Source organism: Leptosomus discolor, chromosome 12, assembly GCF_034619465.1.
Source record: "Leptosomus discolor isolate bLepDis1 chromosome 12, bLepDis1.hap2, whole genome shotgun sequence".
Classification (NCBI taxonomy): domain Eukaryota; kingdom Metazoa; phylum Chordata; class Aves; order Leptosomiformes; family Leptosomidae; genus Leptosomus; species Leptosomus discolor.
Genome location: NC_141402.1, coordinates 18,277,559 through 18,565,916, shown reverse-complemented (window position 1 = coordinate 18,565,916; position 288,358 = coordinate 18,277,559).

Genomic DNA, 288,358 nt, shown 5'->3' with positions numbered 1-288,358 from the left:
CTGAGACACTGGCCACCTATCCCATGACACAAATCATTGTCTACATTTTTGTATGGCTTTTGGGGAGGAGAAGAATGCCGTTCCCTAAAGGTAATTTGGTTAAAAACTCTACCTCTCCGGGATGAATTGAAAAATTCTTAAACGTCTGCCACAAAGGTCTAGGACCAGACATGAAGAAGGAAGCAAAACAGGTTGTTTTTTTTTTTACAGCAGCTGAAGATCAAGCTTTAGAACTCTTATGCTCCCTTGGAGAGACTTCTATTAGGCCTATCTGCATAGCATTCCATGTTCATCTGTCCTAATACTCCACTGCATACTGGAGGATTATATTTACAATGTATGTGGATCATACATATATACAAAATTCATCTTTGCTAACTAAATGCAATTAGTACATTAAGTACGATAAAATAACAACTAGAAAAATAATAATGTATTTTTATGAGTATCTTCCGACAGTGTTAAAAGTGTTTCTTCTCCAGAATTATCAGTTTTCCGGTTTTGCTAGCAAGCAAGAGTATAATTACAGCTTGGAGGTTACTACTCATACTTTAAATCTGGAAACTTAGCTACAGATTCTTGATTGATTTTGTTATTTAGAAGTCTACAGTGACAAAAGGTGCCAGTTTCCTTCTAGATACCTTTCACAATTATTTAAACATATAATGAAGCAATAAATGTTGTCTAGAGAAGACAAATTCCATCTTTTCCAGTCTGTATCATGAGACTATCGCAATGTCTCTTGGTCTTTACAGACCTACAGCTGCTGACTGACTAGCATTTGTCTAACACCTTCCCCTGATATTGCTTTGCTTTACCTCTGCTTCTGTTCCAAGTTCTTGGCTGTATTCTGCCTTTTGTCTGCCAACTTTTCTTCCTATGTATGCATGCTCTTGTTATACCTCTAGATTTTTTTCAGTGTATTGCATATTGGACTCAAATTTGTTTATTTCTGTCAAGTATCAGGTCATCACACAAAATGTGTAACTTTCTCTTCAGCAATTTCTATGACCTTTTTACTGAGTCATTGTTGATTTGGTATCTTCAAGTATTGACGTTTTGTTGGATGTGAATGACAAGTTTAGCTTCGTCAAGCTTCTCCCATCACCTGTATCCCCTGACATACTTCCTGAGTAATAGTTGATTTCTAACTGGTTTTCTTATAATTCTAACTCTTGCAGGCAGCTGCCAAATAGACTGATACACCATGGAATACTCAGTACTAACACAAATTCTTCTGGTCCCACAGTTTTAGACAAAATTGTTCCAAGGATCTTAAAATCACAAACCCTGTAAAATAGGGAGTTTCATAGCCGTTTCAACTTCTCCTTCACAGAGCTGATTTTTTTTTGTTTTGTTTTTTACTCTTTTCAGAAATCATAGTTCATATCTGTAACTCATGTAGATCAAACCAAGAGCTAGAGCCACTGAGATAAGTGATTACTTGAGTAAGCAAGTGAAGTAGTTCACTTGCTTTGCATGATCAAGGGCTTCTGAAATCACTAGTGGCTTTGGTATTTATTAATGGGTGCTCTTTTTTGTATTAATAACATGAGGAGGCCTTAGTTGAGCCAAGGGACATGTATGCTGAACAAACATATTGCACTCTCTCTTGTATTGTAGATAGTGTTAAAACGTGAAGATGTAGAAAGACTTGTTCAAGATTGCTTATCAATAGCGGATGTGGGAACAGAACCTCCTAGCCTAATGTGACTCTATTGTGCCAACATTTGTCTTGTAAATATCTTTTTCAACTAACAGTTCTTTTGAATTTAAGTAGACTTATGTCCGATAGAGTTTAAACACTCCTTTTATTGTTAATATTGCTAACCCAGATTCACTGCTCTACAACCTGAGCAGAATATTCATTCATGTTCTGAGATGGACTATAAAATCCTTACCAACATTTACTGTAAAGTGAAATCCTTACTTGATGCTCTCATACAGTTCTTTCTGTAATACCTATAAAAACTCTGCAGTTTCTGGTTCATCTGGTTCACGCCTAAGTGTTCAAGCCATTAATTTGTCCCTTTTGGGTCATACTCTGCCTAGATCCCGCGGTTCAGTTTGTTGTGTAATACCACAAGACACTGTTAGTTCCCTTGTGACTGCTTTAAAAGCATATAGTCTGCATGCTTACCAATAAGAAAAACTTTTGTTCCTTGCCTATTCAGTGATATAATGCAGAATTAGGTCCAAGCTTACATGAATTCTTTAAGATAAAAAGAAGTCTCTTTTACTTATGAAGCCCATGTCAGATATAAGGTACATATAGAGCGTATGTAGAGTGGTGAGTTAGTGACATCTAAAAACCTTCACATTTGAAATGTTTGATGTGTTGAACATGTTTAGAGAGACTTGAACATGCATGTCTTTTTGCAGACATCTTTTGTTAGCTTTATATTCCAGCAGTAGCAATATCTGTCCCTTATTAATCTCCAGGAAATTAGTGACAGCTCTAATAATCTATATTACACTATCACCCAAAACTGTCATTCAGGGTTTTGACCTCTCTGTATTCATGCTGAACAAGCAGAGATTACTGAATTCCAGTTTATAACTGTTGTACTAAAAAGGAAGGGTGGCTGCATTTCAACATTCAGGAATGTGAATATGGGTTGCTTTATTAAAGGCATGTACTGTTGCTTTGTTATTGCTTTTAACTGACACTGACAATAGAGGAGGAAGAGGGCAGGAGGCAAATAAGCAAGAGGCAGTGTTGCAATTCCTCATTTACCAATGATTCTAATAAATGCCCTAAAGTGCTATGTATTCAGAAATTAATATGGTATGCCTGTTGAATTAATAACACCATATTTTCTGGGTAGTTACATATTTCTCTATTTGAAGAGATTTTGTATTTTTTTTTCCTACACCTCTGAAATTTGTTCATGATATTATGCTCGGTTGCCAATTCTAGGTAACTAATGTTGCCTTTTGTGAGCTGGACTAAGTGTTCACAAGAACTTCATACCTGATACTCTCACAAGAAGGTTCCTTGTGACTGTGCAGTGTAATACAATTTGTGATACCCAACGCAGGACATCAGAACTAATACTGTTAAATGCGGTGTACGTTTTCCTTTGTGTTACGTAGTCTTTGGCCAAGGTAAGGTCGTTGACAATACTTTTTTTGGGCTCCTTCTCTGTAATATGGTATGAAAGTCTGAAAAAATCAATGGAAAAAAGCATTAATTATTGATACTTTTTTCACAGAACTTTCTGTATATCATTTTCTGCATTAATGTATTCATGCCCCAATGTGCGCTGGTCCCGTAATACCCTTGGTGAAACCGTGGTGTATGCAAATCAAGAGATCATTCCCATTGTTTTAATAGGATCATGGATTCATTTTGCCTGGAGGAGATTTCATAATCACAGTGTGAAGCAGGAGATGCAAGGCTGTGCAAGACCCTAGTGGCTTTTTTATTTTTACTTTTCTACTTCCAGGAAGGGAAATCTGGCATGTGACTTTACAGAGTCTATAGTAGGGGCTATAGCTTCTCTTAAGCATTCATCTTTTAGGATGATACAGGTTTATGCACTCACAATATTATATACAAGTATTTTCTTTCTTCTGTCATCTTGTGTTAAAGATAGAATGCGTTTGTTAGACACATGTTCTTTTAGTAATTTCAACATAGGATCTCTTTTTAATGAGCAAATAAAGTGCATTTTTTAGGTTTCTGAGGAACTCTCTTATGAATTTTCCTTCTAAGTGGTTACTTGTCTCCTGTCTTTTCAGTTCCTTGGGGATGGCCCAACTTTGCTTTGTTCTGTTTTCTACGATTTAAGTGTATCGAGCACAGTAATTAAGGCTTCAAATTGCTACAGATGTACACAAAGGCAGCAATAAACATATTGCGTGACTTGTAAAGGGGAAATGTTCTCAGAATATGAACACTGCCTTGGAATGGAAGGTTATCCCATACCTTATCTCTTTTTCCCGCATCTACAAAGATGTCTTTTCTATCTGTTACAGGCCATAAACCATATAGGATTCCTTACAAGCATTCATTGTTGCACTTACACTTCACAGAGTTTGCCTGAGACATTTCCAGTGTCCTAGGAAAGAAGTGAAGATATATACAGGAGAGATACTAATGAACGTGTTTTCTGTTTCTTTTCCTGTTGTTATTTTTGTCTGGCAAATAGCATGAAGTGCAAGCTGAATTTACACATTTTTTTAATTTTTGTGCAGTAGGAAAGGCATTACAAGGAGAAAAAGTTGAAAAGGAGTAGGATTTAAAGTTTGATGAGGAACTCTCTCTGTATTTATTTATTTATTTCATAAATATCTCTTTTTTTATTTGAAAGGCAAAACTGTGGTGGCAGTTCCCATTTTTTCATTTTAGGAAGAAATGATTCCGTTAGTTTTTAGTACCAATATGGTTCACAAACTCTGGGAACTTTTGCAAACACAAGGTAGGATGTGGTTCTGTAGTCTGGTTGATGAGAAGTGATGAGTATTTTGCAGAGTGTACTTTAAATAAATGATCCTTTTTTAAATAGTCCAGTGTAATGTCTCAGGAGCTTTGGTGCTGGAAGTTAACATGCATCTTTCTTGAGAGATTATTCTCTCTCTATAAACTAGAGATTTATTTTTCAGACAACACATACATAATTGTACACAAGTTTTGTTCTTCAAGTTGTGAATGCTTTTTCAGGGGCTGTGACTGGTAAGGAAAGATGCTTTTTGGTTTCCGTGTCCCACATCAATTTGATTAAATGCTATTCATGTTTGCTTTTAGAGTCCTTAAAATCCATGAGGATGTCCTGTTTGATTTTGATATATGTAGTAATTGGGTAACTGACCTATGTGTATCCAAAGTTGAAGAACTTTTAAATTATATATTTTTTCCATCACAGTTACTGTATTCACATGAGAGAACTTTGGCTTCAGAAATAAAGATTGCTTAAAAGGCAAATGTAACTTGTAACTCAAATCAAAAACAGCAGAAGGTCTAAAAATAGATATTTTGTCAGTTTAATTTTAGTCACAATTTTAGTTCACTTGAATCATGATTCATTAGGAAAAAAGCTGTTTACTTTGGAAAATAGAGATGGTAATTAACTAATGCGAAGGGGTTAGTAAATCATAAATGCACTTACAGTGTTTGCAAAGCCTATATTTTATCTGCTGTGTAACTGTAGAATGCACTCGTTTGTATCAGCCTACTTGGCTTACCTCTGATGTTGTCTCCATGAATAGTTTTTATTTCTCATGATTGTAACTTAAGACTGCCATCAGACAATGTCTCAGCTCTCATTTCTCTTCAATCATGCTGAACTGTTTTTGTTGCCAATGAGGCTGCATTTCCCACAGCAGTATCCTGCAGGGGTTCTGGGCACCTTGTGAGTTTGCCAAGCAAGGCAGCAAGATGACAGGTGTAAAATGTCTGCATGGAAACTATGAAATCAAGTGCTTTAGTCTTATATTTTAGTTCCTACTGCACAAATATTTTTGACTGGTGTCGGTGCTATATATTGGCAACTTTTATGTAGGTTTTTGTTGTTCATGTTGTGGCATTGCATTTGATATTTTGATCTCCCGACTGGATCATTTTGCAAGCATTGTTATTTCTATTACTTTATGTCTATACAGAGAAATAAATATTTTATAATGAGGATAATTTTCCAGAGTAAGGTATGCAGCTGGCAAGTTACTACCACATTTTTCATACATGTAGTGGGTGCCCAATAGGTCTAAATGTTTAGACTTCTTGTGAATATGCTAAGTAATTAATGGATTAAAAGCAGGTCTGTGGTAGTACAGCTCACTATTATTTCTCTCTGGTATGTATTTCTCCTTTATAAACACCTATATTGTGAAAGAGTCCATAGCTACAACAGAGGGAGATAAGAGACTCCGCCTCTGAATAGGCCTCTTAAATTTTAATGATTCGGACGTCATCAAGGTGCAAGCACACAGGTGGTGGTTGTGAAAAGCCACATTGTATCAGTGTCTTGGAATACAAAAAGACCTTTTATAAATTTTTTACTTCCTTTAAAAATTATTTTAGTTTTATTTCCTTGGCTATATGAAAGGCAATAAATAAAGTCTGGAAATTCTTTGTTAAGGAGGCTGTTAATGCTCACAACTTACCAATTTAAGGTCAGCAGTATGACCCAGAAGTCTTAGCTAGAATGTATAGCTAAGATGTTCTGCATGGACCGGTGCAAGTAGGGCAGTCGAGATCATGAGTGTCTTTGTTCTGAAGTCTGTAGGCTACAAAACCTGGCCAATATTAGAGAAGTTGTTATTATAAATATATATATTTTCATTTTGGAGGGATCCACTCATGACATGTTTCAAGGTGTGTGCTCATTTACCTTCCCAGTGGAACTTGCCAGCTATGCCAGAGGCATCAAGCTGTCCTATTGGGATTTATGTCATCAGCTAAGAGAAAAGAACATAATGACAGGTATTTGTTGAAAGTTTCTCCTAGCACTGAAGCTATACAATGAATGGAGTTCTTTTAGGGGAGACAGTGACCTGACAGTGAACAGATACATTTTGAAGAGGCTAGGGACTACTCTGAAACTTGCAGATCTTTTCTAAGTATGCTTCTACAAATTTATTTTCCCAGTGCTAGAATTGTTTCTGTTTTAGTGAAAAGGAGCAATGATTCATTGAGACCTATCCTTTACCATTCCAGAAAGGGTGATTTTCTCTAACTAGATGGGTTCACAAGACAAGGAAATACACATAGCATCACATTAACAAAAGGTATGGTATCCAGTGATGAGAACTAATTATTTTATAATCAGATGGTAACCTGTCCCTACTTATTTTGAACGCAACGAAATCCTTAGCAGGAACATCATTGAGAGAAGCAGCAAGACTTCAAAAAGATGTTACCAAAAAAAAAATTAAACAAACCCATGGGGATATAGCTGGGTGACATTAAAAAGCAGATGAAGGTGGCGGTATGGCAGTGTCTGCAGGTGTACTGGAAGCTGAGTGGAGAAAATTGATAAACACAGGAGACCTGGTTCAAGTATCAGAAGAAAAAAATTCATCTCATTGTAAGACTACTGTTAGAAGTCTATTTTTCTTCTAATGTATTGGAGATTACTCCCCATAAGTATGAAAATTATTCTACCCAGCAGAATTTGTTTAACACATGACTTTGAATAAGATACTAACAACACATTAAATCCATATGCCATTAATCCATACATATGTGTTGCTGTATGTGTATGTTCTAAAATTAGAAATTAGTTGCACCTGAACCTTGTTTTAAAAATATTTATGAAACAGATCTCCTTAGTTTTTACCAGCCTGAGGCTGTTTAAAACCAAATGAAGTACTATCAAGAGAATAAATTATGTTGTTTAATGGAAAGAAATAGTCTTGACATTTCTGTCTGTGGTAAATTGGATAAAAAAGCCCTTAAGAATAAGAATGCTTTGGGAATATATAAAATATAGTCTTTTCTATTTAGAAACAACAGTATTAATGCTCTTGTTAAGAAAATGCAGCAAAACTGGAAATAGTTTAAAGCTGATGTAGTGGGGATATGAACCTTATCCCTGTGCCTTCTGCTAATAGCTGTGTTGTAACAATGGCACTAATAATAGCAACAACAGTAACGTAAATTAAACTTCAGTGTTTGCATCATTTTATGTTTTTACACTCTGTCTTCCAAATGCTGAACTACTTTTCTTCCCAAAGTCACAGCATTTTTCTTTTCATTGTTCAGCTAAGTCACTTTAAGGTTGATTTTTTTGACTCGCTTTACTTCTTTACCTTAGCGTTTATTTAACAAAATGCTTACACCTTACTTGAACCAAAAATGAAAAGTAAACCCCCCACACTTTAATATTCAACTGAAAATGAGAAGGATTCTCTCATAGAAATATTTTATATCAAAAGAATAGAGATTATGCTTATTTCTTATCAATAAATAATATTTATTACTATGACTAATTGGAAGATGTACTCAAAGGAAGATCAGAGAAATATTTTTGGAAGAATAAACCTTTGAGAAAGGAAATACTTTTGGAGGAAAGGATGTTCAAGAAAGCAGAGTTCCTTCAAGTTGCCCCATCTATTTGTCCAATTTTTTTCTCTTCTGGGGGTGTAGACAGTACAACAAAGACCTTACATCTTATTTAATTCCTCTGTTTCTATGGCTCCGTGTTTATTTCTTCATGGCAATAGAAACATTTCAGTTAAAGACATGTTGATGACAGCAAGAAGAGACTAAAGGAGCTAAAGAAAAGGAAGTGTCCTTGCTATTAGTGGTCTAATAAAGTTGTCCGGGATAAGCCTCTTTTCAGATTGCAATATGTGTAGAGAGTTGCCTATGTGAACATTTGAACTTCAGCAGAAAAGATCACAAGAAGAAACTAAAGAACAGAAACCTTTAATACCAGTACTAGCTATAGGTTCTTCTTAAACGTGATTCCTATTGTCGGGTTTTTTCTTTTTTTTTCTTTTTTTTTTTTTTCCCCTAGCTTGGAGACTAGACTTTTTAACCCTATGGCTCCAAGAGTTAGTTAAAATTCCTGAAGCAGAATTTCCCTAGAATATAATGCAACCAGAAGCAATTGCAGAGCAGCAGGCGTCTTCTCCAAAAACAAGACAGCATTTGTTAGTCAACTGGAATATAACATGTGAAGCCTCTAGGCAGTGTCACTTAGTCACTTGTGAGGAGATGTAGATTTCCTTGGCATACCTGCTAAGTTCAGAACAGGGCATCTCTGGTAGAAAGATCCAGGAAGATACATAAACTAACTGTTTTTTTCCCCTTGTTTTGTTCCCTGAAAACGTGGTCCACTTTCAGATGACAAAATATTGTCAGATTTCTAAAGAAGGTGTAATTCTCAACCTGGTACTGTATGATCTGAAAATAGTGGCCACAATAACATCTGTGAAATGCAGTGCAGCTAAACAGCAACTTTGAGCCAGACAAGTACTTCTTGCTGCCTGTGAGACTGAGACACCCTACTTGCATAGAGAAAAGATGCATTTAAAACCCAGAAATCTTTCCTTAAAGTAGCACAATGTAATTTAGATGCTTCAGGAGTCTATCATTTAGGAGGCAGGCAGGCAGCTTGTGACTGAATCATCCTGAAAGTTTCTGAGCTGTGGTCTCATGCCGCTCTGTCTCTTTCCCATGCTGTTCCTCGTTTACAAAAGATTGAGATGCCGCCACTTTTCGAAAACTGCAGAGAATCGCTATAGGATGTGCTATGGACCTGCTGCTTAAAGCTTTTAAACACCTTTTAATCTGAGCTTCGCATACAATTGTTGATAAGATTTAAATTTGAGTGGAGTTTTCTACAGAGCTGTTCACAGACAAGATTTGTAGCTTTTCTTTTTGCAAAAATTTAAACAGAGGTGCAATGAGAAAAGGGTAGTAATAACTGCAAGTACTGATTCAGCATCTTCCAAGGCCTATACTAAATCTGGAATGGGAGAAAGGCTGACGAAGTAGTGTGCTGATCTGACGGGTCACGTCACTTTGCTTCTCAGCTACAAGATTCAGAATTTGTACCAGTAGTAGCGTTCTTTGTACCTTCTAGGTTACGTTATGTTGTCATCCAGGAGAGTTGTGGAGAAACCCTGTCTATCGTGGCTAGATTAATGAATTCCTCTTGCAAACTTGCCATCTTCTCCTTATGTACCATGTTCTAAAATTGCTGTTTCTCAGGTACTGTTGCAGAATCTTGGTTATGTCTGAGTTGCCGCTATATTCAAACCAAGCATGCTTTGGGTTTTGTAACTGAATTCCTTCCAAAGGTATAGTTAAAACCAGGACGACCCTCCTTCTCATCGGCGTTAAGCTGAACCACATGGCCAGCTCTAGTATACTTGCCATTCTGCCAATTGGTGAGGTCAAGAACAAATTCCTACGCAAGCACATTGACTGCAATGTGATTTCCTCAAGAAGTTGCTTACTGTAACAATATAAAAATGAGCACAGCGTGGAAGTGTACTATTAAAACTGCCAGCTGGAAGTGTACTCCTGACTTTCAAGCATTACATGCATTCTACCCTAAAGGCATGCTTCTCGTAATTCAAGGGGCCAGCATTAAATGCTGTCAACAAGACTTTTTGTAACCAGTAATTATTTCTGACTTTACTTTAGGCAGCTTTGTATGGGCTTGTTAACTCTACTAGTTCTATCATTATGTATTTCAGGATATTTTAGCTTTTGTATATTTGCTCTTCAATTACTGGTTTAGATACAAATCTGTCCCCATAACATGCCTGTGAAGTAGGAAGTATTGAGCATGAAATTTAGCTGGGTTTTTTTTTGTTTTGTTTGTTTGTTCAGGTTTTTTTTTTTAAAATCTGGTTTTAGTTCTGTTTATTTATAACAGAAATTACAGTTCTGGTCACCCAATTTCAATTCAGAATTCTGAACCACTTTTTTACAGCCTTGAGAGTGACTAGAGATCTAGTAAACATCACCAGCAAAGAAAGATTTAATTAAGGGAATGCTTTGAAAATGAAAAACTATAAACAGAAATTAGAATGGTTTTCTAAGATGTAAAACTCTTAAAGAATGTAAAAATGTTCTTTTTCTATGTCCACCTTTGATAGGACAAGAAATAATAAGGCTTAAACTTCAGCAAGGAACATTCAGATTAGAAGTTAGAAAACCTGTCTGATAATATAGGTAGCTAAAACATTGAAAAGATGGTAGGTCTGAATCATCAGAATTTTAGGAACTGACTGAACAAACATCTAGCTTCTAATGCTGTTGGAATAACAGATTATGTTACAGGACAGGAGTATGAATTAGATGACCCCTTTGACCGGAGTCAGGAGACTAATCTTGATCTCATTCAGATTGGGTATTCTGAATTGCATCTTTAGTGAAGCTGTGGAAATACATTTCCTCTTCTCCCCAGCCGCGTGCATCTGAAATGCTAGTAATAGCTTTTACTGGATATATCAAGGCCATTTGGGAAAAGACTAAACTAATTTTAGAAATGTATAATATGATCTAGTTAGAATTTCCCTTGTTTCTTAAGTATTCCCCAAAGATATTCCTCAAATGTATTCCCCTCATAAAAGAGGTTATGAAAGCCCTTTCCAGCACAGCATTCTAGACTTGTCCCTGAATGGTTGGAGTGATAATTTTTCAAACAAGGATTAGAGTTCAGTAAACTGATGTGGGAGAGCTCAGCATAAAAATTCTCATAAAGGGGCAATTCCAGTTCGTCATATCCTCAGTGCAGCTGTTGATGGCGCACAGCTCAGTATGGTGATGGAGTGACCTTGCAGCAGTCTGCTGTTCTGTAAGAGGATGATTTTTGCAATGAGTGGAGGAAAGAAAGATGGGAAGAAAGCTGTGGAATAACGCTGTTTTGTGTACATATGTGGTTATGTTATGGTTATATACTGAGGTTCAGGGACACTAGGTGTAGCTGTAATTTCTTTGCTAAATAAAGGGAAGTCTCCCATAGAACAATTTAATTAAAAACAGGCTCAAGAAACCCCTGCTTAAAACTGTAGCACATAATGCAATAGAAACATGCATGCAGAGATGGATTTTAGATAGCTAATGAAAACTTTCCTTTCCTGACGTCAATGTATCGTTCTCCTGGAGCATGATTCCGTTTAACTTCCGTGGGATCAGGATTTGTCCTTTTTATTCAAGATTCAAGTTGAACCATTTGCAGGCTGCAGAACAATGAAAAGATAAGTTGACAAAACTTGACTGTGATTCAAGTTTTTGTTAATATTTACTTAGAATTGCGATTCTTTGCAGTCCTGTCCTGCCCTGCTCAAACCCACTCCTTGTTTGTCCTACTCAGCTGGACTCTTACAGCAATCATCCTCTTGGACCTGTGATACTAATCTCCACTCAGTCCTAGTGGGTACTGTAATGGTATCATGCAGCTGACCTAGTTTATGACTTGAGATTTATACCAACTGTTAAACACAAAAAAGCATATTTTTTCTTTCTTAGGCTCTCTGTCTCCTCATACCTAAACCACTATTTTTTTGGTGAAGCCTTTGGGCAAATTTAGCTGCTATATTATATGTAAAACATTTAAAAAATCAAACAATGGTATCAAGACCCAAAACCTGATCTGGTGTAAATCAGCATGGCTCTTCTAAAGTTGGTCCACTTATGCTAATTTATAACAGCTGAATTTCTGGGGCTTCCCAGATATCCCAGATACTGTAAAATGGCTTCCAGGTAATACTATATAATGTGTCATAAGAGTTGAAATTGTGTTCTGCAAGCCTTAGTTTTGTATTTCAGATATTACTTAATGAAGATCCTGTGTATCAACTTTTTGTTTGTTCTTTTAGGTGGCTCAGTGTCACTGGAACACCTCTGTAGTGCTTGGACTAGTGCTGTTTAAACCTCTGGCATGTAACTGTCTTACATCAGGGAAACATTGGATTCCATCATAGCTTTAAGTCAAGGCATGATGCAGTTCAATTGCTCTTTGCAATTTTTAAGTTTGTCTTAGTATGATTTAAGTAATTGATATTAAAAAAAAATCCTGCACTTTCCCCTTCAAAAGAAAAGAATACACAGCAGATATAGCTACATGTAATTTTGGATATTACATGTTTGTATGAATGCAGGATAGGTGATAGGACTAGGGCAACTTATACGAGATCCTAAAAAGTGATGTTTTTGACAGGTATATATGTGGACTTTAGGATATCAGCAATTTGGTACGAGAGAAAATAATTTTGAAAGAAGTAGGAAGATTTACTCTTGAACCAGTGGCTGGCTAGAGCGTGGCTTTCTGAGTCTAATACATATAATTGTAGGACCTCAAATTACAGTATTTTCTAATTTTAGCAAAATATTTTTCTCATTCTTAGTACTGCAGCAGAATTCAGCAGTAAATGGGTAATTTATATGCTTGGCACTTAATCTAGTGGTTATAAATGAGGAACTATTGGTAGAACATCTATCTGCTTTGATCTGTCTGTCTGTCCTAAGCAGTGATGGCCCCTTTGTTTTATACTGTGATTTTTGTCTCCTTCACAGGATTTCCCACTAGCTTACTTGGACTATCACAAATTATTTGCACTGGAAATGTAGAGTCAGGGTATTTGGGTTAGATACACTTACTAATGCTGTCAAGAAATTATTTTTGGTTCATGTGAAACTTTCTGCACTGGTAATTTTTTTTTTTTTAACGCCCTACATTTTTCTACACCTCAAACTATGACCACATCAGGTTGAAAGGTGTGAAAGTAAAAGCTGTTATGGTCAAGAGGTATAAAAATTCCTTTATCTCCCTAAGGTTTGAGATATCTGTTGGCAGAAGGAGCTTTGCATTTCTGTTTGGATCAGGCGCTAAGAAAATATAATGAGCATATACAGCCAAAAATCCCTGAGAGAAACAGATTTTAAATTCTGAAAACACAAAATAAGATTCAGTCTTGTTTGTTAAATACAGCCTATTAAAATATAGCTTCTGTGAAGACTGTTCTCCCTGGAAACTTCCCTACTTGAGGTGACTTGGCTTGGTCTCTGTCTGATTGTAGTGCCTTTGTAATGTGATGAACGCACCCCAAGACACAGTGTGGTCACACAATTTTGTGCTGCAGCACCACAGCCGTTTTATACATTTAGGGCAGTAAATGTAGAACCTGGCTGAGTAAGCAGATATGTATTTTTAGACACCATCAAAAGTGGGCAATATTGGACTGGTCCCTGTGAGCCCTCAAAAGAATATGGTCATACTGCTACATTTGTAGAGAATGAAACACACAGCTGTTACATACTCCAATTCAGGCAAAACACCATATATTTAGGGTGACAACAGACCTTATGTTTCCTACCAGACCACAGTGGATACTGAAGAGATTGCTTTTACTGTTTCACAGTGTGTTTTTCGCTGAAGGCTAGGGGTTGGCATATTGTAGGAAATCTGCAAACTACTTTCCAGAGTCTCTGAATAATATTCCGATGGTTGCCTAAGCCTTTTACATCAGTTGCTCAAATTTTGGTCTGAGGAAGGGGAATGAAGGTGCTAAAAAACGAAGGAGAAAAGAGCTTTAAGGAGTAACAGTACAACATGCAAGGTCATGTGAGTGTTAAGGTTAGGACAATATAAGAATGTAGGTAGAGAGGATTGATCCTTGTTTCTGAATGCTGAACACCTCTTCTGGATTTAAGATGATTAACATATACATTGCTGTACATGGTTTGTTTTGGACTACTGAGATTGCTTAAATTTATTCAGTCGTCTGTCCAGTGGCATGATGAATGTTGCTGATATTTATAAGGAAAAACTGTGACTTTTTCTAATCTGAGGTTAAAGATGAAGTGTATATAAAAATAATGCTTTTCTTTTAAAGCTAGAAATACCTAGTTTTACCTGTTGAGACTAGTACACCCTGAAGAACACACCATCCTGTATACGATCATGACACAAATGTAAAGCTTTGTTATTTAGAGTTGTGTAAAATGTCTTTCATGTTGCACAAAAAGCAGCAGGAAGATAGTAAGTTGATGGTACTGGAAATGGAACCTAGAGCTTTTTTTTTGGACAGGCCAGGTCACTAATGGCCATCAGACTGCTGTGAAATAATTGGCTTGTGGATTTGGTCCTCTTTCTAGTAGGAGACTGTCCATATCACAAGGATTGCTATCACAAGTTTCACTAGTGAATAAAAGCAGTCAGCGGGACGCATGCCAATATTGAGGAAATATTAGCACTGGAAAGGTGCTGGTAAATAGAGCTATTCCACATCATGGGAAGAATAAATTCATCAAGAATTCTTTTTCAGATAACCTAAGTGCATGTAGTACGTTTATTTAGTCACTTGCAACCACACATGTGCATGCATGCAGGAGGGCACGCACACAAAAAACTATAAGCAAAACTTCTTCTGCCATTAATAAGAAAGGAATTTAAAACCACTATGCATGATAAAAATATCTTAAAAATAATAATGAAACATAATTGTTATTTTCACAGATTTAACATTTATATTAATTTTTAATAAACTTTTACACTGTTGTGAAAAACTTTATGCATTCCATGGGTGCATAATTACTCCTCACATTTGATAGCACTTACATGGGTGATGGTAGTTATGATAATGCCATTAGTCCCAGGAGTAAGTGCTGTATCCTATGGGACAAAGAATATGACCCTAAATGGAAATTAGGGAAGAAGGGTTGGGAAAATATAAGAAATCTTAAGAGTTTCAGAGTTCTACAGGCAAACAGATATGGGGATGATGAAGGGAAAAATATCTTAAATGGCAAAACAACTTTCTGCAGTGTCCCTGCTTCTTCAGAGGTATCTGTTGTAAATATTGACTTATACCATCTCTTTAGGTTTGTGGAACAAGATCACATTGCAGGATAAAAATAATATTGGTACTTATGTTAAATGGAATAAAAACCAGAGCTGTCCTTTTGTGATCACATGTACTTGCTACATTTAGACTTTATGCTCAGGCTGCAGTCAGGCTGAAAATTACTCCTCAGACTTGCACAGAACTATTCAGTTTATGGGGAACCTAAGCTACCCTCAAAAGTTGCAATTAGCCTTTTTTGGAAGCAGAATAATGGACTGGATGGATTATTGTCTTTTTCTGATATGGCAGTTCTGGTTTTGTATTCAACAGAATTTCATTTGTTCCAAGGAAGTATCAATGTGTCATTCTTCTTGCCTAGAGTTTGCTTTTTCCTTTAGAGCTTGTGTGATAATCTTTTGTGGTTGGAAAATAGCAAGTAACTTGTGAAGAGTTTTCCATGAGAAAAGATGAATGCTATGTTTATCTTGTCTTTGCCAGACCATTAGTGAACAGCTTTTTGCCCTTTCCAAAAAACTCTCAGTAAGTAGGAGTGTCAATGATTTCAGTGTTGGCAATGTCTCATTGATGTCATCCGATGTATCTTAGGCACAACAGATAGAGCGGTTGTCACTTGCACAGGGTGAGTTTGCCACATCGTAATTTGTGAGCCAGGACAAGTTGAGAAATTATCAGATGATGTCTCCAAGGCTGAGATCTAAGTGCTCTCCTCTATCCCTTCTCTCCAAAATGTTCCCCATGCCAAAGCCACCCCTTGGCTACACCTATACAGCCATCAAGTGAGTTTGCTTCCATTTATGTACAATTCCTAACAACTTACAAAACGGACATTGTTCTGTAAAGATCTGTCTATTAGGATTTCAGTTTGCATCAAGAGTGTGCTTTTGAATTAAATCTTACTATTTTTCCTACTTCCAGTGCTTTGATTCACATTGTGGAGCGGTTTCAGTGTGCACAAAATGGATTCCTCTCAAATGAAATTGAACTGGAAGAAACACTCAGGAACACAGTTAATGCATTCCAGCTGCAGGTGATAATTTATCTAGGTTACAAGACCAAAGCTTATTGAAGTAAAACCCCTTAAAATATGTATAGTGTGAACACTGGGCCATGAGCACCTGTTTTTAGTGCTCCTCGTTGCTTACATCTAAATTAGCAAGTAATTGAATACGAACAATTTTAATATGGAAGAAAGACCAAATGATGATCCACACAAAGCTGAGGATCTGATCCTCAACTGAACGAGAAACAGAAAAGACTATGTTTGAAAAATATATCTATACTTCTGAGACAGAGGGCTATTGTGCAGGTTAAGTTCTTGAAGACACTCCGTCTGCTTTTACATCTGCTGCTACGTGTGTTGAGTTTGGAGTTCTCTATTGAAAAAGCATTTCCTACTGATGAAGGCAGGATCAAATTCTAAAACTGAAAGATTCATGACAACATAAATATCTAATCTTTATTTCTTTTTTTATCATCTTGACCTTTTTATTCTAATATACTATATGGCATAGGTCCGAAATCTTCTCAAATCAATAAAGAACTGACACTTACTTGGCCCTAGTATAATGTTCAAGTGTACTTGAATTCAGTCAAAAAAACAAAACCAAGAGAAGCGTCATCCTAGAAGTGGATAGATAGTACTGTGTCCACTGGGGATTTCCAGTTGTGAGATATTGAAGTTCTCTTCAGATGGGCCTGTTGACAACTGTTAGTCACTCCAACCTTTTTATCAGTTGCAGTTTAATTATTTTTCACCAGTTGCTGGTTTTGACTTTCTTAGCCATTTCCTCCTGTGGGAGAGGCAGATTGCATAGTGACATCAACACGCTGGTTGTCATATGTATTTGTTTCTACATTGAATTTTGCACCTTTTCCTTGTTCAGTTGTGCATGCCTAACATTTAAATACTAAATCCATATAGATTTATAGAGAACTTTTTAGATGTTAGATGCAAGGAATTGCAATTTTTTGGAAGTAGCTGTGTGGCTGGTGGCAAGCACTACCTTGCAGAATACTTTGCCCATTGAAAATTCACCTCCAATGAAACCCCAGAAGGTTTTGTTATTTATTGCTTTAAAGAACTAAGTCCTTCCATTAAAGCCCTGGGCTTTGAGTTTAGAAGTGCTGCACATCAACAGACAGATTGTTATAAAAGAGAATTGCAAGATCTCAGCATCTTTGAAACCAAATTTTTAGATTCTTACTGCATTATTAAGTATAACTTGCCAAATACTCTTGAAAAATCAATGTATAGGCAATGAAAAGCATGAGAAGATATGAGACTTATCTGTCTGAGATTGATTTTTGTTGGGTTGTGTAATATGCAACTATGTAGATGGTATTAAAATAAGGCAGAGCTGGAATCAACGATCGGTTACACAGGACATAAGATGAATCAAGAACTCAAAATAAAATCTTCAACTCCAAAATTTTTATAGGAAATGGAAGTTAATATGTTTAGCCATTCTAGAAAAGCTTCACTGATGCTTACTGATGATTTTTGTTGTGCAAAACCCAGTTGCTATGAGTACTATGACATACTTTCCAGTCTAATTTATTCATGTTTATTCCTTATTTTATAAATTGTCTCTCAGCTACCTAAACTACAAAATAAATACGTTGAAGACAAGAGAAAATCTGTCATAGAGCTGCAGCATTATCTTGCGTCTTTTTAATGTCCATGTGGAGAATGATACAGGATAGCTCTTTACGAGCAGAGATCAGAACAATGCCAGTCAGTGCTCTCAGGTTTTTACATAACAATGTTCTTACCTTCAGTGGAAGATAACCTACAAAATATTTCTTACACAAAATAATTAAGACTAACAGTTTTTGAGCTCTTGCTGTCCTCCAGATAAATTAACGTCATATCTGTGTATAAACATCAAAATCAAGTTACAGATTAGTGTTACTTCAGAGAACATTGCTTGAAAACTCCTTGTTTGCTTTGAATATTGTGAAATGCAAATTGTTCAAAAGTTTTATGAAAGCAAGTATAAATTGTATTAGAGTGCACTTGCCATGACAATGAATGGTTGTGAATTTTAAGTAGTAACTTACCATTCCTCAATACGCTGATTGTATGGAAATTTTAAAAAAAGCACCCAAAAATGTAGATTTTGAAATCAATGATTGCAATTAAGACTTCAAGAAATGGTTTCACTGTTCTTTTGCATGTGTCTTTGTCACGGTGAAGAAAAGATTAGAATGTGACCTCTTACTAGTAGCATGTTTCTAGTCCTTTTCCTTTTGGTATTTTTTTATGTGATTTCAGACATTGTGACGGGAAAAATCTTTCTACGTGCTTTAAAAAGTTTCTATGGTTATTTGTAGCTTCGTAGTGTTCCAGAGCTGGGTTTTGGGAATTTACCGTGTGGATGTCCTCATTTCTGTTGAGTTCTTCCTGAAGGGAGGCAGTCAGTTCTTTAGAAAACTTTTCCCCTATGGACTTTGCAGTATGTTAGCAACTGTCAGAGCACAGAATTCCGATTCTCCCGTATCTCAAGGACTTTGTTGTTCATTGCCTTCTGGATTGAATATGAGAGAGCATGCATTAGGAATCTAGAAAATTAAAGAAAGAAAAGATGTTTGAAAAGGATTGTGCGCCCTGTTACTGATATCAAAAATGGAAGATATGCAAAGTTTCTCTCAGTCTTTCTTTATGGTCTGAGACTTTGTACTGGATTTGAAATTCATTCTAGGATTTTCAAAAAGTTTGCCACGACACTCAGCTTTTAACTGAGCCTAAACTGGTGCAAAGTCATTTTTATATGTGCAAAATATTGATACTTCATCTAGGCCTCGCCTGGAGGTGTTCGGGTTTTTTTCCTCTTAAAATGGAAAGCATACATTTTTCCAGTCACAGATCAGAAATAGAGATGAGCATGTAACATATTTAAGAGTAGGTGCTGATTAAATTGTGCAGAGGTCTAAAGTACTCTGTAGCATTTTTTCAAACTTTGCTGTTGTGAGAAAAAATAAAAATCTATATTGTTGTATACTTTCGGGTTTGAACTGGAACTAGAATTTATGATTTGGCCTGTCTTTAACAAAAAACAAACAAGATTTTACACCAGTGCTTCCTGAACAAGTCTGAAGTTGTCATTATTCTTCAGTAAGAGAGTTAAATTAATTTGTACTTGTTCTTTTATCCTGGAGAAACACATGTGACTGGCTGTGGGATGCTGAATTGATCTGGTAATTAATTCAGATGCCTGGTGATTATTTTTCCAGTATGAGCATGTTCTGAAACCTGGGTGTGAGAAACATCATCCTATTTGATTAAAAAAAAAAAAAAAAAAAAAAATTGGCCTATTTAAACAGTACTTCCTTTCTCTTTTAACTGAAAAAAAGTTTGGTGTATTGTCAATTGTCTTTGAATATACTGTAAGTAATTTTTTTAAAATATTTTTTAAAAAACTTTAATAAGTTTTCCAAGAGAGTAAGTTTGTTATGATACAGATTTGGTTAGTTTGACATAATCCCACAGAAACAAACTGATTATTGACTGCACAAACAAACTATTTCAACTCTACGTATACAAGCTTTTGAATACTCTCTAGAAAACTTCCAATTTTATTTATTTATTTTTTTTTAAAAGGCTAATATAAAGAAATACTGAACAGTCAATCCTAAATCTGCAGCACTTAAAAAAGTTCAAGAGGGGGCAAACAACTCTGTTTAGAAGGGGCACATCTGTCACAGTTACCTATCTACAAAATGGAACTGGTTATACCTTTCCTTTCCTGTCCATTTAGGCTGCAGAATCCCAGTTAATCCCACCTAGTTTTAAGGTCCAAGTCAGAACATTCTGATGTTAGTCTAAATTGAGAGTTTAACCACTTCCAGGTGGTAGTTCTTTCCATCTGAAATCCTCTGAGGATTTGTCTGGCTGTTCAAGGAATGTAAACATCTGGTATATGCATGTTGATTATAGAAATTGTAAATCTAAGTAGGTGGGACAGATATCCAGGCCTCCATTTTAAGGGCATGAATAAAATGACCACAAAATACTTTTGGGGTCTGCAGGCTTAAGTGTTACAAACACTTGAATGAAGGAAGAAGAGTGTGAAAGATGAATTGGAAATACTTTGAAAAACAGAAGGATAAGACAAGGAATTCACTTCTTTTAGGCCTAGCTGCTAATGACTGAGACCAAAGCTGGATAAGCCAGAAAGAAAAGACCTAAATTCCTAAAATACTTTCTGCTAAAGCAGTGGCAGTGTAACTTACAGACATACTCCATTGTGACATCGTACCACAGACTCCGCAGCCCTGTTCTGGTGTTCCATTTTGTGCCATGGTAAGATAATGTGCCCCCCATAGTTTTGCATTCACATAGATTTATTTTGACTTTGAAAGCAACCTCCACTTATTTGCATTGATGATATAGCAAAAGGTTTGTCATAATTGTACTTCCTTTCCCCAAAATAATCTGACACTTAACAGAAGTCTATTATGAAATATAGAGGGTTGAACACAGTATATTTTCCATATCTATAGCAACAGCCAGTCAGCCAGCTTCCATTTGTGCCATTTTTACAACAGAAAAATCATGGTACAGTTTACATGCAAAGGGCCTATTTCACCATGGGAAATTCAAGGACAAGGGGAATTAAACAGGCTTGATCCACAGTAGTGGAAGAAGATTCTCCTCACGAAGTTGTTTCTATTGTCTCCCTCCCTCTTGTATTTTGAAAGGGTGGGGGGAGCTGTAGTATGTATTCTCCCTTGAGGAATTCTCTGGACAAACAATGATTCAAGGTCGTGCAGCATCAAATTATTATTCTACATCTAGACAGCTAAAATCTGCCATTCAGACCTTGCTGTAAGGATGCTTACATAATGAGAGTCTTGAGCAGTGTTGTGCCACTGTGTCCTTTTTCTCACCAACTTTGTCTTTCCATTTGAAGAGTTTTACTAAGTGACTGGTGCAGGCGGAATTTCAATTACTCATCCATGGTGAGGAAACTGTGGTCATCCCAGCACAAGCAAAAAGTAGTCAGCTTTCATAGTTATAGTGAAATTGTTTTTTTTTTCCTTGTGAATGACTCACTAAGTGGAGGCTGGCTGTAACAAAAATACATATGGTACCCGTGGCTCATTCAGGCAAAAGCGTGAATTAACTTTACTAAAAACGTTGTTTGGAACTATACTGTACTTCTAAGCAACAGTCCTGTGAACTCCATTACGCTGTCTTTTGTAGCACAAAGCAGACAAGAGCAACGTTTAGGTATGCTAGATGACAGAACAACCTTTTCCCTAAATTAGTTCCAGAAAGCTGGCATTAGCTTTTTTTGCCCAACATACTGTTTGCCTCTCACCTTTAAGCTTTAAACTCTTGAAATTCTTCGTGTCTATTTGGTAGCTAAATGTAGATTCATAAAGACTAAGAAAACTTATGTTTCCCAGAATGTAACTTCAGTGACTCAGTAAGATCTATACAACTACCTTAAGCTTTGTTTCTATATCTGCAGCACTTAGCATATTGCCAAAATGGGCAGTCTTTTTCATACCACCATGATGATTTTTAAGGAAGAGATTTATTTATTGGTTATGTAATGCTAAAGTCTCTATTTATGAACAATTTTTGTTGCCTTCTGACTATATTTGTAATTAATATGACTGTTTACAGAAAGAGTAGAAAACCATGTTGATAATGTTCTGCATTATACTTTCACGTGGTGATCTAAAGACATTTTACAAATGTAGATGTGGTGCACCCTTCAGTTGTAAGAAGGTATCATTTTACAGACAAGGAGAATGAAAGAAGATGCTTCCACCGTTAATGACATTGGCTCTTCATTTAAGACTTCGAATCATTCAGAAACCCCACATTTTTCACTCTAAAGAGAGATAAATCGTCTTACCTGTTGTTTATTCATGTTATGCCTTCAGATTTCATGGGAGATAAAGTTGTTAAATCTTTTAAAAGCACTTCAATCAGTCTCAAAGTACTTGAAAATGTATGCTTTTAGGATACACAACAGGAGATGCACATATTTTTCAGCAATCATTCAGCACTCTCCATTTCTTAGACTTCAATAACAGTATGTTTTATTTGAGTAGGAAGAAGTGATACTGAAGGAAAAATTGAGAATGTTAATTGGTTTTCTGATAGATGAATTCTATGTGTGTCTGTACGTAACGGACCATAGCTGATTGCATGTAGTTGCCAGTATTTCTCCTTGGAAAACTGGAAGACAATCAGTCTCACTTTTATGATGGCATCTCGCTAAAGCATTTTCAGAAAAATATCTTGGAGAGGAGGAATAGATTGCACAATTTCATTACATGAAACACTGTTCAGAACTTCCTAAATTCTGCTGTACAGACATGGATAAAATCTAAAAGCTGAAATAAGTAAGGAGAGTTAGTTACCTAAGTCAGTAGTAGTGTTCTGTAAGCTAGTTTTCAGCAATAAGAATTCGTTGGTCAGCCAACTCAGTGTCTGTTAAATATTACTGAAGTTAATGCTTTTAAAGTTCTTAGTACAAAATGTTGGTTTTCTAGGGAAATACATATCTGAGGTCATGGTAGATGTGAGTTTCAGGCTTAATAGATCTCAGTCATCTGTTGGAAAGAATTTGATGTCGAGAAGTGGATATACACATATGTAGGAGGCAATAAAAAAGAGACTTGGATTCCTTGTAGTCCCTCAGCTGAGCGTACTGAAGTAATTGAAAGAAATTGAGCTTGTGCTTATTATCTAGACAGTCAGTTTTCCTGGTAATCATTGTCCTTACTTAGAGTGTAAGTTGCTACTAACCTTTCTGGATGTGTATATATTTGAGGGATGAATGTTTTAAGGTGACCTTTATGCATGATCTTGGGCATTGCAAAAGAACATGGGTTGGGTTTTTGTATGGGGTTGGTTGTTTTTGTTTTTTTTTTTACTCTGTGTGATAGCATGCACAAAATATTTCTGTGGGAAGAATGCTGGGGCAAATTAACAAATTCTGCCTTGCTACAAGCAAACCCGATACTCAGTGATGCAGTTATAGAAATAAGGAGACGAGTCTGCAACTTCGTGATATTTATTAACCAATGGGACAGTAGTCCTCAGTGGAATTTTCTTCCAGCTCCAGTCACTCTGAGCTTGTACTAACTTAGGAGTAGGTAAGAGGAAATACTCTTTTGTTTTACTGCATACTCAAAATGTAAGACTGAGTCTTATCTGCAGCACACACCTCTAAGTGGAAGAAGAGATGAAAGGAAGAAAACTATCTGCCATATTGTTTTCTGAACCCTACCCCGTTTCCAGTCCTAAACATAGTTGGTGACCAGCTACTATTGTATAGATCAGACAGACCTGTGAGACAAGGGAAAGTCTCTGACAAAAGCATGTTTCAATCTAATAACTCCCTAGAAACTGGAGGAGAACCAGTCAACCAGTTCAGCATGAATCTGTGACTCAGTGTTAGAAGCAGCAGTCTGGAGTGTGTTACGCTCTAGGAATGTAGCTCCTTCTTGGTGTAGATTCTCCTCTCTCTGCTGCGTATGGGATGGGAGGAGAAGTGGAGGAAGGAATGAGATAAAAGAGATGCCTGCACCCTTTTTAGTCCACACAGGCTGTATGTATGTAAGAGGAAAAAATGCAAGGCAACACTTGCCCAGTCATTCCTTGTTGAAAACTTGTATTTTCTTCTCACCCGTGGAAAGAGGCATCTTTTTGAATATCACACACCTCAAAGCCGCTCCACAGTTTGCAAGAAGAACATCAGCTTCACAGCCCATTTGAGGTAGGATGCAGCAGGTGTCAGAGAGTTCAAATGTAGATAAAGCATACTGACATTAAAAGTCTTGCTATTATTGAAGAACAGCAGCAAAAAAAGTCTTGCTCTTAATGATGAGTGTCATGGCGTTAGTTTAACTTAGTGTAGAAGTTAAGTCATTTACTTGTTTTGTACCAGGGCTGAAGGGTATTTAAGTTAAAAGACAACTTTTGCTTGAATAACTGTGCATATTTTTCTTTCAATTTTGAGAGCTGGAGATTGCATTGGTATGCCAAAGCAAGCCTGTGACGTGTCAGTACAAAATACGACATGAAGATGTGCTCTGATGGTAGTTTGCAGATTACCAGAACCTACTGTAAAATGACAACTAAGAGTAATTTTTTACTTCTTAGCTGCTGTGAACAGATATAATTACAGTAAATAGAGAAGCCTTAGAAGGACTGAAACATTTTAATTTTCTGGCTAGAAGATTTCTTATAATTTTTAAAATCTTACCAAAAAGTTCATTCATTCATTGGTTTTGTTATTGTTCCTTTGCAGAAATGGATTAAAATATTCTTGTAAAACATTGATGAGGGAGCTGACACATTTTCTAATTACCCCTGAAAGCAATTTAAAGTTAATGGGTTCTTTGTAAACTTTCTTAGATTTCCTGATAATTAAATGTGACGCACAGAGTGTTGTGAATATTGCCAGTGTAAATAGCATGACTTAATGTAAATCTTTGGAAGTGTCCTGATAGCAGGTTTAGTTTGGTCCATTAACAAACAAACAAACAAAAGCTGGGGTTTTTTCAATGAACACTAGAAATGCAATATTTTCAAAGGAATGGGGACCGAAGAGAGCATATTTTTAAAGGGCTCTGCCACATCGCTTCACAAAAAATAGATCAGATGCCTGTTCTTTGAGTTCTGTCTCACTCCATAGATGGAAAGTACTTTGGAATCAATGTTTCTTCATCTGTTTGTGATGAATCTGAAAAGCTGTAAGACTGTAGGAAGAAAGGCCGACAGAGAATGTGAAGACAAATTACCATTCATAAAATTGGTTGAGAAAGGAAAATGTTTTAGGAGCTTGTAAAGCTTCTCTGAAATACACCTTAAATTTTTATTTCTGGTCTGTAGAGCATTATAGGAGTACAAGGTACTGTACATTCAGCTGAGGGCACAGTGGGACTGACAAGATGTAGTTCTGCAAAGTGTACTCTTGATGAAATACTTTTATTATTTCTGAATTAACAAGGAAGAGGTTCCTTGACATGCCTGGTTTTTTGTTGTCTGTTTGTTTTTTTCCCCAGGATAGGTCTTACTCTTTATTTGTCATCAAGCTCTTTAATGCTTTAAAATTTGGTGCATTTGCTAAGCTCTTATAATAAAAGCAATTAATACTTATGTGCTGCAATAAATGAAAACAGAATAAAAATCTTTAAAAACAAAGATGCAGCATACTGTTTGCATTATGTCACACATACAAAGCATGTATGATTCGTTAGGTTTAATCTTTAGCATTAAGGCTGGAGATGGTAGGAGAAATATCTTCAATAGAAATTAATATTTTACACATCTTGTACTGTCATCTCACAGTTAACTCTCAAACACTAAGACCGATATGGACTACTCAGCTTTTTGCTGAAGAAAGGAAAATTCTTTCAAGGTGTTATTCTGACTTTTACAGAAGGAGAGGCACACCAACTCGGAGATACATGCAGCAAGGTGTTGCTGGTTACTGTGTGGGATTCAGGACCACCCTTCTATTGGCCTGCAAAATGCTGGATCTAGCATAAAGAAAACTCTATGCACAACTTTGTGGGTGCCACCTTCTAAGCACATGCAGTCATCATCATTCCACAATGAATATTTTCTAACCTAAGCTTCTGAATAGCTTTCCTGTAGGTCCTCTAGAAGCGAAGATTTTAAGGTGCGAATCACTTAAAGTGATTTGTCATTTGTTTTATCACTTAAAATGATACTTCGTCCTGAAGTATCTTGTGACAAATTTATATATATATGGTTGAAATTCTTCACTGCCACTTTGATTTCCCCCCCCCCCCCCTCCTCCTCTTCTTTGAGCTTTCCAAATGCTGTGTTTTGGTATCTCTTATTTTAGTCTTAGAGTTTAGGGTTTGTGGGCATACAGATGCAACTGTATTTAATTTGGCAGCTGTTAGGTCATGTGCCGTGTGATCCTCTCATGTTTCTTGCCTTATTGGTCCAGCCTAAACATAAAGGGCAATATTTATAAAGAAGCAACTCCTCCACCCCACCTCTCTTCTTGATAAATAGTGTGATAAATTGTAGGAAGAAGTCTGAAGACAATTCTTCCCTGAAGCCTCTCAGGGAAAAAGAAAGCTTATATCATCCGGTCCTTAGGGCACTGAGGCATTGCTCAGTTTAGCTCTTTAGAAAAACCGATGTTAATTTTTCAGGACTGACGATCATGTTTTCACAACTTTTTTTCATTTTTGCGGATCAAAATCAAAATACTGATAATGTGCAAAACAAAATGTGATATTACAAGGTTGTAGCTGGGCCTATTTTAATTCATAAAGCAAATCTGTCTTGTTCTTTTTTCTTATGAGCCATAGGAGAATATCACAGTATTCAAGACCAAACAGCCTGATAACCCCAGGCAAATACTGACCTCTCTCCTCTTGAGTAATGAACAGAAGTAATCTTCGCAGTCTTGCTCAACAGTTAATTATCATGACTGTGTATCATCTAAAGCGTTAAAACTATGCTTTCAATGTATTCCTGATACAGGTCCACAGTTTCTTCGATCATAGGAGATATTTTGATTCTGGAAGATCAATAGCAGTGAGATGACGGTACTAATTTTTTGTAAGACCTTTTTTTCTGTGCTGTTCCAATTTTTTAGTTTTAAAAATGAAAACAGAAAGTCTCTTGCTGAAGAACTGCAACTGGATTGTAAAGATACATAATGGAAATCACCTTCATGAGTCTTTGGATTCCTGAATCGTCTTTGTCTTTATTTCAGTATGAGATGGTGCTTTTAAGGTCTGAGTCTCCCATGTTGTTCTAACATGTGATCTGCTTGTCTTTTAAGGAATGCACTCACTGTGTATGAGTTCCAGACGTTGTGCAATATGCTGTGCTTGACAGGATCAAGCAGTTTTTTCTGGAGTGTACCTGTACATATGCATTTCTTTTAGATTCCTACATTCTTTGTTCTTTTCTTAAAAATTCCTTGATATATTATAAAATGTCACGTACTATAAAATGCAATGTAGCGGAAACTGGCGTTGCTTAATAATAGTCTTCATTTTAGACCTGTTTTACCTTGGTTGCAGAGCAGGTCCATGTTTTGAGGTGCTTTTGCTTAAAACAAACAGAGACTACAAATATTTTGATCGTACTCACAGATTAGAAAATCTGGCTTGGAAGGGGAAACAACAATAGCAAATCCTGAACGAACCAACCTCGTCGTTATTTGAACCAAAGTGTTTTGGTAGATTTGACAACAGTGTAAACAGTGATTAACTTCCCAGTAACAATCAATTGAAGACATCAGTCAGGTGATTTTCTTGAGCATCAGACCACTCTTGCTATCCCTTCAGCCTACCCAAGGCATTTAGACAACTCTTTCCGTTTTACTCCAACTTGGTTGTTGGCTGTATCAGGTCTGTAACTGTTCCTCGTGTTTGAGGTGAGCACCAGTCAGTTTAACCTGATACATGGTAGGGATTGCTGAGATTTAACAACACTTGGGTACTCATGAAACGCACCAGAGAAGAATGTATGTTGAATGTCTTTTATGAGAGATACAAAGCTGTTCTTACTCATGTCAGAAATACAAATTTTCCATCTATCAAATTTAACAATAATTAAACCATCTAATTTTAACAGTCTTTTATCAGTTACAGAGCACAGGAAGATGAAGATATCCACTAGATTCCAATGATGTGTTCTTCTAAGCGCAGTTTCTGGTGTTTTATGTAAATCCTTATAAACAAAACTGACAGCTGTCAACTAAGGTTGCTGAAAGTAACTGTACCTTCTCCAAACACTCTTCTGAATTCTGTAAGCTAAAAAGGAAAAGTAAGTTTTATTCTACTGCATGGAGTCTGGATTGGTGGTTCTTAAACTATATGCACTCTTGCCATATCGAAAATATTGTGAGTCCATGTCCTGTGGTCTCATGATTTGTAGGATAGTGACATGATTTTTTAAAATAGGTTCTAATTTCTTGGACTTAAGTGAAAATTTGAACCTGAGACCTAGCTCAGGATAAAAACTAAAAACAAAACAGAAGCTTTTTTTTTTTTTTTGTATTTTGAAAGCTCCAAACATAGCAAACATGTTTTGGGGTAGAAGAGGCTGGGTTTGTATCTTCATGGATGGGATAGCACTACTTGAATATCACTTTTGTTTCTGAACAGTCAGTCTTTTACTTGCATATGTGCCATGCCATATCAAAAAACCCCTGCTTTTGGGCATTATAGGGGTAATTCCACCTACTACAGTGTTGTACTTCAGTGCTTAAAATGTGAGATACTTTTACCTTTACAATTTCAGTGAGATTGTTCTGGCTGAAGCTCATGTGAGTGGAATATTACGGTCTGTCTCACACAAGACCTCAAAGTATAGGTTCTGGATGAGGAAAAATGTCACAGTTGGAGCAGTGTCATTAAAATATCTTGGTCTCAATGGTTATTCAGGAGAGCTGGATGAATAAGCAAAAAAACCCCCAAAAAACCTCAACCCAAACCCATTAAAAAAACCCAATGGAAATGCATTTGCCCTGTTTTTATAGGTTTAGGAAAAACTGCAGATTTTTTTCTAAAATGGCTTACTAGTTAACACGTGGTAGAGTAACAGTTGTATGTCTGCTGGTAAACCACATACTATATGCTATGTTCTGTGTCAGTATTGCCATTATGTGGTCTGATAACAGATACCTAGTTGTTGGTGTAAGCGTCATATTTGTATTTGCAAACACTTGTACTTCCAATCTGGTAATAGAACAGCAAAGAGGTTGAATGATCTTTCTATAGAAAACAGCCTGAACTTAAGCCAGTCAAATTTGCTTTAAAACTCATGGGCAAGTTGTATTGACCAACTTTATTCTATGAATAATTATAAATGAGAATATGTTAGAGAAAATTATGAAATGATGAAGAAACAGTATGCTTCACACGGTTTGGATACTCAGTACATGTTGTACATGAAGAGGGTAGGTCATATCTAGCTACACGTTTCATGCTTACAATTAAGGCAATTGTCTGTTTATAGTGTGACGCTACTAGAATGTATCTCATTCATTATAGTCCACTCCTATCTCAGCAACCTAACCTTCTGGGAAATATCTGCTGTGTGTTACATTCTGTAGAGAGAAAGTCTCTTATTACAATTAACCCTTTATGTTTTTAGAATTCTATATCTGCTCTCTGGTTTGGACAAGATAACGATCCACATATTCTTACTGTTCACGCTGGGCTGAATTTTTATTTATACTCAAACAGTTGATTGCAAATAACGAATGCCAAAAGCATTTTGTATGATTTCAGGTTTCTGCCAGTGAAGGCTGACCTTGTTTATTTCTCTGGAAATAGCTGCAGGGTATAATTGAATGTTTGCAGACAGTTGAGTCAGAGTGCTGGAAAAACAGTGTAAGCAGAGTACACCGTGCTGGAAAGTATAGGCTTTCCTAGAGGATTACACTATCAATTATATTCACCTTTATTGTCAAACTAAATCTTTCACCTATTTGTTTGTTTATTATAGGGTGTGGGAAACCCTCTATAGTTTGTAGGCTGAGTGGCTTAATAACTGTTGAAGGGAAAGCCTTTCATTCAAGCACACTGATCAGTCATTCTTTTCTCAAAGAAAAGATATTCCTGAGCTATGTGTGAGCTTTTGCTGTCTTTTAACAATCACTGTATTCTCACTGCAAGTCAGGTTTACAAGACACAAGAAAATACCTGAATGATTTTTTTTTCTTCATTATGTAGACCTTAAGTCTAATAGTACTCCAGCAAAGCTATATTTGCTCCAATCTTGTCTCAAATTGTTTTCATTTATTTCATCTCAAAATTATTTTCCCTCTTTTTTTTTTCTTTCCTGCCTTTTCCCTCATTCCATTTCTTTAAATGTCCTCTAGCTGTGTTTTCTTTAATTACCCCCAGATTAACACCTTCCACCCTCCCTATTGAAAAAGTAAGATGATGTTAAGTAAGATGATGTGATGATACTGCCCTTGCAAGAATAAGTCTGATCTGATATTTTTTTTTCCTTGTGCTTTCATGTCTGGTTTATTTTTGACAATATTATTTCTTTGAATCAAAGGCTAGCTTCTTGCTGTTGTTTGTTGCACAGGGTTGTATATACTATAATCGTTCTCCAGATGTATTGTTCAAGAATAGCGTTAAAAATTAAGTAAAAGAGGCTACTAGTAATTATCAAGTAAGGGATGAATTAATTAATCACCTACCAAACAGTAAATTGGAGGCATTTAATACTATGATGACAGGATATTGCAACACTTTCTAGATAGTTCTTGGTATTTTTAGTGAATTTCACAATTGTCTGCTTGCTCACTGTTGAAAAGTTGGTTTCTTTTTGCTGAAATATGTATCCTCAACCTCTTTATTAGAATAAATTATTTTTTCCCTTTTGTTCTGAATTTTCTGAGTAATTCTAGTAACAGGAGTTGATTTCTCTACTTTTGAGGAAAAATGAGGCTCAGAAATATTTCATTTGAAGACATTGCAGGGATTGAGAAGGCTCTGTATCCCTCTGGAAGAAGGAACAAATACATATATTGGAGAGAAATGTTACCAAAATTAATTACGTGTTCTTAACACAGAACTAGAATCCTTGTTACAATGCTTGAGGAAGGTTTGCAAGTTATATGACAAATGGAAGAAAAGAAGAGTTTATTAGTGAGAAATACAATTCCTGTTCCCGAAAAATCAGCCCATTCTTCATGGGCATTTGTCATTGTAGAATTTAAGGAAAAGATTGACGTATTTAGGCACTTGACCTCGTTGAAACTGCATTGATTGCCCAAGTTCCATTGGTTCCGTTGAAATTTCAGCCTGAGGAGCCAATCTTCAACCAACAGAAGCGGGAACTTAGCTAAATGTAGCTCAGTCTACTTCTATATTGTCTTAAACAGCTTACAAGAGGTAACCAGATGACTCATGATGCTTTGTATGCCTCACTGGGCTAGCAGTGATGCTATGTAATCACAGCTGGGAGAATTCTGAAGAAACTGGTGCAGATCCCTACTATTCTTCCTACTATTCTTTTTTCTTTTTGATTGCAAAAAATTATGGTAGTTGCCAGTTTGAATTTTCTAAATATTTATGGTTAAATTGACTTTTTTATCCTTTCACCGTTTAATTAAATGAAACTACTGCAATGTGCTTTTCTACTTCATGTTTGCCAATACAAATCATATTTAGAAATCAAATAAACAGAAAGGTTCTTTCAACTTTAAGCCCTGTTGAAAGGTAGATATATTAATTCCAGCTCAGAGCCATGGTAATGTGGCTCTGTTGTTTTCACGCTGGAGCTGCCTCATGTTTTGGCACATCTCAGCATGGGCAGGATGCACATATAGCTGTCTGCACCCATCCAGCTAGGCAAATCCCAAGTTAGTCCTATTTAGCACGTTTGAGTTCTCTGTGAGATAACAAATAGAATTCTATTTCTGTATTAGGACAATATACTTAAACTGATTCTTACGTGTCAAACCAAGCATAACAGTGACTTTAAAAGTTCAAAAATGACTTGCAGAGAATAAGGAACTACAGTACTGCAATGTTTTTTTTTTATTACTTCACATGAAACAAGACTACCCTTTTCTCATGTATAACTTACTATTTTGTGAGTGTAAGGAGCAGCAAAGACAAGTATTTCTGAGCAAATGTACACTTATATGCTTCACAACTTTGGAAATATATTCAGGATTTTTTTTTTTAACATTAATTTTGTGTATGTTTATCATCTGGTACTTTCAAATTTTATGCCTTACGGAGATGTTCGGTTTTGAACCTGTTTTAATGGGTAACTGGTGAGAAAAAGACTGGGCTTCATAAACGACTTCGCTTTTGTCAGAGTTGCTGGTTATTCATTGTTATTGTTTTCCTGTATATCCAGGCATTTCAGAAGTGTATCTTACTGATGAATACTCTTTTCTTCACGTAGTACTTCACTATATCGAACTAAGAATACTAAGTGTTAATATTCACCAATCATTTCTGGAAACAGTGAGGAAACACAAATTGACATGTGACCTCCGATTTCCCATGGTTCAATATACAAATTCCTCATGAAGAGAAATAAAAAATGAAATCAAGCCTGAAAAGAGATTGTTACCTGTTCTCTCTGTGTTCTGAGGCGGTCCCTGAACAGCAGGTGACATTAGATAATGCTTTCACAACAGCCTCTTTAGGGAATGAAGCACAGACAGCTTCCACTGAGGTTTTTTTCTCCTGTATGACTGTTTTTGCTATACCCTTGACATGACTACTATAGTCTACAGCATTTCACATTGTCATGAGAACTCATTCAAGCAGAAAATTTACCATTACAGACACAGAGTAAAGCCCTTGATTGTTTGTTGTTTTGGTTCTTTTTTTTTTTTTTTAGGAAAAAGTATAAATAATTCTAGGTCTACATGCTAAGTTTTTGTCTAGAGGCCATTTTTGTACTCAAGTTATAATAAAAGCCTCAAAATAGTCCAGAATAGATGATGTCAGCTTGCTTTTACTCTCTTTCAGCTGTAGAATCTGTTGGCAATCACTCATACCAACATTTCTTTTAAAGAGTGTTACTGAATTCAGGCTGTCTTTGGACAGCAATAGGGGAATTGTTCTCTTTTACTGCCAGCTAGGATACACGGACCGCACATTTTCTTTTCCTTTTCTCCTTTCCTTTTCTTTTTTTTCCCCCCCTTCTTTTTCTCACCTTGGTTGAAATAACACATGATGTTTTAGCATGACGTAATTCCTCAAAATGGGAAGATGGGCATTTTTATTTAATTTGCTTGTTTTACACTTCTGTCTTGTCCTCTGGAGAACTTAAAACAAAACAAACATGACAATATGGTGTCATCTCTGCCCCAGAAGATGTAGAATAAAAAGTAGAGAAGCTGTGAATCATCTTTGAAATGGGGCTTTTGCTCTGAAGATTTTTGGGGATAATGTGAAAAATTAACTGCTAAATTAATTTTATCATGACATCTTATAAATGGTATGCTCTACTTTACTGTGTAGATTCCTGCTCCCCCAGGGCAACATCAACCATGCATTTATGTGTCTTACAGATTTTTGTGTAACACCTTCTTAAAGCCCTCCAATGCTGCATAGCTGTAAGTCCTCAGAACCGTTTATTTGTGTTTTGTATCTTTCCAATGTGAAATTTTTTCCACAGAAGATATAAGTTTAACCTACTCTTACTGGCTGCAGTTTGGGTCTGCGATTTTATTTTCTGTCCTTAATTATACCTGGAAAAGAATTTATTAGCCTTCTCTTTCTAGCAGTCTTTTGGGGTTTTTTTAGATTGCTCATGAGTCTTCTGCTTCGGTTTTCTCTTCCCTAGACCAAACAACCCCAATCTTTTCAGCCTTTACTTGCAGCTTGTGACTCCCACACTTTTGTTCCTTTTTATCCTCCTTTGGATTGGATTTTCTCTTGCTGATCACAACCTCTGCAAGTCATTTTCCATAGCCAGATACAGAATTTTGGCTAATACCTTTCCAGAGTCAACCAGAAGCAGCAAGCTGTTTTCTGTTTTTCTTTTCACAGTATGGTTTGTGTGTTTTCATAATAGCCTGATTTGGCTGATATGTGTTCAGTTTAATTGCTTGAATCCCAGATTCTTTTCTGAGGACCTTACAGGCCTCAGTGATGTTGTTTGTCTTACATTTATGCAGTTAATCAGTTTATTCCATGTGTGATACTTTGCTCTTGTCCTGCTTCTTTAGGACACTTACTTAATCAAGATGTTTTTGAGTTCTCACATGGCCTTTGAAGAGCAAGCAGGCCATTCCAACTTGATTTTTGTCTTCAGATTTAACATGCACCATTGCTCCATCATTGCATAGCCAAACCAAATTTGTCAGACTCATGATTTGTCTGACATTTATAAAAATAATATATTTGAAGTGTGTAAGACTGTTGTCTATAGTTGGAAAAAAAGAGTAGATGTAAACAGGTAGAGATCAAAAATCAAATCTTATGATGTAGAATGTGGACCAGCTGCAGATCAATTCAGTGCTCTCAAAATCCTGGAATTATAAGACCATTTAATACAAATACGTGTGCTACCTTTCATAAATAATCTCCTCTGTGGTCTTTTAGAGTGGATGGTTACAAGTAAGTTCAAGGACGGACCAGTAAAGCTAAGACAATAACAAAAGCAGTTGGTTGTCAAGGGACTCCTGCAACAGAAATACAGCATGTATTTCAATGCCAGTGTTATGATTTACTGTTTCAGCTTTAACTCCTTGCCCTTCACTCCAATTTTGATTCCCATCATCCTTTAACTTTCTTCTTTTATAGCATTACCCTCCAATGTCACCGTGTGTTCTCCCACAGGAATCTGAGACGGGGTTAGCTGGCAGTAAAGGACATGGTGGGGATTAATATTCTGGGTGTACAACCCGACCATCCTCTCATCGGTATTGAAGATATTTTGTGAGTGTCTCTTTTGGAGCAATGTACAGCCATAACTATTTGATTCTAAGTGTATTTCTTAGATAAGTGTTGATCAAACTGTCTTGAATGTGTCTCTGAAGTCTTTTTAAAGATGTAAGAATAAGCAGAAGGTGGATCCTAAGATCATTCTTTAGCTGTTTGTGGTAACAGATGTAGAATGGGTTTGGGAGATATACATGAGGATTTCTGGGAAGGAAAAAATTGCCTTTAGTTTTCTTTGTACTATTTCTCCTTGACTTTTTTTAACCTGTTACATGGTTTTGGCTGGATTTTCTTTGTCTGTAATTATTAAATACCTGTTGACACCTGGGTTTCTAATATCTGCTTGCCTCAGAATACTCCAGGGTCCTCCATTAATTCTGTCCTCTTGTATGTAAAACAGCAAATCTCAAGGCTTCTCCTCCATTTCAGTAACTTTTTAATGTGATCTGCAAGACATTATGTAATCATGGAAATAGGTTCCAGGCCATTTTCTAAAAAAATGTCAACTTCACTGCGAGCTCAATTTTTTTTGTGTTAGCAGGGATGTGATTGTAGGAGATGGAGAAATAATTTATACAGAAAAGATTAATTAATCAATCTGGAAAGAATGTGTGCATGTAACCTCTATCTTACATTTGCTATCAGTCAAGACATCCATGCTGTTCATGGCATATCCTCAATAGCTTCAAGAGTCTACTGGATTGCGTGCTGTTCATTTGTATATACTTAAATAGAATGATTAGTAACAGGACTATGCAGAAAACTGTAAATTCAATATAAACTTGTGCTCTTTGAAATAAACCAGTAACTTCTAGCCACATTCCTATTCCATTTCACAGAGCCATTCTTTAATTAGCTTTGTTATAGAATAAGGAAAAATAGAGGCTATTTCTCCCTTTCCTAAAACAGGAGATCCCTAGATCACATTAAGTTCTATCGTGTTCAACATGAGTAATTTGCCATGAGATTCCCTCTCCTCAATCAGGCACACAGTTGAGTGATTTCTGTCGGAACTATGGATTACAAAGAGACAGACATCTTCACTGATAAGTTGAAAAGCTTGTCTGCATTTGGAGGGCTTGCTGCTAATTGAACAAAAAAAGTTATTGCAGCTTCCCCCCAGAATGGAGTGCAAGCATAGTTCATGGTGCAATAGAGCCTATTAGTTTGTTCCTTGTTCTCCTTTTTTTTGCCTTTACAGGTTGAACCTGTTCTCAGAACAGAATAAGTTAATAGGACTGTTGTTCAAGCTATGCATTCCTAAAAATATAGCAATATGTAGATTTTTTTTTTTTTTTTCATATTTTGTCCTGTTGTAATTCCTGGGCTAATACCTAGCCTTCTATATGTGAATTGTTTTTGAATGGTCTGAGCAGTATGTGTGAATTCACTAAAGAACTTTGATAGAAGACATATTTTTAAGGCCTTAATATGTATTTGGATGGTCTACTCTGCAATCACAGCTGATAAAACATAAAGGACCAACAGCCTTTTCAGTGTTGATCATTTCTGTAAAGAGGTCCCACTGGTTCCCCATTTCCTGAGTTGAATGGATCCTTTCGAGGATAAGTGCTTTAAAATTTACTGGTCTGTGGTTTTAAATTTCTTAAGAAATTTGTTGGAGCTTGCAAATCAGTGGCGTCACTGGGACAAGTATCTGAATGATACATATACATTGCTCTTCATGGGAGGGGAAGCAGGATGATTTTGGGAACAAATCTTGCCCTTCTTGTTTAGTAAAAATTCTTTAAAATTCATTGAAAGTTTCTGTGGAGTAGAATGGAGTTAGGAGTATTTGATCTCATTTCATGTGTGCTGTCTTAAAACAATCCATCATGGTTGTAATGTTTCCTGTAATTAGACCTCTTGATTGTTTCTATGCTTGACCCTTTCCCTTCCCTTGTTTAAAACCCTCAGAATTTTAGTTTAATTTTTATCTTGGGATAAGCACTATCATTTGGGGTAGAAAACAATACCTCTAAATTTTGTCTGTCTTAAAGATATAGATCTAATCTCAGTTCTTTATCCTAGTTCATTTATTATTAATGGAGAGAACTGGGTGCTTCCAAACAGCAAACAATCCCACCTAATCGGAACACCTTCTAGGGTTGTCTGTCTCTCTAGGGAACCTGATACTCCAGACTGGCAGAGAGGATATCCAACTAGGCACATGTCACTGGGCATTATTGCGATGGTGGCAGTGATATTATTGATATGGTGCACCACCTCTTTTATCCTCAGAAACGGTGCCTCATCTGCAGTCAGGATAAAACAATTTTGCTTAATGGAAACAATACTTATTTATTAATTCCCCTTGATTCTTGCCTGGACGACGCTGATATTTTCAGTTCTCCCAGTGATACTGGTGTCACTACGTCCTTTTCTTTGACTTACCCCTTGCTGTAGAAACTCAAGCAGACACTTCCCCCCCCTCCCCCGAAAAGGGAGCAACCGAGAGTTAGTGTGTTAGTGAGTCCTGCTCGCGTCTTCTTGTTGTGTAGGAGAATCTATTGCAGCTGTAGCTCTTGTTCTTTATCCATCTTGAGGGAGGAGGTCAGCGTGTGGTTGCCAATGCTATGTAGATGTTGCTGAAGTGTGTTATGGCATAATGGTAGCTCCTGAAACAAAACAGAAGGTGTTCTATTTTTAGGCTAGTAAGCTTACTGCTCTTGGTCAGTTGCTGTACTTCATAAAGGATCCAGATGCGATACTGCCTAAAGGCAGCTGGATCTGGCTGTGTCAACACTAGTTCATATGTTCACACTGCTACATTGAGCATTACAGTGTGTTTCGTAGAACAAATGCTTAAAAAACATCCAGTGTACAATTTGCGAGTGTTTATTTTGCAGAAGCTTAATGTTATGTGTTACACACTGACACAGTCAAGTGAGTGTGATTGCTCACAGATTGCCTCACTGGCAGAAAGATTCTGTAAAGTCTTACCCGTTTGAGATTAAGCTGTTATTTTTAAAGAAGGGTGAAAGTAATTGGTGTTAAACTGGTTTTTAGATGTGTATATTATATGTTTTATTAAAAATAAAACCAAAGCTCAGTGTAATGGGTGAATGATCTGTACATGGCGTCCGGATTTACTGGATTGAAAGTTACACATTTTGTTGGTCCTCCTATCCAAAATTAAAGTAACAATTCTCTGTCTTAAAGCCACAGAAATCAGTGGAAAGTGTCCTAAATCTTATCTGTTCCTGGAGGGCAAAATAAATTTGACATTTTTAGCATGCAGGTGGTGTTGGAGAATGAATTACCGATGCATGCTAGACACCATAGAAGGCCAAAGAAATGAGTCACCTGCTGCATCTGGTCTGATCTACACACCACTGCTTCAGCTGCTACCTTCGCACCAGCTATCCTGTTTCCAGCCTGTCTTGCTCTTTAAGAAGGGATACATCCTATCTTTTCCTGAACCCATCTTTTGTCATAATTCCTGAAAGGGAGATGGGGAATCTTGGTCTCAGGTTCATTTCTATCCATGTCAAATCACCTGACAACCCCCTACTAGCCAGGAAGGGGAACCGGGAAAAGGAGAAGAGACCCATGGTTGAAGTAAATACAGATTTAATGAAATGGCACTAGTACCAACAGAGGTGTACAAAGTTTTACTCAACCCAATGAATATGCAGCCATCACAATCAACAGGAGAGCAGTCCTCAGGAGCAGGAGGAACCCCACAGGAGCTCCCTTCCTCAGCCAACCTTCCCCCATGACATGATGACATTACGGTGTGGGCTGCCCCTGTAGCTCACTCAGGGCAGCTGCCCGGGCTGACTCCAAACTGCTAACAGCCTGCCCAGCGTGGCTGGGTTGTGATTCTATTCTAGCCAAAACAGGACAGTTAACAAAAAAATTGAAGACCATCTGAAACAGCAACTAATCTTTCCAGAATTAATTTCTCTAATTTATTTTTTTCAAGGTGATGTGCACAACCTAGAACACATATTATAGAATAAACAAGCATTATTAAATGTAAAAACAAATGAACACATTTGTTTCTTATCTTTCAGAATCAAATTTTTGGTGGCAGAGAGAACTAGAATATTACTTACAATCGTAAACAAGCATTCTTTTTGTGTATTTACCCGGGAAAAAGGAGATGCTTACATAATGGTTAATTCAGACAGCCTATTCATAAAACCCTTCATTGATTTTTTTTTTCTTTTCTCCCCGCCCCGGCCCGAGAATATAGCTCAATGTTTGTTGATAAAGCAGCTTGCTTCCCTGCAGATGGTAGTGGTGAAGCTACCCAAGAGCAGTTGAGAAATTACACAAATGTAGGTCTGCCTCATCGTGGGGGAAAAAACGCACAAAACATATGCTGACTATTTGTTGCCCTAAAACATGCTTCATTCACCCTGAGAATTAATGAATGTGGCTTGGGAATACAAATAATTAATTCAGCTTGTTTGGAAGAGGAAAGATTTCTTTATTGTAGGCTACTGGATTTCAAATAGTTGGTCTGAAAAGATATGTGAGTACATAAAACCTATGTTTTTAAAAATTTAAATCCAGAAACTTTCTGCTTAGATGTAAGGGAAAAAAAAGGAGAAAAAATAATTTTAAAAAAATATTAAAAAAATAAAGCTAGAGGACACAGTGGAAAAGGTACAATTAAAATTTATCTTTTTAAGCAAAGCATCTCATTTTGTTCCTGTTAAAGTCTAATTAATTTTGCCACTCTCAGAAAGAAGCCTTTTTATGCTGGCTAAGGGTCTTAGCTTTGGTATTGTTTACCTGCTTGGTGAGTATGCTGCTTTAGATTAAATAATCTGAAGTTTACTAACATAAAAATGAATGTCTCCAAAATCAAAGAAAATGGTGAAGAAGTTGTTCAGAAAGGTGTGAATTTAATAGATAAATGCAGCACCATTCTAAATGAATCGTAAACTCTCAAAGAGAATCATGTTATTGGCAGGAGCAGGGGAAAGAAAATTGCAGTCAAAACCTGCTGTGCCTATCCAGAAAATTGGAGACTTCTGTCACACCTCGGAACTATCTGAGCTAATGATCTAAATTAATTGAAATTCATATTTTTTAATATATAATCTCTATGTAATCTATAAATTGTTTAGAAACTTGTTTGGTTTTTTTTTTCCTGCCAGTAAATACAAGAGTTTTCATTAAATCTGTATCTCATTGCTGGTTCTACAACAGTTCTACATGATCTCGAGGAATAAAAATGATTTTATAAAAATATGACAAAATTATAATATTTTTCAAAATAGTGACATATCAGGGTGTGGAAAGATTATAAAACTCAAGCTATCCCATGTTTCTACAGAACTTGAACTCTATTTAAGTTTAATGTGGCGTATTTTGTGTAAGAAGCATTGGTATGAAACCAACAGCTTTCTGTTGCCTCTAGTTGTTTGATATTTATTAACTGTTCATATAAATAAGATAGGGGTTATTTCTGCAGACGTGATCTAGTCTTCATTTCAGAGTCTCCTTTTACTTGAGAGTCATTCCAGTGGACGTAAGGCTTGGTATACTAAGGACCATTTATATAAGATATCTTGGTGGGAAAAGGAGGTGAGGTAATGAGTGTGTCAGAGAGAGACAGCAGGCAGCAAAATCATTGGGAAAAGCCTTAAGGTGATTCAGGTTGAACAGCTATTAAGATCCCGATTAGTTTAATACCTGTCCCTGGAAGGAATTAGTGCAGGATGGTTGGCACACTGCAAATTATGAATTGCCAAGAAGACAAAGCCTAAGAGGGACTTTGATTCTTGCCAACTCCGTAGGGGCTGCAGTATGGAGTACAGCACCATCCATGTTCTGTAGTCTGTTGGGGCCCGCCTCTCTCCAGACAACCCACTGGCATGCTGCCTGCTGCTAGAGTTTCTGAGTCTGTTTTTCAAAAGTGGATTTGGTTTGCTGCCAGAATAACAGCACCTGGAAAATCTTGGCCAGAAGCAGAGATTGTAGGGAAGCTGTAAAATATTCCAGACTTTTCATCTGGCAGAAAGACACCTTCCCATAGACCAGATTCTCATCTCTAGAGTGTTTAGGTCTACGTGAAATTTAGATTTCATTAGCTAGAACATTTATTTCACTTCACTGGCCAATTAGGAAAAAAAATGTTAAATTTTCATTAGTCTGTTCTATGTGCTTACTCAAACTACTGCAACACTAGAGTTCCAGAAGAAATGTGGTCATTATTGTAATTAATTTTTAAAAAAAAACATGTTCGTAGGTATTTTAATACTTTATTGGTACAGAAGAACCTTGCTTAGCTTACATAATACACGAAGGAAAATTTCTATTGGATCTCCATAATAGTAGAAGTAATGAGAAAAATAATTTTGTTAAAAATGGTCACCGTATGTTCACAATAATTCCTTTTTGATTTGAAAGCAAAGCTAATACTATTATTTATGCTTTCCAGTGAAACAATTAGAAATGTACACAAGAATGAAGAAGTCATAAGGTTAAGTTAATCTATTGTTTAGATGTTCAGAGCAATAACAAATGTTTAAATTCACACTTTCGGCACTGGGGAAGAACTACTAAGACTCAATTTCAATCTTTGAAACAAAAGCACTTGTGATAGTGTTTCACTCTTCCTCCCATTCTCTTTGTGACAGTTTCGACAGGAGCCATTCTCAGGGAGTGGCATCTCTCGTGTTTTTTTACAGGATAATTTAAGACCAGTAACATTATTTCTCTTAGTCTGTGGTTCCAGCTGCTGCAATTTGTCTTTGAGATTCATGAGTAATAAAATTCACCAAATTTAATTTAAAATGATGGAATATATTGCCATTCATTTACAAATGAGAAACAACTGCAATAAACACAGAGGAAAAATAACTGGAAGAAATGGATGGTGTAATCATGCATATGCCATTGCCAGCCTGATCTCCTCAGGCTGTCTGTGTGCTTTTCTGCTATATCAGTCAGTCAAACGATACTGTATTGGAAAAGCTTCTTGGGATATTAAGTGATACATTTTTAATGATATTTTATATGACTTTTACACGTGCAGAGTGGGCCAGTGCAGCTGTACTGAGTTTTGTCAGTTTTTATACCTGCATTTTTTCAATAGACCCTTACCAGTCAGAGCATGAAGGTCTAATAGTTCATCCCCCCCAGCATCAAATTGCGTGGTCCCCTGGGATCCTGTTTCCACTTTGTCTACACTGTATAATATTGGCACTCTTATTTTGTAGTCAGTGAATATCACAATCTTTCAGACCAGATCCTGATTTCCATCAAAATGAAAAAAGTATGTAGAGCTACTCTGGATTTATGTTGGACTCTGCAAATAGAATGCTATCTTTTCATTTCAGACAGCGGAGACTACTATGAACTGCTTTTTATTGTGTGCTCAAAAGTTGTATGTTGCATTTTGCACTTGGAAGTCAAGTTAGAAGGTGCTGTGCTTTCTTGTAACACAGGACTTCTCAGCCTAGAACTCACGTAAACCAACCTGACTATTCAAATATTATTGTGTAAATATAAGCGAAGGATATAGCATCTGAAGTCCAAATTCTGTATTCTGTTCTGCCAAATGTATCTTTTTCCAATTTCTCAGCTACTTACCTTGTTTAAAAAAAAAAAAAGAAAATTAAGCCTGTTACCATTAGACCATGGAGGTCATGGTTCCCACTCTCATCCTTCACACAGGCAACTGCAGTCCGCTTGGTTGGGAAGCAGACCCAGCTGAGGACCAAGCTGTGAAAGCCACTTGTGTCGTAAATGGCTGGGTAGTTGATCTGGCTCCCTGACAACCAGGGTAGGTTTCCCGAGCAGACCAACTGTATGGCTACTGGAGCGCTAGGGCTGGTCCATGCCCTGGAGATAGAGTGACATTACCTGCTCTGAAACTGTGTTTAGATAGTCAGTATCAATGGGACAAAATGTGCTAGTGGCCATGGATTTATACTAGGGTCTTTCTCATCATGAGTTTGCTTAGTGGCCATTATGGTGCTGATTGCTGGGTAAGAGAAGCAGGGAGTCAGCTGTGGTCTGTCTTGCATCATGGTGAGCCATCCCATGCTGCATCTATAAAAGTCGTTCTCTTGACTGTGTACTGAAACTGGCAACCTTGTCACATTTAGATTTTGACAGTAGCTTTTCCAATAAAAGACAATCAGCAAACTCCTGATCAGCTTTGTGAAGCACAGGTAGTTAATATATGCAAACTGTCTGGGCCAGAGGCAGGGCTGTGCGTGTCATAATGCTGGTGATTTCTGGAGAGTTCAGTTTGGATCAAATCTTGGTGCAATTTCATGTGGCAGCAAGAGGCAGGTGTTAGGGTTTGTTTTTTTTTCCTTAAAGTCTGAGATCTGTTCAAGTTCAATGTAGAATATTCTTGGTAATTTGCAGCTACCTGTTTTTCCCTAGCATCGGTATCGAAAAAGGTGGAACAGTCCTCCCTGAAATTTTCTTTAAAAATTCCCAAGAAGGAGAGACCAAGCCTGAGAGGTGATAATCTGGGAAATGATAACACAAAAATTCAGCAAAATTCTAGGCAACAAAAAACTATTGTATGGTCTTAGTCTATGCACCACTTCCACCCTCAACAATCATTCTGTAGAAATATACTCTCCAAATGGTCATATAGGGAATGGCATCCTCCAAATGAGCCATAGAGCGCCAGCTGGTTCATGCTATGCATATTAATATTTCATAATGAAGTGCACAGGGATTTGGGGGATTTTGAAGCATGGATATAAATTTTCAACTTGAAGTCATTCTCTAGATGAAGGAAGACTGTTCTCCATGTTTAATGTGCAATATATACTCTGCTTATATGATTGATGGCTGTCTGCTGACTGAACAAAATAAGGCATCCTTTTACCACTTAAAATATATTTTACAGCAATGCATTCCTAAAATATATCTTTTTTTTTTTTTTTTAATATTTCAGTGATCAAGGTTTACTTGTGTAGCACCCTTATCTTTAGAAAGCACAGTGTTATAAAGACTCAGTTTATTTTTAGATTACTTTTCTGGAATCTGTAGCTAAGGCCAGAATTTATATGATTTCTAAACTGTATCCTTTGTAGTTGGTGAAGCAAAAACACAAAGATATATGATTTCCTGAAAAACGTGAAGTGAGAATTGGCAGTATGAGTATAAAGCCATAGGAATAAGTAATGTTGTATGCAATTAAAACATGTTTAATGGAGATTAATTAATTTTGAAAAGACTGAGGAAGAAACAAACCTCACTGTTAAAGAAGCATAAACCCAGTCATAGTAGGATCAATAGAACAATAGGATCAGTCATTCTTGATGTCATAGTGAAATAATACTAAATGAAATACTGGACGTGTCTTTAGAAAATTGTATTTTGTTTTTACAAAGCAATGAGAGAAATCTGACAGAGAAAAGGATAATCATTTGTCTTAGACTTTTGTCTCCAGTACGGAATGCTAAATTTCTGCCTACACGTAAATATGTTGAACGATACCTGTTTGATCAAAACCAGGAAGGACCATTTGAGATTCCTTCAATCTCCTTCATGAGCTTTTTTTCCTACTGACCTCAAGCTAAAAGCTTGCCTACTTGCCACCTCCAGCATTAACAACAGCTGTTGATGCATAGGCTGCCTTCTTCACTGAACGGCTGCTGGAAAAAAATGGCAGAATGCACAAACAGGAGGCTCTTGCTGGGCAGACAGTTCCAGGTAGCTTGTGATCTTTCTGTGCGTGATCAGAAGCTTTTCCTTCCTGTGGCTCAGGTAGGAAAGAAATAGTAGATGTTGTAGATCAACATGAAAAAGAAGTTCCCACCATACTGTTCCAAAATTTTAATCAAATCACAATTAATTTTTTTCTATTTGACCATTGTACAAAATTATTAAAAAATAGTATGTAGGTATAATGGAAATCATATTTTTAAAAAATATTTTTATAGAAGCAAAACAGGAAAAATAATGTTTCTTGGATTCTTATTTTCTAACTCTCCTTTTTCTTGCTGTATTTATGTGCTGGAGTTCAATTTATTTTAGAACAGGGTTGAATCCCTAATGGCTTTTGCTATTTTTTTTTTTTTTCCCTGAGATATAAAAAGAGGTGTTTATGGTGTTGTAAAGGTCAGACTGAGGATCTTGAATTCTCTTTTCACTTGCTTTGGCTTTTCTCTAGTATTGTTCCATTGCATTCTGTGCATTTACTTTTGGTTTAAAATTCTGTGTGAGGAAGTTGAAACTATAAGCTAGAACGCAAGAAGTGAGGCAGCGCACTTTGGAACTCAGGTGTTCTCTGCAAATAGCTTCTTTTCCCAGGCATTTGTATTTTTTACTCTGTGTGCCATGAATTTCAGGTGTTTAGTAATGTGGCCGGAATACAAATGCAGCAAAGTATCTTCATTTTATTCATGGCAAATGTTCTATTGAACTGGCCACTGATAATAATTTTATGGTTTATGAGAATTCAATTTAACAAGTATGCCTGAAGTTAGGTATGTCAGTAATCCCATTACTCTGATTTTTCAGATGTGATGAAAAACTATTATATTTTAATGCAGCAGAAAGTAGAATTATTTGTCATATCAGAATTAAATCAGATCCTGAGTGCAACATTCTACCTTGGCTAATTTATCCAGCTAGGAAATCAAGCTGAGCTTTGCAAGGTTCTGCCCTTGCTTATCTTTATTCCGTAGCAATAGGTGTCAGAAGCATCTCCTGTATTTCCATGAGCACAGTGAAATACACCCTAAAATTTGCATCACAAAAAGAGCTTTGCTTATGTCTCTTTTCCTCTACCCCAGGCATAGTAATTTTCTATGATGATATTTAATATTAACCTTTGCCTTCTTTGACAGTATCTAGCAATTCAGTCTGGAAAACAGAATCTGATTGTTTAAAAGATCAAGTAATTAACTCTCCACTAGTAGGATGCGAAGTATCCCCCACCCCCTCAAAAAATAAACCCAAAAGCAAAACAAAGCCCAGACCTTAAAGAAGGGAGATCAAATCATCATTTTAGAAGTTAATGTTAGTTACAAATAGACGTCAAGCTTTAATGGGCTAGAGACCTCATGCAATAGTCTAGCATGCACCCCCGCTGGCTAGTGAGGCAGTTTAGGACAAAGCTCTTCCTGGAAAGTAGGTAATACAGATTGTTCAACTGTATCAGCCTTCGTCTTGGTAACTGGATTCAGTAGTTTGAAAGATTTGTAGTGATACATGGCTTTCAAAGAATAATTCTGGTAATACCAATGTTCATAAAGTTAGTAATTTATCTGAACTATATTTCTAAATGCATTCTATTTCGCAAAGGTTTTATGAGTAAAGCCATGAAAATGCCAGAAGTGCTTGAGTGTGTGTTGGCTAATTTAACTGCTATACACAGAGGTGTGAAAGCAGGCATTTTGACTGTTTCTTTTTTTATTTAATTTTTATTAAATGTGTTTCTCATTTTCAAGGTCAACAGCATTAAATGAGTTTCCCACTGTTTATGCATCTGTATAGGAAAATCATTATTAACCACGCTTTTTCTATATTGTTGTACATGTTAAGATTCTTTCTTTTCTCCTAAAAGTAAACTTCTGTGGTTTCCTCTTGTAGAGTCACGTTTTATACAAGTTTTCTTTGCAGTCAACTTAGCAAATGCTTTCTGATGTTTCTCTGGGTTAGTTGAAGTCCTAGAGCTGTAACATGTACACCAAAAATGGATGAGATAGAACATCTGGAGTGACTTAGTTGGAAAAAAGAATTTAGAAAATTAATTAGGAGAAGAATCTAAGAAAATAAGAAGTCTGTGTGGTTAAAAGAACACACAGTATTTTTTTAGGCTGCTAGAGAACTTGGTCAAATAGATCTTCTTGAGCTCGGGAAGGTATTTCTAAGACCCTGTCTGTCAATGATATGAATTGGGATGTAATAAATCCATGTTCATGGTCTTACTTTTGGTTAAGCAGAGCAATAACTGCATTGGAATTGCCTGCCTTGCAGGTGATGTACCAAGCTCTTCTGGGAGTCTCCTTCTCTGGAGACATTCAAAACCTGCCTGGACGCGTTCCTGTGTGACCTGCTCTGGGTGGTCCTGCTCTGGCAGGGGGGGTGGACTAGATGATCTTTTGAGGTCCTTTCTAACCCCTAATGTTCTGTGATTCTGTGATCTGGAAACGCTACACTTTTAGTTTAATATTTAAAAGTGTCAGACTCTCCTTTTATTTATTTATCCTTCCATCTTATTTTGTAGAACAGATTCATCCTTCTCCTGCAAGGTTGTGTTATTAGTTCAAATCTGCTCTGGTAGTGATAAATATCAAAACAATCTGATGGCTTAAGTAAAAATGAATTACCTGTTTAGTCTGCAATAAGTAATGATGACAAGGCTAAAAACTATGGACCTCTAAACAAGCACTTGCTCCTAAAGAAGGCTCTTCTGTAACTAGGTTAAAAGATAAATAATATGCTGTGTTTGCCTATTTCGGTACTGAATAAACTCACCATTAGTCTGTTTATATAAAAATGTGTATATATATCAAAGGAGACAGACAGCCATAAATCTGGAATAATGTGTATGTGAATTGGGCTTTTAATCTATTTTTGGGTCAAATAGAGGATTTTGTCCCCTGAAATGGTTGTGTCAACATGGACAATATATTTTTTTTGTAAGACAACACTGACAACCTGAAAGGAGGTTGTAGAGAGGTGGGGTCAATCTCTTCTCCTAAGTAACTGGCGATAAGACAAGAAGAAATTGCCTCAGGTTGCACCAGGAGAGGTTTAGATTGGACATTAGTAAAAATTTCTTTACCAAAAGAGTGGCCAAACAATGGAACAGGCTGCCCAGGGAAGTGGTGGAGTCACCATCCCTTGAAGTGTCCAAAAAACTTGTTGATGTGGCACTTGTAGACATTGGTTAATGGGCATGGTGGCATTAGGTCAATGGTTGGACTTTATGATCTTAGAGATCTATTCCAACCTAACGATTCTATGGTTCTATGATTCTATTCAGAAAATATTTTTGCTTCCCAGGAACATTTTTCCCTTGTTTTTCCCACTGTTATAGCTTAAAATAGATGACAATGTGACACAGAAGATCTTTAGGCAGTGATTTTCTGGGTTATTTCCATATCTGCAAAGTATTTCCTCTCAGTTTCATAGTTATTTGTACCCAGATATGTCTGACGTTTCCACTACTGCCTCTAGGACTGAAGTCTCAAAACACAGCTAATACATCAGTAGCAAGTGTGTCCTTGGGGATGATTGAGTTCCATCAATTAACTGGACCATATGCTGGATATAAGAAGTGGCTTTTCCCTTAGTGCCAACGGTTTGACTAATTTTGGCAATGATAATACTTTCCCGGTGTATTAAAAGCGTATTAAAATCATATTAAAACAACACCTTACCCAAATTAGGGCTGAATTCTCCTTACAGATACATAACACTTCTAAATCAGCCAAGTTCAATAAAATTAGTCTTGATTTCCACTTGTAGTTCATTGTGGCTTAACAGGAGAACAAAACCTCTAATGCTTTGAGTAGACTGTGCTTTATCCTTGTTTTTATAGGAGTGCTTCACTATTTTTACTGCTGAATTTTTTCTAATCTCTTGCCTGACTCTTACTTGCTTTCTTGTGGTGCACAAAAGTATCCTGCTCACTGTGAACACAGAGAACAGACCATTCTAAAATAGCAAAAAAAGGAAGCGGTAAACTCAGCTTTTGAGAAAGGGAACACATAGGGCTAAGCAAGAAGGGAGGTCATTAGTGAGTAGCAGATCAGACCTGGGATGAGATTTTGAGACGAGAAGCTGTCAAAATGTACTAACCCATAGGGAAATACGTTACCCACCCACCTTGCTGAAACTGGAATATCTTTTCTGCTTGTTTGCAATCCTCAGGATTATCTAAGATTATTTTCACGGTTTGCAGTAAGAAACCACTTAATGGAGGCCTAATTCTAGAAAAAAAAAAAAGCTGATAGTTATATCCTCTCAAGGCTAAGGGAAGAGAAATAGCATGTTGCTGGTAGTCCTGCAATACAGTACCTGCTACAACACAGACAGAAACAGAATTTTGTTACACGTCGCAAATTTCTTTCTGTGTCCTTGAAAATCTCCACAAGGGTGCGTGCATCGCTTTTCATTTGCAAATTGTTGAAGCTGCTACCTTTCTGGCGTTACCTTATCCTAATTTCTTTAGCTTGTAATAGCTGTGGCCTATTTACTTTTGAGGACTAAATCATCTTGGTTTAACAGAAGCATGGTTACCTGGGGCAGATTCTATTCCCTCTAGAAGCATGCTTTTATGATTATGATGTTTATAAGCCTCAAGCAAATGGTTGGGAGGACAATGCAGCACTCAACTGCAGATGGCCCAGTTTTAATGCTACTAACATGATTCAATTTTTTTTTGAGCAACTATTTCTTACTTGCACAAGATGTGTTTCTTGCTGCAAGTGATCTTTCTACGATTTTAGTTTTATGCTGAGGTATTCTGTGGACTGCTTCACTCACTAGGTTTCCTTCTTAGTATGACTTTTAAAGACATTGATATCTATCTAATTCGCCTTCTGAAATACATGACAGCTGGGTAACCTGTGAAACTGTTAATGCCTCTTGCTTTTTGGAAGTTGTGAGAACCTTGCCAGACTATTAGAAAGTGAGGAGATTACACTTTTTGTCTGCTAAGTCACCACAGTTAGTTAAAACTTCTTTTCCTTATGGAATTCTGCCATTTTATGTATGATGCAGTTAAAAACAAGAGACTTCAACTTTTGCTGAGGATGGGGTAATATATTAGAAATATTTCCCTTCACTTCACCCCGTTAATTTTAAGATTTCGTTTCAGTTCTCAGCTTAGTTCCAGTCTGTTTGCACCATGAAGTTAGTAAAAGCCAGTCACAGTCCTTGCTGACACAAAAGCACTGTTGTAAGACCTCTGCCTCTGAAGATAGAGAACTGGAGAGCTCTAATAAAGTTACCCTCTACCTGCATGATCTCTTAAGAGCTCTCTGTGTCAGTGGCATAGGTATAAGCAGGATGGCAGATGTTCTGGGTATTTCCTGAGGTCCTTTTCTCTGAATATTCAGGAGTAAGAGGAGCTCATTTGGTTTAAAGTTGGGTTTTGATCTTCTGATAAGCTTACTCGTGGCTTCTTACCTTAGCTATTTTTAGTTCTGATAATATTGTCAATATTATATTGTTACCTTCTTGAAACACATTAACTGCATCTCTTCTGCCTGTGAAAGAATTCTTTAAAGTCTCCAGCTGAAGGTCTGTGGATATTTTGACAATTTGTAGCAGGTTTCTTCTGCAGCTACATAACATCAGTTGTAATTGAGAAACTTGCCTGGCAGATCTATTTTCTGTGCAGTTTCAGTTAGCAGTTTTGTGTGCAACTGGTATGGAACAGATCTCAAATCAATCAGAGCCAGGTTTAAGGCTCTCTGTTTTTTCCGTTGACATATCTTCTTATTCAGGGTAGTCCAGGTTACTCACTTACTGTCTTCTTTATGAACCTCTGATTTGGACAACATTTAAAACGTCTTCTCTTTCATTGTCTGTTTTCTGAATGCGTTGTTAGAGAACGGATTTGTCCTTTGTTGATAGTTTAACTCTTACTAAAACTTTTTAAGAAAAGGGTCATAGTGCATAGCTCAAAGAAATCACCTGCTAAATGCATTGAGGTGGGAAAAAATAAAACTGTTATATACCATCAATTTATTTTGAGTTCATACTGCTTCTTACCATCTGCTTGAAACAGGTGACATTATACATAAGTATTCGGCCAGTATTTTTGATGAAAACATTTGTAATACTGTTTGTGAAGAATGTAGGTCTTGGACCAGACTGTTAGTCATTTTATATTCATATTTGATATTCAGTCATTTCTCATGACTGCGGTGTTCACATTGATTACCCAGCTTCAGTAAAAAAGTATGATAGATAAGAAAGATGTCTAGGAAATGATAAAGAGGTTAAAGCCAGGAATTGACTTCTAATTCTGTTTCAAAGAGGAGATAAGTCAGAGATTTCCTTTCTGTACTCATCATTATTTCTTTGTGTGTGTGAGAGAGACACCATTTTTCCTAGGACAAGAATGAGTAACAAACAAATATATTGGAAATGTACCTGAACTAAGCAGTCTAAGTTCTTCATACGTTTACCTAGAATGAAACTGGTAGTGACTTAGGTTTGAAAACCTGTGCCTGGCAGCGTAGTAATTCTAGATTGTCAGGAGATTCAGTGTGCGCCTCCGAGGCATCCAGTACTAGCCACTGTCACTGAAAGCTATCGGACCAGATGGGAATATCCTTATTTTGAAATATTTCTTCATTTTTCTATGCAGAGGCATGTATTACAAATTAATTGAGCAGACATGTTTATATGCTAGCATTAGGCTCACTACGGAGTGCCGAGACGAGGAGGGACAGATATACTTATGTAAGCAGATGTAAGGTCAACATGCTGACAGACGCTTTCTTTATTTTGGTATTTGAAAACAACATCACTTTTTCTACAACCAAGGCAAAAACGGTGAGGCTGCTCACAGAATTAACAGTGAAAAAAAAATGAATAAATTACAAAAATGTTAGCAACTTTTACTTGCGGATAGAAGGAGAAAGCAAGGCTAAAACAAAAATATTTTTGTATTTTTCCCACTGTTTATGTGGGCGAAATACTGTTAAGTATCTTACCTGCCTGTATAGCAAGGAACATAAGCAATAGGATGTTCAGTGAAAATGCATTTTGGTGGTTGTCATGCTTCTATATGGCTAAGTTCCATACCTTCCAGGTATGATTTTTCATAATAGTTTGGGTTAGTAATCAGCGTGTTATTTTAGATATTTTCCACAGTGAATACTCCAACAACTCACCCTTGGGTGTAAAAAGGGGGATTAGTGCACTTGGCTTTTTTTGTAGAGCCTGATTTCATAGATAAGCTCTGACAATGTCTGTTGTGATGAACCTTGCAGGTGAGACAGATCAAGAAATACTTGTTTTATGAATCCCAAAGTACCTTTTCATGGGGGAAAAAGCCCAGGTCGTTTGATCCTCTCAAGCTGGGTACATAAGGAATTCTCCATAATCAAACACATAGATGCCTAGGGAATTTTGATATTTCAAACCAAAAGTTCAGTCAAATTCAAATATTTGAAAACTTACTTCAAATTCAAGGTTTACCTTGAGATGGAGACCCTTTTGTCTAGAGACTAGACTGCAGCTGAACGGATTCTCTAGATTTCACAGTTTGGACCTGGAATGCCCTACATGATCATGAGGTACGTAAGAGTCATCCAGGTGCTTCTGAAGATCAAATTCTGATGTCTGGTAAGTAGTAATATCATGTAAGGTTTCTCAAGGAGGGGTTCAGAAAGTGTGCTGAATTCCAAGACAGATTTTCTGCTCTAAGTTAGCTTAGACATCATGATAAGTTGCAAATACTGGGGAGCATTCAAAGCTAAAATTGGCCACTAGTGAAGATGTTTCTGGGCTGTATCAGTCTCCTGAGTGTCCTGTTCAAAGCCAGCTCATGCTGCAAACTTATCATTTCACTTTAGTGAACTGGTCTCTAAAAGACATACCTACACAAATGTACACAGTTATAATTCTGCAGAACTACTGACCTCATGCAAATCTGTCCTTCCAGCATCAAAGTTTTGCCAGTCTTTACTTCCCATCATGTTCAAAATTATGCTTACTTTTTCTGAAGGGTATTTAGTTAACCTGCCGAGAATTTAGCCACCCTGAGATGTAACCATTGAGTTCTTGTTGATCTGGCTCTTAGAAAGACTAGAGTAATTGGGGCCAGATGGAAACAGTTCTCAGATCTGAACACACAAAGAACCACTGATGAAAGGAAGGTTGGTAACAAAATTCTGCTGCTGCCAATTCTGGTTTTCTAGGTGTCTCGTTTTGGTGTCACGATTTGGTGTAAATGAGTAGTTCTGTCCTTCTTGTGCAATGATTTTTCCCCTTTTTCTCTAAGGGATTTTAGAATATTAATTTTTGACAATGTTTTGATGTAGTTTCATTAATTGTCAAATAATAAAAATCCTGGGGGCCTTATGCTGCAAGGTGCTAGATGCTTCTCCCTTTGTAGAGGAGGTGAGGTAGAAAATATCTGTGGCTCTCATGCATTTCAGTTTCAAACTTTGGCTCTTGGTAATATTTTAAGACATCAGCGTCAGGTATCTTCAACAAATATCTTTGTCTGCTCAAGATAAGTACCAGGTATTTGTTTATGGAATTTAATTACCTGTTCCCTGTTTTGGAAACAATATGAAAGAGGCTGCAAATAGCCTTTGTCTTCAAAATAGATTGCAACCCTTTGGTCAGAAACTGAGCTCCAAATTCAAGTCTTGCTGATTTGTTGGGGAGATTTGGATTTATGTTGAATGTAAGTGCCACAACACACTCCATTTATGCCCTCTATAGGCATTGGATGTCTGATGCCTCTGAACAACACCTTCATGATAGGAATACTGCAGTGATCGTATCCTCTCTTTGACACCTGTTCTGGAGCTGTATCTTATTTGCAATGATATGGCGTGAGGTCATAATGACTTTTAGAAACATTAGAAAATGATATTAAAGTGGCTTTCAAGGGTTTGGGTTGATTTTTCTTTTTTGAGAATCCAGGTGACACCTAGATAGCGGATATAAGCTATCTTTGCAAAAAAATTGTATTACTTCAGCGTACCAAGTTTGTCTTTCACTGGTTTGAGGCTGGAAGGGAAATGAAATGATTTGCAGCTCTCAGGCAAGATAAGATCCATGAAAGCAACCATTTGGCCCACAGCACATCACCTTCCCATTTCCAGTGTACCCCTAGGAAAAATGGGCTTTATGAATTGCTTCAGCTCCCACACCCCACCTCCTCTCTCCCTCTCTCTCTCTCAATGAATGTGGTTTACTACATATACAATAGGTCCAGCATAGATGTTTGATGTGGCATCGTGTGCAACACTTCATTATTTGTATAAAAAACTTTCCACCTAATCAGAAAGATTAAATGCTCTCAGCTTGTGCTAATGTGTTTTTCTTGTTAACTGGGCAGGAAAATAGCGTATATTCACTCAGTTATTAGAGCTCTACTGGCAAATATTGGCGTGCTTTTCTGTGGTAACACAGTCACTTCTGATCGCTGTACATACTTTTAAGTGCCTAAGTCTCCTCCAGGATTAGAAACCAGAGAACTGGACACCTGTTCATACAATTTAGTCTTTCAGGCACGTAAAAGATTCAAGGTGAATCAACTAGGAACAAAGCTTATAAGCTCTTGATCTTCCCATTGATGTTGTTATCTCATTTTTTTGCTTTTTATTGAATTTTTTAAGGAGCATTTTAGAAGCTATCACTGTGTGGCAGTTCAACAACAGTTAATTCCTAGAGGTCAGCACAAGTTGTCAGTTCTGCTTGCAATTGTCTTGTGCCAGCTAGTCTCCTTTAACTGCAGCCAGGACTTGTACAGTGTAGAAAAATCACGTACCATATTCTGACTGATAGGAAGATAGAATCTGTCACAGCATAGTTATTTATTTTCATATTTTTTAATGTTTGAATGCACACCAACCAAAAATTTGCACTTAAAAGGATGTTTGTGTTTAATGTTGTGACACATACATTATCATTTACTCTTGCAGATTTTCCAGCTAAATTTAGGAAGACAGTTTTAGGTCATGAAGTCTAGAGAAACGTTTCAAATAGAGAAAAAGAATATGTACAATTAGTATGCCACATGTGAATTTATGTGGATAAAATTTGAAATGGAGATTGTTCACCATGCTCCATCTTGGCAGATTTAATTATAATGGATTCTGCATTCTTCTGGCTGTACTGTTACACGCCCACACAGAGCATTTAGCATGTTCACAAAGGCTGGTCATTCTGTGGTGCTTAGGATGGATTTAGTTCATTGAGTATTAAATTAAAGAACTTGGGATACTGTAGGAAAGGTCTGTCATATAAGCCAAAGAGAAAACTATTAATCAAAAAATGTCCTAAATTTTTGCCTAGACACTTTGATGGTATAGTTAGCACCTAAGTATATAAGTATCAGTTACTATGTCCTTGGTCACTGTGACTGAAACATGACAGAAGACTACAGCAGAATGAACTGAATTGAGAACGATATCAGTATTGAAATGAAAACTGAATTGACAGGGGAGTGTGCAATGCAGAGACCAAGGACTGTTGAGCAAAACCTCCTGGGGAGTACAATCTTGACTGCAGGTAGTGAAACCATATAAATTACCTGAGAAAAGTCTGTGAACTATATAATCTCCACTGAAGATAAAGTTTCTTTTAATTTATAAGAGCGATTCAACAGTTTCATAAACCCAGCAGTAATAATTACCTTCTATATATCTAGTTCAGAACAGCTGGAAATAACAATGTGTCATCCTCTTTCATGTCTGTGCATTGCCATCACTTTATTTAGGTTTGTCAGCATCCTCTCTTTATTGCACTGTATATACATTATCTTCTGTGCACATGGGTGCACCCATGCGTACGTGCACATATGTACGTACATGTATGCCTAGGTATATGCAGTTAAGACCATCACATTTCTTACATGAGGGAATATTTCATTACCTTATTATAGTATAATAAGACCTGAGAAGTCCTTTATGTCAGTTGTAAAAACGTCAAATTCTATAAATACTTGGAAAAGAACATGCCTTGGAAAACATATTTGGCTTTAGAAAAAAAAATGCCAGTCATCTTTCATGGTACAAAGGACAGAAGAAAGGGCAAGGAATATCCTAAAGACATTCAGTAACAATTAAATTACTGTAAGTATGTAATCCCTAAATTTTATTATATGAGATAGTTAAATAAAAAATGGTAGTGGGAAAAGGTGTTTTTCAGGTTTCAAGTTCCAAATTACCCTTCTTGCTATAGAAAGCTTTAGTACAGAAGGCCTCTTGCCCTGCTGTGTATCAAGTGACTCTCATATATATGACCATGAGAGAATAACTTTTTTATTTAGATGTATAATACTGTGTGAGACGGAAGTTTAGGGAGAAACTGGAATAAAAATAATCTGCTAACTAGCTCTGGCAAAAATTTTGGAAATACTTTCTGTATTTCGTCTGTGTTGGGAGCTTAAGTGAATCACTTGGCTTTGAACTTTGTTTGTAAAAATTAATTTATGAACTCCAGAAAGCTAAGTATCTAGAAGATAACTTTTCCACACTTTCAGTATCTGATCGTGCAAGGAAATGCCACACACTCATATTCTTAGAACATTGAAGTTGAGTCACGAAGAAGAATCATCCAAAGGCATGCTGTAAGCTAAAGGTTTCTTTATTCTAATAAATTACAGTTCTCATTTGCATACCTCTCTTTCTGCCTGTCAGTCTATGCACTCAACCTTTCAATTATTTATAGTTTAAATGTGATTAGTTTAAACTTATCAGTTCACATAACCCAGCAAATGGCTTTGTCACTACCAATTATTAGTGTTTAATACTATACTTAGAACTGCCTCTCTGTTTCCCTCTGCTGTTCTGCTAAGACATTGCTTGTTTTTCCAGTCAACTCTGTGCTTGGGAAGCCCCACTTAGCTCGCTTTAAAGACAAATTGTATTACTTGCTTGTCTATAAACATCTGCAAGGTCTCCAAAACAATTAGAACACATCCTTTATGGTGTGTCCACAATATATAAACACATTGGGAAGCAGATGTGTACAAAAACATATATAGCAAGACAAAGGATGACCTTCTTGGGTTGTATAGCCAGTAATGACAATGACAGAGCTGTCATGTTCCAGTTGGATGAAAACTTCTTTGACCGTAGGTGAAATGAGCTAAGAGGAAAGCACTAGGAAAAAAAATATATTTTTTCCATCAAGGACATCCAGAAATAGTTATATCCTGGGTTTTGCAAATCCCTGAAGAGCAAGACAGGATGGGATGGGAGATAACAAAAGAGAGAAATTTCCACATAATTCCCCCAGATCTGTTGCTTGAAGTGAAACTTTCGTAGTGGAAAGAAAATTACATCTGAGCAGAATAAAAATATCCCTTAGATTTATTTCCATTTAAGAACCATCTTCAGAGAAAACAGAAACATTAACCTTTACTTAAAATAAGTTTTGATTTACAAAAATAAAGCTTAGGTTGGGTTGTTTGCTGAGGTTTACCTTGCTCGTGTCTTGACCCTGCCTCTGCTGTCTGGGGTACCTAAACTGCTTATAAACTGAGATAGTGCCAGAGCTGGTTGACAACAGAGCAGCTTGTGTATTTCCATTGATGTCAACACTAGATGTCTAAAAATCTCCAAGTAAAGGTTTTTTCCAAAATTCTCTTGTATTCTAGAATACTTTTGTTTATATATTATTTGAAGGTGCACTGTAGACCATCCATTTTTTGCAAATCCTGGTGTAATTTAATGCTCAACTCCCTATTAGTGTGTGATCAGTTCTTTTAATATTTTTTTAACATTTTTTTTAAGGTTGCAAGTATTTTAGCTGGCCATATGTATGTATAGGGTCCTATATTTCTATTTAAACAGACATTTATTTCTAAAAGCAACTTCACTCTAATGCTGTTGAATTTTTCTACTGCAAGCAGAATCTCTTATTTTTAGCTTGATCAGTCAAATTTATTAACTCTTTTGCCTCCAAATTCTGAAGTTTATTATGACGAATCTATTTCAAAACTTCTCTGTCATTAACAATATAAGGCAATCAATCTTTTACTCTTAACTCTTTGTAAGTGCAGGTGCAATGGTTTTTCTTGGTTTCTATAAAAAAGAATCCATGATGTTTGCTCAATTAAAGTAATGTTGTCTCTTAATACTACTGAATTTTTTAATAAATCTCCAAACCATCTTTATGAACATAGAAATGCAGAATATATTCTCAACAATTAACAAATAATTTTCTTTCCATAATTTACTCTCATTTAGGAATGGGCTAATTGTTTGCGATGGTGCAGGCTTCTAAAATCTTCACTCTATTGCTCTTTTTCTCCAGAGGTATACAGCTGCATACTTCTATAACTTTCTGATTCTTCCTGTCATTGCAGAATTGCTCTGCATTCCTTATTTATTTCTATGTTATGTTAATTTTGCTTTTAAGGTCCTGGACTTCTCATGTGACATCTAAGCTAATCCACAGCTTGATGTAACAGTAATTGATAATGGCCAGTAGATTTCACAGTATGTATTTGTTGAGATTTCTGTTTGCTTTGAATATTTTCACAAACGTTTTGGTCACATAGGTGACAGCTATTTTTTCTAAATATTTAATTCGACTTCTACTTAAACTTTTATGTAACCTGTTCTAATAACTATACAAAATATTGTAAAATGGTTTTCCCCAGACTCAAACAATTGTCATTGAAATACTCCTTCTTAATGTGTTTTGCTCTGGCATTTTGGGAGGTTTCATGTGCCAGAGTACTTTTCTGCACTTCGGCACTTCCTAGGACCTTAAACTAAGAGGGGTTGCAAAGGCTGTCAGCAGACACGGGGTCAGAAGGGTGGGAAGTTCACTGCTGTCTCCTACCACATCCTGATAGATAAACTTAGAAAATCTGGGACAGATGAGTGGACAGTGAGGTGGACTGAGAACTGGATGAAGAGCTCAGAGGCTTGTGATCAGTGGTGCTAAGTCTAGTTGGAGGCCTGTAACTAGCAATATTCCCCAGGGGTCAGTACTAGGTCCAGTTTTATCCGATATATTCACCAATGACCTGGATGAAGGCACAGAGTGTACCTTCAGCAAGGGTACACTTCTGCTTCAGATTTTGAGCTAAGAGCCTATCTTTCTATCTTGTTTCTATAACTTTAGCACTGACCAAATAAGACAGTGGTAGAAAACTCCAATTTATTACAGAATGCTTTAAAAGTATTTTTAGTAGCTATTGTAATGGGTGAGGGGCATGGCTGTGCAGAATTAGTTGCTCCTTAGAGATAGGGATGGCCTCAAACCAGCTAGTGAATCACATGCAATCATCTGTCTGTGTCCTTACTTGAAATCTCCGTGTATGATCCTTGTCTGCCCTCTCCATCTGATGTGTAGTTCTGGCCCACAGCCAGAATGCCTTCTTAATGGGGCAGAGACCTGTAGTGTAAGGGCATGGAGGATGGAGGTTGCTGCAGTGCAAGGAAGTCCCGAAGCAAAGCTCAGGAAAGTTTGCAATTAAGAGCAGGAGCAAATTCACTCATCCTTCTCTCCTCTCTTTTGGTAGGCAAGCAGACTTCTGAAGTCAGAAATCTGGTCCTACTTCGTTTACGTAAAATAACATTTAGCTTCCTTTAAGGCACTTCAGAGGGCCTGATTTTTCTCACTTATTTACAAGAATTACATGCAAGTTCTTATGTTCTGGTGGTTCCACAAGCTATTTGGAAATATCATATGGACAAAAATTTGTAATTTTAATATTAATTTAAACACTTTATAACACTATGTAAAGTGATGCCCAATAATGAACTTCAGTATAATTTTTACATTAAATCAAACATGAAAAGAAATGTAATCTTAATCTTAACTTGTGTAGATTGTAGTAAATGTGCATTTAGATATTTCACTTTCGGCAAGTCAGAAACTAACAGTTCTTTAAAGCACAGACAGCTGCTTAGCCCGTCTGTGACTAACCTTTGCTAATTAAATTTTAAATTAAAAAATAGCAATGCTGTAGCTACACAGACTCCAAAATGTAGTTTCATTAGGTGAATGGATATGCTTACAGGGTACAGTATGTAATGCAGTTGGCACACCTGCTCATCTGAAGATTATGATGTCACTGATTAGGAACCAAAAAGCCTCTGTGGAAACAAATATTTAAAATATGTGTATGTGGTCTTTGCAAGAAAGAAATATATTTTAACAATTGTAAGAGCAGTCCCCTTAGAAAAGACAAAATACCAGTCTGGTTCTGCAGACTCCTCTGCAGGTAGGCCAATTTAAACTATTTGAAGTTGTGGTCTGTGTAAAGTAAAAAACTCAGCACTTGCAAATAAATAACAATAAACATTAAATATTTTGAGCAGAAAGAACTTACAATTAATAAACAGGGAATAAAAGGCTTATTAAAGTAGATTTAAGGTTCTTTAGGAATATTTGAATTTAAAAATGTGTATCATTCAAGAGATACAAAGGAAAAAAATAAGTGCATGTGTGTATACACATACTCACATGCTTATATTTGTATGCTCATACATTCTGTGAAAGGAGCACAGTAATGTGAAAGCACTCTCTTTTTATCTAAATTTGATGGAATCACAGCTATTCTGGGGAGCAAGAAATGTATGAAATGTTTCAAAGCTAAAGCAAAACAAATGAAACAAAGCAGAAAGATAATCTTAGGTTGCTTCAGGTGTTTTACACAAGCACAGGCAAAGGTAGGTGTTTACTTTGGCACGGACACTCCGGACTCGCTCTCTGCAGCCAGGTTCTCTAACTTGCTTAACACCACCAATTAAATTTGAGTATGAGATATAACTGAAGCTGGTCAGCCTTGTTGAGACTAAGTCAGCTCTGAACAAACCAAGAAATTAAACTTCAGATGTTCTCAGGAATATAAATGTCAGAAATTAGTGTGCTTACAGACTTTATATCCTTGTTAGAAGCAAAATACAAGATCAATATTCTATCACATAAACTCTGTCTGTAGCCTGCTCATGGGTCTCACTGAGAAATTTGACTTTGACCTTCATCTTTCTGGCTTAGTGTGTAAAAAGTATTTAGATATTGGCTACGATGGCTTTCTCTCTTTGGTGCTTAGGTAGAAAATATTCCACCTCATGATTTTTTAAATGGTATTAATAGGTAGAAACATTTGTATCCCACACATTTGATAAATTAATAGGACATTGCAAAGAGAAGCAACAAAGAGTAAAACTAGTGAGAGTGAAAATTAGAGCATGTCCTGAAATACTTCTGACAGAAAACACAGGCTTCTGAAACGCCTGATCTCGTCCAGTGAAGAACAAAGAACGAATGACATGGCCAACTTGAAACTCTTCCCCATAGTTTTGTGCCTGCTGTTATTACAATGTATGTGGGAAAACTATACTACTTTGTTTTCTCTGTTAGTCTTGAGGTTAAATGAAAATTGATTGACTTTGTTAAGTCAGGCTGTAGGAGATAACATCATTTATCTGACCCAGATGCATTTCAGCTAATAATAATAACGGTAATTAAGAAGAAAAATACACATTTAGAAGGTAAGACATAAATAATTATTGAAATTTACTAAAATAAATAATTATTTATATATATAACTGAGACCTGTGTGTCTAAAGGGTTTGAAGAGAAAATCCAGAAAAACTTTGAGGGGGACAGTCATTAAATAATGAACATATCTGTGCATGTGGGCTGTATATGTGCGTAGAGTTAGTAAAGACCTATGTTTGTGTATGGAAATGTATTCAGAGTGGTTCATATACACATTTTACTTCTAGCCTTGTTTATTCTTAAAGCTTCTTGACAGGCCTCTGAGGATACGTTGCATACGACAGAAGTCTAACACTCAGAGTGAAATCAAAGTGCTCATCAGAAGTTGTTTGCGTTACTGCCAGTGGTACAAATTTAGTAAAGTGTTCTATTTTGTTTTTATTTTACTTCAACAGTCCCATTCTTTTTGCTATTTCTTCCTCCTTCCCAATGACCCAAAAAAATACTGCAGACAGACAAGAAGATGAAAATCCTGTCAATAGATATAGCACCTATTTTCTTTTGGGATTTTTTTATGGAACTGTGGCATTTTTAGAGTTGCATTTAAATTTCATTTGTGCTGAACCAGGTGTTCTTCAACTCCTGTAAGGAAGGAGATTTTTTTTTTTCAGCTCTCCACTCTGCCTGGTCTGTATCTCCATTGTTATCATTATTTGTTCTGATTGTGCCTTTCGGGGAGAATTTCAGAAACTGATCAAGGGAGATTTGCGTGTGTGGTAAGATATATAAAGATGGGTACACACACAGACACTGTGGCTATGTACATACACCTTATCTCTGAAAAGAGTGCAGTGAAAATAAGTGATGAGCAGCTCAAATTGTCTTTAGTCACAGAGAGCAGGTAATCTAATGGGCAGTTAATTATACTTTGCTGTTTTTTTTTAAAAATTTGTTTCTTGCTTATCTTTCCTCCTGTCTGAAAAACAACGTGCTTCAGTAACATTACCAGAATTATTCATCTATGTACACGAAGGTGCTGCCTTCTCAGAAATTTACCTACAGTTCTGCCTGATGCTAGTCTGGGTTATGGCCCCATTGCAGCTCAAACAGAATTTCCCTCTGTGGGTCACAGTAATACCAGTGTTTGTTACCATGAAGTGAAATAAATAACAAGCAAGTTCAAGCATCCTGTTGATTGAATTGTTTGAGAATATTAGGGAATAAAATAGTTAGGAATAAGCCCCCTGTAGTTATCTTTATCTACACCTCTTCTCCCATGATGTATTTCTTTCCTCCTGAAGTGCATGCTAACAAGGTATGACTCCTTAGGAGCAGCTAGGGAATGAGCAGGATACTTTAGCAGGGAACATTACCCTGTCATAATAAATTCACAGACAAGATGAGGCGTCTTGTGTGTACAGAGCTAAGAATGAACAAGACTAAACAGTAATATTTGGTTAATTTATTCTGTGTCTTACAACATGAGCAAGTTTGGATATTTTCTTTTTTGAAGTGATGTATGTATCTTTCAGTAAATGTATTGCTTACAAACTCTCTGATATGTCTGTTCCTTTGTGTAATTTCTGTTGAGAGTTAGGTTGCAATAGAGCACCTAAAGCATGTGGTATTATTGGTGTAAGATTCTAGCACAGCAATAGTACCACTTATGCTAGATGCCGTACAAATAGGCATGATTCTGATTTGAACTCTCTACAATTATCTTAGAAAGAAGATAAAATCAGCAAGTGGAGCAAGCAATAGCTGGGAGCATGTAGGAATTTAAAAATACAAACAAACATAGTTACGTCTAATATTTTACCAGAAAAAAACCCACAGGATAAAAGCAAAGACTAATCAAACTTCCTTTAGGGGTGTTTTCCTGCCTCTGACTTTGACTCTAAAGATATCCAGCCTCAGTGTATATTTTCTTATCAGCTCTGTCTCACTAGTCAATTCCCTTGGCCTTCCTTAATGGTGATGTTTTTACACTGTAGCTAACGCAAATGAAAAAAGTCTGCTCTTAAAATATCCTTTTGGTTCTCCTTTTCTGGGCAGAATTTGGGTCTGACAAAGACAAAGATTGGTTTAGCATCTTGCCTCAGTAGGAGATCCCATAGTACAACAGGCTTTTTCTGATAGCAGTATAGTAGTGTGTTTTGTGTGATCTCTTGCAAACATAATGACCAACAGAAGAGTGAGAAATGTGTGGTATTCAGGAAGTAGAAATAGTATTATGAACATCTACGACATGAGCAGATTATTGGGCTCTTGCAAGGAACAATAGTTCAACCCTGTGTGTCAGTGAAATGAGGCTTATTTTTTCTCAGCACTATCTATAATACCTAGTCTTCATTAAGTCTTAAGTGGTGACATCCAAAAGGGTATTTTCAAATCCAAATATGAAGCAAATTATGGCAATTTCTGTCAGCCTTTGAGGACCTGCAATCATAAAGTTTCAGCGCTTTTGTAATTCAGGAAAATGTGTTCCCTAGGGTGCCACAGCAAGCAGGAGGAATGTACCAGTGCTCCTAACTCTGCAGTGTGTAGAGACTCTGGATGTCTCTGCTCAAGTATCTCTGGAAATTACAGTAGAAAGAAGTGCTTTCACTGAGGCTCTCTTGGGGAGTCTTGTTTTCAAGACCTTTCAATGACCTGAAATATCCAATCAGTACATATTAAACAAGACAAATACAAAAAAATGATGGAGGTTCCTAGAGCTGTCTGACTGTTGGGCAACCAGCCATCATGACTTTTTGCTGTGAAAAATGTAGAGAAATATGTCCCCAAGAGTGAAGAGAGTCATTAAGTGTAATAAAGTAACCATAAAGCAAGGGAGATCTCTGTTGAATTGCATGTGCTGTTTAATAGTCACTGGGACACATCAATACATTAAAACTCCACTGGAATGAATGGCAATTTCATGGCAATTCATGCAAACACTAATCGTATCTTCTGGCAAGGTTATCTAAGGATAAAACCTAGAAAAAGAAGGTATTCAAACGAACTACTTACTTCAATTGACTACAGGTCTGTACGGTATCTCCCTTGCTTAATTCTTATATAAAAAGTATATATTAAAATGGGGTCTTTTTATTTTTTTTTGCATTCAGTAGGTGAATTAAATAATTACACTACATAGTAAAAAGATAAAGGAATACTGACTTGTGATACTGAATCATTCATTATGCAATAATATACATGAAGGAATGAGCAGATGTTAACAAACTGTATTGTAATGTAGAAAGAATTTACATTACTACATTGCGATTTCAAAGTCCATAGGCATTTTGGGTTGAGGTGGATAGCTACCAGATTACTTGGTCTAAATTGTGCCAATAAAAGTCCTCTGTATAATTAATTCATTATATGAATCGGTACGGTAGGTTTTGGACACTGAAAATCACTTCAGAAATTGTGGACCACCATGGATTTTCAATCTAACTGATATAGAAAGACTGTCTATAGTTGAAAATGTAGCAAAAACATCCAGTAATGCAAACTCTAGTTATGTTCCTGAAGGACCAATTTAAAGGAAAATAACAAAAACCAGTTATGTTCCTTTGAGTGTTAGTCTTTGGTATCCCACAGCAACTTTAATATAAAAATTCTCCCTCCTTTTCTTCTGAAAATATTTATGTGCTGTCATAATCAGTCTTGCTGACTCTTGTTACATAAGACAAGCCAATAATATTGATTATTTTAGACATGGTACCTAGCTGTCAGCCCAAAAGGTGCTCACAAATATTGCTATCAGAGATCAATGTTACTTTCAAGAGAACAGCAACTTTCTGAGTTCATTCTGTAAAGACATGAGTCCACTATAAAGTTATTCCTCAATTACAAGACAGATCAACAATGAAGTCTCCTAGATAAAAAGATAGATTTTTTTAACTTTATTTTTTAGTTGACTATCTAAAGATTGTCTTTGTGATCATGTGAGAGTAAAAGAAATGTTAGTTTTATTTGTTGATCAGTTACGTAAAGCTGCGGAAATTCTTGAATATTTCGAATAATCCTCTCTTATATGTGTTGAGTATACTTGTGTTCTATAGGAATTGTATTCCTGTTTCTACAGTAGTTGCAATCTAAAGGATAAAAATGTGTATATGTATTAAGTTTTGTAGTGGTGTTTGGTAGAAATGGTTATAGACAAGGACAGTGTAGGAGATCTACAGTCGTATCAAATAGAAAGGATTAAGAGTGCTGACTCCCAAGCTGCTATTTACATGTTGGCCAATAGAACGGTGACACTGTGCACAGATTCTAACCAAAACCCCTAGAGATGAGGTACAGAAGGAGTAACTGTCTGCACAAAATGGGAACCAATGGCAGAATTTGCAATTAGCATTAGCTTCTTGGCAGATAATGAAGTTTCATACGTTTTTTTATTAGGAATGATTAATCCAAACATTAATGTCTATCAGGAATCTCTTCTGCTATTCACTTTCATTTTCTTCTGATTTAAATTGTTGTCATCCCATGGAACAGCACAATTTCATGCACTTTTGATGATGAATGACATACCAGCAGTAGGAAAATACTCAGAGAGCAGCTTGAAATGAATTCTGGTGTGGGCTTGAAAACTCCTTGTGATGTTTAATAATGTATATATCTGGAGAAATTGTGATCCTCTAACAAATCATTTATAAATGGAAAAAGAAGGCTGAACTGATCATAAATATTAACAGCAACCACCCTTCCAACCCATTGTATTTTGTTCTGTAGACATATGGTATGCAGCTTGGATAGATGAGAATAACACTTGGTTTTCCATTAGGAAGTTGTCCTGTTTCAATGCTCTAATGTCTAAATGGAATGTAACCTGGGGATATCTAATTATCTAAGAATTCTTGCTAAAAAAACCCACAACAATGAGACAGAGATGGTACATTGTGTCCAGCTTCCCGCAGAAGTCATCATTTCATACAAGATGACCTAGGGAAAGGGATTTGGACTGACAGTTGTATAACAGCCAATGATGATGATAACTGCAAATTAGAATATTTACCTTTTCTTTATTATTACAGAGGTGGTTTTTTTAGCTTAGCAGAACATATTCATCTTATTTGTGTATATAAATAAGCACAACAGCATTTTTAAAAGTGTATACAAAAATGCAAAGTAGAAGAAAGTAAGTTGAGAATGCAAAAAAACCCCACAATTTGTTTTGTGTTTGTAAATTCTGATTGTAAGCACTAGAATTTGACTAGAGGAAAAATACATATACATTGGACAGAGATATTACAGAATTGATGCAAACTCCAGTATTTGAGCTGTATTTCTTAGCAATCCAGTCCGAGGTCAGCTCTGGGATATAAGGACACAGATACAGTTAACCAATTGTGAAAACTGTTATTCAGGATTCCCAATTTCATTTCTATTTGGACACTGTGCTAACAATATATTTTTATGAAGACAAACAGTTTCGTTTATGAAATTAGTTGCTTTTCTGAGACCGTTGCCAGCAAGTGCTTAGGAAGTGTTTATATCTATATTTATGTTGAATTGGTTTAGTTAACAATTAAAAGCTTCTCCTAAGTTAAGGATGTAGGAAGTGCACTTCTTGTGGTGCACACGAGGTGTTCTCAGCCATATGCATTCAAGTAAGCGGAATGGCACAGCGTGTATGTTTTCTGATAGGACAGAGTGGGACCAAGTGACGCAACTCTATTGACTGTAATTTTCTCTGTACAGTTTAGATAAGTAGGTTCCAAAGAAATACCTATATTTAATTGCAAAATTTATCCACTTGTTTACAAAAAAATACCATACTGACTACATCATGCTATTCTCAAGGCGTTTCCTTCAACTTTTTATTTAGTCTCCAATTACTCTGAAATACCTACTTACAAACAAGAACATTGTCAACTTTGTGATCATGAAACTTAGTTGTGTGAATGATGTCCATTTTTCACCTAGACAGGTTTCTCTAGCAGCATACATATTTGTATATATATGTAGCTTATCAAGGAAGATAAGTCACCTTTAGAAGTTAGTTTCAAAATTAACAAGGACAGGCCTATTTATTGGTGTGCTAGCTGATATCAGTGAGGCTATGTATATTCTTAAAATATCTCATTACTTACGTGTCTTGTCATCCTATCATAGTGGGAGGATTTTGTTTCTGAGAAGAAGTAGGGTTTTTGCTGAATTTGGAGCTCAGTAGGAGCAGTGAGCAGGGGCTGCCAGAGGATGCTTTTCATTAGGTGCCTTATCTGTGTGATAGGCAGTGATTCCCCATCAGGAACTCTGTTTCTGACTCTGGACTTAAATCATGACTATATCTAGCATGCCGAACCTACTCAAAAATTCTGTCTAGAGCTTGGACCAGATGCCCCAAGTATGCTATGGCTTCTGCTCATGACAGAAGCATCCATATCATAAGTCAGCACCATGACACTACAAGCTTACCCATGCCAATGGATAGCTTTCGGAGAGCAATTATTTCATTTGACCTAGATACCACAGATCTGGGTCAAATTTTAATTAGTGTGAATTAGTCACTGATTCCACAAACCACTTGCATTATGCTTGTGTACAGCCTTATGTGTGCTAGTAATCCCTCTGAAACCAATTGGTAATACCTAAAGGTCTCAAGAGTGTAACTATTTGTATGATGAAAGTCTTAATGGTGCAGGCAGTTTGCACTTATTAGTCCTATCAGCAGCCCCTTTCCAATCCAAAAGGTAAACTTCAGAGAAGGAAATTCTGAATGAGGCTACTGGGTCAAAATGGAGGTAGTAGCAGGAGATTTCATCTTGCTTTTTTATGCAAGACTCAAGTCACTACCGTAGAAGTGATGTTACCAGTTGACATCTCTCCCCTAGGCAGCTAGCAAGGCACATATCTCTTATTGAAACCAACTCAAGGCCTGGACCCAGGTCTTCAAACAACTACCAGAAAAAGCTTTCCTTTGAGTCCCTGTCAGTCATCTCCTTCATGTCCTCAGGGCAGGAGTTTGTTGTGTTATATGCACGGGAATAGAACTTAAATAAAATATATGAAAATAGGGTAAGTGATACTAATAGGAAAACAAAAATAGTAAATGTACAAATACGTCAGGAATTAAAATCTGTTGAACAAAAGTAGATGGACTATTTCAGTACAAAACAAGTAAAAATTAAAAATTGTGAAAGACAACATGTGGAAAATCTAGAATTACAGAGACTGTATTTTATTGAAGTAAAAGTTAATAAACTATACAAGATATCAAAGAAGCAGTTGGTGGTGGCTGTAAATAAAATAGATAATTCAATTTAGAGTTGATAAGAAAGAGTTCTTTTTGTTTATTTTGCTATGTTGCTCAAACACTTGTGGCTTCCACTTCAGGCGATCACCATCAGAAACAGCTGAAAACTTTCTCTGTCCATAATACAGTCTTGATACAGTACAATAACTCCTAAATTAAGTAGCGTGAGTGATACCCTGGGGATGATTAATGACACCTCATTGTGTTCTGTGCCCTTGAGACTCCAACATTTTTGTTCCAAGAGAGGAAAATGAGCAAGGTTGTAAGTGCCCCTTATGCCGCGCTCCGTGTCAACACGGGATTGCACGTGTGCCAACTTCAGAACAAAGAATATGAAGGAGAAATATGAGGAAATCTTGCTAAGTGTGCAGATGGTACTCATGTAACATAACTTGACTGTGGAATATCAGTCTGCTTGTGCTGAAAATCACCAATAAAACTCTGATGATATTTGCTCCATACTAGAGCAGCAGGTTGTTGTTTTTCTTCAGCTAACTGAAGCAATTTACTCTGTGCTCAGAATGGTTCTTTTACTATTTTACTTGTCTAGTGAAAATTCTGACAGATAAATAAAGTTCTACCTCTGAAGTGGTCCAACTCATGAATAATATTCATCTGAAAGGTGATCATAAAGAAAACTTCCAAAATTGCCAGCATGATCATATGAGGCAGGGGGAATGGAGTAGTTTATTTGTTCGTTGTTTTTGTTTTTTTTTTTTTTTAATTTCTGCTGCTACTACAATCCACTGTCAGCAGTGAACAAATGCTTCAAAAACTAAAGAAACATCTTCGCTTTATGAGATTCAACACAAATTGTTTCAGCTGGCATGAAGCCCAGAACCTCTTCCTTATATTTTGAAATTATTTCAAAGTGCAGGGAATGTTAGGATATACAGATATATATGGTTTGCCCTTTTTCATTCAAATGACTAAATACCGACTTACAAAGCAGTGTGTCTAACCTACACATCAAAATTTGCGCATTTGATTTAGGTAGATCTTAATACCAATAGATATGATATTAAGAAAGTGGGAAAAACCTTATGTGATTATGTATTACAGTTTTAAAAACCCTTCTAGACTGTTAATTATACTGCATAGTGCAAGAAAACCTTGAGTTTCTGTGTTTCAGCACTTTGTAACATATCATGGCAAATAGATGATTTGGAGTTTCAAAATTACAATGCACTTCCTGCCCCAGAAAGCATAGGATGAAAATATATGATGATAGGTGGATGCAACAAAGAGATGGAATAGAGTAGGGGAGTAATAATCCTCTTTGGTACAGTAAAGAGCTGTAACAGCACCAGAGGTGCTGAGAACTACTTTAAACAAGCCAAGGGACTTGAGCACTGCTTCTGTGCATCCACAGCCAAGCCTGATGAGTCATATATAGTGGATTTACACAGATAAAGTGTACACTGGAAGCGTTTGTATAATTGTACTTAATGCTCATGTGAGGGAGTCTCATATGCAGGCATGAAGATGCCATTTAATACATACTGAGCAAGTCTCCTGCATCTGCCTGCAGACTTTCAGCACTGGACATGGCACGCACCCCGTTTGGCCTGGCAGCAAAAACCCTGGCTCTCAGGGGCCCGTCCTGAAGATTGTAGTTCTCAGACATGATAGGCATCAGCAGAAAGGTGCCATCAAAAGGTTAAATTGAAGAGGAATAGCAATTTTGTTCTTTTTGTAGTGAATTCATCCCATATTTAGAAGATGATAGAAAGTGAGAGATTTTGAAAGAAATTTCAACTGATAGATGATGACAGCTAGCTTGAATAGAGATGGAAATCACTGAAGAGCCCATATTCAGACCACAGGCTATACTGTACTATAAGCTACATTCAATATAAAACTTCTCTTTGGATCAGGACTTTATGACAGACTGAAAAAGAGAGCAGTCGTTTGGTGGCATGGTGGTACAGCCAAGAAGATTGATTTCATTGTATAAAAGTCAATGCATTGAAAATGGCCAAGGTGGCATGTGTCAAGATGAGTGACTAAGAAGTTGCAGAGGTCAAGGTGAAAAATGGTGATCTGGGTTTCAGCTTCAGCAATATGAACTAAGAGGAAAGGCTGTTCTCGCAAATGTTATGCAGAAAGAAACAATTGTAGTTGTGATGGATAAATAACGTTCAAGATGGCTAAGGTGAAGTTGACATCTCCTTTACAATCTCCAGAACTGGAACGGTGATAACATCAGCAGGTTTTGCCTAGTCATTGCTGCAGGTTCAAACTATAGAAATACTTCCCTGAGTTCTTATTTAAACAAGTTTGAATATTTTTTTTATATCAATGCATTAGGACCCTGATTAAGAAAATGGTTTGGTAGTAGAATCTAAAAATCTAAGGCCTTAGTACCTTATTACAGTACTTCTTAAGCATTGGAGTGGGAGAAGGAAAATAAGATATCAAATCTGTGCCACACTTCTGTGAGATGATTTCTTTCTACCTCTATTAATGTGACTAATCAGAATGCTTATTAGTGTGTCTCATAAAGGCCTAAATTGTGCTTGATTAGTAGTTCAAAATATGCAGTTTAAAATACGAAGGGAAATGGAGTTTTCAGAGAAATTATTGATAGACAGCCTCTCATAATAGTGCTATGAACTAATGATCATTACCTGTTGGTTTTAGGTGAGACTTTTGTGCTGTTCTTATAGTTTTCAGGAGACAAATCAGTTATGGAGAATGTGCATTTAGTCTAGCAGGCCATGCATTTTGCCACACTGATATGATTAGTTACATAAATGAAATTTCAGAGAGAGCATGAGTTAAATGAAAAATATATTTGGTTTTGTTATAAAATAAAAATGCTTTATTCATGCCCCAGCCTTTTATGTACAATCATGTCCTTTCCTTACTCAGCACACTTGCTCATTTAGATTCTCCCATGATTTGCACTTGCTGTTTCAATTAATATCCTCTTAGGACCCTGCACCGAGGCAAGGGTTTACGTGTGCTTATGGAGACGAGAAGGTAAAGAAGTATTTTGACTGAATTACCGATTTGGAGTCTAGTTTGACCCACTTGACTCTGGCTGGTAAGATATTCCTCCATTTGAGTATTAAAAGAGTTCATAGGTTAGAGTGTTTGGAAATTAGGAGCTACATGAGATCTAAAATCTGAAAAGTGAAATGTGAGGGAAGCCGCCTTCTTGTGCTTGACTGAATAAGAAAGACACAGTTCAAACCCTAAGGTATCTTCTGGTGACATGAATAAAGTGACATAAATGGGCAGCATCAAATTTATGTACAGAGTTTGGAAAAATATCACTATTTGTTTCTTTCTCTTTCCCATTTCATAGGGGCAGCAAAATAATTTTTCTGGATATTGCAGATGAATTATCCAAATTAATCCTTGGGATCTCCTTTTTTTATCAAATGAATATTTACAAATGAGCATAAGACTGTGTTCCTCCTCTTAAGTTTGTTTGCTTAACCTCTATGACTTACTTTACTTCTGATGAAGAATTTTTCTAAAAGTTTTCAGATAGCTAAGTACTACGGACAATGTTAACTGCATTTCACTGTGTACTATAATAATGATTTGGAAGAACCCCAGCATGTCAGTCAGGAAGAAAAGAACTTCCTTCATGAATCTACTGTTGCTTTTACTAAGCCAGTCCTACTTTATTGGCATGCTTGGTGGCTGGATCCCATAGAACTGATTGGAAGTGTTTCCTTTATCATCAATATTATTTTTTTTTTGGTGGCCTGATACTGTATTCTCAGTAAGTTTGAATTGGAATAGCTCTGCTAAATCTATAGAGCTTGGCTAATTATGCCTGGCCTAATTATGACCCTTTTATTTCAACTTTTTTTTTGTTGTTTGTTCTTACGTATCTGAAATACAGATCCAAAAATGTTAAATCAATAATGTGTTTAAAAAAACCCAAACCCAAATAGAAAAATCTTTGCTCCAGGCTTGCATCAGGTAAATGCTGATCTCTTGAACTAGAGAAATTATTCTGGCATTAATACTGTGTGCTTTAATCATTTTGGTCAAATGCACAAAGCAATCTTTCACTTTTACTGACATTATCACAGTTTACTACTGGCACTCGCATTAAGGACAGTAATTAACTTCCTAAGTTTTAATATTTGTGGATGTTCGCTTGAAACACAGGGAGCTACAGGGATCAGAGCAGTAAGTGGATGGCAAGATTGGACTTTTTCTTCTTCCATGTGTGTGGGTGCTGTATAGCATCAGGAGTCCTTCAATCTGGAAATGAGTAATGACTAAACAAGATGATGTTACAAGTAAGTTAATGTATTTCTATACTATTACAGGGCAGGCTGTACTCAAGTGAGAATTTACCTCCAGTTCTCCTCTGTTCCTCATTTGTAATCCTGTAAGGAAAGAAATTGGGAACTTGAACTTGCTGGGCAGTGCAGATGATGTATTTTGTAGTGCAATACTGTTAAATTGTGCATTATCAGCCAAGTTGCAAAAGATGTGTGTTTGAGACCACAAAGTGCAGGCAGAAACTTAGAAAGAGCTGCTGATCATGCCACTGACAGTTGTTGTAGTTGTTACTGCAGATGTAGGCCACTGGAAATGTGAGAAGGTTTATGCAGGGAGGAAGTACGGAGGCTGAGTTGCAATTCTGACAGTACTCTTAACAAAACGACGCTGTATGAGTTTGAAATCCTGAGAAATTACTTTTGACCCCTTACCAGATGACAATGGAGGAAAAATCCAAGAGCAGTGACAATGAAAGCAAACCCCAAACCCTTGATGGATTAGCATGAGCACTACCCATATTTAGTTTAGAGCTTGAGAAGTGGATAAAATGTGATCTGGCATAGATGTAACAACATGAAACAATGCCAATCACTGGCTGAGATTACAGCTTTGTTTGCAAATTGGAAGTGATCTTACTTTTCTGTGTAATCAAGGGAAAGTTGTGTCTCCTAGAGGGCTATGAAGTGGTGTTAATGTAGGAATCAAGGAGAATTACACCCTGGAAGTGTGAAGATACTAGTTTTGATAGATTTTAACGCCCAATATTTTAGTGAATATTTTGAGAGGTATTAGATCAGAAGATATGTCTGCGACTTGCAGAAAACTGTATTTATTATGGTAGCTCAATATTGCCTTATTGGTATAGTGTTTGAACTAATACTCATGCCCAGTTTCTGATTGCTCACTAGTTGGCAGACACTGACTTTAGATTGAAGTGGTCCAACTGTCTCTCCAGGCAAGGAAATGTAGACACTGTGCAGGAGAGGGCTGAAGGGAAGAGAGACGGGCTCTATCCCTGCAGCTGATGTGGATACAGTCACATGGATGTCTGTGAAGAGGAGTCAAGCTTAAGCACAATGTCAAATGAGGCGTCAATGTAACCTGTAATAATGCATTTAGGAATTGGTTATATGTGGCTTGTAACAGGCCTAAACTTTAAGGAAAAACGAAGCCTCTTAAATATCTGAAATCTGAAGGATTTTCACATTTCAATAAATTCAACATGTTCTTTAAAAATACATTCCCTCAACCTTGGACTGGAATAGGTAGACAAGGGAACAAATGAAGATTCATGAAGTAGATATATTCTGATGATGATTTTGGTCACTATTTTTTCCAGTAATATAAATCATAAAACATGCACTATATATGAACATAAAGAGGGCCAGTTAAGTCGGAGAGAAAATTGAGAAGAATATAGATGTACTCCATTCATATATAAGGACTGCTGAGACATTATGATTAAGCAATGGACATTAATAATAATGTCATTTTGTCAATGAGGGTCACAAATCCATGTGGCTTTCAGATTTTCCAGTGAATTAGTACTGGTGGACCATATTTCCATATAGTAGGGGTACTGATGGCCCATTTTATATGCATTGAGTTTCTTCTGCTCTTGCATGTTGTCTGTCTGTTCTAATGATAGACAAAAAAATAGAGGAAATTTGCCAAACCAAAATGAGGTTCTGCCAAAGAATGGATGTGGACTCTAGTTGTTGTGGAGATTTTAGCCCATTGTGTTTAAGTGAGACTTCCTGAGGGAGGGAAGGGAAAAAAACCAATGAAGGAAGAGGTAGACTGTCAAAGACAGACCCAGTCTTCCCTTCCATCAAGGATCAGAGTCCAGCAGTCCAGAGTACAGCAGATTTTGTGCAGATGTGCAGAGAACGGCTTGGCTGTCGGTTTCCTCTGTTCCTTACCTGCTATTACAGCAATGACAGTGGTTACTGTTATTCAGGTTGTGTGGCTCATGCAGCACCAAAAAAAGATTAATGAGCTTCCAGCTATATAGCCACGGTCAATTCTCAGTTGCACAAATTTGATAAACACAGAGCAGAGAATTGTAATGGAAATATATGTTGATACACATTTGAATTGAGAATCACTAGTACATTAATACCACTGGAGAGCTCTAAAATGCCATTTTAAAAGCAGATTTCAGATTAGAATAATATGCTAATCTCTTAAATTTTGTATGATTCTGTCATTTTTTAGATGTTGACTTTATGATAGATTTTTATAGTGGTCTTGGTTTTAGTTTGGGAATTGTAGACCTTCTTCCAGCTTTTGTTGCTAGCATGTTCCATGGTCTTTAGAGAGTTGCTTTAACTCTGTCTCAATTTTTTTGTCTTGTCTTCTCAAATTTTAAGTTCTTTGGACATATGGTCTTTTTTTTTTTTTTTTTTTTTTTCCCTCTTTCTGTTTTTATACTATGAAGAATCTTTCATTGTAGAAATGTATTGCTGAGAAATCTAGCAAATTGCAGACACCTAAGAAAGGCCTTACCAGGTCAGAATGAAAGTTCATCTGCCATAGACAACATCCTATCTCTGAAGGTGGACTCTAAGGTAACAATAGAACCATATAGTATTGTGCAAACATACTTCCCCTATGCATTCATTCAGGTTTCTGAGATTTGTGAGTCAGGGACTTCCTGAGCCAGAGACTGTGTACTTGGTACATTTATAGGCCATCTTTCAGTTAAGAAATATAAGATCCTAATGTACCTGACGCTTCAGATCATGAAGGGCACAATAAAAGCACCCAGAGAATACACAGACCACATTACTTGACTCTTTGCTGGTTGGAAGTCTGGTTCAATTTTTAGAGTATCCTGAAGTGTATGGATGTTCCTGAATATTCTGAGACCATGCAAGATGAAGTCCTGCGCACGTAACAGAAGAGTTGCACTGAGCATCTGCAAATTAGGTGTGTGCCAGTGCTAAAAAGAAAAAACAAACCCAAAACTATTTGGACTACTTTTGAAAGGCATGATCAGAACCTCAGCAGAACCCCAGATTTTCAGCTCCCATCTGTGTGCAATATATATATTCTTATAAGCTACGAGATGTGGAGGTGGAGGGAGAAGAGTGTAATTTAAACATCAATAGGACTTCCCACGTGAAACCCGCATCAACACATGTAAAAGCGTTTCACAATTCAGCAGTGCAAGGCCATGAGGATAAGAGCATACAGGGATACTAGTGTAAAGACACGGCCGTGGCATGGCTGGGATGTACAGGTGAAACATTACAAGTGAAAGGCAGGCTGCAGCATCGGAATGAAAGGCCCTCAATGATTCTGAAACGAGAATAGCAGAAGTGCTGTGCAAAAACATCGACAATACCAGAAAAAAAAATAAATGTGTGGAGGTAAATGACTCAATATGTATCTCAGCAATTTTTTCTCAGAAGAATACTCTTGAATTCACTCTTCATTTTAGCAAGACTAATTAGATCTCTGACTGTAATGTGCAGCCATTGTTACTGCTGTTCTTCAGCAGAGAGGAACAAGTCTGTCCAAAGCAGATAAATTGGCTAAGATATAATGTGTAATGGAAGGTCATAAACAGAAAAAAATGCCAGTTGGGACTGCGTATTTTAGTGTGATTGATGGGTTATTTTTCTTACTTATTATTTTTGCACATAAAAATCTCGTGCTGTGTAGAACTCTTCAGATGTTTTAATACCCCACATCACCAAATCTGAGCTTGACTTAACAGTCAAACCTGAAAATACTACTCGTCTTCTAGTAACATTATTTTTAGGTATAGCTATGTTGTACAGGTCAAAGGTGTGACTAGACATTCTGTAGATGTTGGTACCCAAGTGACTGCTGATACAGCTCTATATGGTATTTGTTATAACACTGTGAGGCTAAATATTTTGCCCAGTATTCCTGATGGGTTTTGCAGCCCACAACAAACACCATGCTGAACAGTTACGGTTACTCACCACCTAGTTAATGATATCTGGATGCCATGTAGCCAAGGTTTGATGGAATACAGGCAGACTTTTAGGAAGAAAATACCAGTTATACCTCTAAATTCTTATTGTTTGCCGAGTGGTTAAAGTGACTGCCAGCTGAAGCCAATTTAACATGCCTGGATTAGTCAAATGCTCTCCATTGATGAAATTGTGGGATGTATTACTGCCTACAGGATGTAACTTTAGCTTCAGCTTTTGAATGTATAGAGAAAACAAACACCCTCCACTGGCATCAAACAGTCCCTACATTCTCTGCAATATAACCACACGGATTCCAATGAACAAATTCTTCTTGTTTTATTCACCTTTGTCTTATTTATAAGAACATTTCCTTGTGACCCTAGAAAGTGTTAGGTAGCTGAGACAAGTATAATCTGAAGAAACATGATCAAGCATCTGAAAGTCAGAAAATCCAGACTGATAGAATCCATCAATGCACACCCCCCCACCCCCCCCCCAATATTACTTACATTGTAAAAAAGAGCTTTTGAGGTTGTGAGGACTGCACATAAATTGTTGTCTTCCTGTATGAATTCTGTCTAGACAAGGCAGTCCTTCAATACTGCTTCCTCTCCACTACTACTGGCTGCTCCACTGTCAGGTCTCCCTGCCTGGAGATGCTGACAGTTCATACAGTTGGCGAAAGATCTTCAGTTTAACATGGATTTGTGACCTTTTGATATTATTGTATTCCTTTCCTTATCTCTTTCTTTGAAGGAATGTGCAGGATAATCCCCTTGAAACTACATCTTGATGTTTTCAGAGTCTAATCTTTTTAGTATCAGAACATGTTGTCTGACTTTTGCAGTGCGTTATGGGAATAGAGTTAGGGTTAAAATAATCTCTTCAGTTGCGCTTGAAAAGAAATCAGCATTGCATGTGATTATTATGGATTGTTTGTTTTGAGAATTCTGAGGATTAAACTTAGTGCATAAGCCCATGACTAGCCTAAATCAGCCGAGCATAAGTAGCATGAAATAAAGAGACGCTTTGCTATTTTAGAACCAGGCTGTCCAGCAGGGATTACCACCTACTCTGTTATAATCTTCACATTGATAAACACACTGTCTTTTTGGAACACAAGGGAGAAACTGAATTAACACAAACTGTCAGAAACTGAATCTTACTACGTTTCATTTCTGTTCGGCTTTCAACTAAATCATTAGTGGAGAGAGAGAAATCATTTATTTTCACGCATAGAGAATTTTCAGTGTCTGTGGCTCTTTACAGCATATGAACAGGATGAGCAGCAGCATGCCTCCAAGTTCTTAAAATACAGGGGGCAGAGCGTATGCTCCATTTGTGTCATTCAAATGGTGGAAAGGAAGCAGCGTTTAGTTGCACACTCTTTATTGTGCACCTCCTTGTCACACCACACAACGCCTTTCAGTGCATCAAAAATAAAGGTAAATGAATGGAAAAATAACTTTAACTCTTTTGCATTGTTTCCTACTTCATAGTCCTGCATTCTGCTATATGAGCAGCATATAGCAGGAATAAATGATTATTTATTTTTTCCTCTTGAGTCAGTGTTCCATATTGATTTACAATAGCTGAAATGACTATATATATATATATATATATATATATACATGTATGTAAAAGATGTTTTCAAGAAGATGGAATCATCTTCTTAAATGGGGCAGCATCCCCTTTCAATATGGCAGTAGTTACTAGAATAGACAGCATCACAGCTTCCTGGGGACGTCTTTCTCCTATGACTTAATTAGGGTTACTGAGCTAGTCTAGCAACTTGCTTTTAGGTAGTCTGATTCAGTGGCTCAATATGATCGACAACTGGGTCACAAATCCTTTCTATGTGTTTGTCTCATTTTCTCATCCTGAGTTTGAGGACACTGTCTTACTGCTTCACAGAAATATTAAGTCATATTCACTATGGTTGGTAAAGTGCATTAAAGGCCTTTAATGTAAAGCACAAGAGCTGCTGTTAAAATGAGAAAGACGACCAATAGGAACATAAGCACCAGTACTTTCATAGAAAAAAATATCTCCACTTTCCTTTTTTATCCGTTTGGCTTCAGGGATTTATTTTTTTTTTTTTTTTCCTACTTCTAAAGTTATAAAGCTTGACTCAAAAATTGTCTAGAATTCCTACTGCCAAAGGCTAAGCTATAAATAATTCTTCCCTCATTAGCTTTTTTTTAAGTTTAACAGTTGGAATAGGTCTGTGGAGTGTATGTCAAAGTTACATATTATGTTCCTCAGTAAAGAGGGCAAAATATGTACGCAATTTAAAATTCCTAATGAGGAAATGAGTTCTTGTATTATACTTTGATAGAAACATGGATGTGTTATCGTTTTGTAACATTTTTCGGTGTTTGTAATCTACACTCTGAACCTATTAATGAAAGTAAGAAAAAATACATTGGTGAAAGGCTTGCTAATTGAATTTTCAACTAATTTTCATGAATTTTCTGCTTTCTCAGGAACACCCAAGCCAGCTTGATTATAAATATTTTACCCCACAACATAGACTGGCTGAAAAATTTGGCTTGTGTGCAATAAGTGTTCCACGGTCAAACATAATTTTAAACATGTGTTTTAGTATGCAGATATGAAAGTTTTTTGATCTACTGGAACTTAAAAGAATTCAAGTTGTAAGATATTTCATTTACCTTCCTCAAAATATTTAATGAGGAAATACAATTTTCTACCTGTAATGTAAGAGGGCATGGTCAGCCCAAGAAGACAGTAGTGAGATTCTGAATACCATATTATCTACCAGAACTTGTTTGCTAACACTTCTTTTCAGCTCTTGTCTTTGCCTCCACTTTCTCTGCTGCAGTGTTGCTGATCCTGAGAGAATTCTAGTGTACTAACTCATATACAGAATTAATCTATGATTTTTTGGGTCAACACAAGCAGCTATGGAAGTTAAAAAGTTCAGAGACAGGACCGTGCCTCTGAAGAAGTATGAGTTGGCCTGATGAGATGAGAAAATTATAGATCATATCACAAAATATCGGGAAAAATATAGCATGACATGATCCAACAGTGAAGGTAACTTGTATTCGATTCCATATATCAGAAGCAATAGAAGGTTAAATGTGTACAAAGGGTTAGTAAGCGACATCAGTTATTAACCAGGGCTTTTTGAAATGTCATTTTTTCTGTTCTTTCTGAAAGAAAGAGAAGGAATGAATTTATACTACCTGGGTAGCTAGGCTGCACTTTAAGAACGCACTTTTCAATAAGGCATCAAAGGCCAAAAGACTAAGTGGCTGCACAACTTGTTTTACTCCCCTAAATCTTTAACTGAAGTAATTCCTCATCAAAGGGTCTGCTCTGATTTATGATAGATTATAAAATGACCATCTGATCTTTGCATCTGTATGGATGGTGTTCCTGTCAAATTTTCAGGTTAACATTAAAACCATGCATGATTCTGGGTGCTAATTTTAGGGCTGGTCAAACATTTAATTTTTTTTTTTAGTACCAAACATTATTTCATAAAACTTTTGCTGTTTGTTGTAGACCTGGGATTTTAATGATGATCTTAAACCAGAAATATCTCTGTCAAAAGATGATGCTGCAGTGCCTGATGAAAGTTTGTGTTTGGGATGAGGCCCTCTCTGCTTCCAACTCTTCCATCTGTAAACACAGACATTTAATCTGGTTAAGTCCCATATCTTACTGAGGAGAATGTGAGCTCACAAGAGACAAACTGCAATCCCTGTGGAAACCAAACAGTTGTCTTCTCAAATTGTGAGTCTTCCTATTTAATCTGCAAAGAGGAGTACTGGAAAAAGGAGATATCAGAAAGCAAAGCCTAACAAGACAAGGAGAGCCTGCCAAATCCTTTTTTATTGTCTTTATCATTGCCAAAGAACTGAGCACAAATTACTGTCTTGTATGCCCACTCTTTTTCTTTTTGATTTGTTAACGCTCTTACCAAATATGGATGTTAAAAACACTGATAATCTTTTTGAGGAAGCAGTAACCGAACTATAGCTATTCTATGTTTTATGATACAGAGCACTAGCTCTCACCATGACTGCTAGCCCTCTCAGCTGACCTAGTTGAAGGTATGCCTTTAAGAAACCGAAAAAGAGAAAGCAACAATAATAAAATTATTCCCACTAGATGGGAAAGAGGATGGATATATGTATGGCAGGGGAGGGGGAAGGACAGAAGCAGTAGAAAGAGCCTTAGTAGCTTTGGGAATTTCTGGAGAGTGATTTATTCAGTCAGACTTTCAGACCTAGCATTCCAACAGATGTTGTGTTTATTTATAGATCAGGCACCGCAGAGAAGGTAATTCATTAGATGGAGTCAGAAGTCAGGGTGAACTGCTGACTTTCTGTTCATGGAAACGAATACTCTGAACCATGAATGGCTGCATTAACCTCTTTAGTGATAACTGCAGAGCGCATTCAGGAAAAAGACCCGCACCCCTTCAGCCTGATGTATGCAGAGATAAAGGATGCTCATGCGTCTCCTTTTCTATGTCTCTCTGAGTTTACGACATTCAGCACCTATTCCTCGCTGTGCCAGGTACAGGAGCAGAGCATGTAGAAGCCTGTTAATGCCAGCACTCCAGTAACGATTTGAGCACAGTCCTCCTACTCTAACTCCCATATGCTTCAGTGGGAGGTTTACTTAATGAGAAGTTTAGAGCTGTTCTAAGAAAGAGGACACACATGAAGTGTGTGCATAATACTTAAGTAATGTTTCTGAGACTGTGCCTTTCGCAACCTCCATGCACTGAATAGGTACAGGCACCATCCAAACTATGTGGTAGAGATTTGCCTACAATCTTAGTTTCCCAGTCATTGTGGTCTTTCTGGTCTGTTGCCTGGATTTCTTTCCTTTAGAGGCTATAGAAATGAGGGAAAGACAGGGCTTTGATACATGACTGGTCTTGTCTTACCATAGGTTTGAAATGTGACTTACAGAACCTGGTACTGTTAGCAACTACTGTTTAGACATCACTACAGGAACAAAGTTACCAAGGAGGAGTGAAAACTAAATGAATGGACGAATACGTGGATGACTTAGAGTGTTTTACCACACCATTTTACAGTTAGTAGCCCATACAGTATTGGTTTTTATCTTTAAAATTTTTAAATGTAACATACTAGGCACAAATCTTTCTGACATGTATGTGGCTAACGTCTTCATGCTCATCTAATGTTTTGGTCATAATTTATGTATAACTTATCCTATTAACCAGTTTTAATGAATACAAAATTATATTAATTTATGCTACTTGCAGTCCTTTTAGCACAAAGCGTTTATGAATAGAAAGCAGAGTTTTCTCTTTTTCATTTATGAATGGAAATCAGGAGTCTATCTCTCTTCCCCTTCCCAGTCACTTTGAGCCTTAATATGTGTTAGCTTTGCTATCTTCAACAGGAAAAGTATAGTGTGGTAAGAGAAAAACATATGAGATTAAAATCTTTCTATTCTCCTCTGCCCATATCTGTGACAAAGTTCTATGTATGTATGTTCATTCTGTGCTAAAAGAAAAACTGGAGTGTGAAAGCTTCATCTGTCTGGGAGACTGCTGACAAGGTAGTCTGCACAAAGATAAGGAATGTTTCTCATGCCTAACACTCTATGATGCCACATCACCATGACACTGATGCACAAATTTGTTACTTAATCTCATCTTTAGGTTTTAGTTTCTGACTGAAATTTCTGGATCGATTAAGCTAGATGGACAGTGCTTTTTGGCATAGATTCAGAGAGAGTTTATTGCCAATTTTCTCATCCATCTTTCCTAAAATTAAAAGAATGTGTCCAGATATTGAATGTAGCTGTTTAGCTTCCACTGCCAACTCATTCTTTGATCTCTTTGCAGATGCTGCTGCAAGGAGTCAGTTATTAGGAATGGTAAGGGTACTTTTTATGATTCTAAAATATACTCAACAGGAATAAGTTTTACATGTGATCTCTGTCTTGAGTAATTATCAGTTAATAGTCAGATAGTATTTCCATCCATAAATTTTGTAGTATAAGATGCAGCGCTCAGTTTTAGAAACTAGTTTTTTCCCTAATGTTTTTACTGTTTTTCTCTCTCTGCTTATCCGAACTATTTTTTTTCTTAGCAGATTAATCAGAACTGACAGCAACCAAGTCTTTATTTTATGACTTGTGAATACCAAGTTACCAATAATTCAAGTGCTGTTGAATAACATTTATATGATGTCTTTTATCCAAGGACTTCCAAGTGCCTTGTACTCATCAGGCTTCACTGCAACCATGTGAACTAAGTATTGCTCTACTAGAGACAGCCAAACCAGAATGTAAAAAGATGCAACTGTCCTCTCCAGGTTCAGTGCCAGATGCAGATAAAAACTCCTATCATTCTGCATCAGTTTTGTCTTAGGATTAAACCATATTTTCTTATCTCATTTTCTGAACTGTTGGGTAAAGGGGTAGATCCAACTGGTAAATTAGGGATTGTGTAGAAGCTACACTTTCTTGCCTGATGTATCAACAAACGTAGGCAGAAGATAGCAAATGATGATCCATGATTCAAAGACATAATCATAAGACGGTATAGCTAGAAGGTAATTCCAGGTCATTTCGGTACATCATGATGTAATGAAAACTACCCACCTTGAAGTTCTCTTAATACCTGTGGAAGCACGCCTGTGGTCATGGTATCACTCTCTGTTTCAGGTCTATTACAGGTAGTGCGCCCTTTCTGGCTGGTGAAACTTTATGTACATTCAGAAATGAATCTGTCATTTCATCAAATATCTCCTTATTAAGACAGTCCTCTCTTTATTATCTTAAAAACTGCTAACATGTGTCAGTTGTACATGACTTGATAAATGACATGCTTACTTCTCAGGGTTTGAAAGGGTGAGCTGAGCATATTTTATCGCTGTTGTACAAGAGAATAGAATAGGAACAAACTCTGGTGCATTGAGTTTGACTGTCATCTTTTCTGACAAATAATTTGAAACTGGAGGCAACAAATTGTCATGGTAAGTTTTCTATGCATAATACATGCATGTGAGTACAAAAACTCAAACATAATCATTAGGCAAAGGAACCTGATTTGAATAACCATCTAGGCAAAGAATGATACCCCTTAAAAATTCTTTCTCATTTAATTTGTTTTCAGACTTTCCTTTCAGTTTGTATTAGGCAACCAACTGTGAAAAAAGAATGTGCTTTCTTTTCTGTAACCAAATATTGCCTGGTTTTAGTTTTCCCATAGTTTTTTGAAGGAGACACTTTAGCTAAAGAATAAAAAGGACTTTCTGTGCCTGTTGTGGCTAGTTCAGCAAAAACTGCTGAAAAACAGTGTTTCCTACCTTTGGAAGAGGTGTTGAGTTACTGTGTTTGGGTCACACCCAGAGCTAGCCACTGAATTGCTGGTATGTATTAGGCACCATGAAGAAGCAGCAGTACTGAAACTGAAACACACGATTGCTTCTGGAGACAATCTAATCATAAGACCCCACCACCGTCAGACAGACTCACAGCTCTTTGTGCTTCCACAGAAAGTGATCCATTGCTTCCCCCACCATAATCTTCCTGCTTGGCACCTGTAGGAACATTATGTTACTAAAATACTGCAGAAACTGCAGTAACTTGGTAAGTTATTAGAATACCGCAGAAAAAAGTGCAACATAGTACCACCAGTAACACAAGACTAAGATGCATGCCCTGGCAAAATTAAACCCATTTGTGACATCAGCAAGTCATTAAATGCTCAGCCTCTAATTCTGATTTGCCTTATGAACAACAAGACCAAAGCAATTCATATTATTCCTTGCTGTGAAATACTTAGACTTCCGCAGTTGTCTTCACTAGAGTTCTTACACACTTTTGTAGGTGGAAGACAGCTGTGATGCAGAAGTGATTTCTTGATGACTGAATGTAATGATGGATGTTGAAATTATATCTAAACTAGCAAAACATTGAGAGCATTTGTATTGATAACACTGTATGATTAATTCATAGGAGGGAAATGAAGGTACAAAGATAGAATGCTGCCTCATTAAAAAATGAAAGCAGAAAAGCCCAAGTGAGTAATACCCCTTCTAAAAATGTAACTCATTAATCTTGACTCTGCCAGGAAATGTATATGGTCAGGTTTACATGCAGAAACGCTTACAGTGTACCCATTCAAATAAACACGTAGTTAGCAATGTAATTCAGTGAGTTATGTTTTAGGTGAAGAAAATATAAGGCCTTTTAGGAAGAAAGAAGTAGAAAAATGTGCGGTAGGAACACACTTGCACACTACAGCAGGATGAGAACCAACTCTACACTACCTTTTCTGTCATACAGCAAAAAATTGTTTCTGCCTGAAAGGAAGTTTTAGCAAAGTGAGGGTCAGTCTCTTCTCCCTAGTAACAAGTGATAGAAACAAGGGGAAATGGCCTTAAGCTGCACCAGGGGAGGTTCAGGCTGGATATTAGGAAGAATTTCTTTACTGAAAGGGTTGTCAGGCATTGGAACAGGCTGCCCAGGGAGGCGGTGGAGTGACCATCCCTGGAGGTGTTTAAGGGATGGGCAGATGTTGTACTTAGGGACATGGTTTAGTGGTGTTGATAGAGCTAGGACAAAGGTTGGACTTGATGATCTAGAAGGTCTCTTCCAATCGAAACTGTTCTATGAATCTATGATTCTGTATGAGAGGGAGGTATCTCTGTCCGTTGAGCTCAGCTGATAGCTTTAACCCTGGTAATTGGTGTATTTCACGATCATGTCTAAACAATAGTGTGCATTTGGTAGCAGTAAATTTAGGGTCTTACTTGTGGATAATAGAAGTACATCAATTATCAAAGATTAAAATACGATAGGCAGACAAGTTGTAGTTCAATTCACATATATAGACAGCATTTCTCCTCCATGTTCTCTGCATAATGTCACATTCTTTTCAGAGCTGCTGTTGCCTAGACCTTTGTGTTGGAACTTAATGATCATCGTTTTGCTTTAGTGACTTCCCTGTTTCATGGGAGGAAAGCGTCACCTTCCAGTTGTTAGAATAAGGCCTGATTTATATTTCCTAGCACACAGCTTGAAGATTTGAAGGACTCTGTATCCAACTGTCAGTCTCCATGCTATTCATAATCTCTTGATTATAAAGTAAACCCTTAGTTTTCTTTCAAGAAGAATGAATCTGAATATTTAATATTTTTTTTCACAACTCCTTAAATGTATTTTTAAAAAAATGTTGGTTTATCTGAGAGAAGGCAATAGTATTAATTGGTTTCAGCTTCTACTGGTTTTTGAGTGCCTATAAAAACTTATATATTGTAGTTACAATATATTTGTTTTTCATAATTACTTTACTTCAATAAATAGTCCATAGATCCTTGGAAAGAAAGACTGAAAACTGAACACCACTGACTACAGTTTCTTCATATAAAAAAATTACAAATGGTTCTTTAAGGCCATTCCATTCCAGGTTTTAATACAATAATACAAGTTTTCTGTGGTTTCAGAGTGTTATCTAAAATAATCTGATTTGTCTTTCTGTTCTGAAAAGGAAAACGCATTACATGGTGATAACACATCTCCTTTGTCTCAGGAATTCCAATGATCATTGTTCTAATTTTGTGAATAGTGCATATTATCAGTAGTTTATATTGAAAAAGTACATTTGTGAGAGTGTTAGATAAGTTATATATGCACACAATATATATAACCCTGAAGGACAGTTAAACATGACTCATTCTGCAATTAAACTGAGGAAATACCTGCCAAAACATTTGTTAATGTTTACTCAGTTTAGAATTGATGGAGCTTTTTGCCCTCATTTTTGGCATTCTTTTCTTTCTAAGATACTTTAACAATGTATTGACTCTCAGAAATATTCAGACAAATGAAGCCATGTCCCATGTTAAGAGACTAATTTAAAAAAAGGAAAAAATCCTCGTGACTATAAATAGAATAATCCTTTCATTTCATCAGATGGCAGTTGTTTTTCCATTTTTTTTATTCCAACCTTTTTTGAAGAACTGTGTTAATCCAGTCAAGGGACAGAGGAGATTATATTGTTCTCATGTATTCAAAATTTCAGCTTTAGAGAGATGAATGAATGCAGTACTCCTGCGTAAACTGTGGAAGAAACATTTATTCACAGAAATGACTTCGATGAGATTCTTTGTGGTCCTAGAGGTCCAGTGCACATCTAGTTGCAAGAATAGAAAATAATGTTAGAAGAAATGTAACAGGTGGAGCTAGCAAGCGGGAGTGAGTGGGTGGGAGAACTGACTCAAAGTCTGCTCTGCTCGAAGGTGAGACTTATGACTATGGTCAGGTGACTGAGAATGACACCGATGCACTCAGTATCAAAATAAATATCCCATCGGTAATTTATCAGCAGAAAATAATAAAAAGAATAGGCTTTATGTATTTTTAAAGTGATACCTGTGTTGTGGAGTTAGTAATACCTGCTGTTAAATCATAAGAAAAATCCTTATTTACGCAGTTCTTTTTCATTAAGAAAAGATGATTTTTGTGACTAGACCTTTGTGTGTGTAGTTGATTATAATTAGAAAAATATAACATGTAGAATTACTATTTGATATTTCTCTGGAATAGCACACTGTAATCCCCTGGCAACCTCATTTTCAGGCTGAGGACTACATACGCTAATGCTGAGCTTTATTCAAATGGAAATGCTCTAAATATTCCTATATGGACGGTAGTCGTAGCAACTTTGATACTTGGAAGAATTGCAGAAAAATAGGAAATATTTCTAGCTGTGAAGGACAGCACATTGTCTTAAATGTGTTTAAATATTTAAATGTGTATTAATTGTTCTAAAATAAGAATTTTCTGTTGTATAGTGCAAAAAGCATTAAATATAGGTACTGTAATGAATTTTTATTTAACCTCAGTTAAGCAGTGTTAAGAACAGAGTGTAAAGGATGAAGAATTCTTAACCCAGTAGGAAAACACATTGAACATCTGTCTAGCTGGTTGAGCTGGAAATATATCAGAAGCCTTTTGTGTTACCAGCATTACGGGGAGAGCTCTGCTCAGATAGCTTAGGGAAGGATGCTCGGATTACTTCAACCTGTATAACAAAGCTCCTGTGCTCACTAGCAGATGCTGAAGTGCCTTGCCTTCTCTGGAGTGTTTAAATTGAGTCTTTGGGCTGCTGTGCAAAGGTTGAAAAGGTGCATTTTTCACCATCTGCTCTCTTCACTCTGCTCTTCGGGTGTGACATAAATTGTTTAGGAGTAGAAGTAGGTAGTAGAAAAAATTTATTGCTTCCTATTAAAATGCTGTGACCTTAATGTACGTGGAAATATTGAAAATTCCTCAATGATTTTTGTCCAGATCATGATGTTTCCCAGCAAAATCAGCTGTACAATAAATGCTTGATCTGAATACAGAATAGCACAACTATCAGGAAATGTTTCATCCATCTAAATGCAGAAAGCAAATTATGCATAACGACTACGAAATGAAGGGCTTATTAAAGTTTGTTTGCAGAAGCACTGAAGAGTGGATTTATCTTTGTTTCTCCTCAAAGTGCTGGTAGTTCCTAGGGTTACATCTCCCTGGTTAGTAGGTGGTTTTAAATAGGAGAAAGCATAGAGCAAATCTTTGCTCTATGAAGTCTCCCTTATTTTCAGCATTCCAGGAAATCATACAGTGAATTTGATTGAAAATAGTCCTTGTAAACATATGGTATAGGGGATTGTTTCTACAGATAATTTCAATTATTTACAAATGACATTACATCTACTTACACAAAGACAGGTCTTGAAAACTAGTACTTAGTCTCAACAGTTGTACTGTAATAAACAGGTTTTCTTCGGAGGTCATTCTCTCCTGCCTTAGCTAAATTCCATTCTTCTAGGTGACTAAGGTGTATGATATAGATTTTAACCTGGTTTGTGCAAAAGGTACTATATCTGTAACATGTTCTGTCTCCCCAAAGAAACCTACAACTTCAAGTTAGTTCTGCTTTGTATACATGTAGGTATGTGTGCATGACTAGAATTTACAAAAATACATATTGTACATGTATAACATATGCCCTTAAATGTTCTTTACGCAAGAGGAGCTGGACTATTCCCGTTAGCAATATGAGAGACAAGGGCTGTATGCAGCAGCTGTGCTATGGACAGCAGGGGCTGTCCACATGATCTTACGCTTTCTAAAATGCAAAAGGAGTATTTTTTCTTCTCGATAGTTTTTGGTGTGGTTGCTACACTGCCCATGAATTTCATTTTTTCATTCCTCATTTCCATGTGCAAACTGTGCTTAAGCAGCAGCACTTTTGCAAATGAGAACAGAATCCGTGAGGTGGCAGGATCTCAGTGTTTTACCTGTGGGAGGCCTTATTCATGTAGCAGGACATATTCTGTAAAACCCTCACTGAGAATGTGGAAAAGTTTGTAAGGGCAGAAATAAGCTTCCATTTGACAGATATTGAATAGAGCACTAGTTCACAACAAAGTGAACAACTGCAACAACTACTTGTAAAATCATTGTCACGTGGTATTTCTAAGAAATGAAACCAAGGAGCTGCTGTTCTACTATTATCGGTTTCCATGAGTGTTTTTTTCTTGACTAGAAAAGTGAAGATAGAGAAGGTTCTTTCATTTCTTTTCTTATTTTTCTCTTAACAAAAGACAATATAACACAGCAATAATGATGCATTTTACATCTGGCATTCTTTCCCCTACTAGGGTGGGTCTGGAAATCCACAGGTAAAAAGAGAAGGGACCCAATTGCAGGACACCTGTTTGATGGAGATCGTCATGGTTATGAAATATCTGGGAATTTGGATCAGATTTTTGAAAGTCCAAATTTAAACCAGGGTCCTTGCCATGACATTATGTGAAATATTTCTAACAGGATACTCCAAGTCTTAGATGTACATGTGACACCGTTATGCACTTCCTAGAAGAAAGAAATAGTTTGTCTCCCTTTAAAAAAGGCCTAGACTAGGAAAAGTCATTACTTCTTTTTTTCTGAACACGTCATTCTTCTGACACCAGCTGCATGCTACCTTCTGTTAACCCAGTTTTATTTTAGTAAGATATATCTGAACCAGGAATTTCTGGTGCTTGCAGTAAACGTGGTACATTTAATATTTCTAAAAATGAACCTAGAATCTGATCAGAACCATTAGACACCCTGGTTGTTGAACCAAGTCTTCTTAAATGTATCACTGGAATAAAATCTATGGCCCTTAAGGTAGTATAAAAGGAATAGAAGAAATCTAAGAAATAGTGTTCCTCTTTATGTATATCTTTTGAAACTCCCAGTGTGATGTAGATAAGCGAGATGTATTGAACTGATATGTCTGATCTCTATGAGGAAAAATTGGAATAAATTCAGAAAAAAAACGCAATCTAAGCATTAGAAAAAATACCCTAATGCATGACTTGTAAAAAGTCAGCTTATTCTTTAAATATTAATTTCAAAAGCTGTCTGAGGACAGAGCTGGCTGGTTGAGAACACTAGGACTTACAGGGTTAATTTGTTGATTTCATATTTATTACCATGCAGAAAATGTTGTTATGGAAACCAAATATATGCTATTTCTTAAATAAATATTCTCCCAAGGCCTTTGGAATAAAGAAAAGAAATTGAAGCTATTAGTGTTATCGTTGCTGTTGGCTGCCTGAAATCCCAAAACTGGGATTGCAATTGATATTGAGAATCCAAGAATTTTGGCTTCCTGGTTTTATAGTAAAAAGGTAGAAAGCCAAAAGCATTGTCATCTGCTTCTTAATCACTATGAGAAACTGGGAATGGGTGTCCATGGTCCTTCTGCTTGAAGCATCTTGAGGTTTTCCCTGCTTTAGGAAGCCTGCAAGCCAAGAATTATTTAAGTGGAAATTCACCAACTGAATTTGGCCCGTAATTTGGTAAACCTGAACGTTAGCTTTGTAGTAAGGTGTCTCGCAGAGGTTTCCTGGAACCAGCTTGAGCCAGATTGATGCTGAATAGGTTTGCTGAATGGATCTGGACCCTCATGCACTTTAAAAGAGTCCATGCTTAGTTTGCAGGCATTTTGCCTTTAGTTCTGTGGGAACTCATCAAACTCCAAAATTCAGAAAAAACCAGTAGGTATTTTTAAGAGAAATTTGCTTCTCTAGAAAATTTCCATATGCTTTGGTTATGGTACGGGAATAATCATGATGGAAAGGGGAAACTTGAAGGAAGTTTCTGATCACGTTGTAAGTGGATGAGAATAATACGGTCACAGTTGAAGTCAGGTAAATCAAGCCTTGATCCAGGATATAATTTCGAGCAGCAAGACTGATGAAGCACGACTGGTGACTGGACTTGTCACAAAGACAGTGGACTTGTCACTTGGCCAAATTGGTTCTTTCAGAATTCTTTGGTTTCTTCATTGTGGAGGCAGAGACTGGCATTGCTCCTTTCTGGGAACAGGTTTTATGGCCTTGAATTTGTTTAATTTTCCTTTTTTTCGTGAGCTCTAAGCAGCACAGGATTATTTATTTTGCTAGAATGCACTAGGAAAGCTCATTCAGCTAGTGAATGCATTAGAATTTAATGCCTTGTGTAGGTAACATGAAGAAAAAAAAAATTTGTAATGCATTTTTTGTGATGCATAATTTGTTTTTGAATGCCCTGCATTCATGGAAACAAAAACCAGAATGACGCTGTCAGGAGCTAGCAGAGCATGTTTTCCAGAGTTATACTAAAACCAGCAGCTGTAATCCTTGAATGATTAGATGAGCATCCTTTAGGAGTGGAGAGGTAATACTTCACCTGTATTATCCCCACAGTGACAAGAACATTGTCAGCATTCCATTTCTAGTTCCAGACATCAAAAATGAGAGCAAAATATTAAAGGGGATTCAGGAAAAAGCTATGAAAAAAGCTGAAAGCTCTGTAAAACATGGTTTGTAACAATAGATTGAACCTTGTTCAGTCTTTTTATTTGGGAAAGAACAAGAGGTGAGTTGACCTTAGTCAAAATGTACCTATCCCCACTGATAAGGTCTGCAATCTGTCAATGTCCATGCAGTTTATTGTGATTTTACTTTTAGAGCTATGTAGGGCACTAGCTGAGGTATTTACAGTATACTGTATTATAGTACATCATAGGAGATAGTTTAGTCTTTTGAATAAACCATTCTCTGATCTGCAGTCAACTACAATTCAAGCATAATTGTGCCTTATAAATTCATTTTAAGCAGTCTTTAGGTGATTTGCAAAAAGGTAGAATATTAGGAGTATTTTCAGTGTAAGAAGGCTGTGTTACTTACTTCCTCCATCAAAATAGGTCTTTTCTTATCTTGGGGATAATTTTCAGTAGAATCAGGAGAGTACACTGGATGTTGAAAAATACTCTGCCAGATGTCTTGCATTATCCACATAAACCTACATAAAGATGCAACTGTGATGTTCATTTTGTCATTCAACTGGTAGCGTAGTATACTAAAAGAGTACTTTGAAGGAAATTAACTTCTCTTATATTCTTTACTTTTATCTATTTAGTCATTACATGTCTTGCTCTAAAACAGTCGTTCTGTATTTGTTCAAATTCACTTTATGTAACTCTCCACTGTAATTGTTCAGGACAAGGAAAGTGTTGATTGTAGTGTTTTTTTCAGGTTCTATAAAGATTAATATCATTTCACATCTGAAAAGCTAATACAAACTTGGAATCCAGCAAAAAAGAACATAAATGTAAATACGAAAATGAGTTGGTACTTCTAGAGTATATGTACAAAATCCTATCTTGTCTGATTTGTCAAGCATAACTGAGTCCCTCGGGGAAATTATGCTTGGCCAGTCATTCTGGTGAATATGCAGAAATACTGAGAAAAAATAACTGAAATAACTGGTCTTATGTTGGTAATGTTTTGGGTGGTTTTTTTTTTATATATGCTGGTAACAATCTATCAAGACTAATTTCAAATCTCAGCATGTATGAAAAAAACCTTTCACTTAGCTTTAGACACTGGATTACTTCTGTTCCTATCTTATATTTTCTGTAATAAATTTTCTTTTAGGAAATTGCTTTGGGTATTTCCAATCAGATTGCAATTTTGAGGATAATTTTTGCTAAATGGGACGTCGCATCTTCAAACACGCGTCACTCCTTTAAAGCTGTTTCCACGTTCATATTGTAGAACCTTTTATTCATCTTTAACTCTTGAATGACCTTTGTCAGCTGTCACTGTCAACTAGGGATCACTGCTTTTAACAGTTGCTGTCAGTTCTGAAGAGATGTAAATCCCTATGCCTTATACCACAGGGCTGGAAAACCGAACATCTCTGAACTGTGGAATACATCAAGGAATAAAAAAAAACGCCCACATGCACAGTAAATACTATTTCTTCAGAAAATAACTTGCCCTACTTACTATCTAAAATAGTTGCAAATATTTAATGTACTGCAAGTTTAAAATAGATCAGAGTAACATTTGGATCACATAATAAAAGGAATGGTGAAAGGTCCATATATTCTGGTGGGGTTAGAGATTCTGTGTAGTATAGTTAAGCACGAAAATATAGGGAGATTGTTGTTTACTGCTGGAAGTAACTAACAAGGTTTTTGAGAGGGTAGTACATTTTCAATCAATCCATCTGGATCTTAAAAGGACTGGAAAGTAACAGAAAGGTTCCCAATGTTTATAGTAAGATTATTGAAAGAATTCTCAGATCAGGATTCATTTAAAGTTAAAAAGTCATGTTAGAAAAAGCCATCTTGCTAAATGATTTGTTCATATCCTGAACCATAGTTTCTGATTTCTGCAGTCAAAAGCAGTGAATAATGCACAATTCTGTCCTTGTGATATTTACCAAGGAATTTTTCACAAACTTGTAATAATTAAATAATTTGGACATGTTGTATAATTACACCACTTGGTGTTAATTGGTGGTTTTGAACATGTACCTATTGTAATGCTATTTGACCAAGACACCTAGAGTTCAGCAAATCATCAGAGAACCAAATAATTTGAGAATGCCCCTAAAATATTCGCTAAGTTGGCAAATTAAAAGATAAGTCAGATTCAGAATTACATAATCCTCAATTTTATTTTTTTAATTTCTTATCTGGAAATGGAGGAAAACATTAGAAGCCAAGACAATGTGTTGGTTGTTTAACATGATTGTAATTTTTGAAAACTTTTGAAACATAAGAACATGTTGAGGAGGTTAGATTGGCACTTAAAAGTAATGAAGGATTTGGGAGTCAATGGCACACCTTTATTGCTGGTCAGAAGACACCGTTAGCAAAATGAAACTCTTAATTCTCTTGAATTTGTGTGCCTAAGTATGTCCATGTTTCTGTGTGCGTGCGTGGCTGCATAAAGAGAGAGAGAGTGCGTAAGAACTGTACTCACATATGCCCGGGAGATTCATCTAAATACACTTATTCTGGTGTTTGGTTTGTTGGGTTTTTTTCTTAATTAAGGTAGCTAGGGTGAATCAGTACCTTTCACTGCTGTTAAATCCCTCTGTTATGAATTTGGGATAGTTTCTCAAGGCTGCCGGAAGACAGATGCAGAGCAGGAGAAACTCACGTATTAACTACTACTTCCTCCTTTCTTTTCCACATGACTGTCATGGAGGAGCAGAATATGAAAGGGAATGAGGAGCTCTTAGCCCTTTTTTCTACCATTCTAATTTTCTTCCTGTTCTTTAATCTACAGGTTTACTGCATAATCTTAGAGAATCAGGGATGCAAATTTTGCCTAATGAAGTGATGGGTTTTCCTTTTCACTTACTATATGATTCTTCGTTTGTGTGGTTGCAGAAAAGTAAGGACTAATCTGGCAAAACCTCTTTTCCCATTAAGAATCAGACAAAAGAGGAAAACCAGTTATTTCTGTAGCTTTTTAGGAATACAGTAAACGTAAGATTCAATCTGGGAAACTTTTGTTAAAAATTGATCTGCTGTTCTATGAATGTTACCTCCTGGGAGCAACAGGGAGCTTAATATTCACGACACTAGAACAGAGATCTGACAGCAGGTGGAACTGCTGAGACTGGTAGTGAGAGATGTGATACCAATAACCCAACAGATGATAGCAGAGCACTAAATTTTGCTCTACATTTCCATCTTCAACCATACGTTTTCTACTCAAGCTGTAATCATAACTTGTTAAATTTCAGCTCTTCAACTGCAAAATATTTTTTTAATATATACTTTTTTGACTAACTATTGTCTATCTAGCAAACTAATTTCACTATGTTGTATGTGGAGACAAAAGGCACAGCCTTGTTTCTAAGGAAATTACTTTTAATCTTCCCTGCGACTAACAAACAAAAATTTTCAGTTCCAAACCTCAAGACAGCTCAGTAATTTATTGACTGGAAGGTTTATTTTATTCAGAGAATCAGAAGCACTGTAAGCTATGTACAAACCTGAAAATAAGGAGAATGCTGTTTTGCTTCCATGTAATTGTTACCTGGAGGAAATTGGCCCTAAGATCTGTGGACTGAAGAAAGAATCAACATTTCTTTTTCTGTTTCTTCCTCAACATTCTAAAACGACAAAGAAATTATTCAGCTTTTAAGAGTGAAACTCTTACAATGAAGCCTGAAGCTCAATTGAACTGTAAGTGGGCAACCAAGGGGAAGTTTTATATGGCTTTCTCTCTATGTTTCTTTTGAGAAGTCCAAACCCTCAGAGAAGTCAAATCTTGAAAGCTTCAATAGGCTGACATCCCTGATTAGTAAGAAGCTGCTCCCACAGCCCTAGTCTACTAAAAGCTAAGACCAACCTTGTCCCAAATGAACAAGCTTGATGCTAAGAGTCTTATTCTGCCATAGATCCACAGGTTCATCTCTCATTGATGTCAGTGGAAATTCTCAGGTAAACTAGAGTAGTATGTGTCCCTAAGGAATAACATAATTTGGATCTCAAAGGACAACTAATGAAAGAACCATGTAACAGTTGAACCAAATAAGTCATTTCACAAATGTTAAGTGCCGTTTACACATATGAAATAGATGTAAAAGGAATATGATATTGATTTTAAAGTAAAAATCCAGTCAAGATTTTTCAGAGAAACAATCTGAAGATATTCGAACAGTGTCATTAACATAATTAACAATTAGAGCATGAAAATTCAGCTGTGATAGTGAAACAGGAGACGTTGCTAACAGTTCAACGTAACCCCAAAAGGAAAAACATCGGCCTTTTTTTTCCCCCTAGATGTGCCTTTTAACATATCACTTATTTAATACACCACTGACTATGTTCCACAACCACAGTTCTGTCTCTTTCTACTTCCTCCTGACAAGCCTATTTATTAGGTTGCTGGCAAATTTCCAGCCACCTCCAGCAGTGATAGTTCATTAGCTGTGTACAGAACAGGGCAGTCTATCAACTTGTGAGATTAAATTGGTGATAAGAAAATATTTCAGAATTTGGTTCCAAATTACAAATACCTTTTTCTTTAAAGTTGAATTTGGGATTGAGATATAGACTTAATTTTATCCATCGCTAGTTCAAAGTTTAAAGGGAAACAACCATAAGTACATTTAAATGCCTCTCTTTCCATATCCCACTTTCCTTGGAGAACTACTTATCAATACTGGTCAGAAAAATAGAAGAAAATATTTTTTTAAAAATTTGTTTTCAGTATGTTTCCTGTGTTTCTTAATTAATTTTTAAACAAAAAAAATCTAAACAAACCTGTTTGAAAAGCTCTTTGGAATTAAAAACATATATTCCCTTTCAATCCATTTTGACATCTTTCAAGTTTCCTGAGTATTTTTGGGCAACCCAGCTGTACTCCAGACTGCTTGTTTCTCTTGAAAGAAAAATAAAACCTGATTTTTTTTTTGCCTTTCAACAATCTGAGAAAAAAGAGGAAGAGAAGTTGAGCAGAAAATATATCAGGCTAGAAGCAATGATGGTACTTATAACATGATCACTTTGACAACTATGGTACTGAAAATTATTTTATGTTATTGGAAGACATCTACAGTGCTGTGAAAGGCAAATAAGAAACAAAACTTAGAGGGACAACTTCCAATCTTGATTATAGTGGTAGTGTCACGAGAATATAATCAGACTTCTACTACTAGTAGTATGTAAGGAAAAAAATCTGTCAACATTAAAAAAAAAGTATATAATTGTATTTAGCATAATTTTATAAAAATTTCCAGATGCCAAATAATGAAAAGTTTGCAAGAAGTCACAGGACCCATTCTTGTGTAAGATTCTGAATTACATTATTCTATCACTAATATTAAACAGGTTGCACATCCTTTCGAAATTAGCATCCTCTATTTTGATGAAATCCTTGTCCACAAAAACATCACAGAGGATTTCAAGAAATTCAAGCAGTTTTGCGTCAATGGCAGTATGAGTATGACTGGTTATTTCAAACCCCAGCAAGTTAAGAAGTGCCATTTAGTGACGATGAAATTCCCAGAAATACCTTTTGTTAAGAGTAAAGAGTGACTGACGTGTATCAAATAGTCAGATGATACAAAAGGTTAGTGTGCATGCCTGCTGGAATAGAATGTCTGGGCACATAGTCCTCTAGGGCTTCATAACCTATGACTTAAGTGTCAGAATATTAAGCTAAATTTTTTTAATTGAAAGGGAAATATTTCCTGTATTGCATTTATTATATTTGTTCAGCTGTAATTGCTGCCCTAAACTCTGCCATCTTCTTACGTGTAAGAGATTGAAACAGTCACAAAAACAAATGGTGGTTACAGAGACTATTTTGACACCCTCACTTGTGCAATGTAAACCTCTTCAAGAAAAAAGTCCTGTTGAATGAAGATATTATTTTTAACCTGTAAAGTTTATTAGACAAATTCTTCATGTCACCTACAAAATGTGAGGTTTTGTGGCTTAGAGTGAAAAGGCAGAATGAAGGCTGCTACATTTCAAATTCTATGATATAAACCACGTCTAGTTCCTGTGGCACCACCTGTCCACTGCCTTAGTACTCATATAATTTGTGCTGTTTTGAAATGACTGAAGTTGCATATAGGCTCCTCTGGATGTTAATTTTTTAGACTTTTGGATACTCTTAACCAATAAGAAACAGTGGGCATCAGAACTAGGTGAAGTGCAGGCCACTTAGATCCTATCCCAAATACAGGTAACAGACAAACAGGTAGGTTGTGCTGATTCTTTTAACCTCTGCGTCCCTCTGGATTTGCCACTGTCTTATGTCACTTCATTTAGTGGTGATGCATATTGTGATACAATTTATGTTTACACATGAAAGTCTGTGTAGCAGACAAAGCGGTGTCATTTGTGCTATCATTGAATTCGAATTACATGCTGGGGAAGCTGAAGGTAGTACAGTAGGAAAGAGGCTATTGTGGTAACTTAATTGCCTATTGTTCCCCTAAATACCTTCTTTCTCACAGTGAAGACAATTCCAGTTTCAGATACCGCTTTCACAGAAGTGCTCTTTGATGTTAGCTGCTAACCTTACCGCAGCGCTTATTGGTTTACTAATGCAGTGCTTTGTAGTGAATGTCTCTGGGTGAAGATACCTTGCTGTTCTGCTAGGAAATGGCTCTGGAGCTTGACTAAAACAGTTGTGTTACTTGAATCAAAATCCTGAATGTGACGATAACAGCGATGCCTGATTTTACCTGTTCTACTTAATGATGTACCTTATTTGAGCTAATATCTTTTGTGAAAGACAGAGAGCTTCACAGTGCCTCTCTGAACCGAGCAGCTGTGGTGCAACACGTTTTCCACCAGTTCAATAGGAATTTGCAGTCTACTACTGAGTTCAGCATGCTTAGCATGGTGAAGGTGACATCTGCAAAATGATTTGATAGTTTCTTGCAATAACACTGAAATTGAGCTCTGATTCAGTAGTTGAATTGCCCTTGTGCTTTCCTGTATTGCATTAGATTTCTGTTGCAAAGCCTGAAGAAATTGTAATACTTTGACAAAGCGAAGTGTGTGGCAGATACTGATAAAAATAAATATACCCTCTTAAGTAAAGCCTGCACCATTTTTCATAGTAAGGGATTCTCTGCAGATGCTGCTTTATTGGATATTTGATCATCGTGTTTATCATTGCAAACTTAAGATATTTGTGATAGTGCAGATAATGCAAATCATCAACCGCATTAAATACAATTATTTTAAAAATTAGTCTTTAGTGAGGTTTTGTATTCAAAGATCTCTTGTCCTGTTGTTTACAGGGATAAATCAGGATAATGTTAACAGCAAACCATAATCCTTATCACTATTTCCACAAACACTGTAAAGGTTTACAAAGCTTTTCAGGTAAATGTTTCAGATGACTCTGTTTTGCTGTTGTTGAATGTGCATCAGTTCTGCTGGTTAACCCAAGGCAATTGTCACTTGTTTTTCTTCCAGTTCAGTTGATCAGTGGCGGAGATGACTCATTTTCATCCATCTTTAAAATGAGTTTAGAGCTTCGAAAAAGACTTTTGAAACACCAAGGCACAAGAGGGAGAAATACATTTAAAAATGTAGTATTATATCTCAAATGTTTTCCTACTCTGAACTATAAAGAGAAGGATTTAATTATATAAATTTATTTTTGTGTGGTCTCACAGTGCTGAAGAAATGGCAACCCATCATAAAATCAGAGAGCCCCTTCTAATTCCCATATCACTGTGGATGATAATGGCATTTCCTTACAGGGAAAGTATTTTTTCTACAACTACACTCTTCCGTTTAAGTGTATTTACACCACATTTTTTTCAACTTCAACCTGTGTATTTCAAGTAAGATAACAGTATTTCAAAACATTGTTTAGTAAAGGTGGAAAAACATAAATCCATCTAATCAAACTTTTTTGTCTGTCCTGTGGAGATACTAAAATGCTGAAAATATTACACAATTCAATATAATTGTATTATGTAACATAACAATAAAAGATATCCCAACAGTTTCCTGCTTGTTGGTAGCAGCTAGGACTAGATGCTTCAAATGAAGCTGTAAGGTTGCTTCTGTAGACAGGTGGGGAGTAATTCGACCCACATTAGGTTACACTGAGTCTTCAATAGATTACATTGACTTAGAATCTAAACCTTAAAATGTGAAACTTAATGATTTCCTGCAATTTTGTTGTCACATTCAGGCATATTTACACAACTGTACAGTTTCATGTTGATTTTTATTACATTCTTGACCTTTGCAACAATTAAAACCAGTTATTTTCAGTTTTCCATCTTTCCTAACAATTGAAAAAAACAGTTATTTTAAATTTTCCACTTTTTTTTGAATGTTCACTTTTTGCTGTGCCATTAAAAAAAAAAAACCAAACCCAGACCCTAATTTTGCTTTGTCTACACCATTCATCCTGTACTGTTTTATTACATACATTCTTTGATCATTTTCATCAGTGTACTCTGACATCATGGCAGATTATTTGTGGGCACACTTTTTTGCAGACCAGACTGAAAAAATTTCTTTCAGCAGATTCTTTCTAAATCACAGTTGCTAAGTTTCCATTGCTGTAATAAGAACGTAATTATTTATGTCTCCTTTGAAACTTGTTTTTTAGAAATCTAATATTTTATATTGAGTGAGAGATTTTATTTTAATTTTCTTCCAGGAATACTTCTATGTTGACATAGAAGTTATCGACACAGAAATTTAGTTAAGACATTCAGTTGACATAGACATTATTGACAGAGAACTTTAGTTGCAAAAGGTCATTCATCTGCAACTGTAGTTGACCATTTATGGAAAAAAATTAGAGTGCCTTCACTTGGGGGTTGTCTATGACAATGTTCTCCTGTCTATTTGTCCCATTCATTTGTCCTATTTCAGATAGTCCCCAGCTGAGAGAGGAGATGAGGAGTAGCTTCTTGCAGATTGTTTGTAAGTAGGTAGCAGGGTAGTTACTGAAAGATTCAAGGTATGAATTTATACTGGATACTTACTAAGATCATTTCAAGTAGCAAAAAAATGAGCAAATTATTATCAATATTTTAGCAAAATTTGAGAAAACTGCAAAGTAATGTCCCATTGTGTGTGACTTGGGGATATTTTGTGAGCTCTAATTTAGCAAGGATAATCTAGAACATAGAGTAGTTTAATGGGACTTGTGAGACTTGATTTCATTATCTGGTTCAGCCACAGACTTCTACATAGTGTACTCTGTTTAAAATGAATGCATTACTTTCCATCTCAGAGGGCAGGTAAATAAATAAAAATTGTAAGGACTCCAGAGTGCAGAGATACTCTGCTGATATGCAATATAAATATCTAGTTTAGCATCTAACTCTGTGTTGTCTACGCAAAGGCATACTCTGATTTAAATGGGATTAGCAGTGTGCATGAAGTTAAGCATGTCCATAAATGTCTGCAAGGCTTTACTTATTCAGTACACTCATTATCTCAATTTGTTGTTTCATGGAATTGTTCCAAGTATCTCATCTGATCAAATCCTCCTGGAGGCACAACACATGCCCACAATAGCATGAGCTATATATAGCTCCTTCCACAATTGTGAAAGATCAATGGAACATTTTTATTGCCAGTGCATGTATGTGTTTGTGAATTATCCTGTAGGAATCAAAATCCCTCAATGAGATCATGGTGTGAATTCTTATGGATATAAAGCTGAGGTAGAATGCCATTTTTTAGATAAAAGCACTATAATAGAATGTAATGGATAAACAAATATATAGCCATGTATTATAAAAAATAAAATATATATATAATTATATAATTATAGATGGATATAATTTCATTTAAAAATAAGCTTGAGCCTATCTCTTGTATCCTAATCACAAATATGATCTGCAAATGTAGAAAAGCGATATCATTATGCGGAATGAAAATCAGCCAGCTGTTCTTATTGAAGATGTTTACCCCAGCATGTCTCTTTCAGGTACTTCTTAATGATTAACCTTTGGTATTTAAGCTTGAAATTCAGATGGCGAATAGCCCAAGTAATTGTATTCTCAGTAATGCTGTTGTAAATCTGTTGAACTGCTCTATATTATTGAAAGCGGAGTAGAATGTGACAAAAGATTATGGCCTATTTCTGCTGCCTTTGTTGCTTTCATCTGCAAAGGCAGTCATAGGAATCAATGAAAGTATGTACAAAGTGTTGCTTGAAATGTGTAAACACAGCAGAATCTGACTCTCTAGAGCTCGAAAGTACTCAGTAGTATTTCTCATTTACCCAATGGATTTGAAATGTTTTCAAACAACAGAGCTAAGAAAGTCAATCTTGCCACAGAGCTGGTTGTAAAATGCCAATATTAATATTGCTAAGTATCATTACCTGCTGAATGAATTAAGCATGAAGCAGCTGAAAATGAGTTGGCAAGCATTCCGAATCCTGTAACGAATCTCTTTGTGTCTAGATACACAATCCCTTCTTGGCATTGCCATTCAATGTGTTTTCACACCAGCTGAGAAAAAATGGTGCTGTGACAATAAACATTAGACATATTTTTTCCTTATAATCATATGTCACTTTTAAATTATATCAGACAGAGTTCAGAATAGCAAGATGGAAGAATTCAAATACTGTTAAGACTTTGAAGTATTGGAGGATAGCAATGAATGCGATTTGAAGTGAACTTAATGTGTCTGAAATGCCAGATGCAATACTAGTAATGGTGGTGGGGAACTAATATAGTTTTGCTGATTTTGAATTTGAACATCCTTTTATTTAAATAATACATGTATGGTCTACATATATGCATACATATACGTTCACTTTATCTAACAGACACTGATTAGATAATGTAGTCAATGTTGTCATTTTATTCACTGTTAATGAAAATTCCAGGTTTCAGCTGAAAATCATATTTAGCTCCAGATACCCTCAGATTTTCAAGGTACAATTAAGGTAGGTTTTCAAAACTATTTTATTCAGGAAAGAAATCCACTTAAAATATAAAATATAACTTCCATTTACTTGTTTACTACTTGTGTGTTTATTTGAAAACATACCTGCTTGCAGACATGTGGAAACACTAAAAAGGCTTGAAGTTGCAGATGAATTACAAGACTATAAAAAATGACCAGACAGTATGGTTTCAGTATCTAAAATACGACTGTTTCTCCTCTGTGTGCATTCCCATAGTGGCTGGGAAAGTTTGGCGTTTTTTTGTTATCTGGATTTGCTAATATACAGAAGTTTTCCAACTGTATAACTGGAAAAGAAAAAAACAGTGTGCGATATTAAAGCATAAATGTTGCCCAGATTGATATCCTGTTTTACCTCCCAAAATCCAGTTCATTATCAATGAAAACAGAATTGGCTGCCATGAAAATAAGAGCCAATTACTTCTGTTTATTTCTCGTGCATTCCTTTACCTTTTCATTTCTTTAGGGATGTACATGAAACTGGAAAAATGTTATAAATTGTGAGTATTACCAATTATTCTGCAATCCCAATCAATAACATTTCTATTGTGGGTTTCACAGGGTTTTACTCTGCTAAAAATGAACTATCAAACCTATAAATAGAAATGAGACCAGTGATAAATAGGAAAAGAGGGCCTTGGCATTGGATCTAAGTCACAATGTAAAAAAATAACACCCTATTCTGGGTATTCAGGGAAACCCAATTTAATAGTTCTGGTTTTGACACTTCCAGGCATGTTACTTTCTCAATACCTTTACTTAGACTATAAGCCTGATAATTTATTTGGAAATATTACTGGGGGCATATACATCAGCTGCTGAAGTTTGAAGATCAACTTTGAATAACACAATTTATTATGCAAACACAAATTATTTTTAAGCATTCCTTCAAAGCAGCTGGATTTATCGTTGTTTCCTTCCTAAAGTCTTTAACTTTGTCTTCCTTGTATCCTCTAAATGTCAAGAAATGAGAGGTGTAAAAAATATTTTGTTCTTTGTCCTTATCATGAAACACTGTCATGTGAAATCATCCTGGAACGTCTGGATAAAGGTTGGTTGTTTACATAACTTCCGATCCCACTGGTAAAGCAGGTGAATGCAACAAAAGAGATGAATATTTTTGCCCCCGTGTTCTTAGTCATCTATATGCACAGGACCATTTCATGTAAAAAAAGAAAAAAAAAACCCTCTCAGCAATACAGCCTTCCCAACTCAGGTGTAGTTGGAGTTCTGCATGTGTACAAGCAGAAAATAAAATTTCATGTGTTGCTCTGTTTCTCACATATTTGTTTTGGGTTATAACAGCACACAGGCAAAATATCACAGTGAACACTAATTGAATTGGAAAGAGGAAATGTAGAATAACAACAACTGATTAATAAAACTTTAATTGGATTTATAGGGTATGTAATCTTCATTAACTGTTTGAATAGGAAGGTAACTGCATCGAACTGGTAGATCAAAGAAATATACACATCCCTGAACTGCGGGTTAAAAGCAATATCAATGTGACATACATATTCATAGTTTTCCCACCACGCTTGCCTAATCTACAAGTGAGGGTAAATCTACTGCTCTTGTGTTTCACAGTGTCTGGAATCCAGGGACTGTGGGTTCCCTTTTGCTGTCTCTATACAAGCAGACAGGGAGGCCAGGCACAGTGATGAAAAAGCACACGTATGACTACAATGGCACCACGATTTGACCTGAATATGATCAGGTTGAAAAACACGTTAACTTCTGTTGCAACAGAACAGAAATGCAGTTGTGTTTCAGATGGAGGACAAACCATGATTAAGGTCCATTACTCTTGAAAGCACAGTTATTAATATGTCTGTAACTGATCTTATTAAACACTAGTAAAGACCTATTACCAAAAGACATGTGTTGAAAACCGTTAAAACATGATCCAACTTGAATTCTTGTGGCTTCACTCCTGTACGAGGAATCTGGGGAGACCTACAACACCTGGACTACTGTGCTGATTCTGGGAGATAAAAACTTTTCTTGGGCTATTATGCAGTTACCTTTTATGAGTAAGAATGCCTGTACTTACAGAAGTAGATACAGAAACACCAAATGATATTCTGTATAAGGAGAGTTGCTCTTACCCAAAAGTGCATGAGCTTACCCAACTGTATACGCAGAAATTTAGGTCAAACTGAAGTCTTGCTCTCTGTCTACACTTCCTGCATAATGCTTTTTTCTATACCTGTCATCACCATGGCAGCAACTCATCTTCAAACTGTTGAGGTATTTCTTAGTGGCATGAGTTTCTCCTCACCGTTTTCAATCTTTTCAGTCAATGTCGGCAGAGAAAGTTTTGATATATAGTCGAGAATTCCCGTGGCTATTATTAGGACCATCCATGGAGTATTTGACAATTTTTATTGCTACAGAAATAATAAATAAATATATTTATACTCAACTATTTGAAAACCCCACTGCAGAAAATGTATTTTATTGAAATGGTAAATTAACATATTTAATCAAATTTACTTCTTTTTATCACCACGTGGGTTTTACTGCCCAAATATTCACTCAATTTTGTAGAAATTTAAAAAGGAAACTCTACCAGAATAGTCATTGTCTGTTAGGAAACTTCAAAGATAAAAATGCGACCTGGAATGTAGCAGTGGAGAGATCTATAAATGAAAGTAGTTGCTCAGTTGTCAATTAAGTTAAAGATCCAGAAAGACGTTTAACAGGCCCATTGGTGTAATTCTGATTTCTGTAGGGAACTAATGCAGAGACTTGAACAGCAGGATGATGATTTTTCTGCCAGGTGGTTGTCAGAGTCTTATTTTATCCCATGGAGTCCTTCAGTTTTGATCAACCTAAACAGAGCAACTTTGAACATAGATAAGCTATGTTCAAATTACAAGTAGCTGTGAACATGTTTTGTTGCTGTTACTGGGCTCATATATTAGAATTTCACAGGTCATGAGCTCAGCATTTTCACATCCTGTAAAAATGTTCATTGCATCCTTCAAGAAAGGTATTTTTTCTGACTCTAGGCTATTGATGAGAACTACAGGGCTGAAAATGTATTGCAAATGACAAACTTTTATGCATCAGTTTCTAAAGGAGGTGGAATTCCTCTGAGGTAATTACTTAAGTGTTGGTGAATTTTCAGTTTGATTTAAGATATAACAATTCTGATTGTCCTTTTCCTTCCAGCCCTCCAATAATTAACCTGCACACAATAGGCTGTAAATAGAATTTTTTCTACCTATAATTCTTTTAAGCATTATGATATTAGAAAGAACGTATACCCTAAATAGAGATGTTCCAATCTCTAGAAAAATTGACATTTTACTTGACTGAAGTAATGCTTGCTACCAATGATGATATTAAACGTGGGAACAGAAGGCACAATCTTTTCCTTGTTGCATAGTTTGTCTGATGTCTTCCGGAAAACCAGAGACAAACCACAGTTAGCTTATTATTCTAATGGTTATGAAAACTTTTCAGGTACTTGGTTAATGTGTGTTCTCACACCGATCAGAGTTAAAGCAACTGCCAGATTTAGAATCAGGACGGAATTTTCTTCAGGCAGGGAAAAGCTGGGTTTTGTTTGTTTGTTGTAGCTTGTCTGCTTTCATCTTAGCACAGTGCCTCTATGCATTTTCACCAAAAAGATTCCTTATTGGGGAAGCCTCTGCAAAATAAAGACACACTTATTTCTCCCAAGCACTTCTTAGGGTATATTTTAATTTGCAAAGTTTGAAATCTTTTGGACAAGTTATTTTAATTTTGATACGAGTTATATAGGGCATTTTAAGGGATTTAAAAGGGACTAGATTTCCTGTGGAATTCTATTTTCATCTATTGCCTGTGGCTGGTTTTATTATATCTAGAATTATTAGAGTTCTAAATCATAAGTGAAATAAGATTGAGGGTTTAGTCCACAGGTGTAAGTGGCAAAAATGACCACTTATTTCCTGTAAGATTTTACATCATGTGAATGACACATTACCATTTTGTGTCCTATTTCAAATACAGTTTTCATAAAAGGCAAAGATATGATTTTGATATCTTTTGTTTTACTAAGCCAACTCAATTTACTCTGCTATGAAGAAAATTAAAATGCAACTTTTCAAAAATATCTTATAAAAACCTTTTTGCTTTATTGCATTGGCCTGCATTCGAGCCCTTTCTTCACCATATTTCAAAAATCTCGTAAACCAGAAATAAAGCTGATGTAAAATATGTAGACAGGTCTGTGAATTTGAATGCCTTTTGTGGTTTAATGTAAATGAGTGATTAAAAATGCATAACTGTATTAAAATGATAGTAAATCATGTACGCTTACTCATAGGTAGACCTTGCTCAGGCAGTGGTATTAACTAGATTTTCAGCCCATGGAAACTGATATAGCTCCCCAGAGTGACATTTTAATGGTATTTAAGAATGTGTGCTGTTGGCTGGAATGGGATTACAGAGATGAGTGGTGTCTACTTGTGTAAGCTAAAGTTGCTGAAGTAGGCTATCAGGAAAATGTGAGGATTTGAAATAAAACATTAGATGGTACCTCTGTTGGCAGTCTTAATAGAGGAATCAAGGACTGAATGAGCCTCAGAGATCTCAAAGGACTCGCTCTAGGGCCTGGTGATAAAGGTGAAACTCAGAGTCAATTGAGAGACTGCTCAAGAGAAAAAGGTGGAGATTTTCTTTATCAAGATAATGGAGAAATTGTCACTGTTACAGGTCATGCAGGTGCTCAGAGGCTGACTGGGGAGGCTGACAGTAACTTTAAAGATAAAGAGAGGAGCCGACATAAACATGAAGATTAACGGGGAATCTGTGAAAACAATTGTCAGCTGATACAACCAATCTTCTGCAGAGCTTGAACTGAAGGATCAGTTCACATACCTTACTGTGGCATATTTTGTGTTAACTCCAATGAACAATGCAGGGAGATGTTAGTGTTCCAGGTTACTACAGGCTAGCCTTGCCAGTCTTTTATTAGGATGCTCTTTCTTGGTGAAAATTGAATAGTTCAGTGCCTCCTGTGTGATTGGTTTTCCATATGAATGCAACTTTGCACCTTAGGTTATAACAGTCCAGCTGAATGTATTACATTACATCCAGTAGACAGCGTGCCTATTGTCTAATTCATAGTAACAAGTGCTGCATTTTTATAGACCAGTAGGCAATTTATAGTATTGTATTTATAGGCCATCTTTATCTGCAGTTACAGCACAGACCCCTTGCCTGAATGTCTTTCCTTATATTTATTTCTTGCAGAAAAATTAGGAACTGATTTGACTTGTCTGATACTGTTCCTTCCGAAAAGTAATTGGAACTTTCTGGGTGAGAACTGGGTTTTATTGTCACTTACAGTCTGTTCAGAAGCTGTGTTTGTGAAAACAGCAGTCTTTAGCTTTCCTATTTGCACTGAACTAAATTAACTCCTATCAGTATTTCACATGATCATATGCTGTACTTCTACTACTCAAGCATATGCCTTGAATAAATTTTAATTTTAATTTCCCTTTTCCTATACCACTGGGATGACTCTTTTTCACAATGTTTTCTTCCACTTTAGGATCCTATACTTATTGCTCTCCATGTGCTGTTAAGAGCAGGATAAAATAATGAGGGCGCACTGGTCTTCAAATAGCTATGATGAGTTTTATAATACCCATACAGATGCACGCTACTGCTCTCCTGGGTCTTAGTTATTTTAGAAGGAAAAGGCTCCAAGGTTTTATAAATGGCCCCCATGTTAATGAAACAGTACCTCTCCAACTTCTAAGTTGTTACATCACCTTTATGACCTGTATGATCAAATAATTTCATTACCGTTGACGCAGAAACATTGTGAGTAGCATGGCATAAGGAATGAGACTCATTTCTTTTGGCAGGGGTGTGAAGTGATTTTATCTAAGCTGCAACAACCATAGTGGAATCAGTTGCTGGCACCAGCGTGGTTGGCCACTAACGCTAATTTAAACTAAAAGTCAAGAGGGGTTACAGAGCATAATACCATTTTGTAATGCTGTTTGTTCTCTGTATATCACACAACATTTTAAGCATTTAGCAACTTTTTAATCAAGTCACATTTTAATAAAAAAGGGAGCTAAGACTGTGCGTTCTCGGTGTGTGGAGCTTAGTTAAAAGATTCTTGCAATTTCAAAGGAGGCATCTATTGTTTCTGTAACCAGAACACTTAGTTAAAAAATGGAATTTCATCACAATTTCAGAGGGTCTCTTGTCTTTAGCAGAGATAAGAAGACAAAATGTTGAGATCCTGGGGAAATAAAATACTCTACTTTTGTAATGACTTGTTGAGATGCACACATTGAGCTTCTCAGAGGTGTATTACTTTGGAACTCTCTGTGCAATGTTTGCACTGTACAATACTCCACACTGTTTGCTTATTAATCCTATGTACAAAGAATATAATTTGGCAGTTTATTTATGCTTTTTTCCTTTCTGTGCATAGCTTACTATGTACTAATCTGTCTCTAAACAAGATTATAGTAAAGGCAATACTTGATCCTTCCTTGATTTTCCCTGCCCTTTTTAAATTTATGGATTTTGATCCTTTCCTACCTGTCTTAATAACCTTGCAGTTCTTACAAGGCGTTGATAAGTTTTTTTGTGACGTATGGTGTGAGCTGTCTTGTTGAACCTATGTTGTGGGTCTTTGTGAATGTAATGTTCACTGCATTATTGTCCATGGTTAATGGAAAATGAGATCAGTGATGCATCTGCTCACTTTCAGTTCTCTTTCTAAACCACAACTCAACTAGCGCAAAGAAAGAAAATCCTCGAAGTTGGTTTCCACTTGACGTGTTGATTTCTTTAGAGAGAGTTTGAGCAAGTAGGTAAGCTTTGCAGTTAACCCTAAATGTCCAGTTTTTACTAAATTAGTATAGGCAATTAATTCTAGTATCTTTGAGAGTGTAGAAAAGTAGTTCAGCCAATGAGACTAATTTCAAATGCCTAGCTAAACCTGTAGGAAAAGGTAACTAAGATACAGAGAAGATAAATTATGAGAGGTTTTATGGAAAATTTGGAGGGCAGAGAAAGATTATGCAGCCTCTCCTGTGCAGGTGCACAGGTAAAAGCACTGATAATCAAATCATCTCTGCTTTGGAGATGCGGGAAATAGTGGTTGCATTTGCTTTGATAAAATGGAGAAAAGGGTGTCTGATCCTACTGCTATATAGGAGTAAAAACGCAAGCAACTACATGATTATTTCTGCCATTTATTTCATCTTATTTTCTTGGGCTTATCAGTATCATTTAAATGTTCCTGGCGTGTGCTTTGGTGTACAAGCTATTAAAAATCCAGCCTTGGAAGGACACTTCAGTTATAAAACCTCATACACATTCAAAATAGGAAAAAATGGGAATAGAAATAGACCTATTATTCAATCAGGGGTATTGTCATTTTCTGATCTCTGCTACAATGTTTTATTTTGGGCTTTTTAAAATAAATGACAGTGACGATTTCATTTATATACAATTGCTATCCTATTGATTGCCTTCATTAATTTAACATAATTCATGGTGGATATGAAAGGCTGTGACTTCCCTCCCATCAAGGACTGAAATTGGTGGAAATATTAGCTGTCAGTAAAAAAGGTAATTCAGCAAAGATGTAAAGATAAAAAAAGAAATAGAAAAAGAACAAAGAATGCCTTTTCATGAAGTTTAATACCGTTAAACAGTACAGAAACCTTTGCCAGGAAACTGTATCTTGCCAAAAAAAGTGAAAAAAATGTTCAATGCTTTATTATGTGGAAAAAAAATGGGTTTTTACAATATTATTACTATACCATTGCTACTATGCTACTATGGGTTTTTCTTACAATTCTACATGTTGGACTTCAAAATCTTTCACTATGATACTGATTTTGACACTACGTGTAAAGATGAATGTATTTTTCTTATGGCTTGATTCTTCACTTGGAGGAGAAATGGTAGAACACGATATTATTATGTTCCAGGTATTTTAGGTGCTCACTCAATAGTAGGTTTCCTCTCCTATCACCTTCTGTCTGGAAATATATTTTAGGTGGAGTTGGATCTTATTGCTGGTAAAAAAAAAAAGTGAGTAAGATAGTTATTCTACTACATTTACTGTACCAACTGGGGCCTCTTGGTCTTTCATCAGTTCTCTTGACCTCAGTTGGGAACAAGTACTGGGTACTGTTCAGTCAAGCTCGTTCATTTTTCTCCTTCCCGTATTTCTTTTCCTGTGAATGATATATGAAATTGTAAGCAGCTGGTACACAAAGTGCTTGGAATATTGCCTGTTAGATTGCCATATTTTACTCACTGCTTAGTTTTGCTGTCCATTTTTATCTTTCTTTGTGTGATGTTTCTTCTCTAGGATCAGCATCATCCTTGCTTTCATACAGCTCATGATGTTATGTGGTTCTAATTTCTAAGTCATGCCCGAAGCATTATTATAATATTAATTTAGCTGTGTTTGGTTGGAATAAGCATAATTAAGAACGTAAGTATATTAATAAATTGTTGTATTATAAAATATATATAATTAATTGTATTAATTGATTGATAATTATATTAAGAATAATTTCTCCAAGAAACAGGAGTATATATTTATGAATGAAGTAATAGAAATTGGTAAAGGAACAACAGTGATAGGAGCAATACCTACACTGTCCAAGTAACATCCCACTTTTGAAAATTCTCTATTTATCACATCTTTTTCCTTCATCAGGATGTATTAACAAACTCTCTACTGTTGTAGGTTTAACTTGGACAACGCAACAACTTTGTGTAATCTTATCACTTAGCTTGAAGTCAATTGTGATTGACTTAATATTAAGTAGAAAGGTAATTTTACACTGGAATATAAGAATTCATACTAACCGTTGCACTAGTTCAATGTACTGTTATTGTAACCCTTCTCATTAGGCAGGCCATCAAGTCTGTTGGATATACCCTTAGGCCTTGAAAGGGCTCTAAGATAGTTTCTAATATTGGTTACTCAATTCAGCTAAACCTTTTAAACATAAGTACAGAAATACATTCATTTCATGGAAAATGTTTTGTCAAACATTATGGTATTTTTCTTTACAAAAAGCCAAACCCAAAGTAAAAAAAAGTGTCTACTGCAAAATTACATTTTTATACATCTTCTGATTACTGCAGTTTCATTTTTCTTTAAGAGAAAATTGTTAGCTTGTACAATGAATACCGCCAATCTTGTGCATTTACTTCTCGAAGTAAATATCCTAGAACTGGCCTGAGTACATTTGGATTTGCTGAAGCTGAGAAATTGTAAAGCATGTAAGAAGGAAGAGAGAAAAATCTGTAAATTTTAATTACTTTCCTAGTAATTACTGTTGTATTTCATTATTTTTAGCCTAATCTATGTCCTCTTAGTCATGGGTTTTAGTCACCCCAACAAGAATGACTAATGTAACTAGAAAATAATGAAGTGTCTTCAAAGAGAAGAGAAATGTATTAATCATGAAAATGACAAAGTGGGGAAGTTAAGGTGAATGAGCTGTAACTTTAAAATTGCTACGATGATACAGTGATTCCTGAGGACAGCTTCCCAGGACAACAGAACCGACTAGGTGTGTGACAGACCACAGGCCTTTGGTGTAATATTATAGCCAGAGTTTTTTTTTTTTGAGTTGGGAGGAAGTTTTGTTTTACCTAGGATAGATTTAAACCCTTACCTTGGCAGTGTATATGTGACTTACAGGTACGTCAAATAGAATTTAAGTGGTTCAGTGCCATGAGGATGTACTCAACTGTATAGCCATTTAAAGGCTTAAGGACAAACATTGTAAGCTCCTTGATAGAGGTACCAGGTAATCTAAACTTTTATAATTGCAAGGTAGTTACCTTAGCGTATTATATAAGCAAGGGATCTGTCTCCAGGTTTTGTCAGACGATGTTGTAACAGAAACTGTAGTTCTTACCTTTCAAAATTATTAATGACAATCAAAAAGATTATCTCTTTTTGTTTCATTTGTCAGTTAAGAAAAAAACAAATCAAAGCAAAAAACCACCAACCCCCCCCAATGAGTAGGGTTTTACCAGGATGCTAGCTCTTAGCCAGAAAATACATTGCACTATTTTTTTAAAACAGAAATCCAGGCCTATGGGATTTATCCTTTTGGTTTAGGTGCATAAGATGTTCTAGAAATTGCAAAGAGAGAGGCAAGAAGAGAATGCTACCTTCATAGCTCTATTTGGTGCTAAAGCAAAGAGCTCGTAATCTGTCATTGCAAAATGTAATTTTCCATAGTCTTGAAATGGCTAAACAGTCCAAACTCTTTTAGCCTTTCCTCAGGAGGGAGGTGCCAGTCACTTAATCATCTTTGTGGCCCTTTGCTGAGTTTTCTCTAGTAGTTCCTTATCTCTCTTGCACTGGGGAACCCAGAACTGGGGTTGGGGGAAAGGATCCCCTCCTTCCACCTGCTGGCAACACTCCTCCTGCAGCCCAGGATACCATTAACATGCTTTGCTGCAAGGGCATATTGCTGGCTCATGTTCAACGCGGTGTCAGCAGGACCGCCAAGTCCTTTCCTGCAAAGTTGCTTTTCAACTGGTCAGCCACCAGCATGTGTTGATGTCTGACATTATTCCTGCCCAGGTGTAGGACTTCACACTTCTCCTTGTTGACCTGCATGATGTCCCTGTCAGACCATTTCTCCAGCTTATCGAGGTCCCACTGGATGGCAGCATGACCTTCTGGCACATCAGCCAGCTCTTCTGGTTCTGGGTCCTCATCAAACTTGCTGAGGGGGCACTCTGGCCCATCATCCAGATCATTAATAAAGATGTTGAACAGGATTGGACCCAGCATTCACCCCTGGGGTACACCACTGGTTACTGGTCTCCAACTAGATTTTGCCCCACTGATTACCACTCTCCGGGCCTGGCCTTTCAGCCAGTTTTCAGTCTACCTCACTGTTCATCCAGTGTTATGTCTCATTGAAAAGTTTATAGTGAGGACAGCTATCAGCATTGAAAGAATAACTTGTACTCTTCTAAGGATTGTATGTACGTGGAAACACAACAGAGAATCACTGTAGCCCACTGTATTTAGCTTATTATACCATGGCTGTTTCAATTCAAAACCTAAAATTTCACGTAAAAAGCTCCACGTTCCCTCCATCTTTTATATACTGATATTTTACATTTTCAGTCCTCCTGAAAAGTGGAGATGTGTCACCTGGGGCGGCAGAGAATGCTATTTTAAGGTAGTTGTTCAGGACACTGTGGAGTGAGGAAGAGTACTTTTTCCTATAACAGCCAGAAGTAGCTGAGACCAGGTCAAGTTTCAAAGCTGTCACTCAAAGGCACTGTGAAACACAGATTAAAAGCAATACTGTCAATACTTTTTCTCTTACCTCCTTCAAATTTCTGATTAGGAATACCTTCTGAAATATCATCTAACAGTTTGGCTCTCTAACGGCTCCCTGTACCTTCCTGCAAACAGGAGTAACACAGAGAGAAGAGTGCTCTCTACTGAATGTCAAGTACTGTCTGAAATAGGTAATTCCTTTGAGATCATCCATGTTAATATGACTCAGTGCAACCCCACTTAACGATTCTGTGGTAACTGCATGCACAAATCAAGCGTGGGAATTTTAATGTGCTTTTAAAAACTAGTTTAAAAATTAGTTTTTGTGGTGGGTTGTCTTTGTTTTTTCTTTGCAATTAAGACCTCAGCTGTGTTCTTTGATTATACTATTATAACAACAGGTTCCTAAATATTTTTGTAATATTACGAACTATAGAGTTCTTCACAGAGAGATAAAGTGACTTGCCATAGTCAGAAGTAGAAACTGAAGTCTATTATTGTCAATTTTAGGCCAATTCCATAATTGAAAAAGCATTTTTACCTCTCATGTCTAGTCAATAATATAAAATTAAAACAGTCAACTAACACAGGTACCAGTGTTGTCCCCACGTTTTTGCTCATAATAAGGCCTCAACACCTGCAATATCCTGTCATTTGTGAGCTGATATACCATTGTACACAAGCCAAAGAGATGGCTTCTCTGTGCAGATGCATGCCCTGAAGTTTGAGAGGCACTACACTGGTAAAGCGCTTTTGTGTTTTCCTATTGTGATTTTTTTTCTTCTTCTCTCAGTCTTGATCATTTTGCAGCATTTGCTTCTTTTCAAGGCTTAAATTTGTAATTTAAATATAGTTCTTAGTGTTAAGAATCTATTACAATCTATTGATTATTCGCAGTTTTTGTGAAGTAATCATGTATGCTTTTACTACAACTCGGTATAGAAAATATGTTCAACTTCTGCCTTCCTCTGGCACTGTTAGGCATAGCAGTGAAAAAAGAGCTTGAACTCAAACTGCAGTATAATGGTACCATATCATCACCCTGCACTTCTGTAAGTCAGCAACTGCTTACTAGCATAACTTAAGTAATTGTGTTTAGGAAAAAAACAACATGAGTACATCTTTTCAGCCTGAAAAAACAAAGGTGGCCCTTCTAGGCAATGAGTACATAGTTCTGGAAGCACGGTAGGTTTGATCTGATAGCTCTTTCTCACTAGAAGACTTCCTCTGTGATTTACTAAACTGTATTCAAAAGATATACAGGGGCCTGCAGCCTGGAAAACAAAGGTTTGCAGACTAGTTTTCCTTGGAAAACTTTGAACCGTACGTATACCAAGAGGTTCAGGGTACGTGAATAGGTCTGCTCAGAAATAACTCCCCTCTCCCTCCAATCTGCGTGTGTTGGAGGGGTCGAGGAGTTTCCCAAACCCTGCTCCATTGTGTCTGTCGACTTTTGTTGACCTGCGCTAGTAACAAATGTAGTCAGAGCTGAACAATCCCAGCTCCGTTCTGATCCACAGGCAGTGTTTTGCTGACAGTTTATCGCGTTGCCTTTGCACACTTTGTTTCACTGCAACTGCTAAACAAATGTGTCCTAATAATTCTGCCTTTCACAGAATATAAGCAGCTTTGTTCTTTTCACCATGCGTTCCAGCTGCAGTCAGAATCACAAAAAGGAAATCTGTGGTTACTACCGAGTCAATGCCTATGTGTCTTGTGTGACTTAAAAGTGAAAAGGATTTTGCTCCCTTTATCTCATTTGTTACCAGCTTGATGTAAATGATTTCATACCCATGGAAATGCAAGACAAATGAAATCGGCTGGAGCTTGTGGTCCCCAAGTGCCCAAGATAAGCCTGTAGCCTAGCCAGGAGAGAATTTGAAAACATTTTTCACCCCATCACTCTTATAGTAGCTTTTAGAAGGGCATGACTTTGTGGAATGTCGGTACGAAATGGTAAGCAATGAGAAAAATGAAGCATTTTATTCTCTCATTCGCACAATATTTTTGTTCACTTATTCACATAAAGAACAACCAATATTGGGAAATAACTGTTGCACTATTTACTCTAATACATGGCAAGATCAGGGAAAGCTAACCAGGATCAGTGTATCCAGGCAAACAGAACTAAATCTGCCATTTTTTACTGTTTCTCATGTGTTTTCATCTTCTCTTCCCTTGAGGCAGTGAGTAACCTCACTTAAAGCTTAATCATTTTATAAGAAACAGTAATACTCTTCCAGTGCCTCCCTTAGCCAGAACATTTCTTTCAAACAGATGATAGCTATTTTTCCAGAACAGCTATTTTCTGCTCAGTACAAGTTTCAGGAGATTTTGAGATTCTTCTGTTCTTCCTCAGATACAGTTTCCATTGATTTCAACTCAGAAACCATTCAGGTTAGAAGTAGATGTGTAATATGTTTATGGTATTCAGTGGACATGACCTTTTTACAGTCTGGCTGAAAAAAGGGTGAAATATTGAACATGGCACCATTATTCTTTGCCAGAATTCATAATAGCGTTTCTAACCTTAAAATTGCATTGACATGAGCAAGCTGAAGATTTGGAGTTCTCAGACCAGGTGAAAATACGATAACCAGAAACCAGAAGTTTCTCAGGGTTGAAGACAATATCTTTTTTGCCAAATAATTTGTTTATTTAGTGCTGTGTTGAACGGTTAATCAATAGATAACCAACAGTAAAAGAAATCCGGTCCAATACCTTTATCTTCTATTTAGACCTGCATTTGGTGTCACCATGAAATTCACCGACCAGAACAGAAACTCTTTCCTTTCCTCTGCCTTCTCCCATCCATACAGTATACCTGGATCTAGCCCTGAATTCACCCAAATTTACAGGTCAGTTTTTAGCCCAAAAGCATAATTAAGAAGACAGACATGAATTCTACCTGTTTATGGAATTTACTAATGATTGAAAATCTACTTAACATTGCTTACTGCTTATTCACATTTTAACTTTCCAGTTACAATTTATCAATATCCTTGGGGAAATAAATTAAATCAAAGCTAAAATTATTCTGATTCTTTACAGGAATTATAAAAGATGCCAAACTGTGTATGAGAAATGTATGCTTTTGATACATCAGAGTACAAATATATTTGCTGTTATCCTGCCTAGCCTTCCAGCTCTCAGTTTGTTCCACGGCATAGATTTCAGAGTGTCTCTGTCCTTTCATTTTTACTGGTATATCACAGAACTGACTACTTCTCTGTTCTGTTCTCTGCAGGTTCATTCCCCCCCCCCCCCCAATCCTTCACTGAAGTAATTAGTAATTACATTAGATATCATGTGCAGTATAGTTCCTTTTTCCCATCAAAGAAATAAATTGCACATTTTGAGTTGTGTCTTTTTTCTAAGTTACTTTTTAAGTGACAGGGTGTTTTTGAAAGTATAACTTGCATTTGGGATGGAAGTTCTAGAGTTTATAACGACCTGGCACACAGTTCAGAACTAACCTTCAAAACCAGCCCTGTATGCAACTGAAGAAGCTATAATTCCATGGTACGGTTTGGTGCTGCCAGGTGGGACCCACATTTTGACTGGACAGAGTAAATTCTTAATTTCACATTATAAAACTCTTTCAATATCTCTCGGATGTTATTCCAACATAGCACAAAGATATTAAAAGCAGCTGTTCTTTCTAGTGAGTGGAAAGCTAGTGTCATCTGCCTTTTCAAACTCTTTAAACACGGACAGGAGATACTTAGACAAGAAAAATCAAGGATTGTCCAGATAGGATAGTTTGTTTCTCTGTGAGCCTTCAGGTGTTGAATATGCTGCAATAATAACTTCTGTGCAGCCAAGTCTTTCCACTTTCAAATCTTTGCTCCAATTCCAAGGCTCTGGAATTGTCCAACATAATATTCCATAATGATATTCACTATCATAGTTCAGATAGTCACTAAATTAAAAGTTTAGAGTCTTTTCTTTTTTTTTAAGAAGAAAAAAAGTGAAATTACATAGTTCCTTAAAACTCGTAATAAAAGTTACTGTTCTCATTTTTACCATTGAAATGCCTAGTGATTAATGTCAAAATTCTCTAGAATATCAAGTGGTTTTAGGACAAAAATTTCTCTAGTCTCAATGTTGCAATTTTCAAAATAATTTTTAAGTCTTGTAATATGCTGTAATTAAAGCACATTCAAGTTGAAAAATTATATACTTGCAACCGGTAATCAGAATCTCTTGCAGATTCTGGGGCAAAGAACCCAACCCTGCACTGGGTTTTTTCCCAAATATTTAGTACCTGTGTTATGACATCCTTCAAATATACGTAAAGTCATCCCAAGACCATGCCCCTCACAGTGTCTGATGTCAGTAAGGAGCCAGGTGTGAGCGTTAGCGCCGTCTGTATTTGGTAGGTACGTTAACTATTTGTGGTTAGTGTAGGGGTCAAGACAAAATAAGTTTCAGTGAGTAAAGACTTTAAGAACTGCTACCAGATGGAAAAAAACAAGTAAGAATCATGGCATGAGACTTTCCAAAGCTAAATTAATATTACCAAATGTACCAAAATTAGTTTTTCCAGAAAAAGGCGATATAGGTTTTGAAGATAAAAAGGCCTCAACATGTTTCTACTTGGGTGAATAAAACTAAATGATTGTGATTTGTAAAATACTTGATTTTAAGTAGAAGCTTTAGAGGATCCCAGCAAAGTGAGATATAAAATCTAGAATGTTTTACCAGTGAAAGGTTCTCTCCAATGAATGCAGCCTTAGATACAACGTATTGAGGAAGGGCAAGTCTCTAACACATGGTTGGGGAAAGCATGATTAATATAAGTGGCGGGAACATGCAGATTTGATTTAAAGCAGATAAATAATACAGTTTACTGTGTTCTTTATGTATAAAGTCAAAAGTATTTGGAAAATAAAAGGATTTCAATATTTCTGTTCTTAAGCACTGAACAATCTGCAGTGTGTCTTCATCGTTTTCAGCCTATCCATCTCCATTCTAGGAGTAAAGAAATAGGTTTGTTTATAAATGCTAACTGTTTGACTTCATTTCGTCAGCAAGGAATTAAGTTTATTTTCTGTGAGGTACTGTCCACTTGTAATTTTATGATAATTAATCACATCCATCACTTTTCTTCTTCCATGTTACTTTACTGTCAGAAAATGTTGCTATTTATAGTAAATTAATCTGAAAGAAGCATCTTTCATTTTGAAAGTAATAATTTACATTTGTGTAATTTATGTTACTTCTGTGACAACTTGAATAGTGCTGCAATTAACAGTCCATAATACTTTCCTTGATAGATCTGTTTTTCAGAGATTCATCATTCAGATATAAATATTTACTCCACATTCAAATGAGTCTCATTGTTTGGAAGCAACTATTTAACATTCACTAGTCTAGAGGCAGCAAAATCGTATTCATGCTTCAGCTACTCCAGAATAGCAAATTTTGAAATGTTGTTCACTACTGGCTTGTTAATGCGGATTTAATTAATTATACAAATGATGGCAAAGAAGGGCTTGAACTCTAATTTCAGTCATGAACTCTAATTTAAAAATAAACTAAGTTTAAAAGTCATTTTGGTCTGTATATGGCAAAGTCAAATTAAGATCACGTAAGAAAGTTTCTACCTGACATTTCCTTATTTTTACTTCATTTTGTAAAGTACATGTTCTTTTGAACTAGGTGGGTTTTTTTCTTCACTTTTCACATATTTTCTTCTCTGTATCAACTATACTCAACCTTTCTCCGCCAACTTCTGCTTTTCTAGAGGGCTGATGTCTCTTTCAATCCAGGCACAGATACTGCCATATTTCTCAACCCGGAGAAGGTATTTCAGTGAATGAGCAGGGACAGGCAAAGACAGATAAGTGATGACCATACTTCTGGGCCATTTTTTTGTTGTTGTTGCCTCCCATCAAAGCAGCATCAAGTTTCTGAAGGTTGTGTTTACTTCTACAGCAAGTCACTCAAAGGAGACAGCTAGGGAGAGAGCCTCTTTTCATCATAAAGCTCGCTGTACCACAGACGATGTTTCACCTTTTACCCTGCCTTAACCTTTAACCCATGTGGAAGTAGGGAAAAGGTTATACACCCTTCCTTCCCTGCTCTCCTCTCATCGCCTCCAGCTTCTCTTATTTTTCAACTCTGTTTCATTCCTGCTTTGTTTCTGCCAACTACATCATCCAAGTTCACTCATGTCTTATGCTACTCAGATGTTTTTCTCTTGCTCCTAGCTCTCACGCAGTTGTTCTTGCCCGTCAGCCACTCTTCTACTCCCCTTCAATTCTCTCTGTCTTCCTCATTTACCTCAAGATCTCCCAGACTGTCTCTGCTGAAGCTCTTTTTCCCTGCGTCCCAACGTTTCCTCTGCCGATGCTTTTTTTCTCATTGCTAGTGCTCACAAAGCAGTGGAAGACGCAAACAACTCTCCTACATTCTGGAGGCTACAGTCATGGTTCAGACAATATCAGACAAAGCCATTAAAAATAAGTTCTTATAATAGACAGTTTAGAAAACTTAAATATGCATGAGATTTTTTGTTCTTCCAATAGACATATGCACATGCTGAGAAACAGAGAAAACTTTTTATTTTCTCGTTGAAATAAAACTGTTGAAGTAAATAATAACCACACACTTATGTTTTAGATCAAGTAAAAAACATAGTTGTTTTTTTTTTTTTAAAAAAAGGGGGTGTTATGTAAGACATTTATTTAGGGGAAATAAACCCCTGCTACTCAAGGTGAATCTGCTCAACAGTTTCAAAATTTCTTTCTACTTCTTTCTACTTTTTTTGTCAAAGCTTGACCAAAACCTTTAATTTCTCTTGAAAATTTATTTTGCTGAATTTACTCTCTGGCTAGTTCCATGGGGCAGGTCACAGATATAAAAAATGTAACGAATTAGATTTGAAAATATTTAATTTGGACTGTGGGGCTGAGAATATTTTATTGGACTGTGTGAGAGGAAAGCATCATGATGTAAAACCAACTTTTGGATATTTCTATTCTTAACTAAATTTTAGCCTGCTTGCTGTTCTTTCATATGATTTTGAATAAAGATTTAGTTTTTAAACAAGTGTTTTCTTTCATGACCAGTTAAGGCAATGCATCAAAAACGTATTTTTTTTTTTCCATGAAGAAACATTACAGTACAAGCTGTATATCAGCTCAATTAAGTACATACAGCTCTGCAGCTCTTATCTTAATCCCTGTGGTGATAAAACAGTAATTGTTCTGAGAGACTACAAGGGAATCTGTGACTCAAGCAAGGACATGGTGTTCCAATTGATCTCAATTACTGTCATGTAACTAATTCTTTTGTCCACCATCTAAATTTAATGTTTCTGTCTCTGAGGATTTGTCACAAGATCTCTTACATTATTGTTTTTGTGTTGACCTGTCACCATCTAGTCTGCATTCTCAACCAAACTGAAATAATTGCCTTAATTTACCTGACAGTTCTTTTGAGATCTCAATTCATCACAGTATTTTAAATGTTTGAATTAGTTCAATGTGAATTGCTAGCTCGGTGTATCTTCAAAAGATCAGATTTTTCCTTCTACCTGTTTTTTTCTAAATGCAGACGTGAAGGGCCAAACTTCTCCTCTAAGTAGGCGTAATTGACTCATACTTCATGAAGACCGTTTTGGCATGGGTTTGCAGCCTTCAGTAAAGTTACTCCAGATGTATATATTGAAGAAAATAAAAATTCATCCTTTAGCTTAAGTAGTCCTAGTAGAACAAAATGGCAACCAGTTTGGTATTTTCTGTATGCAATGTATTAGATAATGTCCTTCAACATGCATCAGATGTTGTATTCTTATTTCTCTGGAAACAGCATTTAGTCATGGGTATGCCTTTCTGGAGCTCGTTGTGCTATTCTGTCATGTTAAGTACTTATCTCTTTCTCTCTGCATGAGGGATAACTGTATCCAGGATTAAGGACAGCCATTAGGATAGGAAATGTTCCTTTTTAAACCCTAAAATTATAGTATATTTTACTTTGGGAATCTCATGTTCCATCAGTTGATATGTACTTACTGCTTTGCCTCTCATCCTCCTCAGACTGTACTGTAAAATGGCAGTTATAACCCAAATCACATCTCAGTTGCTTAAAAGGATGGGTGCATTTCTCCTAATTTTTATTGCAAAAGAAATCTTAAAAGGCAGCCTGAAGAAAAAATTTCCTTTACGTCAAGTACAATATCTCGATAAATGATTGCCACAGAAGTAGACAAATTAAGATTTGTTGACAATAAGTTAAGATGATACCTCCAAACTCATTCCCAGGATAAATTGATTTGCAAGCAGTATGGAAGGAAAAGGTCACTTGAGACAGAAGTGCCCAAGTGGATGTCCCCTAAGCGTCTAGACTGCCATCAGTAGTTTTTTATATGTTCTGTGATCATAATTGATAGCATCAATTACTTTGTTTCTAGAGATAAAACCAGCTGGGATTTCATAAGATATTGGTTTAAGTATTTGGAAGAGGTCCAAGAAATTCTTGGTCCAGGAAAAGAAAACAAAATGCTGAGATGAAACCAAATTTGTGTTCTGAGAAGTAAGACATAACTATTCATTATTATCTTCTCATAAATAATGACATCAGGAGAAATCCAGTACCTGTTGAACTTGGGATCTCCCATATCTGTAGGCACAGACTTTCAGACTTTTGACAGTGATTCTGGTACTATGATAGACAGAATTGATATCAAGTGAGGATCTTACAAGAACTCATGACTGCTAGTGGGCCAAATTTTCACATAATTCCTAAGGGTTTTGTGCAAGAGGTAATGCTGATTCCTCTTGGAGCACGGTAGCTGTAAAATAGCAAAGATAAGAACTTTCCTGTGATGATGTGCTCTAAAAATGTAGTAAAGAGGCTATGATGGAGGATACAAATCCTATGCAATAACTGCAGAGAATTTAGCTAACAGACTAGTCCTAAGAAACCGAGTGCTAGAAAGGCCAAGCAGTGGCTTGAGCAGTGTCGAGTGAGACTGTGTGCCTGCTCAGGTCTACACCAAAGAGATGCAAGGACAGGTGAAGTAGACTGACTGGAAAGCAGGTAGGGGATACGCCTTACCAGAGTGGTAAGGAGGGAAGCCTGCATTGCTAGGCTGTAAGGGAGTTAAACAGTAGCTAACAATGGCAGGAGGCTTAAGCACCATGATTTTAGGTGTCTGATAAAGACCTTATTCCTCTTTTTAGTGTTTATGCAATATAACGATGCCCAGCAAAACAAAGGAGTTGCAGTAAGAGTAATGTTTTACAGTACAAACAAACGTGTTATAACTAAACAGAGCTCTGCTTACAGCTGGATCAAAGCATGAGTGTGATTAGAGAAATTAATTGCCCAGGAGATGCATCTATTGGGAAAAAAAAAAAAAGAAAAAAGAAAAAAAAAAAAAAAAAGAGACTGAAGGACCTGACAGTTAACTTAAAAGGATCTGTTACAGGCTGCAAAAGAAAAGGTCAGAACATCTGCTCTTGTGGTAAACTGTTGTTTCCCCTAGGAATAATAAACAGGGCGGTGATAGCAGGCTTATGCAATAAGTCAGCCAGCCAGGAAAAAAGAACAATCTTCGTGAATTTTGGATGGTTGTGACCCTTAACTGCATGAAAAACCTTGACATTGTAGATGTGATTGCATAAGGTCATTGAACATAGTCTTAAATCTGCTTTTGTCTGAATCTGTGGGAGCAAAATCATATTTAGTGAGGATGAGTTGCTTTATTTTCAATGTAGTGCAAAGGGAGGACTCAAAGAACGTTACTGATTTGGAGAAACTGATGTAGCTTTTCTGCACAAATTCATAGCTGCAAGCAGTTAGAAATATAAAGATACTGTCCTCTTCAGAATCATCCTTTATAAGCATGGGTCTGAAGGAAGTCTTCATTTGAAGAATCAGTTGGAGATGTCCTAGGACAAATTGATAAAATAACTGCTAGCAAATTGGTAAGATCAATGATGTACACTCAAGAGTTCCAAGGCAGTCAAATATGGAATTACTGCTTCCGCTTGTGTGGTCACTTCTCTTTGAGGCTGCTTAAAGGAGTAGGTATTTGCATATTAATAAAGTGATTATGCTAACTTTTCACAAGGAATTGAAGAACAGGAGGAAGACAGTGGCTCTAAGGAGCTACAGATCTATACAGTGTTAAAAGATAGGAAACTATAATAAAATGGAAATAGCAGACACCTAGGTAAGAGTGATGTAGAGAAAAACAAAACACAACTTCTGCAGAGGGAAGTCTTACTTTTGAAATCTATTATAATTCTTTGAAGAAATCAGGGACCATGTGAATATGGATAAATAGTTAACAGTATCTTTAGATAACTCATGGATGTTTGATGAAGTTCCTAACCAAAGAAAAGAGATCTTCTCTTGCTGTGGAGCGAAAAACATTAGCTTAAACAACAGCATATGAAGCGTAATAATAAATAGCTTTCTCCTAGAGAATGCTGAACAAAAATGCCCAAATAAACTGTAAAAACTGATGAAGAATAAGATGAGAGAGTTCTAGTGATACAAACCTTAATAAAGTATTAGGATCTATTTTACCATAGGAAGAAAGTGCTAAAGTAATCCTCATAGTTCTAAGGAATAGTAAGCTCAATACTTACTGATAATAAAAATACATAAAAGGCTAGAAATTTTAGGAAAGGAATTGTGAAAATTGAAAAACATTACTATGCTATGTTATAAAGTCCTGAGTGTGCTCACCGGTAACTCCCACACTCTCTTTCAAGGGACTACTAAATGCAGTATCTCATATGCAGTCTTCATTTGTGAATTCCCTTAACAACAGTTTGCCTTCCCATCTTCTGGAACAGTAAGGGCAGATTTATTTTATTCTCCAGCTTCCCTGTTCTCTTGTCTGTCCTAAGAAAACACTGTTGTCTGTTGTCAGACAATTTAATCCCTCATAAAGCCTTCCATTGGGCTAAAGTCCGCAGTGCCTAGAAGAAAGCACAGGCCACAGGGAGAATCCTGAGGATTGATTCAGCTTACATTTTTGTTCCAGGGGCTCCAAGAGAGTAAGCAAATGAATCCTGACTTGTTTTTGAAAGACAAGCCATTTGCAGTAATTTGCTTGTGGCTGTGTTGTTTCCTCCAAAAGGGCTGTCTTCAACAGGAACAGAGCAGAGCTTAGAGTTTTTACTTTAGATTAAAAAGTTTTGCTGAGGATGACTTCTTCACTGGATGTAGAGAAACAGCATAGATCTTCCACAAAACAGTGTCTGTAGCCAAAACTTATCTCAGTACATTGAAGGAGCTGGATATTCAGAACAGAAAGCCAAATTCAACTTTATGCCTTATTCTGGACTAGCACTGTCCTTACTCATGTGAACAATGTAATTCCTCTGCAGTCCAGGCTCACATCCTTTAAAACTTGAGTTTTTAGGGTGTTAACAAGTCTGCTTGGAGTCTTATGAGAATAAATATTTGTATATAAAGGCAGAGGCTGGTTACAATGGAGTAGCCTTGTGTACCCTCTAGTGGTGTGCTAGAGAACCTAAGGTTTGTTCAGATCGCTGGCGTTTTAGTAGCCTTTCTATAGATTGGTGTGTATATTCTACACATTCAAGTGTAGATGATAGATTTTGGCTCATGTTTTGTTAACCATCCTTAGATCTTGACCTCTGGGAGATTAATAACAAGATAAATAATAACAACTAAACCACAGATTTTCAAAAGATTATTACTGGCTACAATTGGGTAAACATGATTTAAATAAAGACCTGGTATGACATGGCCTCTTACAATTAAACTTACCCTCCAGGTAGGAATTACAGAAAACTTGAAAAAAAATATTTTCTTCATCAGTCTCTTCAGTTTTAGCCTCGTCTATGCGACTGAACGTATTCCTTAGTTGTTTACAACGTAAGCACCTATGATTCTCTCCTAACAGCCCAGCAAACAGCTTGACCAGTTAGAACGAACTTGATTGGGAGCGAGAGGGTGTTAAATACAAGATTAAGGAGGAAGCAAGATTAGAGAACAGACTTGTGTTTTTATTAACACCCATATATCCTGTACCTTTGCAACTATTCATGTATTTGCAGGAAAGTACCATCTGCCCCAGGATTTGCTTGTCTAACTGAAGTTTCAGAGGATTAGTTTTACTGCATAAAATTTCAGACCTGGATATATCTCTCAGTCCTTGAAACACCCCTGAAATACGTGGTAAGACAGTGGTGTCTAACTCTGTGCTTTTTGAATAGTTGTCTTGTTGAATCTACCTGTCTTTATCCTAATGCTAATCCCAGTCTGAGGTTGGCGAACTTTGCTTATCTCAGCTTTTGGGCTAAATTCTCCCCTGCAGAGGGGCCTGTATACAGCAACATAAACGCCTGGAGCTCCCTGGGTTTTGTGTAGTGGTCAGTTGGCAAGCAGCCAGACTCTGTGGGTCAGAGTTAAGGCATCTAGAGGTTATAAAATATTAACTCCTTGCTTTCCTGTAACTGTGGAGACATTTCCTGCTGAGGGATTCAGCTGTAGGCCACAGAGCAGGTATGGCCACAGCCCAATTTTAACAGCCCCTGTGGCTGTGCTTCAGCTCAAACGTTGTAGTTCACAGAGCTGCAATGAATCCTCTTGGATTAGTTGAGCTTTTGCCTGTTTTTCAGTCGGCTCTGAACAGTAACTGGAACTGGCCAGACAGCCCTGAGAAACACTGTATGAAATACGGGCTCACATCTAGAAGGGTTAGGGAAAAAGAACAGGTATGTAGCTATTTCCTTACGGAAAGAAATGGAAATACTTTGTTAGATTTGATTAGCCAACGTTAAGTGTTCTTGCTGCCATGGTTGCCTGTTGCCGTCTGACTAAATAAAGAAAAAAAAAGAATGCTTTTAATGACTATTAAAAGTTAGGGAGTGGTGAGAAGATACCGACCTCAAACCACTTTAGACCCTTACAGACTGCTATCTTGTGTGTTTTCTTTGTTATGTGTTTTATGAATCTTACTGAAACTGTAAAATCATCGGTCTTTCAACTGTAAACCCAGAACTACAGTTAGCAATTTTAAATATTTTAGAAACAGCCTTTCTGTCCTGTCTTTACATAAATCCTTCTTAAGTTGGATAAAAGTATATTTGTTGATGTGAAAATGCAGTGTATGTTTATAGGGCTCCTTCCAACTCAAGTCAGAAGAGTTTCTTTCTGTATTATAGAAATTATATGAGGAGAGGGATATGATACATTTGGCTTAGTGTTTGTTTTCCTTGAACTTCATACAGGGTTTCATGAGAATTGTTCCTGCTTACAGTGGAAATGGTGAGAAAGATGAGGAGCTACAAGTGAAGCTGGTGAACTTTTTGCTAGTAAACGAGCAACATATGTGGGACTCCCTTCAGCACCACTGTTCAAACTACTTTTTATCAAGGTATTTTCTGTTGGAGAGTATGAGGATATTGATGAAATGTATTAAGACTGAGTGACCCTGAAGTGAATAGCAGAAATACTGCTTGCTCTCTGCTTTCCCTGTTTCTTTTTATCGTATTATACATAAGCTTGACCCATGAGTTAGGAAGAGTCCTGAATTTTTTGTCAAGCTTGAACCTCAGTCTTAGTGACAGAAATGTCACGAAACATTGTCATGCATTGGAGATAACTGATTTGTCAGCTTATTTGGTGGAACTCTTGCTTTAGATTCAATACTGTCTTTTTGTTTTAATGCTAATATATTTAAAATTTCTTTTGCATTAGTCTAGTTTGTCACGCTTCTGTCTAAAGGCAAATGAGAGAACAATGCTGTTACTTTTAATGAAAAGGAGAAGTAACCTGATCTTAATCTAAATTAATGCTGTTAAACTGGAAGAATTATTGTTACATTAGCAATTACACCTGGTGTAAGTTCAATTATTTATCACCTCTAGCTATAACTTGTAAAATAGCAAGCTCTGACATGACAAGTTCTGAAGTGCCTAAATAACTGTATTAAAAGGCTGCTGTAGGAACAAATCTGATTTTAACGCAAGAGGAAAATGGCACCCAGAAAATGAACGAATGGAAAGTTACTTCTATATACTAAATAATTAAGAAGGTTAATACTGAAACTATTATACTGACTAGATTTTAATAATCCATATTTCTTAACAAAATAGTTGCTAATAGTCATTCTAAAGCAAAAAACCCAATGGTAACCATTATACTTAAATGTGGGGGCGAATACTCTTTCAGTCTTGATGGTGAATATTGATTTCTCGGGTAACACCCATGTGGCAGTATATGTATGGATTTTGTGTAAGTTGCTTACATTAATAATCCAAGTTTGTTTATCTGGTGATTATAACATACAGACTCAGATTCTATGCAGTTTGGAAGTAGTTTTCTTGTGTTAGAAGTTATTTTCTGCAATAGAGAAGATTCTTCAATAAGAATCAAATTTCACGAATTTTGAGCTGCTACACTGGGGAATCAAGGTATTGTTTATATTTTACTATCTAATTGTTAGATCCTGATGTACTGAGTTCAATATGAGTAGCAGTGGGACCCTTCTGGAATACAGTGCTACGCATTGTGGAGGCGGATGCCACTAATTGGTTCCACGTGATGGACCTTGAAAAACGGCTTATCGTGGCTATGCGGAAAGAGACTGTGAAGCTGGCAAATTTAGCCTTAACTTTGACGTTTTAGTACTTTAGCACTAAAGTCTTAGGTACTTAAGTACTAAGTTTTGATAATATACAGATTTAAACACCCCATCCCTATTTTTCTACTGTGCAGTTAAACTTGAAAACTGCTGGTATTTCAAGAATAATTTCTAGAATTTAAGCATATTCTTATTTCAGTCTGGGATTCTTGGCAATATCAGCTGCTTATATTATTTTTTAAAATTATACAGGTCTCAATATATTTTTAAATAGCATTAGTCCATACAAATACACACAATTTGACAAATGAACTTTTTTTTTTCAATGATAAGACTCTTCAAAATAATAAGAAAAGTATGATATATTTAAATTCTGTAGTGATTTTCTTTCAAGATATGTTTGTGAAAACCGGAACATTTATGCTTGTGGGTCATTTGTTTACTTTTTGTCCTTTATTCTCTGGATGCCTTGCAGCGATGCCGCAAATGAAGTTCCTGATGCTGAAAGAGGTAAACACGTTCTTTCAATGTTCAGGGAAGAGAGTGATACAGACAGTGGGAGTGACAAGTAGAAGGGAACTGGTTGTTCGCCTGATGGATTTGCTGAGTCTTGTGCACGAGTTGAAAGACTGTCAACATTGGCAGTCCCATACAAACTGTGCATTTGCACTGCTGCCTCTTGGCCTGTCTTTTGCTTGATCTGTCTTTTTCTAGTGGCTCTGATCTCCAGCCCCATATGGCTCGTGTCTAGATGCGCGGTCAAGGAGCGAGAGAAAGAGTAGCTAAAGCACTGTGCTGAAGGTAGGATATTTACCACTTGTCCTGGCCAGTTACAGCCCAGCTGCAACAGAGCTTTATGGTCCTTCCACTGAGTCCTCGAGCACTGGCGCGTTTTCTGTGGCGTGACAATAAAAACCAGGTTTGTCTTCGTTCTGTTTCAATAATCGTGAGTTAGTGCTCATATTGGTAGTAAGAAGAATGTTTTGAAATGAAGGTAAGGCTTTCAAGTTGAGAGGCTTTCACAGAATAATTATTTTTTCTTATTATTTCTGCCACATGATGGCAGTCTACGTTAAGCCAAACCAAGAAAATAATGATAAAACCCCACAGCTTTTCAACAACAGATTTCTGTTGCACTCCCCAAAAATCTGAGAAGATATGAGAAGTTTCCAAAAGACATTATGACCAGTTATGAAAGGGTAACTCCCCCTTATTGCAAAAGCCCCCAAGTCTTAAGAGACAGTAAAGCACTGCTTCATGCGAGAACCACATGTAGCTAACTCTGAATGGGTATGGAATGGTGCTCTGTTATAAATAGAAGTGTAAATAGAAGGGGTCAGTAAAGCTTTGTCAGTCACTCTTGGCTTAATCATTTGCAGTCAATAAAGTCATTGAAGTATAATTACCACTCCCTGGCATCAGTTTTGCAAGGGCAGAACTGGAGTTCTGAAGCTGCACAGGCAACTAGATGCTGAGTGTTTAATCTGTGGTAAGAGTGCAGACAGTCTAAACAGACAAGCTATTGAGATACTAGCTGCAAAAAAGTTTAGGCATTACTTCAGAAGGATTATGACCAGAAACAAAATCTATTGAATCTGTCAAGCTCTTCATCTGTTTGTAAGTTCAATCAAGGGAGTTTGAGTGTGTGTGGGGTCTGCATGTGTTTACTGGGTGGAAACAGAGAATGTTGCCAATAGTCACAGATAAAGGTTATAATGTTAAAAAGGAGAAAAAAAAAAAACAAACCAAAACCAAACCCCAAAAACCCCACCAACCCAAAACGTTAAAACACTTATTTTTCTGAGCTTTGATATCTCGGTAAGCATATGCTACTTTTTCAATTTTCTGCATATTGTAATTTAAAAGTCTGGTAGACTTAATTTTAAACCTCAAAATTTTGATGCCAAGATTAGGTAAGAAAAAGACAATAGCAGAACTTTCTGTTTTCAACAGCAAAAACTAGGGAACAGATATTCAGTTCAGCCCAAATGCATAAAATAAGAGGCATCTGTGAAGCTCAGCAGGTTCCTTAGATTAGGTTCTCAGATGAGTGTCACCTGTGACCGATTTACCTCTTGGATCACGTTACCAACATGTGAGCACAGGCAGGTCTTTTTTTTTTTCCCCCTTCTCATTTTTTCACAACCCTGAGTTCAGTCTTAACAGATGTGATCTTTTCCTCGATGTAGTATAAATGAGGAATTGGGGCAACACTGTTTTACTCGTGCGGCTTTGTTTCCTGAAAAACTTGGACTTCATGATATGTCTGGAGGACTGTTGTGATGTGTATCTGCAGTTACGAAAACTGGGAAGTGAAGCAGCTAAAATACCAGCGTGAGTAATCTGTTGCTACCTTTGCTTCTTGTAGTTGAAGTTTATATTTCTCAGATCCTAGGGATTATTACCTAGTTCCTATATGGCTGATTGTAAGATGCACCACGGCTAACATATCTTCTCATAACATATTTCTTGTTATTGTATATAACGTACTAGGTAAGTCCTTGCCCTCATGGTTTGCACTCTGCAGGTATGTAGGAACTTATAGTGGCACACTATATTCCCATATATTTGGAGTTATTACTCAAGTTATACCCCAAAATAAAACACCAAATGTTACTGTGGTAACTCATTCCTGTGTCCATGTAGGACTATTACTGCTAGCAGGAGAAGTCCTGGTATCTTCAGTGTCTAAGGAGTTTTCTGATTATATAATTCCTATAGATTTGGACAAACATTTTTTTTTTTTTTTTCCCCACCCTTACTCATTTCATATCTGTAATAACAGCCATCAGGAATATCTCACTTTCTTCTCAGTGGGTAACCTACAAATAACGCTTACTTCCAGAAATTGCCTACCAAACTGCATAAATGCGTTATCCTTCTGTTCCCACCCCCCACCTCTTTTATAAGGAAATAATCTCAAATGCTCACTGGTAAACTTCTCTGAGTGGTCAGGTTAGAACTACTTAACTACATTCCTGTTGCTTATTTTACTATACTGAGCTATTATTCCATAAGGAAGTTTTCCCATTAATTTAACCCATTTAAAATATGCTCTTTAGTAGAACACAGAGATTATCCAAGACTAGAGTCCTCTGTGCTAGGCCTCGTTCATATGAAGAATAGGAGAAAATGTCTTCCTTGAAGACATTAACATGAGAAAAACCCAAAATTCAGCTACAATTCCCACAAAAACTAGATAAAAAAATAAAACTGCTGTAAATGGATATAGCACTACAGTGTCTTGAGATGGGCTGAGGTAATAGGGACAAGCGTTCCAGAAAGGTAAATGTGAGGGAAAAGTGGGCGTGTTAGACTGGAGGGAAGGGAGGCTGAGGAGAACAAGCTAACTGTGTAGTTCCTACCCATTCAAATTATTGCTGAAATTCAGTTTTAAAAATACGTAGAGTTTTCAGAAAGTTGAGGATCCTTGTTTTGTGATTTTTTTTTTTAATTTTTTTTTTTTTTTCCCCTACTGCCTGATTTCTTGGCCTGATTTCAAGGCCTGATGCCTTGTCCCCAACCTGAGGCAGATTTTGTATAGTAATTAATAATAATGCAAGAAGGGATAGGGAGGCCCTGTACCTGTTTGAGATTGGTGTGTGATCGCTGAGCGTAGCATGAAATGATGTTTTAAGGTACAAATTAAGTTTTTTGGGGAAAAATAATGTAGCTGATGAGAGTCTAGGTCATAATTATTAAACTAAGTCTTTGTATTATTTTGGGGGAAGAGCATTTTGCTCTAGGCTATTTGAAAGTACTTTAAAGGTGTAAAGCTAGCTTTAATATTTGCAGAATGTGGTACTGGTGTAAAGCAATAGGTACTCCTATAAACCAGCATATTTTGTGCTAAGAGTAGAGGGCTGATCAATTTACTGTGTAATATTTTGGTACTAAAATGACTGCAAACCGCAAAAGGGCTACTGTTATGTTCATTGTGAATCTATGTTTCCTGAAATTAAAGTGAGATATTTGGAAACTAGCAGGAAGGAAAGGCACCAGCTTTAGGTGTGTCACCTCTAGGGTGTTATGTCTGTTAAAAGATAGGGATGGCATTGCCAGATGAACTCTAGATTGCTGGTCTTGTTTTTCCAGCACTGGCAAGCAGAAGTTTAGGGGGGAAGATTCATGGTTAAAAAATGACTTATCTTGGATGTCTCTAGAGACTGCCATTAGGGTTGCTCAAGAGGGAGCAGATTGACAATGGCCTGACAGAGAAAGCGGTTGTTCTACCTAGAACTCCTGGGGAGGTGCAGCAGAGCGATGTGTATTGTATCAAGAAGGCACACGGGCTGGATTCATCTGGGTACAAGTCTGACACAAGCTTTGTCACTGCTACATCTTTACCTGTGATTTGCAATTATGTGCTCTCCAAAATTACGAAACAGGGTCTTGTGGTGGTTGTCTGATCCGGAATGTGGGAAGATGTACTTCAGAGCTAATTTATGAAGAAATTAATTTAATCAGCAAATGTTTGTATTGATTACGCTAATATTGAAATCACTATTCATCACCATCCCTGAAAATAAACTTCTTGAAGTACATTCCTAATTTCTATAGAATTGCTGAATCAAGTATTTATGTCTATGTATTCTACCATGTATATGAAAGTTTCTTTCTTATATAAAGTAAAACCATTGCTTTTTGGAGAAACTCCACTGTTTTGAGGATTAGTTCTCTTAAAACCCTGCTGTGCTATTGCAAATTAACTTGGAGAAAAATTGTGAACAAGAAATCTTTCAAAATTGGGGAAGCATGAGGAAAGGTAATCAAGATGGCAGAGTTAGCCCTGATACTAATATTTGCTAAATATTTCAACAGAGGCTGGAAAAGTTTTGTTTATTGATACAACTTTCTAGTATGTAGGAAGCAGCGCTCCTAGAGAAAATGGTTAGGTATTTGAGCACGTCTGTATCATTTTGGTAAATATAGTCTGATACCCACATTGCAGTCTTGTTTCCTTACATTTATTCAGGCTGAAGCACTCCTAGATGCTGAGGTCTAAGAGAACTGTTTCTTCCTTTGTGCCAGGTTGTATTTTTGTTTTCTTTCTTATTTTTTTTCCTGTATACATGCAATCTTACAGTTAGTAGTATTTAAGTGGATTTTAAGTGGGCTCTATGTTACATCTAAAATAAATTTCATCCTCTAGCTCTCTGATAAACTGTCCGATAAAATTCCTAATTTGTTATTACCTGCTGCAAGAAAACCTAGTTGGAGATTATGGACGGTCCCATGACTTTGACTGTGGTCTATAGAACCTTCTAACTGCAAGCTGCTGTTTAAAATTCGATGTAGTACGTTGCGAAAAAACCAGTAATTGGACTGTAACCATTCGGAGAGATTTCCTTCCAGTCCCCAGTGGGTAAAATGCTTGGCCGTTGCTACAGTTGGTGGTAAAGGGTAGCCTGGGGCTCTCCTCTTGCATCCACTGGGATCTCTTTTGTATAGGCTCCCTCTGCCCCCACCCAAACTAGCTTAGCAAGCCCAGCCAACAGGATGTTCCTTGAATGAAGGAGTCACTTGGACATTGTCCTTTCTCCTGTCATCCAGCGCATGGGTGTGTCTTGAAAAGGGACTATTAATTGGCTGTTATTTTGCATGAGGGATTCTCAGCTGCAGAAATATCCCTTTATGGGCCTCTGCTTGCTTATGTAGTTCAGAGGCCTTGGGGCTTCTTTGACCTAGTTCCCTGTATAGATTAATAGGAGTACTGCTCTCAGTCTCAAAGAGTGCCTTTGTTTATAGCTTTCACTAGCACAGTGGAGAGATCTGACTTTGGTCATCTTGGCATGGGCAAAATGACAAATTAGACCGTCCTCTTGCTCTCTGTGGTAAGACCTTTAGGATGGAAGTGCTCAGCGCTGGAGACGATAGCACAAATTTAATTATGGCATCAACTAAATGCATTGAATAAGGTGCAGAACGGCAGGTTGTCTACAGCATCAAAGCCTTTTTTTTCCCCATGTCAATTCAAGTAACACAATAGTTATTCTGAGCAGCATTTTTCGTACATATAATCTGATAACTAATCAACGTGAATTGTTTCTACTTCAGTGTGGATCTCAGAATAAAGTATTATGTCTAGATTTTATCATTTGTAATATAATTTCATAATTAAAAACTCTAGTGCACCTGATGCACAAAAAATTAATTAACTCCTGGCTAAATAACAGCATAAAGATGATGTCTTCATTCTACTGGATGTCAATATTAGCTTTGTGTGGCTTTTTAGTGATGAAGTTAAGGTGGTTCAGAGTAGAAAGCAGAGAGTAAAACCAATTTTTAGTTCCACTGACCCTGCTCCAACCACTTGCTCCTTAAGGTCTACTCATCACTTGGAGGAGCCTGCCATCATGAAAAAAAGCTCATTATTGTGTTCTTAACTACTTTAAATTGAACTCATACTTAAACTCAAATGTCATTCAAACTGCAGTTTCACGGAGGAAAACTTTAGCTAGTGCAGTTTCTCAAGCTATGGTAGGCTAGACAGCCTGTAATGTCCTTGTAGACAGTTAGAAAGTGACTGTGTGCCCGCAGCCCTATCACTAGTGTAATTGTCACAACGTAATGCACTGTGCACTACGGTGTGGTGGTTTCCATAAAATAAGGCTGAGCCAAAACTCTGTAAAACTGAAGCACGTGAAAGTTCTGCTGCACAGTCGATCAGTAGTTTCCTTCGGCTTTAAAGAATAATTTATTTACTGGTAAGAAACCAGAAGCGATGTGGTCTCATCACAACTGCATGCTTTAGGAGAGAAATCTTCCTGAGGGACAAAGAAAACTTGCTATATTCCAGGAGGATAAAAGAGAGGATTTGTGTTGTTTTCTGCTAGACAAAAGCTCTTTATGGGTAGTGAACACACAGGTCAACAAAGAACAATCAGCTAGTATGTCAATTAACTGTGTCCAGTTATGAATTAATAAAGAAGTCTCAAATGTTTGATATAAATGTCAAAGATCTTTATACACACTGATAATAACAAAAACGCCTGACCTTTTCTACTTGGTTGTGGTGGCTCCAGGAATACTTCTTGGCCAATCTGTCCAGTGTGTGATGAAAGCATTAGCTTTCTTTATGCCAATAATGAATATCTCCATATAGAAATGACACTGCAAAATTGTAAAACAGTAGAAGCTGAAGCTTCTCTTGGTTTGGCTAGACGAAACGTTTATACACTTGGGTAGAGTGTGCAGCATTTTCTTACACAAAGCTTTGTATGTGACCTAATATATTTAAAGGATTGCTGTAACATTAACGGCTAATACCTATTTGTTGTTTCTTTAGTATTTTTATCTTTGTAACAGCATCTTGAACGTAACTTGTGAAACTGGCTCCCAACAAGTAAGCATTCCTTATAAACAATACCTGAGTGCATACATAATGCATATAGTTGTCATTCTCTTAGATTGCCTGAAGAATATAGTGTGGTAATGGTACTAGAGTTTAAAAATCAACATTTCTTTAAATATTTTCTGCAAATGTTGATCTGTATGTCTTCAAGGACACAGAAAACTGAGTGGGAGTAGCTGCAAATGTTTGAGACATGAAGTTACATTGAGGCTTAATGGAAGAGTATGTTTTCTGGGGTAGCTCTTCCAGAAATTACAGATAAGCTGTAGCTGGACTTGCTCAGGCCAAGTGTGAAGCTTCAATTCTACTGCACTGACATTCACAGAATTGCAATGTTGTAAATTTTTGTTTCCTTTTGGTACAAAGTGGGAATACAGGACAGCTCTATGGTATCAGTGTCCTAAACAGCCAACATAATTTTACAGCCAAGCAGAATTATTTTGTCATTAATATTTTGATGCTCTAAGTTTTTACTATGAAGGGTGTGATGGTCTTGGCCACGTTATTTCCTTTGCTACCTTTTTTAATTCATTTTGACACTTTTCAATATAACTTGTTACACAACAGTCAAATGTGATCAAAAAAAGTAGGAGTTTAGAGATGGGCATTGATTTTTTTTTTTTTTTTTTTTTTAGTATTTAACTATTGCTCTTGGTGGGTGGAAATCAACTATATTAAACATCAAGTATTTCGATTTTGTCACCTTGGTCTGGGTAAAAGGCAGAGAGTAAACCTTTATTATTTTATCATATTGAGGCTAAAACTTGCAAAGCAAAACAATACCGTGCTACTCTTGGTGTTATTCAGGTACCTAACCATCTTAACAATATGGTTCAACTGAAAATGTAGTGCCTTACAGTTGTTGTAAGACTCTTTTTTTTTTTTTTTCCTTCGGTATGTCCTTGGACTGATGCTACCTGAAGCAACCAGGTGCAATGAATTTTCCTCATGACACAGGTTTGGTGCAGAAGTTCATCAATTGTATGCCAATGTTGTAAGGTCAGCGCATGTTTGTCCTTTTAGCAGCATAAATCTGGTATACTTTGAAAGTCAAGGGTGCCACGTGGACTTATGCTAGCTGATTGTGTAATCTCCAAACAAGAATTTAATTGGACTAAAACAGTTACACAGAATCTGAAGCAACAAGGTACATATTGCCCTCAGCTCCATGGATTGAGAAGGGGCAGGTTGGGGCTGGCATGTGAAGTGATGACTTTGTCCACAGCCTTAATAACAGGATCCTGTGGACAAAAAAAGAGTGCTAGCTCTCTGGTGGCAAGCTGGAGCTGCAGTGGTGTTGGTGTCTGGCAGTTTGTGTGTGTGTGTAATAAAATATCCTCATCTCTTCATATAGCAGCACTGCATGAGAAGTAGTTCACTGAATTTACTTTTAACAGTGTTTTGGTTTCACTGTGAAGTGCTCCCACACACAGTTTTAAGGGAATGTCTGTCTTCCAGTTAGGCAGAGTAGTAACTAAAGAATTCCCCTCTCCCATTACTCCTGCCCAGTGGGGGAGGACAGCATATATGCAGCAGGATCTTTTTTATGTTGATCTGTAGGTGGAAGTGCCCTGCAGCCAGATACTGGTTCTAGGAGGAAACTTGAGCAATAAAAATATTTTATGCTTTTGCCTACCCCGTTATTCAACAAAGATATTTCTGCAGGTGTGAAGTGGCTTCTCCAGCAATGCTTCCTTCAGAGACAGTAATGAGAGAGATGTTTGGCACTGTGAAAGAGGAGGTCAGATGTCTTTTCAGATTTTCTGTGCTGCTTTGTGGCAATACATGACATTGCTGTTGTTTCTCCTTCAGTTTCCTGATAAGAGGATAATTGCATATTAAAAACATTGGAGTTCTGGCACTGAGAATTCACTTGAGTGGTAGCACCTTCAAATTTGGGGCTCCCACTTTGGGAATAGAGACAAAACCATGGAATATGAACAGCCAAACAATTTGTTACTTGAAGGAATCTTCTGGAGATGTTCAAGATCTACTCAGGGTCTTATCAGAGATGTTAGTCAAGTAATAAACAGTTATTTCTTATAGCCAACTGGACTGAAATTTGGTCCTATGCAGAAAAAAGTTCCTGTGCTTACAAAAGGACTATGCAATGCTAGTTTAAGTGGTTCATGGACTTGCTAATAAGCCAGGGCTTAGGAGTGGCTGATGTTAGTTGTATTAATCATTGTCGAAAGAGAAAAATTGTAAGTCATAAACTCTGCTTACCTCTGTATCAAAACATACAGAAATCTGCCTCTGAAGTGAGGAAGATGCCAATCTGGCTTAAACCTGATCCTCACAAACCCACACCGTACTAGATGTATACTTACTAAACTTCAGATTTTGGAATTCTCTTCTTTGGTGCTTATTCTAGAACTTGTCAAATCGAGAAATATACCTTTAAAAGTTCTCAACAGTAACATTGCTCAATAAACTATTTCTAAATAATATGGAGAACACAAAGAATGGGAACACTAATAGAATCTTTTCTGCATGTTAAGGCATTTGAATAAAATTAACTTTATTTTTTTAACTGGGAATTATTTCTAAATGTTTCATTTCTGTTACGATTGATTTAAATTCAAAGTCAAGTTCGTGTTTCTAGCAGAATTTAGATAATGACATTTACTTATCCTCATATGAAATAGTTATAAAATACGGAAAAGTAGTGCATAAAGGCAGTGGGAAGAATCCATAACTTCTATCAGGAGAAAGAAAATATGATGCATATTGTTTTCACTTCCTCGAGTTAAAAAACAAAACCTTAAAATGAAGAGATAACTTTGCCTGCAGTGCTTCCTTTTACAATTTTTATTTGTATTATTTCCAGTCCCCTACTCTAGATAGAGGGAGAATCTGATCTCACTGCTTTTGGCTATAATGCTACTTACTTTTCCATGTTTATTTTAATATAAATGTTTTCTGAAAAGGTGAAAAGAGTCTTTCACGTATCTTAGCACTTCTAGTCATTGACTGGGACATAGGAATGTAGAAATCAAGACTTGGGATTTAATTACAACAATCTTACTCATCTATGGCTCATAACTTGTACAGTGATGTTACAATGTCTGTATTTATTTTCCACCTGCAAAGTGTTATCCTGGGGACTTAGATCATCTACAGAATAAGCACTGTTAAAAGAATGGAAGTAAAAACATTCTTACTACCTCCATTCAGGTTCTCACATAGTTCTCTTGAACATTGATTGATCTTTTTCCCTGGCTAATGAGATGTAACACACTGTTGTTAAGTCTTCCACCAAAACATTTGATCCTTCTGACACTTTCAAATATCTATTACTCTATTATTTTATTCGTTCACAACTTTGTATGTGTCTTAATCTCTTAAGGAAACAGCCACATTTTTCTTAGCCAAGCTTGGGGATTTCTGCCTATCTCAAACTTAATCTTGGCCTCTATCAGCATAAATTCTTGTTCTAGACCTGCGGCCTTTTCAGCACTGTGATATAAATCTAGCTCTTAATCACTGAATTTCACAAACTTCTCTCTGTTCCCATCCTAAATTGTACAGCCTAGTAGCCCGGGAATTTCTGTGCACATGGGACATAATCTAAATCCCAAGAGATTCACAGCCTTCATCCTAATCTCTTGACACTTCTAAAATATTTTTGCAGCTATATCTGAACAGAACTTTCATTCTAAATATTTCCTTATTACCCTTGCTTATTCTGTGGGGCTGAGTAGTAACCATTGCTCTTTTCCATGTATCTTGATTTTTGTTAATTTTAAGTTTCCAGACTCCAGGCCAAACCCTAAAAACCTGCACCAGTTTTAGTCTTCAGTCTCCTTGAAGACCCCTGTAGGATGAAGTAATTACTTCAGTTTGGGGATCAAGGTGCTTTATGCTCTAACTAATCAGCAGACACCTCCAAATGCCAGACTATACCATGAACCATGTTCTATTTCTAGTATCTCTCTAAGCTGCCCAGAGCCTCCAAGCAAGTCAGCTTTCCTAAACAGCAAATCTTGTCCATACTTCTTGCCTGTCTCTATATTATATTTGAGCTCATTTGTCTACTGCGTGTGGCTTTTGCAGTGATTCAAAAGACTTTGCTATAAACACAGTCCTTCAGCTAATCTTAACCTTGTTCTCACCTCTAGCTTTAACTTCTGATGGTACCAGCTTTTTGTCTCTAAAATTTAGACCTCTGAATTTAAAGTGAGGGTGACAGGTAAGTCTAACTGTAGTTGTATTCTGGTTTACCTATGCCTCACTGCAGATTTTCTAGGCCCTGGTCATCTTCAGTACATCATATTCTGAATCTCTGCTGCCTTGAACCTGAGCCAGTGCTCTGACCCTTATGTCAGGCTTAATCATCAATCGTTTATTTTCATCTTTATCACCTCTTCTTTCAGACTTTCTTGCTCTAAGCAAGCGGACAAGTTCTTCAGCTATATAGGAACCATGACATTAAAACTCAGTGTTAATCCTTGGACTTTTACCCAAATCATAGGTGTAACATTGCCTTTTAAAGAAAAAATGATCTATTGCTTGAAGGCCATTAGAAGGTACTTAAGGCAGAAAAAGTCTTATGAAAGAAAATTGTAGACCCAAAGCAACAGGTAAAAAAAAATATTTAATGCTTTTCAGTCACTTTTTCTCTTTAATCACACAAACATACATGACAGGATAGTGCTGGAACTACCAAATTCTAACTCTGGGAACAGAATGGGCATTTTTGTCAAGCTTCTTTTGGGTAAACTTTCACAACTTACCCAGCTTTACTGATGTTTTTCATTTACCTGTTGGGTTGTTAACTTGTTCCATATTCTTTTCTTATGCTTGATCTGTTGAAACAGATAAATTATTTCCATGAGTATTAGTTAAGACCTTAAACATCGGTTTAAAAGACTTTATCCCTCAGACTGTGTCTGAGTCACTGTTTCTCTTTGTGTAGAAGGCTCTGAACAATTATGGGTCATCTGAACCATCAAAGAAAGATTTACATGGCAAAAAGTAATACTTTGACACACTATTAGATTAGTTTATAAAGAAACATGGAGTAACCAGATTTTATTTTTTCTATTGCCATATTTTTTCTGCTCTCTTAATGCTCAAGGTCTAAACTAGCTCTTCCTTTCTTAAATTATCCAGCTGATAATTTATTTTTATTACCAGTTTTGCCTTTGGGTTTTCTGAGCCTGATCTTTATGGAAGGTGTCAACTAAAAGGCAGCTCACATTCTGGAAGTTCAGAAGAAAACATCATGGTTAAGGGGGCATAAGTCCCTTCCTTTGACAAAAGGATTCAGCTTATCTTCTGCATAACAGGTATCACGCTTCCCAAACTTAGAGCACAAGCTGTGCTTAAAAATAAATTTAGTAATGAGTCCTTGGATAATTGATTATGAGTTGAAATTAGTTGAAAATAGATCCTCTAGGCATTTCAGTGAGTCGCCCCTTACACTCTCGAGGGACTGAGGAGGTTTTGAGGGCTTCTTGAAAAGGGGGGTCAGTTGTTCCTGCTAAAAATCTAGACTTTAGATGTACCTATCGGTCTGACAGTCTTTTGTTCCCTGAAACAAAAGCTGCTGCTTTGCTCTGCAAGGTGCCTACACAGACTGTGGCCTCTAGGTGCTAATTACAGAATCCTCAGATGTATTTGAGTACTTTTCAGTGAAAAGTAAATTAAATGAAAAATATTGAGGGTTAGGTGGTTTCCTATTGCATAAAGAAAAATGTTTTGTGGATGTAATCGTTAAGAAGCCGCTATGCTCCTGAGGATTTTGGTGTTGAACTTCGCTCATTTAAGATTGGGGTTTTTTTTGTGTGTATGTTGATTTGAGCTGTTTTTCTCCTCCAAATAAATAAAACACATTGCATGTGTTACTTAAGCATGCACATCTATTATTTAAAAATTTCTTCTTAACTCCAAATACACATGTTGTGGCTTAGGACAGAAAAGTCTTAACTTCAGTAGGAAACTTGGAGACTACCTTTTCCAACACACTGTTAAAATGGTTACTATGATCCTTCATCCTACGAGGAGAGAAGCTTGGGTTGTCCCCAGAAAAGATGGTCACTTTCTTGCAGTGAAGGAACAAAGAGAAGCTGTTGCAAGGAAAGATGGCTGCAATTTGTGATTGTGGGAGAACACTGAGGGGAGAAGGTTAATGCACAGGAGATGTGTAGGAATTGAAATTGAGAGCAAAGAACAGTGTCAGCAAGGTGAAGGAATGACAGAATTGCAGGGAGACATAAAGCAGAGATGTTGATTGGATGGAAGTGAAGGAAGATAGGGGATGTAGGAAAGAAAGTAATGAAGAGAAATGGAGATTTGTGGGAAGCTTGCAAAATTATAAATGATGGAAAACTCATGGGATCCTGGGATAGGATACTTTAACAGAAGAATGGAATTTAGTTAAATATGTGCGTTTTTGTTGAACAGTACTTTTGCAACTAACAACATCTGAGAACTCGAAATGAGGAGGGACATCAGTGTTTGAAAAAAGAAAAAAGAATTTTTTTTAATCTGCTTCTGTGGTATTGCCGAGCAAAGAATCAAACTTCATTTTTTTTTTTCTGAAGTATGTCTTTCTCTGGATTATGAAGTGTTGAGACTCTTGAAACTCTAAAAAAGGGAATGTTTTTCATCTCTAGTGATCTAAAATATTACCTGAACAAAATTTTGTCCCCAAATACACAAACCTGTGTATACTTGTATCATTCTTGCCTGCCCTCAGATGATTCAATATACATCTCTGTGTTTACTGCTTGCAAATCCATAACAAAGTCCGTGGTGTTTGTATCTCACAGCCGCTTGTTCTGTTTCTCTCTCGGCTCTAAATCAGGTAGCCAATCTAGAAAATACCTTCTCCCCCTGTTTTTATCCCCTCTGCCTCACTTGGCAGGAAACTGTTGCTAGTTTTTTTTTCGTGGTCCCTAGACAGCCTCCCAGTTTGCCACTTTTTCTGTCAGCAGAGGAACGAGCAGTCTCTTTTATCTTGTTTGCCTTTTGTATGTTCTCAGTTCTCTAAGTTATGACCTAGAAGATAAAACAGGCATCACCTAAATTCACATTCAGGTGAAAGATTAGACATTACCTGTGCTAGCAGTCTGTCTTTGGCACAAGATCACGTGACAGCATGAGGGTACAGCCTTCAGTGCTGTTGTTGGGGGGGCTGTCATTAATGAAACCAAATAGCTGTTATAGGAACTTCTTTGCTGGAAGAGGCATGGTTCCTCCATTTGTTAACAAGCATTTGAAAAATGAACAGAAAAATATTTAGTGATTAAAACCACTACCTGGGGTACTTCTCATATACAATCATAAACTCCTGAGTGTGACCCCAACAAACAGAAGAGTATTCAATGATAGTACAACTATATAAAAGCATACAGTTAATAAAAATTATTTTAATGTGGTAATCGACCTGCATTAAAAGGACTCAATCCTTACACCTGTAAGCTTGAGTGAAAAGCTGCGGGTTCTCACTCTTTGCAGTATCTGTCATTTACCTTCTGTGCTGGAATCCCAGAAGTTTAGAACTTGAAAGTTTCCGTTTCTGCTTAGGATTAAAACATTAAAATTCCTTTTTTGCTCTCATCAGGATTTTCTCCAACTACCTCAACAAATTTTTCCCCAAGGCTTAATTAGCACTAACAGAACAACTGCCTCTGCTGTGTAATGAAACCATCCAGAACAGTTACAGCCCCTCCAACCCAAAACAAAATCTTTCTGCCATCCCATGCAATCATGCATATTACCCTTCTACTCTGCAGTGCACCTGTACACATACATCAAGCACAGAAGTCTAGCATTGTCTTGTATATGTAATAATTAATCACTAAAGGTACTTTATCATTCACTTTATTTTAAAGCATGGTGTTTTTTTAAACTTTCACTGATTCTTGGACTTCTATAATGATATGACTAGAAGGATTTTAAATGTGTCTCATGCCCTTTAATTTTAGCAAATAATTTTATGTCACTAACCGGCTGTTAACGGTGGCTTAATCACTAGGTCTACGGTTGCAGTATGCAAAGAGCTAAGACTGGAAATAGTGAAACAGTATCAAAACAGGAAATCAAGTAACATAGAGCAAAGGTATTTCATTAACTGAAACAAGGAAAATATTTGGGAGACTCTTGTGAACAAAAATTAGGAATGCTGCATTGTTTTGTCAACTCAAAGATGCACAGAATCATCCGACAGAAGTTTTGTTGTCTTTCATCAATTTTAATGTCGCTTCTAGCTGTAAAACTCTGCCAGCATACAGATGAAGGTGTCTGGCCATATTGGTATGCTAAATCATGAGCTGTCTATTCCCATTCGGCATCATTTGGTTAAACTTAAGGTTCCAGAACAACCTGCAGAAAGTGAACAACATGTGAAATTTGTTGCTGTCTGGATACTTTCATCAAGTTCTTTGCAATCACTGAAATGCAATTCAAGTTCCTTGCAATCAGTTAATAAGTATCCTAGTAGCTGTGGTTAGAAAATATTGCTGAAAATAACACTTGGTCAATTATTGCTTGTTCTCGACCAGTTATATTTATTAAGTAACTATCTAGAAAGAATGAACACACACAGTTCAACTTTTTGTTTTGTTTTTGTTTGGGGTTTTTTTAAACCTTTTTACAAACTTCATGAGAAATGACAATAATGTAGGATGATGCTTCTTTCAATAGCAAAATAGTTTTCTGACTCCCAATTATGGAGTTAAAGGCTTATATTATTTAACATTGCCTCAGATAAGATTTTTCAACCCAAAAGACTGCTGGCAAATTTTACCTTCCTTAGTTAGGAATTATCGATACAAACAAAGACTGTAGTCACTGGACCTCTACAGATTTGCTGCAAAATTTGTATCATGTGGTGAGTCACATGATGCAAATATATATTTGGTAAATAATATAAAAATATGGTTTTCTCATTCTTAATGTCACTATTATCGATATATGGACCACTTGTGTGTTTTTTGTGAAGGACCCTCTAAGAGAAACTTAGTGCAGATGATCTCTGATTCTTTCCTTCATTCCACTTGTACTGGTCATCTTGTCTTTTACTAATAACTAAAGAAAATTATTAAATCAGACTCTTAATTCATTTTAATCTAAGGCCCACTGACTTCAACTAATTTGCGGTCGGGTTAAAACATGTAAAGTACTTATTTGTATTTCCAATTAGCCTTTAATCAGAGTATGTATTTTAGGTCATAGTTTCACAACTAACACTCAATGAATTTGGACAGTGATAGTGTCCTGTGAAACATTAACAAAAATTTAATATGAAGATTTCAAATAAATCTATACTATGAATGTATTTAAGTACTTCTGTTCTTTTCTCTGCCTGATTTTTGAAATAAAAATCTAGTCTTGCCAAAAGTAAAATCAAGTTTTTGTGGAGAAGCAAATACACACTGACTCCATAACGGTCTAGCTAAGTTGCTGTGTCATCACACACATGTTCTGATGGTAATCTTCTAAATTCAGTTGACTTCAGTGAGAAGAAGTTTGAACAATAATGGACATAGATGCTTTTGGAAGTTGAGGAATAAATGCTGAGAGATTTTAAGCCTTTAGAAAACAATAGTAGACAGTGCATAGATCTGTAAATGGACCATGTATCATAATATTTTTGAAAGACTAAGTCTGACACAGAAAAGCTGCCTGTCAACTCAGAACCATCTCTTAAGAGACTTTTTTCCTGCTTTTTTTAACACTGTAGGTGTTACTACCAGCTAACTGTGTGCCAATGGCAAATGTTTATCTGAACTAAGGAGTATGAAGAACTACAACTTTAATTTAACCTCGGGCACCTAATGACCATAATGTCAGCATCAAATGTAGCTTGTACAGTTCTTGACACTGGGGAAAAAAAAGCAAAAAGTAAAAAAACACAAACAAAAAACCCTAACACCCCCCTTACTCCACCCCCACTTTACAAAACAAACAAAAAGCCCCCTGTGGCCAATATTGCTTATTGCTAATTTGAAGCTGGTTTTGGTGTTGTCCGTATATGGCTTTTTTTTTTTTTCTTCCGTTGAGGAATCCGTGTACAAGCTGCTCTTTGCCAGTGACCTCAGTACTATTTGAAAATTCTTTTTTCTTTAGTTGGCAGTTAGGGTAAATCACCAAAAGTAAAATTAATCCTTTGAGTGTGTGTTGTCTGCAAGGAAGGACAAGATTTTTAACACACAGACCACATATGTACATCTACGATGTCGTCTTAGGTTCATTAATTTGGCTAGTCTGTACTTAAATAAGTAGCTGGGAGCACATATCTATTATATCAACAGATCATGCATTCTGTTTTATTGCTTCAGTGTTAGCATACCAAAGACCAAAAGTAAAAAAAATCAGTCCTATCCATAAGCCAATAACAGGTTTTCTGCGTGCTTCCACGTTTTACGGTGTTATCTAAAGCTCTTCTCTCACTTGACAGTACTGAAACCTCACTGGTCCCTTTAGGTTGTCACAGTGGTCTACAGGCATAGGAGCCTGAGCATTTCCAGCATTATCTCAGCCATAGCTCCTCCACTCATCCCTTCCAGCAACGATGAGCTTTGAACTTCAGGTCTGACATCCTATTTTCTCTATTAAAAGTGTCCTCTCATTACTACACAGGACTTTGCTTAGATGGTTAAAGTAGTTTTATTGGGACAATATTACAGTTAGTCCAAGTCTGGTGCATTTTGGAAGGGAAACACTCTAGTATGCCATTGTAATGCTTAATTGAAGCAGATTGTGAGTCTACTCTTCTGTTAAACCATTTCGCTGCTAAGCTGCTCTTTCAACAATAATGAGTTAAATGAGCTCACAAATTAGGTCTGCCAACAAACTGTACATGTCAATTCTCTGTCCTTTACTGGATCACTGTGCAGAATTTGATTCCTTTTTTCAGTAGTCCAGCTTTGTGGTTCTTATTAAAAGTGATAATTTTTTCCCTTTGTCTTGGAAGCTCCCTGAAAGATTAAATAAATTGTGTACCATGCCTGAAAGAAAGAGTAAGGCTATATACTCCCAAATCCTGGAATAATGCTCTAGTTTTCACATTTTGCCGTGTTCTTTGTGGCCATGTTCCTTCCTTGTTCATTCTGGAGGTGTTTATTGTGTTTGGGGAGGAAAAAAATAGGATCTGTTTGTAAAGACATCGTGATTTATGTCAGTGGGTAGCATTTGGGCAAGCATGAGTCTTTATTTTTAAGTCAGCTTTGAACCAAATGTTGCCTCCTGCAGATTTAAAAATGGTAAAAATACAGCTTGCTTTCAGTGAATCTGCCGATCATGGCTGGTAATGTCAAGAGTGACTTGTATCTGCTTCTCTGCTGTTTAGCTTTCTTTGAAAAGATACTTAGTCTGTGTTTTTTAAACTGGAGCTCCACACATTTGCTATTTTTTCAGTGGAAGTTAGTGGTAGGGTGGGCAGAAGGGTGGTCAGCAAAATGAAGACGCAATCTGCTTTCAAAAGGTAGTGCAGACTGGAAAGCTAAGAATATCAGCACAAGAGCTTGCTTCTACCTTAAACATTCTAGCATACTATATGTGCAAATTGCTAGCCCCTAAAGAGTTAAAAGTGTTTGTTTCACAGGAAATTGGAAGAAATTTATGTGCGCAAGTGAAACTGAAAGGTCGAATGTGTGACTCATATCTATTGACAGATGGAATGAGCATAACAGAAGAAGACAGTGACTAGAAAACAAGCAGGTTGTGTGAAAGTATTTTTAGAGACTAATTTCTACCCAGCTGTGTCTTCTATGAACGAAGAAGTTTGTCAAAGTTACCTAGAAGTTGCCCAATAGCTACCTGGTGAAAATTAATTACATTGATATGGTTTGAATGGATACTTCATCCCTTGGGATGAAACAAGAGTCAACATTTTTTAAGAGCTCTACCTGAGATTTAAAACTGTAGGAAAATACGAATTAAGAGAACATATAAGTTCCTATTAGTGCTCCTAAACTCTTACATACCCACTTACTTTACCTCATTTCCCCTGTTGACTCCCACTTCTGTGCTCTCTTCCCCTCTCAACCTATCTCTTCTTCAGCTTAAAATATCAGAACATACCCAACTTGCTTGTTATATAATCATGACTCATACTTTCATTGGCTTAAACTTTACTCAATCTTTCTTTTGTGTCTTTTCATGTTCTTTAAATTGAGATTTAGCCTCTTCGGTTTTGGGTACTACATTGTGGGGTTTTTAGTAAGGTTCACTGATGAAACTCAGGGGGGAAAAAAAAAAATAAATGCTGAAATTAGGTATGTAAAATTTATTTAGGAATACCAGCATAAAGTGTCATCAATGTTTTACATGATACATTCATTTTGCTGGACAAGAAAAGAAGTGTAATGGATATAAACCCATAATACTATATGGTATTTGATAACCATGAAGTCTTCAGCAAAATTTGACCCAAAATACAGATATGAGCCACACAGTAAAGTACATTTGAGTGCTTAGTTGCCTGTTGCCTGGAAGAGCAACTTGGTCATATAATGCAATATAACATATATATTATTTGCCTTATGTATTTTGTAGACCGTGGGTTAAGTTCTGAGGCAATAAACTCAAAACTTAACAATTGTAATTTCTTCTATTGTTGCCCTGATATACTTGTTGGCCAGATGATCACAACAAAATATACGATGTGTTTCTGAAAAGTATGTATTCCATTAATGAGTGAAAAGCTTATGTCATAAGGGAATGTGCTACTTTCTGGGCCTCTGTTCCCATCAGGTGAAAGGATCGGGGGCAGAACTTATATCTCCATGAACTCCACAGAACATTGTGGGATAGGGTAGGGGCTTTTTGCCCGGCTTGTGGAGCTCACTTTCCCTCACCCCAAGCTGTTTGGCTTATTTTTATGTATTGATATTTTTATATAAAGATATTTCCACTTCTTAGGCTATTAAATGCTTTCCCTTGCATCCTGACTATGAGCTGGGCTCCAGCTCCCAGACCTCCTGTTCCACAGCCAGGTGGAAGACAGCAAATATCATGCACTGCACACTGATTAATTTTGTTAGAGTGAGAAATGGAAAAGAGGAGAGAGAACCACTTATTTACCGCAAACTGTGGTATTTCAGCAATGTCAAAATCTGGATTTCTTTTTCAGTTATGTGTTTTTATGGGATCTCTATAGACATAAGCTACTGCTAGTGTGTTGTGTGTGGTTTGCAGGGTTCTCACATGAGCTAGCAGGGCAAGCATAGTGTACTGGAATGAGGAAAACATCTGGTGTTCTTTTACAAGAAATGAATTCTGCAGTAATTTGAACCTACAAATTCACTGGCATGCTAGATCACTGAGTAACAGTGTAAGCAGAGGTATGGATAAGCCCTTCTATTAGAAAGGCATGTTGATGCAATTAATATTTTCACTGCACAATTCTCTTACGAGACAGGATCTACAAAGATGAAGAGCATAACTTGTTCATTAGACTAGGCAGAAAGGAGAAACAGTAAGAATGCATGTATTGCAAGAGAAGGATATCTTTTTTTGAGGTAAGCATGTGCATATAGTGTATTCCATTGTCTATAATCCTTTCTTATCCAGCACATATGCTATTAGTCTACTCCTCTTCCTGGAGCTCATCCAAATAATAGCAGCATCATTTCCTACTTAGAATGGAAAACTCAAGGGGAGGAGAAAAAAAAGTCTTTTGCAAATAATCCTATAATATTCCTACAGGAATTATGTATTGGTGGAAATCTTTAATACAAAAATAAAGTATTGAATGATAAGAATTAAATGATGGAACTCATGGGGCAAATTTTATAATTTTGACTCTGGTGGAAATACAGTAGGAAGTATATGATTGAAGATGTCTCTTTCAGGTACTGCTCATCACTGCCTCTATTTGTTTTAAATTATTGTTCTTCCAGCACTTTAAAAAAAATAATAAATTTCTACCTCTTCACTTGCATTCTTAAAAAATAGTGTTTTCTCAGCTTTCCTTGAAAAATCTGTAGGAGAATACTGTTTCATATTACAAATATAAACTGAGATCTAAAATCCCATGTACAATTAGAACTTGCTTTAAATACAGGCAGAAGCTGGCAGGTTACTATAAATGTAAAGATTACAGTAGTGGGTGCCGAAGGGGTTTTTTTTTTTAAGATGAAGAGAGTATTCCAACTCCTGCTAGTAAACGGTAAAATGCAAACCCTAACCTCATACCTCGAGAGCAGATGAGTGGTCCAACATGGACCATAGAGAGTTGTCCAATATTTTATGTAAGCCAGCACTCTTCCTCTGCTGTAGGGAGGTTTAGGCTGATTTGTGCCACTGATGGGAGGCAGATTATTAGTACTAGCATTCTTCATTTCCCTCCCCAGTTGTGTAATCGTTAATGGTGCATACAGAAGAGCCCCTGCCTGTAGTATTCTTTTCTGTGATCCACCAAGGCTTTCACAGTTCTCTCTGTTTTGAAACCTTGCCTGCATGAAGTACTGTGAAATTTATAATCCTCCATTTGTTTTAATTTCAATGAGCAGTTAGTGACTCTGCAAAACACTTGAAGTAGGTTTTGGCATTGTGGCAAAATGGCAGTGCCCCGTAGTCAATGGAAAAGTTGCAGGTCATTAATAAGTAGTTTTTACATGTCACTAAGAATATACAAGATATTTCTTAAATGAACACAAACAAAATACAGTTATGACACTGTAGATCTCTAAATTTAGGAGAACCTATGTCTAGGAGAAAATATTGGTTATTTCATCAGCACTAGATTAACTCCAAGCTTATTTCTCGTTCACTTTCATTTCTTACTCTCTTCATTTTTGCAAAATTTGGAAAACTGTTCTTGATACTACTACCTATACCTCTAATATGTCATTAAAATCTGTGTCAGAGGCCATCCTGACCTCAACTAAACCCACTGCTAATAAGGTGATTAAAACTGAACCGCATCACTACGTAATAGCACAGGATCTAATCTGCAGTATTTACGTTCTGATCCTGCTTTTACTGAAGCCAGCAGCCATGTTTACTGAATGCTTAGGTCTGTGTCTTATTTTGAAAACCAATTCTTCTGTGGATGTGATTGTGCAATTCACACATGTACCTTTGAGTTGAAAAGCAAATAAAAATGTTATTTGGAAAGGAATAAAACGATTCGTTGAAAAGCCTTACACAGCACCAAAACTAATGAAACAGCCAACTTTGGTCCACGCCTGTGTTGTGGTGTGAGCATTGAAATGGGAAAGGAAGCAACTGAGGTGAACAAAGTTAACCTCCATCTGAGCAGAATTAAATCTAATAACCAGGAAGGTTCATACATCCGTATGCATGATTGCTGACGAAGTTGGTCATCTTGCGATAGTCATCTCTCGGGTTTTGTAGAATTCTTCTTTCCCCTTTTCATCATCTTCTACCTAGTCTGATGCATTAAATTGTTGAGTAAGAATTATTACTTTTCTAGCTAAAAGTTGGATAGTAGTCTTGCATATATGTTACAAAATGTACACAGCATTGCAGGTTTTTGGAAACAACAGTAGAAATACTGTAATTAAATTTTAATAGGTGCTCTCACTTTGTACAATGACTTGTCTTCAGTATTCCATTATAGTTATTGAAAACTTCACAATCAGAGTATTATTACACAGGTAACACAAGCTCCCACACATTCCTTTGGGACTGCTGCTGCTCTTAAGAATGCAAAAAAAAAAAAGTTCCCTTGAAAGGCTGTGTAGAGAAATTGATGGAATTTGTATCCAGTTAATGGGGATGGAGTAGCCAGGCATTCCTGAGCACACCAGCACATAGCTATACATAAAGGTACCCTGCCGCTTAGATAAAGGTCACTGGTGAGTAGGTTGTAAGCCTGCAAGTGAAATGGTGTTGATTCCTTTTTCTTCTTGCTTATCAAAGAGGATGGTGCAATGCGTGGATGGACATCATTGCAGTGAAGATTCTTCTAATTAGTTTATTTATGCTTCTCTGAGGACTTACCAGCTGTTGGTGTAGAAGTAGCACTGCATGTGGTTGTATTTCTCTTTTAACCTCCGTTGCCACCTTCGGTGAGTTTAATCTGAGTGTTTGCTTAGCTGTACACACAGCAGTATTTTTGGAGATTGTATTGGGCAGCGGCGTGGGCAAGAGAAGAGCCTGACACTAAACTGTGACAAACTTGAATTTACATGGTGTTGAAGAGGACTCTAGTCCTCTCACAAGTTTGTTCAGGAACACGTGTTACTACTCTAATGTGCTTGTTAGACTAGTAACTGCTAGCCCTCGATGCTTTGTAGGACCACAGAATTAAAAAATTAAATAAAAATCTGTCAGGAAAACCTCCCCAGATGTGTTGTCTTAATAGGTTAGTTTCATTTGGTACTATTTTTATTTGCTAGGCCAGAACTTACACACCATGTACCACAGGACAAAACTCAGGATGTTCAGAGAAGAATATTTTGAATAAGTGTGAGGAGGTGAGGAACAGAAAGGGGGAGCAGCGAGGAAGGAAGGCATCTTGCTGCTCTCTGTAGAGCAAGCTTCACCTATAGTGGTGGGACCTTTAACTGAGATATTTCCTTTCTAGATCTGTTTCCATTCCTTTTCCACGGTGTTTGGTTTTACAGCAATAATATCAATTTCCTTCCTGCAGCAGAAATGATTTGAACAATGCCGAGTGGAAGAACTGTGAGTGCCTTACTTAGGAATACCGCAGTAAGAGTCGAGAGAACAGGCTTTCTCAAATGTGTGATTAAAAATGTTAGATTTTCCACTGGAAATACTTCATGGTTATGTTTTCATTCTCCCAGTTATTCTAGGCCTTCTTTGTTGTTTTTATGGAGTTTGTTTCACCCCTGGAGGCAGTGTGTGTGTGTGTGTGTGTGTAACATATAAACATTCACAATTAAAGCTTTTAACACTTATAGTATCGTTCAGTACAGACTTTGAATATGTTGATCTCTTCACCTTAATAGCAGCTATCATTGGCATATGACTAGCATGCACTTCCTATCTTTGGAAAAAATGGCAAAACTGTTACTAGCATCAAGGGGAGATGAATTTATTCTAAAGCTGTGCTACTGTGACCTATGATACCTTGATAGGTACATGATGTGGTGGATTGACCTTGACTAGCCACCAGGTGTCCACCAAGCCATTCTATCTTTCCCCCTCTCCTCAGCGGGACAGGGAGCAGAAAATGCGATGAAAGACTTGTGGGTCGAGATAAGGACAGGGACTCACTCAGTGATTACCATCATGGACAGAACACATTTGACTGGGAGAAATTAATTTAATTTATTACCAATAAAATCAGATTAAGATAATGAGAAACATGAAAAAATTTTAAAACACCTTCCCCCATCTAGATTTAGCCCGTATCCAGGGCTAAACTATCACAGTTGCTCTATCATCTGATGATCCCTCACCAGCCAGGAAGGGAAATTGGGAAAAGGAGAGCAGACATATGGGTCGAAGTGAAAAGAGAGTTAATGAAATAGCACGAATACCAACAAAGGTACACAAAGTTATATGCAGCAGTCACAGCCAACAGGAGAGCAGTCCTTAGCAGCAGGTAGAAACCAGAGGAGGAACAGGATGAACCCCACAGGAGCTCACTTCCTCAACAAACCTTCCCCCTTTACAATGACCATGACATTATGGGATGGGCTATACCTGTAGAAGCTCAGGTCAGCTGCTCTGGCTGACTCCAAACTGCTGACAGCCTGCCTAGCATGGCTGGGCTGGGATTCTGTCACAGCCAAACCAGGACACACACCCACTTTCTTCCTGTGCTGTTTCACTCCAGACTTCCCTCTGAGCAGCACAGAGTTGCGGTCGCTTCATTACATGTTTTCTCTGCTTCTCTTTCCTCCTCACGCTCTTCCTGTGCTCCAGCATGGGGTCCCACCCAGAGGAGACAGTCCTCCGTGAACTCCTCCAGTGTGGGTCCTTCCCACATGCTGCAGTTCTGCACAAATGACTCCAGCATGGGTCCCCCATGGGGTCACAAGTCCTCCTAGAAAACCTGCTCCAGTGTGGGCTCTCCACAGGGTCAGAGCCTCCTTTAGGCACATCCACCTGCTCCAGCATGGGGTCCTCCACGGGCTGCAGGTGGAAAACTGCTCCACTGTTAGCCTCCATGGGCTGCAGGGGCACAGCCTGACTCACTGTGGTCTTCACCATGGGCTGCAGGCGAATCTCTGCTCCGGTGCCTGGAGCGCCTCCTCCCCCTCCTTCACTGGCCCGGGTGTCTGCAGAGTTGTTTCTTTCACATACTCTCACTTCTCTTTCTGGCTGCCGTTGCACTGTTTCTGGGTTTTTTTCCCAGAGGCACTACCACCATCGCTGATGGGCTCAGCCTTGGCTAGAGATGGGTCCATCCTGGAGCCACATGGCATTGCCTCTGTTGGACACAGGGGAAGCTTCTGGCATCTTCTCACAGAAGCCACCCTTGTAGCCCCTCCTGCTACCAAAACCTTGCCATGCAAACCCAATAAGTTGATCATTTTGATTATCCAAGTAGTTCCAAATATCCAACAAAAGGGGGAAAAATTAATAGGCCATACTATTGTCAATGCAATATTCAGAACCAGTAATAACTGCTGTCATCGTGTCGACAAAAATACTTATCCTGAACCATCCTAGTAGTACTTGCTTCATGCTTCAACACCTTTTAGACAGAAAAAGATGTGCGAAGAAGCTTAAGGGGTTTCCTTCTTGTCACAGTTTAGAACACGTCTGAGAGAAGCAAGAAACAATAGCAGAAAATGACTGAATATAAACATAGTTGTGCTTCATGATGCTGCTGAAAGGTTCAGGTCTAGCTGATAGTAGGCTGATCATGTTACTATACGACCTGACCACAGAAATATGCAACTGCTAGCCTGCTAGCCTGTGGTTGTGCTGTGCTCTGCATTGTACCACTTTCTGCTGGTGCTTCTGATAGCTCGTCATTTAGTAGCAGAATTAAAAAATGGGACTTATTTCACATACTCATGAAAGAGAGAGATGGTTCAAACAGTTTTTCTATGGATGGAAATGGCAGAACCAGGCATTTGATCTTAAGATTTGCGTAATTGGTTTATTCTGCTGAGCTATTCTCAGCTAAAGATGCATTGAATTTATAATCAGCCAGAAAAAAACATTACATGCTTTCTGTGAAGATAAGTAATAATTTGGAAATCAGAAGAATGAGGTTGATAGTCTAGCAGCTTGCAAACAGAAGGGCAAATCCGCACTTCTCTACTTCTGCGCACCTGCTATTTCAAATCTTCTCCCTTCCTTCCATCTCCTGCTTTGGGAATACTTCCTTTTCTCATGTTCCTCAGAGGCCAGGTATCTGTGCTCTGCCACACTCGAGAGTAGTGCTAGCCTGAAAGATGAGCCATTCCTGACTGTAATCAGAGATAGGAAGGAAAGGAACAATTTTCCTGTTAACAGCAATTCTTGGTGTGTTGTTCTTTTTGTATCAGCCACCGCACTGCTTTCCCATCTTTGCTGAGCTGACGCCTGCAAGTTTAGCTTCAGCACACAGTACAAGACATCTCATGTACAATTCATAGCTGACCTGCCAGACCCTTGTTTAGTCGTTGCATTGTCCATAGCTCCTCTGAAAAAGCTCTCAAACTCCATCTATTGAGCTGCAGCACCTATTTCATTGCCTGTGCCTTGGAAAAACAATTGTCATGAGGCAACTTAAGGCTTTTAACGGATTGTGGCAAGAAACAGCAATGGTTTTTGAGAATGGTATGGAGAAAGGCTGAAAAGAAAACTTGTGGAGTCCATTTTGCTGGGGTCCGTGCTACGAAGAAACGTGAAATCCAGGCGCACACATGCAATATTCACCGAACACAGACGAAACAATGACTCAGGTTATTAATCTGTGAAATGGAGCCTTCCTTTGCTTTTAATAAAAAGACACTGAAAGAAAGTAATTTTGACTAAAACCACTGTGTGCGCTTTGTGAATGAAAGCAGGCATCAGTGGCTTCTTATAACATCAAAAGTCCCTTAGTTACAGCAATAAGCATGCTGCTTGCCTATTAGGTCTCTATGTCTGCTATTGTTTTTTCCTTACTATTTATTTTAAGTGAACATAGTCATTTAACTGAAAATGCCAAGTGACTAATGTGCAACTTGTAATGTGTAATTGCAGAAATACAAAACTTGATCATTCTGTTAGAGGAATGATTTATTTTTTTTGTGCATAAATTCTAATGTTCAAGTGCAACTAAGAAATAAACATAACTTCTTGCTGATAATTATGAGTGTTTCATAGATCCAGAGCTTGTCAGGAAATCAGCTGTCTTCTAGGTATTAATGAAAAACAAAATATGTAAGGGTGTGTTTATTAATAGACCATACACAGAATCTGAAACTAAGTGGTTTGGAAAAGTACTACATTGTTTATAGTAATAAAGGAAAAAAAAACACTAGAGGAAACATCCCTGTGGCTTCATCAACGATCAGCACATGAACATAAGTCAAAGATTGTTTTAAATTGTTCCAAATGAGGAAGAACTGACGTCAAGAGCTTGCTTGACTTCTTACCGGCTTCACACTCTGGTTGCCTGCAGAGACAAAAGTACTAATAGAACAGTTACAAGCAGTCTTTCACAAACTGGCTTAGCTTTTTTTTTTTTTGATCTGCATTTCGCTTAATTTATTTACAGGACAGCCAGAGATACCCTTCCAGGGCACTGGTCAATCTATATATTGTTGGCATCAACAGATAACGAAGCCAGGAACAAGTAATAGTGTATTTTTAACGTGGAGTTTGACTTACACACTGCAAGGCACCAGTGACGTTTGGTCAGTACCAGTGTTTTTTGTGTTAGTAGAATGACATGAGGCCAAATTCATCATGACCCCATGGCCAAAAATGTTCCACAGAATTCCCCCTGCCTCTTAGTTTTTCAGGGAAGGAAATGTTGATGTAGGGTGGAAAAGGGATTCACAGAATATCAGAGCAGAGATGCATCATGCGTTCGCATACGTGCTGTGTAGTTGCTGTAAGGTGCCCCAAATCTTAGCTAGCTGGTGACTGCTCTAAATCACACTGAGTAAGGATATTCCTGAGAATTGCAGAGCCAGTATTAATTTCTGGATGTGTTGTTGTACTTTCACCTTCCTTGGACACATTAATTTCAGCTCTGGGTCAGGAAATAGTTCATATCATGAAATTTTCCTGGCTACTTCTAATCATGTGACTAAACATCCCAGACGTTTAAGAGTGTCTTCGTTTTTCTTCAGAGATCCTAAAAGCAAGTCTGAAGTCCATCTTCTAGAAACTTCATGCACAATAAGGAAAGAATTTGTCTCTAGGGAAAAATAAATGTGATATGTCTGTAGCTGTTCAAAAACATTGTTTTTGCAAGATTAATGTAGTTTTCCATTGAATTTATTATATGGAAATGGAATGCATTTAGAGAAATTAATCTGAGAAAAGGAAGAGTGGATTGTATCACCTGTGAAAAGAGTAGAAGTGTAATTGGTTTTGTTCCATAGCTGGTCTGTTTTCATGACTGATTTTTTTCCCCTTTAGCTGTGTGGAATCCCAGGGCAGAGCAGTGAGCCCACAGCACTGCAAACAAAAATCTGGGCTGTAAGGGCAAAACCAAATTTTTCCCCAGACTATGTGGACAAATTTTTTCCATACTGCCTGTTGTTCAGTGATTGAAAGAGGAGACCAAAGAGAGAGTATTCCGTCTGTGCCAGAAGCTTTTTTTTATGTGACCTTGGGAGTTACCTAATCCTGTTCTTCAGTTTTCCATTCTTCTGCAATTTCTTCTATTTTCAGGCAACATCTTTTCTTTTTGCTTCAAATACAGTAGGATACCAATGTACAACAGCCTCATTCACTAGACATAATGTACACCTTGAAATCTGACTGTTCTTTGCCAGGAACACAAGAGAGTCATCTGAAAAATAGCTTATGATCATGCTTAGGTGTTTGTGTTTTTTCTTGTTTTAGTGCAGCCACCTGTTACTTCAGTCAGATTCAAAATTGTTTCAGACATGTTAAATGTAGATAGGGCTGCCTGGACTATTTTCTACCAAAAATATTGAACACATAGAAGAATAATTTGCTCCAAAACCAGGTTCTGAATAGTTCGAGTAACCTTTCTCTGTCTCTGTGACTGGTTTGAAATGGAGCGCTATTGGGAATGATCAGCTAGCATTTGGGCCTGCAGGGGCGTTAAATCAGTAAACACCTGAAAACAACTGCACACGGGATTTGTAGTTCACTTAATTTTGCTTTTATGATGTCAGTCTTTTTCATTGCACATAGCAAGAACCACAGTTGAGAGCAGACTATGTACAGCTACAAATCCTGCCAGCTAGAAACTTTCAGCAAATTATTAAATTAACGTGCTGTCTTCCTGTGTTTCAACTGCAGATGTTCCGGTAGGTCTACAAGACACGTTCTTCTTGGTTTTTTGGAATGGAGACTTAGTTTCTCAAAGGTTTGAATATCTCCCAAACAAGTTTTTAATCTGTCCTTCTGGTCTTCATTCTTTCCACCATATCAACTCTGCTAGAGATAGAGAAGTGTCTAACTTCCCTAGCTTGTGACCTGGGATTATAACAGGCCTGGCAAGATTTTTAGCCTATTTTTAATGATTTGGGAGTTTTGGGGTGTTGAGTTTGTGTGTTTAGCTTGTGGTGGTTTTCTGTTTGTTTGTTTTTTTGACAGACACATTGATAGGATACCTCTCTTTAATAGGTAAAATTGCAGTGGCTGGCAATCCCTATTAGAAATACCTGAACATTGCTAGAATTCAGCTGTATTCTATTCTGTGTGCAGATGATTTACAGGATTTCAAAAAAAGAAGACAACTGTACATGTTCAAGTAGAGATGGCTTTCTTATTTTACCATGTGATAGTCAAGAGTTCATAGTGACCAGTAACCCCTTGGAAATAGTGGCATTTACAGGCATGTGTTTCCCCTAAGGACTGAGCATTCTGTGCCTTTCAGCCACTACAGTTTGTTTTAATGTTTAATAGAAACCACAGAGAGGAAGACTGAACCAAGTTCTGTGAATATTTTTTCCCCATGGAACAAACCAGACTTCATTTTTATTTGTCTGTATGAGGGGGAATATGGGAATAGCGCTCTGTTCTCCACCAGAAGGCCATGAGGTTGTAAAATGGCCCTGAAACTTTATTTCTAGAGAAATGTTGGCATCTGGAGTCTGTCTGTGAAGGGCGACTGTGGAGAAAGCTAGTGAAAACAAGTCCTCACGCTTTTCAGCAGAAATTAGGTAGGATTGCAGTCATCCTGACCGCTACGCCGCTTCCCCTCTCTAGGCAAGGCAGAGCTGACTGGTCTAAGACGATATTTGATTTGTTTGTTTACCTATCCACTGCAATAGGAAAAATGTTTTCAATGTTTTTTTTCTTTACACTTGTCTGATAAGAGCACAAGGTCCATATATTTGTGGTGATATAAACATTTACACAAACCATATTTAATACAAAACACAGTGGGTAAAAAAGTGTAACAGTGGGAGAGGTCTGTACATATCTATTATGCTGTAGTATGATGGTATCAGAAATTTGCCCATAATTGTAGATGAATCAGAAAGTATTGTTAGCACTGGAACTATAAAAATATCACTGGAGAGCTGTGATACTGTGTGTCTGGGAATCCGTATGTAGGCTGTTCTAATCATTGGTCAAAATTTTGCATTTCTTTGGAACAACTAATTCTAGGTATGAAACTTTCTAGCTGAGTTGTCCAGAGTTGTCTATGTGTTCTCTCTTGCTGATAGTGATAACTGTAAGCCTGACTTTTGTTGACCAATATATCTTTCTTTCTTGTTAGTTTAGTGATAATCCTATGCAACTTCTCTGTCTGGGGAGATCGTGTCTGCCTGATTCACAAGGGTACCCTGAAATCATACAAACAGGCCTTTTCTACATGTATTTGGACAAAGTGTATTTTTTTTCCTCTGCGTATAGGTTAATTGGATTTGAAAATTTGTTCTATTTGCTAGCACAGGCTTCTTCCTGTAAAAATGCCTTTGAATGTAAGCTTAACATGAAAACTATTTCAAAATAATGTCTATACCATGTGAAGTTTATTCCTAATGAACTTCTGCTTGATAAGATAAGACCTACAGAAATAGATTAAATATTCACGGTACTAAGAACAATACTTGATATTAAAATATTAATTTTTATAGGGTACCTTCATTTTTCCATTTTACAAATGGAGGACAAGGTTAAGGGGAAAAAAACCAGGAAGAGCGTATTTCCAAAAGCACACATTTATGGGGTTTTCCTCACTGTGATAAGATTTGCAAGACCCTCAAAAATGTACTTAAGTGCTAATTCCTCTTATTAATGTTTCTAAATTGAGCCATGTGTGTTTGCTTATGGTTTTAGAGCAAGCTGGTACCAGAGCTAATAACTCCCTGAGTTTCAGGTCTGTTTCTTCCTTTAAATCTTCACTTAAACGATTTTTTGGGTAGAGCAATAGCATGTAAGTAAGAATCTCCAGAGTGCTTGGAGAGAAGAGGGCTTACAATGGTGCTGGCTCCTGGAAGAGTTTCTATGGTGAGAGTGTCTCTTTTTGCTATTTTATCCATTGCACGATCCCTGCCAGCTGTATCACTGCAAATACTTCAGCCTGTGTGACAAATGAATTATTAAAAGTGAAATCTGGCCCCACTGATATCAGACAACACTTCCTCTGACTTCGGTGGACCAACACGTATCGCCCCATGACTTGTAAACACGCAGATGCAGTGCCAGTACTGAGAAGAGCGTGGACCTGGATGTAAAGACTTGTTTGCTTTGTAAAGTATGCCTGAAACCAGTTACTGTCACTGTGGCTAAAGACATCTGTTTTTAACTTTTCAGCTTTATTCTAGCATATCAAAATCAAACACTAAATCTTATGATCTCTGTATCACTAAAAGTCTTTACCATTCCAAAATAAAATTATGTAGGCATCGTTTAAGTTGTAGCCAAATAATACACAGACACATTGAAACAGGTTTATTAGCAGTCTGTCTCACACTGTGTGTTGCTTGGGTTAGGGGAGTTAACAGCAAAGATGGTGTAATCTTACAAGCTGACTAGGGAAAATTACAGAATCCCTTCTGAATAAATAACGCTAGAAATGCATTTTATTTTTCCATACACTCTTTTGTTCTTACTAAAAAGACTTAAGTTAATCAAAACCTTGGAGATTAAATAATTAAACCTGTAGTTAACCACAATTTTTTACTGTTAATTAGTCATAGAGAGGTGCCATTTTCATAGGATGCAGAGTCCCTAAATTTAGCTGTGGAATATTACATTGATCACACACAAAAAAACATCATTGATTCTCTGGGGAAGGGTTGGACGTCAGTATGTGCGTTTTGGCTCAGACCACCTTTCACCTATTAAAGGGGGTTCCAGTAGATTTTTATCCTTGCTGCACATAGCAACAAAATGTGGTTTGCCATCCTTAACCCTTTGAACATTTTCAGCATCTTAGCAGGATGATTCACACTTACTCAGTTACTTTACCTTCATGCTCTGTATTTTACCTGAAATACCAAAAGTGCTGTATTTTTATCCTCTGCTGTTCTGTCAATTTTTTAATGTATGGTATACATGTTTAAATATTTAATATACACTGAAGCCATTACAGCATGGCTGTAAGAAAAATAAATCTATAATACACCTTCCTACCGTGACACTTATTCCTTTCTCTACATGACTTTATTAAAAATATAAACCCCTGAATTTAAATGCTGACATAATGCAAAATATTGTATTTTACTTCACCTGTTTAAGTTTACCAAAGACAGTGAATCGAATTAAAACATTGTGCAGAATGTTTTTGTTGCTGTGTAGATCTTTGCCTTTATGCAGTATGATAATTCTCAGATCTTTTTTCAACAATCGCTAATTAAGTGTAACAGGCATGCATCCAGACACTCCTGAATTTTAATCTTCATGTTTCTTAATGAGTTGATCAAATATTACACAGAATGTAGAAAAAATAAGGGACTCATTTAAAATACAAATATATAATTTGTGTGACTGTCCAGCTAATAAATTATGTCTAAATATTATGATTGTTCTTGCGCTTAGGGATGTGTACATGCAAATGGTGGAAATATTCTATGTGTGTACATGCAACTGAATATTCTATACATGTAATTGTCCATAAGGACTTTCATAAGCATGTATGAAATTGCAATTTCAGAATACTTTTGAATCCAGACACAAGTCCTGCTCAAAAAGAACAGAAGCTAGATATATTAAAAAACTTTAATGATATATAATCAAATGTGATAGTAGTAAAACTTAGATAAAACAACATCCAATACCCCTAACTGTCACCTGACTAGCACCAGCCTTTCCTAGGTTCTGAAACAATGGAAGAGCTTCTTTCCTCCCCATCCTCTCTTTTTGCTGACGGGAAATTCCTGGCAGCCGAAGTGCCTAGTATTTGACCTGCTTTAGAATGTATTGCATGGTTTTGCAGAGTCAAGGAGCTTCCAGTAGTTCGGATAAGCTTTCAGCAAGGATCTAAACATCCTGCTGCTTAGCTAAAGTGATGTTTTGATGTTCAATAATGGTTAATTTTGCTTTATTCTTCTCCATCTTAAAAAGCATCTACTAACTCAGTATTATTTATTGAGAGAAAAATGAAAGTAAACAATTGTCAGTTGAGAGAAGCATTTATTTTTCCACATGTCAGTGGTATAAGCACAGTACTGTGTTTCTGAATGGGGAGGCCCAGCCAGATTTCTGTCTCTGCTTTGTTCTGTACAGTATGATTTAGTTGGGTTTAGTTGATAGTTTTATTTTCCAAATCCTTGGGCTCATAAAGGCTAGGAAGACCGCAGAGACAGATTGCTCAGGCACTGAAGAGAGAGAATGTCTTGTGCTATTTAGCAGCAACCTCTCTGCCTGATTTTGAGAGAGAGACAAAAAGAAAGAATGAGCATATGCAAGAAATGTTAGTCATAGTGCTTAACATACAGTCGGCAGTCAGTTGAGCTACTTCTGTGTTAGCAGGTGAATAAATAGGAATGGATCTGCAGAGTAAAACTGCTGGTGCTGAGGACTGGACATCCCCATTATGCCTGTATTGGAGTGTTTTTTCTTCAGCCTAATTCTAGTCCTAATCCCTTCAGCCTAATCCCATGGGCTGCTGCCTGCCCCTCTGTAGCTGGAGTGTGGTAAGAGCTCCCGCAGTGTATCCTCCAGACAGAATCCAGTTCATGGTCAGTGAGATCACGGTGTGAATCAAAGCACAATAAAAGGGAACGGTCAGAGTCTCGCCTCAGAAGGGTTTTTCTAACCTGTGCTGAAACACTAATAGGCCTTCACTCTCATTTTCTGTGTATTGGACACAATATGTGAACGTGAACACTGCCGAAAAAAGCTTTTGGGAAAAGAATGTTTAAAAATGGATTATTCTTTGGCTCTTACACATGGCTATAAAAGTAAAAGAGCACGAGAGAATCTCCATGCCGAAATATCACCCTTTCCTGTTTACGAATTCCCCTCCACATGACGGTCGTGGAGGTGTATCTACTTACTGTAAAACACATTGTAGTAGTGGCTACATATATATTTTGAAACTTTGAGATTAAGATTTTTTTTTTAGGTATTGTGGACTATCTCCTCATTCAATTAAACTTTTAAAAGAAATCAAAATAGATATGTCCTTTCAAGTCAAAACTTAGTTTAACAGATTAATTAAAAATAATATCATAAAGTTTAAATGGGGCCAGCATTTCCTTTTGCAACTGGAGCATCCCAAGAACAAAAATGTCCAGTAAAGACTGTTCACTGAGAAGAGCCACAGTTTAAGAAATTAAAAGATGGATTGGGCAAAAATAAAAATACCTCATTTTCACCACTGCCTCACCTGTAGCAACGAAATGGGTATATGGGGAGGCTGACAAATCTTCCCCTCCTGCTCCTCTGCCCCGACAAAGTCTCCTAATGCGTGCCAAGGCTTGAACATTTTCCATAGGCTTTCCAATTTTCTTTCCTGTTCTTTTATGCCTTAAGAAAGGTAAAGGACGTAAGAGCTTTTAGAAATTACAAATGCTGTAGTTAGAAGCTGTAGCACTGTGAAAGGTTTCATACTCGTTTTTTTCTTCCTTCCCTGTGAATACTATATGCTTCATTACATAATGGCACAGTTTACTAGCAGGAGACATAAAGGATAACTTTATCCAGCCTGACATTGTCTGATTGGAATATTTTTCTGGGATTTTGGACCCATGAATTTGAACTCCCTTAAATTAAGGAAGGGGATAAGCTGATCAGTAAGAAAAACATGAGTCAAATTTTAGATGCAAAGCTCTTCCCTCAATTATCAGTAGTATTTTTATGTGAGCTAGAAAGCAGCTGTTAGAAGTAAAATTCAGTGAAAAGCAGAAAGGCAGACTAAACATTTACTTCATAGAGTTGGTTTTATCTGGAGGATGGGTATGCATCCATTACATGCGGCTGCAAAGGCTAAACAGTCCTTTTAAAAGCACTCCATCTGCAGTGTGTCAAAAATAGTAATGTCCTGTACATGCTTAAATTTTTGGCAGCAAAGTAATACCTTAAGTTCTTTTACAGTAAATATATAGATATATTACATACTGACATGTAGAGCAGATGTTTCTAAAAATGCAAAGAAATTCCAGTCTGTTCATGTTGATGTAGCAGCTTGAGTCTTTCAAAACAGAACTAGTTAGGCAACGCTGTCATGGTGGAAGTATGAATATTTGAAGAGTCTGTGTACAAAGTCAACACCTTGTATCAATAGGTACGGCCATGACATCTACAAATAAAAGAAGAGCATATTTCGAATTCCCCTATAGAAACAATAAAGCATTCCTTTTAAAAGTTTTCAAAGTGAGGGACCATTCTTGTATTCAGAGTTCCAGCATAACAGGCTTGACTCATCACCAGATGACACATCAAGCACAGGGAATTTGAAAAAGCACTGCTTAACCTCACTAAAAAAAAATCATACTTTAGAGAACAGGAAAGAAGGAAAATTGCTTTCTGATCCTTGACTCCACTATGTTCAAAAAGGGTAATGAATGTTCTGATAAAACATACTTCAGTGGACAAATAAATCTGTTTCAAACTGACGATGTTATGTAAAGGGATGTCCAAGTCTGTTTAAAAATCATTTTGAAGCAGAACAAAAACATACAAACCAAAAGTCCAGCAGGAAACAAGAAATTAAATTTGCCTTTGCATTATTTTTTGTTGTTGTTTCTCTTGTAAAACCTTTTGGTCTTTATTTTTAAAATACTCTACAGGACAAGATGTCTGATGTAACTGGGCAACGCCTGCTATAGCAATTTATTATAAATATGAAAAGAAGTGTTTTAATTACAAGAAATGGAGTATAATTGCACTTTTTTTTTTTTTTTTCCCCCTACAATGTTTTCTATCTATTCGTAGGTTTAGATAGATGTTTGGAAGCTTTTGGTGGCTTCAAAGGCCGCTGAATCCTCTGTCTGTACTGAATCCTGCGGCAGTTACTAGCCTGCTTCTGGTTTAGTTGCCATCAACCTGGTAAATGGCCTGGCAGTAGATTGCTACAGATATTTTTTCTTTCCCTCTCCCCATCAGCTTATTCTGGTATGTGCTTGAAGGGTTTCCTATGAGTTGTAGGAATGGCAGTAGGTTCTTGGCTTTGGAAACAGTTCCTTCAGGAAAAGAAATTTAATACTAAGTCACAGCACTGTTCTGAGACCTCAACCAAGATTGAATCAGTGCTTGCCTCAGATACTTTGCCATTTGGAGGCTTGATTTTGATACCCTTCCTTATTTTCTGTATTTTTATTCTCTTGGGTTAGTCTCTGTTAAATCAAGGGGGTTACAAGGAGCAGTTTATTGCATAGTTCAGGTAACAAAATTCTGTGTGTCCCTAAGTAACTGAGACTTTTTAATCAGAGTTAGATACTTTTTTTTCTAGAACATCTTGCAATTGCCTGTTTTTGTCCAAAGTTTTAGCTAACATTGATTTGTTCCTTCTCTCACGCACGTTTTCTTCATTTCTCTCCCTGTCCAGCAGAGACCATGTTTGTTGTCTTTAGTCTGCTGAAACTAATTTCTCGTGATGTAAATAATATAAAAGCTTAACCAGAAACAAATTGATGTATAAAGCATGGTCACATATAAAACGTTAGTGGCAATGGTAGAAATGTTTTAAAAATAAAGTATCTAGGATGAGAGATTTTCTTTAAACCTCCCATGTCAATCTTTTCTTAAATTTGTTTTGCAACATTCAGAAAATGTCAAATCTGAGCTAAACAGAGTGTATTTGCTAGAGCTGTTCTTGTTTCTCAGGAAGGGATTCCTGGGTGATGGACTCAAGTGTGAGTCAAAATTCGACATGCTCTTTGTTTCTGGTTTTTGTATTAATGGACACATGATAAAATCTATGTTGCTCCACTGAGATTTTTTGTCAAATCTGTGTTGTACATGTAATGTAGCAGTGTAGGCAGTAAAACCTGCAACCAGGATTAGGTGGTTCCTAAGAAAACGTCCTTTCTTAATTTTCTAGTCGTGTACCTGTTACATCCTAAGAAAGATTAAGTGGCTTATGGAGACAACATTTTTTTTTTACCTCACTTTTATCACACCTTTTGCCCGTTCTGCATGGGTAGAATAATGTTTAGTTGCTAACTGATACCAACAACTTCTCTACTTCTCCACACTCTCTTCCTGCTGGCAGCTCAATAATGGAGCTTTGAGTACTGTCCCCTCCAGCATTCTGCTGCTCATCACCTCCGAGCCCAGTTTTATCTGTTACAGAATAAAGTATTAGAACATTTGCGGGGTGTTGTGAATTAATTTCATGAAGTGAAATGTAAATAGCATTAATCTATAGCTGAAATAGAAGACAGACAGCTTGGATATTTTAATTTAAGGTATTTGTAAGACAATCAATAGCTAGTTAAAAAAGAATGAATTATATAGGATTTTAAGCCCCATCTCCCTCTTCTGATATAAACTTGCTGTAACAATTGGCCCATTGTCCTGATTACGCTGCCTGAATATTAGCATAGCGTGATGAAGGATGTTGCAGGCTTTTGGTGAAAATTTTCAGGGAAGAGGATTGTACATGTGCTTTTTTTAAATACAATTCTGACCACATCTAAAGTACTTTTGACTGGACTACACAAGTGCACCATGTGAAGAATTGTTCAAAACCCCCAAAAAACAGACTTTAAAAAAAGAAGAAATACCACCGCCACACACCCCCCAAGGCCCAAACACTACGCTCAGCCGTTCATGGGTGGACAACCCCAAGAATGAGCATTCCTTTTGTCTATCGTACTAAATAGAGCAACAGCTCATTTACAGCTTTAGATTAATTAGAAGACATGTATCAGATCATTATTACTGGCTTGATTCAGTTGCTTACAAATAACCATTTCTTGCCATTTGAGGTACATGTATCTGAGTATCTGAGACAGCTGCATGAGACTTACAGGTCATGGTCTATGGAAAACAGTAACTTTCTGGATTAGCAGCTAGAGGCCAGTGTGAATATCGTAGGCCTTGTCAAAAAGCACTAGATACCTGTTAAATACATTGAACTTTACGTTTTCAAGGCTTTAATGCATCTCAACACCCTTTGGAAATCAAAGGGACAGTAAGCTTCAGGATTACTTCTTTAAGTACTTTATATAAACCCCTGAAATTGTGTCGGACTGCATAGCAGGAATCGTGGACATCAGCTTTTCCTAAGGTTACCCACATTTGTTGAAGTTAATCTAAGTTATTGCAATTGGATAATGTTTGTGTTATTAGTGATATATCTGACACAGCTAGCTCTTTCCTAAGAGTGATGTATGAACAGAACCAACGCAAGAAAGAAAAAAAAATCCGTATTTTGCAAAATATTTCATTCTGATATAGTTTTTCATTCCTCCCCTGAAAAAGGACTAATTATATGAAGTGGTGAAAGAAAAAAAAGATTAACGAAAAATTCAGGTTTTGAAAAGCATATCTACTTGAGTAGATAATGGGCAGATTTTTATACCAAAATATAAAATAAGGCATGTGTATAGGAAATTATACATAGGAATATCTAGGAAGCCATTCACAGAAATGCAAGGCAGGCAAGCTGTTCTGGGAAGCAAGCCTGTTGTAGCTAAGAAATATGTCCATAGCTTATAAGATTCTTGTGAAGAAAAACGTTTACTTGTTCCAGGTGAGAAAAAAAAAGTTTTACTAACCAGGTATTGCCTGTTTTAAGAATCACGTGGGTTTCAGCTCTTAATTTTTCAGCAAAAGATCTAAATGCAGCATACAAGACCATCCATTTGGGAGATCTCCTCGGCTTAGTGAAGTCTGACAGCATGAAAAAAGGCTTGGAAGAGTTTGCATTTTCTTCACACTTGCTGAGCAAACTGACAAAACATTAAGCATCACAAGTGTTAACACTATTTGTTTACGATGAAATACTAGGTTTTGCTGCAAGAGTAGAAAATAGCGGTAGCGAAGTATCACATGGTGCAGCTAAGGAAACTCTTGGGAGACTTACAAAAAAGCTAACAAGACAAGAATCAGCAGAGGAAAGATTTGTCAGCCAGCTGCTTACTTCTAAAGTTGTGATTTAATATCTCTCTCTCCCTTTTGTAAAAGTGGGGACTTGTGCACAGCTGTTAAAATGTGTTTTAATGTTGTTGTCCAAAACATCATTGTATATAACTAAAACAGTTTAATATAATAATCAAAACCATTGCTTCCAACTGTCTGGGTGATATTTCTACTACCTGGATCCACATGGATGGAAAAAAAAAATAGAAAACCAAGAATGTCTACTTTCTGTAGAAGTAAGGAACAAACTTTCTTAGACCTGTAGCACTTTGTATAAAAAAAAGATGCTTTGAAACAAATTAGTTTTATTATGTATGCTAAGCCTACTTTCTCTAATATGCTAGCCACCATCCATAAAACCTAACTTTCTGATCATCTCTTTAGTGTGTTTATTTCTCAGTAGTTCTCAACCATTTACTGTCACCTCCCTTGTGAAGCACAAAAGGATGTAAACTGGTACGAAGCTAGTTGAGAGGTTTTTTTTTAATGTCTATGGTTAAGCGGGGAACTTATCTGGAGAAGGAGGGTTCTCTTGGAATCCTTCCCCCCAAAACCTGAAGCCTCTCAGACCTTGGCACTACATATACACACAATATAATCTCATTTGGGACTCACGAGATTTTCAGTGGAAAGTTCAAACCGCACAGATGTACAGTTGAAAATTATGTCTTGTTTAGTTGTGTGCCTGGAGATTGGTTTTTGGGTGCTAACGTTTGAAAATGTTAGCCTTTGCCTAGAAATTATTCCGTGTTAAATCTGTTCAACTAACAAAATATTCTGTCCAAATATCTGACATAGATAACAGAACCAACATTGATGCAGTGTCATATATTCAAATTATTTTTCGTATATTTGTGAATTTCTTTCTGTTTAGATTTTCTTTGCTAGTAATCAAGGTGTCTAGGAGAACTGTACAAGAGCTTTTTTCTAAGTACTTCTGATCAAATGAATGAGCAAGGGTTCTAAGAGTTCCAAGCAACTCTGCAGATGCAAGAAATTTCTTGTGTAAGATAGAGGCTTTGTAAATACATTAAAAGTGGAACTTATAACATTTTATTCTCTATAAATTTAGTAGTAATATAGTTTGAGCTATGTTGGAATTGAAAAATATTGAAGATACAAAATATATTCTGAATTTGTATTTCAATTTTTCAAACAGAAATGCCAAATTTATGAGATATTTTGATTTATTTTTATTTCTAATTTTTCTTCTCTTTCCATTTTTTCTCTTTTCTTTCAGTGAGAGGGTTGTAAGGCTGGAAAAGCATATGAGAGGTGGGAATGGAAACTGAACAGGGAACAATGGGTTGTTTAATTTTTCTATTATTTTTATTAAATGAACTGCTAATGAAACTACATGTAAGAATCTGCAACTTAAAATAAACCCATATTTTCTGTACTTTCACTTGAAGTATGTAACTTGTGTCAGATCTAGAAAGCAGTATCCTACTTACATTTTTATGTAGTCAGGCATGAAGGAAGCCACGTATGCCCTGGGAGGGCAAGAGACAGCAGAAACAAATTGAAATGTGAGAGGTTCCAACCTTGATTCAAGGAAAGCCTTTTTCACCTTGGGGCATTGCAATAGTGGAACAGGTTGTCCAAAGGAATAATTGTGTATTCTCCATCTTTAGAAATTTTTCAAGACTTGACTGGTTCAAGTCTGGAGTAACTTTATCTAATCATATGGCTGACCTTGCTCTGAGAAGAAGTTTGGACTAGATGAACTGCCAACATCCCTTCTAAACGAGGTTATTCCATGTCTTTAAAATCCTGTGTTCAAGCTTTTGCTGTCTGCATATCCACAATACTTTTAAGACTTTTTTTTTTTTTCTCTCTCAAGTTATCAAGAAATGTGCTGCTTACAGTGTGTATGCACAAGAATTGAGAACTGAATGGAAATGACCGCTGTCTCAGCAAACAGAATTTCATATAGGTCTTCGAACACAGGCTGTAGTGTGTTGTACTAATGAACTGAATATCTGAACCTATGTTCTGGAAGTGAGGGGGTCTGCGTCCATGGTACTGTTGCCACTTACCTGTATCATACAGGGACAGCACAAATTTAGAAAGGAAAACTTTAGCTAAAGTATGGTCATCTCTGGTTCCATCTACTGTCAATGAAAGGAAAGAAAGCACCCTGCTTTCAGGCAGCGACTGCTACATAGAGAGTACTTAAGTTAGATGTGTTAAGCTAAAGGTAGTCTTTATGGTTACATTTCAGGTCTATCTGAATTTCTTGGTACTTGGACACCTATAACACACTTGTCTCTTTGATCTCAGTCTTTGTTTTCTTTATAGACTAAGCTGTATGTGGAATGACTCTAAATTTAGGTAAGAGTACAGTTACACGGATATAAATAGTTAACAGTTAAATGACAAGTTTGGATTGGTCTTTCATGACTATTTAATGGAGATAAAATGTGCCAGATTAATACAACTGAGACCTCGGAGTTGCAAAAATGATTTTGTAATTCTCCATCGAAAAAAATATGTATTGACTGATTTTTGTCCATCTATTAGACTGACTTCTGATAAAATACAGAGACGGTTTCGAGAAATGCAATAAGAAGAAAAATTTTCTACAAGAAAAATATATTAAGATGATATGTCACTGAAAACAATTCTGTTTTCAGAGATAAAGTAATAATTTTGGCTGTCACAACTATGAAATATCTCTGTAGCTGTGTACGCACAAGAGTTAAGGTCAGCAAAGAAAGTTAAGTCTCTACTCTTCTGATAAATCCTTATATTTGGTGTTCTGTAAATAAAACTTCTGCAGAAGATACATTCAAGACAGTAGTTGATTTTATGCTTACATTTTTAATCTATTTTTTTCTGTGAACTTTTGCAGAGTTGTTGCAGTTATTTTCTTTTAAATGAGAAGGGGATCCCATATTTAATTTCCTCCTGTCTACAGATCAATAATTTGATATTATTTTTGACATTGGGTAGGGTAGATTTTTTTTTATGCCTCCCACACTCAATTTTAAGTCACTTTCATTGTAATAAAAGAAAATTTAAAAGCATAGAACAGTGCATTTCTAACAGAAATGTATGAAAAATATTGTTAAATGGTTAACCACCTGTTCTGGTCATGTAATAAGCACTCGTAATAAAGGTGAAATTGAACTCATTAAATTTTTTTCATATTGCAAAGTTCAATTCTGTAGCCCAAAACCAAAGTAAGCCACCTACACTTGCACATGTTTGTATTGCACTGCACAACTTTAAAAATAGAGAAAATTTAATTATGTGGGCATTTGTTATGGAAATGCAGATTTGATTCTTATCTTTTGGGGCTCTATATCCTCTGGGAAATATCCTTTCTCTTTGGTCAGAGATGGGAGAATTGTGGTCTTGTGTTAAGAGAAGTAAGATTAGCCAAGTTATTAAAATTCTCTGAATCCGAAGTAAGGCCTAGAAATAATGCAGAAAGGCCTCCTTCCATTTTAAGTCCATAGCAATTTCCCCAACTTTGATGAGGAATAAAATATTTACCTGGGTAAGTGACGGAGCAGGGATTGGGATTTAAATATTCTATTCAAATATATTGAACTGTTTATTTGGGTTTTGAATATTTTATCAATTCTGAAAGAAACTATTTCTCTCTTTTTTTTTTTTCCTACTTCCAGTTGCATGTATCTTTTAAGTCCCATTGGGTTCATGGGTTAGTCTTATAGATGTCTTACTCAGTTTTGCACTAATTTTAGTTATTTCCTCCCAGTAATTCAACTGTAAGCGCATAAGCTGGATTTTACAGATGGGAGACAGTTTTACCCTATCCGTCTCCCAGTATCACCAAAAAATTTAAAAAAAGGCAAAAGAAATAGAACTCAGATTCCATAACTCGGAAAACTGATGCCTGGGTATCTTCACTGTTCTGTACTTTCCTAATGGGAGGTGAAAATACAGCTAAAAGGAAGCAGACATAAAGGGAGCTTCACTATTTATTCATTATTCCCACCTCTGAAATTAATAGAAATGATGAAATCCTACGACATATTGTCAGTCTGAAACTGGAGAAGTTAGTTCTTTCCTGAATCGCATCTGTCACAGCTTGACTTCCGTATATTTAAATCCAAGCTTTGATGCTATATCTGTGTTGTAATGAAGTATCTTTTTGTTGGACACCAGCTTCCCCCCTAAACAAAGGTAACCTCATAATATGGACAAAGGGAAGGAACTGTGAAGCCAAGGTCAGTACTGGAACACAATATTGGGAAAGATCTGGGCCATCAAATCCAAAACCTTCTCGTAGATGCTTCTTACATCACCTGGCTCCATTAAGTTAATGAAACCCCATCTTAAAATAAATATTTTTGCTCCCACTGAGGATCTTTTCTGGACTCCCACTCCTTTGATGCGTTGGCCTTTCACATATCCTTTTTCCTGACTGCTTTCTGTTCTCTGGTATGTTTCTAGGGAACAAATTTATCTCCTTCCTTTGTTTCTCCCTCTTCCCAAAGATTTCATTCTGTTGAGTAAACTAAGGCAAGATCATGTTGGTCTAATCTTAATTATTCTATAAATTCTTCTGTTTCCTTGCTCTGGCAAACTTGTTCTTGTTAACAATGGATAAACACATGGAGTGTTCCAGGTAAGACTTTATCTTTTGAGAATCTCATGCTTAAAATTCAGCCAGTGCTGGTATGATATGGAATTGATTTCTTTCTTATTTTCAGAGAGACTAAACCAAACATCAGTGGATATTTAGCAAACAAAAGGTCTGCTTCTGCAAACACTGATGCTTAAGTTGGCATACATAATGATATCCTTTGCTGTCAGTCAAAATTATTTCCACTCCCTAAAACAAAGTGTATTTTTAAATCTTTTCTTGCGGAGGAATGTCTTGATCCTGGTGCTTGGCCATCTTCAACAAGTTTCTAGTCCAAAATTATGGACCTTCTTCTCCCTCCAAACCAAGTTCAAAACTATGCACAAAATGCTTCCAATGATGTTTTGAAGTAGTTCACAAGGAGAGTCAGCCTGCTTATATCAGCTGGTACCAGAATTGGAATGGTGTGAGAGTTGTAATTTGAATAGTGAGTTGTGTTTTTCTCCCAAGTATTTTACAGACATAACAATATAGCTTCAAAACAGGTCATGTCCCTATTGTTTTGCTTTCCTCACAGATACTGTCTGTTTGTTAGTGTCCATCTCAAGAAGGATTATATAAAGGAAGAGAGAATCATATACTAGTAAGATGGATGATGGAGTTTCTCAATATAATATTTGTATATATATAAAATTACGTAACCAGAATCCTATGTAATTGTTAAAGCAGAATGGCCTGAAAGAGGATGGTGAGTCTGATCTACAAAAAGTTTAGAAGGAGTTAACTCATGACATAAAAAAGGGAAGAATTTGACCGTTTGACAGGGGGCAATTCAACCTGTCTAAAAAGGTTTTGATTCCTGGCTCTAGTTATTACTCTTCCTCCTTTCTAGATATCAATGCCAGGAGAACTCCAAAAGTAGTCTGTAAAGTGGAATGGTAAAAAGGAGGTATTGGACTTATAGACAGTAGCTTTATCAAATGTAGATTAAGTTAAAAAAAAAAAAAAAGTGAAGGGACCAGTGTCAGTCACACATCAAGATTTAAGTTACCCTTTTATCTTTCCTGAGGCAAATCTGATGCAGAACAGTTTGGAAACTAATGCTGCTGTTGAGACTGCTGGAAATGATTTAACAGTCAAATAATTCATGTCCTTGGAAACTCAAATGCTGTCTCTTTGCCTAATATGCCATTTGGACATGGCAGTACACAGCATCTTGTACAAGACTTCATTAGAAAACAATGATATTTTGTCTGAGAATTTTACCTGCTCTGTCTAGACTTTCTGATTAGGTTTCCCTTTCTCCAAGGTTTTTTTGAATGCTAGTGTTGTAATGCAAACAACCGGTAATACATACCTCTGTGAACCAAGGGCAGTAGTTGCATTACAGCTGATGCCCAACAAAACCAGAAAAAAGTCTGACTGAAGTTCATGCACCTATGTCATCTACTGACACTTACTAGCTAAGGGAGAATATTTTTATCCGGAATGAAATGTAAGGCTTCTTAAGTTTAGCAACTTATATTCCACAAATATAGGTTTAAGTCGTATGCCAAAGAAGTAATATTTTCATATCTATCTAGATATAATGTATTCTAGTCAAGGGAAAGACTATCATCTCAGCCTGTATAGGTCAGCAAACCTTTGCTGGTTCAACCTTCTTTTATGATGCTGTTGGAGGATATGATCTGATAACTGCAGAAGAAGTTGAAGAACAGACTGGTGCAGACATATAGTGAATGCAGCTTCTCAGAGGAGCATGAGTACAACAGTTTTCACTTGTAAGCAGTGCTGTTCAGCAAATGTCAAGAGAATGGATTATTTATATAAGTAAATTTTGAAGGATTAGGCAGAAAATTAGTTGCTAGTAAAGCATTAAGATCAGCAGTCACTCATTTGATACACTAGATTGGAATAATTTTGGTCTCCTATTCAGTCCTTGTTCAATAGAAGTGTATTAATTAGAGCTGTGAAAGATATATCATCACCCAAAGAATAAGTGTAACACAGCTACTTCATTCTATCATAACAGGAAGTAAATTCACCTGATCAACTAGCTTAGTATGTTTTTTATGAAAGGATTCGTCGTTCAGTTCGAGCGGCGTAAGTGTAACGTGTCAGCTGGCTGGCGAAAGATTAGGCAGCTGTTGGTCAGAAAGGAAAAGAAGGAAGATACTCTGGGGGTATGTCCTGAGTCTGGAGCAGAGGGGTTTGTTGTTATAGCTTTCGACAGGAAGGCATCTTGCAGGATGTAGTATGCACCACACTCAGCAAGAAAGAGTTGGGTCCTACCTTCCTGAAATCTGTGACCTTAGACAGTCTTATTAGCACTGCTTTCAACTGTTACTTGATCACTTGTTAGATTTTATAATTATGTAAAATTTTATATAGATATATAAAATAGATAAAATTTATAGAAATCTACATAATAAATTACAAGATTAATTTTTCAATTAAATGTGGTCTAAAATACTGACCACAAAAAAAAAACCCACAACAATTGAAAGTAGTAAATTAGTTGGTCAGTGAAAAAGACTTAGCCCAAAGGAGCACAGTCTGATAGTTTAGTTTTTTAAACAAAGAGAAGCAAAAACTCTGTGAGAGAAAAGTATGAGGTTCCTTCCTTGTGGAACAGAAGAACAAAATAACCCAGACCTTGCTTATTTCATTTATTTGAATACTAATCTTTCTCTAATACCCAGAAATCTACATCTAGAATGTTACTATCTCTTTGGAAATGGTTGTTCTTGCTTATGTGTGGTATTACATTGTTTTAAAGAGATTACTTTTGCAAAAATTACCTTTGTGAAAATGTAGATGCTTTGCATTATGTGTACTGGGTAAACGATTAGTTTGACTTCTAGTAGATGGAAGGTTCAGCAAAAAGTTTAGGAAAATCTTCTGTGACAGCAATGCTCAGGGGCAGCATTCTGCTCACAATCCTGTCTGTTACCCACCAAATGGGATTTGGTTGTTGCACATTGCAGCAGGACGTAGCAGAACATCTTACTGGGCTGGATCCTACCACCTGAAGAAGGTGATTTTATTCCGCAGAAGCTGTAGCTGTCTTTAAGCGAGAGTTGTTTTTTGGACATAGCCTAAGATGAGACAAGATTCGGGACTTTTATAGCCTGCTGAGTCCTAGAAATTAAAACGAACACATAGGCCTTCCTTACGCTGGGTGTTTCTGCAATGTTTTCTTTGTCAACTTCTAACAAAAAAGCTCAGCTTCCTCCTTCCTTTTATGATTTGTTTTGTCTTTGCTCATCAGAATACATTAATACGTAAATGAGTATTTTTCAGTTTCACCTACATTCTTGTACCGAAAGTCAGATGTGCTATGAAGCATTTTATTTCGTGTTCTTCTCTGGCCTATACCTTCATTAATTCTTGTCTGTATTCCTGCCTCCCTAAAATCTCTGAAGACGGTCTTGTTAGTGATGTTTTCAAATGTTATTTGATCTCTTGCTAGAGGACTATTAGAAAATTACAAGATTAATTTTTCACGTCTAAAATCTTTCTCCTTAGTCACGGCCTTCTATCTGCTGCTCCTCTGTCAGGAATAACTTTTTTCCCAGCAAGACTCTGTAGAAATCTTACTTTGCTGGAGTTAGTCCTTCCTGAGAATCCTGTTCTGCTAAGCATCTTTACCAAGATAGTCAAAATGGAAATACTGGTTATAGTCTACTTCAGTCTTCTGTAGAAGTAGATTCTTCTAAATATTAGAAACATAAGAACTTTGTCAGAGTATTTGATTTTGTGGAACTTCAAAGACCATATTAGTTTTTGTGATATTTTGGCCAGAGTATATCAAGATTTATATTAAATAAATTGAGCCAGTTTCAGTTTAATTCAATTTTTTTGTTTTTTGTTATGAACAATTAAGAAGATTTTAACTTCAGTGTAACCTGTGCTCAGCAAATAAATTCATTCTAAAATTAATACATTTAAAAATTGTTAATTACATAAATAGTGTCATTATTAAATTCATTCATTCATTCCTTTACAAGGCAAAGTAATAAATACTACTATCCCTAGCAGAATATCCAGAAGAAAAGTCTAAGATATTGGTGGTATGTGTTACTTTTGAGTTTATTTTTCCTTTCTTTTTTCTAGTATGTAAAATTTGTTCTTACTAGTGTTCCTTTTTGGGGACCTCAATTTGCATTGATCATACTAGTCTGCTTCTTCTGTGTTGCAGCTATAGTTTATGCAGGCGTGTTATTTTTAGGACGTTTTGTCCTTAAATCAAGTCTGGTGCCTGTTATGACCCCCTTTTTGAGATCTTTTTTCAGCAGCAGTAGTCATTCTGCAGTCTGTAGTACTTGTGCTCATATTTAGCAAAGAAATGTGAGCAGTATCTCCTCTGAATGCCTAAAAGTGCCCTTCCTCAAACTATATACTGATACTTTAAAAAATCTGACGAGACTTTCTAACTAAATCTGACTAGTTTCTCTGACTGAGATCTAAATGCGATCCATTTATTTACATTCTAAATATATTTTAAGTTGTAAAAGAATACATTTTATTCATGTCTGTTAGGCTAAATTTTTTTTTCTTTTTTTTTTGTGGTTTTTTTGAGGCATGGTGGTGGTGGTTCTTAGTCCACGTAATTAAAAAAATATAATTCATCATTTTCAGCAACCTTCCATGAAATCTTACTGTTGTGAGAACAATACTGTACTCCTTCAAAACACAGATGCATATAAAGCAGCTCTATTTCCTTCAGTGGAATTAATTAAGGTCTTCATTATACATGCGTTCAAGGGCTTCGTGAGAATATGTCACAAATCATACTGGCATTGTGCAACCTTGAATAAAGGTTTTTCTTTTGTTTTAGTCTCATTTTCTTGTCTCCTGAAGGTTACTGTGAGAACTGGCAGTGATTTCTGATGAGAAAGTTAAGGAAGTATATGTACGTTCCCTATCCTGACTGCTGTTAAGAACAGATTACAGTGATTATTCAGGATTATACACTAAAGTGGTAATGTGAACAAAAATTCATATCACATATCTGACATTTATGAAGTGATGGAAATCGTTACAAAGTACATCCAGATCACAAAACCTGCCATTTACCATACACACATTACAATACCCTGTACTGCAGAGCGAATGACAGTGTCATCTGTACTTAAGCTTTAATGACGTTCCAGTTGCCAGGCCCTTTTCATTTGCTTTATTGTAGTTCAGTCCTAAAGCTGGTATTTTAAACTTGAGATGAGTTGCCTGAAGCTGACATTTTTGGGGCATTTAAGATGAAACATTTCAACCATACCTGAGCATTACGTGCATAAACCCGTCTATTTTTTCTTAAAAGAAAATTAAGTTCTTCTGTCCATTTTATTGACATCAGCTCCATATGTAGGAACAAAGATTAAAAATTAATTAAAAGCCTCTAGAAACGTGGTTCAGCATGCCTTGACATGGGATTTTGAAAGCTATTTTCATGAATGGGTCTGCACAGCACTGAAGTGTTAAAGCAAGCAAATTCAGAAGCTGCTGAGGACTTTTCTCCTAAAGTACATTAATGGCTCTTTACTTCATTCAGGCACAATAGTTCATTTATGCTATTTGGGGTCAGAAATAGATTAATTTTAATACAGCCAGTGCCATGGCACAGTAGCAAGCTTTGAGCAAGTGACTTTACTTCCACAACAAAGATCTGTAAATCAGAGAATGATAACTTTTAGTACACAAAGAATTTCATAGAATAATTGTCTCAGTGAACCAGTAAATGTGTATTAGCTTTTTCTGTCTTTACATCATGTTGAGTCATATATAGATATATTTTTTCTGTGTTTAGTGATTTTGCATCATTCCTTTGCGTAAATGCCATGCTACTTTCTATGAATAGTTTTCCAGCTTTTGATGCAGTTCATCAAATATTATAACTATCATACACAAAAGTTTGTCTTCTACTGAGATATATATTACCTTCCCATAGAAAGAACTCTTTGGTTGTTTTCCTTGTCATTTTTTTCTAGGTGAAGTATGTCATTGAGGTCCATCCAAGAGAAAAGCACAACTGTTGCCTCAGAATTAGAAAAAGGACTGTTCAGCAGTTTTTACATCTTTGAAAAAAAACACAGCCTGGTCTACACAATTCAGTCAGTGATTAAGATCTAGGAAGAAAGTCCACTGTAAAGTGCCTCAGCAGATATTTCCAATAACCACAGAAGAAATCATGATACAATTCTTGGCATAAATAATGTACAGTGAGGATTTTACTGAGAAATAGGGCACCATGTTTTGTTTCCCATACTTAATTTTTCAGAGGTAATTTTTATGACAGTAGCTCCTTAGTTTTGCAATGGGAAGTAGACAAAGATGTTAAGTATTTGTTGCTTTGTTTCTGTCTGATCTCATTATCCCTGGGAGAAAGAACGTGCAAGAGTTGCAAAGTTCTGGTTGGAAATTTATTATGCAGTGTGTGAGAGAAGGTATTGCACAAACTAAAGGGAGGACAAAAGAAGAGGACAAATACCTTTTTTCTTGATGTTGACCTTGAGCAGTCTTTTGTACAAGGATGTGGGAGTATGTGGGGTTTTTTTTCTTTTCTTTTCTTTTAAGATTGGAAAGTGAGAACATTTGCATGCTGACCTGAACAAATGTGTAGAAAATGCCTTGCGCTGAGAGGTATTATGGATAAGTTTGGTTTGTGAAATGTCAGTGTAGGTGGATGTGAGATGATTGAAAGGAGGTATGTCATGAATTCTTTATAAAGATAAACTTGCCCCAAACTCCATAACATTTGTGAGAGTTGTTCATAGACAGTATGAATAATTATCTTTGGAATTCGTATCTGTGGTATGTCCTATTATCTTAGCTCTACAAACTCAGAGAGAAATAAACGCTGCATTTCTCTTGAAGAGCCATTTCTTTATTAAGCACTGGCATGCTGTTAAGCTTTGGAGTTCTGTCGTTCTTGCAGGTTCTTCTTGGTGTAGCGGAAAGGAAATACTACTATATTTATGGACTGAAATTCTATTTGAAATTTTATTTTAACAGAAATTAATCCATAATGAAATATCAGAAGTAGTAAAATGAAGAAATCTGCATTTCTAAGACTACTGTCAAGAAATCCCCCCCGCTAAACAGATATGAGAAATATGTGGCCTGTCCTTTCTGGCACATTGAAAGCACTGCCCAAAGTAAATGCTAGAGTTGAGTTGTCTTCCATCTTTCTTGTGCTATATAGCCTCTGCTCAATGAAAGTTTTCGTCTTTGGTGCCCCAATAGGTGCGTACTTCTCTCGCAATTTCCACATAGCCCTGGGAACCAACAGAGCATGAACATTTGTGAATATTCTAGGACACAAACATGGAGAAATACTGTCTCAGGAACGATGACCCTGGTGGTTCTACAGTGTGAAAATGAGCATGATAGAAATAGATGCTGCAGAGATTAAGGATGGAAGTCTTCTCTGAGGACTGCTGGAGGACTGTGCAGCAGTGTTAAGAGAGCGTTTCTGGCACACGGAAGCGGAAGCCAACCTAGTGCAGCCTCATCCAAGATGCTGTTTAGGAGTGGACCCTGAAATGAATCACTGCCTCTATTTTAACCTTGGATAACTAATTGAAACAAACCAAAACAGAAATGGAGACAAGCTGAAAATTAGAAAGAGTGAATGTTTTATACTGAATATATACTAAAGGTTCAGGAAAAACTGAGATTTGCACCAATATGATATTCCAGACTGAGTTTAAAATGGTATCTGGGAGCAGTATCTGTGATAGTGAGTTAATTTTTCAGTTATCGTGATGTATTGCACATTTTTGTCAGCTCGGCATCACTATGGAAATATGACTTTCAGAAGGAACCAAAAATACTTGCTCTTTTAGTGAGTAACAATTTGAAACATAACTATATATAGGACAAACAGGTTCTTAAAAAAAAGTAAAACTCATATTACGTGTCCTAGGAGCTAGTATATGCAAGAAAGGAGATGAGAGTTAATTTTCAATTCACTAGCTTTGAGATCAGTTAAGGACCTGAGTTAAAGGCATGTTTTTAACAATTATCAGCATGTTTTATTTTCAAAGCTAGAGTATGTTAATGTAAGGTATAACATCATGTATTAGTAAGGTATGCCGAAGCATGATGGAGATCAGTGACTTCAGGAGCCATCAAGACAGATAAATGTTTTTGTGGGTTTTGCATAGGCTTCAAGGTTCAGATTTTTAGCACTGGTTGGCTGAGTCCTTCAGGCTTCTACAGAAATCTTTTGTATGAGACTTTAAAGAGAGGCTCTGCATGTACCCAGAAAGTAAGAATTCTCTGTTGTCTTTGATTACAATGTTCTTTAACCCAAAAATCAAGTCTGATAATTTGGAGAGATCAGAGACCTCCTGGAAGGAAAAATGCCATACAGATTACAAATATCTGTATCTATATATTTTTGTGATCTGACAATTTATCTTATGCTTTACATAAATAAGCTGTTCAAAGCATATACTTTTCCCAAAAGTTTATGTGCCTTATCTATTAACACATGAACATTAACTACTTTGTCATTTCTTTAGAAAACATAACTGTTTCTTGTAGTTCTGAATATTCATGAATAAACGTCTTCTATAAAAGAAATCCTCATTATCGGTAGAACTATGCTTTGAGACCATGACGCAAATTCTTCCATCATCTGGGAAGATAAGACTCCCAGTGAAGACGGATACTTGTGCCTGCTATATATCATCTATATCTGTGAAAAAAACCCAACTTTGTCTGTTCTAAGATGTATTTTGCATAGCAATTTGCCTAGAAGGGTGTAAATGTGTTAAGCACAAACAACCCACCCCAAAGAAGTTCATTCTAAAAAAAATAATAATAATAATACTGACCCATGGTTCTTTGATCCCAGACAGTTTTCCTTTTTAAGTCTTTCCACCCAAGTAAGCTCATTCACCTCCAGAACGACAAAATACTTAATCTCAAAAACAGCTAGCTGTCTTCCACAGTTCTTTTCATTGTGAGATTTTTCTCTTGGGATGTTTTTTGCTCGGATGGTCCATTTTTTGTGCAGCAGTTGAGGACAGGTTTTTTTTCTCTCCATGTGCTAACTTTGCTAAGCTAAAAAGTAAGTTCAGTTCAAGATTTACTTTTTTTCCCAAACAGACGCTTTGAAGTTTTGCTTTTTAAAAAAAAATAAAGATTTTAAACTTCTATGTTCTGATTTCTAAATTACACTTTCATTGTTTTCAGGAAAACAAAAAAAAAAAAGCATACCACTTCTGTTGAGAAACCATCAGGACAGCCACAAAGGCAGTGAAAAGTGATTATTTGTGGTTCACTAACTCACTGCATTAGCTTCTGGTTACAGAATTGCTGTCTTCTAGAAATTTTTTTTGAAAGGACTGGTTCTTTATCATTCAATAAACTGGTCATTTCCTGTTATTTTCTATAGAACTGTGAAATTTTTTATTTTCTGGGACAGATCCTGTGTCTATTTGAGTGATGGGTAAAATGCACAATTGTAATAACTGCACTGGGATTTTAAAGGAATATTAAGCTACTAGATGTGCTGTAAAGTAAACCTGGGCTCTTCATTCACTTTGGTTTTGCTGGCCAGAAACCCCAATTTGTTCACACACGTGATTTACATTTTCCTGCTTGGGAAGTCTTTAGAGGTTAAGATGAACACAAAAAGTGGATGTTGTACTTGGAGCTGGGAACTTCATGTATTACCACAAGGTAAGAGTTGATGTAAGGAAAACTTTTTTCAACCCTGCAGCTGTAGTGTCAGTGGAACTGGCCAAAACAGCCATCTTTCTAGATAAAGACATGTCAGTTATTTCCTAAAACTCCATAAGTTATTTAAACAGATTAGACTAGACTAGACTAGAATATTTCCAATTGGAAGACACCTTCAACAATCACCTAGTCCAACAGCAGGTAGTAGTGAACAGGTGAATCTCTAGGATTTTTTAGATGAAGAAGTTGACTGTATGGTTATCTATGAGTGTAATATCAGTAGGGGGGGGGGGGGGGGAATCATTAAAATCTGCCTGGTGAAAAAAACCAGATTGAAACCCAAACCACCTGTTGTCAGACAACTTGGTATTTATACCAGCTGAGCCCTCTGGAGCAAATCTAGATCTTCTTGTAAACTATAATCAGTTAATAATAAGTATATTTAAATAATTCATGACACTTTACAGATGTAAAATCACAATGATCATACAAGTGAGGTGCCTACTACTGGAACCATTCCATATTCCATGGAATTATAATTCATGGTTCCATAGTCAAGGTCTGTTTAAAATAAAATCACTAAACAATGGAGAGAGTATCCACTTAATTACCGTGTGTATTAAGCTGGGGGGGGAGAATATACTTTTTTTTTTCATGAGTAGGTTTTTTATTTTTGGTATTGTTTTCTTGTTTAAAAAAAATATCCTGGGAGTCAAAATATTTTATAGTTGTATATTGAAACACCTAATAAAACACTTCTAAACCACTAACATTTTCAAATACTAATTACTTGGTCAATATCGTGCATGACTTTGCATGCTTTTGAGCTCAAAGATCCATGAGTTTGAATCTTTCAAACCTTGCCTGCTTAGCTCATCCTCATTTAAAGACAATTCTATCTTGTTAAAATACAGAGAAACTGTTCATAGATTAAAGGACTATGACAATGTGTCAAAGAAAGGTGCAAGTTAATTTGGATGAAGATTCAACAGCCTGTTTTGACACAGGATAGAGGAGTAACAGCACTGTGTTGAATTATAATAGTTAATTTGTACACCGTCTTACATTCAAAATTCTTTTCAGCTCTATGATTTAGATGGTTCTATCACTATATGACCATACTTCCTTTTCCAGATGTAACTCAGTAAGATTTTTGCCTTAATATGGCAAGTGCCAAATTTCTCATACATTCTCTGATAGGACTTTCTCTTGTTCTTTGTCTAAGTTGAGCACTGACGAGGTAGAATAGTGTGTGTGTGTACCAGAAAGCCTGAAATGCCACAATCCCAGAAAGATGCAATAACTCTCTCTTCCACGTGGTGTTACTTCTTAGGGCATGCGTACCTAGATAAGGGATGTATGGTCAAGGTTTTAAAAAAGCAGTTTCTCATGTTTCACAAGAAAGGCCTAGATTATGGTTCTGATAGCTTCTTAGCTAGCATAATAGTCACTTCCCAGAAAACTAGGTTTCCTTTGGTTAAGTCCCATCTGGCATATTTTAGATGAATCCACGGAAGTTCGTTGTCTAGAAAAAAACCTTGTCAGCAATAGTTACTTTCTATCTAAGCTCCTCTGGACTTAGTTGATATGTAGTTAACATTTTAACTTTATATATTCTTTTTCCACACTAGTAGAAGTTTTGTCTGTGTAGATTTTCATAATTAATTTGAAAGTTGCATATAGAAAGTGAAAATCTCAATAATGCATTGTTTTCTTTTTGACCTTCAGTGTACATCTTTGCAGTGTCTGGAAAAAGTGGCAAGCTTTGAAACAGCACATGCTGTCTCTAAAAACTGTGTGTTTTGTCTATGAGAGAGAAGTACATGCAATTCTGATAAAAAGGTCTAGGGCCACCCCAATTCTAAGAATTTGTCTGTCATTCACAGCTCCTTATTAATAAATGTTATATTCCCAGTGAACTATAATTGAGTTGCGAAGCAGTTCTTCGCAGAATCAGAGCACATTATATGGGAGCCAGACAATTACAAGCTTTCCAGACATGTCATGTCAAACAAGCCTGTCAGCAAGTGCTCCGCAAATAAGAAATCTTAGGTCTTGAAGGAAATTTTTCTCTCCATGTAGAGTCAGATTCCAGGGTGTTTCCTGCATCTTTTATGACACAGATCAACTTTCTGCATTCAGTAGAGACGGTAGATTGGTTATGACTCGAATCATCACATATTCCTACTAAAAATGGAGTTGATAGTTCATCTAAGGAGAATATGAACCAAAGCTTTCAACTGAGTTGGCTTTGCAGCATTAATGTTTTTCTTTTTGCTGTGTAATTTTGTTCAACATTGTTTTTTTCAGATTTGTTTTTTTGCCTTTTTTTTGTTTGTTTGTTTTTTTGGTTGGTTTTTTTTTTAACTGTTACTGCCTATTTGCTACCTACTGACTTGGCACCTACTGAGGTGATTCAGAATAAAATTTTATTTATTGATGATTGCCTCATGGTGTGTAATACTGAACAATTCATAGAAAGAATAATCTTATCACTGTGACCTCAATAACTTTTTCCACTAGGGAAAGAAGAAAGTGCATGAAAGCAGTAGTTTGTTTTGTTAACTCTATCCTATTTGAATTTACTTTTTTTTTAAAAAAGTAAATTCTCTTAAAAAAGAGAAAGGATGTTTCTTTCAAAGCATTAGTTAAATTCTGTTATAAGATTCTTTATTAGCAGTAGTTTTGAGCTGTATTATTATTTTTCAAGATGGATGCAGAGATGGACCAAGCACTGAAGCTATGCAATATATTGATCTTTTGAGTGACTCATAATTCTAAACCATACCAAAAAGCTGAGAACTCAACTAAGTAGCTAGTAAGCATTAGAAAGATTATGGTGCAAACATGCAGGGTTTGCGCATGCGTAGCCAGTGGCAAATTTGATACTGTAAACAGCATCATAATACAACAACTTAGATCAAAAAGTCGTAACAGTAAATAAAATACATAACTGCAATCAAAGAGATCTCAGACAAACTATATATTATTTAAAAATTGCAAAACCAGCTGGGCTGTAATGAGCTGTGCTTTTAATCAGATTAATGAGTCTACAGTTCAGCACTGTTCATGACTCAGAACAAAGTCTTTCCCTACAGCACAGCTTCCTAACAGCCCTTCATGTATCATTCATTAAACACAGACTAGTAATACTATGTAAGGCATAAGGGCATACAGGACAAGGCATTTTGAAAACTTTAACCATAGGCAACTTTGGAAATCCCAGCTTTGTATCAAGCCCCTTAAGTTACTTAGAACACCTGTTACAATAAGTCAACTCTACATGTTCACCCTTTCTATGACAACTGCACATACCTTCAAAAAGTTTATTCCTGTGAAATGTAGCAATCTTGTCACACAGTGTAACACTTTAAATACTAATTTGAAACACAACAATTTTGAAATTTTTTTAAAAAATTTTGTACCATTTTTTTAAAAAAAAAAGTTCAATATTGACGAGAATTAGCAAAACCATCAGAAATCTAAGATAGCATCTACCCTAAGAAGATACATTTTTATGAAGCCCGAACTGAAATAAACAATAATGATCTCATTACCAATAAGAAGAAATCTTCTCCTGGAAGGGTAATAATATTTGCAGAAAGAAGTAAATTATTCATGCTGCATTCAGATTTATTTAATTCTTTTTGTGCCACCTTGTACTCTCTGCTACTTCTGATAAGATTTGTAGTAATTATTAATCGTATTGACTCCTACCATATGGCTAGACTTCCAAATGGAGCGCACAATTATAGCAGGTCAGGCTCCTAGAAGAAGGTGGATGAGCTGAGCATGCGTCTTGAAGCTTGAAAGAGGTCTCAGAACTGTCAACAGAATGCTCAAAATCAAGTTATTTATTGTTAGTGTTTCTCCAATAAACAGGCTGGTGTCAGGTTTTTTAATAACCAATATTTAATATAAAATTATCCTGGATCAGAAAGTGCCAACAAGCTTTGAATCTAGGCCCATATTTAAATAACATTATCAAGTTTTTGGTTTGTTCAACCTTTGTTTCGCTTGTCAACCTGAAGAGCTGTTTCTCTTCGAAGTTAGCAAGACAACACGTAGCAACGTCTTTGAAAATATCACTGGACTAACAGGTATTCCGACAAACTGGAGTTCACATCATGTCTGACACTTGATGTACTTCCTCCAAGAGGCAGTGTTCAGGGGAATGGTAAGCAGCATTTACAACTTGCAACATTATTCCCGAAAGTACTGCGTGACTCATGTTCATTTGAAAGAGTTTTCAGCTCTGGGGAAAATTACAGAATGTACTCTGTTGTTGTAAAGGACTCTGCTAACAATGTCAGTGTGCAGCCAAAGATGATTGTATTTCTCATAGAATTTACAGAAATATAACATTTTCTATACATGAAGACTGGAAATTTGGTATGTGACATCTACATAGATCTGTAACATATCATGACTCCAGAAGTATGCAGGTATGAAAAATTATTTTAATTAAACTTTATTATGTAAATGTCATGGCACAATTTATAAGAGAAAAGTAGGTTTTAAAATGTTTTCTATAAAATATGTGTTCCTCTTCATCATCTTCTGCAAGCATGAAATTTTATGCTCTGATTTTTAATAACATTGCAACAGTACTAAAATGATACTTTTAATGTTTTGGTGTGGGTTGTTTTTTTTTTTTTTAGACTAGTGAAAACTTACATTATTTGAATGTGTCAAATAATACTTGTTTAATTTTGAAGGAAATAAATATTTCTTAAATGCAAACGGAACACTCTGCAGTGATATAAATGCCAGTTTGTAATTCTGCTGGTGGTTTTGCATTGGTCAACTAGACATCTTTTTGCTCTGGCAAAATACCTTCATTTTATATATGTTCTGAATTTCAGATTAGAAGTGTAGGAGGCTAGATCCTTAACTTCATTTCCAGCTCCTCGACAATGTAAAAGTAAATTTATTTATTTGTTTGTTTTTAAAAACAAAAAACCCAACATAAACTTAATATTTTCTCCATTTCAGCAATAATTGTCTGTTCAAGGTTTTATTTGTCATCTTGAACTCAAGTTAACAGAATTCATGAGCAACACATTAGACTCAGAATGCTGTATGTATTTTGTCTTTTCCTAGCAAAGAGCTGTCTTTGTTAATGTGGGAATGCTGTTAAGTATTTGTGCCCTACTCAGGTCAACAACTGTAAATAGGACAACTCACCTTATGCTTTACAGACTGGGAGAAATAAACACGGCAGACCACGAGGCCTGTAGAAATGGCACCATCACACTGAAAGCGACACTGCTGTATTCTGGCTTGTACATCAATGAAGATTTGACTAAGTGTCTTCAGCAGGTGATTTTTATGAACTATAACGGGGGGGCAGCATCTTGAGCCTGCTTAAATTTTACAGAACAGTTTGGGCACTGTAAGTAGAGATGAGCAGTATATGTGTTTGGATGTACCAATGTTAGTTGCAGTGGAAGTCAGTGGGGTGAGCTACCTTAAGGAAAAGTAAGAGAGCAATAATAATTCTTCTATCTCCTCATTCAGTATATTCCTATAATAATTAATAAACTGAAACTTGTGGTTAAAATGACAGCAAAAAAGAATGTACAGTACTTTCATGTGTCAAGTTTCTATTGCTGTAATGAAACAATAGTAGTTTCCTTCGTGGAAAAAGTATAGGAGTTCCCCCTTCTGTGTTTGGGTTCTGGCTGTCTATTCTTAGCAAGGAAGATTTTTTCTGTATGTCAGAAGGGATTACCTCTTTCATGTAGGCATTTTGTGGTCTCTCTGTCAACATCACCCTCAGGAAAGTTACAATTACTTTCTTATCCCAAATTCTAATTGTAAAATGTAATGACTGTAGGTGGATGATGATAGATGAATACGGATCAGTATACAACTCAGAGGAAACAGTAGTTTGAAATAAGAAATTGCTATTCTGTTGTCAGGTAAATAAGCTATTCTGTGTTTAATGTAGGAACTTCTGAGAACTTGATCTCCCCTTTCCTATGGCAAAGAAGAAAAGTGCTCTGAAATGTTCAGTCTGTTTTTATTTTTTATGTTTCTGAATGAAAAAAAAAAAGTGAGTGTAAACCACCATGCGTTACACCACTGTCCTGGTATGTTGTGGGTTGGGTTTTTGGTTTTGTTTTTGTTTTTAATAATATGATATACATGCTGTTCTGTATTTTATTATGAATAATCTTTTGTGAATGGACCTTCATCCTAATTCAAGTGCCACTGAAATAAAGGTTAGCTTCTCTGACTGTATATAACTTCAGTGGAAAAGCTTTTATAAATTACTTTATTGTTTCACAAGCCTTGGAGAGTGCTGTTGTGGATGGTAATGTGTGACTCATCTGGCTATAGAGCTGGAAGTGTAATATTAAAGAAAATAAATAACAAGACTGAAAAGAGCATTAAACGAGGAAATGAGGCATGAACGCGTGAGACAGAGGTTAGTCTACTGCATGTAAGTAGATACCACCTAATTACTTGGGAAGCAGAACTTGGTAAGGAAAGTGCAAGATCGTGAATGAACTAGAAGCACTCTAGGATAGGTCTGACTTCTCAAATCTGGTAATTTCACTTCCAGCAGCAAGTGGCCAACTTGCTGCTGTTCTGCAGTATATGGAGGAATATTTTGAAAAATCCCAGTCTTGGAAGGAAATGCATTGTGATTGTTGAACAAGTGATTTGTATTGCTTATATATCTGTTACTATGATAAGTTTTTTGCATTGCTCATAAGCAGCTCATCATATTCTGTTTTTCAAAATCATGCTTTTCCATTATTAAAAAAAATTTCCCCCAAATCACACCCTTAGTTCAGTATTTTACTGTGCAAACTTTTAACACACTAGAGCTGGAAACTGTAATATAAATTTTGTTGCATGAAGACCTGAACTGAGAGCTAGCAATGAAAATAGGGCAGTGCCCATTGTCCTTCACTTACTAGAGGTCAGAGGTTCCTTCCTACCTAGGAAGAGCATCAATGTTCTCATTTTTTACCCTAATTGTGTGCATTACATTTGAGGATCCCTTTCCTAGGACTTTTATTCTTTTACAGAAGAGTAAAGTAACTCCTCTTGATCTGTGAAGGCAGCTAAGAGTGAATTCAGTGCACAAACGTTTTTTTTAATCACTTGACAACAGACAATAGCCTTGACTGGGGCAGAAATGCTTTTCCTTTCCTATAGCAATCACTCAAATGTGTTTATATTATTAAGTTAAAAGACACCACCACCACTCTATTTTATGCAAAAATTGCTTGGGCAGAAATAGTGTATTAAACCATATTTCCAGTAAATGTATTCAACTGTACCTGTAGTAAACAAATAATTAGGGTATTAGGGCTGATGTGTTGATGTGTAATTGTGCTAATATTCATAAAAGCATTGGCATGGTCAAACCTCTAAGACAGGTTACATAAAGAAGACTTAAATAAGTGGTGTTTATGTGTTTCAAAATTCGGTGCTTGCATATCCAAGAAAGCTAAGGACAAAGAATGAAATTGCTCAATGATTTTCGCGTGAATCCTTGTTAACAAGGTGCATCAACAAAAGACACAGAGATTAATAGGGGTGTGCTTGTTAACATTTTGCTGTTTGAGCAAACAGTTTTTACTCGTAGACTCAAATGAGATTTTTGTAGTTTTTTTGAGACTGTGAAACGGTCATAACCATAGCCTGTTGGGAAAACTAAGAATAAAACTTGTATGATAAGCCCATTGATTGAACACATTAATGTATTAAATATATATTAACACATTTAGACTCTACTTATTTCTTATCAAAATGGATTTTTCAGAAATTGGATTTTGGATTTTGAAAGAATTGAGACTGATATAATTCTAAGGGTACGAATCTTTGTTTTATCAAAATATCTCATATTTTAGTATAGCCTTTTGGGCAAGGCAGAGGTCTGTAGGCCATTCCATAGATAAATAACAGGAGAGACAGGTCTCAGAAAATAAACTGTGATTCAGCAGCAGTACAGGTTACAGAGAAGTACTTTTTTTTTTTTTTGTTCTTAAAAACATGAGCTACATTAACAAACCAAACTTGAATGCATTGTCTTGATCATAGAAAAAGGCCATATCTGTTCTTACTTGTCCTAAAGTGTTTTCATTTATAAAAGTATAACAGCCTAGTAGAATGGTAGGTGCTGGGTGTTGCTCATAACTGAAGTCTTCTCCCTCAGCGAATAATCACCAAATACAGAAAATGTTCTTTCTTGTGTTTAGGAAGAAAGAACATCTGACGACTTAGTGGTAAGCAAACCTTCTAATAGAAAGTAGGGTGCATAAATCAGAACTGATCCAAATATTGACATTTGAAAGTTGCAGTTAGTCTCTTCCAACAAAAGATGGCAGTGCTCAGTTTTCTTCAAAAATATAATGTCCATTCATTGAAAATTAAATGCTCCTAAAACAGTTCCCTTGCCTTTGTCTAGAATCTGCACATCGAGATCAGTATTTGTTATTACTGATTAGCTAACACGTTGGACTTAGATATTTAAAAATATATGTATGTTTCCACAAGAAGTCCCAACTGGAAAAAACTATGTGCCAGTAATTCACAAATTTAGCAGCATTAAAAACCTCCTGCAGTCCAATTTAGAATGAATCATTATTTTATGGAAGCAGTTTTTCAACAAATAGGAAATCTAAGGAAAATAGTTTCTAAAATACTCTCAGACCTATCTTTTGTGTGCAATATACATTAACTATTTAGACATTAATTGAAATACCTATTGATCAAAGTATGCCTTTTCCTTCAAAGTTTCTGCTTACATTATGCCTGTACCCAAAAGCGGAGATTGTACTTTTCCAACGCATTATATCAAATTGGATAACTCTGTACTTTAGGGCTTTCCAAAATTTGGGTATGAGTAATAATCCCATGACTATCACAAATTAAAAATTAGGAAGATAATAAGAAATTAATAGAATATATTTGGTGTAAAATACAGCATACCCTCCCCCCAAAAAAAATTACAAAATAAATCTGCAACAGGTCTGTGTTCCAGATTAGAACTACTACCTGTTACCATGACTAAAACCTAAAAATAAAAGAAAAGCCAAACCCAAACCAGTAATAATCATTGTAATAATAATATGTAGATGTCAGAAAATAATTCAGATACTTGTCACTAAGAAAAAAAAAAAAAAAAACACCTTAGCATGATGTAAAAATACACAAATCCACACATTTTTTGTCATCATCTTACTCTAATACAATATGAAATTTCCCAAGGTATCCAGAGTGCTTTATGTTTAGTGGAATCAAAGTGGTCCAGGGGGATTTCGATAAAGAGTACAATTTACTTTCATTTTGGGTGAATTTGTTTCCTGGCATTTTTTTGCGAATTAGTGGGGGGGGGAAATTTCTGTTTCTATGAAGCTGCATTTCAGGTATTTTTTCAGCCTTCTTTCTGGGTTTGTTTCCTGAAAATAGTCTCATGCTGTGCTATGAGAACACCTTTCCCGCTCCTTTTTCAGTCCTTTCCATACTTCCCTCAAAAAGAAATATGAAAAATAAAGTAAAATAAAATTTAAAAAAAAAAAAAAAATCTGCTGAGTGGACGATTCTATATTTCCTAAGAAGCTCCTTCAATACGACAGCAAACATTTTTCAGAAAGGAAGAATCTGATTTTGTTCTGACCATGAGAAACTATTCAGAGCATGGTGAAACCCAAGAAAATTCCCCCCCCTCCAAGTTCTCATGGGTGCCATTTTGAATGTGACCATCAGCAGTAATAGGGACACCTAAGTCAAAACAAAACAAAACAAAACAAAGGCATGAAAAGTTCAGTCAAAAGCTTTAATACAAACGAGATTGTGGAAGTTCATGACAATGACATTATAACGATTCAAACAATGCAACTTCAGAACAGCAATACTGACCTTTTTGTTGGCAGAGGAGTCCCTAGTTCTTATATGTAGCTCACTAGGTCGGTCTTACCAGCAAATAGGACAATGATGCATTGATAAATACTCATCATTATCCTCACTGGGTAGAAAGAAAATGGTGTTTTCACAGGTCTACGCACATTTGCACAGCAACGGATCACCTTACCTCATTAAAAATACATTACCGCTTTGTTTATCTGTTCAGAAAGAGGGTTTTAAATGAGATTCATCTTAAATTACTATTTTGAGAGAAGCAGCGTATTAGACAGTACACACATATTTCAGACATGTTCAAAGCAGTAAATTAAAAAAAAAAAACTTCAGTCAAAGAAATAAACCACATAATACACTAAAAAATAAGGTTTAAAAATTACTGTCTTGTGGCTTTTATTTCCAATTGTGCATGTACACATGTACACCTTGTTCTAAATTTTCCTTTTCTTTTTTTTTTTTTTCCTTTGTATTATGCTGCAGAGTGAATTACACGACAGCTTTACCCCGGCTCCTGCCTCAGAGCTATTTGCCCTTACTGTGTTCTGCCTGCATCACTGGAGGGCCACCTCACTCTGAACACTCCCGTCATGGTTGTGACCCTTAGAGCTGGAAATGAAAAGGAGGTGCATACTGAAGGGACACTGCAGGAAACCTGTCTTCCCAAGGAGCTGAACTTTTTTTGCTGCCTCCTTGCTCCTGGAGAACTCTGCTGACTCCTGTCACAACCCTGATTGGCAGATCTTTGCCAGAGGTAACCAAACAGGGGCTCAACTCAGGAAATTCCTGTAATTGCGTTATATTTCAGGTGCTCAAAAAACTCATTTTAGTGCCAAAGCTCTTTTGGAAGACTACCCGAAGTAAGATAGCGTAACAGAACAGAGCATGGGGGAGAGGGATTGAATTTGATGCTCAAGATTAACGCAAAAGTTTAACAAAAAATGAATCCTGTTTAGACAGCGAATAGTAGTAAACCAAAACAAAAACATCCCCACAATGTCTTATTGTAACTGTTTTCTTACTGGATTGACATGGTTTTCGTTGTGTACTGCTGTTTCATGATACTGCATCAGCAAGTAAAATAGAAGGTCGATTTTACAACACTCGTGGGTTACAGCTATCTTCTCAAAAATTGACATTCTTTCACAGTTTATATCACAACATACAATAATATGCAGAGTTAAAAAAGTCAACATTTCCCATTGGTCATCTTTTTTAACTGCTAATTTAGATGTGCTGAAAATGAAGAAATACTATTAAATTTTCATTAAGAAAGAGGACATTTATAACACAATGCAAGGATCATTTCAGGTAAAGGCTGTTCTGGTTTTATACTTTCCATAAAAATACCATATATTAGATTTTCTGAAAATCTTTGCAACCAAGGTGATTTCAGAATATCTAGTTATCAATGAAGTTACCTCACAATATGCCTAAAAATATAATAATTATGTATTCCTTAAGACCTCACCTAAAACCATATGCTAAAAGGCCAAGCACAATAACGTATAATAGAAAGCAGATTTCAGAGTATAGTATCACTTGTACAGCCAAATTCCTTAAAATAAAATTATGATCTCTTATCTTCAAATTCAGTCCAATGTTATGGTACTGTTTTCAGAACCTACTGGAGATAATTAAGAATCTCTAATAAGTGAGAGTTAGAAACTCTGGTTTGGGCAGTTTGAAGACCGCTGTTGTTTGTCACAAGATTCATGACTCTGTTAATGAAAAGTTACTTAGATGAACTATGCCTTCTTTTATGCTGACATAGTAGCAAGCATGTGGGCAGAATAGGGGAAAAAGTAATTATTCTTAAGAAACACTAAGCAGTAATGTGATCTTTCAATAATCCCCTTTTCTCTGAGAAAGATCTATCACAAATATTTCTTAAATCACCAGAGAAAAACTCATTTTAGCTCTTCTCCCATCTACTGCTGCTCCTTAAATTCAGGAGCAGTGCCTCCTTATCTTCGGCTTGGCAAGCAGCTCCTCCTCTTCCTCCTACCATATGTTTTAGCTTGAATACAATAGGGTTTTTTTTAGACAATAGTTTCTTGTTTCATCAGGAAAGAGCTTGGTACACAGTCTGACGTGCCCTGATGCTTCCTGACCCTACCACTGGAATCAATTTCTATTTATTTTACTCTGCCCTATCTCCCAGCCCTGTTAAATTCAACATTCGTGCATATGATCTAGGTATTTAGAGCTCTATTAGTTGTTTTCTCTGCTTTGACTGTATAATTTCCCCTAACATTCTGGCTATAAACCTGGCTCTTTTCTAGCAAGAAAAAATCAGGTTTTATTATTCCAGCACAGCCTTAAAACGAATGACATGATATGTAGATTGTCTCCTACCCAACGTGTCTTTTCGGAGCCTAATTATTGTAAGGAACTGGGTGTTCCCCTTTATCTGAACAACTTTTATCTCTAATATAGCCTTTTTAAGATTAAGTAACCTCATACATGTTTCCTTTATAGCTATTATTTTAATAACTTCCTGCCAACAAATTTTGGCCAACGATATTTCATAACCAATGTGAAAACAGCCAGATTTGTACCATTTCGTATGTGGTCCTCCGTTCTCCAGATCTAGTCAGTCCAGTTGCCTATATCAAATTTTAGTGCTGTCTACCTTTTGATCACCTTTTTAGATGGTCTTTAGTGTTGGTAGTTCGCTTATCTGCTGACATGGATATTTTGTGTAGTGGGTGCCAAGGTGTGATCAGTTGTTCTCTTACGGAGAACATGGCTCTCATGGACAATGGGGAAGAAAAAAAATTAATAAAAAAACCCAAAGTCAAATACATCCAGAATAGAGACCAGACTAGGAAACTGTAATGGCCTTTCTTACCTCAGATACAGATTTAAATGATGGAGAAGTAGCAATGATGTTGTCTGTCCAACCTCTTTCAGTTCTTAGCATGTAAGGATGAAATCACGTTAAAGATCCTGTCTTACCTTCATGATACTTTTTTTTTTTTGAGTTCCTTGATTCGCTGACCATATGACTTGAAACAATCTTTTTCTCCTCTTTCTTACACTTCCCCTCATCATAGAAAAAACATATTGTGTAGGGTTTTTTTACATTGCCTTTTCATTTAACTGGCATCTGTTTCTAATTTCAATGCTTGGGATTTTAAATTACTGAAAAACTTAAGCAGATGTGAATTTCGTTTTCATGGTGAGAAGGCAAATCTGGCCCAGACGTGGAATAACAAAATTCCAAGTGTGGCAATAGCCATTCTTTTCTGTCTGATGCATCTGATGTTCAAAAAGGAGGTTTTGGTTGGTTGGTTTTTTTTTTTTCAGTCTCTTTTAAACTCATCCAAAGCACATGTTTTTCAAGAAGCTGTAGTGGGTCTGTGCGATGGAGCCCTCACCATGCTGTGCTGCGTAGCGGTAGATAATACACCCGTGTTTTGACTGATTGCTGAGCAGGGCTTGCACAGCGTCAAGGCTGTCTCTCTCCGTTTCCCACGTAGGCTGGGGGTGGGCAAAAAACTTGGGAGGGGCTATAGCCAGGACCGCTGACCCAAACTGACCAAAGGGATATTCCATACCATATGATGTCTGCTCAGCAACACAAGCTACAGAAAAGAGGAAGAAGGCAGGGGGCATTTGTTTTACCTTTGTTGTCTGGAGCAACCGCTGGGCGTACCGAAGCCCTACTTTCCAGGAAATGGCTGGACATCGCCTGCTGATGGGAAGTAGAGAATAAAATTTTCCTTTGCTTATGTATAGCCTTTGTTTTTGCATTATTAAACTGTCTTTATCTTGACCCACGTGCCTGTTGTTATATTTTCTCTCCCTTGTCCGACTGAGAGGGGGAAGAGTGATAGATCGGCTTTGGTGGGTACCTGGCATCCAGACTAATTTGCTCCAATCCATGTTAAGATCTTTCTTTCTATAGGGATTGGTAGTGGATAAAATTCAAAAACTTTTAGTTGATGGCATATGACATAAAACATGGTTTTAAAGGTCTGTGGAGCATCTTTGAACGGTTCAGTTAAGTACAACTCATTCTTTAATATCTTATTGTTTTCTTTCTCTGTTTTTTCCCTTTTGCTCTGATGATAAAATATGTAATTTTTCTCTGTTTTCCAGGTTACTTTGTAATTCTGTACTATCAGTTTAGAAACACATTTAAAAAAGGAGATAAGGATAAAAAGATAGAGATTTAACTCATTAGTTCTCCTAATTGCAGTAATGTTATGCAAGGATACATTCAATCTGTATCTGAGTCATGCATATGAAAGTTGTCGATTTCATATCAGACAACTAACTTAGACATTCTGGTGAAGTAAATTTTCATTTCAATTCATTTGTGGAGAGGAAAAGAGCTTAATTACCTCTATGGCATTTGGAAATCAAAAAATGCCTCAATTCCTGAAGAGTTGACCGGGGTATCCAGCTGACCAGCTGATTAGTGCAATGAAAAGCCATCAATGTTCAGCATCTTCCTTGAAAATATTTACTACATTAAAGGAAGAATACAAAACCAGACACCATGTTGATTAGCACCAAATAAGTGTTTTAAATTCCGGTGTTTATTTCATCATATAACAAAAAGAATGGCTATATTTATTCTTAGTAAAATTCAAACGGTTTTCATAAAGTTTGAACATGTCCATTTCCCTATGATAGCTCTTTTAGCCAACAGTGGTAAAACGATACTGAAAATCCAAACCTGGAAGGAAATTTGTGTGGGTTTTTTTTTTTTTTTTCTGTGACAACAGAAGGAAATAAAAAAAAGTAGAGAGACATAAAAAGTCCATGCATTTAAGGACAAAGAATTAAATTCCTTCTTCAATAACACCTTGTTTAATCTAATACAGTTGAAGCCATGTTCTTTAAGAAAGTCAGGCCTAATATTTCTAGTGAGGTTTCAATTTTATATGTCCTTAGGGATGCCCTGTGAATGCTGTGGGAATTAAATGAGCAACAGTCAACTGGTTAAGTCTGATCTGGATCCAAGTTCAGTTTGTGACTTTTCCATAGACTTCCCATGTCTGACAAACCTCAAACTCTTCTTCTATCTAGTTCAGAACTTTCCATCTAAAAAAATCACAAAAATGAAATTTTGACATAGCTGGTTTTGTTTTGTTCTTTGCAGTGCCATGTTGATCAGAGGCCATGCTGGGAATGTTTTGTTTTGGAATTATGAGAGACTTTTCTCCTAGTGATTAGTCTATGACGGTAAGACACATTTTCACATATTATGGGGTAAATAATATGAAAGAATGGTTTTAAGATTTGTTTACCTCCCTTACCATCCCCAACTTCAAGAGAAAATATCCAAGAGATACCAGTTTGTAAGGATGGAGTTACTCGGTTTCGTAATTCTGCATTCCAGCATTTTTCTAGTTTTCTGTCTTCTACCTTGCCTTTATTCATCTGCACATACATCAAAATGAGGAAGAGAATCCTTATTATACAGATTTTCTTTCTGCCTTTAAGTATTATGCTTGCTCACATCTGCAATGCTGTAATGATCAGCCAGTATAATTAAAAATTCTTGATGGGTGAAACTCCCTTTCATGAACAAAATACAAATGTCAGTAATAGAAGTTTTGCCTAACTCAAGATGTTATGTGATTCATCCTCAAACTTACTATCTGAAGCAAAAGAAATGCCTTTTTATAATTCATAAGAATTTATTTTCAAAGTATATTCTTTTTTCAAAAGCTAACAGTCTAATACTGATATCAGTCTCCTCTTCCGGGAGAGTGGGTGGGCATATAACCCTAAAGACCAGCATACACTTCAAAGGAAAACTGGGCCCAAATCAGCTTCAACTGTATACAGTTACCTGTGTACAGAGCTTAAAGGACCAAACTCTTGGCTTCTGGCCGTTTAATGAGTATGGTTGATAACGAGAGTGGAGGGATATAGGCGGCAGTGGTGAGCAGACCTTTTTCTTTCAGTGCAGAATTGCAGGAGACAAAAGCATGTAGAACTAGGTAAAAACAAGTAGCTCACTCTGGACTTTCTTCACTGTCTTGTTCCATGGAGGTAATTAATGACATTTAACAATCATTGTCTGAACCACAGTGAGATACTTCTGGGCATGCTGCCAGGATAAGGGTGGTATCTATAATTGAATAGAACACCCTATGAACAGCTGAAATAACTCTATATACTTGATATAATAGAAATATGGAAAAAACCCAGAGATTCGGTATAACAATACCTCATAAGGAAATACGTATTGCTGTTGAAAATATAAGTCTAGAGCTTGCAATATCAGTTGTATCTTTGGACTGCAGTTTATAAATAAAATTGCAGAAAAGAAGCTCACTTGTCTCAAATAAGCAAAATTTCTGTGTATTATTGCAAACAACATGGTTACTCATAAGAAAAGAGGTGGAAAAAGGAGACGCAGCTGAAGCAGAGAATTTCTTTTCCTGCCTGCTGTTATTGTCAATGGTATGTCCATGCTAAACTACTGTTTACGTCAAATTTTACTTGAGGATATTCTATACAGGTTCATAGAGTTGTTTGAGCTAAAGGTAAAGAAGAAACAACGTTCTTGATTACTTTATGTTTTAACATTTTTTTGCAACTCTAAGGACTGACTGTAATACCACCTTTGGTACATCTAAACATACTTGAAAACTAAAAATATATCTGCATCTGCACTTTCATGAGTACTTTTCTCTCTCTCTCTCTCTCTCTCATGCACACACAAAATTTATTTAAAGTTTATACAGACTATCCATTCACAGTCTGTACCAGGAGCATTCCTGCTGTCTTGCTCCTTCGCTCTCTTTCATAACCTTTGCTCCAATGCTACGTGTTATGTTAATGACACGTTCTGATAGGCCCTACACTAGGAACAAATTGCTTCAGTCCCTCCCTAAGACTGCCAGCCGAACAGAGCTGAAGCAGGAGAACAAGAGGCTGTTTGCTCCCAGACCACATTCCTTCTGGGAAGCTGGCAATTACTGCCATGGGCCTGTGCCTCAAGTCTTGGTAGTTTGTGTGAGCATGTAAGGGTGCCTCTTAAACGCTTTTAGATAAGGCTGAAATCTACTATAGCCCTTGGATTTTCTTGAGTATGATTCACTACAGAGTATACATAAAATATAAAATGTTAATATATGATTAATGTATTTTTTATTAATGGTCGCTTCTTAGAGATTTGCACAAATCAAAAAGTCAACGGTAACATTTTGTTGGCCAGTAACTTTGTGACAGCAGAAGTAACTGTATCTATAAACCAGAGGATTCTTAGAAGATCTGTTAATCATTAGGCAGTAAATTCTGTGTGTACCAAATAAATGTACATCTATGAACCGATGTGGGGCTAGGTCCCTTTCTTCTGTAAAAGAGCAAAAGAAAATCCTGTAAGGCAATAAAATCTCACTAAACCTTTTTTTAAAAGGGCATATACCACTGTAAAACAGATTGCAAAGTTACTCGTTGACAAATCTGCGAACTCATTAGTATTTACTCACATCTTTTCAAGGTCTCGTACACAGAATAGGGTACCAACAACAGGGTTCAACAGAATTGAAGAAACGCTGCCAGAAATCCCATGTGCCTTTGACAAATTCTTCTGAAGTATTTCCAATGGGATAGCAACTTTCTTTGCTGGGCCAACTCAAGAACAACTCTCTCTCTCTTTCATCACAAGTCAACTTTGCACATTTTTGGAAGAGAAAAATTAATTTAATCTATTGGGCAGACAGTTAAAAATCCCTGAAAGACGTGGTTGACTTACTTATATTAAGAGTCACTTTGGTTTTGATTTGCGTTTATCTTTTTTTTCTGATGTAATGCCTATCCTATTAGTTCTTGGAAAGAACTGGACTAATCTATGAGTTTATGACCGGTCAATAAACTTCTACAATGGGAGAACATTCACAAGATAGGGGTGAAGGTGATATGCTCGTGAAGGGACCATGGAGGGAGTGACTGACCATAGCTTTTACAAAGGAAATTGAACTTAGCTATACAGATAGGGGACAAGAAGATGCCCTTAGATCAACTGAGTGAATGAACTAGTATTTGTAAATATTTCTGCCTGAGTTAACCAAGAGTGAGTCTGCCTGAGTTAGCCAGACTAACACGGGGGCAATGTATACATGGCTCAGTCCAACACAGGGTATAAAAGCTGAAAAAACAGCAAAAAGAACTTTGAAGACAGCAACAGGCTTGAGCTGGTTTCAAACCATGTATACTTTCCTGGCGACCGGGGGTGCCTAGTGTCTTGACAGTGAGCATATTATAAAGACCAGTAATGAGAATCACACTTGTATTGTGGTTCAACTGTATAGAGCTATGCCTGTATTCTGTGCAGTGTAATTTGCATATGTATTGTGATTTCAGTACCTTGTGGTGTCACTCTGCTGAATCAAAATCCTGTATAATGTCAGGCATCTACAAACATTAAACATTAAACCCTCCATATCTGAAATATCTAGAACCTGATTAGAGTCTGACAGAGTTAAAATGGTTATTCACCTCTTTGATAGTAAGACTCAGAGAGTCCTTTACCTGAAAATAAGGTTTTTTTTCTTCAACATGATTAATTCCACAGAGAACTCTTCTGTTCTCCTTTTTAGTTAGGTGCTACTATAGTGATCTCTGTTTAGCTGGAATTAGCCTTCAAGTTGCATGCAGAAGACAGGTAGACCATTCTAAGTGCCACATGAATCACAGTCCTTCATTTGACCGTAACATTTCTAGGCATACTATTAAAAAATGTCAGATTTGGAAACCTTTCATTTGACATTTATCTGAAAAACCATAATGTAACTGTATATAAATGTCAAATGAGAATAAAGCTGTATTCTTATCTGTATAAATATCACATGAGTAGTTGTTTCCTCTGATATTTAGGGTTCTGAAAGGGTAGAGGTCAAGTGAGGTGCCTCCCCCGACAAAGGTTAACGGCAGTGATGAACTGGGATATTGCAGAATTCTAAAGCAATATCTCACACCCGTACCCTGGGGTTTGTTGCCCTGAGCAGCTCAAGTGAGTAACTTAGGAACAGGATCCTTCCAAGGCAGCTGAACCCTGAGCCAACACAACACTTAATTCCTCTCTCCTTCCCCAAGTGCTGCTTGTACATTACTTGATTAGGAGGAGGGAGATGAACTCAGGTATTCCACTTTCCAGGTAAGCACTCAAATCACTAAATCATTAGTTATTTTACAGGATGTCTCATTTCTACGCTTGCTGAAATAGAACTGCAAAACACAATTAAAAGTGAAGTATATTTTAATAGAGACAGTAGAGAGATAAATGAAAACATCCAGATTGCGTACACTTCTCAGACTAAGAACCATAACATTTGTACATTGTGAAACCCATCTGCTTTTTCTCAGTTATCAGCAGAACAGAATTACTACCCAAGTAAATTTTGGTTAGCCACCCCATACATAAGAACATTGACTGTATTATGAGTAATCTAAAATTGTTACATTAATAACTATACAGATCTCAAAAAAATTTGAAAATTTGACTTCAAGTTCTAAATAGGTCCAAAAGTCAGTTTGTCCACGAACAACAACAAACAGCACTAGATCTCTCATCTTGGGAGATTACCCAACAGATTACCATACAGGTCAATAAACCAAGCAAACAAATTCTTCCTCTAAAACATGAAAGAACTCTTAATTTTGTCATCTGTTTGTAAGCATCCACAACATAAATATACTTCCTATCCATAGCCATAAATAAAATGCTAAGCAGAAAACAAATCAGAAGGGTCATTGTTTAGAAATGCGTATAGTATTTCCCATATAAGATATAAATATATTGGTGGAACGCCTAATGCTATTATAATCTGGAAATGTTGTGATTCACAATTTCAAATGCTGTAAGTAAGTGCAGACTGTAAAATTTAAACATAATAAGAAATGCTATTTTACAGCACCTGTTTCAAGTGCCTTAGCATACTATAATGACATAATTATAGTCTTAAAAGAAAGCAGAATTTAGGAAAAGGGCTGCTGTATCATCTCATTTCCATTGAGGGTGGGGGTGGGAAATCCTTACAATTCCTTCCTCAGCTACCTGGCAGGTAAATGCCAGTATACCTTTCCCAGACTTCAACAAGACTTCCAGGAAAAAAAAACCTTAATATTCCAGGGAAACATGTGTTGTGTGCCCTGTGTAGCAGTCATTTTATCTACCCATTGCAGTATCCTAGAAAGATGCTTCAAATGCGAAAAGTCCATCATAGGTAGTACCTTACCAGTTTCTTAGGAGAAGATTTAGAGCTGGGAACAACCACCTCAAGCCTTTCCTTTCCATTCGATTTTCTTTGGATTCGCTCATCAGAAGCAGGATTCATTTTATATTGCTGGGACTTCATTGTCTGGAAAACCATGATATCCTCTCTAGAGTCTAGAACACATGTCTAGGTCTCTTGTCTGGTGCATCCTGAGCTGCAGCAGGGCTCTCCCTGTAGCCTGCATCTTCACTCCAGGTTGTGCCCGGAGGTTGGCCTCTGGGGATCCCTACTTAGGCAATTACCTGTCCCTAGGACAACCTGGGTGCTAAACTAAGCAGGGGATTCCACTAGGTCACAGAGAATCTAAAATTTGATTTTGTAATGCTGCCTGGAGATACCCAAATCTGCTTACTGTTTTTCCTCTTGTTGCTTTACATAAAACAACTGGTTTTCTTAATTTCACTGAATTTCTACTCCTGCACAAGCAAGGGAGTTTAGATTGGATTCATATAGACAGCGAATATCTTGCATTATTCTTTTCAAGTAAGCAGTGAGTAAGGTTGACATAGAAAGGCCTAGATATGGGCTGCAGTTTCTTCTTCCCCATAAGATATATAATCATTTCAACTTCTTTCTCTATTCAACTCTGCAAACATAGGAAGATGTGTGAAATGAACAAAGTATGTGTATATAAGCGTGATGGGTAAAGAGTGTTGATGTTGAACCTGAAATGAAACTAAGGAGAGCATATGATGTGTGAAACATATGGCAATGCATATGTATGAAGTTTGGATCAGGATATGCATCACAAAATAGTAATAGGTTTTTATTCTGGGAGAAGAGAGTGATAAAGCAAAGGGGAATAAGAACCTCACACTAAAAACAAGAGAAGCTGGAATCTCCTTCCTTTTTGCTATTTGGCATTTCCTCTTGAAAGAAGCGGAGGAAGTATTTAAATATTTTATAACCTTCATTATTGGAACATACATCTCTTTCTTTATTACATTTTTGGAAGCATGTGTTCTATTTGAAATCGGTATGGATGTATAAATATTTTTAGGAGATGACTATTCTCTGTATGTAGGTGGAGAAGAACATCGAATTAGTGAGATCTTGCTTTTGTGAGTAACAGAGCAGCTGGCATTATCCCTCCTTTCCCTCTGCCTCCTTGGCCAAGGGAAAACACCTCTTATCCTCAACTTTAATTCCTAAAATAAAATAAGAAATGGTTTTGGCTTCCCTCTTTCCATCTGCTTCTCCAGGTAATACTGAAATTGCATCTACCGTGTTTGCAATCCTTTCCCAGGTCATTGCGGAAGTGTAGGGAAAGTGAAAAGGAATGGGATGGGGCTATCATGGAACTGTAGAAAAGATCTTTTAATCTACTTCCCTGACTAAATGTCTATCATCTAATTTGTTCTCAAAGACATTTAGTCATGCAGACTCGAAAATGTTACCTAATCTTTTGTACCCTTTAAACATAAGCATCCCAGTTCTGGTGTTTAACAGGAGGAGCAGCTCCTCTTTATTCAACAGGTGAAGCACAGACCACACAATCATGACGATTAAGTACAACTGCCAGTCTGTGGCCATTCAGTGCCCTATGGTATTCCCCTTTGGTATTCAGACGGTGCTGGTGGAAATGAAAATGTCCACTCATGGTGCTGAAAAAGGAATACGCTCCCCAGTTCTGATAGGATACAAAATTATTTGAAAGGGTTCAAATCCAAGAAGGCTACTCAAGATCATTATTTGGAAAAGGCTTCAAAGACTTCTTTCTTCCTTCTCTGTACAGAGGTGTGGCAACAGAGCAAAACCCAGCAGCAGATACTATGGCTCTAGTTTATCCGACTGAAACCTTGAAATCTTTATATCTCTTTTTTCACAAATTTGTTTTTGGGCGTTCAACAAAGTTCAAACTTCAAATGGCTCAGAGGCCTATTCTGTTCACCTCTCCGTGTACTGTATTCCTGACTGTGTATTTTGTTTGCTTATTTTAAAAGAACCAAATTTGATGGAACAGCACTGAAATGTTGCACTTGAAAATCTGGCCAAAAATCTTCTCTAAGAAACCACTGCAGAAACCTAACAACTTCATCTTTTCAGAATAGTATGAACACTTTCATTGTTACTCATGGATAAGAAAACGAAAATTTTTTAAATCTCACCAGAAAAAAAGAAATTGTTGTGATTCAGAAAAGGTTTGAGACACAAGGAAAGTGAAAGTAGAATATAATCAAGTAATAAAAGGAATATCATCATGCTATTATGTTCAGCAAACTAATTTTACTAGAAGACCGTGACTAGTTGAGTGTATTGTTAAAACTGATCATGTTTGACACTGCAGTGTATTTTCTAATTGCTCGTTATCTCATAATTCAAAACATTTGGATTTACTTCTGAAGGCTAACACAACATAATTCAGGCAAGTAGAGACAGCCATGAAATCCTCAAGATAGTTGAGCAGTTCATCCTAAATCAGCTAAGTAGATTTATCTGTAATTTGACAGACTGGAAACTATTGTCCTGTTTTCTTATTCATTTGTCATCAAATCTTAACATTAAATATAGACATAAATGAAATTTAAAATTGGGTTCAACCATTAGAAAAACATGTAAAATAAAATTTTTGCTTTACTCCTCTAGGTTTTTTGTAGAAAGGTGTTGGCCAGCTTCATTCAGAAGGATGAATCTCAATTTTGAACAGCCTGTATGCTTTGGAGCTCTGATGTAGTTTTTACTGTGGCTTCTTATAAAGATTGGGGCAAATTTTTAATCTACAATAGTTTGGAATTTTGAATGATTTCATGTTCATCGCTCTTTGAATTACGTGCTTGGATAGTAGCCATGACAATCTGCAGCTAGTGAACTACTTTAATAAGCAGTCTGAAGAGTCTCTAACACTTGTGTCTGCCTATTTTCAGTTAACAATAAAACTGAGGGATTCAGATGAAATAGTCATTTCAGACTTGCTTTACTCAGTATCTTACTGGGCAAATATGTAGTCTTCACTTTTTATGCCTTTCTGGCTTTTTTTGTAGTAACTAATCTGGCTGTTCCTACTGTCTCCTCTTTCCGTTATGTCTTCTCCCAGGTGAAAGGCAACAAAAAGATAAAACCTAAAAATCCAGCTACAATATATAACTAACAAAACTATGTTGTTTGTACTTTTTCCATTTGCACAATGCATCAGTTTGCCAAGCCTACTATTTGCATTTGTAATCTTGAGACAGTAAGGAACGTAAGGAACATGTCTTTTTCTATATTTGTACAGCTCCAGCACAACAGGAATTAGACACTGATTAAGTCCTAATGTCATATAACTACTTTATCATTGCCATGCATATTGAATAAACACATTTGCTTGAAACTAAGCATGTTGAATCGGCAACAACATTTAATAAATCCCTGCCTTTTACTTCACTAGTTACAGGCATGTTAAAACAAAATGACACTAATGTAAATCTGGAATGATCCTATTATTTTTAGTGGAGTTAATCCAGACTGATATAGATGTTAACTGGGAATAAAAAAGTCCAAAATCCACAGGGAAAACAATAGAATAAATGGGGTTTAGATATGCACATTTATTTTGCCCAGGTTACAAAACAGACTCAAGGCAATTCTCTAGAATGTGAAGCCCACTGATAATCCTGTACCACAAATTACTTCAATTTTAGAATAGTTGTTTACTGCCTTTCTACAGATGCACATGTTAATTAAGTTGATTTTGATGAATATATTATTTATAAACCCACAGCGTTAAAAGGTCACAAACTGCAAATTCTTAATTTCTTGAGATTTTGATTCTGAACTACTTATCAAATTGGGCTACAAGAAAGAGCTGGCTGCTTGTGGGAGAAGTGTCACTTTCTGGTCATTTGAATCCAATTATGAAATACGTGCATGCAGAGCATTCCAAAATAGCATCGCTGTCGCTATGACTGCATGTCACTTTTATCTCCATATCGTTGGTTTTAGAAACATTACGCAAAATGAATTGCATGAACCTTTTGTTTCTTTTTCTATCCTTTTCTAAGGCAGCCTAGGAATTTCCTGATAGAGTTGAGATGGAGCAATAAGCACAGATTTTCCTGAGTGTCCCACAGACATGTAAGTCATTTGGTTCATATGTGGGTGGTCTTTGACTTATTCAGCTAGCTCTGTTATAGACTCCCTAACACATCCAACCCAATTAGATAGATGCACAGTATGGTCTTTACAAAATATCATTCAGCCACGTATTCTGCAACAAGCAATTACAAGTCATCTTCAGGGCACTGATTTATTTCTCATTGCCCTACCAATTTAATGACCTTATGATTTATAATGATTATGGAAGTCTCTCCTTGGCAAGCAAAGTAATTATCCATCCATCTTAAATTCTTTAAGGGAAGAAAATGTTTATTTTCTGTCTGCATAATAAGTTTTATGTCATTTTTAATGTCATGGGTCCCACATGCACTGAAGATATATGTAGTGACTTCTAATGTCTCTCAGAATGTCAATTGGAAATGCAATTTGACAACAGGCTTAGCTTCTATTGTCTGAATATTTGGCATTATACAATGAAGACAGTTAAGCCCTCTGCTTGGAAATGCATGCATTATCCTAGGTTAAAACAATGGACAAATTCTGTGATCCAGTCATGAGGCTCTACAGAAAATTCTCAGGGAGAAAAAAAGCAGATTTTAAGTACATTTAAATATCAACTGTACAAACGGAGGTTGAGGAGCAAGAGGAAGGATCACACTTCAGCACAGAGGGGTGAAGCACATGACCTCTCACTGCCCTCTGCTACTGTTCTTCTATAATTGTTTGATTTAGAGTAAGGGTTCCCATACTGCGTGCAAGTGTGTGAGTTTATTTTGAAAGGAAATAGGTTTTATTTGAGTGTAAATAGGAAGAACATAGATTACATTGCATTATTTGCCAGACTAAAATGTCCTACATGATCTTATGGAAAACTTACATTATTTTGATTTTTTTAAAAATTTTTTACTCACAAATTTCATATTTTACTCTCAAATTGAAAGGTCCTTAGAACCTGAAGACCAAGGAGAGGCTAACACCCAAGGAACTTGACTTTTATGGATAAGCCAGTGAGTTCCCCAAACTTGGAGCCTTCTCAGCCTGGCTCCTCAAAGGTAAATCCAATCACTGCTGTTGACGTATATGACTTACTGTGTATTTCCATCTTCTTCATTATCTCCTGCCAGTCTTTGCTGATTGATTGACAAGCATTCTCCACCAATAACCTTTGCATTTTAAGACCAACAGCATATCAGCTTTGTAAGCTGATGAATTCCCCTCTGCACATTTTGAGGTTGAGTTAGTATTGATGGAACTGATGGTTGAAGTTGGGTACAGAAACAAAGATAGTGAGGTTCCTATGTGTCCAACATACAGCATCAGTGATACAGACAAGAATTATTCCTGTCCATATGTTTAAGTGACTGGAAATGATAGAAGAAAACTCTGCCGCTATATGTCAAGAGATTTTATATTTTACAGCTTAGCCTCTGCACTTTACTCATGAAAAATACCCATTAATTGGGCATGGATACAGTTTTCCTACAGTTCAGGAGTTACTTTATTTCTGAGTCCCAATTCCTTTCTATAACAGCTCAAAACCAAGATCCATCAGAGATAAAAATCGCACTGAGAACAAGACCCTGTGAAAATATAACAAATAGGAAACGTCACCTTCAACTCAGGAGATATTGCCAACTCAATGCAAGAAGGGCTGATCTAACCTTTTACATTTGACTACTTGTGGTGACGTGAAGAAAGAAAATCTAGACAAGCCAACAAATACTCTTTCTCCTTGACATCTGCAATTACATGTTTTTCTTAATGTCACCAGAAATAACATGTCACATACATCTTTTAAACCCTGAAAAGGAAAACCTTCATGCTTTCTTAACGCAATGTTACCTGTCATTTGTCTGGCCTGGTACAGAGAGTGGGTCCTACCACGCCTTTCATTACAGACAAAAACTTCTTTTTCATCCCAAAATCTTTAGGGTAGTACACTTTTTCTTTTTTTAAAACAAACAAACACAACCAACCAACCAACCAACAAAACACCACAAAAAGTATTGTTCGTAACTGGGAATAATAATAAAACAGAATTTCTAATTTAAACTACTTCTTCCTATGCAAAAGCGTTTAGGCAGAGCAGAAAACCAACCTTGAATGCTTTTTCTCATATTCTCAACACTACCAATTTCAAATACTTAAGCAACTCCAACACCAAGTGGAGTGGACTGATTAGTATCCACACTACTTACGGATAGCCTCTTTTGGAGTAGATTTCCCACATCCAGGGTACCTAGCCTTTGGATCTCACTATCTTCTGGTCTCTATGTGGTGCTCTGTTGCCCTAATACATTATTATTATTGTACACTTCTGAAATTTAAAAGTGTCTGTAATAATGCGATGGCTTCATTGCAGCCTACCAGAAAGGTTGATTTTACACCTCAAAACTGAGATGACAGCAAGTCAAGGGAGTGGCATGAGGGTGCATTTGAGGGTGCTAAACATTCTGAGATAGTTTTTTTAAAAGACTGAGTAGGTAGAGGAAACTAAATTTGATGCACTGATTTGATTCATCCTGCTTTTTTGGGACCACTCCAATTCCAGCCTTGGAGTGATTCAAAGGAAACCAAGGAATAAGTGGATGATCAGGGATCCAGTGCTTAAGCCTGTTTCCTGGCCATCATTAACAGTTCAGATACACCCTGTGTAACAGGATCTAAACCACCAATAACACATATTTTAACTCAGCAATTTTTACTTCCTATTTATATCCTTAGCATACACTGTGAAACAATATCTAGCTCCAAGAAAATATTGCAGTATTAAGAGCAACAGCTTTGAATCAGGCCCGAAGAAATTATAGAAATAGATACTATAATTCAAAAAATAAATGGGGACTGAAACACAAAAATAGGAGACGTGCAAATCAGTTCCAACTTTATAGAATTAAATGTCATCAAACACACTATGTAGAAATTTTGAGCAGATTAGTTTGTTGTTCATATAAAATTTCTGGATTTTAGGCATTTCATTTAACATTGAGAAATATGTATAGAAAAATCAACATAAAACAGAAGCTGCCAACAGGTAGTAAGCCACAGTGTTAATGGGAACCTTATTAACTGGAGTTTTTCCAGTGGAGTCAGATGATTTCACTTCAATGTTTATCTCATTGGCCCAGTTTAAAATTGAAAACTCCCATTGCTGTTTAACAAACTTGCATTTTAACACAAGTAAATGTAAGAGGATGAATGCAGGAGCTACTAATTGCGCACCTTATTCACAGAATGCATGCAGATGTCTTCTTTTCAAGATGTGAGTCTGTATATAAGCACACCTGGGGCTACCATTACTCTCAATGCGATGTTTTGCTAAGATATCTAACGCCACACTCTGAAGAAGAAAACAACTGATTAGGATCAGTGATGTAGATGTAGTAACTTGTGAGATTAGCGGACTGCTGCATTTAATTTTGGTGGTCACTTTTCAAATGAATTACAAACTAAAAAGAAACCACTTTTAAAAAGAAAGGCACAACACTGAGAAGAAAGACTAGAGAACTTCTTCTTAGTTCATAAATACTCCTGTGGTTAAGAACGCTAATGTGGCAGACGAGACACTCATAAATGAACTCAGAACTTTTACTACAACAATTTCTTTTTTGTTGCACCCCTGATCTTCTGCTTCAGGTTATTTCCCTGCAGCGGAGCCTGTAGAACACAGTGTCTGCTATTGTGTCTGCAGTTTCAGTTCATAATTCAGAGTCTTAGGTTATAATCTAGTTTTCTGAGTTGCTTAAGCTGAAATGCCAGTTCAGACTGGACTGGCTAAGATGGGAATGCTCGTTCTATAAAGTGACTCTACAGCCGCGAGCAAAGCCCTCAGGAAAAGGACTGGGGTGAACAGCTGGCACTGGTACTGGCTTGAAGCTCTGAGGCAAGATTTGTTAGTTACTCTGGTGTGATCCCTAACATCTGTCATGGAAGCAGCGAGTAAGTAAAAGTATTCTGTTGTGATACTGTAGAAAGAGCATTTTAAAAGCAAAACCTATTGTAGGTCTGTGAAAATAACTGCTAGGTAGGCAAAGTAGCTGGGAATTACTCATTTTTGCATGCAAGACAGCACTGTCTTCTTGAAAAACAAAAAAAATACGTCATGCAAAGATTTCATTCTGAAATTATTTTTTTTTTTACATTCCAATTAGTTTTTACACCTTTTAAATTAAGTTCAAGCACAGTTTATAACAAACCACAAGGTTATTACGTTTAAAATATATATTAAAATACTTCAAACACATATTTTTGTGTTTTTCAGATTGTAGTATTAGTAGAATGTGATGTATTTGCAAATATTTTTGACAATGTGAAAAGCAGGTATTTTCCAACTATTTTAAGACATCCTTAAAAATCAGTACATTCTAATATGAGACGTCAAATAATGAAACGTCTTTTAAGTGTGTGGTTAGCGCAGATTTGGGGGCTTGGTCTTATCTCTAATTGTGAATTTCCACACCCTACAGATTTATAAAATCTCATAGGCACAGCATATAATCTACAAAATTTTCAATATTAGTCTAACAATTTTTTCATTACTTGCTAAAATATAATCTCATTCTGAATCCCATCTTTAATACATACTGTATCTTTCTTGAAATACATTAATATAGTGCAACTTACAGCATCCTAAAATAGTTATTTCTCCATTTGTAATCCTCCTTCAAAAATTATTTCCTACACCACAGATTAATTCCACTGAACACTCTTGAGGTCCTCGTTTTAGGTAAATTTCTCCAAAAGACAGGCATATAATCATATTTGCAAGACAAGACTATCCAGCCTGTTTACCTTTCCCACTTACCTTCCTACCCGGCTATCTCATTTCAGGTATTTCTAGGGAACCGTCACTTGATATCTAGAAGCATCTACTTGCAAATAATTGTTGGGGACAATGAATTTTACTATAAAACAAGTCTTATCTTGTTGGATTTTTTCCCTGTACGGCACATGGACTTATGCAGATTCCCTCACCCTTTATCATAGCAGTATGTCATATCCCAAGTACACCGACCTAAAAATGGATTGTTTTTGTAGATGCAAGAAAGACAGAAAGAAAAACACAATGGAATTTAAAAACATACTTGAGATCTGCACAGTGATTCACCAGTTGTTTTTATATTGGAAGCAGAATTGATCTGAAAGTTAAGTATGTCTTGTATATCACAGGTATGTGTTCTTTGGAAACATTCATGAGGACAGGAAAAAAGGAGGAAAAAAATGCTGACATCTTAATCTACCATTTCCCCCATCCCTCACCTCTGCATTTTGTAGCATATAATCAAGTTATGAGAACTATTGTGACATGTTTTTCCTGTGGATCTTGTTTTTGGGTTTGGGCGTGGAGGGGTTTTTTAATATTAATAACAATCCTACTATTGCCTTTTCAAACTATTTTATCACGAAAAATATAAGGAGATTTGGTTATATTGGAAATGTCAGGGCCTTTGGGAAGAAAACTGGAAAACAGATGTTTGTTGTTTAAGGTTACAATGTAATTAAACCAATGGGACTAATATTACTTATATGTCATTACTTAAGAAGCAGCTGTTCCTCCCACCTCCAGCTTCGCTGATTGGATCGTGAATATTTTCCATCGTCATAACACTGTCTCCTTGTCAGCGTAAGTTTCCTTTTTCTAGTAAATTGGAAAGCAGCGTTAACATAAATTTAAAGACACCATTCTCAAACCTTCAATGAACAGAGGTTGCTAAAGGCTTTGTTATTTTTCACTTTTGTAAGCAATATTAGGAATATGGCTGCATTCCATTAGTTTTGCCTGATTAGAAATTTAGCCCATCTTACAATTAGAATGAAAACACAATCATGCATAACAGTTTCATACTGTTTAGAAGAACTTAAGTTAGTTCCTTGAAAAAGTGAAATGTAGCACTGGTAGAATCCAAGCTAAGCTACAGGTTAACAATTCTAGAAAATTTATGAGGTGGAAATATAGAGTAATGCCATATCTTGAGAAGAACTGTATAAATCAGCATTTGTATAGGTGCCAGTATATTGGGGGAAAGGGTAGAGGCCTACGAATGTTTATGTTTCTAGGACAAGGCTAGCTTGAGGAACATAAAGAACATCAAACTACCAAATTTATCATTTACCAAGTACAGTTTCATACCTTTCATAGTCACCAACATCTGATAAATGTAAATCCTGCACTAAAAGAATTTATATTTATGATGTTTTTCTCCCTATGAATTCCAGGACTTGTTTACAAAGCAAAATTAATGTGGAGTAAGCTGCAGTAGAACAGTTAAGCAGACTCCTTTATTAGTATATCACTCTTGGACGATACTATGATACAAAAAGATTAAGCAACATCTTACTTTATTTAGGGAGCTAGTGTATTGTCGCTACCTCATAACAGATCCTGTTCTTAGCCTTCTGTGAATCAGTTTGCCTTTGTAGAGCAGTACAAGGCCTATCCTACAGTTAAGAATAAATAATAGGTGGTCTCCTATCTATTAAGCAGCTGACATGTTTTAGTTGTCATGAAGTTCTTGATCTGTGTTAACTCCCAGAGCTGTTTAACTGGCATCTATACAGGCCTCTAGAGTGGCTTATTAGTTACAATACAAACAATATTATGTTAAACCCTCAATCATATAATGAGATAAGTCCTTCTGCTTGAATTTAAAAATGGGTTGGATAAAAGTTGTGAATCTTTGTGTCCTTCATTGTTTTGCATACCATTGTTGTACCTCTTCTTAGACATCATATATCAAAGACACCAAATATTTTCTTTTTTTCTGCATGTAGAATATTTTACGCTTGCACTATTTTTACTGTCAAGATCTGAACTTCCCCTTATTTCTGCTCTTCTTGTACCTCAGTGCCATTATTGATTCGTATTTGAAAGTGCCTCTGCAGATAAGTAGCTAAATACTGTGTGTCCTAAAAATTGTCCTGTGATTACGTTTCCTATAGTTAAAATTATCCTACACAATTAGCAAGTTAATCAACTCATCTACACACCTGACTAATCCAACCATGTGATTTAGAAATCTTAGGTGAAAAAATAATTAAGTGCATGTAATGATTTTCTAAAAAGACAATACTAAAAGGCATGAAAATGAAAAGTTTTCATTGTTTGCTGGTTTAATAGTATGAAAACTTCCAATCAAAAAAGTTTAGTATTTTATTTTAGTATCTATACGGACACTTTTCAGCAGTGAAGTAAAATATTTTACTGTTATTACAACAGTAAATGACACTGTTATATATATTCCAAACCAAATTAAAAATTGCCTTTTTTATGGTGACAGAATTTTGTAAATAAGTGAAGAGAGCTTTATGAATATTTTTATAATGTTTTTTAAGGAGTTTACAAATAAATCTAAATTTCCGCTGAGAGTTAAACAAAGCCTGTATACTTGGATGTCAGATTATAATCTTAGACAAACAGCATTGGCCCATGTTTAAAACTACATGCTTTGATGGGAGCGTGTGTGTGTGTGTGAATATTAAAAGACAAATCATAAGATATCTAAACATCATGACACCAGTCATACAGTGTTGTCACCTGTCAGGGCAGTATTGGGCAAAATATTTAACGCAGCTGATTCCCAATTCTAAAATATATTTAGGCACTGTTGTGTCTTTGGCCTATAAAAATTGGTTGCTCGTTCTCAAAGACAATTAAAGTCAAGTTATGTGAAATCCAGCTTTTGTGAAGGAAATTTCACTTCATTTTTTTTCTTCAGAAAGTGGATTTTAAACATTTGACAACATTTTTACAAAGATGCGTAGCTAATCAGGAATGGTACGGACTGTAATATCCTTTTGGACCTTTACTGAGGAGTTTTAAGGCAGGTAATATGTCTGCTAGCTTGCTGCTAAATTAGCCCTTCAGCTTACAAAGACGTGGCAAATTAGAGCCCCTTTTTATCTTGGTCATACGACTGGTCTATAGAACATGAATTTCACTTTCCAAGGCCAATTAAATGTTCTTGTTATTAACATTGACTATCCCGTTAACTGTATGAGCAAGGCCTGTCTGAGAGGGTTTAATTTTTCATCTTTTTGATGAATTTGGAGTATACAAGTAAAAATGTTTTAACAGAGATGCCATTCTTTCTGTAAAGTGAGGGGATTATTAAAGCAGAGTTATGATACCTGGACTGGAAATTAGGAAGAGGTTTATAATCATCAGGGTTTCTGGAACAGTTTTCAGTAGAAGTCCTGGGGCCAGAACATGCCTGATGATGTTGATGCTTGAGCAGGATGTACAACAGACTATACGGCACAGCTGCTGGCTGCACAAAGGGACAACACAGGGAACCCACCGAAATCGCTTTATTTGCTGCTGTGGAGAAAAACTTGAAACTAAGACTGCTTCATCACTTAAAAACAGAACCAAGGACAATTCAGAGGTACTTAATTAATTCAAATATAAAGTTTACTTATGGTTCTTATAGGTTTGACTTACATATTCTGAAGTAGATATAGATAATATATAAAAACAATATAAAAAGTTTAAAGGTGAACTCCAAGGTACAGCCAAAATTTCCCTGATCACAGTTGATAGAAGGGAGAACTGTCTTTTTTGGTATAAGAAGCATATTCATAGAATCATATAATCATTTAGATTGGAAAAGACCTTTAAGATCATCAAATCCAACCGCAAACCCAACACTGCCAAGTCCACCACTAAACCATGTCACTAAATGCCACATCTACGCATCTTTTAAATACCTCCAGGGATGGTGACTCAACCACTTCCCTGGGCAGCCTGTCCAGTGCTTATAACCCATCCGGTGAAGAAATTTTTCCTAATGTCCGATCTAAACCTCCCCTAGAGCAACTCGAAGCCTTTTCCTCTCATCCTATCACTTGTTTCCTGGCAGAAGGGACTGGCCCCCACCTCACTACAACCTCCTTTCACGTAGCTGTAGAGAGCGATAAGGTCTCCCCTCAGCCTTCTTTTCTCCAGGCTAAACAACTCCAGTTCCCTCAGTCTCTCCTTATAAGATTTGCTCTGTGGATCCTTCACCAGCTTCGTTGATCATTTGACTTGATCTCTTTTAGACTTTTATATTGCTGTTTATCACCACAGGATCTGAATGGCTGGATAGGAGGGGACTTTCCAATGAATGAATGAAGTGCGAGCCAGTAGAGTGTACTCCAGCAGTCCTCCACAGGAAAGTGGGGCCAAAATAATGATCTTGAACTTTTCAGAAAGTGTTTTAAGTAGTGTTGAATGTACAAAGATCAGAGCAGGAACCAAAGGGGCATGTTTGTCTATACTTTCTGACCTTCATCAGCGCGGAGAAAGTTGCAGAGTAGCAGTTAGTTTAAAATTGTGTTTGAATTACATACTCAAAATAATTCTTTACACAGAGGAAACTACCATATCAGAAAATGTCACACTCTTTGCTGAATATGGGGTAATAGAGTTGCAAGTGAGGTCAGAACCTGGTACTCAGAATACAAATTTTCAGAATAAACTGCAGACAGTTCATATGTAAATGCTTTGAATTTGCAAGCACAGTCTGTTCTTTCAACTCATTAGCTCATACTTTATGGTCTGCCAAATTGCCAATTATAATACTCCAAAAAATATAATCTTAAGCAAATTGTAAAGAACAGTGACACTCGTAACAATAGATTAATGCCAAGTATTTTAGTATCAGCTGAAGGATATACACAGTTTGGGCTGAAGGAGGTAATGAGTCAGAAGATTCGGGGTTATCCATTTTGGTACTACTTTTTCTAGTTTAATTTATTTTTTAGTTTGTATTGATTTTAATGCCATAGACCAAAGTATTTTCCACGGAGATTTCGCACTGTGAAATGCACTCTGGGTTTCCTTTCAGGGAATTCCAATTTTTGTCATCAGCTTGAGGCACTTAACGCGCTATTTGCAAAGATGCTGAGGGCCCTTGATTTCCCACGGTTTCAATGAAAACACCACGTTTCTGCATTTCTCTTTCAGATCAACAAGAAACTGAGTATGTACCCTCAGATCTCATTAAAGTAAAACCGAAGACACATCACGCCATTTGAAACCAGACTGTAAAAAAACCACTCAGCCACAGAACTCTAGGCCTATCTCATGCTCTCATCAAATTGCAAGCCCTCACTGATCCCAGTATTCATTTAGCTACTGAATCCTGATTCTGATTTTGTTAAAAATAAAGAACATGCCGTGTCAGATTTACAACTTTACACAAACATCTATATATTTTTAGTTCACGAGAAATAGTCCTTTGTAATACAGAACAGTATAGTGTTTGACTACCAAAACCGACAGGAATTTGCTCTGTGGGTACTTTGTAAGCATTTATATCAATCTGTTTATGTTCATGCATGTACAGAGGCTTCCAATCTCATCAAAACACAATCAAACCACCTCAGCTGCAAAATTCAGCTCTAGTTAAAACAAAGCTACATGTATTTATACTTGCTACAGATCTGCCCTAAGGATTTTTGCTAGTAAGGCCTGATGCAATGCCCACTGAACTCAGTGAGGTTACCGGAAGAAAATACCTGGAATACATAAATACACAAAAATACAAACTATATAGATGGAGGAAAATATTCTGGTTTTCTTTCCAGGCATCAGAAAAACACTAGATGAGAGATATTCCCAGTTGTGCAAAAAGGTTTGGAGATGTTTCTCTTTTACCCACGCCACTGAATCACCCTTATGTCAGGCTCCATCTGTAGATTCCTTACTCATGTAAACAATATAGGACTTCATGTTTTCTTCGGTGATTTTTAAACCTTTGCATTTCTTTTGAAAGTAGAAGGGGAAAAGGTAATCTCAGGAGCCTGATCTTGCCCTGTTTCTACCAAAGTATGTTTTTTATTTGTGGAAAGGGGCAGAAATAGGAGGACAATTGTTTTTAAAAGAAAGGAAATGTAAGGTTGTAACGAGTTGACATGAATTTCAGAATTACCTTTTATCACTAATATTAAATGTGTAGTGCTGAACATTTCCTGTGAAATCAGTATAAGGAAAAATTTAAGGTTGTGTTTCACATAAGAACTTTGGATACCAAAGACATTTGCCAAATTTACTATAATTTAACTGCCATAAACCAGACCATACTTTAAAAATCATATTGTAAATTATCTGTTTCTAAGTTAATAAGCCTATTGGAATAATAGATCTATTTTTCATAAAAATCTGAATATAATATAAAAATATAAAAATCTTACCATAATATAATATTTAAAAATCTGAAACAAAACATCTGACTGCTCATTTGTGCAGGGAGATATAAACCACAGCAGGCAGCAACTGATGTAATATAATCAAGTAAGGAATAAAAAGTTACTGAAATAAAGAAAATTCTACGTGATGTGAAATTTTTATATTGCACTTCTTTTATGTTCATGCTATCAAAAAGTCTGAACAGTCATTGTGTGAAATGACAGAAGTAAGGGAAAGTCAGGAACAAAAACTTTAAAAGTGGTGGTTGTGATGGACAGGGAACATTTGAGTTCCCTCAGTGGGTTCAGAGAGTACTGTGGGTACTACGTAAGCTCCTCAGGTGTCCCAGTGTAGCATCAATACAATTTACCAGAGCAGCTGTACCATCATCACAGTTCATACAATCCGCTAACCTCACCAAGGGGTAGAATGGTTTTGCAGAACAAAAGATTTGGAACATTTGCTTAACATACAATCATACTAGTGTTTCCAATTTCAGTCTGTCACTTTTCAGTAACATCACTGAATAAACTTATTTATTGATAGTACTGAGCTATCTTCCCTATGACCTGAAAGTTAATAATGCTTTCTCCAAACGTTCGCCAGTTATGCCTTGAAACAGTCCTGTGAGCTATTCGTATCGTGTCGCTACACAGGGAGAGACCGTAATATAGTCTTAAGTGTAAGCCATTTCTGCACGTTCTCTGGGAGAACTAAGAATAATACATCAGCATAAGAGTTTATTTTTATTGGTGACTGGCTATTTAAAGAAAAATCCATGTTATATATGGGTAAAACAAATTAGGTTCTTTGCTTGGCGTATGGATTTAGGTTTCCACTTTATCTAAATTCTGCTCGATATTTACATTCCTGTTTAGTTTTAATCTAACCAAAGAGCTGCTTCTAGAATGTATCATACAAAGCCTATTCATCTCCCCATAGTCTTTATAGTTTATAATTGAGGAATTAGAAACTAAACCATAAAATTATTTGAATTTCATTATCCAGGAAAAGGTGAAGGAAGAATGTGTTACTGGAAAATCACAGAATTAAAAAAAAAAAGAGACTATGTTAAAATAAAAGTAAAAGCCATCAAAGAAAGAAATCAAACTCCAAAATAAAAATGACTGATGATCTTACGAGTTTCTTAATGAGACATCTAACTGAAAAAAAATTATAAAGTCAAAACCAGCTGAGATTAAATAACAGAAAGCAATGTAATAAGAGATAAAGCTGCTACACTTCCAAAAGGTGCAGGTGGAAGCTAAAGAAATAACTAGTTATTTTAAGTATCATAGAATAGGCACTGGAATTATTAAGGGTGTGAAGAGACTGTACTGATGTGAAGATAAATTTGGGAAAAACATTTCTGAAAATACTAAAGCAAGTTATTTTGTGACTATGAAAAAGAAATGCTTGTCCTGGTTTCAAAGCATAAAAAGAGAAGTTGCCTGCAAGGATATATACAACTGGCAATCCCACACAGTGCAAAAATGAATCATGAAAAATGTAAACATATGGGGGGGGAGAGGCGGGTTTTGTATAGAGAAAGTCACTGATTCTAATAGGTCCCCTCCCCTCTCTCACACTTAGCAGCAGACAGGGAAGTGGAAAATTTAGTTACTCACAGCTCTTAGAGCTATTGAGGACAGGGCACGGTGTGGCACAGGGTCAGGAACAAGTGCCTAGGAACCAAAACCTCTAAAATTGGCTGTCTGGCTGTCCTGGTTTGGTTGGGACAGGATCCCAGCCCAGCCGTGCTGGGCAGGCCGTTCCCAGTTTGGAGTCAGCCCGGGCAGCTGCCCTGAGTGAGCTACAGGGGCAGCCCACACCGTAATGTCGTGGTCGTTGTAAAGGGGGAAGGTTGGCTGAGGAGAGAGAGCTCCTGTGGAGTTCCTGCTGGGGTTCCTCTGGCTTGTTCCTGCTCCTGAGGACTGCTCCTCTTTTGATTGCAACTGCTGCATACTCGTTTGGCTGAGTACAACTTTGTATGCCCTTGTTAGTGCTATTTCATTAACTCTGTTCTCACTTCCCTCCGTAGATCTGCTCTCCTTCTTCCTGATTCTCCTCCCTGGCTGGTGAGGAGTTGTCAGGTGACAGAGCAACTGTTATAGTTTAGCCCCAGACACAGGCTAAATGTACACGCTGGCATTAAAAAAAAATAGTCTCTGAGTGAGCAGGTAGGAAGGCTGAATTGAACAGAGATGTTGAAAAATCACTATGACACTCATGCTCTAATACAATCTGTAAGCGGGCCTAAAAGGCCAGCACAACTCATTCAACTGAAAAAAAAAAAAAAAAAGTTTCTGGTATGTCACAGAAATACTGGGGAAAAAATGTCTTCTTTGATAATGTCACCAGTGAAGACCTAGTATGGCTCTTAAAATCCCTTTCTTATGCGTAGAAGTGAATAAACAAAAGAATGCCCTTCAATTCTTAGAATTTATTTGCCTTGAACATCATTTGGAGAACACAGATAATAATTCCCTCGTTTTTTTTAGAGTGAAGGGACATCTGTAAAGTTACATTTATAGAACAAAACAATGCACTAAGGAAAAAAAACTCTAGATATATATGTATGGTAGATAAAACAATGTATGAACTGAAGTGATGCTGACAAAATTAACTTACCTCTTCAGAAAGGATTATTTTCTACGTCTGGTTTTTGCTAGCCCATACCTTCACAATCGTTTAAAATACAAAGATACAATAAAGTGTTCTTGGTGTACACGTAAGGGAAAACACGGATTCTTTGAACTTCACCAACACGGGAAGTTATGCAAGGTTTCTTCACTGTCTCGAAACAGTTTGACAACCTTTGGCCAGTTAAAGCGTCCGGGCTTCTCATCCCTGCCATTTTATTATCTCTTCTGTTGTCCTGGAATTATTGTTTACTGGTCCACACTGTGAACCAAAGTGGGGAACTGATCTCATGGACAAGTGAACCAGCAAAGAAAAGAATGATTTTGAATTGAGATGAGAAATCAATATTGAACACAGGCTGTCAAACACAGAACATGGAGCCTATGTGTAGAAAAACCTTTCTACACATAGAGAAGATAAACCTTTTTACTTAGACACACTTTAAGACTCAAATAGGAGGCAGCAAGATCCTCTGAGCAAGCAGAGTTCTGAAGTCATGATTCCACAGACATTCCTCTTAGCTCAGTAGCCCCTTTTCCCATGTACCCTTCTCCTCTCCTCTTTGTTTCCCCCCGTGTTGCCCTCAAGCAACTGCTTGTGAAGCCATGTAAACTGCATCAGGCAACCCACCCAGCCTCAAAACAAGCCTGCAGAAAACACCTGTACAGGACAGGAACGAACTACTGAGAGTGTGGCGGGAACAACCTGATCTGGCACTCTCACTGAGAGAAACAGATGAAGAAGTGTGGCCCAAATGGGCAAGTAATTGTTTGATGAGCTATTCAAATACAAGTGCTCAGTCCTCAATGAACAGTTCCTATACAAAGCAAATGGAAAAAGCCATTTAGTTTAGTTGCCTTGGAAGAGATCTCATTTATCAGACTATAAATGTGGTGTATACTCACACCTTTTGGTCTGAAAGAGAAAATATTGGGTTTGTGCCAATACTGTATGTTTCCTACTTTTTTCAATGGAGAAAATAATGTCAATTTTTACACTGGCCTTCCAAGTCTGTAATAAGCTGGTCTGGCACAAAGTGGATATTTGAAATGGATGAGTACTTTCTCCTGAGCTAAATCTGAATGTTAATAGGAACAAAACAGGTCTATTTTGGTTGCTAAACCACACACCTATTAGTTCTTCAACCCTGAGGGGAAACACAGTCTGAAAATACAATGAAAATTATTCAACCTTGATGGCTGATCCTCAGAACCTGTAGAAACTAGTCTTTTAACCCACCTTGTGGCTCTGACAGTCTGAAGAGTAAGTGCAAGTGGAAAAGGACAATCAATAAGTGACATAGGTCCTCCAGCAGACACCAGAAAAGTTTGTGCTTACCTCAAACAGGTCTGTAATTCATAAAGGTGGAGCACAGAATTACCTGTCACTGAACCTTCCTTCCTTCCCCCAGGATGCTCAAGTATTTTGCCTTTACACGGAATGTTTGAGCATTCCTCTTGTTTTCTGCTTCTCAGGGGAAGGGGGAGAAAAACAAATTATGTCCATTTTCATTCTATTTCTTTTCCCTTATCCATTTCTGAAGGCTTCCTTCTAAAACTTTTTGTCTACACGCTAAACACAGGAAACTGTGGGGCCTCCTGTAAGCAGCGATCAACAACCGCGACACTTTATACCGTGAAATGTTTGGGGATTTGCCAACAAAATGCTTATTGTAACAAAAAATGCTGTCACCAAAGTTAATAAAAACATTCCTGATATTTTAGTGGGTAGGAGAAATGAAAAATATTTTAAGTTATGTGGAAATATGCTTTTCCTATTTTCATCTGTATTAGTATTAAGAGAGAATTCAGATAACTAGGCTACAGAAATTGTACGGAAAAAAGAAAGGAGCTCAGGGATCTTTACACATCCCTCTGCAGAGTGAGGAGTGATAAAGAACACTAATTCTATCACAGATTGCATTATATTTGAAATACATTTGTTAAGTGTCCATGAGTTTTTAAGAAGGATATTACATAAGAAGTAAAGAATTCTTAGGACATTATTAAAAGTCCTAATATTTACATCTTATTCTTCATTTGGGACTGAGATACTTCATTTGCTCAGGAGAGTGCTCTGCTCTTCCCACCTGAAATCACGAGACAAAGGTATAATGAAATGCCAAAGAACCTACTCCTTTCTTCAGACAGCGTTTCATGGACATTCCTGCAGTCTTGAAAATCATTTTGAAGGAAAGTGATGGCTGAGATGAGACAAGCTATGCTAAACCAATCATGTATTAATACAAGATACTACCCAGATGTGCCATTACTATGCATCTTATATTGCAATTGTAACTAAAACTCCAACACTGAAGAAATTTTCTGGTTTTCCAACCATTATTTCTTTGTCTCTAAGTGTTAGCACATGCATATTTGAGTTTAGAGCACGTAGTTCTTACAATCGCTTCATGCAGTCCTAGGTTACGTGAGTGTATTTCCATAAAACTAAGCCATCAGTAAAGAAAAATACTTTTAAACCTTCCCAACCAGTGTATTCAGGCAGAATAGGAAATAACAAACAAACAAACAAAATAATTCAGTTAACAGCAGCTTATGAGGGCCCAGTTCCTACCTTGGGAGGCTGGGGATGAGATTATGAACTTTACGTTCATAGTTTTCAGGATTTTATCATCCTTTATGTAAAGGACAAGATAATCAAGATATACCTGCTCATGCTTAGCCTGAAGCAATACTATTGCCAAAAATGCGCTACCCAAAGCAGAGCTTTATGTGGCACAGTTGTAGACCAAGAATGCGTTATATGTCAAGTGCACTGCAACTACGTGCTACGTGTTTAATTTCCCAGGAACATACATTTAGTAACTACAGCATAACAGTACCCCATGATGGCTGGTCCCTTGTCACCATTGGTGCTGTGAAGGCAGAGAGCTGTCTGCCAGCAAAGACATTCTCATACCAGAGGGATCCTCTAATGTCAGAACTCTGTTACTTTGCCAGCTCATGCGGCTAAACAGAACGGCTGAACACAAGTAAAAACTAGTAACGTACAAAAAAGCCTTATTTAAGCATGTTGACACAAGCAGCAGCTCTGTATCTTTGCTAACATGCAGCCTTCTCTCAGGGAAATGGAAAGGCAGCAGAAAACTGAGGCAGTATGACCTCAGCTAAAAGTGGGTTGGAGGCCCACTACCCTCAATCAGACTTAGCTCAGAAGTTGCCTGTTATCACCACTCTGAAATGGTGGGACCTGAGGATGTCCTCCCACATTACGTTTTGGCAGCCAAAAAGCTGCCCTTTGAAATGGTTGTCACCAAGTTAATTAACTGAGTTGCTAAATGATTGAGTGGAAACAATAACTATCTGGATTTTGGTAAGTGTATTCATTCTTCAGGCAAAAAAAAAGGTTTGAAAAAAGAATCAGGAGATACTGTGAACTGGTTTGCAAGGGTCTGAAGATGACCAGCTACAACAGCTGTTTGTATAACCATGTAGTATTTAAGTTATGCAAAGGCAACAGGGTGCATGTCTGTAATCACAGAAGAGATATATCTTTGCACTAAATTTGGAGGGCTTGGATAGGAAATTGCAACTACAACAATTCATAGAAGCTAACTACAATCAATGATAAACCAGCCTGTGCCCCGGGCACGCAGGATGAAAATCTCATGGACCACTCCCGGGAAGCGGACTCACCCACCTGCAGGTTCCTCCCTCGCAGCACAGCTATTCCCCTTGTAACACAAGGATGGAAATTCTGCTTCATTTCACAGGGGTGATGCTCGAAGTTAGTAGCAGTTTGTTCTCCCCGTGTTTGTACAACTGAGCTGACCTAATCTTGTCCCCAGCAAACTTTCAGGAGTATGTGTAGATATTTTACGTATGAATTTAATAAACGGATTTCCATCAAGTATAACCCATACAACAGAGGAACAGCTTGTATAAAGCGAGGCACATATCTGCCGTCATCACAGACCACTCGGGCTTTGCTCTCATGGTTACCATGATATCATCACAATCCCTCAGAGTACGTACTGCCTTCTCTCTCACCAAGAATGTCAATTATTAATGCCTGTTCATCATAACAACACATCATCTTGAAATCCTTTCTGTTTTCTCCCCTTATTTCTCAAAAAAAAAAAAAAAAAAATTTGTCTCCTTTTCTAATACAAAAGTGCTTGTAGTGTTTGCAGATGTCCGAAAGATTAATTGCCCTGCTAATTACCCACAGCAAGTGTAGTGGGTATTTATCACTGGAAGAGAGATAAGCAAGGCAGGTGGGAAATGTTTATACAGGCCAGACAACTAACTGTTCCTGGTGCCAAAACAAACAGGTGCAGATTTTATTGATGCAACAAACATGGAAACAAAACCAAACAAACACACAGTTGACGGGTATATTTCTGTACCACAGAAACACTACCTACGAAGTGAACCAAAAGATGTTCTTCTGTCTCCTGGTGGGGACGTTTTCAAAGTTAGGACTTGCCCTCTGTCTTCTGAATTCCGACATGAAGGATTACACCTGGGGGATTTTAAGAAAGTTGTCCCACAACAGAAGGTCCTGTATACCTGAAGGAAATTATTTGGCATATTTAGATCACCATTTTTCTTCATGGTCTGACCTCAGATAGCAGCCTGAGATACGTGCTAGTAGTACAGCCAATGGAAAAGCTGCCTTAGCAGCATCTTCCCCCTCATCCAACGGTTAGAGTACACTGGATTATTAGGGGTTTAGTGGGCACTCCTCCATCACATCCAGAATCCCACATCAAACTAAGCCACAAACGTAGATACAACCTAGAAGCTTTTTTGTTTTCTGTGAAGTAAATCCCTTCAAGTTCCCCATGTAACCAATGTGGTTCACATGGGAGAGCAATGGCATGCAAAGCAAAGCTGAACCAGAAGACACACACCAGCTTTTAGTGTTGTGCTGTCTGCTTATTTTAAGAACAAAATAGAGATAAGAGTAATGAAAGCCATGAGAGTTCTGTGGCAAAACATGCTTACTACCAAAAAACAGATGCAAGGAACTCCGCTTTTTAAGGCTATGCAAAGACTTTAGCTGCTTTCTATGAACAGCCGTTCGGTATGTCTCATCAAAGCAGCTTGAAATTGGCAGTGAAGGTACCTATAAAACCATTGAGCAACGTTCCATATTCAAACCTTATGTACACTTTAAAAAAATCTTGTAAACTTACAGAAAGAAGTATTTCAGCAATTCTTCTGGCTGAAAGTCTGAGGTAGATGGAGAGGGGCAGCTGCGTCACACCTGACTAATGATGAGATGTGACACGGTGGTGTCAGTTCTGGGGAGCTGAAGGTTACATTTTTTCACTGTAAATTACTGTTCAGTTGTGTCTTGTGGCCAAAGACAGACCATGACATTATCCCAGATATCCAGCCTCAGAGCCGAAGCTCTCATCCTGATGAGACCCCTATAAATGAAGCATTAATGGAGACAGCTGAAGCAATTCTTCCCATATACCCGTTATCATGATAGCTGTTACCCACAGCGTATTTACTACGCTCTTCATTTCACTAGTCTGGGGTACGGAGGCCCAGACTGAGGAAACAGGGGCACCCTGCTTATGGTACTGCAGTGCTTTGGGCATCCACTCAGTAACAGACCCTTTATGGTGCTTGGCTATGGAGAAGGTTAGCGTACACTAAGACGGTACAAACAGCTTTCATTTATGCTTGGGGTTGCACACACTAAATACCTTTGAATAGCAGAATCACTTCTGAAAACAGTCAGAGCTCCCGCCTTGTATCTCTGTGTCTAAAAAGCACGTGGCTGTCGATGTTACAGGGGGTAGCTGGCGCAGCGTACTCTGACTCCCCAGCTCCCTGTGCGCTAACTTTTGCATTTAATGCTTGAAGCCATTACCTGATCTGAACTGCAAAGTACTCTCTGCTCCTGATCTCCCTGATGCCCAGAAATGTAATCTTCCCAGCCCTAAGGAAGGGAAGGCAGAAAAGAGAACAGGATAAAAAACTAACGCTTCGTTAAGTAACATCAGGTTCTACAAGGATTTCCTGCAGTGCTGCAGCACCTGGAACACCACGGCACGATGCAGCTGCTGCCCGTTTCCAGGACGTTCATGTGATAGGCAGCAGAGGTTACAGGTCCCCCCATGCCTCCCCCCAACTGCAGATTCTTATAAAACTTATTTTCTCCTGACTACACTGTCTATAGTGAAGAAGAATGCATTCTACAGGAAAACTAATATGCTCAGTGTAGCAGGTAATCGCTACAGTGTGATCATCTTTTATATGAAATATCGAACATTGTGTAGGACCAACTCTATGAAACACTTGACGGTTTCATCTCTCAATAAAGTCAAAGTTTAGTTTAGATTTTTGGCTCTCAAGAAACTTAGATTCCTGAATGTTTTCATATACACACAGTTGTTCTTTTTCATCTTTACTACTTCTTCATTGTTGTCATTTTTGCTAGAAGTATCTACAAATTTTTCAGAGGTTATTGGGTAATTTTTTTGAACAGATGTGTTGATCTGAGGAGTAGCAGATAACTGGTTTATTTAGTGATCTTAGTGACAAACATTTTTAGGAGCTTTTATATGTGAGGTTACTGCATTTTCTTTTAAGAAGTGTTCCATGAGTCAGAGTCCTATCCACTATACTCTATCACCCTTGGGCATTTTCTAAGTTATTCAAATAAAATTTTGTTCCCCTTTTTCTTCGCAATTGCTGCCTGTAAACCAAGTAATTTTCAAAAGTATTCCCAGATTCTTTTTCTTGTTACTGTCTCAGTAGTCTAGTTTAGTGATTACTACGTGATATCTTTTAATGTTCTAATCTATGTAGCCTCACTCCATTCAAATTATTTATCATAATTGTTCATTTCATACATTTCTTAAGCAACCGTCTAAAAATGAAAATGAGGAATCCATCTTTCAGAGCATGCTATCAGCATATACCAGTAGACTTGCAAGTGTTTCACAGCCACTAAGTAAAACAGGAAGAAATTGTTACATTAGAAAGAAAATAAGAATATTTATACACGACATACTTCATTCATGCCAGCCAGATCCTTTTTTTATCAGCAGTGCTTACAAAATGCTGAATTATGATGGCTTTAGTTTCTTTATGTAAAACAGAAAAACAAGTAGCTCTCTGAGTATTCCTTCAGATTCCTGTCCGCATAATAATGCTATAGAAGGAATTCCTTTCTTGTCCTGTGCCAACTAGTGATTATGACAATGGTAATTGTTTGAAGAGCAGACAATTAGCACACGAGTATTTATTCAGTGCAGATTAACTAAAGAATTATTAGACACATGAGCATGTGGAATAATAATTTGTAATTTCTTACAAAATATTTTGATGAATTTAATCTACAGAAAGTTTAGAGAGATCTGAACTACTATTAAAAACAGATGGCATGACTCATTGGTTAAACTATCAGGAAGAATCAAGTTGATATTTCTTTTGTGAAGTCACTCAAAGGACTCTACCTGCACGATGAGTCAAAGTTCTTCCCTATACTTCAATTACCTGCCTGAAAGAGCTGTGATATTTAGCTCAAGCTCTAGATGAAGGCACTGTAACTCTTTGCAACTTCACCTTTGATACCCCTGAAAAGCCTTTTCAACTTAACTATTGTGTCTATAAAATCTTACCAGAGTACCTGCAATAATAGCCTACAAGTCAAATTCATGGGCTGTGCATGCTGTGCTGCAGCAGAAGCACATGAGGACATTGTTGGATACCTCAGAAGGAAGACCTGCTTGCAAGTCCTTTTCCATGGCCAAATATCAGAACGCTCGCTCAGGAAATTGTACGTGAAACTGGAATGACAAGTCTTGGATACTGCTGCCGTCCAGATAGAAGCAGTTCTGAAACAGATATTTCACCAGACCTCATTCTACAGTCCGTACAAAGGTGCCCTCATGCAACATCCAGGTGTCAGCAATATCTGTCTCCCTGTAGGTTATTCAGAACTCTGAATTCTGGGGCCTCTCTCATTTACTAGTTTGGCCACACCATAGAAATGCAAGTTACCTGCAAAGGAAATGCCCATCTTTTCCATAGACGCTTATGTATTAAAAAAAAAAAAAGCCATCTGCTTTTCATGAGATTCCCTAGGGAACATAGTTTCTGTCTGGTCTAAGAGAGACAGAGAGAGGAATAGTCTGTGGGGGGAGATAATACTCTGTGAAAAGGCACTTCCTCCCTTGTTGAGTAGGATATGTTCACACGATGTAAAATATAGCTCTCCATTCATGAGAAACATGGTTGCTGAGACCACATCCAAGGTAATCCTAGTTACTAAATGCAGTGCGGCTGGAGACACTCACACTTTTATTCATGTTAACAGATAGCCAGAAGCTGTCAGTGTGTTCAGTGTGATAACAAGTCCTAAAATATTGTGCAAGTAGCCAGAGTGACTGACCTGATTATCAGGCTGACACTGACGGATAAAAAAGTTATGGCATTCACTGAAACTGTCTTTTGGCAGGCAGGGTCGGTAAAACTAAGATGCTGTGGAGACAACTCAGGAGCATGTAAATTATGTGAGGATAGTCCTAGCTGGATTGCCATCATGGGAACAAGCTTTGGGAACACTGCTGCGGAGAAGCAGCAAATCTGTCCTTTCGTATGCCTGTTCCAGGAACGAAATTTTGAGTTTCTCATCTAAAGTTTTCATAACTAACTTCATAAGAAGTATTACCACCTTCAGGGTCATGTCTTTGTTATCGCACACATTACTACCTGTCCTTGTCAGATCAAGGGTTTTTGTAATCATTTTCTCTTGTGACCAATATGTGGGTTCAGGCACTTACAGATTTATTGGGGGGTTTGTTTTATGCTTTCCAAATCCAATGAGCGCTCAAGACTGTTTAAAGGCAATATCATAGCTGCCTTTTTTTTTTCCTCTCTTTTAATTAAAGCTTTTAGATATCTTTCTAGAAAAAAAACAGCAAATTACTTTTGTTTTGGATCACAGTTAGGTAGACACCATCGGCACTTTAAAGAACAAGGCTATTATTCAGGTGTGTAAAGATGAATATAAGAACACAGACTTAGGCTGGTGTTTGACATGTGTTTCCTAATAGTGTAGAATGAAAACATTCTGATGAGGACTTTATTTTACATCTTGTATAGAATGAAGCATATTAATAAGATGTAGCCAAGATGATAATAAGCAGCCTAGACTATCTCCTGTTTTCATGGCTTTTCTCATATTGACGCATCTATAGCTTTTCGTAATAACATGGGACTTTTCTTATGTTAGAGAGAGAAAATATTCAGAATAATTTCAGAAAGTCTCTTCTGTCTGCTGGTCTTGTACTCAGTGATAATTTAATCCTAACCAAATGTCTTACTCAGTACTATAATTAGTAGTAGTAGTATTTAATAGTAGTATAAAGCTTCTAAGAATTCTATTCTCAGTACTACCATTGACTTTCTGCATAAAAATTTCCAATCTCTACACATTTTTCATTCTCTGTTCTTTGATTTAGTCTACTTAGATGGTGAACTCTTTAATTCTATGCTTCTAAAACACCTAGGAGTTGGTGTTTTAGATATTTTCCTAAAATAATCTAGCCATAATGTTTTAGAAGACTCACTGTTCTGCCGTAGCTCAAGCATGATTTTTCTAACTGCTGCCAGTATTCTTTAGTATTCAGATGAAGTAACATTTATACTATTATATATCAAAATAGCAATAGTAACCAGAGATACAGGTATTTTTAAAAAAGACTAAATAAAAAGACGCAGTGTATACATAATGCCTATGGCTCTATTTATAGGACCGAGGATTCCTTTACAATCTTGTGGTGACAAGTGACTCATCCCAGCTATACTACAACATCTATGAAATTTTCCTAAAATTATATTGCATAATTAGCAAACAGCATTAGGAAATTCACTGCAGTTTATAAAATATTTAAAATAATTATATATGATTATGTCATTAGTTCCTAAAGCACAGAGCAAATGCTAAAGTTACTGTATGAGTCACTCAAACACAAAGTCTCAATTTTCGGTGTCAATTGATTGCTGCTCACGGATTACAAGTTTTTATTAAATTTGATTAGTATAATTGCTCTTAGTTTGGTGGCAAGTGATACAACAGGTGTGGTTTTCACTTCATAATTAACTCCTGAGTCAATTTAGACGTCAGCTTATTAGTATAATAAGACACCAAAGTGTCCACAGCTCACCAGCTCTGGGATCTTCCACGGTACCCAGCCGATCTCCCAAAGGAGCATTGGATTGTATGCAATTTGGCTTCCTAGGCTGATTATGAAAGGCTCAGCTTCTGAAGTAAGTGATCATCATCTCTCCAGCTAACTGAGTGGATTTTAGAGAGTGTTTTGTGGAAGATGCCCATCCCGCTAATTAACTGAAAATATCAGCCTGAGCAGAACACTTGGCTACTGCAACTAGACTGCAACCTGCACCCTAGCTAGCTAGCCTCCTTACGTTTAACTTGAGTGTCTCTGCATTAATGTTCTGTCTGCCTGTGCACTGACCTTACGCTGCTCACATGTTCCTGTCCTTCCGCTCTAGTCCTGTGAGAAGAATGAAGGAGATTCACTTTACAAGAGAGATGCACTACAAGATTCACCTAGCCTAAGATGACGGTGAGGTACAGGTACTTTCTCCAGCGCGTTGCTAGTTATTTATTCAAAGTGGGAAATCTTCAAAGGAGGCTAGAAGACAGACTAAATCCTACATCCTTAGGGTATTATCTTGTAAATCAAAACAGTATGGGAATCAGGACTCAAAACTCTCTCTGACTGAAGAAGTGTACTTGACTGCTTTCAAGTAAATGGAAATTATTCCATCTCCTTTCTAGGCACCTTCTTCACTGAACTATTAGTTTCAGTGGGATAGGAATACAAGTATCTATTTATAGTTGAAAGGAAAGTCACATGGCTTGATTATCCGACCTCCATGAGAATTCATGGAGAAATGGTTGTCTCCTCCTCATCCAGAGCTAGACATCTAGCCTACTCCCTCTTTCACTCTTTCCACAGAAGATTTTTGGAAGTTGTCTATTAAGTTTATGAACTTTTGTGAATCTCATTCTTCAGTATTTACTTTCTCAGTACACTTTATGGAAAATTTAGACATATAGTATAGAATGAGGAGTTCCTTGTGTGGTAGAACGACTGAAAGCCAAATGATATGATACTGAGAGATTAATAAAATGCAGAAAGACATGAATTTGTTCTTCAGCTATGTTGGAGCTAGCATGTTGGAGTCAATATTGTTCACGTTTTATTACCTTTAAAAAGCCAATACTAATTTAGATGGGTTTATCTGAGGGAAAGAAATGGAAGAAGCCCAGCATGTCAGAATCATACAACCAAAGCTGACCAGTTCTCCATGTGTCTCCTGAACTCTAACAAATCAAGAGACTTCTGTATACAACAGATACAATGGGGCTCAGAAACAACGTATTTCATAATTAATCACACATTATTACTCTTGTTTATTGCTTTCAGCAGAACTAGTACTTTCTCAAAGAAAGAATAAGCCACCCTACAATTCTCAAAGACCTTCAACTGCTGCAGTTAATAGGCTATCTCAGGAATCTCTTGTTATTTAAAAGCCACAAAAAGCTGAAAAATAATCTTGCAGCTTGCAATTCAACAAATCTAGCAGGTGCGATGTTCCCTCTCCTGTGTGGAGTGTAAAAGTTCACTCCAGGTGTGGAAATATACAATCATACAGAAGTCATCTTCAACAAGCAATACAGAAGTCAACATCAGAGATTCTTAACATATCATCATTACCTGGCTGTAAAGCATTAAGACCTTTTCACTAATGGACTACAAGGCTGACACACACATATACGCACAGAAAATCACCTAGTCTTATCAAAAATAAAGACAAATGATATCTTGATAGCTAGTTCCATTCATTAACAAACTTTATAATTAAATCCTGGTGTATATTATTTGAATTTATCTTGCTCCGTTCATTAGACCCCATATTTTTGTACCTTGTTACATAATCCTATCAAGTTTAACGCCACTATATAAAATTAAGCACAAAATGAACTGTAATTTAGAAGATAATGTTTCAACTTGTTAGTTTGCTCTTAGTACTAGACACATGCCTGTAATCATTTTGCTTTACACTGGCGCAAGTACTAAGACTTAAATATTAAGTTTTATATATATATATATTTAAATTTTGCATTTCCATTGCTGCTTCTTGAAGACTAAAAATGGTTGTCAAACTAAAACTGTAAAAATATATTTATTCTCTGGTTTTCATAGGTTAGAGCTTGCTACTACTACATCTACTACAACTTTGAAAGCATACTGCAGCATGACAGAACTTTAATATTTTAATATGTAAGGTTGAACTGGCATACTTTGTATTTACTCACTTATTTGTTGCTAGACATGATAATAGGAGGCAGCAACTGTTTTTGAAAATTACCATTTAGAGCTGTAACATTTAACATATTTAACGTATTTACTGTACGCAAGATTAATATGTTATGACTGGTACTTTGAAATCATAACCATAATGTTTAGAAAATTGCAAATGATTGCTGTAAACTTGAAATTTTAAAAAAATTCAACACAGAACTTCAACGAAACTCTTAAAATGCAGTTTATGAAACTGATTTCCATTATTGATATTTCAGCTTTAGACAGTAATAAAAATAACAAATCGCAAAAGCATAAGTGGAGGCTTTTAGTTGATGGCAGCAGTGATTTTGCTGCAAAATATTTATAAACGGGATAGAGTCATCAACTGTCCTACTATCATGAGACCTTGAGACAAAGTATGAGCTTCCTTAACAATGGGACAAACTTGCATGAATAAAATTTGTAGGCATACATTTTTAAAGAACATAGTAGTGGCCTCACTGTATTCCTGAAAGCAACAGGATTAGAGTTTGCCAGCACTGAATACATCAGAGAAATCAAATATAAATAATCTAATAGAAATCTAATAATCTAGTGATCTTACTGGGACTGTTACTTATAAATTTTTTATTCACACTATAGGTATTTTTACTGCTCTACTTCACAGATACTGAAATAATCTTCACTCTTCTATTTCTTAATTAAAGGAAGGATGACTTTTAAATATCTTTCATTTCTTCCATAACCAATCCTTTGTCAAAGAATATTCCCAGCAGCAAGCAGTATCTGATGTCAAATAAAACCACGTAACAAACTGATTTATTCTGTGGTTTTGCGTCTTAAGCTTTACAGTAGTTCTTTATTTGTCTTTTGAAGAGTTGGAAGGGGAGAATATATTTGGGTTTTTCTTTTCTTCAAAAATATGTACATGTACACATACTGGATTTTGAACCACTATCTACAGCGATAACAACTCAGTGGCTACAAAAGTTTGCATTCACATATTATATCATACTGATTGTGGACATATTTGGTACCACGGTCTTTCCTAAAAATCTTGACTGATAGTTATGAAATATAACTATAAATATTGTTTATATAAAGGACTGGGAAGCCTGCTGTATGAGGAAAGGCTGAAAGAAGTGGGTTTGTTCAGCCTTCAGAAAATAAGACTGAGGGGAGACCTTATCACCATATTCCATTATTTAAAGGGTGGCCACAAAGAAGATGTAGACTCCTTTTTTACAAGGAAAAGAGGAGGGTTGATGGGCACAAGTTACTCCTGGGGAGATTCTGATTGGACACAAGAGGACAATTTTTCACGATGAGAACAATTAGCCATTGGAATAAGCTTCCCAGGGACGTGGTGGATTCCCCAAAGTTGGACATTTTTAAGATTCAGCTGGACAAGGTGCTGGGCCGCCTTATCTAGACTGTACTTTTGCCAAGAAAGGTTGGACCAGATGATCCTTGAGGTCTCTTCCAACCTGGCATTCTATGGTAACAAATCGTGGTGAGGTCTTTGGTCTATTCACATTTTCTCCCGTGAATTTGTCTACTTTTCTATTTCTTCAACAAATGTCTTGCTTGCTTTGCCAGAGAAATATTCAAGATGCAATATTCTATCACCTTTGTTGCAGTTTTACATTTGTGTGGCCAATTTCACCTGCTTTATATATACATATATATAATATATGGTGGGGTTTTTTTAATTTCTAGATGTCACTAAATAGATTTCACTAGGATCCTATTTTGCATAGACAAACCCAAGAATAACAGTCCTGTCTGCTTTTCTTTAACGCTCTTCACAATGTTGCCAATTTTTACTAAAAAACACAGTACTGCATGTGTATGCCTTGGGGAGCAACACTAGTCTTAACACCTTTGATGCATCCTACTGCATTAAAGTAAGGCTGGCTACATTTTCTGCAGTGTGCAAATTATTTTACTCTAGTCATACAATCTCTGCAATTGCTAGCCTGACTGCATTGTTTCATTCAATAAGGAGCTGACATTTTCCCTGGTTAGCGTTAATCCATACTATTGACTTTTTTGTAGTGCTTTAATTAATCTGTGCATTGAAAACTGATCCCATAAAATATTGGTACAGACATACAAAATAGCAGTGCTTAACAGATGGCCTTGACTGCCACTCCATTTTCTGCAAGGGTGCCAGTGAAAGCGCCTCTAATACAGAAAGCATTGGTGCATATTTAAGTGTTGGGAAATGTTGTTCTGCACCTAACAGTGAACAGAGTTGGCTGTGTTACAAACACACAAAAAAAAAGACAAATCGCACTTACTATCAAAAGGGAACTGATCTTGTATATAGTTCAGTCTTAAGTTTGGAGATGTGAGCAAAACTGAATCTAGTCTAAGTTCAGAATAGCAACTTCCACAACTTTAAGATAACTAACTTTGGATATAAGTTTTGTTTTGAAGAGCAAGCCATAACAAAGCCAGAAGAACACACAGTTTTCCTTAGACTCTTCCCCTGCAAAATATCAGCCAGGCAGATTCATTGATGTAACAGCAGAATGGAGAGATCTGTGGGTGAAAAAATTACTTTTATGGGGAATTCAAGGCAAAAAGATGAAGGCTTCAAAAGAGATTCAAACCTAGAAATTTTACAGTGTTCCTTGGCCACTATGCCAAACCTTTCCACGTAAAAGTCAAATGTGTTCCACATGATTCTTCCCACCCACTGTGTAACAGCTGAGTAAGTCTGTGAACATGACCCTAGGGGCTGGTGAATAGGATGTTTTCAGAATAAAAATATAATCCGTTTTGGAAACAATATTGCCCAACATACATATGAGAAGGACTGGAAATCTTTTTGCTAACTCATAGCACAGGACCATCTATTTTCACTGTCCTTTGGTACAAAGTTACTGAGAAGTAAGGAGGCAACTACTGTGGGATACGAGTAATCTCAAGGAGAAGACTGTAGAGAACTTGGTGCAGCATTGTACATTTTGGACAATTCATAAAGGCTTCACACCAGGACAGCTCATATTTGCAATAACAAAACAGATATGTCTTCCTGTTAAAAATATTGAGAAAAAGGTTTAATTTACTTTGGAGCATTTTAGAATATCTCTCCGTTGCCTGCACTCCCTCAGACCATGTCGGGTAAGAGGAGTGTGGCAACAGAGAAGAGTATCCACTTGCTGGAAGCTGGGTAAATGAGAGAGAAAGCAAAAAATACCGATTACAATGCAATTAATCCTCAGGCACGACTGTACTGGAGTGCTACCCACTCACCAACTGCCCTTATCTGTGGGTCGTCTCTAGTTTAGCTTTACTATAGTTAAGGAAATGTTGTGTTACTTGTCATTCAGTTAGACTGCATAAATTTAAGTACTGTACTGATTCTCCTTGTTATTTTAAAAGATGTGCTGCTTTTTAAGCTTTTTTTTCTTGGAAGACAGACAAGTACATCTAGTTTGACTGGCAAGCACAAGACAGTTTTATCACTACAGACCCATTTGGTTTGTTATTTTTATATCTAAATAGCTGTACAGATAATTTCAATAAGGATAATGTGCTATCTTACAAAGCATGTTACACTGGGCCAAAAAGAATCCAGAATTTCTTCCATCTCCAATTATGTTTATAAGGACTTGTGCATCCATGAGTTATTTAAGTTGGAATAAGCTTAGCCTAAATGAAAGAGCTTTGCAGAATGAGATCTAAACTTGTTAAAGAGTCCCAGGAACAGAGTAAAAGCCAATGGGTCATTCTTAGTCAGCTGAGCTAGATTTTGAACTGAAAAACAGGGGAGTTTCTCTGATATTGTGGAGCACCAGAGCACAAGAATAGGAGATATAGGATTAAAAAGCATTAGTTTTTCAAATCTTGTCTCAGCCACAGAGGTAGAAAATTGAGGCTGTTAAAAAAAAAAAAAAAAAAAAAAGGAAGATTGAAAACAGACCAGTGGCAAGTTACTGTCTTCCAGGACAAAGAAAGGCAAGAAACTACAGCTCTTCCTTTTTGGTCATTCATCTGCATGCTTATACTTCTGCGGGAAGAACAGAACCCACTTCCTTCCTCTACATTTTCTACTAAAAAAAATCCTGAAAGTTTTTTTTCTTTTTTCATCCCCTCTATTACTTCATAAGGAAAATTTACAGTAGGCTTTCAGAAGAACTGTAAAAGATGTTTCTGCCCCAATAATACTTAGTGTTTGACAAGGTGCTTATAAAAAGGAAACAGCAGCATCTACTAGACAACAGTGTAATCTTCTTAGGTGTGAGGATTAGAAAATTCATTGTGCTACAACATAATGAGCAGGCAGTCATTTCAATAGGACTTGGTGACGTCAAATATGGTCTTTTGAAGGTTGGCGGTTGAGATGATCTACATTATTACAAGTTTAGAAAAGGAGCCAAAGTTCTTTGATCTGCATAAAATGTCCCATCAATTATTTTGTCAAGCTTTGCAAATAATTAATTTTAAAACACTGTATGTTTTGGTGATCTACCTCAAGGAAAGAATGGTCCATGATTCAGCACTAGGCTGCAGCCACTATTCACTGAGTTCTGATTACTTATAATTGTATATCTGCAGTGAAATCTAATTTTCTTTCCCATATTGTTGTTAAAGCAGATATACAATAATTTGGTTAAAAGATATTTCTCTGATACAGATATATAAAAGCTAACTGTCTTCTTTTTGTAGAAATGTCTGTAGATCTACAGATGAGGCAGTTCCATGATTTATTTATTATTTTTTTTTTAAATCAAGCTTTATCAAACCAGCTAGTCCTAAGACTGAGGACTCCATGAATATGACATTATGACAGACACATTTTGGCATTTTCAGATTTTAGCATAACAAGCAAACATGACAAAATGCAGAATAGATTTGGAGCAGAAAGTCTATAATGGACCCAGAAATAAGCATGAAGTCTATGAGGATTTCTAGATATGGAGGTGATACATTTTCACTTCTGCAAGACGCAAGGAGAAGATAGGTCAAGCAGGGAGAAAAAAAAGGAGAGAGAAATGGTAAAATGTCTTTATATATTAATAGGAAACAATACTATGATAGCCTATAAAATGGAAGTTAACACAAAAAGAATTAAGAAATAAAGAGGAGGTACATAGTTGTATGGAGAGAGAGGAAAATATGTTGGAAAAGAAGCACAAGAGAGAAAGAAAGAAGTCACAATGCGTGGACTTGATTCCTTCTTAATCAGCATACTGAAAACGGCCTTAAAAGCTGATCAAAGCAGAAATCTGTCGTAAGTAAAGGTTATCTTAAAAAGAAAAGTTGATTCACTTTTGGTTCCACTTAATTTATATTTATTTATATATAAAAGGAAGAAAGAGAGAAAGAGAGAGAGAGAGAGAGAGAAAGAGAGAGAGAGAGAGAAAGAGAGAAAATGCCTACCATGACAGAATGCTATTTCAGACTAAGAGGAGGAAGAAATACCGGTATGTCAGTATGTTTAGTTCAGGCAGCAAAAAGGTTGTATTTTGGTACTAGCTCTGATCTTCTCAGCTGCTCTTTCCATCACATGAGTCATCTGTGACATAGAGCTGTATTTAAAGTACTTATAAAAACATGTTCACAAAAGGACCATACCTGAATGATCATCTTACCTACTGATGAAGATTTTCAGACATGATTAAGGTCCTGACTTAGGAGAGTTATTAGTCACATGCTTAGATGAAACTTAACAAATCTGAAACAATTTCTGTAAGATTATTCACATGCCTGAACTTGAGCAAGTGCTTCATCATAGAGAAGCCCAAATCGCTGTGTAATTCTGTGTCTCACATTGCCCTATTTTGCACGCTGTGGAGTATCAGCCGCTTTGGTATTGTTATTTTGACTGCAACTGATTACGTCCTTTGTGGATACAGTATTGCTCCTTCGTCCTGTGAATTTAGGAAAAGAATTTTGATTTGCACTTATACTAGCCCATATTCTAGGAGAAGGTGGCAAAGATGGGTTGGCCAAACGGTTAAATGACTGAACAGTACATCGGAGGCCTGGATGCGGTTTGTGTTCCATCACAAACTCACAGTGTGACTACAAGGAGTTAAACATTGCATCCTTTACTTTTTAGATAACTTGCTACATAGTAGGACAATGACGTTACTAATTAATAGCTAAATTACTTAATTTCCTATATGATACACAAGAAGAATTAACAATGCTAGCAAAATTAACAAAATCTGAAATTCTGAACGAGGACGCACTTCAGCCATCCACTAGAAAATCCTATTGGCCAGAGTACATGTGAAAAGTACGTGTGAAGGGGATGTGGACTTACACACATCCCCCTTGAGCGGTGGTGCAACTAACGACAGTTGCTTCCCACTACAGAATTACATCTGCAAAACCTCTCCTGGAGGTAGGTACTCGCAATGACTACTCTTCAGGACACACAACAGAACCCAAGCAGCATTACAGCGCATCTGTAATTTTTCTGATAGTATAATGGTTAGGAACCCCACCCACCATTTGACCCACTCATGCCCAGTTGCCTTGGGTGAGCAGTTGCATCAGGTCAACAAGACTTTCAGTTTCAATGACCTTGCAATTATTTACAGAGAAGTTATCTGTGCCTTGGTGACTCAAACAGCAGGCAGTTACTTACACATATAATTGTTGAGAAGCATCTAGGCAATGACTAAGGCCAAGCTCTTGTTAACAGAGAAAAACATTGACAAAACAGTGCCTTTAGTATTATTCTGTTGTTGAACAAAAATAATTTTAAATCAATAGCCATTTTGAGTTGTACTAACCAGAAAAAAAAACAACCCACAGTTGGGAAGAAACGTATTTCCTGATTAACATTTTGTTTGCTGCCTGGAGGCTGATACTCTGAGTAAATCTGAAAGTCCTCTAGTTGTTTTCTAAAAGGGTTGGTTTACGAACAGTGAACTGTAATGAGCTAAAATGTCACAATTTTTCATCATTTACTCTATTTATGAGCTTTAAAACTACACAATTACGCATATTGTAGCTGTTAATACACATATACATGTAGATACATACATGGAAAACAGATTTCTGTTATCTATAGATAATCTTATAATTTAAAAGTATAAAAGCTGATCTGTTGTTTTTTCTTATCACACAGGGCTTTAGGGTTTAAAATAATTCAATGAAAGATTTCAGATGAAGCTGGAATAGTTGGTGACTCATAGGTCATCAGTGGGTGGCAGGTGAGAGAAGGGAAAGCCTAAAGCAGTTAAGGTTTTAATGAGACTCAGAGCTAGTTTTCAATTCAGAACATTATTAGTTATTATTTTTCCTTGTATTTTAACCAATACAAAATGTTAAACATATTCTCTTTTCTCAACTTTTGTTTATTCTAACTTGTTCTTTCCCTTTTCTCCAGAGTTTTTCTAAAAAGCAAAAAGACTATGAGAATTTTAAAAAACTAAAGCATTAGTAAATACAACTAAATTTAGCCATATTGTTTTTCTTAAAAAGGAGGACTTAGGGGAAAAAACAAAACAAAACAAAACACAAAACACACAAAAAAAGGAGAACATTTTCAGTTGTCAATTTTGATTCTTAAAACTTCACAAGTTTTGAGTAAAAAAATTGCTGTGGAAAGATCATAATTTTAGCGATGCATCTTATACAGCATGTATTTATTTAGAATTGAACTTGTAAAGAGAAGCCAGAATTTGATAAACTTCTACAATTTCCCAAGAAATTCAGTTGAGCGTGTTAACCATTTCTTATTTCAAGAAAACTGCCTGCTCCAGTTTAGCTGAGATTTCATGACAGGGGTAGGATCCTGTGGTGGGTTGGTGTCTGGTGGGGGTTTGGTAGCTGGGGAGGGAGCTACAGAGATGGCTACTGTAAGAGACTTCTAGAAGCCCTCCCAGCTCAAATTTGGACCCGCCTCTGGCCACAGCCAGGCCAATTGGTGCCTCTGCGAATAACTCTATTTAAGAGTGGAAAAACCTATTGAGTGGGTCCTTTGTTGGGATGGGAGGAGAGGAGGAGGATGTGAGAAAAACAACCAACAGGACACCCAGGTCAGTGAGGAAGGAGAGAGGGAGCTGTTCCGGAGCAGAGATTTCCCTGCAGCCCATGGTGGGATGGCAGGCTGACCCCCTGCGGCCCATGGGGATCAGTGGCGGCCCAGATGCTCACTTGCAGCCTGCGGAGGATCCCAGGCCAGAGCAGGGGACTGGACCTCACACAGGCCGTGACTCCGAGGCAGCCTGCACTGGAGCAGCCCGTTGCTGGGAGGGCAGCAGCCCGCAGGAGGGACGGCGCTCAGGCAGTTCGTGGAGAGCTGCAGCCCTGTGGGAAGGACTCACGTTGGAGAAGTTTATGGACGGCTGTGTCCTGTGAGAGGGAACCCATTCTGGAGCAGGGGAGGGCTTCAAGGAGCCCTCTCCATGAGGAGGAAGGAGCAGCAGAGACACCTTTGTGATGGACTGACTGCAACCCCCATTCCCTGTCCCCTGAGCTGCTGGGGGCAGGACGTAGCAGAGCTGATCTTGGGAAGAAGGGAGGGGTGGAGGGGAGGTGTTTTTAAGACCTGGTTGTATTTCTCATTATCCATGATGATGGTGGTTGTTTATTAAATGGATGTTGTTTTCCCCAATTTGAGTCTTTCTTTTGATCATGACCATAACTGGTGAGTGAGCCACCCTGCCCTTCATCTCGACCCTCAAGCCTTTTGGTTGCATTTTCTCCTCCTCATCCCTCAGGGGACAGGGTAGGGGTGAGCAAGAGGCTGAATGGTGCTTTGTTTCCAGCTGGGTGGGCTCAAACCACAACAGATCCAAACTTTTGGATGTTGTGTTTCTAACATACCAGGCAGATCTACCTGAATTACCCGAAGTGCATCCCCAGATGAATTGTTGAAGCTGAACCTTTCCTTGTCATTCGGTTTCAGCCCTAATCTTATGATGGGGAATCTCTCTTTGTCTCACCCGGCACATGGGAGGTAGCCAGTCTATAGCAACAGTTCCTTCGGAGAGGTTAATGAATGTATGAGTCAGTTGGACTGGCTGAATAACAAGATAGTGACAGGAACATGCAGCATTGTCCCTAATGTCAAATAGAAGCCAAAAATAAAGTTTAGAGAGTTTTTGACCACAAGAACTTCTCTGAATAGCTTCTGGTCCTCACTTTTTATAGGTTTACATTTTCTTCCACAAAGAAAAAGGCCTGGTTTTACTTTTTTTACCCTAAGAACCTATATCATCACTGTACGCTGGCAGGACATATGATTAATTTACTTCTCATTTAAAAAAACAACAGAAATAATAGGGTTCTGGTACACTCCATTCTTCTTCCACTCTCTCTAGTTTCTCCAATCTATTCTGTTATTCTTTGCCAATGACTAAGGAGCAAACATGACCTCTCCTCTTCACACACAGGAGCAATAAAACCTCTTGTGCTAAGCTGAAGGACTGGAAGACAAATAACGAATATGGCTCTCAGTCTGCCAAAGTCAAAACACTTTCACAGAGCTTTTCATTATCACAGAAACTGAGAGACAAGGTGAAAGAAAGTCTGAAGATCTGTTCATACACACCTCTGAACTCTTTTTATTTTCACAAAATGAAGCAAGTGCCAAAATTGAAATCTCTTTGGCTCAACTCTCTGCCTGACAGTCTGGAAAGACAGTGTGGTCTCCCTTTCCACTTGCACAGGCCTGTGACCTACCTGAAATTCTCAGCTTCTGTCTACATCTAGAAGAGATATGGTTTCTTATACATGCTCTGAATAAGGGAATAAATAGTGTTTCTTACTACAGTAAAGGAAGGAAACCAACCAACCACCAACACAGTAACACTACAGAACTGTGCTACCTTTTCCAGAATGATTTGTGCAGAATTGACAGAATAATATGCACAAGTTTGTTACTCCGTTCCTACTAACGTATAAGGGAATGGCCTGATTCTGCAGCAAAATAGTAGTTTGATGCCAAACTCTCCTGCAGCCTCAACATCTATCAAAGATCCTCCACTGCATGTTAAATATCACCTCCAAACTGAAGGCAGAGGATTATTATAATCTACAAGACTAATCTAATTATTAAACCTAGCTCACATCTTGAAAAAGTCCAGGATTTAAATGGAATGGGCCATAATTCTTATTTACTAATAACAGTCATATGAGAATTCCATTGCAGTGACCTCACTATGACAGTATATCGTTAAATTTGTGCATTGAGAGAAACAAGAAAATCAGATTGTAGCCAAAGACAAAATCATGCAAACATATTCTTCCTCTGTGTGCTTCCATGTCAGCATCTATGGTGTATCATACACAGACTCCGAAGGCAAACATTAGTGAACTTTGTATTTAAAAATCTCTAACATGAAAACTATCCTTGGTCAATCAGAATCACCCCAAGGCTATACCTGCTATTGATATCTGTTTAATAATCTCCATGCACAATATGTCATAAAGACCTTATATATATATCTCTATATAATAAAGATATTATGTTTCTTGATTTTGTTTAATTTTCTTTTTCTGCAGAGCTCACATTTGGTCATTTTAAAGAACATGTATTTCACATAACTGCTTTTATGCATGTACAGGTGTCTTATGCAGGAAACGGAGGGCGCTGTTTTCCAGCATAAGAAGGTAGGACTAGGGATTGCTTTAACCTGGATTTCGTTAACCAACCCTGCAAATAATCCAATCACTATTAGTATAGATTTTATTTTTTACATTATTAACTAATGATTTGTTATTCTTACTGTCACTGTACCTAGGCCAGGAAATTAAGATACCGTTTTGCTAGGTACTGTACACATAAAGGAAGAGCCTTCCTTCTCTTTTAAAAAATAAAGTATTTGAGATTTTATAGAGAAACAAAGGAATTAAACAGAACGAAAGGGGGGTGAGAGCAAGACAAAGCTGTTCAGCTTGACAGGTGGCTATCTCAGTACACAAGGGACTTTCTTTTTGTATTTATGACAGTGAAGGAGCTCACTGAATCACAAGTGATTTAGAGGGATTTTATGTGAGATTATGGAGGCCCTTCAAAAATATGCATGCGGTTCAATTTCTAGGAGACGCTAGTAAAGAGGTAGTTTTGCATGCAAAGTCTCAAACAATTCGTAGTACAACTGAGACCAAACCCAAAAATCTTACTGAAGAGAAGCTAAAAAGCCAAGCTATAATCTATATCATGGTATCTGGACAAAATTTGCATAGTTCTTTTGCTAAGATTACAAAGATAAAATTTTAAATTAACCAGAAAATGATGATGTTGTGGAATTATCAAAGTTGTAGCCATTTTAGCATTAATTTGTAATAATAAGCTACATTTTTGTAACTTACAATTCTTTTACTTTGCAAACACAGAATTTCCAGTTATTATTCCAGTATATATTGCTGTTATTATGGAACTTGATAAAGCACTTTCACGATCCTGTATATAGTGATACCCAACCATCAAAAGAAATAATAATGTAATATACAAACTGAGAAGACAATTGTAGAACGTCAATTAATGATAGGCCCCATAGCACTGAATTTTGTGCATTTGTTTTAAAATATCCAGAATCTATGCACAAAATGCTCTCACTATCTTGGTACCACACTTTTTAATCAATATTATTTTTCTTTTACTAGAAAACACGTATTTTTCCTCTCTCTTTCACCATTACTCTATGGTCATGGCAAACTTCCCCATCTCCAGCACTCTTGAATCACCCTAATAACACTTGCACAGGATTCTGATCTACACAGTCACAGATTGGTATCCTTAACAACTACACCACTTTCCCTCAGGCACAAGCTGAACGCTGGGGAAAGGGGAAGAAATCTCCCTGGGTCCTGCTAGGGAGGTCTCTGCACAGGACCATTCCAGCCATCTGGAGCGAGAAGTCCTCTGCTACCACTCAAGCCTTTCTGTCATTTTTGGCTGGGCCATATAGCACAGACCACAATGCAGCCACTAACACCAGGGAACAGGACTGCAGAAAAACTGAGAATGCTTGATCTCCAAACTTAAGTTTTCTTCTAGTTATGTTCCCCTTTGAGCCGTAACTCTCCTACTAAGTTCTGCAAATAGCACGGGTCCGACATGATGATGAAGAATGACCCAACTGGGGCAAGTCAGCTGCCAGCTAGCAAAAACCCTCTGCAGGAAAGTAAAAAATAAAAAATAAATATCTTGCTTGTATTATCTGAGGGCAATGAGGAAGATGAATTTAGGCTTTCTAAGCTGTCCTTCAAAACAGGATAGTATTAGCCCTCTCGTCAAAATTTCTGAGGAAAAGTAGAGAAGCTCAAACACTGAACTCAATATTCTGGTGCATATCAAACATGTTGAGGACACTTTGGAGACTTAAAAACTGTGATTCTGTGGAAATGAAACCATAACTCTTTAATAGGAAGTAGGCCTACGCAATGGTTGGCTCAGATGAAACACTGATACCTCCTGGCATGTGGACTTCAAGCATCCCAGCTGACATTTGTGCTGGAAAGCTAGCCCTTCAGCCTCTCTGGCCAGCCTGTAAATCGTGTTTAGCTTGTATTTTGGGCACTCCCATTACACACACGATGACTACAAAATCGTCAGTTCACTCACCTAGAATAACAATTCAAACATTGCTTTTATTTGCACAATTTTACAAAGTAAACAAAACCATCTTTTACCTTTGTGAAAAATAATGTTACACGGACGTCTAGGAAACGTACATGAGGAAACGTTCTGAGGATCAAGCCAAGTGGCAGCAGGCATACTGAACAGTTGAGAAGGAAGAAACAGCAGATTTCTGAAGGGTAGATGAAACTCAATAGGTTCAACCCACTTGATCATCACTGAAACAATATGCCCAAACTGGATTACACTGAAATTTCTCTTTCTCTTCTGGTAGGACATACAATGCTAGACTTTTTCTAGAAAAAAGGAGCATTACTTCTTCCATATATAGCAAAAGAATTCATCTCCCAAGACACAGCTCCTTTGGAAGAATCTATGTTAGTAAACTTGAGAACTAGTCTGCCTAAATGTCAAAAGTATGTAAGAGGAAAGTGCAGAATTCTCCCTTCTGCCAAGCAATAATTAAAAGAGGAATGCTCATATGCTAGTAAAAAATTTTATGAATAGCCTCTGTTGTGCTTGACTCTTTCCTTACTTTTTCTTGGACTTCGCTCAATTTCTACATTTCTCATTAAAAAACCAAATATTTATGTTGATCCCTGATAAAAAGTATACCAATGTACTCCTAAATTTCATTGCAAATTGATTGTAAAGGATTCACTATTTACTACAGAACAGTGTTCCAGGTTTCATCTTTAAATTCTTCATTGCTTCAAATTTTTACTATATTGAAATAGATTCCTAAAAGTTTCAGGTTCCTACTGTGCAAAGAGTACTTTTGAAACAAGAGAATACAATACAGGGGCTGTTGCTCTTGTCTACAATGAGCCAAAAAGAGCAGGTAAAGGAAAACACTGTGAACTTATTGTTCAAGTCCTCTGCTTAAGTAATACACAAATGCTGTCTGTTGAACCTGCTGAATGAACCTGCTGAAATGTAAGCTGCAACTTCAGAACAGTATAAAACCTTTTTCTTTTTTCTGTTCCTCCTGGGAAATGCCTAGTGGCCTCTACTTCATGGAATCTTCATTATAAACTTATGTCCGTGTATAGGGGAGGTAAAGTGGAAAACTGAAGTTTATCAAAACCTATAGACTTGCACCCCAGTACTCAGACCTTTTCAACTTTCAGCTGCAGACTTAGCTTTAAAGACTAAACTTTGTGCTGCCAGGCTACGAAAAACAAAGAAAGAAGGCAGCAAAGTAGTTCACAGCTCTCTGATCCTTTTTCTCAACCCCAATGTAGGGAGCCAGGGTTTAATTTATTGCAGTGTAAGAAAGGTTCTGCCAGCTGAGAAGAATCCCAAAACATCCATTTCCTCTTCTCTCTTTTGTGGACGCGTCCCAGCCTACTTCCTGCTGCCAATTTTCGGTATAAATTTCCCAGGTCTGGGTGGTAGAACAGGTACAGGAGGCAAAACACTATCCCAGGTACTCTTCAGTGCATATTGTGTTTTACGGTATCCTATGAACTCAGGGAGTTTATTTTTCCCTTTACTGTTGTTTCTACATACTTTACTAGGGGAATAAGTGATCATAGTGAAGTGAAAGTCAGATCCTGAGATGGTATGAATCAGTATAAAACTCATAGCAGTGAATAAACCAAAAGAATACAGTTCTCTGTGTCTCATATTGCTTCAAATATTCCTCTGGTGATTTCATTGCTGAGCATCAAACTCAGCAAGCTCGGAAATTTAATAAATATTCTTTAAAAAGGCTACTTTAAAACTAATAGCAATCTTGTTCACTGGTATCTTTTTCCAGGCTAAGTTAGCTCTACAAAACTATTGCAGAAATCTTAAAATGAGGTTGTTTTTATTTGAACCTAGTTTCCTCTTTCCCCTTTCCTACCCTTCACACAAACACAAGTGCAAAATAAAACTCCTAGAGTTCTTTCTCATACCTTCTGATGGAGCTGGTGATAAGTTTATCACATAGAGCTGGAGCAGCATTTTCTAGTTCTGAATCATACTACCAGGTTTTACAGCAACAGTTATAATATCCCTTTCCCTCTTACTGGAAAAAGTACGAGATTCAAACATACTGAATTTATCCCATTTCCAAGAATCTGACTAGATTTCAGCTTGTAGTTTCTACCATAGTAAGTCCCTCAATATCTGTTGCCAAAACTTCAGCATTTGCTTGCACCTTTCTCTTAAGCTGGAAATGAATCCTAAGCATGCAGCATCACCTTAAAATATGTTTCTGAGGTGTGGGAGGAATCTTGAGATCTGAAAATGAGCAAACCACGGAAAATTTCTTGAAGCCAAAATATGATGAGAGAATGACATAGTGACTGCGTCATGATTTTTTTTTTCTGGTTAGAGCTGCCAGGTTCACTCTTGTAGAGGTTTAGTATGTGTTAAATAGAGCAAAAACACAGAGCTTCAGTAAAGTTATATAAAAGTTTCTCTTAAGAATTAATCATTCACGCTGTACCTTGAAATAAACCAGACTTTGATAGAAAGTACAAGCATAGAAAAATTCTTTCAGTCCTAGCTTTCAATAGTTTCAAGAAAATTTCTTCTAAATGGTCTACTTTTCATTCCTAGCTTGTAAGATGGAAGTTAGAGTAAATTTCAAGCTTCCTTCCACTAGTATGTTGGCTCCAGCCAGCGATTAGGCACACACTAGCCCCTTGTTCACTTCCCCCCAGCAGAATCACAGAAGAGGGAGGGTAATTGGAAAAGCAAAAACAAAAAAAAAAATCATGGGTCAATAGACACTTTAATAAGTGAAGGGAAAAAGGAACAAAAAACCCAACCCACCCCAAGTGATGCAAAGGAAATCTCTCACCACCTCCCACCACCAGACTGATACCCAGACAATCCCTAAGCAACGACTAGCTTGGAAATACTATCCCGCGGTTTTATTGCCAAGCATGATGCTACATGGCATGGAATATTCCTCTGGTCGCTCGGGATCGGCTCTCCCAGCTGTGTCCCTTCCCATCCACTTGCCTGTCCCCAGCCTACCCACTATGGGGGCAGAGTGTGGAACAGATAAGGCCTTAGTGCCATGCAAGCACTGTTCAGCAGTAGCCAAAACCCAACGCTGTTTTGGTCACAAATCTAAAGCATAACACCATACAGGCTGCTGTGATAACCTTTCACTCCATTCGAGCCAAACCCAGTACAATCCTTAAGGCACTACAAACACTAGAGGTGACTTCTCAACTTCTGGTAGTGTTTTCCTGCATTTTTAGTACTCTATATTTACTTACATGATTTGTGTGCACAACTCACTGCTGAATATCTGTTGACAAAAGTATTACATTTGGGAAATTGCATGTCCAGTATAACTACTGCGTATCTAAGGACCTCCCATTACAGGTACCACTCCTTGGTGAACAGAGAGGAAACAATCTTAATAGCCACTCATTCCATCAGGACGGTAAGGCCAGGCTTGTGCATTAGGTTGCTTTGAAGCCTGTTCACAATATTCACTGAAGTTTTAACTGCGATGCAGTCCCGCTGCTCAGTAAAGTTCAGGTGAGAACCATGTTATATCTTCACTATATGTTCAGAAGTACTACACTTGCAGGTAAAATTTCATTCAAATCAGTACAAAAGTTTTATTTGCCTCGGTGGTGCCAGGACTTTACCACAAGTTCTGGTAAAATCCTACCTGGACTAAGCCAATCGTTTCTCATTTTAACCTTCATTTCCATATTCATAGTGTGCTCAGCGTTGCCTACATGCTTCACTTCCCCCCCCCTCAAAAGCAGACTGTCTGTTCAACCACTTCAGCTTCAAACAGCAGAGGGATTGCCTGTAAAAACTGTATTTGCAAAAAAAAGATGATTTCATGACTTTTTATTTTAGAAACAAACTGGGAAACACGTAAAAATTATCCATCTAAATTAAGAAGTGTAACAACCTCCAAATTATACATTCTTTGTACCTCCAAAAAGAAATTGTTTTTGAAAATGAAGCTGCTGTTTTTCTTTTAATATAGATTTTTTCTATTTATAAACAGAAGCTTTTTTCCATACTTCGGAATAAAATTTTATCAGGCTGTTATAGAGATATTTCCCTTCAGTGTTTTCTTAAAGATCACAGTTATGAACTATATATCTGTGTGTGCAATATTGCATTGATAGGAAAGTCGAGAGCTCTTCCCTGTGATTCTTTACCAGACACCTCTTATCTATTCCTTAAAAATAATTAGAATACCTTGTCTACTGGGAAAAGCACTAATTGAACATATCTGCCATCACTGTGCCATGTCACAAAGTGAAAAATCCTCACTAATGGTTCCTCAAATGCCGATCTGAGGTAGGTGGTATTAGATGATTCACAGAAGACAACCATCTCTATAGATTAATTATTTTTATTTTGTTCAGACTTTGCTGATTTATTTTGAACTAGTCATAGGGTAGTTAATAAATGTCATTCACTTCATTAAAATCCAACGTTCTCATCTGTTCTAAATAGCAAGCAAAGCACATGTAAGAGGAAAAAAAGTCTATAATGTCTTTTGCTTAGTATGACAAACCACTATGAAATCAAGCTTTAAAATGGTATATGGACTTTTCAAGGAATTGTGCCGAGCTACACTTTTCTGATAATATGGAAAAACTTGCATTCATGTAGCAAAATAAAAAAACCACCTTAACCCTAATATGCCAGATGACTGTAATAAACAACCAGTCAGACAGCAGAGGTGGGCCATCATCACTTCCAGACTGAGGACGAAGACAGAAATAGGTGGAAGAATTATTAGTCTGGGAATCACAGCCAGGCTCAGATGTTTTGCTACACGGGAAGCCGTATGCACATGCAGACACAGCATTAACATGGTTTGGGGATGAAGGAAAAGAACTCAGGCCTCTCTGGGAGGTGTTTGCCTAGCAGCAACCACACAGAGTTTTCAAGAACGTAACTGTCCCTTTTAGATACTTAATTTAACCTCCTTTTACAGCCATCCATAAACTCCACGCTGACCAGAAGATGAAGGTTTGAGAAATTTAAGGCCCAATGCACAAACTATAAGTCATACGCAAGACAGAAGTATACTGAGATAATGGGACTTTTAAGCTTTATTTGTCAACTTACACGTGGAAGACAATTCCACAATACATGGCTTCAAAAGCTAAACTGGTTTGTGAATTTTCAGCTCTCCTAACCTCACAGTCTCGATTTTATCCCTGCAAACAGTTCTGCCTCCTCACTTCTGCCAAAACAGTTGTTCTAGATCACGTGATTCACTATAAGCAAGTTTGCCTACATCCAGGTTTGAAAAAAAATTGGGGTTTAATATTTTTTTTAAATTGAGCTCCATCTGACTACCTTGGGAGAGGATGACTATCAGACACTAGATTTTTCTTACTCCGGAGTAATCATCATAGATTTTTAGATAGTAAAAATCATAGATTTACCTTTCTGTGCAAATCAGAACATTCTCCAACTCTAAACTATCCCTACTGGGGAGAAAGAACTAAGAAAAAATTATTCTTGTCATGTAGTCATCAAAGGGGCTACCCTGTTAAAAAAAAAACACAGTCTGTTGACCTTTTATAATATATATTTACATATTTTTAACATATATATATATATAAAATAACTAACTATAGTTAGTTCTGTCTTGCTGAATGACCAGTTACTGGCTGCCTATGTTGTGTACACTGAAGGTTCCCAATCCCATTAAAAGTGAGACCTGGGTATCCGTTGTATCCCCTGGGGAGTAACACAGGCGCATGCAGCACAGGGCAGCAGGGGTTCAGGTAGCCCCTGGGGCACCACATCCAAGCTAGCTGAGCCAGCCAAGGATCAGCCAAAGCTACACTCTTCGTCCAGTTCTTATTGCAGCGCAGCAAACCAGCTCACATGGAAAAGGGTAGGACTTCGGTTCCAAAGCCACAGGACATAATTCAGAGACAACCTTCATTTCTTATTTTCTCTTAATGCAATTTCTCTTAAAAGATGCAGTTTAACCCTCAGGGGTTAAGCATGTTTTACTGTAACCAAAATCCAAGATAAATCTCTTTCAACACCAAATGACTAGCAAAATATTTCTAACTCTTGTGACTAATGTAAATTATTTCTCAAAATAAGTGACACAACTGAAAAATTTATTAGTTACGTTAGCATAAGTGAGTTGTAAATTCATCGTTTTTCTTGCCAAAGACAGCATACTACCTGAGACTGCACAGGACAACAGAATTGTCCTCTCATTTTAAGTGCAATAATAGTTTGAGATTGTTTTTCTTCAGTCTCTGAATAAACTCTACCGAAATTTTTCCCGTGTACTTTACATACCCTCTTGGCACTGAAAAATCACTTGTGATTATAGTGTTCCCTTTTGACAAGGTTATTTCATATAAATAAAGTATTTGTAATGAGTTTTTAAAATGTAGACCAATATTAGTAAGAAAAATTATTAATAAATATGAATAAACTTGTTCTTACTTCTTTGCTCAAGGTTGTCCATGTACCCTAAATGTTTGTTTTCAGACTCTAAAAATAAGAGAAAACACTTTAACAAAACAATTAAAAAAATATGTATACCATTTGATGAGCAAAATTTGCCATAATCTAAAAAGAGATAAATAGAAGTTATATGTCATTCTTACAGTGGATTTCTATATTGCTGGCTTCTGTATATGAATGGGAAACAATAATTAAAGAAATTTGCTTTAGAGAAATCAATCGTCTCAAAGGAGTGGGGTTAAAATATTAAACCATGTAATACAAGAAGTAAAATAATTCAAAACAAAAACAATGTACTTGCTGCATAACTTCAATAGCCTTAAGAAAGGAATCTTAATGCTGACATTTTATTACTTCTGCTTAACATCTCAGGATTTACAGGTAGCCAGCTTACAAGGAATAAACCTTATTCAAGGTCTAGATATTAAATCAGAAAGAAACAAAAAAAGTTCTTGCACCAGCGAGCACGAATCTCACAGGAACAAGAGGTTAACAGCAGTTGCATGCTGTCTTTGGGAGGAGCCTATCTTTTATCATCCGATCACTGATATAAATCTTTATTAATACAGACATGTCACACAGCTTTTCCCCTAATTTTGTTACCTTAAAGGTAACTAAATGAGTCTAACTCTCTCCCCTCTTGTAAATTCTGCCTCAGAGTTGAAAATTTAACTGCTTCTTTGGGTTCTCCTTCTATGATTGCTTCTTTTTATTTTTCTGTATTTGATAGCTTTATTTTGTCCTAAACTAGGCTAAAGTATTATGAAGCATAACTCGTAAAGTATAAAACTTGTATTTCAATAAGACTGAACATAAAATACAAAAAAAAAAATAATTAAAAAAAAAAAAATCTCTCAGCAGTCCTACTCCCACCAGCTTTCTTTGAAGGAACTACTTTGTCTCTGGACTACGTTTTCCTAGAACACAATGTATTGGTGCCGTGGGCCATGATTATCAGTCTACAAGTTTTGTGCCTGTTTTCTGGATTCTGTACCTGACATTAGTAGCATCTCCTGTTAATAAGAGCTGAAGTCTAGCTTGTGCCTTTACAGTACCATCACTTCCTTTGTAGGTGAGGCATCACAAAACCCAGAAAGAGCTTCAGTTTGTGCAGCAACAGAAATTTGATCCTGCAACACTAAGTAAATATGAAGGGAGACAACAGTAATTTCTTATACCCTGCCCTAAAGAAAAATAAAAGGGAGGAGAGGTGCAGGGGGAAAAGGGAAAAGGGAACAGAATAGGAAAGCGAAAAAAGGGAAAAAAAGGTAAGTGATACCTTTTCTGTTTCAGGTTTCTGATGGAAGAAATAAGGGAAACGAACTCAGAACCTATATATGACTTTCAAGACAACCTATGAAGCTAACCCTGTTCTGGACAAAACCAAACCTAACAAACAACACTCCCCGACCCCAAAACACACACACACACACACAAACCCACCCCACGAACTAGAATTTTATAAGAGAAGGCTATCAACAGACAGCCTAAAGCATAACGTGATGCTTAGAGAATATCTCACTCAGCAGTAAGAGACCAAGAACCATCATCTGTTATCAAACCTTTTTTCCCTAAATGCTAGCAAGAACCCTGTCCAGAGCAAAGGGAGAGCCTCCACTCTCTAACATCTCTACCAACCAGCTTGGAGATCACAGCACGCTTCAGAGGCAGTATGTGGCTCAGGGCACTTCTTTTGTCCATAAACAAAAGGAAGTAGATTCATGACTAATTTAATTTGTCTTAAAGTATCACTCCAAGAAAAACCTCCATAATTCTGTATGTTCAACTGGTAAGTTTAATTAGACTTATGAGGAACAAAATGAAGAGATAAACAAAAAAGATGGCTAATTTTATATGGAGGCTGCATAGAACTAGATAGAAAGAAAAAAAGAGACTTAGGACGACAAAAACTTTTTTTTCCCCTGAAAGGCAGCAAGAATGAAGAACACAGTGAATAACATTCCAGAGTTATGTATATTCAGGTGAAATAAAAAAATACCTATTTTGCAAGTGCTCTTACGCTGAAACTACACTGTGAAGTAAAAGAAAAGTAAAACTTAAATATGGGGCAGAAAGGATAATGTGGATTTGAAACAGATTTAACATCTTATTATCACCTCATCCTTCTTCTGCCTTTTAGAGACATCTTTCTTTTTAAAAAATTAAATGTAGCTTTTGAGAACTGGTTGCTATGTGGTCTGAAATCATGTTTCTTGCTACTGTAACTCCCCACGTCCACTAAGCCACTAATCACAAACTAAATCAAACATGACAGCCACCTCCACTTCTCAGGTCTTCATGATTCCTCCTGCCCCCAGCAGGCATTTAACAGTGTACAAAGGCAAGAAAGGAAACAGATTTTGACAGAACTTCAGTGTTTTTAGCCCTGAAGGAAAAATTAGGATTAGAAACCTAGAAAACAGAGTATGTCCCTAGAGCTTCCTTTATATTTCTTTCACTTCATAGATTTACTGACTGGATACTGAAGACAAAGTTGATTTATCTTCCAGATTTTAACTGGCAGTCTAGAAAGGGGAGTTGGGGTGGGAATTAAAGGTGTTACAAGAATACTCTTTTAAGAGTGTGACTTATAAAGTGAATGGGGTCTTAGCAAGGAACATTAAAATGAGCAAAAACCAGGTCCTATAAGAATGTGGGTGTTCTCATCTCTTGTTATCTTCAACAAGAACTGAGGGGGTTTTAGCCCTAGAAGACTACACCAGCTGTCTTTAGGTCCTAGAGAAAAAAGCACTACTAGTAAAAAGGTAAAACGGAGTAAGAAAAAGAGAGAAAAACATTCCTTCTACATAAAAGCCATCTTGTATTTAAAAAACTCAACCAAACAACACAGATCTATCACACCGGATGAGTGACAGGTGGATGGAGCCGGGCTCTTCTCGGTGATGGCCAGTGACAGGACAAGGGGCAACGGGTGCAAGCTGGAGCACAGGAGGTTCCACGTTAACATAAGGAAAAACTTTTTCCCTATGAGGGTGACAGAGCCCTGGCACAGGCTGCCCAGAGAGGTGGTGGGGTCTCCTTCTCTGGAGACCTTCAAAACCCGCCTGGACGCGTTCCTGTGTGACCTGCTCTGGGTGGTCCTGCCCTGGCAGGGGGGTTGGACTAGAGATGATCTTTCGAGGCCCCTTCCAACCCCTAACATTCTGTGATTCTGTGTGAAAATAATTTAATATTAAGCATATACTGAAGATTACTATTATATACCAGGTTCTGGGCATCTTTTGAAACAACAGCCAAAAAAAAAAAACCAAAACCCAAACAAAAAAAAAAAAAGAAAAGGAAAAAAAAGCCTTTGGTTATTTACAGATAGATCTGAAAAGGTCTCAGAAAGTCTTCAGGTTCTATTTCAAAGTACAGGGATTTTTCTTGGTATAAATTCACCCAACATAATTCCCTATTGAATCACACCCATCTATCATTCACTGAAAAAACAACTAAGTCAAATCCTCTAGTATTACTGCTGTCTACGTCAAATGGTCCACTGGACCATTTGAAAAGTCTTTCACTCAGACCTGATTTTCTTTTTTTTTTTTTTTTTTTTTGAGACTTAGCAGGCCTACCATATTTTACTCTCCTGAGGAATTACCATTATTTAAAAACAATCAAGTCTCACATTTGATCTATGAAACTAATATCCGAGTATCATATCTCTAAACATACAAATGTATAACCACATCATAGACATAGTAGAGCAGTTATTACTAGCAGATTCAGTTACCAATGAATTTTCTAAATTGTGTGTGCTCATTCCCTAGAGATACTCAAGAATAACTCCTTTGTCTTTTCTCATAGAACTTTATTTATGAAAAGCAAACGTAACTGGCAGGATAATCAAGTCACAGATTTTAATTAATCCTTTGAGTTTTTTCAGTGAAAGTAGGGTTGTATGTCCCTTTGTTAAACGTCTCAATTTTTGTTGGTGTACTCCTCTGTGCTATTCATTTGTAAATAAATGCAGCGAAGATTTAACACCACCTTCAGTTTAGTTGTAGGTGTTATTACAATTGGAGATGTTTGCTACTAGCACTCAAGTGATAATTCTGGAGAAAAATCAATAGCTTGGAACTCGTTTTTATGGAAGCATATTGGAAAGCTTCACATGTTCCAGAACAGCTGAAATACCTGCAAGAAATCCACTTCCACTACAGCATTTGAATGTATCAATAATGTATAGGTCAGAAGGACAGGTGTCATCTTTGTGAATAGGAAACATTGCACGTGTTATGGGAGCAGAAGAGGTGACCCAACCTGTACATTGCTGGAATTGGGCATCTCATGGCTCACCTGCTTTGTTAGGGTCCATCTGCCAGTGTTATGTTTCAGGTGAAGGGGTTTTAATTTGGTGTCATTATATATGAATCTATATGTATAAACTTTTGTATAAAACTTATACACATACACACACAGAGAAAGACTTAAAAGCAAAATAACAACAAAACCCCCCTCACCCCACCCAAAGCTGTCTTTTAATCGTTCATGTACCAAGAAATCGCTCGTCAGAAAAGATTATATGTGACGCTGGAGTTAATATAACCAACTGCAAAATTCCAAGAGCTGCATACTAGCACGGTAATACTGCAGATTAAAAAACAAACAAACAAACAAACAAAAGCATACTGTTCACAGTAGATACAAGACTTTGACCAAATTTCAAAACGATTTAGCATTTAGATTACAACTGCCGTGTAATTTGGGAAACAAAAATACCCGTCACCCTACTTCCTGTTTTGTAGGGAAGCAATCGCTTTACAGGTGAGACTTCAGAAAGATACTAATGCCCATCTAGAAGGGAGTAAGTGGAAGAAAGAGATGCTGAGAGTCTGCCTATCCCAATTATCACATCTCCTATGCCAATACACCTCTTACAAGCATCCACGTCATCCTATTTCAAATGCTCAGTGCTATTCTACAGAAATCAGTAGGGGCTATGACTTTTCTAGCAGCAGGAACAGTGTCCCGAGTAGGAGGAGATGTGGGCTAGAAACAAAGGTCTACGTGACCAAGATCACACAAAAGCTGATGAGCAACTTTAAATAGGAGCTTCAGGACAAGCTGGATTTATGCCCATCAGTACTGTGAAAAACACACAAAAATCCAAATGATGGATTTTGTGTTTGGTCAATTTTCTCACTTATTTTTAAACTTAATACTTCAGTAGTTCAACACTTTGGTAACTAAAGAGCCAGGAGTGTTGCGATTATTCTACTGTAGACAGTTGTTTCCTGTTGGACTAACTCTAATGACAATAAAATCATGTAGTGTACATTTCTTTCAGCTTTGAGGAGAGAAAACTGTAGGCCAGAAAAAAAGCCATACTAGTCCATTACGTTAGTCCCCGTATTACAGTATATGAACTGTGCTCATGTCCTCTCGAAACCAAAAGGAGTCAGGAGTCCTTGATCTATTTTTGTCTCAGTTTATCTGTTTGTAAATGGCTATAATAGATCGGAAGTGTTCTGGAAAACAATACATGAGAAAAGAAAACCTGCAAAAGCACGTAAAGAGTTTTAATAATATCGCTAGCAGTGCTCAGCTTTAATTAAAAGCCTGATATTTCTATGATGCTTTAAAGCAGAATTTGGTTTTCCTAGTTTCCTTTTTACACACTGCTATTTATGAATTTGATGTGGTAGTTGGTTTGACAGATGATAGGACTGTTTGCAAGTTACTCATGTTTGGATCCCTATGCAGAAACTTCTATGCTTTTTTTAAGCACTAACCTCATCTTTTTTTTCCTCTTTTTTTTAAATGAAAGCAGAACTGCTCTAGCTTTTTTTTTTTTTAATTAATCTTCCTTAAACATATGGCAGTAATACAATGATTATAAATGACCTCTAAGCTGTCTGAATATATAAAGGCCTTAAGCTAATCTTGTGGTATTTCAAATTTAGTCCCATTTTCCATAAAAAGTCTGACTATTGCAAAATTATTCTAAATTACTATAGGTACTGCTGGAATACTCTGCCTGTGTATGTGTGTGTGCGCACACTGGGGCCAAGGACAGAGACAGAATCGCATATTTCTCATCCAAAGGAAAATACAGAGAGAAAGATGTAGCACGGTATGTTCTTGCCAGAGATCACACACAAACTGCCTAAAACACAGCTTATGATCCTCCCACAATGGGCTATTTTTACTATCCTTAATGAAGTTAGGCAGGTGCTTACAGTTATGATGTATGTCCGTCTAAAGTTGGAATTAAGCACAGACACAAAATAGCAATGCTTGACGCACTAGACCATGACATACTGTATGCACCATAATTAAAATAAACTCTACTCCTGATTTTTTTTTTTTTTTGGTGAGGAAATAAGAAAAGCTATGAAGATGCATTCTGGTTTGTCGCAAGCTGCAAACTATTCTGAGAAGTGTAAAACAATAATTTGCAGAATGACCTAAAATTCTCTAAAACACCTTTTTAGCCTTGGCTCGCTCTTTGCCAGGTGATTTTGGGGGAGGAGGAAGGAAGGGAGCTTTCCATCTGTTGAGGTGTTAGGATTCTAAACATGTTCCTGAGTTAATTTTGACTCTTTAAAGTGTGAGATAAGTTAATATACTCTAAACCAATATATCATGTCAATCAACAGTGCTTTTCTCAATATCAGCCCACTCACTTCCGCCTCCTGCTTGCAGGCTCTAGAGGCTTCTTGCTCTAAAATTATGTTTCCCTTCAGAAATGAAACATTTCAAGTGGTATCAACAAATCATAGATGTCTCTAATAAAATAAACCTGAATAGTGTGAATGGAAATAGAGGCTGACATTGTTTATCGCTTCGCACTGATGTAGTATTTTACCTAAATAATTGCAAACATTCAGAAATACAAAGTAACAGGTTTTTTTCAAGTTCTTGACAAGTGGAAGGGAAAAATATTGTAAAGAATCATCAACTATGTTATAAAATAATACCAAAATAGATATATCCAACAATATCTTTTTTCTGCGTCCATTTGCAGTCTTTTCAAACTAGGTGTAGAAGTCTCTGAAGTATATTAACATTTGCCAGATACTATAAATCCGAAATATTTGGAATATTATATCATCATCTTGTCAGAATCTATGAACAAATTCACTCAGTCAGGGCCTGCCTAGTCTAATGTACTTTCCTGAAGGAATTGAATATTGCGGTGTGCCTACAGTAAGTGCCTTTGTGTTATGATTTAAGAATCTTAGAGACTTTCAGAACCTGGAAGTGGTGTCTGGACCATCAGGTTTAGTCGGTAATTCAGGAAACGTATTCCATAAATTTGCCTAGTCCCTTTACATTTTTGGTCTCCACAACATCCTGTGGCAATGAGTTCTATAAGTATAAACAGTGCAAAAAATAATTTCTTCCATTAGCTATAAATTTATTTACAAGATAAAAATTTTATTTGACATATGAGTTGGTATATTTGCGTATCCCTCTGTCCTCTCCACTTATCTCTTCCCCAAGCTGCAAAATTGTAATTTATTATAATTCATATTATAATCCATATGAAAGATGTTTCATGCTTTTGATCAATCAGGGACTTTCTTATTCTATGAGATAATTTTTTTTAATTAATCAAACAAAATTGTATGAAGTATTAAAAATTGAAATTTACAAAGTTATACAATTTTACAAATAGATTTATCCAGCAGCACAAATTAGTTTCCTGATTTGCTTTAAATTACCTTGTTAGCGATGCCTAACGTTCTACTTGCTTTTTGACCAGTATTTTCAGAGAACTATTTGTAACTAATCCCAGCAAGTCTTCAGAGTGGAAACCAAAAAGCCTGGAAGTGAGCGTTAGTAACCACTGTATCACACCAGAGAACATCTAGTTTATTAGCTGAAGTGTCAACGTAAGTATTTAAATAGCTGAAGAAAAAAAACTTCTCTCCTGTAAATATTGGGGTCTTACTTCTTCCCTCCCCCTTTGTTAACAAAGAAAAGGAAAAAGGCAAAACCAATACCATTCGCATCACCCACGCCCCCACTCCCCAAAAACCAAGCAACCCTAACACTAATTTCAACGTGGGCCTCTGATACAGCAGCATCTTGGGGACATGTCTAACTTTCAGGATGAATTGCATCACTGTGACTCAGAATCAATAGTAATTTTAATGTGCAAAAAAATTGATGGTCTTCAAGATCCTTACTTGGTTAGCATCCTGTTTCAATAGGTATTGCCTTATTGTTTTACCAGTACATTGAACAGAAGCTCATCTGCTTTGACAAAATGGTCATGGGAGAGAACTTTCCCCCATGGAACCTGTGGATTCTTGAAACAGTGGAGATTTATCTTAACAGAATATGCCCTAAGGTCAACAGGTTACATCCTGTTACCAAGAAAATAACATAGAGTCTTTCTTATTTTGATCAAAATGAAAGAGTACTCTCAAATCACTGGAAATAATCATACAAATTGGCCCTATTTTTTTTTTCTCCACTAAACATATACCTCTAAAACGTCAGCTTACCATCTGGTTAATATAATGTGTACATGAGGACAAAGTTTTGGTCAGGTACCCATGCTAACACTTTTTTTCCCCCCACTATTGTGAGTCCCGCACAAAAAATCTTATTGTATTGTCTCCAATACATTTTGAACGAGGCCCAAAGTTACATACCAAAGTATGTAATTTTATGTATGTAATTTTCTGTTGTTTTCTAACTTGTAGCAAGCAGACTCTTGCTTCAAGTTCTAAAAATGTCACCATCTTCTATTGGCACAAATAGAACACAGGAAGTTTCACATACTCCCCAGGGACCAGCTTGGATTCATGCTAGAAAGGAAACAATATGAATTTGATAGAGAGGAGTGGCTATGAATAGTATCTATCAATCTGAAATTGAAGGTTTAAAAGGAAACAGAAATCACTGGAACTCACAAATAAACAGATCCTAACTAGTAGTATTTCCAGGGAACTCTGAAAATTGTTGTTTTATTTGAATGGAAACACATTATTTAGAATTTATGTATTTAGCATTTTAGAATTTTATTTAGCTTTTATTTCTATAGAATAGGCAAACATATACAAACATAAATTACTAATAGATGAGATTTTTTTATCATTTTAATAGAAAGAGCTGAGCATAAGCATGTGGCCTAAATATAGACAATTAAAAAAACCCCAAACAACCAAAAAAACACCATGGCAGAGAGTCATTTCCTCATCTCTCCAGAAGGACTAAATAAGACATTTAGATTTCTGAGTTCTATTAAAGATCTCTGGGTGAAAAGCTGTTTTAACAAGTTTCCTTATTAATACCTTTTAACTAAATTGATCCATTGAGTGGCTCTCTTCCGTCTACAGACTACTTGTACCAGACTTATCAAGCACCTTAACAGATGTGAAGGAGAACATGGGCCTGCCTAGCTGACCATTTCTTACAGATTTGAGTTTCCAGCCATCCAAAAGCAGCTGCACTTTGTCTGTGGCAGGAAGAGAATGCCAACAGAGGAAGGAAAGGCTGGGGAACAGCACATGCATTACTACCACACTGATGCGTTCATAACTGAGGACATTCCAGTTATTTACACCCAACATTTCATCCCCAAGAGTTAATCTAGCCTCAGGAGGTCCTGGAGCAATGTAGGCAGTTGGATTAGCTCCTTCACAGAACTCTAAAAGCTTCATGGCCCAGAAAATTTTGGATGACAGAGGAAGGATTTTCATTTCTATAAACAGCTCTATGAGCATAGGTACCTAAGGGATTTGGATGATTTCAGGTCCTTCACAAGCACCCTGGAGTGACAGGGAAGCCAAGGGGACCCTTGCCTGTTTCAAGGACAGGCCAGATCCATTTGCAAGTAGTCATTAGGCCAGACTTCCATTGGTTTCAGCCTTCTAATTCAGGGAGGCAAAATCGGCGTTCAGTAAACACAACAGACGGAAGAGATACAACAATCAAATGATGCAGCCTGTTACAACATTGCTTTTGTCATGGTTGCATCTTTGTACCAACTCATAAGACTTCACTGAGAATTCCCATACATTGGTCACCAACAGATCTTGCCCTTTTGTACAATAGTTTCCTAATTTGTATCATCTACGCCCAGAACAGTATTGCCATTATAATACTAAATTGAATTGTAAGTTCAGTAAGATGTAAACTAAGGTCAAGAAAGGAGAAACGTCAGCCTGTCAATTATATCTATAAGCCTGTTTGTTGGCTGTTTGAATATATTACAATTATATTAAGTTATGTGTATATACACATCTCCTATATGGGCTTCTATATTTCCATCACCTGTAATCTACTGTAAATCTCATGTTGACTGTTGAACTTGCATCTATTTTGAGGAAGGCTTTGGTTCTTAACTGCTCTTAGCTGCCCAATACAGACATTTTTCTGACTAAAAGCAATTCTGATCGTTCATGCTCACAAATTTTCCCCTTATCATTGAGTTGTGTGTTTCTCTTGTTAATATTTAAAGATGCTTTCCCATAAGCATTTGGAGCAAACAAAAAAAACTCTTCAAACATCTAAATAAAGCCTTGTAAAAATAACGTCAAGTACTTTGTATTTACAACACACTATCATCCTGATTCTCTCTCTCTCAGACACACAGAGCAAGTCTCTTAAAGCAGCATCACACAGGGAAAAACAATTTTTGAAAGGCTAGCAAGGACAAGCATGACCTTTCATAATCAGAAAATTATTTTTAGATGTCTAAAGAATTTTATTTATAGTCTTCCTCGTACAATTTTAACTTCAAACGCTGAAGTTACAAAGGTAAGTTTTGTTCATAATGACATGCTGCAAGAACTCTACAAATGATTCCTCAAAGCCTGCAACACTTTTGCCTTTGTAAAACTGAATGCAGGACTGGAAAATAAACAGTGAACTGTTCTATTTACAGAACAAAGTTATAGAAATAATAGAAATAAAAATTGAAGTTGCATGAAATACACCTTATGCTTATAAATGAAGTTTACACCTCCAAGAACCTCAGCATGAACAGTAGCTGTAAGCATACAGAACGAATATATAAACACAATAAATGAGCAATGTGCAGCCTAAATTTACTCTTACTTATTTCAAATTAAATCTAGAAAAACACCATTCAAATGAATAAAAGGCTGATCATAGAAACCAAAAATCTGGCCTACTATGTAACAGGAAAAAAATGCATGGACATAAGATCTCTCTGGAATAAGACAGTCGTCAAGCAGACCAAAGTTAAAGTGTATGTTCAAACACAAATTTCCTCAAATCGAGTAGTATGTTAGGGGCATTTGAACCACCAAAGACAAAATGCAAATTTGACACTCTCTCAGAGAGAGTCCAGTTAGTTTTGGGGGTTTTTTAAATAGAAATTTTTTTTGCTCAGCTTTGTCTTTGAACCTGGACATTCACCTAATTTTGTTTTATTTGTCCATTTTTTAAAATTAACAATTAAAATACTCCAAAGATCTTATAATTTCCAAAAAGCTCAAAATTTTTCTTATTTGCTTTTAAAAGACAATAAATATTTTTTATTCCCTTGATTTCACAGGGTGACAAGTTAAAGATTATTACAGTGACTGCCATGTTCATTATTTTTAGCTGCATGTCTATCAGTCAGAAGGTGACAACTTTGCTTTTTAAATTCAAGCATTTAAGAATTTCTGAATGAAAATTAGCGTAGTTATTACACTCTCTTTCATCACTCAGACACAGAAGGAGCAAATTTCAAAAAAAAGTAACTGAGTATAGTAATTGATTTTGATTCAGCAATACAGGGCACATGCATACTCAAGTTTAGAAGGTATATATATAACTGGTTTCATTTTTTGCTTCTGTCTTATAAAATTTGCATAAACTAATACATTATACAAACCAGTCTGTTAAAGAATCTAAACAGGTTACCCAGAGTGTCTTTCAGATGTATCTGCGGCACAGTTTAATGTGTTTTCATCAAATACTCCACCAACACCTTGAATCAAGGGAGAAATTTTCCTACTGCCATACAGAATTTAATTCCCAGATTTTCGGATGTAATTAAGGACTAGACCACACAACTCTTTCACAGGAAATGAAGTCAAACACAATTTTATTCCCTTCATTATGTTTACATATGCACTGAAATTCGACTTGTTAGAGCAACCTGAAGGCTCTCTTGAAATTCACACCAGTCATCAACAGACCTTGGGCTTCCAAGTGTAGACAGAGAATATAAATAAGGTGCTGGTGGTATCACTATTTTCCAAAGCACGGCTTTTATGGGCTGACACGTACTGTCTGACTTCTGTTGATGGCAGTGTAATCTTGAAATAATTGACATTGAAGGTTTCCAGCCCAATTTTTGCCAGTAGTGGAAAAAAAAATTAAGAAAAAGTAAAAGGAAGAAGGAAAGGAAAAGGCGAGGGGGGGGGGGGGGGGCGCAAACAAAACCGTGACAATAATTCTGAAAACTAAACACCCCTATTAGTTGTCTCTCTGGGGTGGTAATGTTGTCTTAATGTCGTATCACCAGAATGTGCATTTTGTAATAAATATATGATGTTATAGAAATGTATTTTACTTTTCTTTAGCAAAGCAGTAGCAACACATATTCTGTTTGCATCACATTGGGATAAGTATCTTCATTTTTAAAAATACCTTGATTAGAAAAATTACACCTAAAAGCAGTAGAGCTAGTAGAACACAGCAGCTGACAAACATGAAGAGAAGAAACCTGTGTGGAACGGTCCAGGACTTGATGAATGTGTTTTTTACTATAGTCTCTTTCACAGGCTCTGTAGATATAAGCAATGCAAGATAAAAGGCAATTTAAGATGTAGTTCTCCTGTACTTCAAATGCAGGAAAGGAAAATCTGGAGCTAAGTACAAGAGCACCTTTTCAATATGATGCAAATGAGTTGTAGCAAGATAAGGCTGGTTAGGAAAAAGCAAGCTAGTTCAGTCATTTGTCCTACACTTTTTGAAACAAATCCACTTAAATCTAAGAGGAGTTGAAGACTAGATGGACAACTGTATGTCTATGCTATTTTATTGAAGAATTTCTCCAATGCTTTGTTCCAAATATTAAATGAGGAGACTCCAAGAAACCCATGTTAGTGATATTGGACAATCAGCCACCTAAACTAGTCAGGCCTGCACCATAGTAAAACGGTGTTACATACAGTTAAACCACAACTACATACTCTCTGAAGCAGGACAAAACCCCAGCAACGGAATTTCACCACAGAAGAGGTAAGACAGACGGGACAACTTTTGAAAACTTCAGGGGACCACAGTCTCGCTTTTGTAACCTGGCAGTGAGGCACCTCCGCTTCTTAGATGGCTCTTAAATACCACCTGAGTGGATTTAATTGTTCGAAAAATTTTATTTGTTGTGAAATTCACCACATGAACCATTGAACATTTTTAGTAAATTCAAATAATATAAAAAGCAATCAGTTAGTTCGATTGCAGTATAGCTACGTGAATAGGATGTTTATTCAGACAATTGATAACTAAAACTCTCAAATTCTGTCACTCATTAGCAAATAGTCACTGCACAGTAACATCTTTTGACTACTGTTTCAAGCTTTCTTAGGTTTAGGTGACAATCTAAAGAATAACTATCATTTTCAACTAACTTCCAATTACCTATTTGTTTATTTTAGCCACTTCCATAAAAAGAAATGGAAGTACCTCCTTACTTTAGCATTTGCCATGCAGAATTCATAAAATATTTGATATTTTTTAGATCTGTCATTCTCACAAACTGTTAGGAATGCTAGGACCAAACACTTTTTTAGAAGTTAAGTCCAGTATAAAAGAAACTGACCCACTAACTAACGAGATATTTTCTGTGTTACAAGTCCACGTTGAGAAGCCAAAACACTCCTGAAATATAGGGGCTTTTGAGAAAATACATATTGCTACAATAGATAAACTTAACTTTCCACCTGTGTGAGTTTGTTGATATGATCTCAGCGCTGAGAGGTAACAGACTACGAGAGAACACCAAATGAATAACAGCCTGACAAAAGACTCAGATTTCTCAGTAATTTTTTCATTTATCTAGTGAGATTACTTAACATCAATACTTAGGATCTTACCTGCAACCCTCTGATTTCAGAAAGTATCTAATATATGCTGAGGTAAAATGAAAGCATCAAAATAACTAAGTTGTTCGCGGTATCATAGCTCAACATATTTTTCTGTGTTTGTTTTTTGGTTTGTTTTGTTTTTCTTTTGAGTAACATATCGTACTAAACTCTGTAGTGCTTGCTCTACATACTTGTCTAATAATAGCCACACCTTTGAGGAGAATGCAACATGTATGTAGAACATCTTATTTATGATGGCTATTCTGCTCCATGATAAATCTGTTGGTGGTTGTATGTTTCTATGCATTAATCATACTTTCTTCCTCACAGTGTTCTTATTATGTGCCGTGTGGATTCATGACATTTTTACCCATCAGCCATCTTACTCAAGCAATTTGCTCTTTTCTGTTTGAAAGAGGGAAAAATCATGTTTCAAAAAAAGATGCAAAGATGCTTGCTTAAAACCTGCATTTGCTCAGCTCTTGGGAGAAACAGCACCTATTGACAGGACTCTCTGCGCTTCGAAAATAAATAAAATACCAAACCTGGGCAAGGTAAGGCAAAACTAACACACCGTTTCAGACAATGAGCCAAAACCACTTCATATTAGAATCCTAAAAGCACAGATAATAGTCATGGACAAATATTTGTGAGAAAGATAGTACCTGCAGGATACAAAAAAAAATAGAGTAGTGATATTTCCAAAAAGCTGAATAGCAGATAGATGATTAGCAATTCACTCGAATCCGCTGAATTTTTGTTCTCTGTGAGGACAAGGCTCACTAGATGGCACTGTTACACGCACACAGGCAGTGCTGGAGCGGTTATTTCCCTTAGTGCACGAGCGAGTTTACAGTTTTGGAGGAAAAAAAAAAAAGCTGCCTTTTTGCAGTTGACTGTTGGCATTTGTCTTTCTGGGATGTTCCCTGAACTGTAAATGCTTGAAGGGGTTAATAGTCAAGGCAGCTACGCTCTCTGGGAACGGACAATATAGTTTAGGTAAAACACCTGAGAACAGACGTTATCTGAATGTTGCAAAACCACACTTGGTATCAGCCTCATATCATCTCTGTACCTCACACGAGATCCCATATACCGGTATAAACAGAGATTTGCTTGGTCACCTGCCTGTTTATGTCATCAAAGCAAAATCTTCTTTCTTACTGCTCTTCCGTTGTTGCTAGCTGTCAAGAAGGATAATATTTCCCTGGATTATGATGGGAATCATAGAATTGTTAAGGTTGGAAAAGTTCTCTAAGATCATCAAGTCCAACCGTCAATGCAAAGCATTTTCTCACAAGTGGTAAAGAAAGAATACAACGAACCTTCGTTGACTATTACAAATAAAAAGGAATTTCAAATCTTAGGTAAATGTTCTGAAAGGAACAGAAAAGCAAAAAAATAATTGAGGATTATATTCATAATTTCGAGTTTATAGAGAAATTCTTAAATTGATAAGCATAATTTGTTTTCTAACTTCAACTCATAGTGGACTTTCTGACTTTGTAGGGCAAGTTTCAATGAGGACTAATTAGAAACTTTGAACTGAATTAAAATTGATATTTTGGCAGAAGTGCAGAACAACACCCTTAGTATAAAAAAGCAGAAGAAATTTCAAGACATGCATGACAGGAAAGAAACATAATTTTGACATTGCAGTCCAGCCATTGCTACTCTAAAATATTATTCTAGCTAAATAAACTCTTTTTTTTTTTTTTCTTTTTAAACACCCTATCCCCATGCTCCAAATCTTTTTTGCTTTTCTGTCAGGTAATGCCACTCTTTAAACAGATTCTCCCAAAACTCCTGATTCAATCACATTCACCACCTAATCACTCTCTTCGCAAACTGAATCCCTTGTTTTTCCCCATAAACAGATCCAGAAGCCACCCCAGTTACTGCTCCTTCTTTGTGGATGACACCTACTCAGGAAAAAAAAAAACAAAAAACAAAAAACCAACCAAAAACCAAGCACACACACACACAAAAAAAAACAAACCCCAACAACAGACACAGAGGTGTAAGCCAAAAAAACAACCACCTTAAATTGCTGAACTCTGCTGCTCCTCCCCCAACAGCATCCCATAGAATATGCATACTGGATCAGCTGATCTTTGTTGGAGGAGAAAAAGGTAATGGCCATAGGAAAACAATGTAATGCAAGTCCTGATGTAACCTGAACAATAATTCTAGTGCACACGCTATAACAATGACAGCTAGCAACACAAATACTGCTTTATACATGCTTGTGAACTTTGACAAGTACATGGAATTGCTATTATGTGAATTCCTTTAAGAATAAAAATAAGAGCATCTAAGCTCTACACACGAGCACTTCAGTTAATGTTTTCTCTTTTCCATAGGACAGGCCAACGAACCTTGAAACAGTTAGAGGACATTGAGGTTAGGAAGAGAGATATAAAAGAGATCTTTTATCGTGCAATGTGAGGATTTAACACAACTCTGCAAAATGTAAATGTATAAACAAATATAGATGTATAAACTTCTTTCAGAAAGTCCCAGGTGCTCACAAATAGCTTGGGCCCAAATGCAAAAATTCAAGTCAGCACCCTGAAACAAGAAGTTGTGAGGAAAAAAAAATGTAAAAATTCAGCTGAGTAGGGCGTTTTTCAAACTAGTTTACATTTTTGCACCAGGCCCTTTATTAGGACACTCTGTAAGAAAAAAAACATGTAAGGAAACAAATCCACAAGGAAAGCTGCTAGATCTTAATTTGTTAGAATGTAATATCTAATGTCTACAAAATGATCAAATTCTGTTGACTAAAAGTAATGCTATGCTTGATAAAAGCCAGTGTAGATTTTGATACCTTGCTTTAAAATTAAGATAATTTGCCAGTACAGATAATGGTTTCGATCAGTCAAAACACAACACATTGGTTTAAATATCTCTGCAGCCTTTTCTTCTATCACCTGTTTATAAACAAAGAGGTAATATTACAGCATATGTGCACATGTGCAAGGAAACCTTTTGCTCTTCTCAAACTTTGTTAACTTTAACAACCTTATTTCCCTCAGTACAGTTCTTTACTTGTGTAAGAGAGGAAAATGGGACAAACAGGCATAGCTTGCCTAAAATGGACAGAAGTGAGAGAAGAATGAGGTCCATTGCCTTTAGGTGGCACAAACCAATTTGCTGTTAGTGAAATCAGAACCAGGTTTACCAGATTTATTTGCAATGCCTGCTGAAAAAGAATAAAAAAAATTGCCAAAACACATTGTTCTAATTAGGTGCAAGTAAAGGAAGCTAATAGTTCAAGAAGAAAATTAATCAAGATCTTCCATAATAAATGGAGGCTTGCATCTTCACCATGAATCAGTTGTTTTAAAAGGCTACCTGTGCAGCTTCCTGGGCACATAACTATGGCCCACTTTATATTCTTGGGGCATTTCAGCCACTAATTGGTTGATGATTCATTCTTTGTTTCTCTCCCGGTTTCTTGGTGTAAATAGAGTATGTGCCAAAGAGATATATTTGTTGGAATTCCTGGTTGAGAGGGCATATGTCAGTACATAGAGAAAGGAACTAGCGAGAAGGCCGTTTTCTTTCAGGTAGTGCACTTAAAGGCCAGCATGCACCAAAATAAACACGTAAAACCCCATGCATATTCATTCTGAATTTCTTTAATTTAGTTCATTATTAAAAAAAAAAAAACCAAAAAAAAAAAAACCAAAAAAAAACCAAAAAAAAACAAACCCACACAGAAGAAACAGCATCAGGAATTAAAAGAATAAAAAAAAAAAAAGAAGAAGAATAAAGGAATAAAAATATGAAAGAGATATGAGGAAAACTCAGAGGTGGAGAAGAGTAAAAAGTGAACACAAATCTGTGAGTTAACTACCATATCCTGGAGGCTACTCAGAAGAGGAACTATTTCAGTTGTTCAAAAATGACAGATTCCTACTGTAAGTGAAATGCAAATAGAACTGAATGACCAATTCTCTCTATGTTGAGCGTGTGCTAAGGAAGAACATTCAGAGAGGCAATACAGGCAGCTGGTATAAATTGTCATAGCGCTCTTGACATCAACTAAATTGCAATGTTTTTGCCATATTAATAACCTCAAATTACTACAATTTAGGTGCTGAAGCGCTCCACTGCATTCGAAGTTTGCCAGCTACATTAACATTTCCCCCCAACAGTCCAATGCCAGTGGAATCAAAGAGTTGTTGCAACACAAGGTCCATTGGTATCACCTGTGTACTTACTTCTCTAAATCAAGGCAGATGAGAAATCAAAAAGAATCAAAATATTCTACTCCTCACCGATCACCATCAGTCACAATTTCTACTCCTCTACACAGAGCTGGCAGTGTTTTGTGCTGACCTTGGCAGGAATCTGAAGTAGCTCTAGTGAAGACACTAGAAGTGGCTGAATAATAGTCAGCAAATCAATGACCATTATAAACTTCCCCTGTTTTGAAAAGGTACATTTGCTGTGACTGATCCTCAAGGTAACCTTCTCTGCGAACAGCAGATTAGGATGGTACAAAGCCGATAGAACCGGAAGCACAGTGTGGTTTACGTTTTTGTTAATAAGCTTTTTGCGTATAAAAGTTTGGTCAGTAAGTTAGTGGAGTCCATCACTACCACATATCCCACATGTAACTGCTAAAAAGAGAGTGTTCCGTTGGCTTCACACACTAACAGAACTGGCTTCATATCCCTCCTCCCTTTGACCTTCATAACAAGACAGGCTCACTAATGACAATGAAAGTCCTTGCCCTCAACTGACAGAAGAAACATTTACAAATGGCAAATTTTAATAATTGTAAACTGATCAAAAAACACCCTCAATGTGGATTTTCCAAAACACGTTAAAAAACAACGCTCGAAATTTAATAGTTTTTCAGCATCTTCACTTCCACGAATGAGACATGTACAAATGCATGATATCATGATGCATTTACGAGCAGTTTATTCTGCAAAAATAAAAACCCAACAGTATTAACTTTTTAAAATTGTGAGGTTGTTATCACACTTAGATTGAGATTTGTGTTTCTTCCTATTTGGTAAACCATACGAAAGGCAACTGCATGAACCTGAGAACACCTGCAATTTATAAACCAGCTCAAAGAGGATAAAAATATTTGTGCCATATGCATGTATTTCAATTTCTGCAGTCATTTGTCAAAGGTAGAGCCCTATTTGCCTTGATTAAACTTTACATTTACCAAACAAAGCAGGAAAAATTTATGAAAATATTTTTCATTTTTTCTCGCGTTGTAATGTCCAAGTCTTCAGCCACCATAATTTGGCTTAAGAAATCAATGAATCATGAGTATTTACACCTGCCATTTTGTATTTTTTATGGGAACTATGAAAACTGACAAAGCAGGGAGCCTTTATAGTATATAACATACAAAACAAATATACACTAGTTTGCATGCAAAACTTCTTATCACCTCTCTGCACATTTTTCTTAAAGTGTTTAGGGTTTTGTAGTCAAAAAGCATTGTAAAAAAAGAGATCCACTCTAAAGGTATCCACACACGGGCTGTAATCCAAAAAAGGGTCCAAAACAACTACTTAAAACTGAACTACTTGTATATACAATCAGCAAACCTGCCCCAGAACTTTTTATTCTTATATATTCACAGAAGTCATGAACCCCAGTTTCCTCGCAGTCTGATCATGGGAAACACGACTTACATAATCTTACCGTAGATATGCAACGTAACATTAGGCATCTAAGAGGTATCAGGGCTAGGAATGTTATTTATGAATAACATATGTGAATGTGTGGATTTATGAAGAATATATTTAGAAACATCAAGTTAAAAGAATTAAAATAAAAGATATTAATAATAAATGGGTCACTGATCCACTTGTAGATAAGCTTTTATATGAATAACTTCAGAAAAAATGAAAGAAAATAAAAAGCAACAAACTGAGTGACTGCAGAGTGATATTGATTCCTGACTTGTCACAGTAACACTGCACTTGCCTTAAAAATATCATTAAGATGGAGAATCCCACCAACTTCAGATAAATAGGAGAATAAAAGTAACAAGGGGAACCTAAAGAAATTAAATATTTGAGCAGAAAAGTCTTGAAAAATGCAAACATTTATTAAACATATGAAAATGCAAGCTAATATCTGGAGAAGACGTACACGTCTTCAACAGATGAGGAATCTTGAAAGAGAGAGAAAACAAGTGGCTAAACATGGTGATATTCCAGGCAGAGGGAGGGAAATTGTTTTAAAAAATAATTTTATTTGGGAATTGGTAAAGGAGCCATTCTCCATGAACAAAACCAGGAAATCTCACCCTATAACTTCAGGTGAAATAATAAATTCTAGTCTGAGTGTGTAATTTACACAGGTGAAACAGGTCGAAGAGAAAAGAGGGGAAGTCTCTTAAACTGTAATTTTGGAACAGTTTCCAAGTGAAGACGTGGAAGCCAATAATGATATTCAACCTACTTAGAGATGATGCCATCAACTACTCTTCAGAATGATACTTGGAGATGTAGAATATCATTGATGTTTAAGAGACACTACAGAGGAACGCACTACACCACGCTACAGAGGAAGTCTCATAAATGAGAAAAATTGGAATAAAACTTGTTTTGTGTGTTCATTTTTGTAATTCAACTACTGTAGTATAGTGATCTTGAGCATATCTACACAGGGATAAACAATCTGCATATCTACACAGGGATAAACAATCTGCAATCTCATGTAGCTTTTAATCTCTTATTTTTAGCACCAAATACTTTGACTCAACATTAGCAGAAAAGCTTTAAAATACTTGTCCTTCATCCCAAAAGTATTTGCAGCTCCAGTTATACTTTATTTATCCCACCATATTGATATTAATTTTCAGTGCTGCAAGTTGGAATGTCAGTGTACATTAACACCTGATCTATAAAGGGAATGCTGAGATCTCACTGGAAGTATTAGTCACTGCGCCCTGGGAATGCAGGGTGTTTGTGTTTGTGTTCTTGGCTCAAATGTCTGAGCTAGACATGCCTCGATTCTTAATGAAACACCATCAGATTCATTATCCAGAAACACTTCAGGATTAGAAACTTTCTCCAACTTATTAAGCAATTACTAGCCTCCATGATACATTAATTCTTCTTGAGGGGCAAGAGGTCAGACCATTTTAACAAACACATAATTCCTTGTAGCGTGTATTCTTTACCTCTAGGCAAGTAATCTGTTTCTCCCTTTCTCTTTTTTTTTTTTTTTAAAGGAAATATTTTAGACATTTTGGGTTTTAACAGCTAAGAAAGTATTTTAGCCCAAGGTGTGCACTGTCACTAAGTTGACAGTTAATTTGAGATCTTATTCAGAAATCAGTCTCATCTGTGGTTTTTTTTTTAGGTTCATAATTACAACATATCACAAGGCAAGTTCTCAGTCTTATCAATAGTTCCCTGGCTACTCCAGAGGTCATTTCTACCAATCCTACTTCTAGATACAGCCCTAGGTAGCACATCCTTGCCTGAATACTCTCTTACATATGCTCTCGCCTGCCAGTTACTTGGACCTCTCTATTGTAATACACTCACCAAAGCTACACTCAGTTTTCCTTTTTTATCCCATATTGATCTTACAACTTTACATCCAATCCACTCAAAGGGTCTTTGTTTTACAGTGAAAGCTTTTACTTTTCTTGGGAATTCCCTTCCCAGAATACTTTTTTTCCATTAATTCTGTAGGTCTAACGATAACGGTGTCCTTTCTTGCGGCCCCAGTCCTTTTTCTTTGTTTTGTTGAAGCAGTGGTCAAATACCACCTCCCCTGCTTCCAAAGAGAGGTTTTGTTGAGATTGAATCGAAAAATAGAGCTGGTGTATTCTGCATTGCTGCAGCTAGACAAGTGCCACAGTTCGCTTTTCACTAAACTTTAAGCAAAAAGAGCATTTAAACTTATTTGCTGATGTTTATTATATACTACTAATTGTGTGAGAAGTTGCCATAGACTTACACACGATCATAATGGAAGAAAGGGGAAAGAAACACAAGGTAATCAAAGGCAGGGAAAGGAAAGATGTAACATCAGATACAGTTTCCATGGAAATAAAAAGCTATGAAATCTTTTCTTCTGTGTTTTCAAACAAGTCTCTCTATTTAGACACCTGAACCAGGACTTCAGCTACTCTGCAATTAAAGCATCTATGCCAATTTTTACCCTCTCAAAATACATTCTATTGTGTCATACAGACTTTCTGAACAGCGAATTCAAGACAGATCCTCAAATGAAAAGTACTTACACATTCTATAAGCTCTTTAATATCAGGAGGTTTTGGAAATTACCAGGGGAAAAAAGTGAACTTTCAGGAGAAAAATATAAAGAAAATTTAAAGTTGTCATAAATATTCTTGCAATATTATGTTGCAAAAAGGTACAAACCGCCAGGTATCTACTATCAGTTAAAAGGGGAGATGCATAACAGACTAGGAAAAAATGCCCCTGTAACAGTAAACCGTTATGTGAACATTCAGTCTCAATCAGCATCCTGTTTGATGATATCGTCTACATCTGCTGCTTGTTGAACATGCACTTTATTGGAATGTAAAAAAGCCCCAGGTACTGTTAGAAGAGGCCTTGTTTTTCATTACCTCATTTGATACGCTGGAGGTTTTATCCACCTCCATGCTCTCCAGGTGCTAGGGAAAAGTTACATAACAGTCCTAGAAAACCACAAACACACATCCTAAATTATTAAATCTCACTTTAATCATGCTAAGTCAACATACACAGAAAAAGATTTTATTTTTGTTTAGTTAGTCCGGAGCACATTAGGTATTATTCCTAGAAATTAGCTCTGGAGTTCGTATTAGCACTCCTGATAGTCGCAAGTTTAAATATGCAATTCCCTGCCCACGCAGCACAAACTGAACATTCTCTTTTTGCCTTGTTCAGGTAACATTGCAATTATAGATACACACACATACACAGACCCACCCGTTTCATAAATGTAATTTTTATAAATTCAGATGCATACACACAATTTTTTACCATATACGAGTAACCTTAAAAGCATTGAATGTGTCTCACTTTACCCCTATGTTAGGATTGTGTGTGAAATGATGAAATAGCAGTCTCACTCTTGAACCAGATTCAAAAGCTTAGGCTCCAATAGGTGAGAGAAGCAAAATAAGAAAAAACCATTTATTTTGTAACTAGCTTCAAATATCTTGGGTTTTACTTTTCTTTCAGGATATAATGCTCTTTCCATTATCCAAGTTTCACAGATAATTTTAATGCAGATTTCAGAAATAAAAAAAAAGGAAAATCAGCATAAACCAGAAAGGACATACATGAAACCGTAGGACCCAAAATTTACAGCATTTTGAAATAAGCACACGTATTTTCAGCTTCAGCATACAACTTTGAGAGCAGTGAAAGAAATCAATCTTTCATTGATTAATTTGATATGAATACATTACACGAGATTATTCACGACTATAAGATACAAGACGTATATTTTCCTTACTGACAGACAGCTTAAACGCATTTCAGCCTGTTGCTGTCACAATTAACGACTTGCAAAACTATAACCAAAGGTCTTACTTGCGTTACAGAATTTTCCCTGAGTATTTGTCAATATTTGATACTTTGGATATCTAAAATAAAATATCTGCAGCTTCAAAGCTATTTTAGGTACTCATCCCCTCGGTTCCTGGACCAACACGTATTCCCCACCAAAATGGCCTCTAACATGGTTCTGTTCTAATTTATCATGAATTACACAGTATTTGAACTAAAAAAAAGCGTATGGGGGGAGGGAATCTGTTGTTACAAAAACATCTGTTCAAGTGGTGCTGTGGGTATATTAGGATGTCCAAAGTAGGTTAAATCCTTGATTGAAGAAGCACTGTGTTTAACTTATTTTGCATAACAAAACTTTGCATATAGCAATTTGTTAAGTTACAGAATAATCTTCAAAATATATATTGCTTTTTTGTTCATTTTTAACACACAAGCACCATGTGCTTGGATCTTTTCCAAGAACGTAAGCTGTAATTTACTAGCCATTTTCCTCGAATATCACTGCAGAAATTCGTTTGTGCCTTAAGTGAGGGGAGAATGAGAACAGAGAAGAATAAAAGGTGCAGATGGACACTCCCTCATAGCAAAAAATTTTGTGCAAATGAGCAGATTTGGCAAGGAGGTTTATTTTGAGTACAGCTGTACCTCTTCTTGAAGGCTAGAGGAACAACATAAGACAGCAGCAAACAACTGGCAAATTATTAGCTTGTGCTAAAGGACGTACACAGAGTACTGCAGTCTGGCATGATTAAAATTTCTGTGAGATTGCATTTTTTTTATAACAAGCGATGGAAGAGACTCTGGTAAAACCTCTATTAGAGAATACTGCTTTTGAAAAGCTTGTGGTGTATTTTAAAACAGAATGGAGACCAGAAATATAAGTCTGTCAAAAAGACACTTGTGAGATTCAGAATTGGAGCTGGAAAGAACAACCAGCCTGAGATCCAGTGGGGCTAAAACAAATGTGTAGAAACATCATATAATAACAATAGTTGGGGGAACTGATGCTAACAGATGTTTTCCCCACACATTTTATGTTTCATCTGGATTTGGAATAGTCCTCTGAAAACAAATAGTACAGAGTAGCGTGCTATTACAAAACACCTTTTGGAAGCACAACTATTATTTCAGCTACATTTTTTGAGTAAAGTAGTCCCTAAATTTTTGTAACGGTAAGCAATCACCAAAGCAATCATTGATTCTGATTGAGTAGTAACCAGGGCAAAACTTCTGTGAAAATACAGTAATTGTCAGAGTCCTGTGGTATATACTTTCAGCTGTACACTTTATTCCAGAAGTACATAGTATGTGCTTCCAGAAGATCATAACAGATCTGCAAATATACTTCCAGGGCCTTAACTGAAGCTGAGGTAGTCATACAAAAAACAAACAAAACAAAAAAAAAAAAAAGGAAAGAAGGATTGACATATACATAGAAATAGACCTGGTTTTATTATATACAGAAAATTGGGAAGATGTAGTACGCTGACTACAGCTGTATCGGTCTGTCTGTTAGTTAGGGCTACTATTAAAGATAGATGGTGAAAACACTTTGAAAGAAAGTGGAAAGCTTTTACTTCAAAAGTTGTTAAACTAGGGAGATGAAAGACATAGCAAAGAGAAAGGGATGGATTAAATCTGTATTATATTGCTCTCAAATGAACACTAAATATAGAAAGGAAAAGGCACTGGCTGAAACCTCAGGATTTCTCTAACTTAATGTTATCTCCAGAAGTTTTAGAAGGTTAGTATAAGTGTGTGTATCTTTAAAAAAAAGTTACATCGTTTTGAATTATTATTCTTTCCTTTTCTGTACTAACATTACTAGAGAATACCTACAAAAAAAAAGATCTCTCAGCCATAGATATGTTATGTCATACACTAAATGAAACAACAAAGCATTAAGAGAGTTAGAAATAGGGAAAAAAAAATAATCATGAAGATTTAATAGGTAAATAAGAAGTGTTGAATAATATGTCTATTAGATTGTTAGCATGACACTGATCATGGACCAAAAAAAAAGGAGAAAAATTAGAGAGTGATATAATTACTTCCCGTTAGTGAGAGTTTATGCAAATGGATACTGACTGTTTGTTAGATATTGCTCTCCAATAATTTCATTATTATGTACTAGAACAACAAAAAAAATCAGCATCTGTTTTTAACACTGTGTTTAAGTGGAGAGATCTCAAATCTTAAAACACAATTGCTGCTAAATGAGAACAGATCTGCAAAAGTCCATTCTTGCGCATGTGGTCTTTAGTATTTTTATTGATGACTTGGGGAGGGAAAAAACCCCAACAAGATCAGGAGTGATAAAGCTCAAAAGTGCAACAAAGCTTTTGGAAAGAGTTAATAAAGAGGACCCATGAAGAGCAATCTTGGGGGTTAATCAGGTTCAAGAAAAAAAAAAAAAAAGAAAGCTTTGATGCAGCTGGAGTATTTAAATCAGGTCATTATCAGCGGATGCAACAGCTGAAAAATTTTTGGGTAACCATTCATTAATATCATCAACTACAACGTACAGCTGTGATCAAAAGCGCAAATGAGAGCCACAGATGCCTCAACTGGAACTCTGAATAAGAGGGGAATGCTAACATCTGATGGAAGCTATAGGAACACAATCAAAAAGATCATGTCCTGCCTTAGTATTCCAATAAAAGAAAGCTGCTGAGGAATGAGAAGAGGTTTGGAAAAGAGCCACAGGACTGATTAGAAGATTGGTAAACATGCCTTATAGAGATGTTCCAGGATTTAAATTTATTTATCTTTGCAAAGAAAAGGTTAAGAGGTGATTTGATCTAATGTGTTAAGTAGCTACGTGGGGATTAGTAATGTAATAAAAGGGAGTTCTTCAATCTCTTTTAACAAGCACCAGTAACTGGAACATGGATCTAGACAAATATAGAATTGACATTTTTAACCGTCAGTATAGCTAACTACGTGAAAAACTCCAAAGACTGTGGAGAATTCTCTAATTACTGGAAATATTTCAACAGAAAGATTAATTAGTATTACCTCTAGCCTATCCCAGAACAAGAAAAAACAGTTCTGAGACAATAGAGACTGCCACCTAGCTTTATTGCTGCTTATACAACCCTCTCAGATGCAACTACTTATTGTTCCTTAAGATTTTTATATTTTCACCCATCGCAGTCACTATAGCACCTTCCTATTAATTATATTTGCCCCCCAATAACATTTCAGTGTTATTCAGTCTATCTCAGAAATTCCACTTCATGAATATACACCCACATATACACACAACACATACGTTTTACAGCAAGGATCAAAGAAAACCAAAATTCTTCTGCTTCCACAAAGAAAACTTAAGCTTGCATTTAGAAAAAAAAAAAAGGCTCAATGAAATATTTTCTCTATGTCTCTCAAATCACTCATTGCAAGATTTTTTTTATGAACATTGCAAACAAATTCAGCAATCTTGCTTTATAAAGTAATAAACCCCAACAACATACAATTCTATAGTATACAAAAAGAAAATAATACTTGCATCTAACTGGAGTATACATCGACTTCAGGGTGCTTGCTTGGCGTCTCTTTCTCTTAAACCATGAGGAGTTGAAATGCGTGCTCACCAGAATAAAGATCACTTAATCGCATCCCCATTCATCTTGTCAAGATCATGCATCCCCTGTGACAGGAGAAACTCGCACAAAGGTAGGATTCACTAAACTGTGCACACCTCCCTTGTCCGGACTTTTCTCTTGTACAAGGCAAGAACAGCCTTTCTACTCTCAAAACAAATAGCACAACCTAGCATGGAGGTTTCTGCTTCAGCCCAGAAATCAGTTGTTCAGGAGTGAGCTAGTCTTTCCAGATCCTTCAAATAAAAAGAATAAGCATTATCCTCATTTCTCATATGGCTTCTGTAGCACAGCTCCAAGTCCTGTAGAACCTCAGACAAATAACCAAGGCCTCCCAAGTTTCCTTGCGGCTTAGCTCTTGGAACACATTTTTTTTACTGTAGATCCACGTCTACTGCTAGGTGAAGCAGGTGTCCACTTAATGCCAAACTCCAGCAAAGCCATCTCCAATACTCATGATTATACAGGAAAACAAAGCAAAGAGAACAGCAATCTTTTAAAAAGCTGATGAAGGTCTGTTTGCAAATCACATGTGTACAAGTTTTAGTGTATTGTTTACACTACTTTTGGCGCACCATCCACCTTTACAAAGCGGAAGACATACCGAAAAACTCATTTTACTTAGTTTGAAATCCTGGTTTAAAAGAAGGATTACTAATAATCCATTACTAATAATAATCTTATTATAATAACCTTATTTGTATGATAGATATTACAAGACCCTAGAACAGACTTGAGTATAATTCTAAGTGTCACTGCACAGATTGTTAACTAAGCTATAGTCCACCAATAAATGCAACACAAAGTCAGCAAAAAAGCAGCATTGTTATCACGTTTACAGATAGGGAACTGCATCACAGACAATAGTAAACAGAAAACTACTGGTTCTGTCTAGATTAAGTCACTAAGAACCTTCATTCAATGAAAAAGCCATGTAAGCCTGTACACATCAGCAGACTCAGAAAAATTTAGAACAGGTTTTCTCCACCTAAATCTATGCATTGTCAAACCAGTTTTGAGTAGGAAGTAGCAAAACACACACTTGAGAAATTACAAGCACATACTACAACAACTCCTGCAGTTCCTGAATTAATCATACTAATTTATACTTAGAAAGTATGTTACTGGTTTTCTTCCTTTGCAGTTAGTTCCAGAAAATAATTTGGTACTCTTGCCAAAGAAAACAAAGAAGGTGGTCTGTAAAGAGCAAACTTACAGTGAAAAGGATGCTTCAAGCATAGGAAATACACATTTTCTGATAAAACCAATAAATTTCCTCAAAGGAGATAATGAGTTGTTTTCTACAGAAAGGATCCAAATGAAGAAGAAAAAGAGGGTTAGAACCTTTATAACATATTCTTCTCTTAAACAGATAAAAGTGAAGAAAAATATCTTAGTTGAGAATTTTAGACAGAATATGCAAGAAAAATGTTTGTTATAAGTCATTAAGCACTAAGAAAAACTACGTAACAGTTCCAGTGGCTGTGTGAAGTACAGATGTAACTGATAAAAGGAACAAATCAGACTGCAACACAAGGGGATTCAATGGGAGGGGAAAACCCCACTAATATCCAAATTACATATTTATAACGCAGACTTTGTTAATTCTCTGAAGCGATGCACTCATCAATCTTTGTTATTTTGCAAAAGGCATCTATATATTCATAATGAGGATTTGTGACATGAGATACCTCAGTGTTTCTTTCTTGTATGTCCAGATTTAGAATGAGGATTTTTTTTTAAATCTTCTCTATGTAAGCAAATCCTGGCCCTCCCTACTGGCACAAGCTGCACAGAAACGTCTCCCACAGTGTCAAATTATTGCTTATAACCTCATTCTCCTCCTTTATTCAGTAAAAAAGAGAAGTTAACACGCTATTTCATGCAAATAAGAATAAAACATTGATTTTCAGAACAGCCAATGCGGTTCCAGACAGAGAGGAGACAATATCGGTAAAAAGGCCTTTCCTCTCCTTGGGCAAGGACTGAAAATAGTTTTTGACACCCTAAGTATTCAAGTAGTCATGAACAAATGAGATCTTTGCAAACTAAAGCATTCCTATATTATTTCTCAAAATAGAGAAAAACATATTTATGAACACATGCTGTTTTACAGATGCATACGCAAATACCACAAAAAACCAACAACAAAATTTGAGAAGCAACATAAAGAACTTTCACTAAGGCCATGCTGAATAATACGATGTGTGAATTTGTCTGATAGCACATGAAGAGAGTTTTAAATGAAGACACATACTGCTAGCTGCAGAAACAAATGCTGTTGGCTGCTGCTTTGTTAAAAATTTGATAAACAGCTAATGCTTTCAACATGTAAGGAAGTTAAATAAGGTTTCAAATGCAGACAATTCAAAAGGATATTTTAAGATTCACATGAATATTTGGGGGTTGAGGGGAAAAAAAAAAAAAAAAAGATTTATACTTCCTGATATTAATTATTCGTTGCCATGCCACAATGCAAATGTTAGGATAAAAATACTACTCAGTTAACCTCAAAATTCAGCCCGGCAGTTATTACATATTCAGAACAATACATAAGCCTGCAGTTTTAGGGAACATACAAATCTCTTTTGTGTCAACAGAAAACTAAGCATATGTTTAAGCGTTCTCCTACGATGCTTAGCATAATGTTTTATTTGTGTGCAATCCTGTGATTTGAGTGGCCTATCCTTATTCTAAATCTAAAAGACAAAAGGGAAAAATACTAACAAGAAGTTCAATAACAATGCAAAGAATCCAACCAAAATAAAAACACGTTCTTCCTGCAGTCCTCTAAGTGGGCTAACGTGGACCTCAGATGCAAAATCTAGGAAACATGAAGTAGGAGTAGGGAAATGATCTAATGGCAACATCTGGCATTAGTGAGGCTTCTACTGATTCATTTCTCCATGATTCAGAAAGGTTTCTGACAAACTGGAAAGGGTTCAGAAGGAAATTACAAAAATAGCCTTAAGTGTAGAAAATTTTGTGCTGCACAAAGTTAAAAGTTAAATTAATTTATTTCAGAGCCAGAAAGGTAATGGGATGGTTATAGTAGCACATAAAAGTACGTATACAAAGAGGTTTGGTAGCATTGTAATTTTGTTCTGCCCCCCTCCCCATTAGTGTGAACCAAAGATAATGAAGCCAAGTGTAGATATATTTAGATTAAAAATAAGCTGCAAAATTTTAAACAGCAGGCCAGCTAAACATAAACAAGACATTTTCTATAAGGTTCTAATATCAATGCTAAAAGAAACATACATTACACAAAGTCTAAGGATTTCACAATGTTTCTCTTGGTTAAATCATCATAGCTTGTATATAAAAAAAAAATATATCACACTAAGTCTGAATTAATAATTGTCTGTGAAAAAGGATCTAACCACCTCTTCAGGAATGATTCCCCTAGTTATTGGATCTGCAACTTTGAGCAAACCTTGTATTGCAACATTGAACTTCAACTTTACGTTCCAAGATTTCAAAGCTAACATTTATCTCAAGGCAGTTAGAAGACTTTTAGTTTCTCTATCATTTCCATGATCTATTGTGGACACTTAAAATCTTGAAACATACTTATACACATTTATTATCTGCTACTTTATTACTTATGTTTCTTTGTGTACTAATTTACATTTACAAACACACACATTAATTTGATTAAATCACATTTTTCTTTGTGCCTTTGGAAAAAAACTTAGATAAAAACTTCACAATCCTGTACATACCATTCTCCTTCAGTAAGCACCTCATGATTGTCAAACTTCATGATTATTAAAACAAAACAAAAAAAAAAACCAAACCAAACAAACAGAAAACAAACACACATCTGCTGCCCAGAAAGAGAATAAAAGTACAAAATGTCTTTTCAGATTTGAGAACAAATTGTTACTCTATTTGTTCCTCTCCATGTTACAAATTAGGTCTCAAAAATATCTCTACCACAGTCCTGTAGCCTTAATATGCCTATGCTAGGTATGTGTTACTTTAGCCTGTTTGCATAATGGTGTTTTTTACTATTGCTGGCTCCATTAATAAAAAAATAATTTTGAAAACATTAACAATCTCTTATACGCCTCTGCTGCCATAGCTTCATCCTGTTACATTCATGTGTCATCTGCAATGCACTCTGAAACTAAAGGCACAACCAGTCAAAATATTTACATACTTCCTCATGAAATATTTCATACAGACTTAACAGGCATAAGTAAGCTATGATGAGTATGTTCACTTATCTTCAGAAAAGTACTTTGAGAATTTCCTGGCATGTAGAAATAGGAAAACTAAGCCAGACACCCATTTCAGGAACACAACGTAACCTGTTAGCCTTCCTTTTTCTTTTCCCTCTCTCCCTCAGAAAGGATGATCAGCTGATACCCACCTTTTTCCACAGAATCCCACATACAGTGGCATGGCCTAACTAGTCAAATAAGCACGTGCCTCTGCAGGATCGAGAGGTTTACGGTTCTTTTAGTTGGATGGACAATGTCGGTTCACATAAATCTTTCCTTCGTTCCACTTGCTAGACTGCGAACAGAATCAAGGCTAACATCCATGTTAGCTCTTCTAAATTAGATTCACTGCAGGAAACTAATGGGAGAGGGGGGAACCACGATACTCTTGGTGGTTTGATATTTTCATCTTTCAGCTATGTAAGAAAGAGTAGGTTTCTTGCAAAATGAAAAAATTCCGTATAGGAAGATCCATACTACTAGGCTACTAAATTAATTGCTGCTTCAAGTAAAGTAGATAGACTGGTACCAGCATGAATATATATAGGCTTTTGTTTAAAAAAATAAGCTTTTTTTTTTAATGACATTTAACTTAGTGGAACAGTTCAAACAGGAATATTTCTTTCCTAATTGCCTTGTTCTGCTAAGTGCTCAGCACTCAAAATACAGCAAAAATTAGGAGCATTCAGGCGCCTTTCAGGATCAAGTTCCTTCACAGAATACGAATACCAGTTAGTGTTACAAATGAAGGGCATAAAGCAAACAAATGAATTCATGTACCACCAGAATTGGTGTACAGAGGTTAAAGAAAATCGATTACTAACAAGCGATACATATGACAAAGGCAGAGGAAGATAACCGGCCCAGAAAATTAATCAGCATATAAATTAATCTTCTTACTTAAGAATAAATTGGAGTCTGAAGTATTGTTTTCAATATACCAGAATGTTAAAACTTTCTGCTGGAAGAATACTAACATGGTATAGCAGAATTTCTGAACTCCTGAGGCATGTAGATATTGAAGTAAGTGGGAGGGGAAAAAAAAAAGTTCCTAATTTTCTCTAATTCTGTTTGCCTAGTTCTACAGGTTTTAGTTAGCTCATTAAAGACAGTAACAACTTTGTCTGAAACTTGATCAGCTTGCTCAGTGCTAAGACTGAACTTAAATAGACATAAGCTTTATAACCATTTATGCACCAATTGAGCTGCTTCTACAACACTATAAAAGGAGATTTAAAAGGAAGAGACATGATTAAAAAAGCGTGGTGGTATGTGTGAATTAATGTCATTAATAACCTGCATTTATTCACTTTCCTTCTGTCTGAAAAGTTCTAGATTTTAGACATTTACTTACACATATTAAAATGCTTTCTCCTCATAACTCATCCTTACTGCTTACGAGTCATAACTTTGAAACAACCTGTTTAGACACTCCTTTGGACACGCACAACTCATTCATAGAGCCAAATATTTGAAGAATGTGATTTTTTTTTTCTTTCATTTTTCTCACTGTCTAATGGATAACTTGCTGTATAACCATTTGCCATGTTGCTATGGAATCTACCATATCCCACTGTACCTTATTTGCTCTATCAGGAGTAGTAAAGACTAGTGGAGCAGAAGAAAAGTTTTGCAAGCAGGACATTTCTGAACTGTGAACTAGAGATCATTCCAAAGACTTACAGAGATCCAGCCTAGTAAATTCCAACAGTGCAGCCCGGTATCAGGTTAATCACAGAAGTGTAGCTGTATCATGAGTGCTACGCCAAAACATAGCAAACCCAATAAACGAAGTGAAGCACTAATGAAACTATACAGCATTAGGACCAAAGCTCTTCATCTTCAGCTAAACTCACCGCTCTGTATCCTGCTAGCTTTACTACTGTTTTTCCCATTTTCCATCCACCAGGGAAAACAGGTCATCTCTATTTCTTAAATTTTATCGGTAAAATCAGGATTAATATTTCCTCACCTCATGAATGGAGCTGAGGTATTGAGCTTCCTTTATCCGGCCCTTGTGGACTCCCACAACAAAAAGAGCCTTAATCTCTATATTCTTGTCTCTAGATACTTTTATAATTTTTAAATGAATTGGAAAACATATCTTCAGGAACAGTTCTAAATTGCTTCCTTAAATCCCTAATAAATTTTATAAAGTAATTGTTATTGGAGATTTACAGTGATTTACTTTTATTTGTATTTTATAGACAGGGAAACTAAAGCAAAACATACTCTATAAAGCTATAAAGTAAATCACTTATAAACTTCATTTTTTCATTTTTTAAAAAAATCTACTCTTTAAATGGATAGATTTTAACAGTGCTGGGATTATTCATAATTGATTTAAAATAAAGTAGAGGCATGTGGAGTATACAAAGTTTTAAACAAAGCAAAGACAGCTAAAGCACAATGTCCTTCACTTTACTTCTTGGGGAAGTCCAGACAGTGACCACTACTACTCCTTTGTGTCATAGAATCATAGAACAGTTTCAGTTGGCAGAGACCTTCAAGATCATCAGGTCCAACCTTTGTCCTAGCTCTATCAACACCACTAAACCATGTCCCTAAGTACAACATCTACCCATCTCTTAAACACCTCCAGGGATGGTGTCTCCACCACCTCCCTGGGCAGGCTGTGTCCTTTAAACCAGGCTAATTTGAATACTCCATTTGTAATTACAGGTTCATAAAAATGCTTTGATACAAGTATATGGGAGCAAGCAGTTAGTACAGGCAAGTTTCATTACTGCCCTTACATCAGTTATTTCCCAGTACTTTTAGTTCTTTACCTAACAAAATTTCCATAGAACACAAAAATGAAAACACTCACTTTTCAAACTGCTTTGTGTGAGATAACTGAATAAAGAGATACAACAACGGGTACTGAACAGATTATATTCTTTGTAGAAGTCTTTATAGCCCTAATAAGATGTTTTTATAGGCCAACCTGAGAGGTTCCCCAGCAATGCTTAAAAGTACAGTGCTTCCTCAACTGGGCCTGCAGCAGGGGAGGGAGGAAGTCTCTATTATTTAAGCTTCTATGCATGACAAAGTGAATTTCCCAAGCAGAATGATAGATGTAACCATATTAACCTAAATAAAATACTCAATTTTGATTTAGAATTAGACTATTGACCAACACAATAAGAATCTATGTGTTTCTTTCTGCAGCAATTATTGTTGCACGTTATAAGGATTTCACTGAAGATGAAGGAGTTACTTCACTTTAGTGCAAACCAGAAGCAAGCAAGGTCACAATGGAACATGTAGCTGCAAGCCTAAGTGTCTCCAGGATAAAGTGCAGACTTGAGGTGCCCCCGGGGACATTGTTTCTCAGTGAGTAAGAACAGCCAGTACACAGAGCCTTTACCTCCTGGTTGACCACTTTGTTCTTTTGACCAATGTGCAGGTGGGACAGATTTACGTGGTCATTTTTTCTATACCTATTTCTGCTAATCTTATATTTTACTAGTAGAATAGTAGCAAAGATGGCACACTAGTGTTGTGGCCAAGAGGGTAAGGCAGGTCTTAGTTTATGTACAATGGCCAAGGCATGAGAGGGCAGAAAAAGTCTTTTCTCTCCCCCAAGCTTGTATGACTACATCCCATATCTAAGAGTCTGTAATAAACACTATTGAAATAATTTCATATGATCCAAATAACGTGCAACTTATGTGATTGGCAGCTGTGAGGAATGCTAACTGAAGCAGTGAAAATGCTATATCCTTAGGGCTTCCCTAGAACGGCTTAACTTTAGAAGCATCAGAGAGTTCCATAAGTCTATTAAGATTTACTAAGATATTTACTCTTCTTTAGCTACTAAAAGGAAAGACCTTTGATCTTTCCTTCTATTTGCCTGACATTCTCTTATAATAAAACACCCCTGAGCCATTCAAAAATAAATGCTAATTTAATGTTTTCTGCTGCCAGACCTTATGATTTACTATAGATATTTGACAGCAAGTTCCTTAAATATTTCATCTTTCAAAAGTACCAACATGTAACATTAGAGTTAAAAAGAATGAACGTTAAGCAATGACTCTTTGCATACCTCTACAGCGATTAAAAAAACTTCACAAAATTAAATTACAACAGTGGTAAAACTATTCAGTGCTGTACATTGTTTTCAGGTGAACAGATTAGTACTTTAAATCCCTCCATTTATTCAAAGATACGAAACTGGACATAACTGCATAAGTTTCTTCTTCCTTAGCCATGTACTTCAGACCTGATTAGCCTTGACAAGCCTGGTGTAGAATATAAAAATGCACATACAGAGTCTGGCCAAAGATTTGTGTGGTGAGTGCAGCCACAGCAGATCATCACGAAATGTATATATACACAGAGCAAAGGGTGGGAGTGTACTTCCTACTATCCTCCCAGCCTCCAGCCACGATCGTGGGACTTCACAGATCACATGTGCTTTCTAGGAGCATAAGAGAAATGATGCTGTGAATTAAAAAGTAACTCTTTTTAAAATTAAGATCTTTCACACTGTCCATCTCTCTTGTGCAGTTGGCTTAAATTTTATAAAGATGACAATGGCCAAAGTTGTCTTTTATTACTATATCCTGTACTCTTACAGGAACACAATTTTAAAAATAGCATATCATATCCTTTTAGATAAAATTTTTATCAAAGCTTTGCATTAGTCTTATTCATTTCATTTTATTAGATTACCTGGATTAGGGTACCAAAAAAAAAAAAAAAAGAAAAAAAAAGAAAAGGAAAGAAACAAACATGATTATTTACTTCTTCACATTTTGTACATTGCTATAGCTCAAAGAAAATTTAATATACTTTGGAGATTTCTGGAAGGACTCTGATACTGTTCATAGCCATATGGAAAAACAAGAGGATGCTCACTTTAGATTTTGTATTAGTCATTATTCTTATATTTGACTATTACCACCATTTGTCCGGGTACAATGACAAAATTGCCAGAAATAGGCAGCTTCACATGTGGTATAAGATGTCTCGCTAGGATATATTCCCTCTTCTGAGTCGACAGTTACTAGTTGTAGAGTTTTATATCTTGTTTTTGCCACTCAACGCAAATGTTTTAAAACGTGCTTGTAGGAGTCCTTTATGACACAGTCTTTCTCTCACAGAAATTAATAGAAAAACTCCTACTGATTTCAGCCCTGTTACCAGAAGAAACCAACCAAAATAACTGCATTGCAATTTCCCTTTTTGGCCTTTGGGATTTTTTTCTTTCTCCTTCCCACCACACTGCTCCTCCATCCCCTTTTCTTTTGGCTGTCAGTTACAGCCAAAAATCTGTCAAAGACCAGACACAGACTTCCTGAATCACTCTTTAAAGTTCATACTCCACATCATTCTTACCTTCTTCCCTTCTAGCTCCTCTTCCCTTACATCACTAGCATACTGAGGAACCACTTTCATGCCATGAAACCTTTTCAAATATTGAGTTTGATCATAATTTTGTCTTTGATGTGAAACTCGCATCTCTTTCCTAGTCTTTCCCTCAACAACTAATTTTTTCTTATCAAATCTCCTTTATATGGAAACTAGGCTTCCTTTCTCACAGCCCATCTGAAGAGGGCTGTTATGCAGCTGGCAACATCAGCAATGAGTTAAGAAACCAAAAGGAAAACTTTATTCCTGCTCAGAGAAACTTAATAGTCAGGGCAGATTCCCAATTCAAGTCAGGCATGGGCACCAGTTAAATACACCAGGATACAAGAAGAAACACAAAGTGTTTTTAATCCTT